Genomic DNA, 273,169 nt, shown 5'->3' with positions numbered 1-273,169 from the left:
CGACAGTTCGAACTCCGAGAAGTCGAACGCTACCCGTCGACCCGGCTGGTAAGTATAGATGTACCCTAACAGAGCTACTCCTCTGATACTTGGAAGGAGATGGGGTGACTCAGAGATTCCCTCCTTCCCCATCATGGCAGAACTGTTACCTTTTGTCTGAGCCAGGCAGAGTTTATCGTCATCACATTCTACCCCTCCACTTCTCAAAGTGTCATGTGATGAAGAGTTCTCAGTTGTCTGTGCTTGGAGATGATGCTTTGACTTATTTAATCCTATGCCAGAGTTGCTATGACTGGTGAGAAAAGTATCAAAGACCCGGAAGGGGAATTCAAATGGATCCTAATCGCAGTGTGATAATTTCGAGTTTAAATCCCAGGTTCCATCTATTGGTAAAGCCAATTCTGGCAAGGTGGCTGTTTTTTCCCCCATTATGGCAATGCTAGGATACTAAACATGTTGTAAATAACATAACTGACTATTGAGACAGTTACTCACTGAAATATGTTTGAATGGTTCAGAGGAGAATGTGATGGGAGAATCTCTTGTCCTGATTCTAAATAATTAGATGTAATCTGCTCTGGAATTTCAGTTTACACGTTCATTGTCATGTATTTTATCTCTCTGTGATCTGGGTTTCTATCTTTCTTGATGGCTGTGTGGTCACACAATTAGATATTAGTTCAGCTCAGATTTATTGGAGAGTTTAAGACAAATGACCATTTGCTAAAGTCATCATTTCTCACTTCAGCTTTGCTTTTTCCCCATCCTTCCATGATGATATGGAGAAAGTTCAAGTTCAGTTCTGTCAGTAAAAGAGAACTCTCCAATTTACTGGCCATGCTAACAAAGACACAGCAGTGATCTAAAATCTCCACTTGGAAATTGTGAACAACAGCAGACCCCCAACTAACTGAAGGAAGTGCATATGATCACAGTGTAGTTCAATTGTTTAAATCAATATTGTCTCAGATGGCTATGTTGGCCGGAGAAGCTCTCCTGCTGATGTAGCACTATTTACATAGGGGATTAGAGCTGTGTAACTATGTTGCTCAGCTATATCGATTTTTCACACCCCTGAGCAATAATTATACCGATAAATGTCTTTAGTGTAGCCCAGACAGTTTTCTCCTGTGTTTTCTGCATTTGTATCACTTCTCCCCTACTTCCTACTACTTTGAAAGATTTAAAGTGTGAAAAGAGAGGTATTTTTCCTCATGATGCTAACATTCCCACATAGGAGACCCCTTCCACCAACACGCCTGGCAGAAGAACCAGAGATATATGAACTCACAGAAGTGTTGGGACAAACCACAACTTGAGCCAAGGTTCAGTTGTTGGCAATGGGGATTAAAAGAAAACTAAATATGTGACCAGAATTTGTGATCTTTGAATATATTAGTGTTACTAGTGAAAATGAAATCATAGGTGATGTTATTGGTTAGAGTAAGAGACAAGTTATTTGATGATCTGAATTATTTTGGAAAACTGAAAGTTGTCTTGTGTTTTTTTTTCTTTTTTTAGTTGTACAGGAAATGATGGTTAATCTTCAAAAGTTAATTTGATTTAATTTACCCCCTGTAGTGTAAACCTGGTAGAAAACCTCACTCCAAAGGTTGGGATGGGAGAATAGGTGTTAGAAAGAGTGTATAAGAGAATATTGGGTCTGTATAGGTTTTATTTTTTTTGTATTTCAGATAGAGCATACTTTGCTTAGCTTCAAAGTCAATTTCTATTAAAAGGAAAACTTCTCGAGGAGACAAGTTGTGTAAGTTTTTACCCACTTACACTGTAAGCGTCACTGACTTCCCCACTTCTCTAATTTGCAAAGGAAAGGCCTGACATCTGTCATAGGATGTGTCCAGCAGGTAGGAAAGCTGCAGTTGTCAACCATCAATACCAAGGAAAAGGCTGAAGTCCACTGCCTTTCATATCTAAAAGCCATCCAGAGGCTGGTCTACACTGAAAAACTATGTTGACATGGCCACATATCTCAGGGGTGTGAAAGATCCACTCCAGTGAGAGAAGTAGTTAATGTGACCAAAGCCCCAGTGTAGACAGTGTTAGGTTGTCAGAAGAATATTTCCAGTGTTTGAAGGGTAGACACAGCCTTAGACAGATTGATCCCCTCTGGGAAGCGAGTCATGACATCAATTCCAATTTTGACCCATCTCCCTATATGTGAGAAATCTGCTAGTATGGAGTGCTGAGCCAGCTGTCCGATCACCTGGTTCAACTGAGGGAAAAGCTCTTAGTACCCATCAGTCCAAAGACTGAGAGAAATGTTGAGTTCCAACCATTGTCATTTTAGTATATGATTGTTCCTTTCTCTATTTTTTGTGTTGTCCTTTCTGTTCTATCAGAGTGTGACTGTATAACTCAGTGCATGTGTGATAAATGCTCTTTGGTGCCAATTGGCAGAGAGGTCAAAGTAATTCACAAGAAACTCCTGCCTCAGACCTGACAAACTCATCACACCTAATGCACTGATTTTTATGATATTTATCCAGGAAGCATAGCAGTGAGATCTCTACTGAAAGCTTGTAAATTATTGTTACTCCTGATCACTTCAAGAGGTGTGTATGAGTCCTATTGAAGGAGTCATGTTAGTATATGGAAAATTATGCCCATATGGTATTATCATGAAAGTGAGTCACCCCAATCAAAGGTCTTGTTGGGAATGGCCTATTCAAGTGGGAGGGAATTGTCACCCGTCCCTTGCTAGCCAGTTATGCAATGTGTTGCTGCATTGTCAATCTTTGCACCAGCCCAGAAAAGCCAATGGAAAACTATCAAAGACAAATTATAGACATCGAAACCCTGTGGAAGTGTAAACGACAATATGACAATGAGGAAATGGTCCTTTCTGTGAATATACACAAAAGACTGATTCATTTTATAACAGGGTGGAGAGAAACACTCTAGGTCCATTCACCAAGGAGATCACTAATGACCAGTGGTGCTTCAAGAAAGGCAGGGCCCTGGCTCCTAGGGACTAGCAGTCACTGCAATAGACTGTCACCTCACACTTCAATCTACTTAGGTAGGAAAGGTAACTATTAAAAAGTGTAGGTTGCATTTTGTGATTTTGTTTTGTTGGTAACAGTTGGTTTCCATCATTCACATTTGTTTGTTTAAATCTCTGTCCCTTGTTAAAGAAATTTCCCTTTGTTCAATAACTGTGCTCAAGTGCTGTGTGTGATCCAGTAGCAGTGGGCTACAGTAAAACTGGTAACCTGGGATGTACAATTGCTTCGGGCAGAGAGGATCTGGGATTTTTCTGAGCCCTGGTCTACTCTAGGAGAGGGAATCAATCTAAGTTACGCAACTTCAGCTACATGAATAACGTAGCTGAAGTCGATGTACTTAGATTGACTTACCATGGTGTCTTCATCGCCGTGAGTCGACTGCTGCAGCTCCCCCGTAGACTCTGCCTGCGCCTCTCACCGAGCTGGAGTACAGTGGTCGACAGAAGAGTACTCGAGGATCGATTTATTGCATCGACACTAGACCCGATAGATCGATCCCCCCGCTGGATCGATCGCTGCCCACCAATTCGGCAGATAGTATAGACATACCCCGAGTATCTGATGATTGGAGCTGGACCCCAGAGGGGGACACATTGAAGGAACTCAGGGGTTAAGGTGCCTTTATTGTCAATTGTTAAGGTTGCTGTAGCTCAGAGGAGGGTGCTTGACTGTCTGACAGGCTGGTGAGTTTGGTCATTAACATCCAGCTGCCAAATGCAAAAGTCCCTCTTCCTCGTGGCAGGTGGCCACCAGGAGATTCACGGCCCTCAGCACCCTGAGAAGGGTCACAATGTGCATCTGTGTTGAGCCACACAGGGAAAGCTCCCTATAGAATAAAACTCTGCTGTATGAAATCATGGAACATGTGCTCTTCGCTCTGTGAAAGCACATAAAGAATCCAAGTGCTGGAGGGTAGGGTTTGGGTCCAGAGTGACCTAGACAAATTGGAGGATTGGGCCAAAAGAAATCTGATGAGGTTCAACAAGGACAAGTGCAGATTCCTACACTTAGGATGGGAGAGTCCCATGCACCGCTACAGGCTGGGGACAGACTGGCTAAGTGGCAGTTCTGCAGAAAAGGAGCTGGGGATTACAGTGGACAAGAAGCTGGATATGAGTCAATAATGTGCCCTTGTTGCCAGAAGGTTACCAGCATATTGGGCAGCATTAGTGGGAATGTTGCCAGCAGATTGAAGGAAGCGATTAGTCCCTTCTATTTGGCACTGATGTGGCCACATCTGGAGTACTGCATCCAGTCTCCTCCCCACTACAGAAAGGATGTGGACAAATTGGAGAGTGTTCAGCAGAGGGCAACAAAAATTATTAGGAGACCTAGGCATATGATTTATGAAGAGAGGTGAGGGAACTGGAGTTATTTAGTCTGCAGAAGAGAAGAATGAGGGGGGATTTGATGGCAGCCTTCAACTACCTGAAGGGGGGTTCCAAAGAGAATGGAGCTCGGCCAGACGACAGAACAAGGAGCAATGGTCTCAAGTTGCAGTGGTGGGGTCTAGGTTGGATATTAGGAAACACTTTTTCACTAGGCGGGTGGTGAAGTATTGGAATGGGTTCCCTAGAGAAGTGGTGGAATCTCCATCCTTAGAGGTTTGTAAGACCCAGCTTGACAGAGCCCTGACTGGGATGATTTAGTTGGGGATTGGTCCTGCTTTGAGTAGGGGGTTGGACTAGATACCTCCTGAGGTTTCTTTCAACCCTAATCTTCTATGATTCTAAGTAGCTGCAAGTGTCTCTTTGTGGTCACATCTGTAAAGACACTAGGAATGGGCAACGGGATGGATCACTTCATGATTACGTGTTCTGTTAATTCCCTCTAAAGCATCTGGCTTTGACTGCTCTTGGGAGATAGGACACTTGGCAGGATGGACCGTTGGTCTGACCCAGTCTGGTTGTTCTTCTGTTTTATGTACAGAAATGAGGCTCTTACAAAGCAGAACTGGGGGGAGGGGCTCTAAATTTAAATCAGTGTTAGAGAGAAATATGTTAAAACACCGTGAGACTCGATGTACGGAAGAAATAACACATGATCCCCATCTCCTTCCCCAAAGCCTTAGGTGGGGATTAGCTGCCAACTGCTGCGGCTGCTGCTCTGAGGGGAGCGGTATAAGTTGTCTGCCTGTGGGTGCGGCCCACCAGCTGGTTCTCCTGGGGCAGACAGTGAGTGGCTGGGCAGGAATGGTGCATCAGCTGGAGTATGAAATATGAACAGGGATCTAAAGACTCTACACTGGCCTCCAGTGGGGGTTGAGGATGCTGAGGCAGTGGAATTTCAGCATCAGAGTCATCAAGATTCAGAGCTGCTTGGGGGTAGAGAGGAGGGGGATGACTCCACTGGATTTTTAGTGCATCCCCCTAACTACTCGCCCATGACAACCTGGCTTTGTCATTGCTCTGTGGTTCTCCTGTTGCTCATTCCCAGCTTCTGGAAAACAATGGCTGGGGACACCATCCCTGCCCATCCTGGCTAATAGCCATCGATGAACCTATCCTCTGTGCACTTCTCTAGTTCTTTTTTGAACTCTGTTCTAGTCTTGGCTTTCACAACATCTTCTGCTAAAGAGTTCCCCAGGTTAACTGTGCATTGTGCGAAGAAATATTTCGTTTCAAATCTGTAGCCTATTCATTTCATTTGGTGACTCCTCCTAGTTCTTGTGTTATGAGAAGGAGTAAATAACACTCCCTTCCTTGGTCCTTTGAAAGACGATATGTGAGCCCCCACCTCCCTGCCCCACCTCTCATGTCAAGGGAACAACAGGGATATAACAACACGGCAAACAACAAGGTTCAAAGTCAATGCACGTGGGAGAAGTATCTGCTGTTTCATTCCTTACATTCCTGTCCCACTGCATGGCCATTTCCTTTCCCTCCTTTCTGTTAAAAGCTTTTGTGTTTTGCACAGAAACATCATTTCCACAGGAGACACCCAGGAGTGGGGGCTGCATTCCTGTGCCAAACAGTCACTAGAAGGAGGCAGACAAAGGCCTTTAAGATGAAGTGTCCATCGCTGTCAAAATATCATCTCCCTCCTTCAGCTCACTGGCAGCCTGAATTTCTTCCTTATCCTACCAGAGTCTTGTCTGGACTCAGCAATATCCAGCCCCTCTGTATGTAGTGGGCAAAACCCACAAACCTTGTCTTTAAAACAAGCCGTCCCCTTCCTTCTTAGGGAAGATTTTTCTATGATTGAAATTGAGCTTCAGTTCCCCTCTCCTAGGGGCAGGTTGGGTGTGGGGTCAGCTCCCACTGAGATCTGTTTTCACCTTTACCCCCTAACTCTGCTCCCAGCTGTCAGGCGGCTTCCAGCCCATCCACCCTGCTTACTAGCTCCATGGTCACGTGTAACCCCCTTTGCCAGCACACGTAGCCTGCAGGAAAGCTGCTCCCGCCAGCTGTGTTGGTGGTATAGTGGTGAGCATAGCTGCCTTCCAAACAGTTGACCTGGGTTTGATTCCTAGCCAATGCAATAATGGCTTTTCTCTTTTGTTGGTTCCTTGTCTGGAAGTGGTTTAATTTCAGTCACATTGTGTTACAATCACATTATCAATAGAATGAGACAATAAGTGTGTCAAAGCCGAGCAGGTCACACAGGAGGGAGTAATACAAGGGGCTGGAATGTGTCATCTGAGAAGACAGAACACTTGGAAACCTGCATCTCCCATCCCCTGGCTTCCGTGTGATGATTCCAGCTGCGTGAGCTGTTTGTACCATGTTCCTGCATGATGGGGAAATAAAGTTTTGAGTCAGTTTTTGCTCCTACAGATTCCTTTGCTGTTACAATTATATTGATATCAACAAAAGGGAAGCAAAAAAACAACAAAAAAACCCACCCAACTTGCAATACAGTTAGGGAAAGAGAAGATCAGGGGTAAGCCAAACATTTCAAAATAAAAGTTAATGCTAAAATGGGAGCCGGGGGAGAGAGATCAGGTATGTGGAGAGCCCCTTGATATTTGAAACCTACATCTACCCAGCTTTCTGAACACCTGTGAGGAGCAAGATGGAGTTGGGACATCTTCAGTCATTGATTGTCTCTCTGTGTTCTCTGTCTCTTTCTTCTCCCCCCATTATTCTTCTCCAGTGTCTACAGCATTCAGGAAAAGCCAGAGTTTCATAGATTCATAGACTCTATGACCGGAAGGGACCTCGAGAGGTCATCGAGTCCAGTCCCCTGCTCTCATGGCAGTACCAAATACTGTCTAGACCATCCCTGATAGATATTTAAATATTTTACTGTCTGCAGCCACAAAGCGAGAAAATTACACTTCTGGTTCAGAGGCAGTGCACACGTAAGAATCAATGGGCTTTTAATTCCTTAGGTTCTGCCACCATATGCTGCTTCCATTTCATTTCAATCTTTCCCCAAGATTTCTCATTGTGCACAGCAACATTACACCCTTGGGAGAGAGTGGACCAGAGGCTGCATTAATTTAACCTACAAAAACCAAACAAATAGAAATTTAGATTAGATTAGAATAGAAATGTACTCTCCAGGTTCCTCCAGCCCAGGGGTTGGCAGCCTTTCAGAAGCGGTGTGCCAAGTCTTCATTTATTCAGTCTAATTTAAGGTTTTGCATGCCGTAATACATTTTAATGTTTTTTAGAAGGTCTCTCTCTACAAGTTTCTATATTATATAACTAAACTATTGTTGTATTGTAAAATAAACAAGGTTTTCAAAATGTTTAAGAAGCTTCATTTAAAATTAAATTAAAATGTTGATCTTACGCCGCTGGCCTGCTCAGCCTGCTGCTGGTCTGGGGTTCTGTTCACCTAGGCTGGCAGTGGGCTGAGTGGGGCCTGCGGCCAGGACCCCAGCTGGGAAGGGTCTGGCAGCCAGAACCCCAGACCGGCAGCGGGCTGTGCAGGGCCAGCAGCCGGGACCCCAGACCAGCAGTGGCTGAGCGGCTCAGCCCACTGCCGCTCAGGGGTTCCATCCTCCGGCTCCTGCCAGCCGGGATCCCGGCTGCCGGACCCGCTCAGCCCGCCGCCGGTCTGGGGTCCCGGCTCTGCCCACATACAGTGGGTACCTACCTTCTCCCTGGTTCTGGCCCATTCTCTTCCTCTCTCTGCACTGAGCTGAGGATGGGAATGGACCGAGCACAGGGCTGGGGATGAAGGGTCTGGCCAGGGGCTAGAATGAAGGAAGGCTCAGGGTTGGGGCAGAAGTTTTGGGTGTGGGGCACTTACCTGGGAGCTCCCATTTGCGTGAGGGTGCAGGTGGGAATGTGTGCAGAGGGTGCAGGAGCTCCCGTTTGCTGCTCAGGGTGGGGGTGGGGATGTACGGGGTGCATGGGATGTGGGGAGGCTGGGGATGTGGGAGGTGCCAGAGTCAGGGCTGGGGGCATGTGAGGGGGTGCAGGTGTCAGGGTAGGGGGTCTGGGTGTGTGTGGGGGTGCCAGAGTCAGAGCTGGGGTCGGGGGGGGGTGGAGGGGTGAAGGAGTCAACAGAGGGTGGGTAGTACAGCGCTCAGGGCAGGGGCCTGGGTGGGGTGTGGGGGTGCAAGGCTCAGGCCAGGGGCATGGGGGGGGTCAGGGCTCCGGGCAGAGGGCTGGGTGATGGCCCCCCCGAACTCCCTTCCCCCCCGCTCCTTGTCCTGACTACCCCCTCCTGGGACCCCACTCCCTATCTAAGCCTCCCTGCCCCGTGTCCCCTGACTGCCCCCCTAGGAACCTACCCCCTACCTGTCCCCTGACTGCCCCAACCCTTATCCACACCCCCGCACCCAGACAGAACCTCCCGGACTCCCATGCCTATCTAACCGCTCCCCGCCCCCTGACAGGACCCCCCGAACTCTGGACCCATACACCCCCCAGCTCTCGGCCTGCCACAACCACTCTCCACACCCCTACCTCCTGACAGCCCCCAGAACTCCCGACTCATCCAACCCCCTCAGCTCCTTGTTCCCTGACCCCCCCAGAGACCCTCCCACCCTAACTGTGCCCCCAGGACCCTCCTTGCTCCCTGTTCCCTGACTGCCCTGTCTCCTATCCACCCCCACCCCTAACAGACCCCGGGACACCCATGCCCCATCCACCCCGGTCCCTGACTGCCCCTCCAGAGACCCCACCCCAACCACCCCCAGGATCCCACCCCATCCAACCCACCCTGCTCCCTGTCCCCTGATTGCCCCCACTTACCCCAACCCCACCCCAGCCCCAGAGCCCTTACCATGAGGCTTCCTGCTCATTCGGAGCCCGGCTGCCGCGCGCAGCCCCGCCCCTCAAAGTGCTGTGCGCAAGGCGGCAGGGCGCTGGATGAGCGGGGAGCGTCTTTCACTCCCCGCAGAGCCAAACACTGCCCCGCGGGAGTGCAGAGCCCCGGCCCCCAGAGCGCTGTGTGCGCGGCGGCAGGGCTCCAGGGGAAGGCGGGGGAGGGGCCAGCGGGTTGGCGTGCCAGCAGGATTTTTAATGGCACGCTGGAGTCCCAGCAGGCCCCAGCGTGCCATTAAAAATTGGCTCGCATGCCATCTTTGGCACGTGTGCCATCGGTTGCCGACCCCTGCTCCAGCCCAACCTTCTGCTGATGCACCTCAACGCACGGCTATAAAGAGTTTGAAGCTTTCATTGCTTAAGTTCCAGGACCCTGAGGGATTTCAGCTCCCCTTTGTCCAGAGGAAACCTTCACCCCACTCACAACCAGGTTCTTGTCCATGGATCACTGTAGGGGGCTGGGTCCCTGGTTGTCTAGTCTCTCTATCTAGGACAAGCCAGGGCGCCTCTACAGGAATCCATGGCACACCCACATCTTGAACACTGCGTGCAGATGTGGTCACCCCCCCGATAAAAGAAATATTGTAATTGGAAAAGGTTCAGAAAAGGGCAACAAAAATGATTAGGGGTATGGAGCAGCTTTCATATGACGAGTGATTAATAAGACTGAGACTTTTCAGCTTGGAAAAGAGATGATAGAGGTCTATAAAGCAATGACTGGGTTGGAGAAAGTAAACAAGGAAGTGTTATTTACTCCTCTAGACACGAGAACTAGGGGTCACCAAATGAAACGAAGAGGCAGCAGGTTTAAACCAAACAAAAGGAAATATTTCTTCACATAACACACAGTCAACCTGTGGAACCCTGGGGCACCTAGGATCGGCCACTGTAAGAAGACAGGCTACTAGGCTAGATGGACCTTTGATCTGACCCAGTGTGGCCATTCTTATGTTGTGTACTTGTGAACTGGGGTGTATGAGCACCAGGGCCCTCTGTGGAGCTGCCCTTCTCCTTCTATCTCTCATGTTTCAGTTGACCCCAGCCTTTTTTTCTATTCAGCATCATTGTAAACAAGCTGCCCTCACCTCCTGTCCCCTCCAGAACCAGTGTCCCCTGTCTTGTGTAAATCACTGACCTCTCTCAGCACTGACTGCCCCTCCATGGCCTTGTCCCTCCCTCTGTGCTGATGGGACCCTTCTCTCCAGTCCTTCCTCCTCAAGCAGCTCAGTGGATGGGAATCTTAGAGTCACCCTGGTGCTTTAGGAGCAGAACCCCCCCGAGCTTCCATGCAATTGGCACTTTGCCCTCACTGCTCAGGACTGAACCTTGTGCAGGGAGACTGGCTGGGCCACATGCCAGCTGGGCATGAGCAAAGCAGCAGGGGTGAAAGGCAAACGTGGGGAGTGAACCCAGGGCCTTATACATGCCAAGCAGGCGCTGTACCACTGAGCCACATCCCCAAACAGGCCTTCTTTGCTGACTGTTACGCTCAGAGCCTGCCTCTTTCCAATGCATCCAGTGGGTTATAAGCTTCATGGGAAACCCTTTCCCCCCAGTCATGCTCTCGTGCAGGTTGCTGGTTCTTAGGGGTCACTTTGCAGCAGGGCCAGATTTGATGTGTGGGGCGGAGAGAGTGTGCGCGCCCTGGACTCAAGGTTAGCTCAAAAAAAAAAAGGCAAGGGAAAAACTGCTGGCTGGGAGCTAAATATGCAGGACAATGGGTTGGGATTCTTCTCCGCTCAGATTTGTTACGTAGCTGGCAGTCTCCCAAATGATGGTCTGTTCCTTCCCTCAAAATGCCGGCTAACCCTCTCCTTTTCAATTTAAAGCTCCATGAAAGGAAAAAAATAATGAGGAAGAAAGCATAGAAGCTATGGATGTAGTTAAGAAAGGACTTGGAGTGATAAAAGACCAAAGGAAGGAAAGTATCAACGTTTCTGCCTGGTTTTAAACCAGGGATCTTTTGCAAGTTAGGCAAATGTGATAACCACTACACTACAGAAACCAGCTGCTGTCAATTTTGGGGCCCTTTTCTAAGGCTTTCTCAGTAGCTGCTACACCAGCTGATTTGCCTTTGAAGAACAGGGAAACAAAGGGCACCAAGAACTTATGTTTTTTGGATGAGCCAAGAAAAGGGAGCAGCATTGTCCCCCTCGGGTAGCCCCTGTTCAATTCCAGGTCAGAAAGCAAAACTCTTCTGCAAGAATATCCAAAAAATATTGTGTTTCACTTCACTTCATAAGTACAGTTGTGTGGCAATTAAATGATGACTCTAAAGTTTCATAAAAGCAAAGAACATTAAACAAAATAGTGTGGGAAATACGGATGTATCTGAGAAAATGGCTTGGAATGAAGGAAGACAAAAATTGATCCGGTCGAGAGAACAGGCCCTGTTTCCCCCTGGTTTGGAGCTTCTCTCACAACTACTGGAATAGCAAAGCTAAGCAAATGGGGTTCTATTGTTGCACAGGAGATTCAAGTGAGGCTATTTTCTCCAGATAGAATTAAATGGTCATGTCAGGAGTGGGATTTGAAACTACGTCTCTATGCAGAGACCAGAACACCCAAGAGATAGGGAAAAAAGAGTCTTAAAACTGGCACTTTAGACCAGTCCACCATCCTGCTGCTACAAAAAACATGACTTCTCAACCCTAGTTTTCATTAATAATTGATGAACTCTTTAGGGCGGTCGAGATGGCACATCTCTTTCAACTCCTAGAGATCTTCTACAGCACAGCTGATTATTAGACACACTCACCCGGACCTAAAGTTACACGTTTCCTGGAGCTCCATGAGTTCTGTGGTGTTGGAATCTCCCTGCTCGCATTTTAAGTGAACAAAAGATGGGTGCTGGCATTCTGAGACAGTAATGGTGAACCTCAAAATCCTGCCCTGGGGGCCAGACAGTTAAGCAACCAGCACCCACAACCTCTACCATGATAGCATCCTGTCTGGGAACAACTCACCAACAGCTGGGGTGTGAAATCCTCATTTCTTTGTTGTTCTATCACTGTAGTCCCCACTTTCCTATTGCTTGTCTGTATAATCTCTGTCTGGTGCTGTGATTCTTTCTGTCTGCTGTATAATTAATTTGTTGAGTGTAAACCAGTTAAGGTGGTGGGGTATAACTGGTTAGATAATCATGTTACACTATGTTAGGATTGGTAAGTTACATTTCAGTAAAATGCTTGGTTAAGGTATAGCTAAGCAGAACTCCAGTTTTACTATATAGTCTGCAGTCAATCAGGAAGTAAGGGGGGGAATGGGAATGGGGGGTAGAGGAATTAGAATTATGTTTTGCTAAGGGGGGGAATAGGAACAGGGAAGGGGAACAGGGACACAGGCAAAGCTCTGTGGTGTCAGATCTTGGAAGGGGGACACTGAGGAAGGAAATTGGAATCATTGCTTGCTGGAAGTTTACCCCAATAAACAGTGAATTGTTTGCACCTTTGAGCTTCGTGCATTGCTGCTCTCTGGTCACGCGAGAAGGACCAGGAAATGGGAGGGTGATGGGATAAACCCTCTAACAAGTACGTCTTTCAGGGTGTGAAAAACCCCAGAACCAGTATAATTAAGCTGACCTAAGCCATGGTTAGATAGTGCTAAATGAAAGGAAAGATTGTTCTGTGAATGTAGCTATTACAGGAATGGAAAACCCTCCTCACTGTAGCAACTGTCTTCTCCACAGTGCTATAGCAGCATTTTAAGTGTAGACAGCCTCAGAGCAAAACCAGATTTCGCTCTGTGGATGCTCAGGCACTAAGACAACAGTAATTACAATATACTAATGCATCTGTAGCTGGCAGGATTTGAACCTGTGTGGAGAGACCCCAGTCAATTTCTAGTCCATTGCATTAACCGGGGGTAGTTGATTATTTTATCAAGAGCCAAATTTCTTGGTCAATCTCTAGACACCAGAGAAAATAATAATAAGTATATAGAAAGATTTTGCAGTCACTATGGGCATAACCATGACGATTGTTCTGTGTTTCACTCTATATATTTGGCACCACTGCCTTTCCCTTTAGTCTTGTAGTTTACCAAGGGTAAAACTAAATATCTCTTCAGATACCAGGGAGTGTTTATGTTCATTCCTGCGAGCTACACAGGGCTTTGATGTATCTGCTTTCAATCCTCCAGCTCTGCCGGGACAAGTCACATTTCAGGCTGTCACTGAACTGAAGAGGGGAGATCATTTTTTGACAGGTTACGCCTCCTCTTAAAAGTGTTTGTCTGGCTGGCAGCCCTGGTTCCCAAGTCTCTCCTGAGGGAAGAAAGTTTCTGTGCAAAATACTAAAAGTTTTAACAGAGAGGAGGGAAAGGCGAAGGCCACATGATGGGGCCAGTATGTACCACAACATGGTTCTTTTATGTGGGATGGCTCTGAACACTGACTGATCTCCACTCCCTTGTGATTGAAGAGATGTTTAGTTTTGCACTTGGGAACCTATAAGGCTGAAGCAATTTTATGGATGGTGACACTACGACTGAAGGGTTATTTAATGTTGTAAAAATTGTTAAAAACACTTAGCTTCAACTGGAACTGCCTGTTATTAAAGGCTGGTTTCCCCACCTCAGTTCCATAAACTCTGCTAGAAACACCCTGGCTTCTCTCCTGCCTCGGTGGGAACTGGAGGGAATCGTCCCCTGCTGCCCTTGGCTCCAGGCTGGTTTTTCTGGGGAGGGGACGTGGAATTGATTTGTTTGCTGTTGAGAAGGGAGCCAGGCCAGTTCTCAGGGAACGAGAACTCCCAGCATCTTCCCAGCCCAGCCCAGGCTGCTGCCCTGTCCCAGCCTCTGTTCCCCTGGGGGCCCTGCGTGTGTGACTCTAGAGCAGGCCGGGAGCAGCAGCTGAGGCAGAGGACAGCCTGGGCCGGGCAGGTGCTAGGAGCAGAGCACCAGAGGCCTCTACTGGCTCCCTCCTCGGCAGCAAACAATCAGTCCCCACCCGCACCCCGGGACAGCAGCCTGGCGCCAAGGGCAGTGTCCAGTGGGGGTTTCTCTTTTTCCTCTTCCTGGGGTGAGCAGGGACCTGGGGGTGTTTCTAGCAGGGCAGTTGCAACTGAATTGGGGAACCAGCTTTTAATAACAGGCAGCTCAAGTTCAGACTAATTTTGTTACAATTTTCTTTATAATGTAAAATAATTCAAAAGTAAACAGGCAGGAATAATTGGAACTCTTTTCTCCCGGGCATAGAAAGAAACGGCTTTTTGGCTTTTCATGATACGGGAGTCAGGTTCATTCACTGTTCAGAAGCAACGTGCTCAGAAGCCTGTTGTGTTTCATTTCTTAGGTTCTGCTGCCATCGTGTGACCATTTCCTTCCCCTCCTTTCTGTCCAAAGCGCAGGGCCCAGTCCCTCCAGGGAGAGAAGGACATCTTTCATCTTTCCTTCCTCAACAGCCCCCTTCCTTGGAGAGCCCCTTGCTGGGGTCTGGGTGGGGAACAGCCGTTTTTGAGGATTAATTTCACACCATATTTGGTGTTGATATATAGATTTTACAGCCAGATTAGATCATTAGGTACCTCTGATCTGACCTGATTCAGAACAGAGTCCAGAGAATTTTATCCAGTGACTCCTACAACCACCCCAAGATCTTCTGGCTGAACGAGGAGGGTTCATTCAGAAAGTCATCGTGTTTGGATGTAAAGGTGGGAAATGATGGGGAAATTGGCCCCTCTTTCAAGTTTAAATGTTGTAACTTCTACATCTAGACCGGGGTGGCCAACCTGAGCCTGAGAAGGAGCCAGAATTTCCCAATGTAACTGCCAAACGTGCACCTTTGTATGCAACTGCTGAGTCAGTTGTGAACCTTCCCATCATTATCATTATCCCTTCGAAATGATGATGGTGATGGACACTTGGCTCGATATCCCAGTGTGCCCTGGACATCTACAGGTTGCATTAGCCAATCCAACCATTCGGCACTTGCAGATGGGCACCTCTGTATTGTGCCTGAGTCTTGTACAGCTGTGAAAGGCTGGTAGATGCCGATATTTTCCCATCTTTTTAGCCAGCACTAATACCCAGCCAGGACAGGGCTGGGAAGAGAGAGAGAGCAGCAGGTTTTCCCAATTGTTCCCTGCTCGCTTTTTCTTGACTAGCTTCACCTCTGCACCAACTTGCACTTTTCCTATGTGAGCCTGGCTAGCTCAGTTGGCACAGCATCAGACTTTTAATCTGAGGGTCCAGGGTTCAAGTCCCTGGTCAGGTGATAAACTTCTCACTATGATTGTAAAAATCTGACTTTCTGGAGTCTTCTTTGGGTGTTACTCTTTCTCTTCAGGATTTTCCTTTCCTAAGAAGGGCCTTTGTGTGGGGGGGATTGAAGGAGCAACTCCTTGACATCCCCTCTGTCCTTGCAGCCTGGAGGAATAAAGGCCTCTGGGTATAGAGCATGTTCCTTCCCTGCACACACACACACAGAATATCCCTAAGGAATTAGAATCACCTGCTGCCTTCCCCTGTCCTGCTGGATCCCCAAATGAAGATGCTCTTCAGCCCAAACCCATGTCCCCTCTTTTCCCAGTGCCCCTCAATCCCAACCCTCAGTCCCTCCTATGCTCACTGCTCCTCACTCCCAACCAGAGCCTGCTCCTCTTCACCCTTCTCCTCTGTCCCAACCCACAGCCCCCTCCTATTCCCAGTGCCCCTCAGACCCAACCCACAGGCCCCTTCTCCTCATGCTGCTCCTCAATCCCAACCCACAGCTCCCTCCTTCCCTCCAGCAGCAGGTGCTTCAGACCCCCTCAGGAAGATTTTCTTGAAAGGTTTCATGTATGAGTCTGCATGTAGATTTTACAGTATGTTGGAAATAGGTTGGGTTGCTTGCCAAAATGATCACTTGTGGCTGGTGTTGGATTCCCAGTCTCCATGTTATTGGATCAGGAGAAACAAAGGGTCGTTATCCTTGATGTGTGAATCAAGGACTCAATCCTGGGTGTAAACTAAATGAGCTGCCCACAGATTCTGGCAGCCACAATGAGCATTTGGTGCAATAGCTCAGACCTTTCCCTGTCCCAGAGAGAGGGGATCATCTGCAAGGGGCTTGGACCACTGACCTATCAGCTCTTAACTCCCAAACTTTCAGTAACTCTATTATCAGTGCCAGTGAGTGTAATTTAAACCATAAGAAAAACCACACTGGGCTAGACCAAAGGTCCATCTAGCTCTGTATTTTATCTTCTGACAGTAGCTAATACCAGGTGCTCTAAAAGCATCTCAACGAGGCACCACTGGGAGTTGAACCCAGCATCTCCTGTTTACAAAACAGGTACTTTAACCAGCTAAACCAGGGTGCCTGCCTGTGGCTAAAATACAGTGTCTGCTCACACCTGACTCCCTGCATCCCCACCTGGGCCCCACAAAGCAGAGCAGCAGGTGAGGTTTTTCTTGCAAGCTGTGTGTGTGTGTGAATCTTTGGCCAGGTCTGCACTACAAAGTTATTTCAGCAGAATTATATTGCTCAGGTGTGTGAAAAACACACTATGCTCCCTCGGTTGGCACTGCAATGCCACATCTGGTGACAAAACTGCCCTGTTTTGGTGACCAAATAAAACCACTTCAATGAGCTTTTTGCAGCAAACTTAAAGTGACAGAGTGTCAGTGTAGACGCTGCTGTTCATTATATCACCATAACTGGCCTCTTCCAGTATCCCACAATGCCCGCCGTGAACTCGCCTGCCCTGCATTCCTGCTACAGAGCCATGGGCCCCTCCCCTTTCATCGCTCTGGGAAGTTCTGACAGCTGAGCCTGCTGCTCTGCTCCAGCAGCCAGGAGCAAATCACTGCCGTGGATGCTGCTCTCTCCTGCCCTGAGAACACAGAGCAGGTGGCGGGAACTTCCTTACATGGGGGGCACCGGCATCCGAACTGTGACTCCCCCAGGACACCCCTTCCCTAGAGGAGGCTCTTACCTTCTAAACAGGGATGGCTGTTTTCTAGTAAAATCACTAAAAGGGAAGGAGAAAACTCAAAAGAGGCTCCTCCTGGCGCTCACGTACCTGAACCCGAATACTCTCTCAGTCCTCAAAGAGAGACCTGGAGAAGGAGACTTGCTGAAGCAAAGCCACAGGGGTCTCTGAGGTTTCCCTGGCCCCTCGCCCCTGTCCTGCCTGGCTGATGTCAGCATCTCTCTGTGAGGTCACCACCTCCCCACCACCTTTGACCAATAGTCTGAGGTCCTGCAAAAGGCCTTTGTGATGTCACTGCCTGTCACGGACTCTCAGATCCTGCCCACTCTTGGCCCTGTGCGGTCTGTGGGGGGTGCCCCTTTCAGTGCGACAGCCCTTCTCGGGGGTCCACTCTCGCTCGGGGTCAGGCCCCTCCACCTCCTGGAGCCGCACCTCTCTGAGCCTTAGCACGTCTGTCTCTCGCCGTGGGCCCCCTCAGGGAGTCCACGCGCTCTGGACCCCCTGGGCCTCCTAACCCCCGAAGGGGTTGATGCCCCCTGTTCTCTAGACCGGAGCGACTCTCAGCCAGTGTAAAACAGGAGGGTTTATTGATAGTTGAACACAGCACAGGAAACTCTCAGGGCCTCAGGCCTGGCCTCCCTCAGCCCAGCACATCCCAGTCCCCCTGCAGCCAGGTGGGCTCTGCCTGCTTCCCCTCGCCAGCCCCGAGCCCCCCTGCTCCCAGCTGGGCCTCCGATATCCCCGGCCCCAGGCCCCGCCTCTGTCCATTGTCTTTTCTCCAGGTAAACAGGGTTGCCTGGGCCTCCTCCCCTCTCTGCCCTCCTCTGGCTGGAACAGGTTGGTCACGGTGTCCTCTCCCCGCAGCCCATTGTCCTCCCACTGGCCAGAACCGCCTGTGACTCCTGAGCTGGGTCACCAGGTCACCAGTCGCTGGGGTCTCCATCCTCCAGGCCATCAGCCGGGGTCCCAAGTCCCTCTCCGATCCTCTGTAACAACAAACTCCCTCTCCCCTCCCCTCGTTAAACCAGTAACACCCGGGGACACTGAGTCCCGCTCCCTGTGCATGCAAACCACTGGAAAACACAGAAAACCCCAAGAAAATCCCCCACTTCGTCACAGAGCCCAGCACCTCTCCTCCTCTGGGCACCTAGAGCAGAGGCGGCTGGTGCTGACGGCTCCAAGGGAAGGCTTAAAAGCAACTGAGGTCAGGGCTAGAGGAGGGCAGGACCATGCCTATGTGCGGCCTTCAGACAGGCACAAAAACACCCAGCCAGGCTGCTCCCTGCCATGACGAACCCCCACTGAAGCATGCGGGGCAGCTGCTGATGCTCTGTGGCCAACATCAGAAGATGGGAGGAAAGCAGGGCCAGCCCCCCTGGTGGGGCCTCTTACCATTCCCACTCAAGGTGCTGACTTTGGCAGTGGGGCAGGAGATTTTACCCCAAGAGGCTTTTCCCCAGCTGGCGAGAAGCAGAGAAACACCCAGGCTCCCAAGGTGCTATGTAGCAACCCCCTCAAGCACAGGGACAGGCGCACACTTGGAAGAGGGAAACTGCTCCACACACTAGCCCGGGCAGCCACCCAGTTTCTTTGGCAAGTCAGGAAGGGCAAAGGCGAGACTGGAAGCACCTGGGGCTCATGCCCCAGCCTTTGTGATGCCCACCCCCCAACTCCTTCCTGGGGCTCTAGCTGAAGCCAGAGCATTGGCCTGAGCAGCCAAGAAGAGGTTCCAGCCCTGAAGGGAGCAGGACGTTCAGCCCAAAGGTAAAACTGCACAAGCACAACCACAAAGGGACTCGCACCCTCAATCTCCTGATCCGAAGTCAGACACCTTATCCATTAGGCCACGTGGTCACACAGAAAAAGGGCCCTCCAGGCACTTCTTTGGAAAAGGCCGACACTGACGCATCCGACGAAATGGGGATTCACCCACGAAAGCTCATGCTCCAATACGTCTGTTAGTCTGTGAGTTGCCACACGACTCTGCTGCTTTTGCAGACACTGTGTTTCTCAGGTCAGCTACTGAGGGGGGCCGAGACTCTCTGGGCACAAGAAGTCGAGTTCCCAGTGAGATGTGAGACTTAATTCTCTGGAGCCAGGTGCAGGGCTTTGGCAGGGAGGCTCAGGCATGGGGGATTGGGGTGCAGCGGACAGGCCGGCTGTCTAGATGCGGAGATTTAGTCTCACTGAGGGGGAGGAGGAAAACTGCTGACAGGCAGTGGCCAGGGCCGGTGCAACCACTAGGCAAACTAGTCGGCCGCCCAGGGTGCCAAGTGGTTGGGGGCACCAAAAAGCACACTCAGGGGGGGCGGGGAGTGGAGGTGAGCTGGGGCAGGGGGCTGGGAGGTGCGGGGGGAGGGCTGCCCACCGCAAGTAAAGGGGGTGGGGGTGGGTGTGCAGGTGAACCGCTCCCTGTCCCAGCTCACCTCTGCTCCATCTTCTCCCCTGAGCACGCCGCCCCTGCTCTGATTCTCCTCCCCTCCCAGGCTTGCGGCACTAAACAGCTGATTGGCACCGCAAGCCTGGGAGGCGGGAGAAGTGGAGCGGCGCCAGCGAGCTCAGGGGAGAAGGTGGAGCGGAGGTGAGCTGGGGAGGGGAGCTGCTGCAGGGGGGGCTGCCCGGCTCTTCCCCATGGCCCCCGCCCCTGCACTCACTGCCTGGTAAGTGGAGTGACCCAGCCCCAGCCTGGTCCACTCCCCTGGCTCCCAGCCAAGCCGCCGGCGAGTGCTGTGGGGCGGTTCCCCCTCCCCCAAGCTTGGGAGCCAGGGGAGCAGAGCAGGCTGGGGCCCCAGGCCTCCATGGGGAGAAGCAGAAGGGGGCTGGCCCCAGGCCGTCGTGGGACATGGGGGGCCGGCTAATTCCTGGGGGAAGTGGAGTGACCCAGCCCCAGCCTGCTCTGCTCCCCTGGCTCCCAGGCTTGTGTTGGTGTTGGCTGGATTTGTGCGGGTGTTTGTGTGTGTGTGGCTGGATTCATGCATGTGTTCATGTATGTTTGCAATTGTGTGTGTGTGCATGCTCTGCTGCCTTCTGCCGGCGTGACAACCATTTCTCCATATGTCACAGCCCCCATACCGTCGACCCTGATGGTGATTTCCCCATGTTACAAGGGCTGGCTGGCCTGACCTGTCTCCCCTCTGCAGAGTGTGGTGGGGCTGCAGCTCACCCCCTGTGGGGCAGGAGTGCCAAGGTGCAGGGCACTGGGCTTCAATGCACCTGGAGAGCAGCTCAGGTGAGGCAGGGCAGGGCGTGTGGTGTCTGTTCTGCGTTGCCTGGTGCGAGGCCATTGCACTAATCCCCACCCACGATGCACAGCGCACCCCGAGAGGGGGCCAAGCAGACGATCCAGCACGAGGGGATCATTCTCATTGGTAGCTGTCCAGTGGCAGTGAGTTCCACAGGCCTTGGCACATGCTGTGTGGGGCAGGAGGTCCTTGTATTTGGAGCAGTGGGAGTGAACTGTGTGCAGTTGTGTCTCTGAGCACGATTGTGAATATTATGGTGTGTGGGGGGTGATTGTGAGTGTGGCTGGGGGTGTGATTGTTTCTCTCTTTGGGGGTTGGGCTAGCATGTCCCTCTGGGTGTGTTGTGTGTGTGTTCTTGGGATTGTGTGAGTCCCTTCGTGAGTCTGTGTGTGTGTGTGTGTCAGTGTCACTTGCTGCAGGATACAAAGTCCTGCAAAGCCATTTCCTACTGGTTAGTCCAGCGCACGCGCGCACACACACACACACACACACACACAGCCGGGCGCAGCCCCGCCAGCAGGGGGCAGCAGGGACACACACGTCTCTCCTGGGCCAGCTTGGACAATTTCCCATCACGACCCGGCACAGTGCTGGTGCCCCCACACGGGGGTGAGCAGTGACTGGGCGGGGGGACTCGGGGAAGGAGCAGGACTCATTCAGGGTGGGGGTGACGCTGTCCCTGCAGCGGGTGTTTACAGGTGTTTAGAGCCGGGCTCACCCGGGGGAGGGCGCGGGGCCGGGGGCAGCGGGAGTCGGGGGGTGACACGCGGCCGGTGCCTGGGCCCGGCGGACCCACCCGGACCCGCTCACACCCAGCCGGGAGGGGTTACAAGGGGCGCCGGGAACATCCCGCGGGGCGGACACGGGGATCCAGCCCCCGGACAGGTCCAGACCCGGACCCGCCCCCGCACGGACCCGCCCCGCGCCTCCGCCCCGCCCAGCCGTGACAGCCGGGGTGAAAGGCGGCGGCGCGCAGCACGTTCCTGCGCTGGGCAGCGTCACACCCTGCACCGGGGCGGGGCCGGGCTCTCTGGGGCGGGGCGGGATGAGGAGTTGCGTTGGGGGGGGGAGGTGTCAGGTTGACCCAGGGACCCGCCCTCACCTGGGCTGGAGAGGACGGAGGCGCCCCGGGGCAGGCTGGGAGTTGTAGTTCCTGGCTCGTCTCAGCATGGCGGAGAGAGCGCGGGGCAGAGACTCGGCGCGTGGGGGGAGGCCCCGGTTCCCCCCCCCCCGGGCGCGCGCTGCGGCCGTTGGGATTCGAATCCCGTTTGGGATCCGGGCGGGAGGGGGGGGCGCAGGGCAGAGGCAGCGTGGAGTGAAAGGGCTTCACCCCCCCCCCAGCTGGGCCTGGGGGGCAGCAGCGGGGGGGGCTGAGCTGCCTGGGAGCAGCCCCACAAGCGGCAGCCTGGGGCCGTGGGGCCTTCAACCCCCCCCCAACCTGCCCCCGCAGTCTCTCCCCCCCGCTGTGACCCTCCCGCCAGCCCCGCCCCCGGCGTCCCCTCCCCCACCCTGTCTGCTCTGCCCGGCCTTTCCTTCGCCCCCGCCCTCCTCCCCATCCTCAGCGCCCCGACCCCTCCTCCTCTCGACCCACCCCGACCTCCTCCTCCCTGTCCTCAGCGCCCGACCTCCTCCTCCCGCCCCACCCCTGACATCCTCCTCCCCTCCCTGTCCTCAGCACCCTCCCCTCCCCTCCCCAGCACCCCACCCTCCTTCTCCTCCCCATCCTCAGCACCCCGCCCCCTTCCTCCTCCTCCCCATCCCCATCCTCAGCACTCCTCCCCTCCTCCCCTCTGTAGGGCCCCGACAGCCCCTTCAAGCCCCCAACCTGCCCCCGTGTCTCCCCTTCTGTTGTGACCCTCTCGCCAGCCCCACCCCATCTGTGGGGATCCCCAGCGTCCCCTCCCCACCCTGTACACTCTGCCTGGCCTTTCCCTTCACCGCCCTCCTCCTCCTCCTCCTCTCCCCATCCTCAGTGCCCCGACACCGACCTCCTCCTCTCGCCCCACCCCGGAGGACCGTTTCCTCCTCCTCCCCTGTCCTCAGTGCCCCATCCCCTTCCTCCTGCCCCTCCTCCCCCGCAGTGCCCAGCCCCAAATTTATTACAGCCCAATTCTCCATTGCTGGGCCCCACTTTCCCATCCCCCCCCCAGTCCATCCCCAGGGTGTGAGGTTCCTCATCTCCAATCTCTGCTACCCCCCAACCTGCCGAGTTCCCCTTTTCAGCCACTGTGGGGTCCTCCAACCCGCCCCCACCCATCCACTCTGGGCTCTCTAAATCCCACATTCCCACAATGCACCTTGGTAACCCCACCCTCCTCTATCCCTAATCCCCCTAGTCCCTTCCCTTGGGTCCTCCTGGGCACCCCAACCCGCAGTCCGGCCCCCACATACACCCCAGTCACTCATTCACACGCTGAGCTAGTCCTTCAGGGACCCCCACAGCCCCCCAAACTCCTCCATCCATGAGTCCCGTGGGCCTGTGGCCGGGAAGTGGGGGAAGCTCCCACTTTGGCTGGGCTGGGTGTGGGTGTTAATCTTTTCCTGGCTTGTGTGTTCTGAGCTCACAAAGGGTTTTTGCGCCCTCGGGGTGGGGGGTGGTTTTGGCCGAAGGTGACGTGCTTTGGTAGCCCTGTGGATGCTGCGTGGTGTCTGGAATGGGGCGTGTGTGTTCCCATCGTGCCCCTTCCCCTCTGCCTGCAGAGCTGAGCACAGACAGGTCTGAGGAGCAGAGCAGGAGCTCTGGGAAGGAGAAGAGCAATATGAAGATGGAGTCTAAGACGAGGCCAGGTGACTTCTGTGGTGGGAGACATGCTGGACAGCACCAAGGATTGGGGAGACAACCAGGTGTGAGCCCCGGGCTCAGATTTCTAATTGTAGCTGTGATGGCAGAATGGGAGGAGGGTTGAAGCCGGAGCCCTGGGGTGCGGGAGTAGCGAGAAGAGGAGCCTCGCCACCATTGCTTTTTCTTTTGTGTTGTGTTTCATACCAAGGGAAAAGAAGTCGCGGGGACGGAGTCCAGCCCCGAGGTGAGATGGAAAGTGAGCGAGAGCAGTGACAGGGTGAATCCTGTTGATGCCAGGCAAGACCTGCCCAGCTGGGATGAGAGTAGCTGTCTCTGTCGGTGAGAGAAGTGTCTGGTTTGGGGAGGGCTCTGGTCACAGCCCCCCTGGCTCCAGGCAGGGACGTCCCGTTACCTGGGTGTGGGTTTCTGGACTAGCTGTGGCTTCAAGGGAGATGATGTTGCCATTCGTAGGGGCTGATCATCTCTCTGGCCAGGAGTGGTGTGTGCTCCCTAGCAGAAAGTTGGATCCATGAGGGTGACTCCTGTTCTGAGTTTCTTACTTTCTCCAAGGTTTCTCTCTGTGTTGGCCAACTTACACTCAAACTCTCTCTCTCCTTTCATGGACACCTCTCATGTTCAGTTGCCTTCATCCTCTTCCTCTGCTCCTCCTCCCCCAATCCCCTATGGGCTCAGCTGAGTCTATCTGCCCACGGGCAAGGTCTTTGCCATACTGGGAAGGATGTGTCCTGCCTGCCAGGATAAGGGGGTTGCTCCTCCCACCCCCTATCTTCGGGGAGACCTCATTGCTGTAACTGGGTCACAGCATGAGTGGCCAGTCATGTCTTTGGGGCTGTGGGGTCTGAGACTGAGAGGGGTGGGCTCGCAGTCATGGCTTTTGGCACAGGATTAGAGATGCCCAGAACCCCCCTTATCACCCGCTAGCTCCATTACTGCATCACCCAAAAGCCTCGCTCAGGGTCCACTATGCCTCCTTGTGCTGGGCACTGCAGGGACAATCAGAGGGACAGCAGGATGCATGAGGAAATAGATGTGTGTGTGAGGCAGATGGGTGGGGGGGTGGCATACATTGGGGATGGATGGGAGGTTGAGAGTTTGACGGACAGCGGGACAGATGGAGAGCTGCAGGGACGGATGGTGAGGTCACAGGCTGGACTTTTGATGGGTTCAGCTCATGGCCGCTGGCCCTGTCATCTCCTGCCCGCATCTGCCCGTCTGACTCTGCCCCTGTCTCTCGCAGGCAGCACTCAGCAGAGTCTGGCCCTGTCGTTACACTGGTGCCTACATCCAGCGCACACCTGTGTGTTATGTGCTCCTGGAGAGCTCAGGCAGGGACAAGCGTGCGGCTCACGGCTGCTGAACCAGCTACTGAAAGCTGCCACAGATCTCCCCCTCTTTGGGCAGCAAGACCCTGGCCGGGGGGCAGGGCTGCGCAGGGGGGGGCAAGATGGGCAATTTGCCCCAGGCCCCGAGCCCCACAGGGGCCCCCACCAGAGTTTTTTGCGGCCCCCGGAGCGGGGTCCTTCACTCCCTCTGGGGGCCCGGAAACTTGCGGGCCGGGCGCAGGAGCTCCGCTCCCGGTCTGCCGGCGGGGTCCTTCCGCTCGGGCGGAAGGACCCCGCTGGCGAATTACCGCCGAAGACGGAGCGGGACCCGCGCTGAAGTTCAGCTCGGTCTTGGCGATAATTGCGGCGGGGGCCCTTCCTTCCGGGACCCGCCGCCAAAGTGCCCTGAAGACCGGCGGGGCCCTCCGCCGCAGTACCGCCGAAGACCAGGCTGCACTTTGGCTGCAGGTCCGGCTTCGGCGGTAATTCGGCAGGGGGGGGGGGTTCGCCGCGGGTCTTCGGGGCACTTCGGTGGCAGGTCCCGAAATGGAAGGGCCCCCCACCGCCGAAGACCCCGGGCCCCCGGAATCCTCTGGGCGGCCCTGCCGGGGGGTTCCCTGTCCCTCCTCGCTGCCTGCTCAGCACAGAGACCGAGGTCACCTGGCTTTGCCCAGCCTCTAGCTGGAGCTGCCCCAGCCCTGAATTGCTGGTATCCAGCCTGGCCGGAGTTGGTGCGATGTCCTAGCGGAGTCCATTCTTTCTCCCCTGTAGATGACGATTTTCCCCACTGCAGTTAGTTGCTCTTTCTCTGCTTCCCCATAGCCCCTCCCCAGTGATAGTGACCCCTGCTGGCCAGGCACGGGAGTGTCCTGTAGGTGCCTTCTTGTAGGAGCAGTGACTCCTGGTGGCGAGGGACAGCAATGCCTGGCATGTATCCCCCCTAGCATTGCTGCAGCGACCCCTGGTGGCCACTGAGGGCAGTTACCTATGTGACCCCACCACTGCCATTGCGCCTGTGAGCGCTGGTGGGTAGGTGAGGCAGGGCCCTGTATGTATAGCAGCCATTGGGGCAGTGCCCTCTGCGTATCCCACTCTCATCTCGGGGACTCGTGTTGTCCCAGTGGGGCAGTCCCCTGTGTGTATTTACTCCCCCAACCCCTGCATTGGGCCAGTGAGCACTGGTAGCCAGAGGAGTCAGTGCCTGAGGTGTGTTCTTCACCTCCCCCCAAGGTGGCAGGGTGCCTGGGTGGCCGTGTCAGGCAGTGCCCTGGGTATCTTCCAACCCCTTTGTGGCAGTGAGCCCTGCTCCTGGTGTGTGTCACTCCCCCACTAGGGATGTGCACTGGTGGCCAAGTATGGCAGTGCCCTGTGTGCATCCCCCCTCCCTCCCCCCCCCCCAGGGTGACCAGATAGAAAGTGTGAAGAATCGGGACGGGGTGGAGGGTAATAGGCACCTACATAAGAAAAAGCCCCGAATATCGGGACTGTCCCTATAAAATCGGGACATCTGGTCACCCTATCCCCTCTACCCCTGTGCCAGGTATGGCAGGCACTGATCCCTGGCATCCCCGTGGGGCAATACCCTCTGAATATTCCCCAATTGGGGCAGTGACCCCTGCTGGTCAGGTGGGGCAGTGCCCTGTGTGTGTGTCCCCCTATTTAGGTAGTGACCCCTGGTGGCTAAGTGAGGCAGTGGCCTTTGATTTCCTCTTCTCTCCCCAGCCCCCTCTCTCTCTGGGGTAGGGCCCCCATTTGGGGCACTACCTGATGTGTATCTTTACTAATTGGAGCAGTGTCCTCCCCGTGGTGCCCTGGTGTGGCAGTGCCCTATTGGTATCTCCCTCCCCCTCTCCCCACACCATTGTGGTAGTGGCCATTTCAGGCAGTGGCCTGTTTATCATCCCCCCACACCACCACCACCACCATTGCAGCAGTGCCCCCTGGTGGCCATGTGCGGCAGTGCCCTGCATGTATCCCCCCAACCATTGCTGCAGTGACCCCAGGTGCCCAGTTTGAGTAGTAGCCTGTGTGTACCTCACCTCTTGGGGCAGTAACTTGTGGGACCAGCTAAGACAGTGCACAGTCTGTGACGTCTGGTGGCCACGTAGGGCAGTGGCCTGTATGTACCATCTCCTCTGGAGCTGTGACCACTGGTGTCTTGGTGCTAAGATGCAGCCACCTCTGGGTTACATGGTGGGGCTGTTTACAGGCCAATGGGGACAGGCCCCCCTGTTCCAGGAAGTAGGGGAATGTCTGGTGTTCGGGGCAGAGCTTTCCTCCTATTGAACTGTGATGCTCTGAGCGGTAGCGGAGTCGACATGGGGCTGGCACAATCCATAGATCAGGTTGTTATATAAAATGCACATGGATTTTAACCCTTCACATACAGTAATGGCAAAGTTCTTGGTTCAGGCTTGTAGCAGTGATGGTATAAACTGCAGGTTCAAATCAAGTCTCTGGAGTCCATCCACAGCTGGGATGGGCCATTCAGTCCTTTGTACAGAGCTTCAGTTTGTAGCAAAGTCCCTCCAGGGGTATGAAGCAGGATTGAAGACAAAATGGAGATGAGGCATCAGCCTTGTATAGTCTCTTGCCGAGTGGTCTTTGCTTTCTTTTTCCCAAGGACACTCTACCCAGCATGAGGCATAGAAAAACCTTAGAGTTCTGTCCATAGGCAGGTCCCTGCATACCTTGCTGAGTGACAAGGGATAGCTGCCTTCTTTCAATGGGTCGATTGTATAGATGATGGTCCTTAATGGGCCATCAAGCAGGTTAGGCAGAACTGACACCAACTTGTCTGGCTGGGGTGTTCCCTGGAAGCAGAGCACAAGATTGAAATATGGACAGTATATTCATAACGTCAACTACAAGAATGATACACATCTAGAGATAGCATAATTATAATCACCCAATCAGAACCTCTCCATAGACCCCATACACGACAACCTTTCTATAATATTGGCTGCAAATATAGAACAGTGGTCCCAACGGTGGTCTATACAGTTACAGATTATGTCAATAACATCACAGGAGGTGACATGGCATCAGTGAGACTGATACTGGAATAGCCTCCAGTTTTGGTGTCCTCATTTGAAAAAGATGTTGTGAAATTGGAGCTGGGGCAGCAAAGAGCCACCAAACGTTCTGAGGGCTGGAGAAAAATGCCTTCTAGGGAGCTATTGAAAGAGCTCAACCTGTTTAGCTTATCAAAATAAGATTGAAAGGTGACTTCATTGAAGTGTTGAAGGGCCTTAATCGAGAGAAAAGATTGGGTATTAAAGCAGAGAAAGGCATAACAAGCCCCAATGGCTGGACGGTGAAAAGAGACAAATTCATATTACAACTAAGGCACAAATATTAACCAGCGAGGATGATTCACCACAGGAACAAACTACCAAGGAAAGTGGTGGATTCTCCATCTCCTGATGTCATTTAATGAAGGCTAGATGCCTTTCTGGAATGTGTTTGACCCAAAAGTAGCTCTTGTGTCATACAGGAGGCCTGTGATATGCAGGGGGTCAGATTAGATGCTCTAATGGTCCCTTCTGCCATAAAGTGGACTAATTTCTGAAAAACTGAGTGTAGCATTGGGAGCAGCGTCTGATGTTTTCCTGTCTAGCCGGCTTGCTGCCTAGAACGAACGCTCCTTGAGTGGGGTGATCCACAGGGAGTAGCTCAAACCTCCAAAGTGCCTGGCCAGGGGCAGGACATTAGCACAGCAAGGGAGGGGTGTGGCAGTGACATCACAAAGGCCTTTTGCAGGACCTCAGACTATTGGTCAAAGGTGGTGGGGAGGTGGTGACCTCACAGAGAGATGCTGACATCAGCCAGGCAGGACAGGGGTGAGGGGCCAGGGGAACCTCAGAGACCCCTGTGGCTTTGCTTCAGCAAGTCTCCTTCTCCAGGTCTCTCTTTGAGGACTGAGAGAGTATTCGGGTTCACGGACGTGAGCACCAAGAGGAACCTCTTTCGAGTTTTCGCCTTCCCTTTTCCTGATTTTACTAGAAAACAGCCGTCCCTGTTTAGAAGGTAAGAGCCTCCTCGAGGTTTGAAACCTGTTCAGTCTGATCCATCTGGAGACCTTTGAATTCTAGGCATGGAAAACACAAGCTTAAGGAGGCAGAATTTTATTCCGCACCTGGGATTTTGTCCCTTAGAATCACTGGGGTCATTAGGGTTTGTACTTTTGGTTTCACCTTTTCCTCCATCCATCCCTCCCTCCTTTCTCTTTGTCTCTTGCTTCTTTTGTCTTTCACCTGTTCCCCTCCCAACACCAGGAGGGGTGTGTGTGTGTGTGTCTCAGGGGAGTGCTCAGCAGCTCTCACTGTGGGAGGTCCACCTGAAAATGTGGGGCTGAAATAGTGCTCAGGCAGTGATCCCCACCAGTGACCTGGGACATCCTTTGAGCGAGAACCCTCAGCCTCCCGTCCTCAGTCTCTACCCTGATTGGCTGAGCGGGGGTTTATTGACAGAGAGGAGACTCAGGTCCTTGTTTTTCTCTTTTAAGCCCAAGGAAATAAGTCATAACCAGTCATATGTTTGATGAATTTTGCTGCTCCTCTGCATTAATTGTCTCTGAGCAGTTCATGATTCTCTCTAACATTGCAGTTCTCCTCAAATACTTGCTGAATATTTATTGTGCACTGTTGTTGGTCTGGAGCTCATCTGAGAGCACTTTATTCAGGTCATTCAGTGTCTGAAATTCAAGATCCGATGGTTAGTTTGAAAATCAGGGCTCTTGGGTCCTATTCCCAACTCTGCCACTGGCTGGCTGTGTGACCTAAGACAAGTCAATTCTCCTTTCTCAGCCTTAGCTTCTTCCTCTTTCAAGTAGGGATAATAATGATCCACTCCTACCTACCTCACGGTGGGTGGGGATCCATTGGAGAGTGTCACTAGGAGTAGTGCATAATATGAGGTGTCCTATCACGTTTACTCAGAGCAGATTATGACATAATAGAATAGCTGAAATAGTCTATTTGATTTGTATTTTTTTATTTTGAAATTGTTAAGAGCAGCAATTACTTAGCTCAGACTGAAGCATCTTATCTAATGTTTGAGGTCTAAGTGTCTCCTCTTTGTGTGCAAGGAGACAATTTAACACACTCTGACAAACAGGAGATGCTTTTGTTTTGCAACAAAATATTTTTGCAAAGAACTTTCATCTCACTTGTTTTGATGTCGAGAAACAAACTGGTTTAGTCTAAAGGGGATTTTCTGACAGAAATGGTTTCAATGAAATTTCCCCACCATCTCGATTCCTGGGCTCTATCCCTTTCTCTGGGTGTTTTTTTTTTGTCCATTAGAACAGGAGTCAGGACTGTTGGCTTCTCTTTCTGGCTCTGCCACCACCTTGCTGTGTAGGCCCTTGAGAAGGTCACTTCCCTTCTTTGTACTTCAGGCTTCTCCCCATCTGTCCAATGAGAACAGGGACAGTTCTCAAACTCTGGGCAGTCATTTTCGGCGGGGCCCCGGCAGGGATAACTAAAAATTTATAAGACTTTCATTTCTTAGGAACCGGTTCCCTATAAAAAGTTCTGATTTAAGGGATGTGCCACAGTATGTATTTTTTGTACCAATAGCGTTACCATGCGTCCGTATTTTCCCAGGAGGAATTTTTAAATTTTTAAATTTTAAAAATTCCTCCCAGACAGTGATTTAAGAACCAAAAAGCCTGACATGTCCAGGAAAATACGGGTGTATGTTAACCCTACCTAAAGTTCTTTTTTAAAAAGATGGGCCTGAACTAGAAACGAGCTCCGTTTTACATGTGTGGGTCCCTGCCACTCCCTGGGGGTGTGCTAGGGTGACCAGATGTCCTGATTTTATAGGGACAGTCCCAATTTTTGGGACTTTTTCTTATATAGCATCCTAATAACCCCCACCCCCGTCCCAATTTTTCACACTTGCTGTCTGGTCACCCTAGGGTGTGCACATGTGTGGGTCCCAGCTGCTCCCTGTCCCCCTCATTGAAGCAGGTGTGCAGGGTTACTGCCCTGGGAACTGCAGGGCACCAGTGGACATGGGGCTGGCTGGAGGCAGGGCAGGGGCTGACAGGAGGTAGGGTCTGGCTGCAGGCAGGGCAAGGGGTGCGGGGCTGGCTGCAGACGGGTTGTGCGGGACTGGCTGGCTTCAGGCAGGGGGGGGTGCAGCAGGGGTTGGCTGGAGACAGGGCAGGAGGTGCGGGGCTGGCTGCAGGCAGGGCAGGAGGTGCGGGGCCAGTGGTGTAGGGCTGGTGTGGGCAGGGGTGTGTGGGGAGCTGGCTGGCTTCAGGCAGAGCCGCAGGGGGTACGACAGGGGTTGGCTGGAGACAGGGCACGGGGTGCAGGGCTGGCTGCAGGGGGTGCGGGGCTGGTGCAGGCAGGGTGTGCAGCAGGGGCTGGCTGTGAGCAGGGGCTGGAGGCAGGGCAGGGGGTGTGGGGCTGGCTGGGGCAGGGGGTGCAGTGCTAGCTGGAGATGGGCTGGCTGTGGGCAGGGGGTGTGGGGCTGGCTGGAGGCAGGGGCTGGTGCAGGCAGGGCAGGGGGTGTGGGGCTGTCTGGAGGCAGGGGCAGGTGCAGGCAGGGCGGGGGGGAGGGGCTGGAGGCATGGCAGGGGGTGCGGGTACAGAGGGTACAGCCCACCCTGTACGGTAAGTGCCCCCTCCTCCCTCCGTCAGCACCGGGGTAGCAGCAGCAGCCTGGGGCTTGGGGGCTATTTAAATGGCCCGGGGCTCCCCTGCTTCCACTGCCCCGGCCCTGTAAATAGCTGTGGGAGCCCTGGGGAAGCGGCGGGGCTCTGGGGGCTATTTAAAGGGCTGGGGCGGTAGAAGCAATGGGAACCCTGGACTTTTTAAATAGCCCCCAGCCCCCCACAGCCCTACCCCAGCCCCTGCTGGGAGCCCCAGGCCCTTTAAATTGCCCCCTGAGGAAGCCGGTACAGCGCACCAGCTCTTGCCAGTACGCAGTTCCAGGGCTAGGGCACGGGGCCCTCTTAGGGGTGGGGCCCGATTCAGGGGAATCAGGAGAATCGGCCTAAAGCTGGGGTGAGGGTGGGGGTGGGGCAGGACTTGGTCCTATTCTGGGCACCACCAAAAATTATACAAACCTGCCGCCCCTGTCCAGCCAAACCTTCTGCTGATGCACCTCAGCCCACACCCCTGCAGGGTTTGAAGCTTCCATTGCTTAAACTCCAGGACACTGAGGGATTTCAGCTCCACTTTTCCCAGAGGGAACCTTCACCCCACTCCCAGCCAGGTTCTTGTCCATGGGATCACTGTAGGGAGGCTGGGTCCCGCTGGGTCTTTTCTCTCTCTGTGACAGGCCAGGGTGCAATAACTGGGACATCTGAGCACCCAGGACCTTCTGTGGGGCTGCCATTCCCTTTCCCCTTCTGTGGTCTCATCTGTCATTGACTCCAGCCTTTTTTCTACCCATCGTCAGCACCATCCCAAGCAAGCTGCACTCGCCTCAAAAAGACAATGTCCCCTGGTGGGTGTAAATCACTGACCTCTCTCCTCTCTGAGCACTGACTGCCCCTCTGTTTCCTTGCCTCTCAGTCTGTGCAGATGAGACCAAAGATGGAGGATTCTCCTTTCTCATCTACCCTTGTCCCAAGCAGCACAGCAGGTGGGAATCTTACATGTACTGAGGTGACTTAGGAGCAGAAACAGCCTCCGACCTTCCATGCAATTGGCACTTGCCCCTCAGTGAGCAGGACTGAAATTCCTGCAGGGAGACTGCTGGGCCACATCCCAGCTGGGCATGAGCAAAGCAGCAGGGTGGAAAAATCAACCTGGAGATGCTGGGGATTGAACCCAGGACCTCATACATGCAAAGCATGTGCTCTACCACTGAGCTACATCCCCAGATAGCCTTTGTTTGCTATGGGTTACACCAGGGGTAGGCAACCTATGGCACGTGTGCTGAAGGTGGCACATGAGCTGATTTTCAGTGGCACTCACACTGCCCAGGTCCTGGCCACCAGTCTTGGGGCCTCTGCATTTTAATTTAATTTTAAATGAAGCTTCTTAAACATTTTAAAAAACCTTATTTACTTTACATACAACAATAGTTAGTTATATATTATAGACTTATAGAAAGAGACCTTCTAAAAACATTAAAATGTATCACTGGCACGCGGAACCTTGAATTAGAGTGAATAAATGAAGACTCGGCACAGCACTTCTGAAAGGTTGCTGACCCCTGGGTTACACTCAGAGCCCTCTTGTTTCCAGAGCACCCAGTGGCCTAAGAGCAGCATGGGGGACACATTCCCTACTCTGAGGGCAAACCTGCTGTCCTGGAGGTTGCTGGTTCTTAGGGTCACTTTGCAGCAGGGCCAGATTCGATGTGTGGGGCAGAGAGAGTGGGTGCCCTGGACTCAGGGTGCAGAGATACACTCAGCCCTCTCCCCTGCATTGGGTGGGGGGTGCTGCCACCTCCTGCTGGAAGGTAATGGGAGGGGAGGGGCACTGTGAGTCGCTCAACACCTGACCCTGGTGGCAGCAGTGCTGTGGGGAGCTCTAGGTGTTTCTAGGATCTGCTCTTTCCACCTGCCTGTAAAGTCCAGCTTTCCCCAGCACATTCACTGTGGTGCAATTGGGTCACTGTTTCCATGGCTGAGCAGCAAAGAATCACTCCCAGTTTCCCTTCTATCTGCGGCAGGATTAGCCTGTGTCAGTGATTAATGAGGTGGATCTAGTTGTAGATTGTTATTCATTCCCCACCTTGACAATTCACACAGTCCCTTTCCCATGCAGATTCCCAGCACCTCAGTGATCCTGGTAGCAGGGGTTGGGTCCTGAGACTTTCACAGTTCTTTCCCCCTCCACCTGGAGTGAACTCAGCTCTTCCCCCATCCCAGACAATCCATGAAATAACAACAGGGGCATAAAGAAAGAGGGGAGGGAACATCTCACGGCCAGGGCTGGATGTGCCCAGGGCCCCCTGCTTGTCCATTGTTTCCATGGAATTTGGCCCCCAGCTTTGCACAAGGGACAGAGAAAGATCTTGCTGTTCCTGTGTCTGTGCAAGGAAAACTGTGCTTCTGTATGAAAGAGAGGCGGGAAATGGCCCCATGATGGGACAATAGCCTCAGGATTAAGACCTAAGGACTCAGGCTGAGAACTGATAGAACTGCACTCATCTGGGATTTAACAAATTGTCTTTCATGGAGCAGAGCCAGTTCCAGTGGTTTTGGCACCCCAAGCGGAAAAAAAAATAAAAAAGCTGCAATCAATGGCAGCTGTACCTCTGCTGCTTTTGGTGGCAATTCCTTCCCTCTGAGAGGGACTGAGAGGGCCGAATTGCCGCTGAAGCCTCCCCTTTCCATTGACCAGCCCAGGGACGTGCTTGCTGCGCTGGTGCCTGGAGCCAGCCCTGCCATGAAGACGCTGGGAAGATGGGGGAATCTGGAAAATAACATGGATTTGTTTACATTGCAAGTGAAGAATAATTGAAGCTTTTCTGGTTTAAAGCCACTTTTCCCTGGCTGGGAATTGAACCCAGGCCTTGGCAGTGAGAGTGCCAAATCCTAACCACTAGACCACCAGGGAGGTGATGATGATGCGTTTCTTCTCACTTATGCTACACTTTCTTAGGCTACTTTCTACCCACTTTCTGAAACTGTTCCACTGTCCACTCCCTGAGGGGCTAAGAGCAGAGAACCCCTGTGCTCAGGGTCACAACCTGAGCCCAACCCAAGTCACTGAAACAAACTCAAATGATGCTTCCTCCAGCAGGATCACAGAGCCACACAAAAAAACTACATGAGGAACAATCCTCCTCTGCCTTCATTTACCCCATCGCAACCCTCTCAGCAGCCCGCTCTTGTGGGAAGGACACTGAGCTGATAGGAGCTCTGGCACAGAGACCAAGGGAGGGGTGTTGCTCCCCCTGGGTGTGAGCTGATCACATTCTGACTCCGTGTAATGGGGCTCTGAGCTTTGCCATCTTGTGAGTTCTGAGTGCTGAGCCCCCCGGACCCTTCTGCTGGGAGCATGGGGATTGCACAACAGCTGCAAGCCCTTTTCCCGTCTCCTTGTCCTCCTCGGCTTCCCCAGAGCTTCCCCACAAATGGTTCTATCAGGCGCTGGAGGGATCTAAGGACCTGCAGGTTTCCATCACCCACCTCTTAAGGCAAACAGTGATTCCTTTCTCTGACACTCCTGGGCCTGGGCTTCTTTTGAGTTTTTCCCCAGGGGACCTGATTCCCTGTGAAAATGTGTGTGTGGCATGTGGGGAACTCAGACTCAGACTCTCCCCCACTAGATGAATCCAACAGCACCTCCCCTTGGTGGGAGAATCCGAAATTCCACCCTCCCACCCTGGTTACTCTGACCAGCTGATGGCGGCAGCATGTTAAATCAACCCCAGCTCTCTGGGCTAGAAAGCAGCATCTAACCAGCCTTGTGACAGCTCCGGTTTGCTCGCTGGAGACATAACGGACCAGAAAAGAAGGCAAATGTGAGACAGGGAACCTCAGCTCAAAAATAAACACCCTCAGGGCTCCTTCTACATGGAGACTGGGCAGTTGACTGACTTTAAATCTAGCTAGCTCAGTTGGTAGAGCATGATGGTCTTTCAGGGTGTGAAAAACCCCAAAACCAGTATAATTAAGCTGACCTAAGCCATGGTTAGATAGTGCTAAATGAAAAGAAAGATTGTTCTGTCAATGTAGCTATTAGAGGGATATAAAACTCCTCCAGTTACTGTAGCAGCTGTCTACTCCACAGTGCTAGAGCAGTGTCACAGCAGCATTTTAAGTATAGCCAGCCTCACAGCGAGACCAGATCTAGCTCTGTGGACACTCAGGCACTAGCAACATACTAATGCCTCCATAGTTGGCAGGATTCAAACCTGCGTGGGGAGACCCCAACAGATTTCTAGTCTATCATCTTAACCACTCAGCCACAAGTATTTAATGTACAGTTACTTCACTACACCATGATTCTGTTCTCACAGAATTGTCACTTCAAATTGCTCAGACCAGCTCCCCCAGCACACTCACGGCTGTGCATTAGTGTACGTGTGTCCATGGCTGAACAGCAAGAGTTCCTGCCCATTTCCCTTCCAGCTGGAGCAGGATGAGAGTGTGTTTGTGGTTAATGACATTGCTATAGGTTGTTGTTCATTCCCCACACTGACAATTCAGACAGTCCCTTTCCTATTCGAATCTCCACCATATCATTCCAACAGCCGGGGTCAGGATTTCTCTGGGGCACTGAAATGTTTCAGGGAGTTGGTGTGTGAGCTCAGCCTTGCATTCCATCCCTGATGTTTCATGGACTAACAACAGCAGCATAAAGAAAGAGCTGAGCCAATATCTCACTGTCAGAGGTGAAAGTGGCAACGTCCCCTCTGTCTGACCATCACCATTGCAGGAGAGAAGGTTTCAATGGAATCGAATGCCCTGGCTCAGACAAGAGACACAGGGAGGTTTTGCTGTTCATGGATCTGTGCAAAGGAAATTGTGTCTCTGTGTGAAACTGAGGAGGGAAATGAAACGTCCACATGGTGGCCCAATGCCCTAAGGAATGTGCGTGATGGACTCTGGCTGAGAAATTATTTAACAGGAATTTGTATCCATTTATTGCCCTGATTAAAATCTATGGCTAAAAGGCAGCCACTGTTGTTGGTACTTGTACCTGTGTAGGGACACCCCAGTGGGTATCAAGTCCATTGCCTTAACCAGGGATAGTCGATTATTTTATCAAGATCTAAATTTCTTGGTCAAGATATAGTCAATGTCTAGACTCCAGAGAAAATAATACACTGATGATAATAAGAAGAATTTAGAAATAATTTGCAGTCACTATGGGCATAACTATGATGATTGTCTCGTGTTTCACTCTTTATATCTGGCACCACTGCCTTGCCCTTTAGTCTTGTAGTTTACCAAGGGTAAAACTAAACATCTCTTCAGATACAAGGGAGTGTTTGTGTTCATTCCTGTTAGCTACACAGGGGTTTCATGTAGCTGCTTTCAATCCTCTGGCTCTGCCCTGATAAGTAACATTTCAGGCTGTCACTGAACTGAAGGAGGGAGATCATTTTTTGACAGATTACGCCGCCTCTTAATGGTGTTTGTCTGGCTGGCAGCCCTGGTTCCCAGGACTCTCCTGAGGGAAGAAAGTTTCTGTGCAAAATACTAAAACTTTTAACAGAGAGGAGGGAAAGGCGATGGCCACATGATGGGGCCAGTATGTACCACAACATGGTTCTTTTATATGGGATGACTCTGAACACTGACTGATCTCCACTCCCTTGTGTTTGAAGAGATGTTGAGTTGTACACTTAGGAACCTATAAGGCTGAATCAATGTTATGGGTGGTGACACTACGATTGAAGGGTTATTTAATGTTGTAGAAATTGTTAAAAACACTGAGCTTAAACTGGAACTGCCTGTTGTTAAAGGCTGGTTTCCCCACGTCAGTTCCATAAGCTCTGCTAGAAACACCCTGGGTTCTCTCCTGCCTCGGTGGGAACTGCAGGGAATCGTCCCCTGCTGCCCTTGGCTCCAGGCTGGTTTTTCTGGGGAGGGGACGTGGAATTGATTTGTTTGCTGTTGAGAAGGGAGCCAGGCCAGTTCTCAGGGAACGAGAACTCCCAGCATCTTCCCAGCCCAGCCCAGGCAGCTGCCCTGTCCCAGCCTCTGTTCCCCTGGGGGCCCTGCGTGTTTGACTCTAGAGCAGGCTGGGAGCAGCAGCTGAGGCAGAGGACAGCCTGGGCCAGGCAGATGCTAGGAGCAGAGCACCAGAGGCCTCTACTGGCTCCCTCCTCAGCAGCAAACAATCAGTCCCCACCCGCACCCCGGGACAGCAGCCTGGAGCCAAGGGCAGTGCCCAGTGGGGGTTTCTCTTTTTCCTATTCCTGGGGTGAGCAGGGACCTGGGGGTGTTTCTAGCAGGACAGTTGGAACTGAATTGGGGAACCAGCTTTTAATAACAGGCAGCTCAAGTTCAGACTAATTTTGTTACAATTTCCTTTACAAGGTAAAATAATTCAAAAGTAAACAGGCAGCGGGGAGATGGCAGGCAGCTGGCAAAGGGGAGCCCAGGGGCAGCTGGGGTCTGCAGCCGGCCCTGTTTGTAACTCTTTTCTCTCGGGCATAGAAAGAAACGGCTTTTTCGCTTCTCATGATACAGGAGTCAGGTTCATTCACTGTGCAGAATCAATGTGCCCAGAAGCCTGTTGTGTTTCATTTCTTAGGCTCGCTGTCATTGTGTGGCCATTTCCTTCCCTTCCTTTCTGTCCAAAGCGCAGAGCCCAGTTCCTCCAGGGAGAGAACATCTTTCTTCTTTCCTTCCTCAACAGCCCCCTTCCTCGGAGAGCCCTTTGCTGGGGTCTGTGGGGGGAACAGCCATTTCTGAGGATTAATTTCACACCATATTTGGTGTTGATATATAGATTTTACAGCCAGACTAGATCACTACGTACCTCTGCTCTGACCTGATTCAGAACAGAGTCCAGAGAATTTTACCCAGTGACTCCTACATCCACCCCAAAATCTTCTGGCTGAACGAGGAGGGTTCATTCAGAAAGTCATCGTGTTTGGATGTAAAGGTGTGAAATGATTGGCCCCTCTTTCAAGTTTAAATGTTGTAACTTCTACATCTAGCCCGGGGTGGCCAACCTGAGCCTGAGAAGGAGCCAGAATTTCCCAATGTAACTGCCAAACGTGCACCTTTGTATGCAACTGCTGAGTCAGTTGTGAACCTTTCCATCATTATCATTATCCCTTCGAAATGATGATGGTGATGGACACTTGGCTCGATATCCCAGTGTGCCCTGGACGTCTACAGGTTGCATTAGCCAATCCAACCATTCGGCACTTGCAGATGGGCACCTCTGTATTGTGCCTGAGTCTTGTACAGCTAGGAAAGTCTGATAGATGCCGATATTTTCCCGTCTTTTTAACCAGCACTAATACCAGGCCAGGCCAGGGCTGGGAAGAGAGAGAGAGAGCAGCAGGTTTCCCCTATTGTTTCCTGCTTGCTTTTTCTTGACTAGCTTCACCTCTGCACCAACCTGCATTTTTCTTATGTGAGCCTGGCTAGCTCAGTTGGCAGAACATCAGACTTTTAATCTGAGGGTCCAGGGTTCAAGTCCCTGGTCAGGTGATAAACTTCTCACTATGAGTGTAAAAATCTGACTTTCTGAATTCTTCTTTGGTGTTACTCTTTCTCTTCAGGATTTTCCTTTCCTAAGAAGGGCCTTTGTGGGGTGGGATTGAAGGAACAACTCCTTGACATCCCCTCTGTTCTTGCAGCCTGGAGGAATAAAGGCCTCTGGGCATAGAGCATGTTCCTTCCCTGCACACACACACACACACACACACACACACACACAGAATATCCCTAAGGAATTAGAATCACCCGCTGCCTTCCCCTGTCCTGCTGGATCCCCAAATGAAGATGCTCTTCAGCCCAAACCCATGTCCCCTCTTTTCCCAGTGCCCCTCAGACCCAACCCTCAGTCCCTCCTATGCTCACTGCTCCTCACTCCCAACCAGAGCCTGCTCCTTTTCACCCTTCTCCTCTGTCCCAACCCACAGCCCCCTCCTATTCCCAGTGCCCCTCAATCCCAACCCACAGCCCCCTCCTATTCCCAGTGCCCCTCAATCCCAACCCACAGCCCCCTCCTATTCCCAGTGCCCCTCAATCCCAACCCACAGACCCCCCTCCTCATGCTGGTCCTCAATCCCAACCCACGGCTCCCTCCTTCCCTCCAGCAGCAGGTGCTTCAGACCCCCTCAGGAAGATTTTCTTGCAAGGTTTCATGTATGAGTCTGCATGTGGATTTTACGGTATGTTGGAAATAGGTTGGGTTGCTTGCCGAAATGATCACTGGTGGCTGGTGTTGGATTCCCAGTCTCCATATTATTGGGGCAGGAGAAACAAAGGGTTGTTATCCTTGATGTGTGAATCAAGGACTCAACCCTAGCTGTAAACTAAATGAGCTGCCCACAGATTCTGGAAGCCACAATGAGCATTTGGTGCGATAGCTCAGACCTGTCCCTGTCCCAGAGGGAGGGGGTCACCTGCAAGGGGCTTGGACCACTGACCTATCAGCTCTTAACTCCCAAACTTTCAGTAACTCTATTATCAGTGCCAGTGAGTGTAATTTAAACCATAAGAAAAACCACACTGGGCTAGACCAAAGGTCCATCTAGCTCTGTATTTTATCTTCTGACAGTAGCTAATACCAGGTGCTCTAAAAGCATCTCAACAGGGCACCACTGGGAGTTGAACCCAGCATCTCCTGTTTACAAAACAGGTACTTTAACCAGCTAAACCAGGGTGCCTGCCTGTGGCTAAAATACAGTGTCTGCTCACACCTGACTCCCTGCATCCCCACCTGGGCCCCACAAAGCAGAGCAGCAGGTGAGGTTTTTCTTGCAAGCTCTGTGTGTGTGTGAATCTTTGGCCAGGTCTGCACTACAAAGTTATTTCAGCAGAATTATATTGCTCAGGTGTGTGAAGAACACACTATGCTCCCTCGGTTGGCACTGCAATGCCACATCTGGTGACAAAACTGCCCTGTTTTGGTGACCAAATAAAACCACTTCGATGAGCTTTTTGCAGCAAACTTAAAGTGACAGAGTGTCAGTGTAGACGCTGCTGTTCATTATATCACCATAACTGGCCTCCTCCAGTATCCCACTACGCCCTCTGTGAACTCGCCTGCCCTGCATTCCTGCTACAGAGCCATGGGCCCCTCCCCTTTCATCGCTCCGGGAAGTTCTGACAGCTGAGCCTGCTGATCTGCTGCAGCAGCCAGCAGCAAATCACTGCCGTGGATGCTGCTCTCTCCCGCTCTGCGAACACAGAGCAGGGTGGCGGGAACTTCCTTACATGGGGGAGCACCGGCATCCGAACTGTGACACCCCCAGGACACCCCTTCCCTAGAGGAGGCTCTTACCCTCTAAACAGGTTCGTCTGTTTTCTAGTAAAATCACTAAAAGGGAAGGAGAAAACTCAAAAGAGGTTCCTCCTGGCGCTCACGTCCGTGAACCCGAATACTCTCTCAGTCCTCAAAGAGAGACCTGGAGAAGGAGACTTGCTGAAGCAAAGCCACAGGGGTCTCTGAGGTTTCCCTGGCCCCTCGCCCCTGTCCTGCCTGGCTGATGTCAGCATCTCTCTGTGAGGTCACCACCTCCCCACCACCTTTGACCAATAGTCTGAGGTCCTGCAAAAGGCCTTTGTGATGTCACTGCCTGTCACGGACTCACAGATCCTGCCCACTCTTGGCCCCGTGCGGTCCATGGGGGGTGCCCCTTTCAGTGCGACAGCCCTTCACGGGGGTCCACTCTCTCTCGGGGTCAGGCCCCTCCACCTCCGGGAGCCGCACCTCTCTGAGCCTTAGCACGTCTGTCTCTGCCGTGGGCCCCCTCAGGGAGTCCACGCGCTCTGGACCTCCTGGGCCTCCTCACCCCCGAAGGGGTTGCTGCCCCCTGTTCTCTAGACCGGAGTGACTCTCAGCCAGCGTAAAACAGGAGGGTTTATTGAGCATTGAACACAGCACAGGAAACTCTCAGGGCCTCAGGCCTGGCCTCCCTCAGCCCAGCACATCCCAGTCCCCCTGCAGCCAGGTGGGCTCTGCCTGCTTCCCCTCGCCAGCCCCAAGCCCCCCGCTTCCCAGCTGGGCCTCCGATATCCCGGGCCCCAAGCCCCAGCTCTGTCCATTGTCTTTTCTCCAGGTAAACAGGGTTGCCTGGGCCTCCTCCCCTCTCTGCCCTCCTCTGGCTGGAACAGGTTGGTCACGGGGTCCTCTCCCCGCAGCCCATTGTCCTCTCACTGGCCAGAACCGCCTGTGACTCCTGAGCTGGGTCTCTGGGTCACCAGTCGCTGGGGTCTCCATCCTCCAGGCCATCAGCCGGGGTCCCAAGTCCCTCTCCGATCCTCTGTAACAACAAACTCCCTCTCCCCTCACCTCGTTAAACCAGTAACACCCGGGGACACTGAGTCCCGCTCCCTGTGCATGCGAACCACTGGAAAACACAGAAAACCCCAAGAAAATCCCCCACTTCGTCACAGAGCCCAGCACCTCTCCTCCTCTGGGCACCTAGAGCAGAGGCGGCTGGTGCTGACAGCTCCAAGGGAAGGCTTAAAAGCCACAGAACAACTGAGGTCAGGGCCAGAGAAGGGCAGGACCATGCCTATGTGTGGCCTGCAGATGGCACAAAAACACCCAGCCAGGCTGCTCCCTGCCATGCCAAACCCCACTGAAGGCCACCCGCAGACCAGCATGTGGGGAGGCTGCTGATGCTTTGTGGCCAACATCAGAAGATGGTAGGAAAGCAGGGCCAGCCCCCCTGGTGGGGCCTCTTACTGTTCCCACTCTCCATGCTCACTTTGGCAGTGGGACAGGAGATTTTACCCCAAGAGGCTTTTCCCCAGCTGGCGAGAAGCAGAGAAACACCCAGGCTCCATGTAGCAACCCCCCTCCAGCACAGGGACAGGTGCACATTTGGAAGAGGGAAACTGCTCCACACTCTAGCCCGGGCAGCCGCCCATTTTCTCTGGCAAGTCAGGAAGGGCAAAGGCGAGACTGGAAGCACCTGGGGCTCATGCCCCAGCCTTTGTGACGCCCACCCCCCAACTCCTTCCCGGGGCTCTAGCTGAAGCCAGAGCATTGGCCTGAGCGGCCAAGAAGAGGTTCCAGCCCTGAAGGGAGCAGGACTTTCAGCCCAAAGGTAAAACTGGACAAGCACAACCACGAAGGGACTCGAACCCTCAATCGCCTGATCCGAAGTCAGACGCCTTCTCCATTAGGCCACATGGTCACACAGGAAAAGGCCCTCCAGGCACTTCTTTGGAAAAGGCCGACACTGACGCATCCGACGAAGTGGGGATTCACCCACGAAAGCTCATGCTCCAATACGTCTGTTAGTCTATAAGGTGCCACACGACTCTTTGCTGCTTTTGCAGACACTGTGTTTCTCAGGTCAGCTACTGAAGGGGGCTGAGACTCTCTGGGCACAAGAAGTCGAGTTCCCAGCGACACGTGAGACTTAATTCTCTGGAGCCAGGTGCAGGGCTTTGGCAGGGAGGCTCAGGCATGGGGGATTGGGGTGCAGCGGATGGACCGGCTGTCTAGGTGGGGAGATTTAGTCTCACTGAGGAGGAGGAGGGGGAATCCTGCTGACAGGCAGTGGCCAGGGCCGGTGCAACCACTAGGCAAACTAGTCGGCCGCCCAGGGTGCCCAGTGGTTGGGGGCACCAAAAATCGCACTCAGGGGGGGCGGGGGAATGGAGGTGAGCTGGGGCAGGGGGCTGGGAGGTGCGGGGGGAGGGCTGCCTGCAGCAAGTAACGGGGGTGGGGGTGTGTGTGCAGGGGCACCGCTCCCTGTCCCAGCTCACCTCTGCTCCGTCTTCTCCCCTGAGCACGCCGCCCCCGCTCTGATTCTCCTCCCCTCCCAGGCTTGCTGCACTAAACAGCTGATTGGCACCGCAAGCCTGGGAGACGGGAGAAGTGGAGCGGCGCCAGCGTGCTCAGGGGAGAAGGCGGAGCGGAGGTGAGCTGGGGTGGGGAGCTGCTGCAGGGGGGGCTGCCCGGCTCTTCCCCATGGCCCCCACCCCTGCACTCACTGCATGGTAAGTGGAGTGACCCAGCCCCAGCCTGGTCCACTGCCCTGGCTCCCAGCCACACCGCCAGCTAGTGCTGTGGGGCAGTTCCCCCCTCCAAGTTTGGGAGCCAGGGGAGCGAAGCAGGCTGGGGCCCCAGGCCTCCATGGGGGGAAGCAGAGGGGGGCTGGTCCCAGGCCATCGTGGGACCAGGGGGGCTGGCTACTTCCTGCGGGAAGGGGAGTGACCCAGCCCCAGCCTGCTCTGCTCCCCTGGTCCCAGGCTTGTGTTGGTGTTGGCTGGATTTGTGCGGATGTTTGTGTATATTAGCAATTGTGTGTGTGTGGCTGGATTCATGCATGTGTTCGTGTATGTTTGCAATTGTGTGTGTGCGCATGCTCTGCTGCCCTCTGCCGGCACGACAACCGTTTCTCTGTATGTCACAGCCCCCATACTGTCGACCTCGATGGTGATTTCCCCATGTTACAAGGGCTGGCTGGCCTGACTCTTCTCCCCTCTGCGGAGTGTGGCAGTGGCTGCAGCTCACCCCTTGTGGGGCAGGAGGGCCAAGGTGCGGGGTGCTGGGCTCCAATGCACCTGGAGAGCAGCTCAGGTGAGGTGGGGCAGGGCCTGTGGTTTATGTTCTGTGTTGCCTGGTGCTGGGCCATTGCACAATCCCCAGCCACGCCGCACAGTGCGCCCCGAGAGGGGGCAGGGGGCCAAGCAGATGATCCAACACGAGGGGATCTTTTTCATTGGTAGCCGTCCAGTGGCAGTGAGTTCCACAGGCCTTGGCACATGCTGTGTGGGGCAGGAGGTCCTTGTATTTGGAGCAGTTGGAGTGAACTGTGTGCAGTTGTGTGTCTGCGCACGATTGTGAATATTATGGTGTGTGTGGGGGGTGATTGTTGCTGTCTTTGGGGGTTGAGCTAGCATACCCCTCTGGGTGTGTTGTGTGTGAGTGTTCTTGGGATTGTGTGAGTCCCTTTGTGCGTCAGTGTGCGTGTGTGTGTCAGTCAGTCAGTCACTTGCTGCAGGATACAAAATCCTGCAAAGCCATTTCCTACTGGTTAGCCCAGCAACACACTGATACAAACAGTGTCACACACACACACACAGAGCGGGGCTCAGCGCCACCAGCAGGGGGCAGCAGGGACACACACGTCTCTCCTGGGCCAGCTTGGACAATTTCCCATCACGACCCGGCACAGCGCTGGTGCCCCCACACGGGGGTGGGCAGCGACCGGGCAGGGCTTTGGGGGCGGGCCCAGCGGGGGCTTTGGGGAAGGGGCGGGGCGGGGCTCTGGGGGCGGGCACAGCAGGGGGCGGGGCGTTGGGGGAAGGGGCGGGGCGGGGCTTTGGGGGTGGGCACAGCAGGGGCGGGGCTCTGGGGGTGGGGCAGGGCTCTGGGGGCACAGCGGGGCTCAGGGCAGGCCGGGGCGGGTCTGTCTGCGGGGGTTTGGAGCCGGGCTCACCCGGGGAGGGGGGCGGGGCTGGGGGCAGCGGGAGTCGGGGGGTGACACGTAGGGGCGCCGGGAACACGTGGATCCAGCCCCCGGGCAGAGCCGGCCCCGCCCCCACCAGCCGCTTTGTGCGGGGGGGTGAAAGGGGCGAAGCGGCGCAGCACGTTCCTGCGCGGGGCAGCGTCACACCCTGCACCGGGGGGCGGGGCCGGGGCTCTCTGGGGGCGGGGCGGGGCTGAGGAGTCGCGTTGGGGGGGGAGGTGTCAGGTTGACCCAGGGACCCGCCCTCACCTGGGCTGGAGAGGACGGAGGCGCCCCGGGGCAGGCTGGGAGTTGTAGTTCCTGGCTCATCTCCCAGCGGAAGTGACGGGACGGTTACTCAGGCAACGCGCCCTTCCCGGTGCACTCTGGGAAGCGTAGTTCTCTCTCTCTCTCTAACGCGGCCTCTATTGGAGGAGGGGCCGTAACTCGTCACTTCGCCGCCCCCCTCCCCGCTCCCTGATTGGCGGAAAGAGCGCGGGACAGAGACCCCTCCCCCCCCCGCTGTGACCCTCCCGCCAGCCCCGCCCCCAGCGTCCCCTCCCCCACCCTGTCCGCTCTGCCCGGCCTGTCCCTTCGGCCTCCCTCTCCCCCCGCTTCCTCCTCCTCCCCCCCAGCGCCCCACCCCTAACTGCCTCCAGCCCATTTCCCCATGGCTGGGCCCCACGTTCCCATCCCCCCACTGCCCCAGTCCATCCCCAGGGTGTGAGGTTCCTCATCTCCAATCTCTGCTGCCCCCCAACCTGCCGGGTTCCCCTTTTCAGCCACTGTGGGGTCCTCCAACCCACCCCCACCCATCCACTCTGGGCTCTAAATCCCACCTTCCCACAATGCACCTTGGTAACCCCACCCTCCTCTATCCCTAATCCCCCTAGTCCCTTCCCTGGGGTCCCCCTGGACACCCCAACCCACAGTCTGGCCCCCACGTACACCCCAGTCCCTCATTCACACGCTGAGCTAGTCCTTCAGGGGCCCCCACAGCCCCCCAAACTCCTCCATCCATGAGCCCCGTGGGCCTGTGGCCAGGAAGTGGGGGAAGCTCCCACTTTGGCTGGGCTGGGTGTGGGTGTTAATCTTTTCCTGGCTTGTGTGTGCTGAGCTCACAAAGGCTTTTTGCTCCCTCTGTCCTCCCCTTATGCAGCCCAGGTGGGGAAGGTGACCTGGATGCAGGGAGCCCTGATGTCGCTCCTTGCTCCCCCCTCACAGCCCCCTAGGGGGGCAGAGAGGAACAATGGGGGGAGCAGTATCCGCTCATCACCGCTATCTCCCCCTTCTCTTCCCCTCCCTCCCCCCATGTTCCTATGCCGGGAGGGAGCAGGGAGAAATCTGGGCACCACCCCAAGCAGCACTCCCCTGCCAGCCGGGAGCAGTTTCTGACTTTACACCGGCAGCACACACCTCTCTGCCACCGTACAGCACCGCCCTTGAGCATGGTACCCCTGGGCAATGCCCTGGTGGCACCCACCCCTAAGGCTGGCTCTGGCTACGGGCTGCAGAGGGAGTGAGCAGACCAGGCGGCCATGGAGAGGTCCAGCCCCTGTTCTCCCCTCCCAGCTTCTAGCAATCAGAGGCCAGGGACATGCTTCCATGCTGATGACAGGTACTGCTCGATAACGATCCAAAGTACATTCATATTCCTCATCTGAGTCAGATGCCACCAACCGAAGATTGATCTTCCTGTCTAGTGGTTCAGGTTCTGTAGTGTCTGCATCAGAGTGTTGCTCTTTGAGGACTTCTGCCAACATGTTTCACACCTCGTCCCTCTTGGATTTTGGAAGGCTCTTCAGATTCTTAAACCTTGGCTCGAGCGCTGTAGCTATCTCTAGAAATCTGACATTATACCTTCTTTGTGTTTTTTGTCAAATTTGCAGTGAAAGTGTTCTTAAAATGAACATGTGCTGGGTCATCACCCAAGACTGCCATAAAACGAAATATATGGCAGAATGCGGATAGAACCATGGAGTAGGAGACATACAGTTCTTCATCAAGGTCTTCAGTCACAAATTAATGCATTATTTTTTTAATGAGCGTTTTCAGCATGGAGCATGTCCTCTGGAATGGTGGTTGAAGTATGAAGGCATATGGATGTTAGCATATCTGGCATGTTAATACCTTGCAATGCTGGCTGCAAAAGTGCCACGAGAGAGCCTGTTCTCACTTTTAGGTGACGTATACAAGACATGGGCAGCATTATTCTAGTAAATGTAAACAAACCTGTTTGTCTCAGCAATTGGCTGAACAAGAAGTAGGACTGACTGGACTTGAAGTTTTACATTGTTTTCTTTTTGAGTGCACTTATGCAACAACAAAAAATCTACCTATGCAAGTTGCACTTTAATGATAAAGAGATTGCACTACAGCACTTTATATTTTACAGTGTAAATATTTGTAATAAAACTATATATAGTGAGCACTGTACACTTCGTATTCTGTGTTGTAATTGAAATCAATCTAATTGAAAATGTAGAAAATCAAAAAATATAATAAATTTAAATTGATATTCTATTGTTTAACGGTGTGATTAAAACTGAGATTAATCATGATATTTTTAAAGTTAATTGTGTAAGTTAACTGCGATTAATTGACAGCCCTAGATTTGAATGTTTCTGTCCCATGCAGGACAAGCTGGAATATCCGTGTGCAGGGAAAGAGCCTGGGGGGAATTGTGCTGGGAAATTATTTCCTGTTCTGACATGTCCCCAGTTGCCCTTTTTGCCCTAACAGGCTGCAGCGCAACATCCATGTTTTGCTCCAGCTCATTCCGTCCTCCCAGGGGCCGGGGAAGGGAAATGGCTGCAGTGGAGCCAGTTGAGGGAGGGATTAGCAGGGAGTTGCTGGCGGGTTCCCTTGGCGGGGAGAAAGGGCAGTAAATACACAGGGGGTGGGAACTTCCAGGAAGGTTGGTCTGGGTGGGAGAGGGCAGGAAATCCCCAGGGTGGGGGATAGGGTGTGACAAACCTGCTGGGATTTGTTTACTGTGAGGCTCCAGCATTTCTCAAGTGTGGCCACCAGGGGCTTTTATTGTGGCCACAGCCTCCCGGGCTGTAATTGAGGGGGAGTCGGGGGCAGCAAAGCAGCGGCTCATCCCCCCGACTGCCTGCAGGGGCTGGTCCCTACCCCCTTCCCGAGTCATAAACACTGCAGGAGCCGGCAACCAGCGGGAGTTCCCCTCCTCCCCACGTGCGCTGGGGCTCAGGCTTCAGGCTTCTGCTCTGGGATGGTGGGTGGCAGGCTCAGTCAAGATACATGGAACGTAGGCTGGGTGGGGAGAAGTCTGTGTAACTCATCCAGTTATTGATATACATGTGACCTCAAATATTGCCAATCTGTGTGTCGTCCCCCCCCACACACACACAACCCCCCCCAACCAACCATCTCCCAAACAGACCCTCAGTCTGTAAAGCATTCATCCCTCATGTTGTTGAAAAAACTCACAGCAAACAGAAGAATCTCAAAGAATCCTGTGGCACCTTATAGACTAACAGATGTTTTGCAGCATGAGCTTTCGTGGGTGAATACTGCTTGCACTGCTTGCATCCGAAGAAGTGGGTATTCACCCACGAACGAAAGCTCATGCTGCAAAACATCTGTTAGTCTATAAGGTGCCACAGGATTCTTTGCTGCTTCTACAGAACCAGACTAACACGGCTACCCCTCTGATAGAAAAATCTCAGCTTTTAAAACAATTTTCCAGCAAGACAAAGAAACTCACAGCTGTAGACTCAGAAAACACTCCCAAGGAATTTTAACAATACATTGTTATAAAGAACTTAAGTGCTAAAGAAACCTGATTTTCTAACTAATTTAAAAATAATCTTCTCAAATCAGCATCTTTAGAGTGAATCTTATTCTGCTTTTTTAACCACACAATTCTCCCCAAAAGAAGAGGCACTGGTCCTGGAAATAGTGCAATACCAGATCAATGCATGGGGTGGACAGAGCAAGCTCCTATTCCATCCCCTTGTTTCAAAAATCAATTTAATATACAGTCCTCAAATAAAGGACCTATCAGATATTAAGCTGATAAGAACAGACACTACACTTATCTTAGCCAAAAGGCGGAGAAGCAATGCTATTAGTCTCGGATGTTAGGCAGCTGCTCTTCCCCCACTTCTTTCTACTTCAGCACGAGGAGCTCCCAGACACGCACCAAACACCATTCACGACACTTGATAACTAGGTAACTCGAAGTGATGATCACTTCCCCGAAATGACTCCACTGGAAGAATTCAAAGCAAGAGCCCTTAACACACAATTCTGTTCAAAGACAGAGAAGTCTTTCACCCTCCTTCCTCTTGCTGGTTTCCCTGTACACGCCTAATTTGCATAAACCCACCCACTGACCTGTGACTAACAATCTCTCACTGTTAACTCTTACAGCAAAACAGGCCACAGAAAGCCTATGCAAGCGCTATACCGCAGCCCCACTGCTCTTTTCTGCTCCTTCTCAAACATACAGTCATCAGGCACACACAAGAGTTTTGCTCCATACCAGTCCAGTTCCTTGTCTAACCACTGCACACACATGGTATAACCCTACCCTGAGCTGATTCCCGACTTTTGCGCTCAATACAGGAAAACGAGAATTGAGAGAGAAGCTGTGCAGGGAAGTCTTCCTCAACTTGCACTCCACTCCCCAAGGGCCTTTCGGGCTCTTCTGTGGACTTCAGGTTCCATTTGATTGCCAAGGTTTATGGTCTTATTAATTAGCCATCTCCTAATGCAAGGATGCTACATGTCAGACTAAAGATCGATTTTCCAAAAGAGCTGAGAAACAGAACTAAAGCTGAGCACGAGGTGTTACATTTACATGAGCATCCAGAATCTGACTGTGCCCTGGCAAGTTCAATGCTTCCGAAAGAAATCAGAAAATAAGGAGCCCGTCAGGGCCCCCTGCTAGCACCCAGATCTAGTCAATCTGCTGGGAAATAAGGAAAAGGTGATGAATAAAGAAGTCAGGAAATAACAAGGAAATGAAGAGGTTTGTCGAACGGGTTTCTGTCCGATATACCATCTTCTCAGCTACCAATCAAAGTTAAAGACCTAAAGTCGACCTATCGCCATAAGTACAGGTGGTTGAATGGAAGTTAAAAGGAGCTGCTGTCACAAGTGTTAGGAGCCTGCAAGCAACATGCAGACCATTTAAAAATGCTGCAATTAGAGGCTGCGACAAAGTTCCTCCTCTACCTTGGTGGGTCCTGTGCTTATTGGCAGATTTGCTCACCTCAGTGATCTTCCCCTCTGGTGGAACCCACAGTCTGGGTCAACTCCTCCTGTGTCTGATCAGGAGTTGGGAGGTTTGGGGGGAACTCAGGCCCACCCTCTACTCCGGGTTCCAGCCCAGGGCCCTGTGGATTGCAGCTGTCTATAATGCCTCCTGTACCAGCTGCATGACAGCTACAACTCCCTGGGCTACTTCCCCATGGCCTCCTCCCAACACCTTCTTTATCCTCACCACAGGACCTTCCTCCTGGTGTCTGAAAACGCTTGTATTCCTCAGCCCTCCAGCAGCTACACCCTCTCCCTCTCAGCTCCTTGCACCTCTTACTCCCAGCTCCTCACAAGACACCACAAACTGAAGTGACTCCTTTTTAAATCCAAGTGCCCTGAGTAGCCTGCCTTGATTGGCTGCAGGTGTCTAATCAGCCTGTCAGGGGTGCGGAAAGCCCTAGGGCGGGTGCAAGGAAGTTTTAGGCCCTAGGTGAAACTTCCACCTTGCACCCTCCCACCCAGCTAACCGCGTCTGTCCGTTCCCCCACCCCCCCGCAGCTAACTCAGCCCCCCACCCGGGGAGCCCCCCTGCAGCAACTACTCCCCCCATCCCCCCGTGGCAGCTAACCCTGCCTGGGGAGACTTCCTCCCCACCCCACCCCCTGCCACGGCAGCTTACCCTGCCTGGGGAGACCTCCTGCGGACATGGGTGGCAAGTTTGTAGAAATTTTGGTGGTGCCCAGAACCTGCCCCCCAACTCTGCACCCCCCAACTCTGCTCCCACCTGCCTAATGCTCTGGGAGGGGGCTCGGGAGGGGAGGTCTGGGGTGCAGATCCTGGGCTGGGGATTAGGGTGCAGGAGGGGTGCAGGCTTTGGGATGGAGTTTGGGTGCAGGCTTGGGGCTGGGGCAGGGGGTGGGTGTGCAGGCTTTGGGATGGAGTTTGGAAGGGGGAGGGGTGCACCTTGTGGGGAGGGAGTTTGGGGATAGGAGGGAATACAGGGGTGAGGGCTGTGGGGCTGAGGATGAGGGATTCATGATGCAGGAGGGGACTCAGGGCTGGGGCAGAGGATTAGGGTGCGGGGGTGAGGGCTCTGGCTGGGGCTGAGGATTAGGGTGCGGGGGGATGAGGGGTTCATGCTGCAGGGGGCTCTGGGTTGGGGCTGTGGATTTGGGTGCAGGGGGCTGTGGGCTCTGGCTGGGGCTGAGGATTAGGGTGCGGGGGGATGAGGGGTTCATGCTGCGGGGGCGCTCAGGGCTGGGGCAGAGGATTAGGGTGCGGGGGGATGAGGGGTTCATGCTGCAGGGGGGCTCAGGGCTGGGGCAGAGGATTAGGGTGCGGGGGATGAGGGGTTCATGCTGCAGGGGGGCTCAGGGCTGGGGCAGAGGATTAGGGTGCGGGGGGATGAGGGGTTCATGCTGCAGGGGGGCTCAGGGCTGGGGCAGAGGATTAGGGTGCGGGGGATGAGGGGTTCATGCTGCGCGGGGGGGTGCTCAGGGCTGAGGCAGAGGATTAGGGTGCAGGGGGATGAGGGCTCTGGCTGGGGATGAGGGTTTGGGGCATTGGGGAGGCTCAGGGCCGGGGGAGAGACCCAGCTCCAAATATTGCTGGAGCAGGGCCCCCAGCCCTGAATATTCCTGGAGCCCGGGCACCGCACACAGATATAACCTGCCGCCCCTGCCTGCGGCAGCTAAGCCTGCCTGGGGAGTCCGCCCCAGCTCACCTCGGCTCCACCCCCTCCACTGAGCACCCCGGCATCGCTCTAATTCTCCTCCCCGCCCAGGCTTGCGACGCCGATTGGAGGAGAATTAGAGCTGGGCTGTGTGCTCGGCGGAGGAGGCAGAGCGGAGGTGAGCTGGGGTGGGGAGCTGTTTCCCTGTGCGCCCCCATTGCCCCGTTACTGCGGACAGCCCTCCCCGTGCGCCCCCCCCAGCTCACCTCCGCTCCACCTCCTCGCCTGAGGGGGCTTTTAGATGCCTCCAACCACTAGGCGCCCTAGGTGGCCGCCTAGTTTGCCTAAATGGTTGCACGGGCCCTGGTGTTCACAAGCAGTGTGAAAACGTGCCATTCCCGCTCACACTGCACAGGGGCAGCACAGCTCCGGGGTTCTCTGGAATCGCACAATAATGCTGGCTTTGTTCCCACAGCATCTGGAGCTTTGCACAGTGAGACATGGGGGTGCTGCAGCCCCCGCCGCAGCCCTCGTTCCCGCACCTCTGCTTCTCTGCAGGGAACTTGTTATGCCACGAGGGGGTGCAGGGAGACTGTGCAGGAGACCCAGGCCCACGCACTGAGCAGTGCAGCTCCAGTGCTGTGTGCGGGATTCATTTCTGCTCTCTGATAACCTGCCCCAGGCTCCTCTGTCCAACTAATATTCGCCCAGGCTCCCCGGCGCTGTTAGTATCTGTCCAGAGCTCTCGCCAGCCCTGCCCCAGGAGAGCTGGGCGCTCGCCCTGCTCTAGGAGAGCCAGGCAGGCCCTGAGCACTAGACGGTGACCCTAGGCCAGTGGTGCCAGAACAATCTGTATAGTGGGGGGTGCTGAGCCACTGAACCAACTGTAACCCCTGGGTGTGATGGAAACCACGTCAAGCCAGGGGCTGCTGCAGCCCCCCCAGTTCCAGCCCCTCTGCCCAGGCAGCTCCCCCAGCCTGACACACACACACACCCCTGCACCCGCCCCACCCCAGGGCTCCTCAGCCCAGAGGGGAGCCCCCCGGCTGAGTGGGGAATCAGAACCCCCCGAAATTACCCTGGGACCAGCATGATCTGCCTCCGCCCTGCCCTGCTCCGCATGTATTCGGAGTGAGTCAGTTTCCCTGTCCCACCATGTGTCCTGCCCTGTGTCTCTTCTCCTCCCCAGTTCCCTCCAAACCAGCCCATTTCCCCTGCACCCTGGGCTGGGTCTCTGCCAGCCCCCCTTCTCCCCTCCTGACCCCAATATCTCCCTGCCCCTACAGGTCTATAGGGCTGGATCCCTCCCTCCCCCCTTCTCCCCTCATTTCCTGCCTCTGGGGGTCTATGGAGATGGGTGTCTCCTCTGCCATCCCCTCTCCTACCCCCAATATCCCTCTAGGGGTCTGTGGGGCTGGGTCTCTCCTCCCTCCATCCCCTCCCCGCCCCCAATATCCCTCTGGGGCTCTGTGGGGCTGGGGCTCTGTCACTGCCTCCGTGCTCCCCCCTGCACACGATGTCCTGGGAGTGACTCAGATTCCCTGGACCAACGTTTCACCCCCGCCACATGTCTCTTCTCTCCCCCAGCTCCCTCCACCCCACCCCATTTCCCCTGCACCCCGGGCTGGGTCTCTGCCAATCCCCCTTCTCCCCTCCTGACCCCAAGATCCCCTGCCCCTACAGGTCTATGGGGCTGGGTCTCTCCCTCCCCCCTTCTCCCCTCATCCCCTCATCCCTTCCCCCAATATCTCCCGGCCCCAGGCTGTCTATGGGGCTGGGTCTCAACCTGAAGCCCCGCCCCCAGCGCGGGGCTCACAGACAATCCCCGCCTGGTGGCTGTGACGTGCTTTGGGGCTGTGACGTGTGGTGACGTGATCACTCCCTGCAGGCAACTCATTAGCTTGAGACCAAAACGACAGGAGGTGTCACGTGTCCAGGGGCGGGGTTATGCAGATGAGCAGTGTCTGGCGGCAGGACGGGGAGCAGCGAGAGGAACCGAAGGAGCCCGGCGGAGAGAATTCTCTGCGTGTGGACAGAATCCTGTGTGGGGAGTTCGTGCTGTGGGTGCCTGCACCGGAGTCACTTCGGATCAGTGATTGCCACCGAGCTACATAGTGACCAAAGGCGTGTGAATGGGGTGTGGTGCCTGGCGGGGAGCAGCTCATGGTGATAAGGTGCCCCTCACTCCCAACCTGCAGCCCCAGCTATCCCAGTCCTGATCTCCAGACCCACAGCTCTGCTGGTGCCCCTCGTCCCGACCCGCAGCCCCTACTATACCAGTCCACACCTGAAGACTCACAGCTCTTCTGGTGCACCTCACTCCCGACCCGCAGCCCCTGATATCCCAGTGCTGACCTGCAGACTCACAGCTCTGCCGGTGCCCCTCACTCCCGACCCGCAGCCCCTGATATCCCAGTGCTGACCTGCAGACTCACAGCTCTGCCGGTGCCCCTCACTCCCGACCTGCAGCCCCTGCTATCCCAGTCCTGACCTCCAGACCCACAGCTCTGCTGGTGCCCCTCACTCCCGACCTGCAGCCCCTGCTATCCCAGTCCTGACCTCCAGACCCACAGCTCTGCAGGTGCCCCTCACTCCCGACCCGCAGCCCCTGCTATCCAGTACTGACCTGCGGACTCACAGCTCTGCCGGTGCCCCTCACTCCCGACCCGCAGCCCCTGCTATCCAGTACTGACCTGCGGACTCACAGCTCTGCTGGTGCCCCTCACTCCCGACCCGCAGCCCCTGCTATCCCAGTCCTGACCTGCAGACCCACAGCTCTGCCGGTGCCCCTCACTCCCGACCCGCAGCCCCCTGGTTTCCCCCCAGCTCTACCATTGCTCCTCACTCCCGACCCGCAGCCCCTGCTATCCCAGTCCTGATCTCCAGACCCACAGCTCTGCTGGTGCCCCTCGTCCCGACCCGCAGCCCCTACTATACCAGTCCACACCTGAAGACTCACAGCTCTTCTGGTGCACCTCACTCCCGACCCGCAGCCCCTGATATCCCAGTGCTGACCTGCAGACTCACAGCTCTGCCGGTGCCCCTCACTCCCGACCCGCAGCCCCTGATATCCCAGTGCTGACCTGCAGACTCACAGCTCTGCCGGTGCCCCTCACTCCCGACCTGCAGCCCCTGCTATCCCAGTCCTGACCTCCAGACCCACAGCTCTGCTGGTGCCCCTCACTCCCGACCTGCAGCCCCTGCTATCCCAGTCCTGACCTCCAGACCCACAGCTCTGCAGGTGCCACTCACTCCCGACCCGCAGCCCCTGCTATCCAGTACTGACCTGCGGACTCACAGCTCTGCTGGTGCCCCTCACTCCCGACCCGCAGCCCCTGCTATCCAGTACTGACCTGCGGACTCACAGCTCTGCCGGTGCCCCTCACTCCCGACCCGCAGCCCCTGCTATCCAGTACTGACCTGCGGACTCACAGCTCTGCTGGTGCCCCTCACTCCCGACCCGCAGCCCCTGCTATCCCAGTCCTGACCTGCAGACCCACAGCTCTGCCGGTGCCCCTCACTCCCGACCCGCAGCCCCCTGGTTTCCCCCCAGCTCTACCATTGCTCCTCACTCCCGACCCGCAGCCCCTGCTATCCCAGTCCTGACCTCCAGACCCACAGCTCTGCGGGTGCCCCTCACTCCCGACCTGCAGCCCCCGCTATCCCAGTTCTGACCTCCAGACCCACAGCTCTGCCGGTGCCCCTCACTCCCGACCCGCAGCCCCTGCTATCCCAGTCCTGACCTCCAGACACACAGCTCTGCGGGTGCCCCTCACTCCCGACCCTCAGCCCCTGCTTTACAGTCCTGACCTGCAGACTCACAGCTCTGCTGGTGCCCCTCACTCCCGACCCGCAGCCCCTACTATACCAGTCGACACCTGCAGACTCACAGCCCTTCTGTTGCACCTCACTCCCGACCCACAGCCCCCTGCTTTCCCCCCAGCTCTACCATTGCTCCTCACTCCCGACCAGCAGCCCCTGCTATCCCAGTCCTGACCTCCAGACCCACAGCTCTGCCGGTGCCCCTCACTCCCGACCCGCAGCCCCTGCTATCCCAGTGCTGACCTGCAGACTCACAGCTCTGCCGGTGCCCCTCACTCCCGACCTGCAGCCCCTGCTATCCCAGTCCTGACCTCCAGACCCACAGCTCTGCAGGTGCCACTCACTCCCGACCCGCAGCCCCTGCTATCCAGTACTGACCTGCAGACTCACAGCTCTGCCGGTGCCCCTCACTCCCGACCCGCAGCCCCTGCTATCCCAGTCCTGACCTGCAGACCCACAGCTCTGCCGGTGCCCCTCACTCCCGACCCGCAGCCCTGCTATCCCCATCCTGACCTCCAGACCCACAGCTCTGCCGGTGCCCCTCACTCCCGACCCGCAGCCCCCTGGTTTCCCCCCAGCTCTACCATTGCTCCTCACTCCCGACCCGCAGCCCCTGCTATCCCAGTCCTGACCTCCAGACCCACAGCTCTGCCGGTGCCCCTCACTCCCGACCCGCAGGCCTGCTATCCCCATCCTGACCTCCAGACCCACAGCTCTGCGGGTGCCCCTCACTCCCGACCTGCAGCCCCCGCTATCCCAGTCCTGACCTCCAGACCCACAGCTCTGCCGGTGCCCCTCACTCCCGACCCACAGCCCCTGCTATCCCAGTCCTGACCTCCAGACACACAGCTCTGCGGGTGCCCCTCACTCCCGACCCTCAGCCCCTGCTTTACAGTCCTGACCTGCAGACTCACAGCTCTGCTGGTGCCCCTCACTCCCGACCCGCAGCCCCTACTATACCAGTCGACACCTGCAGACTCACAGCCCTTCTGTTGCACCTCACTCCCGACCCACAGCCCCCTGCTTTCCCCCCAGCTCTACCATTGCTCCTCACTCCCTACCAGCAGCCCCTGCTATCCCAGTCCTGACCTGCCGACTCACAGCTCTGCCGGTGCCCCTCACTCCCGACCCGCAGCCCCTGCTATCCCAGTCCTGACCTGCAGACTCACAGCTCTGCCAGTGCCCCTCACTCCAGACCCGCAGCCCCTGCTATCCCAGTCCTGACCTGCAGACTCACAGCTCTGCTGGTGCCCCTCACTCCCGACCCGCACCCCCTGCTATCCCAGTCCTGACCTGCAGACTCACAGCTCTGCTGGTGCCCCTCACTCCCGACCCGCAGCCCCTGTTATCCCAGCCCTGACCTCCAGACCCACAGCTCTGCCGGTGCCCCTCACTCCCGACCCGCAGCCCCTGCTATCCCAGTCCTGACCTCCAGACTCACAGCTCTGCCGGTGCCCCTCACTCCCGACCCGCAGCCCCTGCTATCCCAGTGCTGACCTGCAGACTCACAGCTCTGCCGGTGCCCCTCACTCCCGACCTGCAGCCCCTGCTATCCCAGTCCTGACCTCCAGACCCACAGCTCTGCAGGTGCCAGTCACTCCCGACCCGCAGCCCCTGCTATCCAGTACTGACCTGCAGACTCACAGCTCTGCCGGTGCCCCTCACTCCCGACCTGCAGCCCCCTGGTTTCCCCCCAGCTCTACCATTGCTCCTCACTCCCGACCCGCAGCCCCTGCTATCCCAGTCCTGACCTCCAGACCCACAGCTCTGCCGGTGCCCCTCACTCCCGACCCGCAGCCCTGCTATCCCCATCCTGACCTCCAGACCCACAGCTCTGCGGGTGCCCCTCACTCCCGACCTGCAGCCCCCGCTATCCCAGTCCTGACCTCCAGACCCACAGCTCTGCCGGTGCCCCTCACTCCCGACCCACAGCCCCTGCTATCCCAGTCCTGACCTCCAGACACACAGCTCTGCGGGTGCCCCTCACTCCCGACACTCAGCCCCTGCTTTACAGTCCTGACCTGCAGACTCACAGCTCTGCTGGTGCCCCTCACTCCCGACCCGCAGCCCCTACTATACCAGTCGACACCTGCAGACTCACAGCCCTTCTGTTGCACCTCACTCCCGACCCACAGCCCCCTGCTTTCCCCCCAGCTCTACCATTGCTCCTCACTCCCGACCAGCAGCCCCTGCTATCCCAGTCCTGACCTGCCGACTCACAGCTCTGCCGGTGCCCCTCACTCCCGACCCGCAGCCCCTGCTATCCCAGTCCTGACCTGCAGACTCACAGCTCTGCCAGTGCCCCTCACTCCAGACCCGCAGCCCCTGCTATCCCAGTCCTGACCTCCAGACCCACAGATCTGCGGGTGCCCCTCACTCCCGACCCGCACCCCCTGCTATCCCAGTCCTGACCTGCAGACTCACAGCTCTGCTGGTGCCCCTCACTCCCGACCCGCAGCCCCTGTTATCCAGTCCTGACCTGCAGACTCACAGCTCTGCTGGTGCCCCTCACTCCTGACCCGCAGCCCCTGCTATCCCAGCCCTGACCTCCAGACCCACAGCTCTGCCGGTGCCCCTCACTCCCGACCCGCAGCCCCTGCTATCCCAGTCCTGACCTCCAGACCCACAGCTCTGCAGGTGCCAGTCACTCCCAACCCGCAGCCCCTGCTATCCAGTACTGACCTGCAGACTCACAGCTCTGCCGGTGCCCCTCACTCCCGACCTGCAGCCCCCTGGTTTCCCCCCAGCTCTACCATTGCTCCTCACTCCCGACCCGCAGCCCCTGCTATCCCAGTCCTGACCTCCAGACCCACAGCTCTGCCGGTGCCCCTCACTCCTGACCCGCAGCCCCTGCTATCCCAGTCCTGACCTCCAGACCCACAGCTCTGCCGGTGCCCCTCACTCCCGACCCACAGCCCCTGCTATCCCAGTGCTGACCTGCAGACTCACAGCTCTGCCGGTGCCTCTCACTCCCGACCTGCAGCCCCTGCTATCCCAGTCCTGACCTCCAGACCCACAGCTCTGCAGGTGCCACTCACTCCCGACCCGCAGCCCCTGCTATCCAGTACTGACCTGCAGACTCACAGCTCTGCCGGTGCCCCTCACTCCCGACCCGCAGCCCCTGCTATCCCAGTCCTGACCTGCAGACCCACAGCTCTGCCGGTGCCCCTCACTCCTGACCCGCAGCCCCCTGGTTTCCCCCCAGCTCTGCCGGTGCCCATCACTCCCGACCCGCAGCCCCTGCTATCCCAGTCCTGACCTCGAGACCCAGAGCTCTGCGGGTGCCCCTCACTCCTGACTCGCAGCCCCTGCTATCCCAGTCCTGACCTGCAGAATCACAGCTCTGCGGGTGCCCCTCACTCCCGACCTGCAGCCCCCGCTATCCCAGTCCTGACCTCCAGACCCACAGCTCTGCCGGTGCCCCTCACTCCCGACCCGCAGCCCCCGCTATCCCAGTCCTGACCTCCAGACACACAGCTCTGCTGGTGCCCCTCACTCCCGACCCTCAGCCCCTGCTTTACAGTCCTGACCTGCAGACTCACAGCTCTGCTGGTGCCCCTCACTCCCGACCCGCAGCCCCTACTATACCAGTCGACACCTGCAGACTCACAGCCCTTCTGTTGCACCTCACTCCCGACCCGCAGCCCCCTGCTTTCCCCCCAGCTCTACCATTGCTCCTCACTCCCGACCAGCAGCCCCTGCTATCCCAGTCCTGACCTGCCGACTCACAGCTCTGCCGGTGCCCCTCACTCCCGACCTGCAGCCCCTGCTATCCCAGTCCTGACCTGCAGACTCACAGCTCTGCCAGTGCCCCTCACTCCCAACCCGCAGCCCCTGCTATCCCAGTCCTGACCTGCAGACTCACAGCTCTGCCGGTGCCCCTCACTCCAGACCCGCAGCCCCTGCTATCCCAGTCCTGACCTCCAGACCCACAGATCTGTGGGTGCCCCTCACTCCCGACCCGCACCCCCTGCTATCCCAGTCCTGACCTGCAGACTCACAGCTCTGCTGGTGCCCCTCACTCCCGACCCGCAGCTCCTGTTATCCAGTCCTGACCTGCAGACTCACAGCTCTGCCGGTGCCCCTCACTCCCGACCTGCAGCCCCTGCTATCCCAGTCCTGACCTCCAGACCCACAGCTCTGCAGGTGCCACTCACTCCCGACCTGCAGCCCCTGCTATCCCAGTCCTGACCTCCAGACCCACAGCTCTGCAGGTGCCACTCACTCCCGACCCGCAGCCCCTGCTATCCCAGTCCTGACCTGCAGACTCACAGCTCTGCTGGTGCCCCTCACTCCCGACCCGCAGCCCCTGTTATCCCAGTCCTGACCTGCAGACCCACAGCTCTGCCAGTGCCCCTCACTGCCGACCCGCAGCCCCTGCTATCCCAGTCCTGACCTGCAGACTCACAGCTCTTCCGGTGCCCATCACTCCCGACCCGCAGCCCCTGCTATCCCAGTCCTGACCTGCAGACTCACAGCTCTGCCGGTGCACATCACTCCCAACCCGCAGCCCTGCTATCCCAGTCCTGACCTGCAGAATCACAGCTCTGCTGGTGCCCCTCACTCCCGACCTGCAGCCCCTGCTATCCCAGTCCAGATCTGTAGAGTCACAGCTCTGTGGGTGCACCTCATTCCCTACCCGCAGCCTCTGCTACCCCAGTCCTGACCTCCAGACCCACAGTTCTGCCGGTGCCCCTCACTCCCGACCCGCAGCCCCTGCTATCCAGTCCTGACTTGCAGACTCACAGCTCTGCCGGTGCCCCTCACTCCCGACCCGCAGCCCCTGCTATCCCAGTCCTGACTTGCAGAATCACAGCTCTGCTGGTGCCCCTCACTCCCGACCCGCAGCCCCTTCTATCCCAGTCCTGATCTGCAGACCCTCAGCTCTACCGGTGCCCCTCACTCCCGACCCGCAGCCCCTGCTATCCCAGTCCTGACCTCAAGACTCTGCTAATGCCCCTCACTCCCGACCCGCAGCCCCTGCTATCCCAGTCCTGACCTGCTGTGATGGAGTAGGTGCTGCCTGTGGGAGAGCCAGGGAGGATTTTAGGTGAGGGACAGGTATTCAGCCTGTACCATGAGCTAGGCGGGGGGAGGGGAGGTCAACACCTTTGCCCGGGGAGCTAGACAAAGCCAGGGAGCCGGCTGGAGGGGGTTGGGTCAGTTTCGGTTTGGGGCTTGGGGGGGGGAGAGTTCAGGGAATCCTATGCTGGGATCCCTGCACCCTGAACCCCAGAAGGACTCGATTGAGGGGTCCTGGTTGTGCTATAGCCTGTATTCCTGTTGTCCAATAAACCTTCTGTTTTACTGGCTGGCTGAGAGTCACTGTGAGTCCCAGGAAGAGGGGTGCAGGGCTGGACTCCCCCACACTCCGTGACAACTGGTGGCAGCGGCGGGTCCTACTGCACCCCATGGACAGCGCTTCCTGCAGTAAGTGACTGGGGAGCAGCAAAATGAAGGGGGAACTGATGGGGACCAGGTGGGCTGAAGAGACAGAGAGAGACAGTTTCAGGAGGCGATTAACCCCTGGGAGTGTGTGACCAGAGAGAAGGACTTTGCAGTAACAGGGTCCCCCGGGGGGATCGCAGGAGCAGTCCCAGGGGCAGAGGAGTCTGCAGCTCGATCCTGGCAGAGAGGTGGTGACCTGAAGAAGGGCTGGTGCACGAGGGGTCTCCCTGGAACCGGTGGGAAGCTGAGAGCACAGGCCGGCGAGGGGCCGGCAGGAAGATGTTTGCTAAGCACCTTAAGAGCGACCTGGTGGAGCTGTGCAGGCAGAGGGGGCTGCGCATTGGGAGGTCCACCAAAGACCAGCTAATTGCCCAGCTGGAGGAGACGGATCGCTTGGGTGAACCGAGCCCTGTCCCAGAGGGAAGCCACCCAGCGGACACAGTGTGGGCCCCGGGGCCTGACATGGCTGGGAGGGGCCAGACTGCTGCCGAGGACACCCCGAGACCCTGCCCACCTATACCTAGGGGAGGGGTTGGGGGAAGCCCAGTGAATACCAAGGGCACCTGGACCGTTGTGGCTAGCAGGGGATCGTCCCTGCGGAGCTCCCCGTCCCTGGAACAGATGCGGCTGGAATATGACAGGGAGGCGCTCGAGTTAAGGAGGCAAGAACTGAAGGAGCGGGAGAACCAGCGTAAACACGAGGAGAACCAGCGCCAGTGTGAGCTGGCACTGGCCCAGCTGAGAAGCAGCGGGGCCCCGGCTGCGGTGAGTGAGGGGGGACCCAAGCCTACAAAGAGCTTTGATAAGAGCTTCCTGGCCCGGCGTAAGGAGGGGGAGGAGATAGATACCTTCCTGATGGCCTTTGAGAATGCCTGCGAGCTGCACCGGGTTGACCCTGCAGACAGGATCCCGTTTCTCACCCCCTTACTGGACTCCACCGCCGTGGAGGTGTACAGCCGAATGAAAGGGGCGGAGGCAGGGGACTACGAACTGTTCAAACAGGCCCTGCTCCGTGAGTTTGGGCTGACTCCTGAGATGTACTGGAAGAGGTTCCGGAGTCAACATAAAACCCATGAGGTCACATACCTAGAACTGGTCAACCGGGCGCAGGGGTATGCCCGCAAGTGGACGGCTGGGGCCCAAACTAAAGAGGACCTGCTTGACCTATTCATACTGGAGCACCTGTATGAGCAGTGCCTGTCTGACCTGAGGCTGTGGGTGATGGACCAGAAGCCGGAGAACCCGCAGCACGCAGGCCAGCTGGCCGACCAATTTGTGGACAGTCGGGCAGGGGATAACAGGGAGGAGTCTCGAAGGAGCAGGCCTGCCTCAACGCAGAGAGAAAGTCACCATGGGACCTCCCAGCGGGGGCCTATGGAGAACCCCCACCAAAGGGGAACATCCAGCGTCAGGTCCATCCGACCCACTCGAGGGGACCCACGAGACATGGGCTGCTATCACTGTGGCCAGTGAGGCCACATACGGGCCCAGTGCCCCAAGCTCAGGGACAGACCGAGCAGACCCAACCCGCAGAGGGTTGACTGGGTAAAGACCCAATCAGATGAGGGGCAACATTCCCAGGAAAGGGGGGGCTGGCCACGTACCACCTGCGAAGGAGGGAGGAGGGCCCCAGGTCTGCTCCTCTGGGGGGCTGGATGCTCCAGACTCCGGGTTTTTGGTTTACAGGGTGGGCACGGGGCTGCCCCTCTGGAAAGAGTGCCTTGTTCCCCTGGAGGTGGATGGGAGGAAGGTCACTGGGTACTGGGACACGGGCGCAGAGGTGATGCTGGCCCGGCCCGAGGTGGTGGCCCCAGATCGGATGGTGCCCGACACCTACCTCACCGTGAGGGGTGTGAGTGGGACCCCATTCAAGGTGCCCGTGGTGAGGGTGCACCTGAAGTGGGGGGCCAAGGAGGGCCCCAAGGACGTGGGGGTACACCCACATTTGCCCACGGAGGTGTTAATGGGGGGGACCTCGAGGACTGGCCAAGCAACGCCCGGGGTGCCCTGGTCGTGACCCGTAGTCAGAGTCGGTGCAGGGCAGTGCGCCCTGACAATGGGGAAGGTACTCTGCCTGAGGTGCCGGACCCTAACCTGGTGGGGAGGGAACGCTCAGGGACACGACCCAGAGAGGCTGCTACCTCAGTCCCAGCTGATGAGAGAGAGCAGGTCCCCATCCCTGTCCCAGCTGCCGAGTTCCAGGCCGAGTTGCAGAAAGACCCCTCCTTGCGGAAGCTCAGGGACCGGGCTAACCTCAGTGCGGTACAGACCATGAGGAGAGGTTGCAAGGAGAGGTTCCTGTGGGAGAAGGGGTTCCTGTACTGGGAATGGGCTCCCCCCGGGGAAGTGGAGTCATGGGGGATCAGGAGGCAGCTGGTGGTTCACCAGAAGTTTCGCCACAAGCTCCTGTACCTGGCCCATGACATCCCCCTCGCAGGGCACCAGGGAATCCGGCGCACCAGGCAGAGGCTGCTACAGAACTTTTACTGGCCTGGGGTCTTTACCCATGTTCGACAGTATTGCCAATCCTGTGACCCCTGCCAGAGGGTGGGGAAGGCCCAGGACAAGGGGAAAGCAGCTTTGAGGCCTTTGCCCATCATAGAAGAACCTTTCCAGAAGGTGGCCATGGACATAGTGGGACCTCTCAGCAAGGCGACCTGGTCGGGGAAGAAATACATCCTGGTGGTGGTAGATTTCGCCACTCGCTACCCTGAGGCGGTGGCCTTGTCCTCTATCGAAGCAGACACCGTGGCAGATGCACTGCTGACCATTTTCAGCCGGGTGGGGTTCACCAAGGAAGTCTTAACGGACCAGGGGTCCAACTTCATGTCGACCCTGCTCCAGTCCCTGTGGGAGAAATGTGGGGTCCGGCACAACTGGGCCTCAGCGTATCACCCCCAGACCAACGGGCTGGTGGAGAGGTTCAACGGGACGCTAAAGATGATGCTAAAAACATTTAGGAACCAGCACCCACAGGACTGGGACAAGTTCTTACCTCACCTGCTGTTCGCATACAGGGAGGTACCCCAGGAATCTACCGGGTTCTCGCCTTTTGAACTGTTATATGGGAGGCGGGTAAGGGGGCCCCTGGACCTGATGAGAGACGAATGGGAGGGGAAGGCTGCCCAATGGCGAGTCAGTGGTGGAGTATGTCCTGACCTTCTGGGAAAGACTTGCCGAGCTCATGGGCCTGGCCAGGGAGAATCTGGCCCGAGCCCAGAGGAAGCAGAAGGTCTGGTACGACCGCACGGCGCAGGCCCGCGCCTCCCCCACCGGGGGTCAAGTGATGGTTCTCATCCCCGTGAGGAAAAACAAACTCCAGGCTGCCTGGGAAGGGCCCTTCAAGGTTATCAAGCAACTAAATGAGGTAAACTATGTGGTGGAGCTGTCTAACCGGGCTCATCACCGCCGGGTGTACCATGTGATGATGAAGCCATACTATGACAGGGGGAATGTGGTGTTGGCCATATGTGGACATTGGGAGGAGCAGGGAGATGACCCTTTAGTGGATCTATTCCCGGGGACAAAGGCTGGTTCCCCCCTGGAGGCGATTCCCCTCTCTGATCAGCTGACCCTGGCCCAGCAGGCTGAGATCAGAGGGGTGCTGCATCTGTACCGACAGCTGTTTTCCAACCAGCCCGGGCTCACTAATTTGACTGTCCACCAGGTGGAGACCGGGTCACCCCCCCCCCCATACGATGCTCCCCTTTTCAGGTCACAGGAAAAACTGCCCAGGACCTAGAAAGAGAGGTCAGGGACATGCTGGCTTTGGGGGTGATCCAGCCATCTTCCAGCCCTTGGGCCTCGCCGCTGGTCCTGGTCCCCAAAAGGGATAGGTCGATCCGGTTCTGTGTGGACTATCGAAAGCTCAATGCCATCACTGTATCTGATGCCAACCCCATGCCCAGGCCTGACGAGCTCCTAGACAAGCTGGGAGGCGCTCGGTACCTCACCACCATGGATCTTACAAAGGGCTACTGGCAAGTGCCGCTGGACGCAGATGCCAGGCTGAAATTGGCCTTTATCACCTCTCTGGGACTCTATGAGTTTCTGACCCTGCCCTTCGGCCTCAAGGGAGCGCCGGCCACCTTCCAGCGCCTGGTGGGTCAGCAACTGAGGGGGATGGAGAGTTTTGCCATGGCGTATATTGACGACATCTGCGTCTTCAGCCAGACCTGGGAGGACCACGTGTCCCAGGTTAAACAAGTGCTGGACCAACTCCGAGAGGCTGGGCTAACCGAAAAGGCTGAGAAGTGCAAGGTGGAGATGGCTGAAGTATCGTTCCTGGGCCATCGGGTGGGGAGCGGCTGCCTAAAGCCGGAACCAGACAAGGTGGAGGTGATCAGAGACTGGCCCGCTCCCCAAACCAAGAAGCAGGTCCAGGTCTTTATTGGGATGGCGGGGTACTATCGAAGGTTCGTGCCCCACTTTAGCGCCATAGCCGCCCCCATCACTGAGCTGTGCAAGAAGGGGAAGCCAGACAATGTGGTCTGGACCGAGGAGTGCCAGCAGGCTCTCCAGGCGCTGAAGGAGGCTCTGCTCAGTGGCCCAGTTCTGGCAAATTCAGACTTTGACAAGCTCTTTATGGTGTTCACTGACGCCTCAGACACGGGGCTGGGGGTGGTGTTGATGCAGGAGGATGAAAAGGGGGAGAGACACCCCATCATGTATCTGAGCAAGAAGATGCTACCCTGGGAGCAGAACTACGCGGCCATCGAGAAGGAATGCCTGGCCATGGTGTGGGCCCTGAAGAAACTGGAGCCATATCTCTTTGGGCGCCACTTCACCGTGTACACCGACCACTCTCCCCTGACCTGGCTGCACCAGCTGAAAGGAGCCAACGCCAAGCTCCTGAGGTGGAGCCTGCTCCTGCAGGACTATGACATGGACGTGGTCCACGTGAAGGGAAGTGCCAACCTGATAGCGGACGCGCTGTCCCTGAACTTCCCCGGGTCACTGGACAGAGTGACCCCGCTCAGTTCAGTCTCGAAAGGGGGAGAGATGTGATGGAGTAGGGGCTGTCTGTGTTGGGGTTGGGGGAGCCGGGGAGGACGTTAGGTGAGGGACAGGTATTCAGCCTGTAACCTGAGCTAGGCAGGGGGGAGGGGAGGTCAACATCTCTGCCAGGGGAGCTAGACAAAGGAGAGAGCCGAGTGGAGAGGGGGAGTCAGTTTCAATTTGGGGCTGGGTGAGGGGAGTTCAGGGAATCCTAGGCTGGGATCCAAGCACCCTGAACCACAGAAGGGCCAGATTGAGAGGTCCTGGCTCTGCCCACGAGCTCTGCTGTAGCCTGTGTTCCTGTGTCCAATAAACCTTCTGTTTTACTGGCTGGCTGAAAATCACTGTGAGTCCCAGGAAGAGGGGTGCAGAGTCGGACTCCTCCGCACTCCAAGAGGCAGCGGGGATCAATGCCCGCATCCTCCAGCGGCAAGGCAGCCGCGGGACCTTCTTTTGCCCTTCTTTTAGAAGCCATGGACAGTCAGCCGGCTCAGCTCCTCCAGTGGCCTCCATCCCTCTCCCCGCTTGGCCTCCCAAAAAGCCAGCCCTTGCGGAGCACAAAGCTTTTCCTCCCCGGCCCTTCTCCCCCTTGCGCTGACTGGGAGGCTGGCGACAGCTGGGGGAAGTTAGCTCAAATGGAAGAGCATGGGAGAAGTAGTCAGACCCAGACACACATTCTCCAGCCTGCTCTGCTCTGCTCTGCTCTGCCTGCGTCTTCCCAGGGCCGGCTCCCGTGAGGCGTGCATAACTTGGGAGGAAAGGGGTAGAAGAGAAAGCAAGTGAAGGTGACTTCGAGTGGTGGTGCCCCTGGGCGGAGTGGTCCTCCTGCTCCTTCCTGTCGGAGGGGTGGGCTCGAGTGTGGGCTTGGGGGGTCTGGCTGTGGGCGGTGGGAGGATGGTGTCCAGGGAAGTCCCAAAGGTCACCCTGCGCCGGCGGAGTGTGAAGCCTCTCCCCTAGGTTGGGGTGCCTAGGATTAAGCCTTCCTCTGTGGCTTGGGCTGGGGAGCGTGATCCGGCGTCGGGTCCATTTGGGTGGAGCTGGCGGCCGGCAAGAATTCGGGCCATCAGGTCAACCCTCTGTGGACAATGGGGGCGAGCCGGCAGGCCTGCGATTTTGGCTTCACGGGCGGGCAGCTCAAGCCTGGCCTCCTATGAGCCTGGAAGGCAGCTGGCCAGGCTCACCCGTCTCCTCCCCGGGCCCAAGTTCCTTTCAGGCAGCAGGTGGAGCGAGGAGCCCAGGGAGGAGAGCCCAAGGAGGTGTCAGAAGCCTCCTCCTGCCCGGCACCTGCGCCCAGCAGGGCTCTTGCCCGCTCCTGGCCCACCTGGTTTTGGCCTCTGCCACCCCTAGCAGTCAGCCAAAAGAGCGGAAACCACCTTCTCCCTCCCACACCCGGAGTGGCCAGCATGGGGCTTGAACCCATGACCTTGGCGTTATTAGCACCATGCACTAACCAGCTGAGCTAGCCGACCTATGGGAAACCTTCCTGTGATGGTGTGGTTCTGGCGGGACCCAACTGAGAGTGCCAATTCAGGACCAATTGCTCAAACAGGGCAGTCACAGCCCAAGGCTGAGGTTTTTCCACCTCTAAGGCAAACCAAACCAGCCAGACAAAGAGGACTTCGGTCTCACCCCACTGGCTAACCACAAGTCACACAAGCAATTTCCTTAGACACTTCAGTCTCCCAGTATCACCACCAGTGCACTCGTCCTGGGGATGAATGGTTATGAAAACCAACACCCCAATAAAAGAAAAAGGTTCTCTCAATCCCAAAGGACCAAGCCCCAGACCCAGGTCAATATACACATCAGATCTTACCCACAAATCACGCTGTTGCCAAGCCTTTAGAATCTAAAATCTAAAGGTTTATTTACAAAGGGAAAAAGGTAGAGATGAGAGGTAGAATTGGTTAAATGGAATCAATTACATACAGTAATGGCAAAGTTCTTAGTTCAGGCTTGCAGCAGTGCTGGAGTAAACTGCAGGTTCAAATCAAGTCTCTGGAGTACATCCCCCGCTGGGATGGGTCCTCAGCAGCGCTAGCTTTAGCAAGTGCGGGGCCCAATTCAAACTATTTCAATGGGGCCCCGGCAGGGATGACTATATATATAAAAAAAAATGTAAAAAACACATGGGGCTTGTACTCACCGGACAGTCCTCCGAGTCTTCAGCGGCGGGTCCTTCACTCGCTCCAGGTCTTCGGTGGCACTGAAGGACCCGCCGCTGAAGACCGAGAGCAAGCGAAGGACCCACTGCCAAAGTGTCGCGGAAGACCTGGAGCGCTGCCAGGTGAGTAAAAATTTAAAAGGTGCCTCTAGCCAAGGAAGAGATTCTCACTGGGTGCGGGGCCCTCTTAGGCGCGGGGCCCGATTCGGGGGAATTGGTGGAATTGGCCTAAAGCCGGCCCTGGTCCTCAGTCCCTTGTGCAGAGCTTCAGCTTGTAGCAAAGTCCCTCCAGAGGTAAGAAGCAGGGTTGAAGACAAGATGGAGATGAGGCATCAGCCTTATATAGGCTTTTCCAGGTGTAAGAATCTCTTTGTCCTTACTGTGGAAAATCACAGCAAAATGGAGTCTTCAGTCACATGGGCCAGTCCCTGCATACCTTGCTGAGTCACAAGGCGTGTCTGCCTTCTCTCCATGGGTCAATTGTGTAGCTGATGGTCCTTAATGGGCCATCAAGCAAGCTGGGCAGAGCTAACACCAGCTTGTCTGGGATGCTTTCCCCAGAAGCACAGCACCAACTTGAAATACAGACAGCATAGAGCCAATATTCATAACTTCAACTAAAAATGATACATGCACCCAGACAGCATAATCATAACCAGCAACCCATAACCTGGTCTTAGACACCTCATATGACCCCCTTTACATCAGATTTGGTGCCACTACAGGACCTTGGTTGCAACCCATGTTCTATATGGTCCCAATTTATATCAATAACGTCACACCTCCCTTGCCTGACCCTTTTGGAAGGAGTCACCGGCTAGTGCGGGGAACGATGTGGCCTCCGTTATCGAATGGATGGATCAAGACACTACCTGCCAAGGTAGGGGAATTAGCTCAAGTGGTAGAGCGCTCACTTAGCATGCGAGAGGCAGTGGGATCAATGCCCGCGTTCTCCAGCAGCAAGGCAGCCACAGGATCTTCTCTTGCCCTTCTTTTAGAAGCCATGGACAGTCAGCCGGCTCAGCTCCTCCAGTGGCCTCCATCCCTCTCCCTGCTTGGCCTCCCAAAAAGCCAGCCCTTGCGGAGCACAAAGCTCTTCCTCCCCGGCCCTTCTCCCCCTTGCGCTGACTGGGAGGCTGGAGACAGCTGGGGGAAGTTAGCTCAAATGGAAGAGCATGGGAGAAGTAGTCAGACCCATACACACATTCTCCAGCCTGCTCTGCTCTGCTGTGCTGGGCTCTAGTGGGGGACCTGCACCTTTCTTTCTGAGCTCTCACTGGAGCACAATCCCTTTCCTTCTCCCTCCCTGCTAGTCTACGCCAAGCTCATTGGCCGGGAGGGAGAGCCACTCAAATACAGAATTACTCACATCCCAGGGGTCCATGAAGAGAATGAGGAGATGGGCGGGGTGGCAGGCGATACCAGCTCAGCTGAGACCGTGAGACCTCGCAGCCTCCTGATCTCAGGCAGCATGGCAGCCGTGGAGCAGAGCAGAGCACGCAGACAGCTTGGAGACAGCCAAAGCGGGGAAGGGCTGCGTTGGTCTGGAAGAGGGAGTCGGTGGCTGTCTATCCTGGCAGAGGCAGGGTCATTTTGCTGTATGCTGGGCCAGGGGCCAGGGAGTCTGCTAGAGTTGCTGAGCTGGGCCTGCTCCTGGCTTTGCTTGGGTTAGAGGAAAGTGGTGAAGATAAGAACGGCCCTCCTGGGTGAGACCGATGGTCCATCTAGGCCACTATCACGTCTTCTGACAGTAACCGATGCCAGGCGCTTCAGAGGCAATGGCCAGAGCAGGCAATCGTCAAGTGATCTATCCCTGCGTTGTCTTCTGAAGCTTGGTGCTTGTTTCAGGGGTAACTCTCAGCCCAGACACACTCCAGGGAGGGAGCGTTGGTGTTTGTGCCGAGGAGCGTGGTTGGGACTCGGACCCCCTTCCCCAGCTCTGGGTAGCGCCCCGCCCCCATTTCAGGCTGTGTTCTGCTTAAGGCCACAGAGCCCTTGCCTTTTTTTGCCCGGTGACTGAGAGTCAGGCCAGCTGCGGGGAATTAGCTCAAGCGGCAGAGCGCTCGCTTTGCATGCGAGAGGTAGTGGGGGACGCTGCCCGCATTCTCCGAGCCTGTCGACTAAGGGCTCCTGATGAGCGTGGTGGACGGGAGAGCCGGCCATCTGACTTTTGGCCTTGCTGCCCGTAGCGGTCAGGCCGAAAAATCCAAAGCCATCCTCCCCAGGCCCACAGCCACCCAGGGGCTCCTCTGCACCATCTTGCCTCCACGAGTGCCGCACTCTGACCAGCTGAACCAGGCAAGCCACGGGAAGCTTCTCAAGGTCTTCCCCTGGTGTGGGCTTGGATGCGAAAAGCACCTGGCCGTTCATCAGCTGTTGCAAGAAGTGTGCAGAGTAGGAGTAGCGATGGGGCTGTAGCTTTCCACAGCATCTCAATTTGGGCAGCTTTCCATTCCCCTTTTCTGTGTAATGTCCCTCCCATGGGTTTCACTTGCGGAGCTGTACGACTCTGGCAGGGTGGCCATTTAGAAATCTTTTCCTTGCTTTTCTTTTTCACCTGGCCCCAGCGTTAGGACCGTTTGGGTGTTTCAGTGTGTGTGTTTTCCCATTTGGAGGCATTTGGAAGTTTGGAAGGAGAGCCGAAAGAGGCGTCTTTTTCACAAGCAAGTTGGCTTTCTGCACAGGTAGGGCCCTTGGCCGTAAAGCTTAGCTCCGTCAGTGCGTCTGACCGGAGTGGGTGTTTGGCTTGCGCCAGTCAGAGTGCCGTGCCTGCGTCTTCCCAGGGCCGGCTCCCATGAGGCGCGCATAACTTGGGAGGAAAGGGGTAGAAGAGGAAGCAAGTGAAGCTGACTTGGAGTGGTGGTGCCCCTGGGCGGAGTGGTCCTCCTGCTCCTTCCTGTCGGAGGTGTGGGCTCGAGTGTGGGCTTGGGGGGTCTGGCTGTGGGCGGTGGGAGGATGGTGTCCAGGGAAGTCCCAAAGGTCACCCTGCACCGGCGGAGTGTGAAGCCTCTCCCCTAGGTTGGGGTGCCGAGGATTAAGCCTTCCTCTGTGGCTTGGGCTGGGGAGCATGATCCGGCGTCGGGTCCATTTGGGTGGAGCTGTCGGCCGGCAAGAATTCAGGCCATCAGGTCAACCCTCTGTGGAAATGGGGGTGAGCCGGCAGGCCTGCGATTTTGGCTTCGCGGGCGGGCAGCTCAAGCCTGGCCTCCTATGAGCCTGGAAGGCAGCCGGCCGGGCTCACCCGTCTCCTCCCCGGGCCCAAGTTCCTTTCAGCCAGCAGGTGGAGCGAGGAGCCCAGGGAGGTGTCCGGAGCCTCCTCCTGCCCAGCGCCTGCTCCCGCGCTCAGCAGGGCTCTTGCCCTCTCCCGGCCCACCTGGTTTTGGCCTCTGCCACCCCTAGCAGTCAGCCAAAAGACCAGAAGCCACCCTCTCCCTCCTGCACCCCGAGTAGCCAGCATGGGGCTTGAACCCATGACCTTGGCGTTATTAGCACCATGCTCTAACCAGCTGAGCTAGCCGGCCTACGGGGTGCCCTCTCTTGCCTGACCCTTTTGGAAGGAGTCACCGGCTGGCGCGGGGAACGATGTGGCCTCCGTTATCGAATGAATGGATCAAGACAGCATTTGCCAAGATAGGGGAATTAGCTCAAGTGGTAGAGCGCTCGCTTTGCATGTGAGAGGTAGTGGGGGACGCTGCCCGCATTCTCCGAGCCGGTCAACTAAGGGCTCCTGATGAGCCTGGTGGACGGGAGAGTCGGCCATCTGACTTTTGGCCTGGCTGCCCGTAGCAGTCAGGCCGAAAAATCAAAAGCCATCCTCCCCAGGCCCACAGCCACCCAGGGGCTCCTCTGCACCATCTTGCCTGAGCCGGTGGAAGTGGAGCCTTGAACTTACCTTTTGCGCTGAGGGTTATTTGCACTGCGCGCTTCACACAGAGGTAAAAACACGGGGCACAGATCTTTGAGCACAACCCTCATCCTGAGGAATGGTGGCGGGGGGGGGGGGCTGCATAAAGAGAGACCGGCTCTCCCTGGCGGGGCTGCAGTGGCTCTTCACAGGGGCAGTCCCACTGTCTATTGGTACCAGAGTTTTGCCGGCCTCCTTTTGTGGGCTGACCTGGCTCCTCTCTCTTTAGGGAGACTGGTGACCCCAAACTTCCCAGGAACCATCATAGCGAGGCCAACCTGAGCACAGACACCTGCTCAGCACCCCGGGGTGCAGCCCTGAACTCCAGCAATCAGCTACGCTCAGCTGCCCACCCAACAAGCGTTACACGCAGGCGCCTTCGTGCCCCGTGTGTTCAGGTCCCTCCCAGCGCCAGCTTTAAACTCCGCTGCTCAGTTCTAAGCTTTGGCCACACGGGGGCAGCCTGGAGCTCAGCCAGCGCCTCCCGTTGCTGGTTGCGTTTCCCGCTCCTCGTGGCAGGTTCACACCCCGCAGGCAGATCTCTGAATCGGAGCCGAACCGTTCCCCAAATCCAGCGCTTTAGCAGCAGCTTTGCTAGGAAAGCGCTGACGTCCCCAAGTAAAGTAAGAGCCAGAGTGCTGTGTCCAGGATCTTCTATCGGGCCCCTCACCGTGGTGTCTGTCAGGCGCAAGGAGAAACCAGGGAAATGTTTTCATGGCGTTTAAGGGCAGAAGGGGCCATTAGCTCAGCTAGTCTGACCCCCGAATAACACAGAATTACACCATGGCACCTATTGATCCCACAGACCTTAGATAGATCAAAGCGTTTCAGCCCTCAGGAAGGAGGCTAAACTGGGTACCAGAGGCAGCGAACAAGGAGCCCCCAAGGCAATGGCAGGGAGCTGACGAGGTGAAATATGCCCAGATGATCCCAGCAGGCGACCCACCCCCATGCTGCAGAGGTGGGAGTCCCTGTTCCTCCTGCCCTTAAGAATCTCTGGTGGTAAGTGGGTCCCCCCAGTTCCCCAGATAAGAATCCTCCATGTGGTTTCCCTGGCTTCACCTCCAGATAAGAACATTGTGTGGAGGGGGTGGGAGGAAGGTTGTCTGGCAGATATGTAAAGGGGGACTGTGTCTCCCTGTCTGGCCCAGGCTCCTGGGAGGAAGTGATCTCAGTGTGTCTGGCTGTCTCCATTCCTCCCACCCATAAGAATCCCTGGTGTGTGGGTGCACCCTAGACCATTAAGGATCTCGGGTTGGTGGTGTCTCTCTCCCCCTAGTCAGGCGCTTTGGGGCATGGCTGTATAAAAAGAGACTTTGACTCACCCAGGCTGGGCTGCCATCATGGCACAGACCAGGTCCTTCTGTGGAGGGTTTGCGTTCCTCCAATGATGTGATCTCAGTGTGTGTGGGTGTCCCTGTCCCTGTCCCTTCAACCCTTAACAATCCCTGGTGCGTGGGTGCGCTGGGCCCCATTATAATCCCCTCTGTCTTACCCCCCATGAGGGATCCGGTGGATGTGGGGGTTCTCCATGCTACCGGGGGTGTCTGGTGCCCCTGTCCCTCCTGGTTAATAGTGGAGTGTGTGGGTGTCCCCCCGCCCATTAAGGATCCGTGTTGTGCGGATGCCCCCGTTCTTCTCATTAAGAATGGTGCAACGGAGCATATGGGTGTGTCCCCCACCCCATGAACTAGCTCCTGTGTGTGGTTCCCCTGCCCCCATCCAGGCTCTGTGGGTGTCACTGTTCCGCTTTTCAAGACCCGTGTTGCAGGGGGCGTCCCTCCCCCCAAGTCAGAATCCCCAGCGTGTGGGTGCTCCCATCCCCCCTCCAGGCTCTGCGGGGGGGGGGTGTCTTAAAAGAGACCGTGTCTCACTGTCTTGCCAAGGCTACGCTGCAGGGGCTACTCACAGGCACAACCCCACTACTGATCAGCACAGGAGTTTTGACCTGCTCTGTTTCCGACCTGGGCTGGTTCACCCCTCCTTAGGCAACCTGGAGACCCCAAGTTTCCCCGGGATCACCATATTGATGCTGAACTTAGTGTGGACACCCGATCGGCACAGCCCCCTGCAGCGCAGAACTCCTGAGGGCAAGCGATCCGCCAGCCTCAGCCTCCCCAGGCGCTGGGATCAAAGGCACCAGCCAGGGAGCCCGGCTTATTTTGCTGCCTGGCAGCTGGAGCTTTAAACTCTGCTTGTGAGCTCTGTGCCTTGGTCAGATGGGGACAGCCTGGAACTGGGAAATGCTCCTGCTTCCCCCGCCCCCGTCTCATGTCGGGGTGCAGGCGCCGCTGTCCTCCCAGGTAAGATCCCGGATGTTTTGGTGCCCCCCATCCCCTGTCCAGGAGCCCAGGTGTCCGGGTACCTCTGCCCCCCATACAGAATCCTGGATGTGTGGGTGTCCGTCCCTCTGCAGAGGATCTCGGAGTGTGGATGCCCTTGTCCCTCTCTAGAAGATCCTGGGTGTGTGGGTGCCACTCTCCCCCCCGTAGATCTCTGGTGGGTGGGTCCCCAGGGTGTGAGCGCTCCCATTCCCCGATACAGGCTGGGGGAGGGGGGGGTATAACTGGCTCTCCCTGTCCTGCCCAGGCGGTGCTACAGCAGCTGTTCACAGGGGCAGCAACCCCACTGTCACCCTGCAGCTTTAACCTGCTCCAGGGGTGACCTGCTTCACCCTCCTGTGGGAGCCTGGGGACCCCGAACTTCCCAGAGTCACCTGATTGATGCCGAGCTTAGCACAGACACCGGCTCATCATGGCAGGGTGCAGCCCTGACCATAGGCGGCAGGTTTGTATAATTTTTGGTGGGGCCCAAAATGGTGGTGCCCCCCCACTCCCGCCCTGTAAGCCGATATAAAATGAAGCTACAACACGTTAGTACCACAAGATTACAAGGTTGGAGAAGAGGTAGGGGGTTCCAGGGGCCAGTCAAGGGACAAGGAGCAGGGGGGGTTGGATGGGGCAGAGGTTCGGAGGGGCAGTCAGGGGACAGGCAGCAATTGGATAGGCATGGGAGTCCAGGGGGCTTATCAGGGGACAGGTAGGGGGTGGGGTCCTCGGGGAAAGTTGGGTGGGGTCTCAGGTGGGGGCAGTTGGGGACAAGGAGAAGGGAGGCTTAGATAGGGGCTGGGGTCCCAAGGGGCAGTTAGGGGCAGGGGTCTCAGGAGGGGGTAATTGGGGAACAAGGACCAGTGGTGCTTAGATAGGGGGTGGGGGTCCTGGGGGGCAGTTGGGGCAGGGGTCTGGGGAGGGGGCAATCAGCAGCCAGGGGCTGGGATTCAAAGGGCTCTGAGCTGCTGGCAGCCGCGGGGAGCCCTGAGCCCTTTAAATCCCAGCCGCCGCGGCTGGGATTCAAAGGGCTCTGGGCTCTCTGCCCCTGCGGGCAGCCCAGAGCCCTCCGATTCCCAGAGGGCTCTGGGCTCCCCGCGCTTGTAGGCAGCCCAGAGCCTCTGATTCCCGGCCGCGGCTGGGATTTAAAAGGCTCTGGGCTCCCCGCGGTTGTAGGCAGCCCAGAGCCCTCTGATTCCCAGCCGCGGCTGGGATTTAAAGGGGCAAAACTTAGCTCCAAATATTGGTGGAGCAGAGCCCCTGATTTTGAATATTCCTGGGGCTTTAGCTCCACGAGCCCATATAAGTTGGCGCCCATGGCCCTGAGCCCTGACAACCAGCTTCCCTCCGCCTCCTGCTGCACAGCGAGGATCCCACGTGAGAGCCTTTGTGCCCCACGTGTCCAGCCAGGTCCGTTCCAGCTCCAGCTTTCAACTCTGCTTGTGAGCTCCCATCTCCGGCCACACGGGGGCAGCACTAACGGCCTCATCTAAATTTGACCCTTCAGACTGCAGATTATAACCCAGCGGGCAGATTATAGCCCAGGAAGCCAAATCCTTCCCCAAACTGACAGCTGAAGCAGAAGATCCCCTTGGAAAGATCAGGAATTTTGCCTTTAAAAACAAGGAAAATGTGCATTGGTCTCTTCTGTCTACAGCGAGAGATTGAAGAAACTCAATTGATTTCATTGACTGGAGGTTAAGAGGGGATTTAGTCACTGATTTTAAATACACAGTTTTAAAAATTCCCAGAGGGGGGAATATCTGATTTTAAAGGGTTCTTTAATTCACCAGACAAAGGTTGAACACGACCCCCTTGGTTTGCAGTCAATGTCACAAAACGCCAACTGGAAATTACCATTTTTTAACCGTGAGGCTAATTATCTAGTGGAACAAGTTCTGCGCAGGAATTGGTTAAATCCCCATCACTGCCGGGTGTAAATGAAGACCGCAGCTCTTGCTGCAAGACACCTGGTGTGTGAGTGTCCCTGTTCCCCCTTCAGAACCTCTGGTACATGGTGCTTCCCTCCTCCCAGTTCAAGATCCCCATCATGTGGGTGCTCCCATCCAGGATCTCTGGTGGGTGTCTCTGTCCCCCACCCCATGAACTAGCTCCCATGTGTGGTTTCCCCTGCCTGCCCCCATCCAGGATCTGTGGGTGTCTCTGTTCCCCTTTTCAAGATCCGTGTTGCTTGGGTGTGTCCCTCCCCCCAAGTCAGAATCCCCAGCGTGTGGGCGCTCCCGTCCCCCCCTGCAGGCTCTGTGGGGGGTGTCTGTATAAAAAGAGACCATGTCTCACCCAGGCTACGCTGCAGGGACTATTCACAGGTGTGATCCCACTACTGATCAGCAGGGGAGTTTTGACCTTCTCCATTTCCGACCTGGGCCGGTTCACCCCTCCTTAGGCAACCTGGGGACCCCAAGCTCCCCTGGGATCACCATATTGATGCCGAACTTAGTGCAGACACCCGATCGGCACAGCCCGCTGCAGCCCAGAACTCCTGAGCTCAAGCGATCCGCCAGCCTCAGCCTCCCCAGGAGCTGGGATCACAGGCACCAGCCACGGAGCCCGGCTTGTTTTGCTGTCTGGCAGCTGGAGCTTTAAACTCTGCTTGTGAGCTCTGTGCCTTGGCCAGACGGGGACAGCCTGGAACTGGGAAATGCTCCTGCTCCCCCTGCCCCCATCTCATGTCGAGCTGCAGGTGCCGCTGTCCTGCCAGGTAAGATCCCGGATGTTTCGGTGCCCCCTTCCCCCACCCAGGTGTCCGGGTACCTCTCCCCCCCCATACAGAATCCTGGGTGTGTGAGTGTCTGTCCCTCTGCAGAGGATCCCCGAGTGTGGATGCCCTTGTCCCCCCCTACAAGATCCTGGGTGTGTGGGTGCCACTCTCCCCCCCTAGAAGATCTCGGGTGCGTGGGTGGGTGCCCCTGTTCACCCTTACAGCATCCCTGGTGCACGGGGGCCTCCCTCCGTCCCAACTCAGGGGCCCCAGGGTGTGAGCGCTCCCATCCCCCGATACAGGCTGGGGCGGGCGAGGGGTATAACTGGGTCTCCCTGTCCTGCCCAGGCGGTGCTACAGCAGCTGTTCACAGGGGCAGCAACCCCACTGTCAACCTGCAGCTTTAACCTGCTCCAGGGGTGACCCATGCGGGTCGGGAGTGAGGGGCACCAGCAGAGGTGAGAGTCTGGAGGTCAGGACTGGGATAGCAGGGGCTGCGGGTCGGGAGTGAGGGGCACCGTCAGAGCTGGTTGACGCCTAAGGGGCTGCGGGTAGGGAGTGAGGGGCACCAGCAGCGCAGTAACTGGGGAGCTCAGCGAGGAATCGAGGGGGCTGCGGGTCGGGAGTGAGGGGCACCAGCAGAGCTGTGAGGCTGGAGGTCAGGACTGGGATAGTAGGGGCTGCGGGTCGGGAGTGAGGGGCACTGGCAGCGCAGTAACTGGGGAGCTCAGCGGGAAATCAAGGGGGCTGCGGGTCGGGAGTGAGGGGCACCAGCTGAGCTCTTGGTGTAGAGATCAGGATTGGGATAGGAGGGGCTGCGGGTCGGGAGTGAGGGGCAGCAGCAGAACTGTGAGTCTGGAGGTCAGGACTGGGATAGCAGGGGCTGCGGGTCAGGAGTGAGGGGCACCACTAGAGCTGGGGGGAACCCAGGGGGCTGCGGGTCGGGAGTGAGGGGCACCGGTAGAGCTGAAGGAAGCCCAGCAGTCTGTGGGTCAGGAGTGAGGGGCACCGGCAGCACAGTGACTGGGCAGCTCTGCGGGAAGCCCAGTCGCTGCAAGTCGGGAGTGAGGGGCACCAGCAGAGCTGTGGATCTGGAGATCAGGATTGGGATAGGAGGGGCTGCGGGTCGGGAGTGAGGGGCACCGTCAGAGCTGGTGGACGGCTAAGGGGCTCCGGGTCGGGAGTAGGGGGCAGCAGCAGAACTGTGAGTCTGGAGTCAGGACTGGGATAGCAGGGGCTGCGGGTCGGGAATGAGGGGCACCGGCAGAGCTGGAGGGAGACTAGGGGGCTGCGGGTCGGGAGTGAGGGGTACCAGCAGAGCTGTGAGGCTGGAGGTCAGGTCTGGGATAGTAGGGGCTGCGGGTCGGGAGTGAGGGGCACCAGCAGAGCTGTGAGTCTGGAGGTCAGGTCTGGGATAGTAGGGGCTGCGGGTCAGGAGTGAGGGGCACCGGCAGCGCAGTAACTGGGTAGCTCAGCGGGGAATCCAGGGGGATGCGGGTCGGGAGTGAGGGGCACCAGCAGAGCTGTGGGTGTGGAGATCAGGACTGGGATAGCAGGGGCTGTGGGTCAGGAGTGAGGGGCACCACTAGAGCTGGGGGGAACCCAGGGGGCTGCGGGACGGGAGTGAGGGGCACCGGTAGAGCTGAAGGGAACCCAGGGGTCTGTGGGTCAGGAGTGAGGGGCACCAGCAGAGCTGTGAGTCTGGAGGTCAGGACTGGGAAAGCAGAGGCTGCGGGTCGGGAGTGAGGGGCACCGTCAGAGCTGGTGTACGCCTAAGGGGCTGCGGGTCGGGAGTGAGGGGCACCGGCAGCGCAGTAACTGGGGAGCTCAGCGAGGAATCCAGGGGGCTGCGGGTCGGGAGTGAGGGGCACCAGCAGAGCTGTGGGTCTGGAGATCAGGATTGGGATAGGAGGGGCTGCAGGTCGGGAGTGAGGGGCACCAGCAGAGCTGTGGGTCTGGAGATCAGGATTGGGATAGGAGGGGCTGCGGGTCGGGAGTGAGGGGCACCAGCAGAACTGTGGGTCTGGAGGTCAGGACTGGGAAAGCAGAAGCTGCGGGTCGGGAGTGAGGGGCACCGTCAGAGCTGGTGTACGCCTAAGGGGCTGCGGGTCGGGAGTGAGGGGCACCGGCAGCGCAGTAACTGGGGAGCTCAGCGAGGAATCCAGGGGGCTGCGGGTCGGGAGTGAGGGGCACCAGCAGAGCTGTGGGTGTGGAGATCAGGATTGGGATAGGAGGGGCTGCGGGTCGGGAGTGAGGGGCACCGGTAGCACAGTGACTGGGGAGCTCCGCGGGAAGCCCAGTCGCTGCAGGTCGGGAGTGAGGGGCATCAGCAGAGCTGTGGGTCTGGAGGTCAGGACTGGGATAACAGGGGCTGCAGGTCGGGAGTGAGGGGCACCGGCAGAGCTGTGAGTCTGGAGGTCAGGACTAGGATAGCAGGGGCTGTGGGTCGGGAGTGAGGGGCATCGGCAGAGCTGTGGGTCTGGAGGTCAGGACTAGGATAGCAGGGGCTGCGGGTCGGGAGTGAGGGGCACCAGCAGAGCTGTGGGGCTGGAGGTCAGCACTGCGATACCAGGGGCTGCGGGTTGGGAGTGAGGGGCACCAGCAGAGCTGTGGGGCTGGAGGTCAGCACTGGGATACCATCCAGCCTGATGGTAAGCGATGCCCAGCTGAGCCCATGGCCAGTACGTCCTGCTCCACCCACGGCCGGGCTGGGAGCCAGGACTCCTGGTTCTTCTCCCCAGCTGTGGGAGGGCAGTGCAGGCTAGTGGTTAGAGTGGGGGTTGGGAGCCAGGGTATCCGGGTCCCACCGCTGGCTCTGGGAAGGGAGTGGGGGCCAGTCGTGGTGCCCCCCCCCCGGCTTGAAGTGGTTTCCATCCTGTGCAGGGTTTACAGTTTTGTTCACTGGCTCTCAGCACCTCCCACTATACAAATTGTCCCAGTGCCGCTGGGTCTAGTGGTTAGAGCCGGGGAGGCCAGGAGCCAGGTAGGGGCGGTGGGTATAAGGGGCCCGGGGAGGCACCTGGCCCGTGCTCCACCCAGAGGCCCTGCTCCCACTCATCCTCTCCCCCGCAAGGCCCCATCCTCACTTCGCCCTTTCCCAAGCTCCATCCGGCCACATGGGGCCGTGGGAGAGGCCGGGTGCAAACGGCAGAGAGGCAGGTGGGGGCCTTGGGGGGGGGGCGAAGAGGCACAAGTGGCAGGGCCTCAGGGGAAGAGACGTGAGCGGTGGGCGGGGGGGGTCAGGGGAGTGGAACAAAGGGGTCCTGAGGGGGGCGTGTGGGCGGGGCTGAAGGGGGAGTGTGGGCGGGGCTGAAGGGGGAGTGTGGGCGGGGTGGAGGGGGCGTGTGGGCGGGGCTTTGGCAGGAGGAGGCTGAGTGGCAGCAGGCCTTGGGGCAGGGCCACAGTCCGGGCCCGCCCAGCCTCCCCAAGTGGAGGAGTCCCAAGCTGCCCATGGAGCCAGGACTCCTGGGTTCTATTCCTGGCTCTCTCACAGACTCCCAATCTGAGCTGGTGCAGCCCATCTCGCCCTCCCTGGTGCCTCAGTTTCCCCCATGTGAGGCGGGTCCCAGTGTGAACGGCTGCAGCGCCGTGGAGAATCTCGTCCCTTCTCCTGGCGGCTCCTTGGGAGCCCTGGGGAAGCAGCCAACTGCTGCAGCCCCTGGCTCCCGTCTGGGCAGCCCGGGTGGGGTGGGATCTGGGCAATGGGAAGAAGGAATCCTCTTCCCCAGCCCACCCCGGGGACATGGGGAGGCTGGTGCTGCGGGGGCAGGAGTCCTGCAGCCCTCGCAGGGGAGAAGGGGCAGGTTCCCGGCTTGGCTGCTGATGGGGGCGGGGTGGGGGGCACTGCTGGACTGGGGGCTCCCCCCTGCGGGGTGGAGATGGAGCACGGCCTGCTGGGAGCGGACGTCTCCTCTGGATTGGGGAGGGTGACACTGGCCAAATTGTGGGAGCCCCTGTCCCCCCCCCAGACAAGGGAGGGGCCTCTCAGCCGTGCCGGCTCGTCTCTCTTTCACCAGGATCGGCCCAGCACCTGGCCTGGCCCAGACCCCCCTTCCTCAGCGCCAGCAGCTGCCCATTGTGGGGAGTGGAGCGGCCGGGGGGTGGGGGCCTCTCAAGCCCCCCGGGGAGCAGGGCCGGGGCACTGGGGGGCAGAGGCTGCGATGGGGCAAGGTGGGTTCGAGAGATGTCGGGGGGTGAAGCTGGGACTCAGGGGGGGAATGGGGCAGGCTGCAGGGAGGAAGTGTGGGGGGGCCACCGGAGGGGAGCTGGGGAGCTGGGAAGCTGCGGGGACACAGCGGGGGTAGTGGTGACACCGCAGGGGGCTGCTCAAGAGGCAGTGGGCTGGGGGCAGGGCGGGAGCTCGGACAGGGGTGGGGTCAGGCTATTGCGGGTCTCCTGTGAATGGCACCAGACTGCAGGGAACCCCGGCCGGCAGCCCCTGCTGGCAGGTCTGGTCAGTGCAGCCCCGATGCACCCTGCTGGGGCTCTGGTCACTGCAGCCCCCCCCGATGCACCCTGCTGGGGGCTCTGGTCACTGCAGCCCCCGATGCACCCTGCTGGGGCGTCTGGTCACTGCAGCTCCCGATGCACCCTGCTGGGGCTCTGGTCACTGCAGCCCCCGCTGCACCCTGCTGGGGGCTCTGGTCACGGCAGCCCCCCCCCGATGCACCCTGCTGGCGGGTCTGGTCACTGCAGCCCCCCCCCCCCGATGCACCCTGCTGGGGGCTCTGCTCACTGCAGCCCCCAACCCGCTGCACCCTGCTGGGGGCTCTGGTCACTGCAGCCCCCGCTGCACCCTGCTGGGGCTCTGGTCACTGCAGCCCCGATGCACCCTGCTGGGGCTCTGGTCACTGCAGCCCCCGCTGCACCCTGCTGGGGGCTGTGGTCACTGCAGCCCCCAACCTCACCCGGGAACTGGGCGGGGGGGGGGGGAAGGTTTCTTCTCGCGCTCCCATTGGTCAGGGCTCTGCCTCCTCTTCCTATTGGCTGTCTCGGGAGAGGCGGAGTTTCCGAGAGGGCGTCACGTGGCCCGGAAGCGTTCGCGAGGCGGCTCCTGAGCAGCCCACCCCCCCCCCCCAGCTCCCCCCCCCCCACCGCCGCCCCTCCCCCGCTCCGCCCCGCCCCCAACCCCTGAGCGCCCCTCCCCACTGCCGCCCCTCCCCTCCCTGCCCCGCCCCCAACCCCTGAGCTCCTCCCCACTACCGCCCATCCTCCCTGCCCCGCCCCAACCCCACGAGCTCCTCCCCCACTGCCGCCCATCCCCTCTCTGCCCCGCCACAACACCCCAGAGCTCCCCTCCCCACTGCCGCCCCTCCCCTCTCTGCCCTGCCTCCAACCCCTGAGCTCCCTCCCCACTGCCGCCCCTCCCCTCCCTGCCCCGCCCCAACCCCACCCCGAGCTCCTCCCCACTGCCGCCCATCCCCTCTCTGCCCGGCCCCAAACACCCCTGAGCGCCCCACCCCCACTGCCGCCCATCCCCTCCCCCTCCCCAACCCCTGAGCTCCTTCCCACTGCCGCCCATCCCCTCTCTGCCCCGCCCCAACCCCTGAGCTCCTCCCCACTGCCGCCCATCCCCTCTTCTTCCCCAAACACCCCTCCGAGCTCCCCTCCCCACTGCCGCCCATCCCCTCTCTGCCCCGCCCCCAACCCCTGAGCTCCCCTCCCCAGTGCTGCCCATCCCCTCTCTGCCCTGCCCCAACCCCCTGAGCTCCTCCTCCACCAGTGCCGCCCATCCCCTCTCTGCCCTGCCCCCAACCCCTGAGCTCCCTCCCCAGTGCTGCCCATCCCCTCTCTGCCCCTGCCCCAAACACCCCAGCTCCCCTCCCCAGTGCCGCCCATCCCCTCTCTGCCCCGCCCACAACCCCTGAGCTCCCCTCCCCAGTGCCGCCCATCCCCTCTCTGCCCCGCCCCCAACCCCTGAGCTCCCCTCCCCACTGCCGCCCTCCCCTCTCTGCCCCGCCCCCAACCCCCTGAGCTCCCCTCCCCACTGCCGCCCATCCCCTCTCTGCCCTGCCCCCAACCCCTGAGCGCCCCTCCCCACTGCCGCCCCTCCCCTCTCTAACCCCACCCCAAATCCCCTGAGCTCCCCTCCCCAGTGCCGCCCCTCCCCTCTCTGCCCCGCCCCAACCCCCAAGCTCCCCTCCCCAGTGCCGCCTCCCCTCTCTGCCACGCCCCAACACCCCCTGAGCTCCCTCCCCAAGTGCCGCCCATCCCCTCTCTGCCCCTGCCCACAACCCCCTGAGCTCCTCCCCCAGTGCGGCTCCCCTCTGCCCCGCCCCAAACACCCCCAAGCTCCCCTCCCCAGTGCCGCCCATCCCCTCTTCTGTCCCCACCCCAAACACCCCTGAGCTCCCCTCCCCAGTGCCGCCCATCCCCTCTTCTTCCCCAAACACCCCCTGAGCTCCCCTCCCCAGTGCCGCCCATCCCCTCTCTGCCCCTGCCCCCAACACGCCCGAGCTCCTCCCTTTCCCCTCTCTGCCCCGTCCCCAAACACCCCTCCGAGCTCCTCCCCAGTGCCACCCATCCCCTCTTCTGCCCCGCCCCCATCATCCCCTGAGCTCCCCTCCCCAGTGCCGCCCATCCCCTCTTCTGCCCCACCCCCAACACCCCTGAGCTCCCCTCCCCAGTGCCGCCCATCCCCTCTTCTTCCCCAAACACCCCCGAGCTCCCCCTCCCCAGTGCCGCCCATCCCCTCTTCTGCCCCAGCCCCAAACACCCCCGAGGCCCTCCCCAGTGCCGCCCATCCCCTCTCTGCCCCGCCCCAAACACCCCCGAGCTCCCAATCCCCAGTGCCGCCCATCCCCTCTCTGCCCCGTGTCCAACCCCGATCTCCCTCCCCGATGCCGCCCATCCCCTCTTCTGCCCCCGCCCCAACACCCCCAAGCTCCTCCCCAGTGCCGCCCATCCCCTCTCTGCCCCGCCCCAACACCCCCAAGCTCCCTCCCTAGTGCCGCCCATCCCCTCTTCTGCCCCCGCCCCAAACACACCCCGACACTGTTCCTGGTTTTGGGAGGGGAACAGGAGAAAGGACAAAAGAAGCAAGAGACGAAGAGAAAGGAGGGAGGGATGGATGGAGGAAAAGGTGAAACAAAAAGAACAAACCCTAATGTCCCCAGTGATTTTAAGGGACAAAATCGCAGGTACGGAATAAAATTCTGCCTCCTTAAGCTCGTGTTTTCCATGCCTAGAATTCAACTGTCACCAGATGGATCAGACTGAACAGGTTTCAAACCTCGAGGAGGCTCTTACCTTCTAAACAGGGACGGCTGTTTTCTAGTAAACTCACTAAAAGGGAAGGAGAAAACTCGAAAGAGGTTCCTCCTGGCGCTCACGTCCGTGAACCCGAATACTCTCTCAGTCCTCAAAGAGAGACCTGGAGAAGGAGACTTGCTGAAGCAAAGCCACAGGGGTCTCTGAGGTTTCCCTGGCCCCTCACCCCTGTCCTGCCTGGCTGATGTCAGAATCTCTCTGTGAGGTCACCACCTCCCCACCACCTTGGACCAATAGTCTGAGGTCCTGCAAAAGGCCTTTGTGATGTCACTGCCACACCCCTCCCTTGCTGTGCTAATGTCCTGCCCCTGCCCAGGCACTTTGGAGGTTTGAGCTACTCCCTGTGGATCACCCCACTCAAGGAGCGTTCGTTCTAGGCAGCAAGCCGGCTAGACAGGAAAACATCAGACGCTGCTCCCAGTGCTACAGTCAGTTTTTCAGAAATTAGTCGACTTTATGACCAGAAGAGACCATTAGAGCATCTAATCTGACCCCCTGCTTATCACAGGCCTCCTGTATGACACAAGAGCTACTTTTGGAGCAAACACATTCCAGAAAGGCATCTAGTCTTCATGAAATGACATCAGGAGATGGTGAATCCACCACTTTCCTTGGTAGATTGTTCCTGTGGTGAATCATCCTCGCTGTTGAATATTTGTGCCTTAGTTGTAATATGAATTTGTCTCTTTTCACCTTCCAGCCACTGGGTCTTGTTATGCCTTTCTCTCCTAGATTCAAGAGCCCTTTAATACCCAATCTATTCTCTCCATGAAGGCCCTTCAACACTTCAATGAAGTCACCTTTCAATCTTCTTTTGATAAGCGAAACAGGTTGAGCTCACTAGAAGGCATTTTTCTCCATCCCTCAGAACATTTATTGGCTCTTTGGTCATCAGACTCCTGAACTGTAGCTGGATGTGGCTCTTGTTCTTCTGCACAACATAGCTCCTGGAGAAGAGGGATCTTCAAATGTACATTCCTATGATACCTTTGTTTAATTGATGAAAACATAAACTAGACACTTAGAGGATTGGAACGGATTTCAGCTGATGGACAGCTTTGCTAGGTTTTTGTGCATTTGGACAGTGAAATGTTGAGTGTTTACATTCATATCAAGCACCCCTGTATAGTGGAGCTCCTGAACATAATGAAGAATGGAAATGAAAATGTTTTCCTTTTTTAAAAAAAAAGAAAGAAGGTTATAAGAGAACACTGGGGCTTGAATCAAGGATCACTTGATCTACCATCAAGCACTGTACCACTAAGCTATACCCCCATGACCATGGACTCATGATCTCCAAGACTTTGAAGGACAGACCCTGCTTCCTCGAGATCCTTTGCCATTCCCAGACCAGAAGTGGTTTTAAAAATGGGGTTTGATTAAACTTCTTAAATGTGGCAAACACCACAGCTTGCACACCCACCGATATAGCTTCTCCCACTGACATAGCTGCCACCTCTTGGGGAAGTGGATTAACTGCACCCACATGAAAACTCTCTCCCCTCAGCATAGAGCAGGGGTTCTGAAAGTGTGAGTCAGGACCCCAAAGTGGGTCATAACCCTGTTTTAATGGGGTCACCAAGGCTGGCATTAGACTTGTTGGTGCCTGGGGCTGAAGCCAAAAGTCTGAGCTCCACCACCCAGGGCTGAATCCCTCAAGCTCTGGTTTTGCCCTCCCCCAACTGGATAAGAGGGCACAGTGTGAAATGTTTGGGGACCACTGTTTTAGGATGACGTTCTCAATCACTTCTATGAAGTCCAATGAAGGCTATTCCTCACCCACCTACCCCTCCATCAGGACCGACTAGGTATGTTCTGCTGCCCTTCACTCATGCAGGAAGGATAACAACATTTCATTCCACTCAATCCTAAAGTGATTTGTAACCTGCCACCAGCCAAAACTGGTCATTTTGGGAAAGCAGCCCCATCCTGCTGCATACCTAGGCAGAGTAGGTGTGTCTATGCAAACACGGTCTGTTCCTGAAGTCTTTCCCCCAGCTCCTCACTAGATGTGAGGGGGGAGCTCATTCAGCCCCTGCTTCCGCGTAGTATTTAAAAACTCCTTATTGTCCCTAGCTCTGCTGGCCTTAGATTTCTCCTCCTGTCTTTTCCTTGATAGTTCTGATGAGGTGGCTGAGTGGTTAAGGTGATGGACTGCTAGTCCATTGTGCTCTGCATGCATGGGTACAAATCGCATCCTCATCGGATGCATTTAGTCATTACTCCTCCTTTGTAGACAACCATGTCCCCGTTTGGTATGATGTTGCTTCTTGCAAACAAAAACCTTCTCAGAAACTCAGAACTCTCTTGCTTTAAATAAAATGTCTAAATCCCAGATTTCTTAAAAAAAGAAAAATTCTCTAGTCCTGTATTTCTTAATTTATATCTCAAAAGGTAACATCCTCGTCATCTCCTCCAAACACCCTGGGACCTGCCCAAATTATTAAAATACCCTCAACCCGAGCAAGGCCAGAGCAGTGACCCAGAGCTAGTGTCTAGGCCAAGCTGTTCTGAAGGAGGCAACTCAAACATTTTCTCCCTGCTTCCCTTGGCAAGGTCTGACTGGGAAAAAAAAATTCCCCAAACTGAAAAACCAATACTAATCTGTTTGGGGACTTTGGTTTGAAAGTATTATTGTTATTATTCTCTTCTGAATCAGTTCAGTTGAGTCTTTGTCCTCCAGGTGTTTCCAGCTAAAACCACATTGAGGGTACTGGACCACTGACCTATCAGCTCTTAACACCCAAACTTTCAGTAACTCTATTATCAGTGCCTGCGAGTGTAATTTAAACCATAGGTTCATCTAGCTCTGAATCTTGTCTTCTGACAGTAGCCAATACCAGGTGCTCCAAAAGCCAGTCTTTAAGGTAGCACCGGGAGTTGAACCCAGGATCTCTTGTTTACAAAACAGGTGCTTTAACCAGCCAAGCCATGGTAACTATTGTTGCTTAAAGCACCGTGTTTGCTCACACCTGACTCTCTGCCAATCCCCACTGGGCCCTTACAAGTGTTGCTCGTGTTTGGCTTCTGTAAAGCAGAGGAGCAGGTGAAGTTTTGCTCCCAAGGTGTGTGTGCGATTCTTTGGACAGGTCTACACTATGAAATTAGGTTGGTGTAATTACATTACTTAGGCTGGCAATGCAGTTCTATCAACCTAATCCCGGTGTATATAGCGGCTCAGCTGTCAGAACTTAGAGGTCCGGCCTCTGTAGCAGGAATGCAGGGCAGGCGAGTTCATGGTGGGATACTGGTGGAGACCAGTTATGGTGATATAATGACCAGCAGCATTTACACTGACAATTTGGCACAAAGCTCTAGGCCTCTTGTCGAGGTGGTTTTATTTTGTCGCCAGACGTGGCATTGCAGTGTGTGCACCAGCCAAAAGCTGCTGACCGAGGGAGCGTTTGTGTTTTTCACACAGCTGAGCAATATAATGATGCTGAAATAACTTTGTAGTGCAGACCTGGCCAAAGATTCACACACACACACACACACAGAGCTTGCAAGGAAAACCTCACCTGCTCCTCTGCTTTGCAGAATCCAACACAAGCAAAGCTTTTCAGGCCCCAGTGGGGATGGCAGGGAGTCAGGTGTGGGCAGAGAGTGTCCCTGAGCCATAAGCAGGCACCATGGCTTAGCTGGCTAAAGCACCTGTCTTGTAAACAAGAGATCCTGGGTTCAACTCCCAGTGGTGCCTTGTTGAGTACCTCTTGGAGCACCTGGTATTGGCAGCTGTCAGAGAACTAAATGGGCCTTTAGTCCAGCCCAGTATGGTTGTTTCAATTACACTCACAGGCACTAATAACGGAATTACTGAGAGTTAAGAGCTGATAGGTCAGTGGTCCAGCCTGTCACAGATGACCCCCCTCCCTCTGGGACAGGGGCAGGTCTGGGCTCTCACACCAAATGCTCATTGTGGCTGCCAGAACCTGTGGGCAGCTCATTTAGTTTGCACTGAGGGTTGAGTCCTGCTTCATGCACCATGTGTGAGAATGAAAATCCTAAACCGCCCTTTGAAATAACAGATGCAGCAGGACGTGTTATTGTCCCTGCCCCAAAGCACACAGACCAATGGAGAAATGCCATTGAGTCCAGGGTAATACTCCACTGCCAGTTTATCTTTTTTGCTTGCTAAACTCCCTTCCAACCTTGAGGGCTCCCAGAGCCCAATATTGAGCTTGAGCTGAGATGTCTACAGTGCAAATTTACCACCCCATGGCCCTAGCCTGGGAGCCTGCACTGGCACAGGAAAGCCATGAGTGTTTCATTGCAGTGTGGACATAGCCCCAGCCCACTCAGCTTTGGAACCCCTGTCCCCTGCCTAGCAAGTGCTATTGAACTGAGGGTGAGTCCCTCAATCAGGGTCTGCCAAGCACAGTTGTGCTGCCCTTGGTTCACACAACAAGGATAACAACCCTTTATTTCTCCTGCCCCTATAACATGGAGACTGGGAATCCAACACCAGCCACCAGTGATCATTTCAGCAAACAACCCAACCTATTTCCAACATACTGTGAAATCCACATGCAGACTCATACACGAAACCTTGCAAGAAAATCTTCCTGAGGGGGTGTGAAGCACCTGCTGCTGGAGGGAAGGAGGGAGCTGTGGGTTGGGATTGAGGAGCAGCGTGAGGAGGGGGGGCTGTGGATTGGGATTGAGGGGCACCGGGAATAGGAGGGGGCTGTGGGTTGGGATTGAGGGGCGCTGGGAATAGAAGGGGGCTGTGGGTTGGGATTGAGGGGCGCTGGGAATAGAAGGGGGCTGTGGGTTGGGACAGAGGAGAAGGGTGAAGAGGAGCAGGCTCTGGTTGGGAGTGAGGAGCAGTGAGCATAGGAGGGACTGAGGGTTGGGACTGAGGAGAACTGGGAAAAGAGGGGACATGGGTTTAGGCTGAAGAGCATCTTCATTTGGGGATCCAGCAGGACAGGGGAAGGCAGCAGGTGATTCTAATTCCTTAGGGATATTCTGTGTGTTTGTGTGTGTCTGTGTGTGTGTGCAAGGGAGGAACATGCTCTATGCCCAGAGGCCTTTATTCCTCCAGGCTGCAAGGACAGAGGGGCAGTCAGGAAGTTGCCCCTTCAAACCCACACACAAAAAGGCCCTTCTGAGGAAAGAGAAAATCCTGAAGAGAAAAAGTAACATCAAAGAGGACATGGGAAAGACAGTGTAAGATCTTGGTGAGTAATTTATCACCTGACCAGGGACTTGAACCCTGGACCTTCAGATTAAAAGTCTGATACTCTACCAACTGAAAGCAGCAAAGAGTCCTGTGGCACCTTATAAACTAACAGATGTTTTGAAGTATGAGCTTTCCTGGGTGAATACCCACTTCAGCTAGCCAGGCTCATGAAGAAAAAGAGCAAGTTGGTGCAGAGGAGAAACTAGTAAAGAAAACAAGAGCGGGAAACAATATGGGAAACCTGCTGCTCTCTCTGGCCCGGTCAACACTGTGAGTTTATATCGAATTTAGCAGCGTTAAAGGGCATTAACCCTGCACCCGTCCACACAACGAAGCCCTTTATATCGATATAAAGGGCTCTTAATACCGATATCTGTACTCCTCCCCAACGAGGGGAGTAGCGCTGAAATCGGTATTGCCATGTCGGATTAGGGTTAGTGTGGCTGCAATTCGATGGTATTGGCCTCCAGGCGCCATCCCACAGTGCACCATTGTGACTGCTCTGGACAGCAATCTGAACTCGGATGCACTGTAAAATCGGAATAATCCCGTAGTGTAGACATACCCTGTGATTAACAACATTGGTGGCTAATTGAAAGGCTGATGGCTGAAACCCAAGTGAAGATGCAGGTGGTTTTTTTTAGTCATGAGGGTTTTTTTTAGTGATGAGAATCCAGTACATTTTAACAGGCAGAAAAATCTCTTCAACGCTGGTCTAACCTCATTAGGCAAGCATAAGTGACACTTTTGCCAGATGCATTGGTGGTATAGTGGTGACCATAGCTGCCTTCCAAGCTAGTTGACCTGGGCTCAATTCCTAGCTAATGCAATGATGTGATGTTTTCTCTGCTTGGAAGTGATTTAATTTCAGTCACATTGTATCAGTTTATCAATGGAATGAGAGAATCCATGTGCTGCAGGTCATTCAACACACAATGGAGGAAGAAAGGGGCAGGACTATACAATGAGCTGTTGGAGTTATCCTGATATTACAATGTTTGGTTTATTTTTTAAAAAAACTTCCTTTACTTCCATCTCCCTTTTAGACTCAGAGGCTTTAAGGTTAGAAGGGACCAGTGTGATCATCTAGTCCGACCTGCTGCACCTTGCAGGCCAAAAGACCCCACCCACCCACTCCTGTAATAGACCCGGGAGGGGAGGCAGCTCTGTGCTCTGCCCCTCCCCCAGGCAGCACATGGAGGCCCTCTGCTCCCCTCCCCCAATGGGTGTGCAGAGATGTGCCAGCAGCACTGAGGTGGCTCCCTGCCCACTCTGCCTCTGTCCCTCCGTGCCACTCCCAGAAATGGCCGGCATGTCCCAGCATCCCCTGGGGTGGGCGGAGTGTCTCCATGCACTGCCCCTGTCCCAAGTACCAACTCTGCAGCTCCCATTGGCCAGGAACTGCAGCCAATGGGAGCTCTGGGGGCAGCGCCTGCAGGCAGCGGCGCACGGAGACTCCCTGGCCCCGCCCACCTAGGAGCTGCTGACGCAGGGTTGTGTGTACGGGTCAATTTGGGAGCTGCAGTGCCCAGGGTAAGCGCCACCCCTCCTGCACCCCAACCCCCTCCCCCAGCGCAGAGCCCACACCCCGCACCCAAATTTCCTCCCAGAGCTTTGCTTGTCTTCCTTTCACCCAGAACCATCCTTCTCCTGGGCTGCAAGTAGCCATCCCTGGGAAGCCAAGAGGCAGGCACAGGATTCTACCTCCCAGCAGCCAACCGCACCTCCCCAGGCTTTGCAGAACGAATGGTGGCGCTCTACTAACCCCACTTAGCCGCATTGAGGCGCTTAGCTTCTGCCCTGCCTTCCTCAGCTCGACTTTCCTTTTTTGCCCCATGCCTGCCTCACTTCCTCCTTTGTCAAGTCACACAGAGGAGGCAGCAGGAAGAGCCGGCCGCCATAGGCCAACCTCTCAGGGCAGAGGAGACCAAACCACAAGGCTTCAAAAGGTGACTGGCCAAGATCCTCTAGCTTTCCTCTGCTGATGCCAAGGCTTTTTCTCAGCTCATTTCACCAACCTCTGTCCTGCAGGGGTTGAGTTTATCACAGGTGTTACCCAAAATTGGGCTGGCTAGTAAGCGTAGGGAGGACTAATGACCAACCAGAGTTTGGCAGAAAGCAGCACGTTTGTTATACTGACAGCTAAGCTCAAAATAAGCGGGGGGGGGGGGTGGGTGTCACACTCGCACTTGCATACTCACGCTCCCAGGACAGGCATGGCACTGGAGATGTCAGGATTCTGCAAGGTAAGTGTCCCACAGCACCGTGATGGATGGTGTGATGAAGGTAAATCTTCCTGAGGCACAATGAAATACAATTCAGAGAACCACTGGCCAGGCGGTCCGGGCGAAGGGCATTCACTGGAGGTACAAGCTTCTGAGTGCTCTCCTGAGCACATGGCCCCTTCCCCTTTTAAGGGCCTGCACCTCATGGCCTGCGACTAGAGATGACTTGGCTGCATCTGGTTGGTCACACTCCACCTTGGGCAGTGTCCATGCTCTGGGTGTGTGAGTGCTGCCTAATTAGTGTCCCAGACACCTTGTCTACCTGGGAGCTCTTCTGCTCTTCAACCAGAACATTCATCCCAGGAGCATTCCAGGGGGGAACGGGAGGGGGAAAGCCACTTCACAGGCATTCAGAGAGGGAGAGGAGACAAAAGTGGGAGCAGGGGAAGTATAACAGACCTTTTGAGCATAGAAATCACTGCTCCTTCTACAACAGCAGGGACAGGCCAGTAGGAGCTGGGAAAAATAAGCCAGCATGTTTCTGTCTGGCTTTGAACCAAGGACCTTTTGTGCATTAGGCAAACATGATAACCACTACACTACAGAAACTCTGTTGCAGGGCTCTGCCCCTTCCTTCATAAGAATGTAAGAATGGCCATACTAGGTCAGACCAAAGGTCCATCCAACCCCGCATCCTATCTGCCAACAGCGGCCAATGCCAGGTGCCCCATACGGAGTGAACCTAACAGGTAATGATCAAGTCATCTCTCTCCTGCCATCCATCTCCACCCTCTGACAAACAGAGGCTAGGGGCACCATTCCTTACCCATCCTGGCTAATAGCCATTCATGGACTTAACCTCCATTCATTTATCTGCAAAAAGAACAAGGACTACTTGTGGCACCTTAGAAACTAACACATTTATTTGAGCATAAGCTTTCCTGGTCTCAAACCAACTTCATTGGATGCATGCAGTGGAAAATACAGCAGGAAGATATATATATATATATACATAGAACATGAAAAATTGGGTGTTTCCATACACACTATAACGAGAGTGATCAGTTAAGGTGAGCTATTATCAGCAGGAGAAAAAAACCATTTGTAGTGGCTTTCATGGCCTTTGAGAAAGCAAGACAGAGCCTTGGAAGACCCAGCAGGGTTTGTGGCACAGGAATTGTTCTCAGATTCCACTGAGACTTCAACTCAGATTGCAGGATTCAAAGTCCTGAGTGCTGGCCCTTACACCATGGGACCAGCAGAGCACCTGTTGATTACTGTAGACTTCCAGCAGGGAGGACTCCATGGGTAGGGGCAGCTCTAGGTATTTTGCCGCCCCAAGCACGGCAGGCAGCTTGCCTTCAGTGGCTTGCCTGCGGGAGGTCCGCCGAAGTCGCAGGACCAACGGACCCTTTGCAGGCATGCCGCCGAAGGCAGCCTGCCTGCCACCCTCGCTGCGACCGGCAGAGCACCCCCCGCGGCTTACTGTCCCAAGCACGCGCTTGGCGTGCTGGGGCCTGGAGCCGCCCCTGTCTGTGGGGACAATTTTTTCTGGCAGGGAGGACTCAGTGGGAACATGCCTGTCTGGCCAGCCCTGCATTTGCTGCAAAAGTCAGCACCCAGCACTTTGCTGCAGGCCCAGAGGCCTTTCTTCCTCCAGACTGTGAGGCCAGTGGACAGGTGAGGCAGTAGCACCTTCAGTCCCAGGCAGTAAAGGGCCCTTCCTGGGAAAGGCCATGTCCTGAAAAGGAAAAACTAAAGTCCTTCTAAAACTCTTTGGGTATGTCACAGGGGGAAAGTGTTTCTTTGCCTCACCAGGGACTTGAACCCTGGCTCCTCAAATTAGAAGGCTGATGTGCTGCCAACTGAGCTAGCCAGGCTCACATTCTACAAAAAGCAAATTTCGTACAGAAGAGAAACTAGTCAAGAAAAATGAGGGCAGGAAACTATACAGAAAACCTGCTACTCTCGCTCTCTTAGCAGTCCTAGCCCCGCCTGCTCCTCCATCTGGTGCCCTGAGGCCGTATTCTTTTTTTTGTTAAATATCAAATCCAGGAGAAAACACAGTTATACAAAGCAAAATGAAATCACAAACAGAAATGTCATTGGAAATACAGAAATAAAAAAGGAAAATGCAATCCCCATCACTTTATCATATCTGGGCCATTCCTGTATCGAGAGCACCCGTGAAGGTCCCTGTGTGCTTACGAGAAACGTGAAGGAACTCATACCACAGCCTGAACATGAAACTCAACTGCTCCCAGGTGCCGCAGTAAAACCCTTTCCCTGCTGTGATGTTGCACTCCATAGGATTTTATGAAAGTATGCTAATGAGTGTGAATATAAAGTGACTGGACTATGCTTCATTCAAAAAGTCTCTTGTAAGGTATCATTACAAAGCTTATAATCTACGGTGTGTGTTCATCCTATTTGTATGAACCGATCATTCTTGGATCTGAAATTAGAAATATGAACTATAACTCTGAGGTCCTGTTGTAATGATGCAAAGTGTGGGCCATTAATAGTGGTTTGGATTCTTGATGGCCCATTAACCAGGACAATTTACTAGAGATGGCTCTGTCCTTCACCATCTGTGAGTCAGGCCAGGAAGAATGAAGGCTTGGGGGGTCTCACGGGATATGTGACCATGTCACCTGGTACAGGAATCCATCTTAATCCTGGGGCTTTTCCCCAGGAGAGAGACAAAAGATTCCTGCCTTGTACCAAAGCTCTATAAGAGGGTGGAACTGAACAAACGTGGCTGCAGTCATGAGACATCCCCTAGCTACCACCTGAGCTGGAACAAGGGCTATAGCAGGTGAAAAGATTGGGCCCAGACAAGAAATAAGTCTAGTCTTTGCCTCTCAGTCTGTGCAGATGGGACCTTTCCCTCCAGTGCTGGAGGATTCTCCCTTCTCATCTACCCTTGTCCCAAGCAGCACAGCGGGTGGGAATCTTAAATGTGCAGAGGAGACTTAGGAGCAGAACCCCCCCCAGACCTTCCATGCAATTGGCACTTGCCCCTCACTGAGCAGGATTGAAACTCCTGCAGGGCATGAGCAAAGCAGCAGGGTGAAAAGAACCTGGAGATGCTGGGGATTGAACCCAGGACCTCACACATGCAAAGCATGTGTTCTACCACTGAGCTACATCCCCAGATGGGCTGTGTGTGCTATAGGTTACACTTAGAGCCCTCCCGTTTCCAGAGCACCTAGTGGCCTAAGAGCAGCCTGGGGGACACATTCCCTGCTCTGAGGGCCAAACCTGTGATCCTTGAGGCTGCTGGTTCTTAGGGTCACTTTGCAGCAGGGCCAGATTCGATGTGTGGGGCAGAGAGAGTGGGTGCCCTGGGCTCAGGGTGCAGAGATACACTCAGCCCTCTCCCCTGCATTGGGTGGGGGGTGCTGCCACCCCCTCCTGGAATGTAATGGGAGGGGAGGGGCGCTGTGAGTCGCTCAACACCTGACCCCGGTGGCAGAAGTGCTGTGGGGAGCTCCAGGTGTTTCTAGGATCTGCTCTTTCCACCTGCCTGTAAAGTCCAGCTTTCCCCAGCACATTCATTGTGGTGCAATTGGGTCACAGTTTCCATGGCTGAACAGCAAAGAATCACTCCCAGTTTCCCTTCTATCTGCGGCAGGATTAGCCTTGTCAGTGATTAATGAGGTGGCTCTTGTTGTAGATTGATATTCATTCCCCACCTTGACAATTCACACCGTCCCTTTCCCATGCAGATTCCCAGCACCTCAGTGATCCTCGTAGCAGGAGTTGGGGCCTGAGATTTTCAGGGTTCTTCCCCCCTCCACCTGGAGTGAACTCAGTTTTCCCCCATCCCAGACAATCCATGAAATAACAACAGGGGCATAAAGAAAAGGGGAGGGAACATCTCACGGCCAGGGCTGGATGTGCCCATGGCCCCCTGCTTATCCATTGTTTCCATGGAATTTGGCCCCCTGCTTTGCACAAGGGACAGCTCAGCTCAGCATCGATCAGGTGACTCTGGGAAGTTTGGGGTCCCCGGGCTCCCAAAGGAGGGGGAAGCAGGTCACCCCTGGAGCAGGTTAAAGTTGCAGGGTGACAGTGGAGTTGCTGCCCCTGTGAACAGCTGCTGTAGCACCGCCTGGGCAGGACAGGGAGAGCCAGTTTTACCCCCCCCCCCCCCAGCCTGTATCGGGGGATGGGAGCACTCACACCCTGGGGACCCACCCACCAGAGATCTACTGGGAGGGAGAGTGGCACCCACACACCCAGGATCTTATAGCGGGGGACAAGGGCATCCACACTCCGGGATCCTCTGCAGAGGGACGGACACCCACACACCCAGGATTCTGTATGGGGGGCAGAGGTACCCGGACACCTGGACGGGGGATGGGGGCACCGAAACATCCGGGATCTTACCTGGGAGGACAGCGGCGCCTGCAGCTCGACATGAGAGGGGGGCGGGGGAAGCAGGAGCATTTCCCAGTTCCAGGCTGTCCCCGTCTGGCCAAGGCACAGAGCTCACAAGCAGAGTTTAAAGCTCCAGCTGCCAGGCTGAGAAACAAGCTGGGCCCTGTGGCTGGTGCCTGTGATCCCAGCTCCTGGGGAGGCTGAGGCCGGCGGATCGCTTGAGCTCAGGAGATCTGGGCTGCAGGGGGTTGTGCAGATCAGGTGTCCACACTAAGTTCAGCATCACTATGGTGATCCCAGGGAAGCTTGGGGTCCCCAGGTTGCCTAAGGAGGGGTGAACCGGCCCAGGTCAGAAATGGAGCAGGTCAAAACTCCCATGCTGATCAGTAGTGGGGTTGTCCCTGTGAGTAACCCCTGCAGCGTAGCCTCGGTGAGACATGGTCTCCTTTTAGACACCCCCCCCCCCGCAGAGCCTGGCTGGGGGGATGGGAGCACCCACATGCTGGGGATTCTGACTTGGGGGGAGGGATGCCCCCCCTGCAACACGGATCTTGAAAAGAGGAACAGCGACACCCACACACCACAGAGCCTGGATGGGGGTAGGGGAACCACACACGGGAGCTAGTTCATGGGGTGGGGGACACACCCTTATGCTCCATTGCACCATTCTTAATGAGAAGAACGGGGGCATCCGCACAACACGGATCCGTAACGGGCTGGGGGGACACCCACACACTCCACTATTAACCAGGAGGGACAGGGGAACCAGACACCCCCGGTAGTGTGGAGAACACCCACATCAGATGGATCCCTCATGGGGGGTAAGACAGAGGGGATTGTAATGGGGCCCAGCGCACCCACGCACCAGGGATTGTTAAGGGTTGAAGGGACAGGGACACCCACACACACTGAGATCACGTCCTTGGAGGAACGCAAACCCTCCACAGAAGGACCTGGTCTGTTCCATGATGGCAGCCCAGCCTGGGTGAGTCAAAGTCTCCTTTTATACAGGCACGTCCCAGAGATCCTGACTAGGGGGAGAGAGACACCCACCCCCAGAGATCCTTACTGGTCTAGGGTGCACCCACACACCAGGGATTCTTATGGGTGGGAGGAATGGAGACAGCCAGACACACTGAGATCACTTCCTCCCAGGAGCCTGGGCCAGACAGGGAGACACAGTCCCCCTTTACATATCTGCCATACAACCTGCCTCCCACCCCCTCCACACAATGTTCTTATCTGGAGGTGAAGCCAGGGAAATCCCATGGAGGATTCTTATCTGGGGAACGGGGGGGACCCACTTACCACCAGAGATTCTTAAGGGCAGGAGGAACAGGGACTCCCACCTCTGTAGCATGGGGGTGGGTCGCCTGCTGGGATCATCTGGGCATATTTCACCTCGTCAGTTCCCTGCCATTGCCTTGGGGGCCCCTTGTTCGCTGCCTCTGGTACCCAGTTTAGCCTCCTTCCTGAGGGCTGAAACGCTTTGATCTGTCTAAGGTCTGTGGGATCAATACGTGTCATGGTGTAATTCTGTGTTATTCGGGGGTCAGACTAGCTGAGCTAATGGCCCCTTCTGCCCTTAAACGCCATGAAAACATTTCCCTGGTTTCTCCTTGCGCCTGACAGACACCACGGTGAGGGGCCCAATAGAAGATCCTGGACACAGCGCTCTGGCTCTTACTTTACTTGGGGACGTCAGCGCTTTCCTAGCAAAGCTGCTGCTAAAGCGCTGGATTTGGGGAACGGTTCGGCTCCGATTCAGAGATCTGCCTGCGGGGTGTGAACCTGCCACGAGGAGTGGGAAACGCAACCAGCAACGGGAGGCGCTGGCTGAGCTCCGGGCTGTCCCCGTGTGGCCAAAGCTTAGAACTGAGCAGCGGAGTTTAAAGCTGGCGCTGGGAGCGACCTGAACACGCGGGGCACGAAGGCTCCTTCATGTAACGCTTGTTGGGTGGGCAGCTGAGCGTAGCTGATTGCCGGAGTTCAGGGCTGCACCCCGGGGTGCTGAGCAGGTGTCTGTGCTCAGGTTGGCCTCGCGATGATGGTTTCTGGGAAGTTTGGGGCCGCCAGTCTCCCTAAAGAGAGGGGAACCAGGCCAGAAAAGGAGGCTTTCAAAACTCTGGTACTAATTGCCAGTGGCACTGACCCTGTGAAGAGCCGCTGCAGCCCCGCCAGGGAGAGCCGGTCTCTCTTTGTGCAGCCCCCTCCATTCCTCAGGACAAGGCTTGTGCTCAAAGATCTGTGCCCCGTGTTTTTACCTCCGTGTGAAGCGCGCAGAGCAAATAACCCTCAGCGCCTCAGCTCAGTTCCAGGCTCCACTTCCACTCGCTCAGGCAAGATGGTGCAGAGCAGGGCCGGCTTTAGGCCTATTCCACCAATTCCTCCGAATCGGGCCCCGCGCCTAAGTGAGAATCCCTTCCCTGGCTAGAGGCGCCTCTTTAATTTTTACTCGCCTGGCAGCGCTCTGGGTCTTCGGCGGCGGGTCCTTCAGTGCCGCCAAAGACCTGGAGTGAGCGAAGGACCTGCCGCCAAAGAGATGGAGCACCACCCGGTGAGTACAAGCCCCGCGCTTCCTAAAGCCGGCCCTGGTGCAGAGGAGCCCCTGGGTGGCTGTGGGCCTGGGGAGGGTGGCTTTTGATTTTTTGGCCTGACTGCTACGGGCAGCAAGGCCAAAAGTCAGATGGCCGGCTCTCCTGTCCACCACGCTCATCAGGAGCCCTTAGTCGACAGGCTCGGAGAATGCGGGCAGCGTCCCCCACTACCTCTCGCACGCAAAGCGAGCGCTCTGCCGCTTGAGCTAATTCCCCGCAGCTGGCCTGACTCTCAGGCACCGGGCAAAAAAAGGCAAGGGCTCTGTGGCCTTAAGCAGAACACAGCCTGAAATGGGGGAGGGGCGCTACCCAGAGATGGGGAAGGGGGTCCGAGTCCCAGCCACGCTCCTCGGCGCAAACACCAACGCTCCCTCCCTGGAGTGTGTCTGGGCTGAGAGTTAGCCCCTGAAACAAGCACCAAGCTTCAGAAGACAACGCAGGGATAGATCACTTGACGATTGCCTGCTCTGGCCATTGCCTCTGAAGCGCCTGGCATCGGTTACTGTCAGAAGACGTGATAGTGGCCTAGATGGACCATCGGTCTCACCCAGGAGGGCCGTTCTTATCTTCACCACTTTCCTCTAACCCAAACAAAGCCAGGAGAGGTCCCACGGCTTCCTTGCCGCTGGAGGACGTGAGCATTGATCCCCGCTGCCTCTTGGAGTGCGGGGGAGTCCGACTCTGCACCCTCTTCCTGGGACTCACAGTGATTTTCAGCCAGCCAGTAAAACAGAAGGTTTATTGGACACAGGAACACAGGCTACAGCAGAGCTTGTGGGCAGAGCCAGGACCTCTCAATCTGGCCCTTCTGTGGTTCAGGGTGCTTGGATCCCAGCCTAGGATTCTCTGAACTCCCTCACCCAGCCCTAAATCGAAACTGACTCCCCTCTCCACTCGGCTCTCTCCTTTGTCTAGCTCCTGGCAGAGATGTTGACCTCCCTCCCCTGCCTAGCTCAGGCTACAGGCTGAATACCTGTCCCTCACCTAACGTCCTCCCCGTCTCCCCCAACCCCCACACAGACAGCCCCTACTCCATCACATCTCTCCCCCGTTTGAGACTGAACTGAGTGGGGTCACTCTGTCCAGTGACCCGGGGAAGTTCAGGGCCCCCTCTCCGGGACAGCGCGTCTGCTATCAGGTTGGCACTTCCCTTCACGTGGACCATGTCCATGTCGTAGTCCTGCAGGAGCAGGCTCCACCTCAGGAGCTTGGCGTTAGCTCCTTTCATCTGGTGCAGCCAGGTCAGGAAGAGAGTGGTCGGTGTACTCGGTGAAGTGGTGCCCAAAGAGATATGGCTCCAGTTTCTTAAGGGCCCACACCATGGCCAGGCATTCCTTCTCGATGGCCGCGTAGTTCTGCTCCCGGGATAGCAACTTCTTGCTCAGTTACACGATGGGGTGTCTCTCCCCCTTTTCATCCTCCTGCATCAACACCATCCCCAGCCCCGTGTCTGAGGCGTCAGTGAACACCATAAAGGGCTTGTCAAAGTCTGAATTTGCCAGAACTGGGCCACTGAGCAGAGCCTCCTTCAGCGCCTAGAGAGCCTGCTGGCACTCCTCGGTCCAGACCACCTTGTCTGGCTTCCCCTTCTTGCACAGCTCAGTGATGGGGGCAGCTATGGCGGTAAAGTGGGGCACGAACCTTCGATAGTACCCCGCCATCCCAATAAAGGCCTGGACCTGCTTCTTGGTTTGGGGAGCGGGCCAGTCTCTGATCACCTCCACCTTGGCTGGTTCCGGCTTTAGGCAGCCGCTCCCCACCCGATGGCCCAGGTAAGATACTTCAGCCATCCCCACCTTGCACTTCTCAGCCTTTGCGGTTAGCCCAGCCTCTCGGAGTTGGTTCAGCACTTGTTTAACCTGGGACACGTGGTCCTCCCAGGTCTGGCTGAAGACGCAGATGTCGTCAATATACGCCACGGCAAAACTCTCCATCCCCCTCAGTTGCTGATCCACCAGACGCTGGAAGGTGGCCGGCGCTCCCTTGAGGCCGAAGGGCAGGGTCAGAAACTCGTAGAGCCCCAGAGAGGTGATAAAGGCCAATTTCAGCCTGACATCTGCGTCCAGCGGCATTTGCCAGTAGCCCTTTGTAAGATCCATGGTGGTGAGGTACCGAGCGCCTCCCAGCTTGTCTAGGAGCTCGTCAGGCCTGGGCATGGGGTTGGCATCAGATACAGTGATGGCATTGAGCTTTCGATAGTCCACACAGAACCGGATCGACCTATCCCTTTTGAGGACCAGGACCAGCGGCTAGGCCCAAGGGCTGGAAGATGGCTGGATCACCCCCAAAGCCAGCATGTCCCTGACCTCTCTTTCTAGGTCCTGGGCAGTTTTTCCTGTGACCCGAAAAGGGGAGCGTCGTATGGGGGGGGGGGTGTGTGACCCGGTCTCCACCTGGTGGACAGTCAAATTAGTGCGCCCGGGCTGGTTGGAAAACAGCTGTCGGTACAGATGCAGCACCCCTGTGATCTCAGCCTGCTGGGCCAGGGTCAGCTGATCAGAGAGGGGAATCGCCTCCAGGGGGGAACCAGCCTTTGTCCCCGGGAATAGATCCACTAAAGGGTCATCTCCCGGCTCCTCCCAATGTCCACACACGGCCAACACCACATTCCCCCTGTCATAGTATGGCTTCATCATATTCACATGGTACACCCAGCGGTGATGAGCCCGGTTAGACAGCTCCACCACATAGTTTACCTCATTTAGTTGCTTGATAACCTTGAAGGGCCCTTCCCAGGCAGCCTGGAGTTTGTTTTTCCTCACGGGGATGAGAACCATCACTTGTCCCCCAGTGACGAAGGCGCGGGCCCGCGCCGTGCGGTCGTACCAGACCTTCTGCTTCCTCTGGGCTCGGGCCAGATTCTCCCTGGCCAGGCCCATGAGCTTGGCAAGTCTTTCCCAGAAGGTCAGGACATACTCCACCACTGACTCGCCATCGGGCAGCCTTCCCCTCCCATTCGTCTCTCATCAGGTCCAGGGGCCCCCTTACCCGCCTCCCATATAACAGTTCAAAAGGCGAGAACCCGGTAGATTCCTGGGGTACCTCCCTGTACGCGAACAGCAGGTGAGGTAAGTACTTGTCCCAGTCCTGTGGGTGCTGGTTCCTAAATGTTTTTAGCATCATCTTTAGCGTCCCATTTAACCTCTCCACCAGCCCGTTGGTCTGGGGGTGATACGCTGAGGCCCAGTTGTGCCGGACCCCACATTTCTCCCACAGGGTCTGGAGCAGGCTCGACATGAAGTTGGACCCCTGGTCCGTTAAGACTTCCTTGGTGAACCCCACCCAGCTGAAAATGGTCAGCAGCGCATCTGCCACGGTGTCTGCTTCGATAGAGGACCAGGCCACCGCCTCAGGGTAGCGAGTGGCGAAATCTACCACCACCAGGATGTATTTCTTCCCCGACCGGGTCGCCTTGTTGAGAGGTCCCACTAAGTCCATGGCCACCTTCTGGAAAGGTTCTTCTCTGATGGGCAAAGGCCTCAAAGCTGCTTTCCCCTTGTCCTGGGCCTTCCCCACCCTCTGGCAGGGGTCACAGGATTGGCAGTACTGTCGAACATGGGTAAAGACCCCAGGCCAGTAAAAGTTCTGTAGCAGCCTCTGCCTGGTGCGCCGGATTCCCTGGTGCCCTGCGAGGGGGATGTCATGGGCCAGGTACAGGAGCTTGTGGCAAAACTTCTGGGGAACCACCAGCTGCCTCCTGTTCCCCCATGACTCCACTTCCCCGGGGGGAGACCATTCTCGGTACAGGAACCCCTTCTCCCACAGGAACCTCTCCTTGCAACCTCTCCTCATGGTCTGTACTGCACTGAGGTTAGCCCGGTCCCTGAGCTTCCGCAAGGAGGGATCCTTCTGCAACTTGGCCTGGAACTCGGCAGCTGGGACAGGGATGGGGACCTGCTCTCTCTCACCAGCTGGGACTGAGGTAGCAGCCTCTCTGGGTCGTGTCCCTGAGCGTTCCCTCCCCACCAGGTTAGGGTCCGGCACCTCGGGCAGAGTACCTTCCCCGTTGTCAGGGCGCAGTGCCCTGCGCCGACTCTGACTACGGGTCACGACCAGGGCACCCCGGGCGTTGCTTGGCCAGTCCTCGAGGTCCCCCCCATTAACACCTCCGTGGGCAAATGTGGGTGTACCCCCACATCCTTGGGGCCCTCCTTGGCCCCCCACTTCAGGTGCACCCTCACCACGGGCACCTTGAATGGGGTACCACTCACACCCCTCACGGTCAGGTAGGTGTCGGGCACCATCCGATCTGGGGCCACCACCTCGGGCCGGGACAGCGTCACCTCTGCGCCCGTGTCCCAGTACCCAGTGACCTTCCTCCCATCCACCTCCAGGGGAACAAGGCACTCTTTCCGGAGGGGCAGCCCCGTGCCCACCCTGTAACCCAAAAACCCGGAGACTGGAGCATCCAGCCCCCCAGAGGAGCAGACCTGGGGCCCTCCTCCCTCCTTCCCAGGTGGTACGCGGCCAGCCCCCCTTTCCTGGGAATGTTGCCCCTCATCTGATTGGGTCTTTACCCAGTCAACCCTCTGCGGGTTGGGTCTGCTCGGTCTGTCCCTGAGCTTGGGGCACTGGGCCCGTATGTGGCCTCATTGGCCACAGTGATAGCAGCCCATGTCTCGTGGGTCCCCTCGAGTGGGTCGGATGGACCTGACGCTGGATGTTCCCCTTTGGTGGGGGTTCTCCATAGGCCCCCGCTGGGAGGTCCCATGGTGACTTTCTCTCTGCGTTGAGGCAGGCCTGCTCCCTCGAGACTCCTCCCTGTTATCCCCTGCCCGACTGTCCACAAATTGGTCGGCCAGCTGGCCTGCGTGCTGCGGGTTCTCCGGCATCTGGTCCATCAACCACAGCCTCAGGTCAGACAGGCACTGCTCATACAGGTGCTCCAGTATGAATAGGTCAAGCAGGTCCTCTTTAGTTTGGGCCCCGGCTGTCCACTTGCGGGCATACCCCTGCGCCCAGTTGACCAGTTGTAGGTATGTGACCTCACGGGTTTTACGCTGACTCCGGAACCTTTTCTGGTACATCTCAGGAGTCAGCCCAAACTCACGGAGCAGGGCCTGTTTGAACAGTTCGTAGTCCCCTGCCTCCGCCCCTTTCATTCAGCTGTACACCTCCACGGCGGTGGAGTCCAGTAAGGGGGTGAGAAACGGGATCCTGTCTGCAGGGTCAACCCGGTGCAGCTTGCAGGCATTCTCAAAGGCCGTCAGGAAGGTATCTATCTCCTCCCCCTCCTTACGCCGGGCCAGGAAGCTTTTATCAAAGCTCTTTGTAGGCTTCGGTCCCCCCTCACTCACCGCAGCCGGGGCCCCGCTGCTTCTCAGCTGGGCCAGTGCCAGCTAACGCTGGCGCTGGTTCTCCTCGTGTTTACGCTGGTTCTCCCGCTCCCTCAGTTCTTGCCTCCTTAACTCGAGTGCCTCCCTGTCATATTCCAGCCACATCTGTTCCAGGGACGGGGAGCTCCGCCGGGACGATCCCCTGCTGGCCGCCAGGGTCCAGGTGCCCTCGGTATTCGCTGGGCTTCCCCCAACCCCTCCCCTAGGTATAGGTGGGCAGGGTCTCGGGGTGTCCTCGGCAGCAGTCTGGCCCCTCCCAGCCATGTCAGGCCCCGGGGCCCACACTGTGTCCACTGGGTGGCTTCCCTCTGGGACAGGGCTCGGTTCACCCAAGCGATCCTTCTCCTCCAGCTGGGCAATTAGCTGGTCTTTGGTGGACCTCCCAATGTGCAGCCCCCTCTGCCTGCTCAGCTCCACCAGGTCGCTCTTAAGGTGCTTAGCATACATCTTCCTGCTGGCCCCTCGCCGGCCTGTGCTCTCAGCTTCCCACCGGTTCCAGGGAGACCCCTCGTGCACCAGCCCTTCTTCAGGTCACCACCTCTCTGCCAGGATCGAGCTGCAGACTCCTCCGCCCCTGGGACTGCTCCTGCGATCCCCCCGGGGGACCCTGTTACTGCAAAGTCCTCCTCTCTGGTCACACACTCCCAGGTGTTAATCGCCTCCTGAAACTGTCTCTCTCTGTCTCTTCAGCCCACCTGGTCCCCATCAGTTCCCCCTTCATTTTGCTGGTCCCCAGTCACTTACTGCAGGAAGCACCGTCCACGGGGTGCAGTAGGTCCCGCCGCTGCCACCAGTTGTAACAGAGTGTGGGGGAGTCCGACTCTGCACCCCTCTTCCTGGGACTCACAGTGACTCTCAGCCAGCCAGTAAAACAGAAGGTTTATTGGACAAAAGGAATACAGGCTACAGCACAACCAGGACCCCTCAATCGAGTCCTTCTGGGGTTCAGGGTGCAGGGATCCCAGCATAGGATTCCCTGAACTCTCCCCCCAAGCCCCAAATCGAAACTGACCCAACCCCTTCCAGCCGGCTCCCTGGCTTTGTCTAGCTCCCTGGGCAAAGGTGTTGACCTCCCCTCCCCCCGCCTAGCTCATGGTACAGGCTGAATACCTGTCCCTCACCTAAAATCCTCCCTGGCTCTCCCAACCCCCACACAGACAGCCCCTACTCCATCACAGCAGGTCAGGACTGGGATAGCAGGGGCTGCGGGTCGGGAGTGAGGGGCATTAGCAGAGTCTTGAGGTCAGGACTGGGATAGCAGGGGCTGCGGGTCGGGAGTGAGGGGCACCGGCAGAGCTGTGATTCTGCAGGTCAGGACTGGGATATCAGAGGCTGCAGGTTGGGAGTGAGTGGCACCGGCAGAGCTGTGATTCTGCAGGTCAGGACTGGGATAGCAGGGGCTGCGGGTCGGGAGTGAGGGGCACCCGCAGAGCTGAGGCTGGAGGTCAGGACTGGGATAGCAGGGGCTGCAGGTCGGGAGTGAGGGGCACCAGCAGAGCTGTGATTCTGGAGGTCAGGACTGGGATAGCAGGGGCTGCATGTCGGGAGTGAGGGGCACCCACAGAGCTGTGAGTCTTGAGGTCAGGACTGGGATAGCAGGGGCTGCGGGTCGGGAGTGAGGGGCACCGGCAGAGCTGTGAGTCTGGAGGTCAGGACTGGGGTAGCAGGGGCTGCGGGCCGGGAGTGAGGGGCACCGGCAGAGCTGGAGGGAGCCCAGGGGGCTACGGGTCAGGAGTGAGGGGCACCAGCAAAGCTGTGAGTCTGGAGGTCAGGACTGGGATAGCAGGGGCTGCGGGTCGGGAGTAAGGGGCACCGGCAGAGCTGTGAGTCTGCAGGTCAGGGACTCGGGCTTAATCCAAGTGCAGAATCTTCAGTTGTGTATGTTTCTCTCCTTTCCCACTTCTGCCCAAGCGGCAAGGGAGAAGCGGAGGAGACACGCTGGCCCGAAGACGCCTTCCTCCCACTTCCCTGTACGCTGTGCAAAGCTCTTGGCCTGCCTCATGCCTCGTCAGGAAAGCACGGCCATGCGTCCCAAGCCTGAGTCACGTCCGCAGCCTGGCCCACCCCGCCCCGGCTGACGGCCGCGCAGAGCCACGCGAGTCAATAGCAGGTCGAGTCAGGGCCATGTAACCAGCCCTCCTGGAGCTCTGGTTCTGGGGTGGATGGGGCCATGCTACCCACTCTGGGGCTGGGAGGGAGGCTGGGGGCATGATGGGGCTGGGGCACTAGCCTCGGGCAGGAGCTGGCTGCTGCGGTGGGGGGGCTCTGGGCTCCAGCGGGGTTTGCAGAAGGGGCGGGGCCTCAGGTGGAAGGGGCGGGAGAGGGCGTTAGTGTCCCCCCAGCTGGCGGTTCTCGCCCTGCCCATGGTGTTGCAATGACAGAGGCTGCCCAGGCTGCACTTGTATCAAGGTTCCCCCACTAGGTGGCGGCGCAGAGGCTGCAGGAGACAGGCAGGTGGCAGCAGGGGAAGTGGCAACACAGGAGCTCTCAGCAGCAGGGTGAAGGACAATGCTGTGGAGCGGCAGCAACGCAGAGTGAACAGGGCAAACCGAGAGCCAGTTGAGGGAGTGTCGGCAGCAGAAGCTGAGGTTTCTCTTGATGCCTTCCCTTCCCTCCTCCACCTCTGGGGCTTTGCTGCCCAAGGGGAGTGGGGGTTGGGGAAGGAGAGCGGAGGGGTCTGTTAAAGGAACATTGTATTGGCCTGTCACACCGCAAGGTGAGAAACTGAGGCGAAGGACACGGCCCAGCATACTCTGGGGTGGGGTTTTTTCCTTTTGATCATAGATGTGAATGTGGTTGTGGTGGAAGCAGTAAATACTTTTCAGTGGCCTGGCTAGCTCAGCTGGCAGCACCTCTGGCTCTTACTCTGAAGGTTGAAGTTACAATTCCCTGTTTGGGTGCTTGGGGCTTCTCTTCAACAATACAACACACAATCTGCCTAAGCCCCCACCCAGTAACCTGGGGAAACTATCCCTGGCCACTGGGTGCCTCTAAGAGGCGATACTTTCCCCACTCACACGCACTGAGTGTAGAAAAGAAACTTTAATAAAAAGGAGGAAAATCACCTTGTATTAACTTGGGAAAACACCACAATCAGGATTCATAACACAACACTAAGAGCAAAACACCCCCCCTAACACAGTGTGCTGGGCAGTGGCCTTTTGCCTCAGGCTCCTAAATCCAGACCCCAGAAGCTCTGTGGATGTGCCCCTCCCTTCACTGCACCTCACCCACAGCTGCTGCCCTGGGTCAGTGAAACCCAGAGTTCACCTCTCACCTCCTGGGAAAGCCCTTTCTCCCTCCGCTGTCTGGCCACATTGCCGGCCGCTTGCCGTTCCCCCCTGTCACCGCTCTGCTGGCCACCCTCTCTGCTCTGGGGCGTCTTGTGATCCCACCACAAGCGGAACAGGCTCCCTAAAAGTAGCAGCCACCAGAGCCCGAACAGTAGCCCCATCCCTTCTACTCAACTCCACGCCCCTGCCCCACCCCGCTCCCCCAGGCCCCCCGCCGGTGCTGCCGCTTCCCCCCACACCCCACTTCCCGCTCACTGCTCTCCATCCCCTCCCCACCCTCACTCGCCCTTACGGTCATTACAAAGTGGCAAGGCAGAGCCCTCCCATTTTTAAAAGTCCTGGGGTGTTGTTCCCCCCTGTTCAGGCACCCCTGGGGCCCTGCACTTCACACAGCTCTCCCTGATTTCAGCTGTTAGTGAGGGAGCCTCACTGCTAGCGCAGACTGGGCAGTTTCTTGCATGAGAGACACTGTCCCAAAGCAGGACTAATGCTTAGAGCTGGTTCTCAGTGATTTCAGATCTGTTGGGCTGCAGCAAGACTCTCCATTGAGTCTTAACCAGCTCTGTTATTACACAGGGAAGAACAAATGAGTCAAATGGTGCCTGGAACCCTTAAGAAGGATCCACCCCACCAAGTACAACACTTGTCGCTACCTGCTCTCAACTCCACTGAGAATGTTTTGGGGTCACGCCTTGGCTTTATCAGCCTAGGGGGTCTCAGAAAATCATAATTAACAGGTATTCCAGTGGCACAATTCGTTAGTGCACAGTACTTATAGGGCAGTGCTGAGAGGAGCTATGCTGAGGTTGTGAGTTCAAGCCTCACCTGGAGGGCTGGTTTTCATTAACCAAGTGGCATCACCCCCTCATTTGGCCCTGTGGAAGGTAGAATTCTAGCCCAGGGGACCCTGAGGAGAGGAGGAGTCAAAAATGCCCTCCAATTATTACTTCCTCTCCAGAGTGCAGGCGAGAATCTACAATCCTTTCTCCTCCACCAGCCCCTGTGCCTGCTGAACCCTGGGCGGCTGCACTGCTGTGCTGGGGTATCTCTGCAGGGGGAAAAGCTGCTGTGGAGCAATGTAGAGCAGGTGCAGGAAGGAGCCGGGGTCACTATTCACATTCTGACCTGCACAATTTTCCAAATTTGGGGCTGTCTGAGAACAATTCTAGGGGAAGGTGAACGCAGAGCAGTGATACTGGAGGTGCCCAAACCTCCAATGGGGGCGGCGTGGAAATTAATAATGGGAAGATCATTTGCAAAACTTCACTCGTCATCACTGACAAGATTTGTCTCTGTTCTTATTTCATGCTGTGGTGTTAGTTAGAAGAATCAGGACATATTTTTACTATATTAATTAAATATTTAATTTTATTTAACCAAGCCAAAACTTAGTGTCACTTATTTTTTCTCTCTCTAGCAAGTGTGAATTGAATTTTGTGACTTTCTGGAAAGTGCAGCGAGATTAAATGTGGGAATTCAGTCTCTGTGTTTGTGAGCTGATGTTTTACTCTCACAGGTCAGTGCCTGCATTGAAATACCAAGAGGGATCTAAGGGCTGGTGTACAGTGGGCACTGAACTGGCAGAGCGACGTCTCTCAGGGTGTGAATCCCCCCTCCCCCCAAACCCATATAGTTAAGGTGACCTAAGCCCGGGTTAGATAGTGCTAAAGGAAAGGAAGAATTGTTCTGTCAATGCAGCTATTACAGAGATGGTAAAACCCCTCCAGTCACTGTCCACTCCAAAGTGCTATAGCAGTGCCACAGCAGCATTATAAGTGTCAACAGAGTGAAAGTAGATCTGGCTTCAGTTTGCACTGTGGATGCTCAGGCACTAAGTCTACAGTAATAATAACAAAAGTGCAGTGCTTGCGTAGCTGGCAGGATTTGAACCTGCGCAGGGAGACCCCAATGGATTTCTAGTCCATCGCCTTAACCACTCGGCCACAACTACTTAATACACAGCTGTGCTACTACATGATGATTCTGTTCTCACTGAATTGTCACTTCAAATTGCTCAGACCAGCTTCCCCAGCACAATCATGGCTGCACATCAGTGTAAGTGTGTCCTTGGGTGAACAGCGAGAATTCCTGCCCATTTCCCTTCCGGCTAGAGCAGGATGAGAGTGTGTTTGTGTGAACGACATTGCTGTAGATTGTTGTTCATTCCCCACTCTGACAATTCAGACAGTCCCTTTCCCATTCAAATCTCCAGCACATCATTCCAATAGCAGGAGGCAGGATTTCTCTGGGGCACTGAAATTTTTTCAGGGGGCTGGCGCGTGAACTCAGCCTTGCATTCCACCCTTGATGTTTCATGGACTAACAACAGCAGCAGAAAGAAAGAGCGGAGCCAATATCTCCCTGCCAGGGATGCAGGGGCCACGTCCCCTCTGTCTGACCATCGCCATTGCAGGAGAGAAGGGTTCACTGGAGTCGAATGCCCTGGCTCAGACCAGAGACACAGGGAGGTTTTGCTGTTCACGGATCTGTGCAAAGGAAATTGTGTGTCTGTGTGAAATTGAGGCAGGAAATGAAACACCCAATGCCCTAAGGAATGTGGGTGAAGGACTCGGGCTGAGCAATGATTTAACAGGGGTTTGTTTCAATTTATTGGCCTGATTATAACTATGGCTAAAAGCCCCCTGTACCAGGGGCTGCGGGACAGGACAGGCAGTTCTGCGTGGAGTGTTCAGAGCTGCCCCGTATCTGCCCTTTCTCTGCACCGCCCCTGCTCCCAGAATGCACCAGGCCCTGGACTGAACTCTTCCCCTGCTGGCCAAGCTGGTTTCGTTTGCTGTGATCCTGTTGGCTTGGCAGGGGGGGGAAGTGACAGTCCCACCCCAGAGCCAACGCCTCCCTGTCACCCAGCCCCCTGACCCCCAGCAGTGCAGGTCAGCCAGGAGCTGGGCCCTGCCAGGCACTCAGGGGCGTCTCCTGCAGCTGGGGGCTCTCCCCAGCGTGGTCTGTGGGAGCTCGCGCGGGCAGCGGCAGCAGCCGCGTGGTGGGTTGGGCTGGTGACCCGGGTCCATCTCCTGGGGTCGGCTGGGTTCATGCTCAGGTGACTGGCCCCAGCCACCGGCCGAGCCCCACGGCCACGCTGCTGCTGTTACCACACTAGCCCCTCACGCCCCCATTCCCTCACTGAAGCCAGGAGAAGGTTTGCAGGGAGAAGGGGGGGGTTGACCCCAATATCCCAGAGCTGATTCTCCTCACAAAGGGGTGTGTGCATGTGGTGGGTGCCGTGTGCAACGCCCTGTGCCCATGAGGAGGGGACCGGAGCTCTGCCGGCAGGAAGATTTATCCTGCAGGAGCCCTGCCTCCCTCCCCCAGGGGTTCCCCTGGAGCAGAGAAGCTTTGAATCCTCTCTGGAGACTAGAGACGCCCGAGCCGCACCAGCTGCCTGGCAGAGGTTCTGGATCAGTGCCTCACGGGCACATTGGGGTCATTCCCTCAGGGCTGCCCTGCCCAGTGCCAGGGCTGCTCTCACTCCTCCAGCATAGAGGGGGCTGCAGGCTCTTTGCCAAGCTGGGTCCCAGCTCAAGGCAGATTTAACACTAGCAGGGGGCTCAGGTATGTGCTGGTGCCACTCAGGGAGGGAATCTGGGCCAAAGCCTGATTAGAAATTGGGTAACACTGAAGTGGGACTAGAAAGACCCTTGATGGGACGTGGCGGGTAGGTAGCCCCCATTGTGTACCGTGCCCTCGCCGAGAAGTCTCTGGGAGTGTGGATTCTTCCTGATGCGCCACCAACACGTCTCGTTGGTCCTGATGTCGGCTGCTCCTTTCTTGATACTGACAAGCTAGTTGTGGGCATTTCCCACTCACCCCATAGCTCTGGAATGCACAGACAGCAACACTGGTGTGGAAGAAACAAACTCCACTCTCAGGTTTCAAGATACTTAAGATCACTGACTTGCCAATGTAATTGTCAGGGGGTATAGCTCAGTGGTAGAGTGTTTGACTGCAGATCAAACGGGCCTTGGTTCAAATCCAAGTGCCCCCTTAAAAGCCTGGTCCTTGAACAAAAAGTAATTGCATATCCATTATGTTCAGGAGCTCCACTGACTAGGGATGAATGGAAACACTCAACATTTTCCTGTGCAAATGCATAAAAATCTAGCAAATATGTCCCCCAGCTGAAATCAGTTCCAATCCTCTAAGAGTCTAGTTTATGTTTTCATCAATGAAACAAAGGCACATGAAGACACATTTGCAGGTCCTTGGCCTCCACGGGCTACAATGTGCAGAAGGACAAGAACCACATCCACTTGGGAAGCATGGACTAGTCTGTATTACATTTGGTAAGTAAGTTGCCATTGGGACTGAAAATTCTACTGGAGGTGGACAGGAGCCTGTTGAAAAAATAAAATAACCAAGATTTACCAAACTCCCCGTTACACATTCAATCCTCTCTTTTTTCTATTTTATTAACCTGGGAGCAAGTTACCAGTGACCCAGGGCTGGGGTGGAAGAAGGTGCAAGTGCGGGGAGGAACCCAGGGCTGGGGCAGCAGGGGGTGTGTGGGTGGGGGAGCACTGGTCCTATTAGTATCCAGGAAGTGGGCGGGCGAAGCCCACCCACTGCTAAAGGACCTCCCCCCAGCCTAAGGAGAGGATCCACAGGTCCGGGACACTAACTAAGTACGTGGGACAACTAATGAAAAAAACAGGAGCGGGAGTGAGGTCACAGGGCTAAACGAAGGGAACCAGAAGGGGACACCGAGCAGAGAACCCCGGACAACGCCCACTGCTCCTCGAAGGCGTCAAGGGAGCCAGTGGACGCCGCCCAGAGGAACTCCGCCCGGATGCGTGAACGGACGGAGGAGCGGAAATAGGCCCCACAGTCGCAGGAAATCCCATCGGCCAACCTCCTCTCCCTGGTTTTATAGATGGCCAGTTTGGCCAGGACTAAGAGGAGGTTGACAAGGAGATCCCGCGACTTCGTGGGGCCACGGATAGGGAGTGCATAGACAAACAGGTGAGGGGAAAAGTGCAACGAAAAACGTAATAGGAGATCCAAGAGGAGCCGGAACAGGGGGAGCACTGATAGGGGGGAAGGGGAGAGTCGAGAGCTGGGGCAGCACAGGGTGTGTGTGGGGGAGAGCCCAGGGCTGGGTTGGCAGGGGAGTGAAAGTGGTGGGAGGCCCAGAGCTGGGGAGGCAGTGGGTGCAGGTGTAGGGAGGGGAGAACCCAGGGCTTGGGCAGCAGGGGGATGGGAGGGCAGACAAATTTTTTTTTTTGCTTGGGGAGGCAAAAAACCTAGAGCCAGCCCTGCCTCCACATACCGTAAGGTAGGTAGGAGCGGATCATTATTATCCCTACTTGGAAGAGCGAGAAGCTCAGGCTGAGACAGGAGAATTGACTTGTCTTAGGTCACACGGCCAGCCAGTGGCAGAGCTGGGAATAGGACCCAAGACCCCTGATTTTCAAACTAACCATCGGATCTTGAATTTCATCCATTGAATGACCTGAATAAAGTGCTCTCAGATGAGCTCCAGACCAACAGTGCACAGTAATTATTCAGCAAGTATTTGAGGAGAACTGCAATGTTAGAGAGAATCATGACCTGCTCAGAGACCATTAATGCAGAGAAGCAGCAAAATTCAAACATATGACTGGTTCTGACTTATTTCCTTGGTCTTAAAAGAGAACAACAAGGACCTGAGTCTCCTCCCTGTCAATAACCCCCTGCTGAGCCAATCAGGGTAGAGACTGAGGACGGGAAGCTGACGGTTCTCAGCAGGGAGCCTAAAGGATGGTTCAGGTCACTGGTGGGGATCACTGCCCAAGCACTATTTCAGCCCCACATTTTTGGGTGGAGCTCCCACAGTGGGAGCTGCCAAACACTCCCCCGCAACACATACACACACCCCGCTCTTGGTGTTGGGAGGGAAACAGGTGAAAGGACAAAAGAAGCAAGAGAAGAGAAAGGAGGAAGGGATGGAGGAAAAGGTGAAACACAAAGGATAAACCCTAATGTCTCCAGTAATTCTAGGGGACAAAATCCCTGGTGCGGAATAAAATTCTGCCTCCTTAAGCTCGTGTTTTCCAGGCTTAGATTTCATCACCAGATGGATCAAACTGAACAGGTTTCAAACCTCAAGGAGGCTCTTACCTTCTAAACAGGGACGGCTGGTCTCTAGTAAACTCCCTAAAAGGGAAGGAGAAAACTCGAAAGCGGTTCCTCCTGGCGCTCACGTCCGTGAACCCGAATACTCTCTCAGTCCTCAAAGAGAGACCTGGAGAAGGAGACTTGCTGAAGCAAAGCCACAGGGGTCTCTGAGGTTTCCCTGGCCCCTCGCTCCTGTCCTGCCTGGCTGATGTCAGCATCTCTCTGTGAGGTCACCACCTCCCCACCACCTTTGACCAATAGTCTGAGGTCCTGCAAAAGGCCTTTGTGATGTCACTGCCACACCCCTCCCTTGCTGTGCTAATGTCCTGCCCCTGCCCAGGCACTTTGGGGGTTTGAGCTACTCCCTGTGGATCACCCCACTCAAGGAGCGTTCGTTCTAGGCAGCAAGCCGGCTAGACAGGAAAACATCAGACGCTGCTCCCAATGCTACATTCAGCTTTTCAGAAATTAGTCAACTTTATGGCCAGAAAAGACCATTAGAGCATCTAATCTGACCCCCTGCATATCACAGGCCTCCTGAATGACACAAGAGCTACTTTTGGGGCAAACACATTCCAGAAAGGCATCTAGTCTTCATTAAATGACATCAGGAGATGGCAAATCCACCACTTTCCTTGGTAGCTTGTTCCTGTGGTGAATCATCTTCGCTGTTGAATATTTGTGCCTTAGTTGTAATATGAATTTGTCTCTTTTCACCTTCTAGCCATTGGGGCTTGTTATTCCTTTCTCTGCTTTAATACCCAATCTTTTCTCTCCATTAAGGCCCTTCAACACCCCCCAGAGCCCAGACCCCACAGCCGGGGCCCCAGCCACCGCCACAGCCCCAGCCAGGGTCCTGCCAGATCTTCCCTGGCCCCCAGTCCCCAGAGCCCCTGGCCAGGGCCCAGACACCCCCAGAGCCCCACCAGCCCCAGGGAGAGCTGGACACTGGCGAAGGGGAGAGAAAATGGGGCACAATCGGGGCAGGGAACTTCTCAGGGGTTGGGGAGGGGGTCACCCTGGGGGCTGCTCGTGGCTCTAGCGAGAAAGGGGGCGGGACGGGCGGGGGGTCCCCACGGGGGGGCAGCGGTAAATCCGAGGGGATCTCAGCCCCCCCTTTCTCTCCCCGCTCCCCGGGGGCACCGGCTCCCCCCCCCGCCCCTTTCCCACGGAGGGGCCGGGCGCGGGGGGGGTTAATGAAGGTCTCTCCCGCCGCGATGTGCGCATGCCCAGAGCCCCAACGGCACAAACCTTCTCCGGCCCCGCACGAGCCAGACAGAACCGCAGCGCGTGCGTGCTCCCGTTCCGGCTCCCTCGCCGACGTCACTTCCGGTCCAGGGAGAGTCAGGAACTACATCTCCCAGCCTGCCCCGGGGGCGCTCCCGCCCTCCCCAGCCCGGGTAAGGGAGGGGTCAGCAGCTGGAACTGCGCATGCTCCGTGCGAGCCCCGCTGCGGGCGGGAGAATAAAGCTGCTGCTGCCGCTTTCGTGTGAGCCGGTGAGTGAGAGACCGGGGCGGGGGGTTAATTGGCTCCTGTCCCTGTTGGCGCCTCTCGCCCCCCCCCGGCACAGAGTCTCTCCGGTTCTGCCCCGTTTCTCTCTCGGGGTCTCGCTCGGGCTGTAACATCCGGGGAGATTCGCCCCCCCCCCGATCCGCTCTCTCGGCTCCCTGTCCCCGGTCTCTCCATGAGTCTCCAATGTCCATTTAAAATCTCTCCCATGGGGGGTCCCCCCCCCCCGTTTTACCTGCAGCGATTTGTCCTTGTCCGGGTGGGAAATTGTTGCCCCGGGTCAGTCCCCAGCACGTGGCTGCCCCTGGCGGGGGGGGGGGTGAGATGCCGGTTCTCTGCCGGGGGGGCGGGAGGGGCACGTGTCCCCCGTGGGGGCTGCCCGGACCCCGGTTTCCCAGTTACTGCCCCCAACTACCACCACAGCCACCAGTCACCTGCCCATCCCCCACTGCTGCCCCCTTCCCTCATCCAGGGACCTGCCAGCTCCCCCCCCCTTTGCCCTCTTAAAGCAGCTCCTCAAGGGCTCCCTGCTGCCTGTGGGAATGGTGGGGGGAGCCATCACTTTCTGTTTATGTTTTGGATACTAATATAAAATCCAGTCCAACAGCCCTGCTTTTCCCTCTAGTTATTTAACAGCAACATAAAATCCCCTCAGATCTCGACGGTGTTCATAGACTATCAGGGTTGGAAGGGACCCTCAGGAGGTATCTAGTCCAACCTCCTGCTCAAAGCAAGAACAATCCCCAACTAAATCCACCAACAGCTTTTTACCACAGATTTCTAAATGGCCCCCTCAAGGACTGAACTCACAACCCCGGGTTTAGCAGGCCAGTGCTCAAACCACCGAGCTATCCCTCTCCCCTCTCTCATGTTATCAACTGTGTAGTTTCTGACACGTGTTCTCTGCAAATCTCAAAGATTGATAAAAATTATCCTAAGCCCCACTTTTTCTCCAATTGTCTATTTCTAAATGACTATGGCCTGAGATTTTTCCCTGTCTCTTTAATTATAAAATACTAAGAAAATCTCAGATTTACACCTTTTCTCAGGTTCCTGAACATGGATATAAAATATTGGCAAATGTTGCCCATTTTCTCTCTATTCAGTTATCAGATATTGATGTGATACACTCAGATTTTACCTCGTATCAACAACTGATATAAAATCCCTCTGATTTTCCACTTTCCTCTCTAAACGTATTTAATACCCATCAAACCCAGAGGCCTCCCCCTGTTTGGGGGATCAGTGGTTCCCAGCTGGTAACTGGAGAGTTGGCTGGACCCTTTTCTTTTCTCCAGCTGGCACTGGGTGAGGAGGTCACTCTGAGTGCAGCGTGGGTCCAGCAGTATCCCAAAGCCCATGACAAATGGTCTCTGGGAGGGGTTGCTTCCCGCAGTGCGAAGATGTAGCTAGTGACAGGGCATGGACCTTTCTTGCCCTTCCATTCTCCTGTTAAAGCAGCACCGCCCAGGGATCCCTCTGCCCGGGTGACTGGCCAGCAGGGGGCAGTGATAACTTTCTATCCACTTAGCAGACACAGTGAGGTAACTGTTGCTGGGGTAGGGGATGGGGTGTCTGTGTGGGAGATTGCAGCTGGAGCTGACGGGGCGTTGTGGGAGGGGGAGGCCTCTGGGTGACTGGGCAGGGGGTTCTGGAGGTTTGGGGGGGGAGGGGTTCTGATGTGCCCAGCCCTGAGGCTGTGGGTCCTGGAGGTGGGTATCGCTGGGGACTTGTTGGTGCAGAACAGTGAGGGTGGGCGTCTCTTGGGGAGGCGGGGCAGGGGGCTGGAGGGAGCCTGGTGCTGTGCCAGGGGCTCAGTCGTGCCCAATGCACAGAACTGGGTGGGGGAGTGCCAGGCACTAGGTCGGGATGCCAGGCAAGCAGAGGGAGGGGCCCCGTTGTAAAGCATCAGGGGGTCCCAGGGAAACAGCCTGGCAGGTCCTGCTGGAGGGCAGGTGGGGACCTAGGCAGGCAGTAGGGGAATCCTGGGCAGGCAGTGAGGGACTGAATTCCCAGTGAGCGGTCCCCTGGGGGGGTGGTCCCTGGCTGTTGGGGGCTCTTGGTGGGGGGAACCTTTAGGATTCCCAGCCTGCCAGTGATGGTCTGGTGGGGGTTCTCAGGCCAGTGGGGTGCTGAGGGGTATCTGGAGTCCCTGTTCAGGGATTTTGGGGGTTGGGTCCCAGGGAATATCTGGCTGCGGGGTCTGGGCTCTGGGTACTGGGGGTGTCTGGGGGGCCCTGGATGGAGGCTCTGGGGGCTGCTACTAACCATGCTCCTTCTCTCTGATCAGCTTGTGCCAGAATCCTGACTCCAAGCACATCCCAGCATTCCCCAGCCAGGCCCAGTCACCATGATAACTTTCTATCCACTTATCAAACATCTTGAAAACTCCAGGACCTTCCAGTTCCATTGGGAAAATTTGTCCCCCGGGTCCTTATACTAGATCTTGAGGGTGCGGCAGGTGGGAAGGGGGCTAGAAATGCCACACAGTGGTCTCTTCCACAGCATTCTGGACTCATTCATTCTGAAATCTGGTTTCATTGAGACCATTGTTAATCCAGAGTCACTGTATGGAAAGACAGGGAGTGACTCCAGATGGACAGTGGGGCAAATGAGATCAGCAGTTCTCCCTGTGAGGAGGGGCTCTCATTTGCTGCTCTCCCCAGAGAGCTAAAGGAGGGAAGCTGCTCAAACGCTCTGTCCCTCTCTGCCCGGGATATTGGAGCTCAGCTTCCTGGGTCAGATGCTGTAGCCTCCATTGTGATCTGGGAGACCAGGCTTAGCAGCTGCTGCTCCCCCAGCAGGGGCTCTGTGCTGGGATGTGACCTTAACTAAAGCTGCTTCTCTGCCTGGCCCAGGTGATGACTTTCTCCAGCTGGTCCTAGCCCCTTGGGGCAGCCCTGGGCCCTGTTAATACAAATTCTACCACAGACTCCAGGTAACTGAAAGTCCTCTGGGAAAGTGCTGGGGACTGGCAAGAAAGTGACTCTGCACAAACAGCCTCTCCTCCCATTAGCAATTGCCAGGAGCAAATCCAGCCATGGGAGAGCAAAGCCCCCAGGAATGGGACTTTCCCAGCCAGAGGGGCAGGGAGAGAGGACAGGGGAAGGAGAGACTGAAAGGGGCAGTGGGAGAAATGAGTGGGGGGGAGAGATTTCCAGTTCTCTAGTCCACCCAGACACATGTATTGCAGCATCCCTGGGCAGAACCACTTTCCAGTGAACAAGAAAAGGATTAGACAGAGGAAAAGCTGGTTCTTGACTCCATATTCCCCCTGCTGGGGTGTGACTGCCGTGGGGTCAGTGTCCGAGGGAATCCCCCACAGTGACTCCTTTGGTGCTGCTCTTTTCTAGCCTTGTGTTCAGAGACTTAGTTATGAGATTGGGAGAGGGAGAAGGAAGGTTAAAAATCTCTCTGTGGGCTTAGCCTGGCAGGAGGGGCCAGGTCTACACTGTAATACAGAGATTGAGCATTTTCCCAGGATGGCAGAATCTAGGATGTCTGTCTGCAGGGAAAGGGCCTGGGGGAATCGTCCTGTGACATTAACTAAAGCCTGTTCTGTAACCCCCACAACTGCCCTTCTCACCCTCCCAGGCTGCAGAATGACGTCCGTGTTTCACTCCAGCTCATCCCATCCTGCCATGGGACAGGGGAGAGAAATGGCTGCAGTGGAGCCTGTTCAGGTAAGGATTGTCGGGGGGTTGCTGGTGCGTTCCTGCAGGAGGGAGAGGGACAGCAAATACACTGGAGATGGGAAGATTTGCACAGTCTGGTTTGGAGCAGGGCAGGAAATGCACAGGGTGGGGAAGGGAGGAGGACAGCTTGTGACATTCCTGCTGGGGGGAGTTTAATGATTGGCCCATATTCTAGGAACAGACCCATGAGATTAGGAGGTGGAAATAACCTAATTTGTGAAACAGAAAATAACCCTCCTACATGGGGCTAGGAAAACTGACCAGACTCCCAGTGCTGGAGCCTGACCTGACTAACCAGTGGCTGCTGTGAGATATGAAGGGGACACCCACTAGTGAGGTTTAGGGGAGATTCCCCTCCTTTCGTATCCAGCTCTGCACAATGGGGAGGGTGCTGGGCTTCCTACCGGAGATCTCTCCCTGGTCCCTGCTAGGGGCTCCATCTCCTTTAGCCGTCTGTGGCTAGTAGGAGTGTGATGGATCTGCTGGGAGAGAAAAGGGACTCTCTAGTCGTCCCCTTAACCTGGTGTTTCCAGGATGCTCTGAGTGGGGTGGAGGTGGGACTCTGACTGTGATCCACCCAGAGCTTGCATTTGATTGACTTCTCTCCCCCACAAATAGTGGGGTTGTGAGTGGGGCAGCAGGTACTGAGTGTTGGACTCTTGCTCTTTCAGAGGCCAGTGACCTTCGAGGAGGTGACTGTGTATTTCACCAGGGAAGAGTGGGCTCTGCTGGACCCTGCTCAGAGAGCCCTCTACAGAGACGTCATGCAGGAGAACTATGAGAATGTGACCTCGCTGGGTAAGGATTCCTGTCCCCTCAGTTCTTGGAAGGGGAAATGAAGAGATATGGTTCACGCCAGCCCCACAATGCCACCTCTGCTCTGTCCTGTCTCTGCATCACCGCAATATGCCAGTGACCCACACACTGCCACAGACCCTCCCCTGCTGCAGAGCACAGGAACAATATTGCACAGTGTCAAATATCTCCTGTTTGCATAAGTAAACTTCTTTGAGATGGGGTGACCACACCTGCACGCAGTGTTATGCTCCTACAAAGCACATGGGATCTTTATAGAGGAAGGCGCGCGCACACACACACACACACACTGTCTGTCTGTCTGTCTCTCTGCCAGAGCTGTTCATAGTTACCAGTCTGTTGTAGCTCGAGTCAATCTAATGGCCAATTACACTGAGCACAAGTGTGGGGCTGGGCTCTTGTCGGTCGCAATCCAATGCTCCGGGAGTGTGGCAAGATGAACCCAAACTCCCATGGCCAAGCACCCTGGTTCTTATAGGGTTTTTTCCTTTGTTGAAGTCTATGGATTTTGCTGTATCAGTTTGTGATCGGTTACTTCTTAACTGGTGTAAACATTCCAGTGCACCTCCGAGAGGGTCAGCCTGACCTTTGTTCTGATTTAATCAATTGTCCTCAGGGGTGCCAGCCTTGACCTCAGGGTCATCAATCTGCCCTTCGTTATGAATGCGCGTTGATGATTCTTTGATGTCCTTTAAGTCTCTTGACTCCTTCTGACTTGACGCTGGCTATAACAATGGCCTTTACACCTTCTCTTTTCCTGATGCATACATCCTCATTCACACAAACCCACTGAGAATACAAACAGTAGTGTTTTATATCGAGCAAAAAGGCATTGCAAATGAAACCTTGCCTTCAATGTTTCTCTAATCTACTTAACATAGACACAATCGAGAATCCTGTCTCTTATTTACTAAACCTTAAAACAAAGACATGTAGATTTAACTAGAGTGCCTAATTTGTAATACATAGAGGAAACCATAGTAGACAGTGTAACTTATCCTAAAACAAAAGATGACCATAATCAGTCAGAAGGATTGTTCTGGTCTGTCATTCCTTTCTGCTATTCAAACAGGGTGGCTGACAGGATGAAATCAAATCATACATTACATTCTCACAGTACATTATAAAATCCAGCTCCTACAGCCGTATTCGAGATGTGGGCGCACCATAGATTTGTATACAGGCAATATGATATTTTTTGTCTTTTCTATCCCTTGCTTAATGATTCCCAGCATTCCGTTCGCTTTTGACTGCCGCTGCACATTGCGTGGATGTTTTCAGAGAACTATCCATGACTCCAAGATCTCTCTTGAGTGGAAACAGCTAATTTACACCTCATCATTTTGTATGTCTAGTTGGGATTATGTTTTCCAATGGGCTGCACTATGTGCTATCCTGACATCTAGTACTGCTGAGATCCTGCATTCAGTACTATCCCTGCCCTTCCTGTTCCCTTTCTCCACTGAAGCCCACCAGCCCATGGTTACTGTCCCCAGCTTCCCCAGGACTCTCTCATTGTCTCTGGACCTCTCCGTCAGCAAGAAGCAGTGGCAGGGAGACTTGCCCTCTCTGGAGTCTTGGATTTCTGGGACATGGATTTACTTTCTCTGTGTTTTGGGAGCCTCTTTGAAATTGAGTGTCTGTGACATTAAGCACAGTGCAGTCTGGAGTGTTGAACAGCTGTGTCCCCTCAGTTCCCAAGCTGGGGTGACTTTTACACTGATTTACTGTGAGAGCAGCCGCTCCTGGGCAGGTAACACACAGTCTCCAGCATGTAACTCGCTCCCAGCTACACAGTATTTAGTGCTGCTAGTCAGCGACTCAGGAGTTACAGTGCAGCACAGGAAAACCCCAGAAAAGTCTCTGTTCCCAGACTTCCCCCAGAAATGTGCATCTTTCCCTGTCCAACACACTACTGAACAAGGCAAGCTCATATCACGTCTGTCATTTCATCTGTGGAAAATGACATGCACCAGCCTTGTTATCCCATGTAGATGAGGGGACTCACCCCTGCGGCACCCCCTGCTGGTGACTTCTGGGAATTAGCTCATTCCAGCTCCAGCACACCCTCTGCAGGCCGGTGATCTGCCTGTCCTCTGGCCCCCCGTGTCCCTCCCTGGACCTGGTGCCCCTTTTACCTGGGGTGCTGCCCTCTGGCAGTAACCCCTCAGTCTTGGGGTCTCCCCTCCCCAGGGAACTCCCACCCACTATTCCCACCTCGGCTCAGTATAAGGCCAGTCATCGTCTAGCCCCACACCCTGGGGCAGGCTGCAGTATCAGCCACTCATCACTGGCAAGGAGGGTTTGGACCTGCTGCCTTTGCCTACCGCTGGGCTGCCCTCTGCAGCCCCCCAGTACCTATTGCCTTCTGCTGGGCCGCAGCCTGGGGCTTTCCAGGCTGGAGCTCCCCAGCTCCTCTGCCTTTCCCCAGCCCTGCTCCACTCAGGTACCCTGTGTCCAGCTCCCTGCAGCCAGGCCCATCTCCCTCTACAAACAGAGAGAGACTCTATCTGCCCCTGGCTTCTCTGCCTTTATAGGGCAGCTGAGTCTGTTTGGGGCGTGGCCCCAGCTGCAGCCACTTCCCCCAAGCAGCCCAGCCTAAAAGCTGCTTTCTCCAGCCACAGCCCCCTCCCAGGGCTGTTTTTAACCCTTCAGGACAGGAGCGGACGTCCACCCCGCTACATCCCAAATGCAGTTTCCAACACACTTTAATCCAAACACGCTAGTTGGATAAAACAATAAAACAAGATTGTTAATTACCAAAAAAAAAAGATTTTAAGTGACTACAGGTAACGAGGCATAAAAGTCAGAATTGTTTACAAAAGAAATGCAGATAAAACACAAATATATTTGTTAGTCTCTAAGGTGCCACAAGTACTCCTGTTCTTTTTACAAACTAACATGTAGGTCAGGGGTAGGTAAACTACGGCCCGCAAGCCACACCCAGCCTGCTCGGCCCCTGAGCTCCCGGATGGGGAGGCTCCCCTCTCCCTCCCCTCCCCTCCTGTTCCCTCGCCTCTGCTGTCCCACTGCAGACTCAACATGCCGCACCACCAGCGCTCTGGCCCACCACTCCTGGGCAGTGCTGCAGCGGTGGGGCTGCGAGCTCCTACTGTTCTGAGCGGCATGGTAAGGGGGCTGGTCTGCGCGCTCCTGAGGGACCCCGTGTCTAGCTGCAGCGGGCCGCGTGGCTGTGGTAAGGAGGCCGGGGGTTGGATAAGGGGCAGAGAGTCCTGGGGGGCAGTCAGGGGACAGGGAGCAGGGGACGATTGGGCGGGCGGTCAGGGGATGGGAAACAGGGGGGTTGGATAGGCGTAGGAGTCCCGGGGTTTGTCAGGGGGCGGGGGTTTGGATATGGGTTCATATCCAGGACCCCACCCCCTACCCAACCCCGCTGCTACCTGTCCCTTGACTGCCCTGACCTCTATCCACCCCCCTGCCCACTGACAGACCCTTGGGACTCCCACACCTATCCAGCCCCCGTCCTCCCAGAACCTCCGCCCCATCCAACTGTCCCCTGACTGCCCCCTGGGACTCCCTGCCCCTTATCCAACGCCCCCACCTCCTTACCATGCTGCTCAGAGCAGCGTGTCTGGCAGCCACGTGGGCCACGCAGAGCCAGACACACTGCCCTGCAGGAGCGCACAGCCCTGCCCCACAGGAGCGCTGCCCGCACGGTGGTGTGGCTGCGGGGGAGGGGCTAGCCTCCCCAGCCAGGAGCTCAGGGACCGGGCAGGACGGTCCTGTCGGCTGGATGTGGCCCGTGGGCCGTAATTTGCCCATCCCTGATCAAGGTCATAAACCTATTGAGTCAGCAAGACATGCAGGGGTATGTCTGTGTGCTGAGACCTACGAGGCTTTTCCATGCCCTGTGCTGTGAAGCTTGTGTTTGGGACACAGGAAGTACAAGCCACATGGCAAAAGGAATATAAAGGGCAGCTGCATCATCTCCATTTTGTCTTCAATCCCTCTTCCTACCTCTGGAGCAACTTCTCTACAAATTGAAGCCTGGAACAAAGGACTGAAAGACCCATCGAACTTGTGGATGTGTTCCAGACGGACTTTCAAGCCAGCAGCTCAACAATACTGCTAATAACCTGATATATAGATTTTGGAATGCATCTCACTGCTTTTCCATTTAACAACTTTTTTTGTGTCGTGTCCTGTCTTGTCTTTCCATGCTAAAGGATTGGCTGGCAGTGTGGTCTTTTGGGTAAGATCCAAACCTATAGTGATCTTGTAATGTGGCTGACCTTTTGGGGTCAGAAAAACATTTTGTCTATGAGCAGAGTTTTTAAATAACCTCTCACTGTACTGGATCTAGGTGCTGATTGGGAGTCGGAGAACTGGAATGCAATAAAGGGGGCTGTGTGATTTCTTTTTTCAGCTTCTCGATAACCCGTGTGTGGGATCAGAAGCACAGTTTGTGACTGGTCGTTGAGTTTAACTTCAGTGTTAACCACCAGTTTTGGGAGCATCTGCTCTCCCTTTTTCATCCTGCCCTGACCCTGGCATTTTCACTGTGGACTGCCCCAGGCACACCCGTCACACTAAGCACTGAAGTTAAATTAATAGAATGTTTTTTATGACAAAGTTATGAAATCAAGTGACCTCCTTTGTTTTCTTTCATCTGAGCAGGGTTTCCAATTTCCCAACCTGATGTGATCTCCCAGCTGGAACAAGGGGAAGAGCCATGGGTCCCAGACCTCCAAGGTTCAGAGGAAAGAGAGATCCTGAGAGCTCCCTGCACAGGTGAGGAAATATTAAACCAACTGAGAATCTGTAAGTGCCTGAAGGAAACATCTGGGATGCCCTACAATGCCCTTGGAAGGTCTCTCAGTTCAATATTGTCCCTAGCAGGGGTCGTATCCTTAGGGTAAATATAGCTCATGGCTTCCTGTAGACACTAGCAGACACCAGGCAGTAGCTTCCTCCCTTCCCCCTGTGAATTTGGATGGGATGTGAAGCCTGAATTGATCCCCTCCTCTCTCCTGTTTGGGGAAGAACTTGGGGGAGTTCAGTTCCTGATTTTTATTTGACCTCTCTCCAGTACTTGTATTGGTTTGGCCTTCCCCTTTCCATCCCTGTTTGAGGTTTCTGTCTCTATCACAGCAGGTGACGCAATGGTATGTGAGAAAGAGGAGCAGAATTCTCAGCAGGAAAATGTTGAGCAAGTGGATAAACACAGAGCATTATCGCAAAGATCGAAAAGGAATGTGTCCTGGAGTCATAAGCAGGAAAAATCCCATGACATTCAGCACAGACCAGAAGGAGAGCAGGGAAACCAGCCAGGGGAGAAAGTGGGTAAATGTATTTCCTGTAAGGAAACTCAGAAGGACCTCAAGGAAACCACAATACAACAGGAAATCCTCAGCAGAAAGAGAAAAAATACATGCACTGAGTTTGGGGAAAACGTATGTGATTGCTCCATCCTTATAAAGCATCACAGAATCCACACAGGGAAGAGGCCCTATGAATGCAGTGAGTGTGGAAAATGCTTCCTTAGCAGCTCAGCCCTTTCTCAACATCAGAGAATCCACACAGGGGAGAGGCCCTATGAATGCAGTGAATGTGGGGAAAAATTCACTCGCAGCTCAGTCCTTATTAGACACCAGAGAATCCACACAGGGGAGAGGCCCTATGAATGCAGTGAGTGTGGAAAATGCTTCACTAACAGTTCAGCCCTTTCTCAACATCAGAGAATCCACACAGGAGAGAGGCCCTATGAATGCAGTGAGTGTGGAAAATGCTTCACTTGCAGCTCAGGCCTTTATCAACATCGGAGAATCCACACAGGGGAGAGGCCCTATGAATGCAGTGAGTGTGGAAAATGCTTCACTGACAGCTCATCCCTTTCTCAACATCAGAGAATCCACACAGGGGAGAGGCCCTATGAATGCAGTGAATGTGGGGGAAAATTCAGTCGCAGTTCACACCTTATTACACATCAGAGAATCCACACAGGGGAGAGGCCCTATGAATGCAGTGAGTGTGGAAAATGCTTCACTAACAGTTCAGCCCTTTCTCAACATCAGAGAATCCACACAGGGGAGAGGCCCTATGAATGCAGTGAGTGTGGGAAAACCTTTATTACCAGCTCAAACCTTATTAGGCATCAGAGAATCCACACAGGGAAGAGGCCCTATGAATGCAGTGAGTGCGGGAAAAACTTCACTCGCAGCTCAAGCCTTTCTAAACATCAGAGAATCCACACCGGTGGGAGACCCTATAAATGCAGTGAGTGCGGGAAAACCTTCTGTGGGCACTTAGCCCATGTTAGTCATCAGAGAATCTGCAAGGGAGATCAACAACATAAACACCTCTAGGGCTATCAATACTTTTTTTTCTCTAATAATTTTCCTGATTCCCACATAGGATGTGAGGTTGGATGGACCTTTACTATCTGCCAACAGTGGACAATGCTAGGTGCCCCAGAGGGACTGAATCTAACAGGTAATGAGCAAGTGATCTCTCTCCTGCCATCCATCCACCCTCTGACAAACAGAGGCTAGGGACACCATTCCTTACCCATCCTGGCTAATAGCCATTCATGGACTTAACCTCCATTAATTTATCTGCAAAAAGAACAAGGAGTTCTTGTGGCACCTTAGAAACTAACAAATTTATTTGAGCATAAGCTTTTCTGGGCTAAAACCAACTTCACTGGATGCATGCAGTGGAAAATACAGCCGGAAAATACACACACACACTCAGAGAGGACATGAAAAATTGGGTGTTGCCATACACACTATAACGAGAGTGATCAGTTAAGGTGAGCTATTATCAGCAGGAGAAAAAAACCTTTTGTAGAGGTTTTCGTGGCCTTTGAGAAAGCAAGATAGAGCTTTGGAAGACCCAGCAGGGTTTGTGGCCCAGGAATTGTTCTCAGATTCCACTGAGACTTCAACTCAGATTGCAGGATTCAAAGTCCCGAGTGCTGGCCCTTACACCATGGGACCAGCAGAGCACCTGTTGATTACTGTAGACTTCCAGCAGGGAGGACTCTGTGGGCAGGGGCGGCTCTAGGCATTTTGCTGCCCCAAGCACGGCAGACAGGTTGCCTTCGGCAGCTTGCCTGCGGGAGGTCCGCCGAAGTCGCAGGACCAGCGGACCCTTCGCAGGCAGGCCGCCGAAGGCAGCCTTCCTGCCGCCCTCGCGGTAACCGGCAGAGCACCCCCCGTGGCTTGCTGTCCCAAGCATGTGCTTGGTGTGCCGGGGCCTGGAGCCGCCCCTGTGTCTGGGGACAATTTTTTCTGGCAGGGAGGACTCAGTGGGAACATGTCTCTCTGGCCAGCCCTGCATTTGCTGAAAAAGTCAGCACACAGCACTTTGCTGCAGGCCCAGAGGCCTTTCTTCCTCCAGACTGTGAGGCCAGTGGACAGGTGAGGCAGTAGCACCTTCAGTCCCAGGCAGTAAAGGGCCCTTCCTGGGAAAGGCCATGTCCTGAAAAGGAAAAACTAAAGTCAAGGAGAGTCCTTCTAAAACTCTTTGGGTATGTCACAGGGGGAAAGTGTTTCTTTGCCTCACCAGGGACTTGAACCCTGGATCCTCAAATTAGAAGGCTGATGCGCTGCCAACTGAGCTAGCCAGGCTCACACGCTACACAAAGCAAATTTTGTACAGAAGAGAAACTAGTCAAGAAAAATGAGGGCAGGAAACTATACAGAAAACCTGCTACTCTCGCTCTCTTAGCAGTCGTAGCCCCGCCTGCTCCTCCATCTGGTGCCTTGAGGCCGTATTCTTTTTTTTGTTAAATATCAAATCCAGGAGAAAACACAGTTATACAAAGCAAAACGAAATCACAAACAGAAATGTCATTGGAAATACAGAAATAAAAAAGGAAAATGCAATTCCCATCACTTTATCATGTCTGGGCCATTCCTGTATCGAGAGCACCCGCGAAGGTCCCTGTGTGCTTACGAGAAATGTGAAGGAACTCATACCACAACCTGAACATGAAACTCAACTGCTCCCAGGTGCTGCAGTAAAACCCTTTCCCTGTTGTGAAGTTGCACTCCATAGGATTTTATTAAAGTATGCTAATGAGTGTGAATATAAAGTGACTGGACTATGCTTCATGCAAAAGGTCTCTTGTAAGGTATCATTACAAAGCTTATAATCTACTCTGTGTGTTCATCCTATTGTATGAACCGATCATTCTTGGATCTGAAACTAGAAATATGAACTATAACTCTGAGGTCCTGTTGTAATGATGCAAAGTGTGGGCCATTAATAGTGGTTTGGACTCTTGATGGCTCCCATTAACCAGGACAATTGACTGGAGATGGCTCTGTCCTGCACCATCTGTGAGTCAGGCCAGGAAGAATGAAAGCTTGGGGGGTCTCACGGGACATGTGACCATGTCACCTGGTACAGGAATCCATCTTAAACCTGGGGCTTTTCCCCAGGAGAGAGACAAAAGATTCCTGCCTTGTACCAAAGCTGTATAAGGGGGTGGAACAGAAGAAAGGTGGCTGCAGTCATGAGACATCCCCTAGCTATCACTTGAGCTGGAACACGGACTATACCAGGTGAAAAGATTGGGCCCAGACTCCTGCCACCACTGCCAGCAGCACAAGGGGGCTAAGGCAGTTTCCTGCCCACCCTCGCTCCATGTGACACACCACTCCCGGAAACGGCTGGCACATCCCTGCAGCCCCTGGCGTGGGGTGGGGTCTCTATGCGCTGCTCCCTCCCTGAGTGCCAACTCTGTCAACTGTGGCAATGGGAGTTGCGGGGTTGGAGTCTGTGGGCAGCGGTGCGCAGAGACACCCGTGGCCCTCCCGCTTAGGGGCTGCTGCCAGAGGGGGATGGGGTGCGGGTTGCTTTTGGGAGATGCCTGAGGTAAATGCTGCACCCCTCACCATCTCCTGCACCCCCAACCCCCTGCCCCAACCCAGACCCCAAACCTGCACCCAAACATTCTCCAGGACCCTGCCCATTCAACACCCTCCTGCACCCCAACCCCCTGACTGAGCTCAGACCCTGCACCCAAACTCTCTCCCAGAGCCCAGCCCCTCTCCCTCCCTCACCCAAACTCCCCCCCCCAGAACCTTAGGCAGGTGTGTGTGGGGTGTGGGGCAGGACTTAGTCCCATTCTGGGCACCACCAAAAATTATACAAACCTGCCTCCCGTGTCCAGCCCAACCTTCTGCTGATGCACCTCAGCCCCCACCCGTGCAGGGTTTGAAGCTTCCATTGCTTAAACTCCAGGACACTGAGGGATTTCAGCTCCCCTTTGCCCAGAGGGAACCTTCACCCCACTCCCATCCAGGTTCTTGTCTATGGGATCACTGTAGGGGGGCTGGGTCCCGCTGGGTCTTTTCTCTCACTGTGACAGGCCAGGGTGCAATACCTGGGGCATCTGAGCACCCAGGACCTTCTGTGGGGCTGCCGTTCCCCTTCCCCTTCTGTGGTCTCGTCTGTCATTGACTCCAGCCTTTTTTCTATCCATCGTCAGCACCATCTCAAGCCAGCTGCACTCGCCTCAAAAAGACAAAGAGTCCTGTGGCACCTTACAGAGTAACAGACATATTGGAGCATAAGCTTTCGCGGGTGAATCCCCACTTCATCAGATGAATGTCGTGGAAATTTCTAGGGGCAGGTATAAATATGCAGGCAAGAATCAGTCTAGAGATAACAACGTTAGTTCAAAGAAAGAACAGGAGTATTTGTGGCACCTTTAGAGACTTACAAATTTATTTGAGCATTAGTTCAATCAGGGAGGATGAGGGGTGAGGATGAGGTATGAACACCAAGGGAGGAGAAACTACTTTTGTAGTTGGCTAGCCAGTCACAGAATTCCCACTGCATTCATCTGACGAAGTGGGGATTCACCCAGTGATGAGCTGCCAAAATGTTAACAACTGGTTCCCTCCCTCCCCCCCCCGGGAGGGGGGTCGTGCCCCATCCAACCCCTCATGTTCCTTGACAGCCTCCCCGACCTATGCCCTATCCACCCCCCTTCCCTGTCCGCCCCCTGCCACCCCATCCAACCCCTTCTCTCATTCCTGATGGCACCCAGGGACCCCTACCCCATCCAATCACCCCTTCTCTCTGTCCCCTGACTGTCCCTGGAATCCCTACCTCTAACTGCCCCCCTCCACCCCATCCAACCCCTGCTCCTTCCTGACTGCCCCTGGGGACCCTTGCCACCATTCAATCCCCCTGTTCCCTGCCCTTTGACCGCTCTGACACTAATCACCCCCCCCAACTCCCCTGCCCTCTTCCCACACCGGCTCCCTGCTACCTTACCGTGCTGCCTGGGGCTGGGATCGGAGCCACCCAGCCGACGTCGGGGCCGGACTCCGGGCCAGCAACCCCGCCGCCCGGGGAGCAGACCCCGGGCCAGCAACCCCGCCGCCAGGCCCGGCCCGGCCGCCGGGGACCGACCGGACCCTGAGCCAGAAACTGCGCGGCCCGGCCCGGCCACAGGGGACCGACCGGACCCCGGGCCAGCAACCCCACCGCCGGGCCCGGACACTGGGGACCGGATCCCGGGCCAGCAACCCTGCCGCCCGGCCCGGCCCCCGGGGGCCGAACAGGAGCCACACTGCGCTGCCCTGCCCAGCGAGGTCGCAGCTGGACCTGGGGGGCCAGGAGCCACGCTGCACCGCCCGGCCCCAGGGACCAAGGTCCGGCCCCGACCTCGCTGGGCAGCGCGGCGCCTGGAGCCCTCCACCCGCTGGCGCCCCCGCCCCCGCTGAAACTTACCTGCTGGAAGCCTCTGCTTTCTTCTCAGCCCTCCGAGGCTTCCCGTGCAAACAGCTGATTGGCGGGAAGCTGGGGAGGGGAGAAGAAGCCGGAGGAGCTTCAGAAGAGGAGGCGGAGTGAGGTGAGCTGGGGCGGGGGAAGGGTAGGGAGCTACTAGAGCTTTAGTTAAATTTAAAAGCCCTTTTGGAACTAGTTGTTCCTCCAGGAACAACCGGTTCTAAAGGGGGCTTCTAAATTTAACAACCGGTTCGCGCGATCCAGTGCGAACCGGCTGCAGCTCACCCCTGGATTCACCCAAGAAAGCTTATGCCCCTGTACGTCTGTTAATCTGTAAGGTGCCACAGGACTTTGTTGCTTTTTACAGATCCAGACTAACACAGCTACCCCTGTGATACTCAAAAAGACAGTGTCCCCTGTTGGGTGTACATCACTGATTTCTCTCCTCCCTGGGCACTGACTGCCCCTGTGTTTCCTTGCCTCTCAGTCTGAGCAGATGGGACCTTTCCCTCCAGTGCTGGAGGATTTGCCCTTCTCATCTACCCTTGTCCCAAGCAGCACAGCAGGTGGGAATCTTACATGTACTGAGGTGACTTAGGCGCAGAACCCCCCCAACCTTGCATGCACTTGGCACTTGGTCCTCACTCAGCAGGATTAAAACTCCTGCAGGGCCACATTCCAGCTGGGCATGAGCAAAGCAGCAGAGCGAAAAAAAGAGATAGAACCCAGGACTTCATACATGAAAATGAACTAGCAGCACATGACCTCTGAACAGCTGCCATTCGAATGTATCTGAAAGTTACAAGGAACAACAATCTGTGTTAATGGAAGGCTGCCATTTATTAGAGCCCCAGTTGATGCCGTGTGCACAAACAGAGGATTGAATGTGTAACAGGGAGTTTGGTAAATCTTGGTTATTTTATTTTTGCAACAGGCTCCTGTTCACCTCCAGTAGAGTTTTCAGTCCCAATGGCAACTTACTTACCAAATGTAATACAGACTAGTCCATGCCTCCCATGTGGATGTGGTTCTTGTTCTTCTGCACATTGTAGCCCATGGAGGCCAAGGACCTGCAAATGTGTCTTCATGTGCCTTTGTTTAGTTGATGAAAACAAACCTAGACACTTAGAGGATTGGAACTGATTTCAGCTGGGGGACATGTTTGGGAGGTTTTTATGCATTTGCACAGGAAAACATTGAGTGTGTCCATTCATTTCAGGGATCCCTATTTAGTGGAGCTCCTGAAAATAGAATTATTTTTACTGAAGTAACAAGTTTGGAAGGGAGCACTTGGATTTGAACCAAGGACCACTTGATCTGCCGTCAAACACTCTACCACTGAGTTATACCCCCATGACATTTGTGTTGGCAAGTCAGTGATCTTAAGGATTTTGAAGGACGGGCTCTGCCTCAGAGAGCTCCTTTTCTATTCCCAGACCACAAGGGTTTTAAAAATGGGGTTTGATTAAACTTTATATACACATGTAGACACCACAGCTTGCACACCCACCAACATAGCTTCCCCCACTGACATAGCTACCACCTCTCGGGGAGATGGGTTAACTGCACGGATGGGACAGCTCTCTCCCCTCCGCTTAGAGCAGCTTCATTATTTATGAATAGGTGGGAAATAACCTCCTGAATGGACAGGAACCAATGTAGCCTGCAGGGCCCCCAGGAGAATACAGGATTCTATAGTATTGCAATTTTTTTTTATGGAAGGGGCCCCTGAAATTGTTTTGCCCCAGGACCCCTGAATCCTGTGGGCGGCCCCTGCCCAGACCACGGCGCTGTCCCCCCACTCCACCCCCTTCCCTCGTTCTCCTCCCTCCGAGGCCCCATCTGTGCTCTGCCCTCACTCCCATTTGGCCACTTCCCACCCCTGCTCTTTGGCTGAGGCCTGCTGGTCCCCCTTTCGCTCGTCCCTCTCCTCCCCCAGGGCCTCCTCGCGCCTCTCCACCCCCTACCCCAAGGTATGCATGCTGCCCACCCCTCTCTGCCCCTCCCTGAGACCTGCCCTGCCCATCACCCACCCCTCTCTGCCCCCTCCCTGAGACCCACCCTGCCCATCGCCCACCCCTCTCTGCCCCTCCCCTGAGACCCACCCTGCCTATCACCCACACCTCTCTGCCCCTCCCCTGAGACCCACCCTGTCCACCTCTTTCTTTGGTCATCTGTTGTTATTCCTTGAAACATCAAGGATGGAATAAAAAGCTGAGTTTACTCCAGGGTGAGGAAAGAAAGGAGCCACCAACCCCCTGGCAAATTTCAGTACCCCAGAGAAAACCTGCCCCCTGCTATCGCAATCACTGATGTACTGGGGATATGACGGGAAAGGGACTGTCTGAATGATCGAGGCAGGAAATGGACAACAAGCTACAGCAAAGTCATTAGCCACAAACACACTCTCCTCGTGCTCCAGCCGGAAGGGAAAGGAGCAGGAATTCTTGCAGTTCAGCCATGGACACACTTACACAAGGGCACAGCAGTGTGTGTGTTGTGGAAGCTGGTTTCAGGAAACAACTGGAATTGATCACTCAGTGAGAACAGAACTAGAGTGCAGTGAGAACCACATATACAGCAAGTAGTTGTGGCTGAGTGGTTAAGGCGATGGACTAGAAATTCATTGGTGTCTCCCTGTGCAGGTTCACATCCTGCCGACTGTGGAGGAAGTTGTGGTTCTTCAGTTTCAATGGAGCTGGGTCTTGTCTCACTCTTAAGCTATGTCTGCATGAAAGAGTAATGTGGCTTTAACTAAAGTGTTTTAATTGAACAGCTGTTGCATGTCCAGCCTATGCCCCTGTGTCACCAGAGCACATCCATGCTAGCATCTCTTGGATTGCCACAGAGAGCAGTGCATTGTGGGTAGCTATCCCACTGTGCAGCTGGCTGCAGGGTGCTTTGGGAAGGGTTTGCAATGCCTCACAGGCTGGTACAGCATCACATGATGCAGGTTTCTCTATCTCATTGGTCCATGGGCACCTTACTAGATTGCCAGCTGCTTTTCAACTGCAGTGTGGGGTAGAGACATACGCGGAGAGTTCCATACCCATATGGTGCTCGGGCACCAGCAATATGCAGAACCAGGGACCCAGCTCCAGCAATATGTGGAGCCAGGTGCCCCCCACGCCTCCCCCGAGTGTTCCGCGGCCCCGGGCTCTGCCCCCGCTCCGCTCGTCTTTCCCGGGCCCAGGAGCAGAGAATCACTGATTGTCTCTTCCCTGAGCAGCTCCATGTTGCCTCCCAGCAACTGATGCTGCATGGTGTTAGTGCCCCATGGCCGGGACAGACTGACTGAGCCTGCCCTGCCCCCTGAAACCCTTTTCCGGCAGGACCCTCAAGCAGCACAGGGGGGGGGGCCCTCTGCCCACAGTCACCACTCCTGCCCCATCCCTCACCCCCAGTGAGGCCACAGTGACAGTGTGCTGCTGGGGGGCAGGAAAGGGGGCGCCTCCCCCAGAGCGTGCTGCTGCCTGCAGCGAACGGGCTGGGGGGAGTCCTCTCTGGCCGCACTCCCCGAGCAGCCGGCCTGCAGCCCAAACCCATCCCCAGCTCTGCCCCACCCCAGAGCCCCCCGCACCCTCATCCTCTACCCTAGTCCTGAGCCCTCCAGCCCCCAAACACCTGATCCCCAGTCCCAGCCACAGCCCCCATCCCGCCGCACCCTGACCCTCTGCCTGAGCCCTGAGCCCCTCCAGCCCCCCAAACACCTTATCCCCAGTCCCAGCCAGAGCCCCCATCCCGCCGCACCCTGACCCTCTGCCTGAGCTGAGCCCCTCCAGCCCCCCAAACACCTTATCCCCAGTCCCAGCCAGAGCCCTCATCCCGCCGCACCCTGACCCTCTGCCTGAACCCTGAGCCCCTCCAGCCCCCCAAACACCTTATCCCCAGTCCCAGCCAGAGCCCTCATCCCCCACACTCCTACTCTCGCCCTGAGCCCCTCCCACACTCCAAACCCCTCATCTGCAGCCACACCCCACAGCCTTCACCCCTGCACCCCTTCCCTCTGCACCCCTCCCATCCCCAAACTCCCTCCCAGAGCCTGCATCCTGCATCCCAATCCCCTTCCCCAGCCTAGGGTCTGCACCTCAGACCTCCTCCCTCACCCAAACTCCCACCCAGAGCCTTGGGCAGGTGAGGGGCAGAGTTTGGGCAGGGGCGGGTTCTGGGCACCACCAAAATGTCTACAAACTGCCACCCATGGGTAGAGAGCATGTGTGTGTGTGTGGGGGGGGAGACAGTGTGTGTGTTGCGGAAGAGTGAGTGTGTCGCACACTGTCTCTAAGTTCTGACAGCTGCTGGAAGCAACCAGTCCTGAGGCAGGGGACAGCCCCGACATCAGCCCCCTTCTCTCACTGGCTCAGCTCAGCACAGCACTCTCTGTCACACACACACACACACTGCTGCCTGCTTAGCTCTGTGTCAGGGGTGCTGGAACAGGGGGTTTAGAGGGCCATGGCCCCACCACGCTTTACTGGCTGTTAGGACAAATGATGGAGGGGGGGTAAGGGTGCAGTCTTGGGGAAGAGGCGTCTGTGGGTGTGGCCTTGGGGGGAGAGGTGGTGTGAGTGGGGGTCCTTAGGGAAGGGGTGTCATGGGAGTGCCACAGTTTGGACAATGGTGCCGCCACCCATTGTAAGGAAGCTTCTGCCGCCCCTGCTCTGTGTTGGCAGAGCGGGAGAGAGCAGCATCCATGGCTCCCCAGGGCTCTGGCAGGGGGGCTTGGGAGGTGATTTAAAGGGCCCGGGGCTCTGTCCGAAGCAGGGAACCCTGGGCCCTTTAAATCACCAGCCTGGGGAAGCTGGGCCGGGCTGGCACAGCGTACCGGCTCTTGCCGGTACCCCATACTGGAACATGCCGGCTTACTTTCACCTCCAGAAGGTCCTCACATGGATCAATAACTGGTTAGAAGACAAGAAACAAAGGATAGGAATAAATGGTCAGTTTTCAGGATGGAAACAGGTAACTAGTGATGTCTGTACTGGGACCAGGACTAGTCAACATATTCATAAATGATCTGCTAAACAGTGAGCTGACAAAATTTGCAGATGATCCAAAACTACCGGCTTGCTGCCTAGAACGAACGCTCCTTGAGTGGGGTGATCCACAGGGAGTAGCTCAAACCTCCAAAGTGCCTGGGCAGGGGCAGGACATTAGCACAGCAAGGGAGGGGTGTGGCAGTGACATCACAAAGGCCTTTTGCAGGACCTCAGACTATTGGTCAAAGGTGGTGGGGAGGTGGTGACCTCACAGAGAGATGCTGACATCAGCCAGGCAGGACAGGGGCGAGGGGCCAGGGAAACCTCAGAGACCCCTGTGGCTTTGCTTCAGCAAGTCTCCTTCTCCAGGTCTCTCTTTGAGGACAGAGAGAGTATTCGGGTTCAGGCACGTGAGTGCCAGGAGGAACCTCTTTTGAGTTTTCTCCTTCCCTTTTCCTGATTTTACTAGAAAACAGCCATCCCTGTTTAGAAGGTAAGAGCCTCCTCGAGGTCTGAAACCTGTTCAGTCTGATCCATCTGGTGACAGTTGAATTCTAGGCATGGAAAACACGAGCTTAAGGAGGCAGAATTTTGTTCCGCACTTGGGATTTTGTCCCTTAGAATCACTGGGGACATTAGGGTTTGTCCTTTTTGTTTCACCTTTTCCTCCATCCATCCCTTCCTCCTTTCTCTTCTTCTCTTGCTCCTTTCACCTGTTCCCCTCCCAACATCAGAGTTGTGTGTGTGTGTGTGTGTGTGTTGCGGGGGAGTGCTCGGCAGCTCCCACTCTGGGAGGTCCACCCAAAAATGTGGGGCTGCAATAGTGCTCGGGCAGTGATCCCCACCGGTGACCTGGACCATCCTTTGGGCTCTCTGGTGAGAACCCTCAGCCTCCTGTCCTCAGTCTCTACCCTGATTGGCTGAGCAGGGGGTTATTGACAGGGAGGAGACTCAGGTCCTTGTTGTTCTCTTTGAAGACCAAGGAAATAAGTTATAACCAGTCATATGTTTGATGAATTTTGCTGCTTCTCTGCATTAATGGTCTCTGAGCAGTTCATGATTCTCTCTAACATTGCAGTTCTCCTCAAATACTTGCTGAATAATTACTGTGCACTGTTGTTGGTCTGGAGCTCATCTGAGAGCACTTTATTCAGGTCTGAAATGTCTGAAATTCAAGATCTGATGGTTAGTTTGAAAATCAGGGCTCTTGGTCCTACTCCCAACTCTGCCACTGACTGGCTGTGTGACCTAAGACAAGTCAATTCTCCTTTCTCAGCCTTAGCTTCTCCCTCTTTCAAGTAGGGATAATAATGATCCGCTCCTACCTACCTAAACACACACACTGTCTCTCCCCACACACAAACAGTCTCCGCACTGCATTTGAAAGGCAGCTGGCAATCTAGTAGGATGCCCATGGAACATTACACCATGGGACCAGCTCATGCTGCTGTCTCTGTGCATCGGTGACCCTCACGGGGCTGGCTCATGTAAGGGACTGTTGGCCCCTTACTAAAACTTAGTGGGGGTTTTGATTGGCTAGTTCCCAGCACCAATAGAGGGGGGAAGGCCCACTGGGAAATCAGGCCCCTGAGACTGACAGTCCCCTGGGCAATGGGGAGAGGCCAAAGCTCCAAGTTAGCCGCACTGACAGGCCAGGCAGTGTAATGAGGGAGTCACCAGGCCAGGGGGTCCCATCCTCCGTGGGAGCTGGAACTGCCTGGGCCAGAGTGGGGGGGAGCTAAGGAGAGAGCAGGAGCCCGAGAAGAGCCGGGGAGCAGAGCTACACCAGCCGGGGAGAACCAGAGCAGATCCGTGTTGGGAGCCGAGCCGCAGCAGCACGAGCCATAGAAGCTGCCCAGGGAGCAGATCTGTGCGGGGAGAAGAGCTGCAGCAAGCGGAGCCAGAGGAGCAGCCCAGGGAGCTGGAGGCAGAGCCGCAGCAGCACTGGGGCTGGAGGAGGGTGCAGTGAGCAGCGTGGGAGAGCGAGGGGGACCCTGGGCAGAAGGCCCAGTGCAAGGAGATGCCACCCGTCAAGAGATCTTGCAGGCCAGACTTTTGGGGGTGGGGGGATCATATCCCCTACATGGGGGCTGACACTGGGAACAAGGGGCCTGTCACTTAGAGCATGTGGCCACTGCCAGAGCACGTGTCCAGCCCGTGGTGTCCCTGCAGCACAGCCAGGGCCTGGGGAGGAGGCCTGGGACATGTGAGGGAGAGACTGTGACCTGCCCTGACCCTCCAGAGACGCTGGTTGTGATCTCCCTGCGCCACAGAACAGGGTAACGTGTTTTCCTTTAATCTTTCCTTATGTTTTACATTGATTGCTGGGTAATAAATGGTGTTTGCTTGAAGCACATGCAGTGAGGAGTGGGTCAGGGAAGTGCCCAGAGTGGAGACACGGTAGCCCTGTTCAAGTGATCATGACAAGATTGGGGGTCATCAAACCCCCCAGGATTCCTGGGCCCAGCCTTGTTGGGGTTACGAGGTCTCTGCTACACAGGAGAGTAGAAAGAGCCTCCTTGGGGTCAGGCAGCCTCTGGGTAAGGGGGTGGGGACTCAGATCCTTTCTCTGGCCAATTGCATCAGGGTCGTGTATAAACCAGGGAAGTTCCCCACGATAGCCAGACCTGAACCCCCTGTACACTTGTGCTCTGTCCTCATTGCTTCTCTGTCTCTCTTCCCCTCATCTCTGCTGCTCCCCCTCTGGGCTTTCTCAGGACTCTGAATCCTGCAATCTGAGTTCAGATCTCAGTAGGACCTTGTATTGGCTTGTGGTAAAGCCCTGGAGCTCACAGTGCTCAACTTCCTGTCTCCTGTTGTACAAGAACAAGTCTTTCCCATCCTGTTGGGTGACTCAGGTCTCTGGGTGGGACAGCTGCAGTGGGTCAGGGCTCTAGAACTGGCTACTGACACCTGAGAGTTGGGATTCTCATGGCTTCACCTGATGCCCACAAGTTTGGCACTTGCTACTGTGCTTTTCCTCTTGCCCACATGGCGCTTGAAGGAAGGAGGGCCAGGGCCAGGCTTCATAGTCAGGGCTAGGCAGGAGGGAGGCAGAGTCCCAGGCTGGAGCCCAGCACCTCTCCTCCTCCGGGCACCTAGAGCAGAGGCGGCTGGTGCTGACAGCTCCAAGGGAAGGCTTAAAAGCTACAGAGCAACTGAGGGTGGGGCAAGAGCAGGACCATGCCTATATGTGGCCTTCAGACAGCCACTAAGACACCTGGCCAGGCTGCTCCCTACCATGCCAAAACCCCACTGAAGGCCACCCACAGACCAACATGCAGGGCGGCTGCTGATGCTCTGTGGCCAACACCAGAAGATGGTAGGAAAGCAGGGCCAGCTCCCCTGGTGGGGCCTCTGACCGTTCCCACTCCAGGTGCTCACTTTGGCAGTGGAGCCGCCCAGTTTCTTTGGCAAGTCAGGAAGGGCAAAGGCGAGACTGGAAGCACCTGGGGCTCATGCCCCAGCCTTTGTGACGCCCAACCCCCAACTCCTTCCTGGGTCTCTAGCTGAAGCCAGAGCATTGGCCTGAGCGGCCAAGAAGAGGTTCCAGCCCTGAAGGGAGCAGGACTTGCAGCACAAAGTGAGCACAACCACGAGGGGACTCAAATCCTGAATCATCCGATCCACAGGGAGATGCCTTATCCTTTAGGCCACATGATGAGGGGGTCTAAACACTTCTTTGGAAAAGCCGGACACTGTGTTTCTCAGGTCATCTGCTGAGGGGGCCGAGACTCTCTGGGCACAAGAAGTCGAGTTCCCAGCGACACGTGAGACTTAATTCTCTGGAGCCAGGTGCAGGGCTTTGGCAGGGAGGCTCAGGCATGGGGGATTGGGGTGCGGCGGACGGACCGGCTGTCTAGGTGTGGAGATTTAGTCACACTGAGGCACAGGAGGGAAGAGGAGGAGGAATCCTGCTGACAGGCAGTGGCTGTGCAGAAAAAGAGGAGGGGTTCCTGGGACTTTTTTTGCCTCTCTTTTGCCTGCCTGCTCACTCTTGTGGTGAACGGTGAAGATGTTTTTCAACACGCCCAGGTAGCTCAGTTGCTGGAGCATCAGGCTCTTAATCTGAGGGCCCGGGGTTGAAGCCCCTGTCTAGGTACCCAGCTTTTAAGTTGCCTTGTGTGCCAGGAGCCAAACTCTGTTCACAGCCACACGGGGATTCCCAGAAGCTGTGGCCATTTCCTGGAATGGTTCCTTTCCTTAGCAATCAGGAGAGAGGCCACATCCACAGGAGCAGGTGTAGAAAGTGCAGTCTCTGGCTGCCAGGAAGTGCTGTGGGGCCAGGTGCTGAGAAAGCCCAGAGGGGGAGCAGCAGAGATGGGGGGAAGGGAGAGAGAGAAGCAATGAGGACAGAGCACAAGTGTAAAGGGGGCATCTGGTCTGGCTATTGTGGCAAACTTCCCTGGTTTATACACGACCCTGGTGGAATTGGCCAGGGGAAGGATCTGAGTCCCCACCCCCTTACCCAGAGGCTGCCTGACTTCGAGGACTGTTAGGATACAGATATTCAGGCCAGTCTGCAAAGGCCTGTACTTTAAGAATTTAGGTGTATTTTTATCACTTAGCTAGTTATAGAGGTATAAAAGAAAGAATAAAAAATCACTGTCTGTCTGTGTAATGGCCTTCTCTTACTGTGACAGTCTGAGGCCTGGTTCTTCGGCTAAGCAGCAAAGGCAGCCATAAGGTGGGAAGTGTATGGTCACATTCACACATTCCCAACTAGTCACATTGAAATAAGGTGCTATTGGGCTGTTAGGAATACAATTCTGCCCTGATATTCCATCACCTCCAGAGAAAGGGAAACTTAGTTTGGTAGCATCCTGTCTGGCAAGAACTCACTTATCAATAGACACAGCTGGAAAACCCTTATGTCTGTATAGATGTAGTTGTGAAATCCTCCCTTCTGTATTGTTTTGTATGTTTATTTGCATGGTCTCTGTCTGGTTCTGTGATTGTTTCTGTCTGCTTGCATCCGAAGAAGTGGGTGTTCACCCACGAAAGCTCATGCTGCAAAACTTCTGTTAGTCTATAAGGTGCCACAGGATTCTTTGCTGTTTCTGTCTGCTGTATATTTAATTTTGTTGGGTGTAACCAGTGAAGGTGGTGGAATATAACCATGTTACAGTATATCAGGACTGGTTAGTCTAGAGAAGGAGTGAGGGTGCCAGGCGGCGCGGCGGTCGGGGCCACGTGGTGAGTGCCCCGCTGAAGCGCTGGCCGCCCCCCTTCTCTCTCCCCCCCGCTCCCTCCCCTTCCCCCCGCCCCCACTAGACCGGGCGCGCACTCTGCAGCACAGGGAGTCCACTGGCTCCGGCTGCCCTGTAGGGTTTTTTTTTGTTTTTCCCCTGCTTTGCCAGCTGCACCGTTGTTTTTCCCCCCACCACCCTGCTTTGCTGCTCCAGCCCCACCGTTTTTGTGTTGTCCCCCGCCCCCCACTTTGCTGCTCCAGCTGTGCCGTGTCCCTCCCCTCCAGCTTTGCTGCTCCAGCCCCACCGTTTTTGTGTTGTCCCCGCCCCCACTTTGCTGCTCCAGCTGTGCCGTGTCCCTCCCCTCCAGCTTTGCTGCTCCAGCCCCACCGTTTTTGTGTTGTCCCCCGCCACTTTGCCACTCCAGCCACGTCGTGTCCCCCCCCCCGCTTTGCCACTTCAGCCGCGCCGTACCCCACACACACTCCCGCTTTGCTGCCAAACATGCACCTTTGTATGCAACTGCTGAGTCAGTTGTGAACCTTGCTACCATTATCATTATCCCTTTGAAATGATGATGGTGATGGACACTTGGCTCTATATCCCAGTGTGTCATGGATGTCTACAGGCTGCATTAGCCAATCCAACCATTTGGCTCTTGCAGATGGGCACCTCTGTATTGTGCCTGAGTCTTGTACAGCTATGAATGGCTGGTAGATGCCGATATTTTCCCGTCTTTTTAACCAGCTCTAATACCAGGCCAGGCCAGGGCTGGGAAGAGAGAGAGAGCAGCAGGTTTCCCCTATTGTGGCCGTCTCGCTTTTTCTTGACTAGCTTCACCTCTGCACCAAGTTGTGCTTTTCATATGTGAGCCTGGCTAGCTCAGTTGGCAGAGCATCAGACTTTTAATCTGAGGGTCCAGGGTTCAAGTCCCTGGTCAGGTGAAAAACTTCTCACTGTGATAATAAAAGCCTGTCTTTCTGGAGTCTTGTTCAGTGTTACTCTTTCTCTCCAGGATTTTGCCTTTCCTAAGAAGGGCCTTTCGGGCGGGGGGGTGTTGAAGAAGCAACTCCTTGACATCCCCTCTGTCCTTGCAGGCTGGAGGAATAAAGTCCTCTGGGCATAGAGCATGTTCCTCCCCTGCAGACACAAACACACAGAATATTCATAAGGAATTAGAATTAGAATCCACCACTTTCCTTGGGAGCTTGTTCCTGTCGTGAATCATCCTCGCTGTTGAATATTTGTGCCTTAGTTGTAATATAAAATTTCTCTTTTCACCTTCCAGCCATTGGGTCTTGTTATGCCTTTCTCTGCTCGATTAAAGAGCCCTTTCATACCCAATATTTTCTCTCCATTAAGGCCCTTCAACACTTCAGTGAAATCACCTTTCAATCTTCTTTTGATAAGCTAAACAGGTTGAGCTCGTTCAATAGCAAAGAGCCACCAAATGTTCTGAGGGCTGGAGAAAAATGTCTTCTAGGGAAAGTGGTGGATTCTCCATCTCTTGATATCATTTAATGAAGACTAGATGCCTTTCTGGAATGTGTTTGCCCAAAAGTAGCTCTTGTGTCATAAAGGAGGCCTGTGATATGCAGGGGGTCAAATAAGATGCTCTAGTGGTCTCTTCTGGCCATAAAGTTGACTAATTTCTGAAAAACTGAGTGTAGCAATGGGAGCAGCGTCTGATGTTTTCCTGTCTAGCCGGCTTGCTTCCTAGAACGAGCGCTCCTTGAGTGGGGTGACCCACAGGGAGTAGCTCAAACCTCCAAAGTGCCTGGCCAGGGGCAGGACATTAGCACAGCAAGGGAGGGGTGTGGCAGTGACATCACAAAGGCTTTTTGCAGGACCTCAGACTGTTGGTCAAAGGTGGTGGGGAGGTGGTGACCTCACAGAGAGATGCTGACATCAGCCAGGCAGGACAGGGGCGAGGGGCCAGGGAAACCTCAGAGACCCCTGTGGCTTTGCTTCAGCAAGTCTCCTTCTCCAGGTCTCTCTTTGAGGACTGAGAGAGTATTCGGGTTCACGGACGTGAGTGCCAGGAGGAACCTCTTTCGAGTTTTCTCCTTCCCTTTAGTGATTTTACTAGAAAACAGCCGTCCCTGTTTAGAAGGTAAGAGCCTCCTCGAGGGAAGTGGTGTCATGGGTGTGTCACAGTTCGGATGCCAGTTGCCCCCCTACACTGTAAGGAAGTTCCCGCCACCCTGCTCTGTGTTCACAGGGCGGGAGAGAGCAGCATCCACGGCAGTGATTTGCTCCTGGCTGCCGGAGCAGAGCAGCAGGCTCAGCTGTCAGAACTTCCCAGAGCGATGAAAGGGGAGGGGCCCATGGCTCTGCAGCAGGAATGCAGGGCAGACGAGTTCACAGCGGGCATTGTGGGATACTGGGGAAGGCCAGTTATGGTGATATAATGAACAGCAGCGTTTACTCTGTTACTTTAAGTTTGCTGCAAAAAGCTCTAGACCTCTCATCAAAGTTGTTTTATTTTGTCAGCAAAACAGGGCAGTTTTGTTGCCAGACGTGGCATTGCAGTGTGTACACCAGCCACAAGCTGCCGACCGAGAGAGCATTGTGTGTTTTTCACACACCTGAGCAATATAATTCTGCTGAAACAACTTTGTAGTGCAGACCTGGCCAAAGATTCACTCACACACAGCTTGCAAGGAAAACCTCACCTGCTGCTCTGCTTTGCAGAATCCAAACACAAGCAAAGCTTGTCAGGCCCTGGTGGCGATGGCAGGGAGTCAGGTGTGGGCAGACAGTCTGTTATAGCTACCCCCAGGCACCATGTCTTAGCTGGCTAAAGCATCTGTTTCATAAAAAGAAGATCCTAGGTTCAACTCCCAGTGGTGACTGGTTGTTGGGGCATCTGTTCTTGGCTACTATCAGAAGACAAGGTTCAGAGCTAGATGGGCCTTTGGTCTGGCCCAGTGTGGTTTTTCTTATGGTTTAAATAACAGTTACTGGCTCTGATAATAGAGTTACTGAACGTTTGGGAGTTAAGAGCTGGTAGGTCAGTGGTCCAGTCCCCACACAGATGACCCCTGTCTCCCTCTGGGACAGAGGCAGGTCTGAGCTCTCACCCAAATGCTCATTGTGGCTGCCAGAATCTGTGAGCAGCTTGTTTAGTTTACAGCAAAGGTTGAGTCCTGCTTTGTGCACCGTGTGTGAGAATGAAAATCCTAAACTGCCCTTTGAAATATCGAATGCAGCAGGACGTGTTATTGTCCCTGCCCCAAAGCAGACAGACCAATGGAGAAATGCTGTCGAGTCCAAGGTAATACTCCCCTGCCATTTTACCTTTTTTGCTTGCTAAACTCCTTCTTATCTGCCCGGCCCAGGCTGTCCTCTGCCTCAGCTGCTGCTCCCGGCCTGCTCTAGAGTCAAACACGCAGGGCCCCCAGGGGAACAGAGGCTGGGACAGGGCAGCAGCCTGGGCTGGGCTGGGAAGATGCTGGGAGTTCTCGTTCCCTGAGAACTGGCCTGGCTCCCTTCTCAACAGGGAACAAATCAATTCCACGTCCCCTCCCCAGAAAAACCAGCCTGGAGCCAAGGGCAGCAGGGGACGATTCCCTGCAGTTCCCACCGAGGCAGGAGAGAACCCAGGGTGTTTGTAGCAGAGCTTATGGAACTGACGTGGGGAAACCAGCCTTTAATAACAGGCAGTTCCAGTTTAAGCTCAGTGTTTTTAACAATTTCTACAACATTAAATAACCCTTTCATTGTAGTGTCCCCATCCATAAAATTGCTTCAGCCTTATAGGTTCCTAAGTGCACAACTAAACATCTCTTCAAACACAAGGGAGTGGAGATCAGTCAATGTTCAGAGTCATCCCATATAAAAGAACCATGTTGTGGTACATACTGGCCCCATCATGTGGCCATCGCCTTTCCCTCCTCTCTGTTAAAAGTTTTAGTATTTTGCACAGAAACTTTCTTCCCTCAGGAGAGTCCTGGGAACCAGGGCTGCCAGCCAGACAAACACCTTTAAGAGGCGGCGTAACCTGTCAAAAAATGATCTCCCTCTTTCAGTTCAGTGACACCCTGAAATGTTACTTATCAGGGCAGAGCCAGAGGATTGAAAGCAGCTACATGAAACCCCTGTGTAGCTAACAGGAATGAACACAAACACTCCCTTGTATCTGAAGAGATGTTTAGTTTTACCCTTGGTAAACTACAAGACTAAAGGGCAAGGCAGTGGTTCCAGATATAAAGAGTGAAACACGAGACAATCATCATAGTTATGTCCATAGTGACTGCAAATTATTTCTAAATTCTTCTTATTATCATCAGTGTATTATTTTCTCTGGAGTCTAGACATTGACTATATCTTGACCAAGAAATTTAGATCTTGATAAAATAATCGACTATCCCTGGTGAAGGCAATGGACTTGATACCCACTGGGGTGTCCCTACACAGGTTCAAGTACTAACAACAGTGGCTTCCTTTTAGCCATAGATTTTAATCAGGGCAATAAATTGATACGAACTCCTGTAAAATCATTTTCCAGCCCGACTCCTTCACCCACATTTGTTAGGGCATTGGGCCACCATATGGATGTTTCATTTCCCTCCTCAATTTCACACAGAGACACAATTTCCTTTGCACAGATCCATGAACAGCAAAACCTCCCTGTCTCTCTTGTCTGAGCCAGGGCATTCGATTCCATTGAAACCTTCTCTCCTGCAATGGCGATGGTCAGACAGAGGGGACGTGGCCACCTTCACCTCTGACAGTGAGATATTGGCTCAGCTCTTTCTTTCTGCTGCTGTTGTTAGTCCATGAAATATCAGGGATGGAATGCAAGGCTGAGTTCATGCACCAACCTCCTGAAACATTTCAGTGCCCAGAGAAATCCTGACCCCGGCTGTTGGAATAATATGGTGGAGATTCAAATAGGAAAGGGACTGTCTGAATTGTCAGTGTGGGGAATGGACAACAACCTATAGCAATGTCACTAACCACAAACACACTCTCATCCTGCTCCAGCTGGAAGGGAAATGGGCAGGAATTCTCGCTATTCAGCCATGGACACGCTTACACTAATGCAGCCGTGAGTGTGCTGGGGGAGCTGGTCTGAGCAATTTGAAGTGACAATTCTGTGAGAACAGAATCATGGTGTAATGAAGTAACTGTACGTTAAGTACTTGTGGCTGAGTGGTTAAGCTGATAGGCTAGAAATCCATTGGGGTCTCCCCATACAGGTTTGAATCCTGCCAACTATGGAGGCATTAGTATGTTGGTAGTGCCTGAGTGTCCACAGAGCAGAGCTGGATTTGGTCTCACTGTGAGGCTGGCTACACTTAAAATGCTGCCATGACACTGCTCTAGCACTGTGGAGTAGACAGCTGCTACAGTGATTGGAGGGGTTTTACATCCCTCTAATAGCTACATTGACAGAACAATCTTTCCTTTCATTTAGCGCTATCTAACCACGGCTTAGGTCAGCTTAATTATACTGGTTTTGGGGTTCTTCACACCCTGAAAGACCATCATGCTCTACCAACTGAGCTAGCTAGATTTAAAGTCAGTCAACTGCCCAGTCTCAGTGTAGAAGGAGCCTGAGGGTGTTTATTTGTGAGCTGAGGTTCCCTGTCTGACATTTGCCTTCTTTCCTGGTTTGTTATGTCTCCAGCAAGCAAACCAGAGCTGTCACAAGGCTGGTTAGATGCTGCTTTCTAGACCAGAGAGCTGGGGTTGATTTAGCATGCTGCCGCCATCAGCTGGTCAGAGTAACCGGGCGGGAGGGTGGAATTTAGGATTCTCCCACCAAGGGGAGGTGCTGTTGGACTCATCTAGTGGGGGAGAGTCTGAGTCTGAGTTCCCCACATGCCACACACACATTTTCACAGGAAATCAAGTTCCCTGGGGAAAAACTCAAAAGAAGCCCAGGCCCAGGAGTGTCAGAGAAAGGAATCACTGTTTGCCTTAAGAGGTGGGTGAGGGAAACCTGCAGGTCCCCATTTGTGGGGAAGGTCTGGGGAAGTGGAGGAGGACAAGGAGATGGGAAAAGGGCTTGCAGCTGTTCTGCAATCCCCATGCTCCCAGCAGAAGGGTCTGGGGGGCTCAGCACTCAGAACTCACAAGATAGCAAAGCTCAGAGCCCCGTTACACAGAGTCAGACTGTGATCAGCTCACACCCAGGGGGAGCAACACCCCTCCCTTGGTCTCTATGCCAGAGCTCCTATCAGCTCAGTCCTTCCCGCAAGAGCGGGCTGCTGAGAGGGTTGCGATGGGGTAAATGAAGGCAGAGGAGGATTGTTCCTCATGGGGTTTTTTTTGTGTGTCTCTGTGATCCTGCTGGAGGAAGCATGATTTGAGTTTGTTTCAGTGACTTGGGTTGGGTTGAGGTTGTGACCCTGAGCACAGGGGTTCCTGCACTCTCTGCTCCTAACCCCTCAGGGAGTGGACAATGGAGCAGTTTCAGAAAATGGATAGTAAGTAGGCTAAGAAAGTGTCACATAAGGGAGAAGAAAAGCAGCATCCTCACCTCCCTGGTGGTCTAGTGGTTAGGATTTAGCACTTTCACTGCTAAGGCCTGGGTTCAATTCCCAGTCAGGGAAAGTGGCTTTAAACCAAAAAACCTTCAGTTATTCTTCCCTTGTAATGTAAAGAAACCCATTGTATTTTCCTGTTTCCCCATCTTCCCAGTGTCTCCATGGCAGGGCTGGCTCCAGACACCAGCGCAGCAAGCAGGTGCCTGGGGTGGCCAATGGAAAGAGGAGGCTTCAGGGGCAATTTGGCCCTCTCAGAGGGAAGGAACTTGCCACCAAAAGTGGCAGCGGTAGAGCTGCCATTGATTGCAGCTTTTTTATTTATTTTTTCTTTCCGCTTGGGGTGGCAAAAACACTGGAACTGGCCCTGCTCCAGGGAAGACAATTTGTTAAATCCCAGATGAGTGCAGTTCTATCAGTTCTCAGCCTGAGCCCTTAGGTCTTAATCCTGAGGCTATTGTCACATCATGGGGCCATTTCCCGCCTCTCTTTCCTAGGGAAGCACAATTTTCCTTGCACAGACACAGGAACAGCAAGATCTTTCTCTGTCCCTTGTGCAAAGCAGGGGGCCAAATTCCATGGAAACAATGGACAAGCAGGGGGCCCTGGGCACATCCAGCCCTGGCTGTGAGATGTTCCCTCCCCTCTTTCTTTATGCCCCTGTTGTTATTTCATGGATTGTCTGGGATGGGGGAAAAGCTGAGTTCACTCCAGGTGGAGGGGAAAAAGGACTCTGAAAATCTCAGGACCCAACCCCTGCTACCAGGATCACCGAGGTGCTGGGGATTTGAGTAGGAAAGGGACTGTGTGAATTGTCAAGGTGAGGAATGAATAACAATCTACAACTAGATCCACCTCATTAACCACTGACACAGGCTAATCCTGCCGCAGATAGAAGGGAAACTGGGAGTGAGTCTTTGCTGTTCAGCCATGGAAACAGTGACCCATAATAAGCTCAACCCCTCTGGGGCTGTAGCTCAGTGGTAAAGCACATGCTTTGCATGTATGAGGTTCTGGGTTCAATCCCCAGCATCTCCAGGTTCATTTTTTCACCCTGCTGCTTTGCTCATGCGCAGAGGGGATGTGGCCCTGCAATCTACCTGCAGGAGTTTTAATCCTGCTTAGTGAGGGGCAAGTGTCAATTGCATGGAAGGTCTGGGGGGGTTTCTGTTCCTAAGTCACCTTGGTACATGTAAGTTTCCCACCCGCTGTGCTGCTTGGGACAAGGGTAGATGAGAAGAGCGAATCCTCCAGCACTGGAGGGAAAGGTCCCATCTGCACAGACTGAGAGGCAAGGAAACTGAGGGGCAGTCAGTGCTCAGAGAGGAGAAAGGTCAGTGATTTACACCCACCAGGGACACTGTCTTTTTGAGTATCACAGGGGTAGCTGTGTTAGTCTGGAGCTGTAAAAAGCGACAGAGTCCTGTGGCACCTTATAGACTAACAGACGTACAGGAGCATAAGCTTTCGTGGGTGAATCCCCACTTCGTCAGATGAATGGAGTGGGAATTCTGTGCCTGGCTAGCCAACTACAAAAGCAGTTTCTCGTCCCTTGGTGTTCGCACCTCAGCTACTAGAAGAGGGCCTCATCCTCCCTGACTGAACTAACCTCCTTATCTCTAGGCTGATTCTTGCCTGCATATTTATACCTGCCCCTGCAAATTTCCACTCCATTCATCTGACGAAGTGGGGATTTGCCCACGAAAGCCTATGCTCCAATACGCCTGTTAGTCTATAAGGTGCCACAGGACTCTCTGTCTTTTTGAGGCGAGTGCAGCTGGCTTGGGATGGTGCTGACGATGGATAGAAAAAAGGCTGGAGTCAATGACAGACGAGACCACAGAAGGGGAAGGGGAATGGCAGCCCCACAGAAGCTCCTGGGTGCTCAGATGCCCCAGTTATTGCACCCTGGCCTGTCACAGAGAGAGAAAAGACCCAGCAGGACCCAGCCCCCCCTACAGTGATCCCATGGACAAGAACCTGGCTGGGAGTGGGGTGAAGGTTCCCTGTGGGCAAAGGGGAGCTGAAATCCCTCAGTGTCCTGGAATTTAAGCAATGGAAGCTTCAAACCCTGCACGGGTCTGGGCTGAGGTGCATCAGCAGAAGGTAGGACCAATGGCATTTTCCTGACTCACAGGGAACTTAAACTAACATGCTCAAGATCACACATTCCTTAGGAGAAAACGAAGGGAAAAAAAAACAAAACCCACCAAACCGTTGCTGTTTCTACCCAAATGATCAATGAGACCAGAAAGTGAGACTGTGCAATTAACTGTCTGGGACTACACTGACTCTGCAGTTACTTGGATGCAGACACACCCAGCTCTACGGTTGGGAAACGTACAGAGACTCTGCTGCTGCTCATGAACTAGCAGCACATGACCTCTAAGCAGCTGCCATTCGAATGTATCTGAAAGTTACAAGGAACAACGATCTGTGTTAAAGGAAGGTTGCCATTTACTAGAGCCCCAGTTGATGCCGTGTGCACAAAGAGAGGATTGAATGTGTAACAGGGAGTTTGTAAATCTTGGTTATTTTAGTTTTGTAACAGGCTCATGTCCACCCCCAGTAGAGTTTTCAGTCCCAATGGCAACTTACTTACCAAATGTAATACAGACTAGTCCATGCCTCCCAAGTGGATGTGGTTCTTGTTCTTCTGCACATTGTAGCCCATGGAGGCCAAGGACCTGCAAATGTGTCTTCATGTGCCTGTGTTTCATTGATGAAAACATAAACTAGACCCTTAGAGTATTGGAACTGATTTCAGCTGGGGGACATGTTTGTGAGGTTTTTATGCATTTACACAGGAAGACATTGAATGTCCTTATTCATTTTGGGGATCCCTATTTAGTGGAGCTCCTGAGCATACTGGAAATAGAATTATTTTTACTGAAAGAACAGGTTTGTAAAAGAGCACTTGGAGTTGAACCAGGGGCCATGTAATCTGTAGTCAAACACTCTACCACTGAGCTATTACCCCATGACATTTGCATTGGCAAGTCAGTGATATTAAGGATTTTGAAGGACGGGCTCTGCCTCAGAGAGCTCCTTTTCTATTCCCAGACCACAGGGGTTTTAAAAATGGGGTTTGATTAAACTTTATATACACATGTAGACACCACAGTTTGCACACACACCAACATAGCTTCCCCCACTGACATAGCTACCACCTCTCGGGGAGATAGGTTAACTGCACGGATGCGACAGATATCTCCCCTCCGCTTAGAGCAGCTTCATTATTTATGAATAGGTGGGAAATAACCTCCTGAATGGACAGGAACCAATGTATCAGATATTGCTGTGTCTGCATTCAATATGGGTAACTGGTCATATTGGGCTGGATTAGTGGGAGCGTTGCCAGCAGATCGAGGGAAGTGATTATTCCCCTCTAGTCGGCACTGGTGAGGCCACATCTGGAGCCTTGCGTCCAGTTCCCCCCCGCCGCCACTACAGAAACAAATTGGAGAGAGTCTAGGGGACTGGGAACTAGCCAACCAATGCCCTCCCCTCCCCCACTAAGTTTTAGTAAAGGGCCAAGAGCCCCCTTACACAAGCCAGCCCCATGAGGGTCACCCATGTGCAGAGACAGCAGCACAAGCTGGTCCCATGGTGTAACGGGCAACACTCAGGACTCTGAATCCTGCAATCTGAGTTTAAATCTCAGTGGGTTCTTGTGTTGGCTGGTGGTAAAGCCCTGGAGCTCCCAGTGCTCAACTTCCCTGTCTCCAGTTGTGCAAGAGCCAGTCTTTCCCCTCCTGCTGGGTGACTCACACCTCCTAGAGCCAGGTCTCTGGCTGGGATGGCCACAATGGGTTGGGGCTGTGGAACTTGCTACCCTGATGGTTGGGATTCTCGCTGCTTCACCTCATGCCCACAAGTTTGGCCCTTGTGCTTCCTGCCACACTTTTCCTCTGGCCCACATGGTGCTTGAAGAAAGGAGGGTCAGGGCTGGGATTGATAGTCAGGGCTTGGCAGGAGGGAGGAAGAGCCCCAGGCTGGAGCCCCACACACCTTCCCTCCTCCTCTGGGCACCTAGAGCAGAGGTGGCCCAGGTCTGTCTGCTGGACACCTCGGCAGAGTAGGTGAGTTCATGTAAATACAGTCTGGTCCCAAAGCCTCCCCCAACCCTGGCTCATCACTAGCTCTCAGGGTAGAGCTCATCCACACCTTGCCTCCAAATCATCATTTGAAATTCTGAGGTTGGCCAACATTGCCGAAGCCAATGCACCAACATTGTCAGCAAACACAACAGCTGGGTGAGGAAACCCGACTTTGTCCAGACTTCTCAAACCTATTTTACTTTCTCAGGTACAAGTATTTTTCATACGTTGGATCTGCTTTTAAACTGTGTGTTAACGTTTCAATTTCCATTCAGATTTGCAGCCAGTGACAACATTGGCAGCGCTGCATGTAACTACCTGACCACTGGGGGGTGTTGGGGAAATTCGGGGGAGGGGTGCACAGCCCCCTGGCTGGGGGGCGTATAGGAAATGCCGGTTTCACTGAATTGAGTCTCCTACTGCAGCACCTCAGTAGGTCACATCAGAGAGGAGCTGCAGTGTCTAGGCAGTGGGATGCCTGTGCCTTTAAGAGCCCAGCCCTGGGAAGCCCATGCTGAGAGGTGCTGCCTGTGGGAGGGGAAATAGAAAAGCCCCTCTGCTCCCCGCACCCTGTTTTTGCAAACACTGGAGTCTCAGCCCCCGGGGTAACTGTTACCCCTCTGCCCCTGCCTGTGCCGGGGTTTAACCCTCTGGCAGCGCCTCCCCCTGGGCTTAACCTGGCTCCTTCCCCCCTCCCTGACTTTGCACTTCAGCCCCTCTCCTAACTCTGCCTCCAGCTGCTTGACCCCCCCGACCAGTCAATTTCCACCCCCTGCTCGGACCCTGGCCACCCCCCTCCTCTGATTTGCCCCCCTTTGCCCCTCTTTAATCCCTGTAAAAAGTAAGGGGGGGCTGGGTCCCATTCTCAGGGGGGGCGCCTAGCCCCTGCCTGCCCAATGCTCAAAGCGCCCCACGATCTTGCGGATGTTCGCCGAGTGCTGCAGGGTCACCTGCAGGGAGAGAGAGATGCGGTTAGGAGGTGATGCAGCCAAGGGTGCCTCACCCAACACTGAGATGCAGCCACCTCTGGGGTGAGTTGCACAAGTCAGCAAATGAATCTGGAACAGGAAATGCACTGAAAGGACCAAGGCAGCTGCAGGAGGTGGAGAAAACCAGAAAAAGCAGGAGCCCTGGATCCCAGCCCTGCCTCTCCCCCACTCTACCCACTAACCCCCCTCCCCTCCCAGATTTGGGGGGAGAACCCAGGAGTCCTGGTCCCCAGCCTTGTCCACCCCCATATTCCACCCAACAGCTGCCCCCGCAATTGCAGGGCAGCACCATGGGGCACACTAGGGCCTGCCTGTTTGCACAGGACGGGCAACACCAGTGCCTCAGGGGAGAGATGATGCTAAGGGAGAAGCAGGCAGCAGACACCCCCACAACAGAGTAAGAAGTGCTAGGGGGCACCGTGCTGCAAGGAGTGAGGGGGGTTGGCAGGGAATGGGAGGATCTCCCCTCACAGCGGGTGCATCTGTCTCCCCAACAATTCCTCCCCAGCCCTACCCCGGCCCAGGCTAACCCCGGCCCAGCTACCAGGGTTACATTTGGCCTGGATTCCCCAGCTGCTGGGGGAGGGGCGTGGGGCTGGGGAGCATGAGCCTCTACTCCCCCTTCCCCCGACACAGCTGCATGGAAACTGACCAAAGGAGCCTGCAGCACTGCTGCCTAGAGGAAACTGAGGCACCAGCCAGTGACAGACACATCATGGCTCTCCTCAGCCTCATCCTCTTTTCCAGATACAACCCGGGGTATGTGAGGAGGGTAAACTCAGGGCAGTTGCATAGTTAACCTGTGGAACTCCTTGCCACAGGATGTTGTGAAGGCCAAGACTATAACAGGGTTCAAAAAAAAAAAAGAACTGGCTAAATTAATAGAGGACAGGTCCATCAGTGGCTATTAGCCAGGGTGGGCAGGGATGGTGCCTGTAGCCTCTGTTTGCCAGAAGCTGGGAATGGGCGGCAGGGGGTGGATCACTGGATGATTCCCTGCTCTGTTCATTCCCTCTGGGGCCCCTGGCAGGAGACAGGAGGATACTGGGCGAGATGGACTTTGCGTCTGAACCAGTCTGGCCGCTCTTATGTCTCCCTTGGTGCAGCAGTGACACCCAGTGGGCAGTCAGAGTAATGCACAGAAGGTGTCTCCGTTGGCGCAGCAGTGACACCTCGTGGTCATTCAGGGTAATGCACAGAAGGTGTTTCCCTTGATACAGCAGTGACACCCAGTGGCCAGGTGGCGTAATGCACAGCGTGTGTCTGCCTTCTAGGAGCAGTGACACCCACGGACCAGTCACGGTAATGCACAGAGTGTGTTTCCCATGGAGCAGCAGTGACACCCAGTGACCAGCAGGTGGCATCAGACTCTTCTCGTTTGGTGGGGGACTGAGGTGGGCTAGACAAAAAAAAATTGGGGGGCAGGCTCCATCCTTTATGGGAGCAATACAACCTTTATTAAAAATAAAATAGTAAACAGGGTTTACTTTAATAATATAAATCTGTCCAAATTTTAATACTATGAGCTCAGATCAAGTGTGAGCAGTCTCTTGGTCTATCCAAGGACATGATCAAGTGTCTTGATGTTTTTGGTCTTTTGGCCTCGAGATGAAAACCTTGTCTGAGTCTTTGGAACCTTGAGATAAAAATATTATTTAAATCCAAAGTTCTTAAAGATCCCATCAACAACAAAAAACTAAATGAAAAATTGAAACAAAAAACAATGCTTAATTTAAAACCCAAACATTAAGAAAAACTTTGTTTTTAAAAATAAAAACTAACAAATGCCATAAATTAATAATTTCAACATTTTATCAAAAAGGTGTGCTACAGCAGGATGAGAAACTAACATAAAATAAATAAGCCTGACCACTAAAACCTCCCATAAAGGAATCATATCCTTGAATACTGGCCAAATCTGTATAAAATATGCAGAACTATGTCAAAACTGGTGTTGCAGGTCAGCCATTCGAATACAGAAAATGTCAATTAAAAGCTCCATTCCAATTAAAAAAAACAAAACAACCCAATAAACCAAAACCGTCACAGCCTGAAACAAACCTACACAGAAGCAAAATTAAACCTGTGCCAACATTGGAACAAACGATGTAAATTTCTAATTCTAACTTCTTGTTTCTCCCAGGAGGAAAGTGTTTTGCATCTCAGTAACCAGGCTGTCACTGCAGCTTTCCTTTCACTAAATAAGAAGTGGCAGTATCATAGCCAATGAGGTTAATCCGAGGCGTGATTATTGCTAGTTGAAAACTTTTCCCAATGCCCTCAGTTTTCTCTATGAGAAATTGAAATTGTATCTTTGCACTAATATCCCAAATGTGCAAGTCTATCCCCTCAGAGCAGCCCCACACCCTGAGCCCAGGGGAGAATCTCAACTGTTTTGTGCATTTGTAACCCTGGGGCCTGAAGCTGATGAGAGAAAGGGAAGTGAGCGATCTTGGAGGTTTCCAATACCACCTGCTGGGAGCAGAGGGAATTGACTGAGCAACGTCCTGGTTAATTTTCACCTTGTTCTCTGCCAGCAGGCTCCACTGGAGAGCTCGGGAGTGACTTGACAATGGCAGCACCCTATGTACGTTTTGGAGCCATTGGGGTGAAATGTGAGTACTTTTGGGGCTGGGACCCACATGAGAATGGATGTGCACAAACTGGAGAGAGTCCAGCAGAGGGCAATAAAAAATGATTAGGGGGCTGGGGCACATGACTTACGAGAACCTACAGGCCATATCCTGTATGTTAAGCTAAGGCAAAGTTAGCATCTCTATAGTGTGACCTTTTACTCAGAAAGGAAAATTGACCTTTATCTTGTTAAATAAAGAGAGAAGTACCCACGCTTGTCTAAGACCTTTACCTAGACCAATCGACAATGGAGAATGGCATAAGGGGTTTTTCAGTGTTGTACCCACAGAATTAACACGTATACCACAAGGGAACTTATGTGCATGTCATCAACACACACAAACATACTAGCCTATGAAGTAAGCGTACCCTAACGTTTTGTGGGTAAGGAATGAAATTTGGGCATAGGAGGAAGGATTTCAGGCGCTTGTGCCCTATAAAAGAGGTAACCCACCTCGCTAGAGCACGTTGCTCTATCATTCTGACTTACTTCCTCCACTCTCTCTCTATCTACTATCAGTAGGCTGTACTTGTTCTTAAACTTTAAGTTTCAAAGTAACTCGGCTAAGCTTGGTTTCCCTAAGTTTTTATTCTTTATTAGGATTTGATTTTAAGTTTAACTTATTCAAGTAAACCCAAAGTAACATTAGCTTTTTCTAAGCACTGCATCTTTCACTCAAGAATTGAGAAACCTGAACTGCAAGGCTGGTCCCGTGTCTCTTACCACCAGGTTATCAAGGAAGGGTGTGAGTATATTAACCAAAACTTTGTTGCATATAATGCCATATGTATCTTTTAAATAGCAGTAATGCAACTGTAACTTTATAACTCAATTAAATTAAATAAAATGTAAGCTAATAAATTAAATTTTCATCATATTTTCCAAATTAATATTATTAGTATACCCTAAATCAGGCTACATGGGACAGAGAGTTGGAGTGAAGGGGGATGAGAGCACTGGCTAGGGGGTGCAGGCTTTGGGGTGGGGGTGGAATGAGAGGTTCAGGGTGCAGTAGAGGGCTCAATGTTAGGGCAGAGAATTGGGCTGTGAGGGCTCTGGAACAAGGCCAGGAAAAAGAGAATTGAGGCATGCAGGGCCGTCCTTAGGATTTATGGTGCCCTAGGCGAGATTATGAAACTGGTGCCCCTGTGCCTGATCTGCTCTTAGCAACACAAATATAAGCATACAGTATTGGAAAACTTGCCACATTCACGTTATTAAAGCCAGTTTAACTTAATGAAGCACACTGTAATGCTGATGCACTAGCACTAAAGAAGTGGCACTATAGAAAAAATTCTGATTTGACAGAATGATGCAAATAATATAATTTTTTTAATTTGTCTAATTTTTATTGGAAATTTCTATGAAGAGGTATTGAAACAAAGATTTGTTTTTAATTAAAAGCAATCTTTCTGGCTTTTTTGGCTGCAAAATCAGTTTAATAAGCTGGGTCTCCAAACAGTGGGACAATATAACCCTAGTTTTACTGCTAGGTAAAGCACAAAGTGACCAAAATGAAGTCAGCACAGCATCATCTCATCTAGATTAAGGTAGCACAGAAATGTTACAGAAGTCCTATTGTGCCTTATTTTGTTTGGAAAGACATTAGCAATAGCAGCACATTCACATGATAAAATACATGATAAATCACTGCCTCTAAAGTTCCATCAAAAACGGACATTTTCACAGCTCTAGCATGATCTGCTGTACAGATTCTTCACAAGGAAGTGTCCCGGGCCTTTTTAACTCATAGTAACTATGGATTTACTTTATGAAAGTTGGAGAAAACATTGTGAAAACGTAAAACATTGGCTGCCCAACTTCTGGGCTGGCAAAAGCTATACTGACTCACAGGAAAAAAAAAAGCAGGAGAATCTTAGTACAACATATGGTCAGTCTATACCAGGGGTCAGCAACCTTTCAGAAGTGGTGTGCCAAGTTCACTGTAATTTAAGGTTTCTCGTGCCAGTAATACACTTTAACGTTTGTAGACGGTCTCTCTCTATGTCTATATTATATAAATAAACTATTATTATCTGGGGTCCCGGACACCAGTCCTGCTCAGCCCACTGCCAGCTGAGTAAATGGAACCCCAGACCGGCAGCGGGCTGAGCGGGACTGGTGGCTGGAACCCTAGACAAGGATCCCAGGCCCTGCTCAGCCCGCTGCTGGTCTGGGGTTCTGACCACCAACTCCTGCCAGCCAGGATCCCGGCCGCCAACCCCCCTCAGCCCACTACCAGCCTGGGATTCTGCTCACCCAGGCTGGCAGGAGGCAGAGTGGGGCCGGCAGCTGGGCTCCTGACTGGCAAGGGGCCGGCAGCCGGAACCCCGGAGTAGCAGTAGGCTGAGTGCTGCCGGCACCCCAGACTGGCAGCAGACTGAGCCACTCAACCCCCCCACCGGCCCTGCTCAGCCCGCCACCAGCCCACTCAGCCCGCTGCCGGCTGAGTGAATGGAACCCCAGGCTGACAGCAGGTTGAGTGGTTCAGCGGCCTGCTCAGCCCGCTGCCATCCTGGGGTTCCTTGGGGGTCCCCAGGTCAGCAGCAGGTGCTGAGTGGGGCCGACGGCCGGTATCCCAGCTGGCAATAGGGCAGCAGCCGGTACCCCAGAGCAGTGATTGGCTGAGCCGCTCAGCCTGCCGCTGCATACCATCAAAAATCAGCTCACCTGCCACCTTTGGCGCGTGTGCCGTAGGTTGCCGACCCCTGCTTTATACGCTAGTAAGGAGATGAGCATATTACAGCTGCTGGAGGGCTCTTATCAGGAGTAACAGGCTATGGGAAAATCAGTCGACATTTTTTGTTTCTCTGATGAAAACTGGCCCACTCCCGGCCTCAAACCAAACCTGTCACTAATAATTGTCAACAACTTAATTTTCTGTTTTTGGCTAAGATATTGATTTTTTTTTCTTTAAATACTGAAATTGGATTCAGGATTGTTAGCAAGAATTTTTGGCAAACTAAGTTGTTAAATGACAATCTAAATGGCAACACAGTACTGCTTTCATGCTTGGCTCACCCCCAAGCCTGCTGGTCCAGCAGCTGCAGTAGACCCCAAAATCCACCTCTTGGGGTGCAAAGTGGCAACAGCAGCAGCAAACCCTCAGGTCCAATCACACGCCAATGGGCACTACCACCAGCCTTACGGACCATGGTGAAGTTAGCACAGCATCTGATCTCAGGGACAGGTCACCCATGGAGCCACAGCAGCTCATCCTGCCCTGTGCAGCTCCCCCCGGATGAGATGGATCACTGGCAGCTGCCAGCCCGGGGGAGAGGCGCTCCCCAGCTAGGGTGACCAGATCCAGATGTCCTGATTTTATAGGGCCAGTCCCGATATTTGGGGCTTTGTCTTATATAGGCACCAATTACCCCCAGCTAGAGTGACCAGACAGCAAGTGTGAAAAATCAGGACAGGGGGTGGGGGTGGGGGGGTAAAAGGAGCCTATATAAGAAAAAGACCCCAAAATTGGGCCTGGCCCTATAAAATAGGGATATCTGCTCACCCTACCCCAACCCCCTGTCCTGATTTTTCACACATCTGGCTAACCCCAGCCCAGCCCTGTGTGACATTCCAATCCTGGCCGAGGAAGTGAGTTACTTTCACTTTCATTCCTCAGCAGGTAGCCAGCCTCCCCCCACCTACCCCCCAGCACCTCACCCAACCCAGCCCTGATGGAGGGGAGGGAGAAGAGAGAGAGGGATGCTCCTGGGGACAGAGGAAAAAGGAGGGGGTGCTCCATGGGGCAGGGCAGGAGAAGAATGGATGTTATGGGGGACAAGGATACTGGTTCCAGAGCCGCAGAGCCTGCCTCACCTCACCTCAGTCAGGGGGAAAAGAGTCACACTCACAGGTGAGCTCCTTCCTCAACCCCTCCCCCCTTACCTTCCCAGAGACCCCAGCAGCCAATCCTCTTCCTCAGACTGTGCTGCATTCAGCTCTCTCTAGGATCCAGCAGCCTGCTCCACTGCTTCCCATCTGTCCAGGCTCCCCAGAGAGCTGTGCCCCCAAACCTAGCGGTGCCCTACGTGGCTACCTATGGCTAAGGACAGCCCGGGAGACGTGAGAGAGAGATCAGGCTAGAGCAGAAAATGGTTGGGGGCGGGGTGAAGGGTTTGAAATGCAAGGAGAAGAAAAATCTTTCTCCTGCTCCCTCTCATCAGAGCATCTAAAAACCAGATGAGAGATACCTCTCCCCCAGTGAAACATCAACTCTGGTGGGCTCGGGCTGAGGAAGGAACTTCTCTCTCCAGCAGCTCCAGCACACCTAGGCTGGGACATGGACACCTCCCCCCAAAAGATCTGGTGTGCCTGGCCTGGGACAGGGGAGGGGCTCCTCTCCTCTCCATTGGGGACATGGCGGGATGAGAGATGTGACAGGGAAATCATTATTTGCCTGATTTATGTGCCAGTCCTAGTCCTTGCTGACCCAACAGACTGTTTATTCTGCATGCTGATGCCAGTTTGGAGGGTCTGGGAGCAGTCTCCTACCAGGAAGTGGAAGGTAAATGTAAATCTGTAGCCTTTGCCAGCTGAGGACTGTCTGATAGCGAAACTCGCTATCCCATCCACCAGATGCAGTTCTTGGCCTTGAAATGGGCCATCACTGAGAAATTTCCAGACTACTTGTCCAGTGCTCAGTTTCAGGTATGGACAGAGAACAATCCACTGACTTCTGTGTTAACAAGGGCTAAGCTGGATGCTACAGGGCAGAGATGGGTGGCTACTTTTGCTAGCAATAACATCAGCATTCAATACCAGTCAGTTGGTATAATAGGAAGTGTGATTTATCAGGATCACCAATTCTTGGCTGGGGGGAGGATGTAAGCAGGGTCAGAATGAACTCTACCCTGCCATCTGTTGGTGATGTGTTGTAAAGGCCTTTTGTTGCTGATGTGCATGGTCACACCCACCCCAAATTGCATGATGGGGGTGCTTGTCCAAATGGTGATTTTGGCTGCTGTGGGATCCCCAAACTCTTTCTTAATGGGGCAGGAGTAATAAAATGTAGTAATCCTGGTCATATGAATCAAAAACAGTAGAACGGTACTTAGCAGTTCATGATTTCAGGACTCACCCGAACCTACATAAAAATCATTAGACAAGGGACATGGGTTCCAAAGAATAGCAATTTAAGAGAAATTGAAAAAAATATATGTGTTTAACATCGTGAGATTCTTCGGAACTCTCTAAATGCATATTTTATGGTTTTCCTCTCTCTTTAGTTGAAAAATAGGATTAATTATTATCCTATTATAAATAATGTGTTAAAGCATACACTTAAAATCTTAGACAAATAAGTGAAAAATTGAGTTATACTGAAATAGGTGGACTCTGATGCTATTTAAAAGCTTAAGTTCATAGGAATATAGTTTGGAATGAGAACCTGGCAGGAAAGTTTTTCTGGAAGAGTTAGCAGAGCAAGATTGTTAGTCACAGGTCAGTGGGTGGGTTTATGCAAATACTGGACTCTTGAACAGGGGCAGGGGCAGGGGCAGGCACAAGATTTCTGTGGCACATGTACCACCTCTGCAACTAACGTTTGCTACCTCACTCCCTAATAACACACCTTTTACCTCTCAGGACCAAAATACACCATGAAAGACATCTAACGGCATAAGCTTAGGGTGAGCAACTGCAGCACTCACAACAATTTGAAGAGATTCAAAACCACCTCTGCCTTTCCACACCAGGGACAGCAGAAAGGACATCAGCAGCTCCTGCAAGAGACCAACAAACATCCATTTCTACCTCCCTCCACGTGCTGCCATTAGCAACCCATACCCCTTAATGGTGAGTACTTTTCAGGCGAGGGTGACGCTCTCAGGCCTCAAATGCCAGGTACAGTTACTCTGTCCTTGATCCAAAATCAACAGGAAAATACACTGGATTACTCCTGCCCCAATAACAAAGAGACTGGGGAACCCACAGCAGCTGAAATGACCGTTTGGACAAGCACTCCCATCATGCAATCCGGGGTGGGTGTAACCATGCAAATGACATCAGCCCCAAAAGGCCTTGACGACAGATCACCAACAGATGGCAGGGTAGACTTCATACTGACCCTGCTTCAACTAGATTGTGGCAAAGATTCCCAAACACCGAACGTTAAAACTCACCTAACGCGGGTCAATCCATCCTCATCGTCGTAGCCGCTCGTTATACTCCACACCCGAACGTAGCCCTCATATGGACAACATACCCTCCTAACTCAGTGTCTGTACGTTAACCTTTTACCCCCAGTCAGGGCTATTGCAGATTATGTATTCCTTACGCCACCCCATTTTAAACCAAACTTTGTACCCCTTGGGTAAGCTGTACGTTGTTCCCTGAGCACCAGAAACTTCTACGCTGAAACTCTGAACCGTACACTTTTTTTTCTTTGAACCTCATCTTAATAAAATGCTGACTTTTGTTCGAGATCCCGGCTCCTCTTTGCAAGGCGTGTGCGTTCGCGCCGCGTCTTAGTCTGCTAATACGGCGGGGGGCGATTGAGCCAGAGGTGCTTGCCTGCTGCAGACACGGATCCAAGGCTGAACCTCGTCCCCCACAAGCGTAACTGAAAACAGTTTAAGAAGTGCTCCCGTCTCCGGCACTCAGCTACCCAGCTCCCAGTGGGGTCCAAACCCCAACTAGATCCTTTTTACCCTGTAGAAGCTAGCTGTAAAATCCTGTGACCAGGGCAGCTGCCTAGCAGCCTGCACATCTGCCTGCCAGAGTGAGGGCGTGTAAGGCACTAATCCGGATAGTGGCAGCTAGGTGGAAGGGGGGAGAGTGTGCAGAAACAGCAGAGTGGCGCAGCGGGAGCGTGCTGGGCCCATAACCCAGAGGTCGATGGATCGAAACCATCCTCTGCTACACGTGCACTTGTTTCTTTTCCCTCTGGGCCTTCAAGCGAGCCGGTGACCAGCAGAGCCCCAAGAGCCTAGGCCATGAGGCAAGAGGTGGCTGAGGCAAAGCGGCGGCCTGCCAGGGAGCTCCCTGGCACCTCTGGCTGCCTGGGCTGAAGGCAAGAGGCAGGCCTGGGCGTGGCGAGGGCCTCCTGTCCTGGAATGAGGCTGCAGTGCTTCCTGGCCCTGTTTTCCCACCTACACCGGCAGGCGGCTGCTGCGGGAGAACACGAGGGAGGCTCTCGGGGCGCTAGGCAGCGCTGTGTGTTTGGCTGTCAGGGGAAAGAGCCCAGGCTCCCGACTCGACCTGCCATTGACTCGCGTGGCTCTGCGCACCGTCAGCCGGGGCGGGGCGGGCCAGGCCGCGGACATGACTCAGGCTTGGGTCGCATGGCCGCGCTTTCCTGACGAGGCATGAGGCAGGCCAAGAGCTTTGCACAGCGTACAGGGAAGTGGGAGGGAGGCGTCTTTGAGCCGGCCTGTCTCCTTCGCTTCTCCCTTGCCGCTTGGGCGGAGGTGGGAAGGGAGCGAAATGTTCCCGGCTTAAAGTTTTTGTGCTCGGCTTTGAGGATTAAGCCTGAGCCTCCGGCATGGCTGCTGGCAGATGGGTTTCTGAATGGCATCCAGCCTGCTCTTTGGACCACCGGCTGAAAGCACTGAGGCAGCAAAATGGGACCTTTGAGGCTCCCCCCCCACAGGCCTCAGGGAAGCAAGGAAGTAGCATGGGCTTAGCGTCATCCCTGGGTGGGCTCGAACCACCATCCTTTCGGTTAACAGCCGAACGCGCTGACCCATTGCGCCACAGAGACATGGAGGGCCAAGGCTGTATTGAGCACAAAAGCTGGGAATCAGCTCAGGGCATACGGTATAGCACATGCATGCAGTGGTTAGCCAAGCAACAGCAAGGAACTGGACTGCTATGGAGGGAAAGTTCTGTGGGAAGGAACCGAAAAGAGCACCGGGGCTGTGGTACAGCGCTCGCATACACTTTCTTTGGCCTGTTTTGCTGGAAGAGTTAGTAGAGCAAGATTGTTAGTCACAGGTCAGTGGGTGGGTTTATGCAAATACTGGACTCTTGAACGGGAGCAGGGGCAGGGGCGGGCACAAGATTTCTGTGGCACATGTACCACCTCTGCAACTAACGTTTGCTACCTCACTCCCTAATAACACACCTTTTACCTCTCAGGACCAAAATACACCATGAAAGACATCTAACGGCATAAGCTTAGGGTGAGCAACTGCAGCACTCACAACAATTTGAAGAGATTCAAAACCGCCTCTGCCTCTGCCTTTCCACACCAGGGACAGCAGAAAGGACATCAGCAGCTCCTGCAAGAGACCAACAAACATCCATTTCTACCTCCCTCCATGTGCTGCCATTAGCAACCCATACCCCTTAATGGTGAGTACTTTTCAGGCGAGGGTGACGCTCTCAGGCCTCAAATGCCAGGTACAGTTACTCTGTCCTTGATCCAAAATCAACAGGAAAATACACTGGATTACTCCTGCCCCAATAACAAAGAGACTGGGGAACCCACAGCAGCTGAAATGACCGTTTGGACAAGCACTCCCATCATGCAATCCGGGGTGGGTGTAACCATGCAAATGACATCAGCCCCAAAAGGCCTTGACGACAGATCACCAACAGATGGCAGGGTAGACTTCATACTGACCCTGCTTCAACTAGATTGTGGCAAAGATTCCCAAACACCGAACGTTAAAACTCACCTAACGCGGTCAATCCATCCTCATCGTCGTAGCCGCTCGTTATACTCCACACCCGAACGTAGCCCTCATATGGACAACATACCCTCCTAACTCAGTGTCTGTACGTTAACCTTTTACCCCAGTCAGGGCTATTGCAGATTATGTATTCCTTACGCCACCCCATTTTAAACCAAACTTTGTACCCCTTGGGTAAGCTGTACGTTGTTCCCTGAGCACCAGAAACTTCTACGCTGAAACTCTGAACCGTACACTTTTTTTTCTTTGAACCTCATCTTAATAAAATGCTGACTTTTGTTCGAGATCCCGGCTCCTCTTTGCAAGGCGTGTGCGTTCGCGCCGCGTCTTAGTCTGCTAATACGGCGGGGGGCGATTGAGCCAGAGGTGCTTGCCTGCTGCAGACACGGATCCAAGGCTGAACCTCGTCCCCCACAAGCGTAACTGAAAACAGTTTAAGAAGTGCTCCGTCTCCGGCACTCAGCTACCCAGCTCCCAGTGGGGTCCAAACCCCAACTAGATCCTTTTTACCCTGTAGAAGCTAGCTGTAAAATCCTGTGACCAGGGCAGCTGCCTAGCAGCCTGCACATCTGCCTGCCAGAGCGAGGGCGTGTAAGGCACTAATCCGGATAGTGGCAGCTAGGTGGAAGGGGGGCGAGTGTGCAGAAACAGCAGAGTGGCGCAGCGGGAGCGTGCTGGGCCCATAACCCAGAGGTCGATGGATCGAAACCATCCTCTGCTACACGTGCACTTGTTTCTTTTCCCTCTGGGCCTTCAAGCGAGCCGGTGACCAGCAGAGCCCCAAGAGCCTAGGCCATGAGGCAAGAGGTGGCTGAGGCAAAGCGGCGGCCTGCCAGGGAGCTCCCTGGCACCTCTGGCTGCCTGGGCTGAAGGCAAGAGGCAGGCCTGGGCGTGGCGAGGGCCTCCTGTCCTGGAATGAGGCTGCAGTGCTTCCTGGCCCCGTTTTCCCACCCACACCGGCAGGCGGCTGCTGCGGGAGAACACGAGGGAGGCTCTCGGGGCGCTAGGCAGCGCTGTGTGTTTGGCTGTCAGGGGAAAGAGCCCAGGCTCCCGACTCGACCTGCCATTGACTCGCGTGGCTCTGCGCACCGTCAGCCGGGGCGGGGCGGGCCAGGCCGCGGACATGACTCAGGCTTGGGCCACATGGCCGCGCTTTCCTGACGAGGCATGAGGCAGGCCAAGAGCTTTGCACAGCGTACAGGGAAGTGGGAGGGAGGCGTCTTTGAGCCGGCCTGTCTCCTTCGCTTCTCCCTTGCCGCTTGGGCGGAGGCGGGAAGGGAGCGAAATGTTCCCGGCTTAAAGTTTTTGTGCTCGGCTTTGAGGATTAAGCCTGAGCCTCCGGCATGGCTGCTGGCAGATGGGTTTCTGAATGGCATCCAGCCTGCTCTTTGGACCACCAGCTGAAAGCACTGAGGCCAAGAGGCAGCAAAATGGGACCTTTGAGGCTCTCCCACAGGTCTCGGGGAAGCAAGGAAGCAGCACAGGCTTAGCGTCGTCCCTGGGTGGGCTCGAACCACCATCCTTTCGGTTAACAGCCAAACGCGCTGACCCATTACGCCACAGAGACATGGAGGGCAAGGCTGTATTGAGCACAAATGCCGGGCATCAGCTCAGGGTACGGTATAGCACATGCATGCAGCGGATAGCCAAGCAACAGCAAGGAACTGGACTGGTATGGAGCGAAAGTTCTGTGGGAAGGAACCGAAAGGAGCAACGGGGCTGTGGTACAGCGCTCGCATACACTTTCTTTGGCCTGTTTTGCTGGAAGAGTTAGCAGAGCGAGATTGTTAGTCACAGGTCAGTGGGTGGGTTTATGGAAATACTAGACTCTTGGACGGGAGCGGGGGCAGGGGCACACGACTTCTGTGGCACATGCACCACCTCTGCAACTAACGTTTGCTACCTCACTCCCTAATAACACACCTTTTACCTCTCAGGACCAAAATACACCATGAAAGACATCTAACGGCATAAGCTTAGGGTGAGCAACTGCAGCACTCACAACAATTTGAAGAGATTCAAAACCGCCTCTGCCTCTGCCTTTCCACACCAGGGACAGCAGAAAGGACATCAGCAGCTCCTGCAAGAGACCAACAAACATCCATTTCTACCTCCCTCCATGTGCTGCCATTAGCAACCCATACCCCTTAATGGTGAGTACTTTTCAGGCGAGGGTGACGCTCTCAGGCCTCAAATGCCAGGTACAGTTACTCTGTCCTTGATCCAAAATCAACAGGAAAATACACTGGATTACTCCTGCCCCAATAACAAAGAGACTGGGGAACCCACAGCAGCTGAAATGACCGTTTGGACAAGCACTCCCATCATGCAATCCGGGGTGGGTGTAACCATGCAAATGACATCAGCCCCAAAAGGCCTTGACGACAGATCACCAACAGATGGCAGGGTAGACTTCATACTGACCCTGCTTCAACTAGATTGTGGCAAAGATTCCCAAACACCGAACGTTAAAACTCACCTAACGCGGGTCAATCCATCCTCATCGTCGTAGCCGCTCGTTATACTCCACACCCGAACGTAGCCCTCATATGGACAACATACCCTCCTAACTCAGTGTCTGTACGTTAACCTTTTACCCCCAGTCAGGGCTATTGCAGATTATGTATTCCTTACGCCACCCCATTTTAAACCAAACTTTGTACACCATGGGTAAGCTGTACGTTGTTCCCTGAGCACCAGAAACTTCTACGCTGAAACTCTGAACCGTACACTTTTTTTTCTTTGAACCTCATCTTAATAAAATGCTGACTTTTGTTCGAGATCCCGGCTCCTCTTTGCAAGGCGTGTGCGTTCGCGCCGCGTCTTAGTCTGCTAATACGGCGGGGGGCGATTGAGCCAGAGGTGCTTACCTGCTGCAGACACGGATCCAAGGCTGAACCTCGTCCCCCACAAGCGTAACTGAAAACAGTTTAAGAAGTGCTCCGTCTCCGGCACTCAGCTACCCAGCTCCCAGTGGGGTCCAAACCCCAACTAGATCCTTTTTACCCTGTAGAAGCTAGCTGTAAAATCCTGTGACCAGGGCAGCTGCCTAGCAGCCTGCACATCTGCCTGCCAGAGCGAGGGCGTGTAAGGCACTAATCCGGATAGTGGCAGCTAGGTGGAAGGGGGGCAAGTGTGCAGAAACAGCAGAGTGGCGCAGCGGGAGCGTGCTGGGCCCATAACCCAGAGGTCGATGGATCGAAACCATCCTCTGCTACACGTGCACTTGTTTCTTTTCCCTCTGGGCCTTCAAGCGAGCCGGTGACCAGCAGAGCCCCAAGAGCCTAGGCCATGAGGCAAGAGGTGGCTGAGGCAAAGCGGCGGCCTGCCAGGGAGCTCCCTGGCACCTCTGGCTGCCTGGGCTGAAGGCAAGAGGCAGGCCTGGGCGTGGCGAGGGCCTCCTGTCCTGGAATGAGGCTGCAGTGCTTCCTGGCCCCGTTTTCCCACCCACACCGGCAGGCGGCTGCTGCGGGAGAACACGAGGGAGGCTCTCGGGGCGCTAGGCAGCGCTGTGTGTTTGGCTGTCAGGGGAAAGAGCCCAGGCTCCCGACTCGACCTGCCATTGACTCGCGTGGCTCTGCGCACCGTCAGCCGGGGCGGGGCGGGCCAGGCCGCGGACATGACTCAGGCTTGGGCCGCATGGCCGCGCTTTCCTGACGAGGCATGAGGCAGGCCAAGAGCTTTGCACAGCGTACAGGGAAGTGGGAGGGAGGCGTCTTTGAGCCGGCCTGTCTCCTTCGCTTCTCCCTTGCCGCTTGGGCGGAGGCGGGAAGGGAGCGAAATGTTCCCGGCTTAAAGTTTTTGTGCTCGGCTTTGAGGATTAAGCCTGAGCCTCCGGCATGGCTGCTGGCAGATGGGTTTCTGAATGGCATCCAGCCTGCTCTTTGGACCACCGGCTGAAAGCACTGAGGCAGCAAAATGGGACCTTTGAGGCTCCCCCCCCCACAGTCCTCAGGGAAGCAAGGAAGTAGCACGGGCTTAGCGTCGTCCCTGGGTGGGCTCGAACCACCATCCTTTCGGTTAACAGCCGAACGCGCTGACCCATTGCGCCACAGAGACATGGAGGGCCAAGGCTGTATTGAGCACAAAAGCTGGGAATCAGCTCAGGGCATACGGTATAGCACATGCATGCAGTGGTTAGCCAAGCAACAGCAAGGAACTGGACTGCTATGGAGGGAAAGTTCTGTGGGAAGGAACCGAAAAGAGCACCGGGGCTGTGGTACAGCGCTCGCATACACTTTCTTTGGCCTGTTTTGCTGGAAGAGTTAGCAGAGCAAGATTGTTAGTCACAGGTCAGTGGGTGGGTTTATGCAAATACTGGACTCTTGAACGGGAGCAGGGGCAGGGGCGGGCACAAGATTTCTGTGGCACATGTACCACCTCTGCAACTAACGTTTGCTACCTCACTCCCTAATAACACACCTTTTACCTCTCAGGACCAAAATACACCATGAAAGACATCTAACGGCATAAGCTTAGGGTGAGCAACTGCAGCACTCACAACAATTTGAAGAGATTCAAAACCGCCTCTGCCTCTGTCTTTCCACACCAGGGACAGCAGAAAGGACATCAGCAGCTCCTGCAAGAGACCAACAAACATCCATTTCTATCTCCCTCCACGTGCTGCCATTAGCAACCCATACCCCTTAATGGTGAGTACTTTTCAGGCGAGGGTGACGCTCTCAGGCCTCAAATGCCAGGTACAGTTACTCTGTCCTTGATCCAAAATCAACAGGAAAATACACTGGATTACTCCTGCCCCAATAACAAAGAGACTGGGGAACCCACAGCAGCTGAAATGACCGTTTGGACAAGCACTCCCATCATGCAATCCGGGGTGGGTGTAACCATGCAAATGACATCAGCCCCAAAAGGCCTTGACGACAGATCACCAACAGATGGCAGGGTAGACTTCATACTGACCCTGCTTCAACTAGATTGTGGCAAAGATTCCCAAACACCGAACGTTAAAACTCACCTAACGCGGTCAATCCATCCTCATCGTCGTAGCGCTCGTTATACTCCACACCCGAACGTAGCCCTCATATGGACAACATACCCTCCTAACTCAGTGTCTGTACGTTAACCTTTACCCCCAGTCAGGCTATTGCAGATTATGTATTCCTTACGCCACCCCATTTTAAACCAAACTTTGTACCCTTGGGTAAGCTGTACGTTGTTCCCTGAGCACCAGAAACTTCTACGCTGAAACTCTGAACCGTACACTTTTTTTTCTTTGAACCTCATCTTAATAAAATGCTGACTTTTGTTCGAGATCCCGGCTCCTCTTTGCAAGGCGTGTGCGTTCGCGCCGCGTCTTAGTCTGCTAATACGGCGGGGGGCGATTGAGCCAGAGGTGCTTGCCTGCTGCAGACACGGATCCAAGGCTGAACCTCGTCCCCCACAAGCGTAACTGAAAACAGTTTAAGAAGTGCTCCCGTCTCCGGCACTCAGCTACCCAGCTCCCAGTGGGGTCCAAACCCCAACTAGATCCTTTTTACCCTGTAGAAGCTAGCTGTAAAATCCTGTGACCAGGGCAGCTGCCTAGCAGCCTGCACATCTGCCTGCCAGAGCGAGGGCGTGTAAGGCACTAATCCGGATAGTGGCAGCTAGGTGGAAGGGGGGCGAGTGTGCAGAAACAGCAGAGTGGCGCAGCGGGGCGTGCTGGGCCCATAACCCAGAGGTCGATGGATCGAAACCATCCTCTGCTACACGTGCACTTGTTTCTTTTCCCTCTGGGCCTTCAAGCGAGCCGGTGACCAGCAGAGCCCCAAGAGCCTAGGCCATGAGGCAAGAGGTGGCTGAGGCAAAGCGGCGGCCTGCCAGGGAGCTCCCTGGCACCTCTGGCTGCCTGGGCTGAAGGCAAGAGGCAGGCCTGGGCGTGGCGAGGGCCTCCTGTCCTGGAATGAGGCTGCAGTGCTTCCTGGCCCTGTTTTCCCACCCACACCGGCAGGCGGCTGCTGCGGGAGAACACGAGGGAGGCTCTCGGGGCGCTAGGCAGCGCTGTGTGTTTGGCTGTCAGGGGAAAGAGCCCAGGCTCCCGACTCGACCTGCCATTGACTCGCGTGGCTCTGCGCACCGTCAGCCGGGGCGGGCCAGGCCGCGGACATGACTCAGGCTTGGGCCGCATGGCCGCGCTTTCCTGACGAGGCATGAGGCAGGCCAAGAGCTTTGCACAGCGTACAGGGAAGTGGGAGGGAGGCGTCTTTGAGCCGGCCTGTCTCCTTCGCTTCTCCCTTGCCGCTTGGGCGGAGGCGGGAAGGGAGCGAAATGTTCCCGGCTTAAAGTTTTTGTGCTCGGCTTTGAGGATTAAGCCTGAGCCTCCGGCATGGCTGCTGGCAGATGGGTTTCTGAATGGCATCCAGCCCGCTCTTTGGACCACCAGCTGAAAGCACTGAGGCCAAGAGGCAGCAAAATGGGACCTTTGAGGCTCTCCCACAGGTCTCGGGGAAGCAAGGAAGCAGCACAGGCTTAGCGTCGTCCCTGGGTGGGCTCGAACCACCATCCTTTCGGTTAACAGCCAAACGCGCTGACCCATTACGCCACAGAGACATGGAGGGCAAGGCTGTATTGAGCACAAATGCTGGGAATCAGCTCAGGGTACGGTATAGCACATGCATGCAGCGGATAGCCAAGCAACAGCAAGGAACTGGACTGCTATGGAGGAAAGTTCTGTGGGAAGGAACCGAAAGAGCACCGGGGCTGTGGTACAGCGCTCGCATACACTTTCTTTGGCCTGTTTTGCTGGAAGAGTTAGCAGAGCAAGATTGTTAGTCACAGGTCAGTGGGTGGGTTTATGCAAATACTGGACTCTTGAACGGGAGCAGGGGCAGGGGGGCACAAGATTTCTGTGGCACATGCACCACCTCTGCAACTAACGTTTGCTACCTCACTCCCTAATAACACACCTTTTACCTCTCAGGACCAAAATACACCATGAAAGACATCTAACGGCATAAGCTTAGGGTGAGCAACTGCAGCACTCACAACAATTTGAAGAGATTCAAAACCGCCTCTGCCTCTGCCTTTCCACACCAGGGACAGCAGAAAGGACATCAGCAGCTCCTGCAAGAGACCAACAAACATCCATTTCTACCTCCCTCCATGTGCTGCCATTAGCAACCCATACCCCTTAATGGTGAGTACTTTTCAGGCGAGGGTGACGCTCTCAGGCCTCAAATGCCAGGTACAGTTACTCTGTCCTTGATCCAAAATCAACAGGAAAATACACTGGATTACTCCTGCCCCAATAACAAAGAGACTGGGGAACCCACAGCAGCTGAAATGACCGTTTGGACAAGCACTCCCATCATGCAATCCGGGGTGGGTGTAACCATGCAAATGACATCAGCCCCAAAAGGCCTTGACGACAGATCACCAACAGATGGCAGGGTAGACTTCATACTGACCCTGCTTCAACTAGATTGTGGCAAAGATTCCCAAACACCGAACGTTAAAACTCACCTAACGCGGGTCAATCCATCCTCATCGTCGTAGCCGCTCGTTATACTCCACACCCGAACGTAGCCCTCATATGGACAACATACCCTCCTAACTCAGTGTCTGTACGTTAACCTTTTACCCCCAGTCAGGGCTATTGCAGATTATGTATTCCTTACGCCACCCCATTTTAAACCAAACTTTGTACCCCTTGGGTAAGCTGTACGTTGTTCCCTGAGCACCAGAAACTTCTACGCTGAAACTCTGAACCGTACACTTTTTTTTCTTTGAACCTCATCTTAATAAAATGCTGACTTTTGTTCGAGATCCCGGCTCCTCTTTGCAAGGCGTGTGCGTTCGCGCCGCGTCTTAGTCTGCTAATACGGCGGGGGGCGATTGAGCCAGAGGTGCTTGCCTGCTGCAGACACGGATCCAAGGCTGAACCTCGTCCCCCACAAGCGTAACTGAAAACAGTTTAAGAAGTGCTCCCGTCTCCGGCACTCAGCTACCCAGCTCCCAGTGGGGTCCAAACCCCAACTAGATCCTTTTTACCCTGTAGAAGCTAGCTGTAAAATCCTGTGACCAGGGCAGCTGCCTAGCAGCCTGCACATCTGCCTGCCAGAGCGAGGGCGTGTAAGGCACTAATCCGGATAGTGGCAGCTAGGTGGAAGGGGGGCGAGTGTGCAGAAACAGCAGAGTGGCACAGCGGGAGCGTGCTGGGCCCATAACCCAGAGGTCGATGGATCGAAACCATCCTCTGCTACACGTGCACTTGTTTCTTTTCCCTCTGGGCCTTCAAGCGAGCGGTGACCAGCAGAGCCCCAAGAGCCTAGGCCATGAGGCAAGAGGTGGCTGAGGCAAAGCGGCGGCCTGCCAGGGAGCTCCCTGGCACCTCTGGCTGCCTGGGCTGAAGGCAAGAGGCAGGCCTGGGCGTGGCGAGGGCCTCCTGTCCTGGAATGAGGCTGCAGTGCTTCCTGGCCCTGTTTTCCCACCCACACCGGCAGGCGGCTGCTGCGGGAGAACACGAGGGAGGCTCTCGGGGCGCTAGGCAGCGCTGTGTGTTTGGCTGTCAGGGGAAAGAGCCCAGGCTCCCGACTCGACCTGCCATTGACTCGCGTGGCTCTGCGCACCGTCAGCCGGGGCGGGGCGGGCCAGGCCGCGGACATGACTCAGGCTTGGGTCGCATGGCCGCGCTTTCCTGACGAGGCATGAGGCAGGCCAAGAGCTTTGCACAGCGTACAGGGAAGTGGGAGGGAGGCGTCTTTGAGCCGGCCTGTCTCCTTCGCTTCTCCCTTGCCGCTTGGGCGGAGGCGGGAAGGGAGCGAAATGTTCCCGGCTTAAAGTTTTTGTGCTCGGCTTTGAGGATTAAGCCTGAGCCTCCGGCATGGCTGCTGGCAGATGGGTTTCTGAATGGCATCCAGCCTGCTCTTTGGACCACCGGCTGAAAGCACTGAGGCAGCAAAATGGGACCTTTGAGGCTCCCCCCCCACAGGCCTCAGGGAAGCAAGGAAGTAGCATGGGCTTAGCGTCATCCCTGGGTGGGCTCGAACCACCATCCTTTCGGTTAACAGCCGAACGCGCTGACCCATTGCGCCACAGAGACATGGAGGGCCAAGGCTGTATTGAGCACAAAAGCTGGGAATCAGCTCAGGGCATACGGTATAGCACATGCATGCAGTGGTTAGCCAAGCAACAGCAAGGAACTGGACTGCTATGGAGGGAAAGTTCTGTGGGAAGGAACCGAAAAGAGCACCGGGGCTGTGGTACAGCGCTCGCATACACTTTCTTTGGCCTGTTTTGCTGGAAGAGTTAGCAGAGCAAGATTGTTAGTCACAGGTCAGTGGGTGGGTTTATGCAAATACTGGACTCTTGAACGGGAGCAGGGGCAGGGGCGGGCACAAGATTTCTGTGGCACATGTACCACCTCTGCAACTAACGTTTGCTACCTCACTCCCTAATAACACACCTTTTACCTCTCAGGACCAAAATACACCATGAAAGACATCTAACGGCATAAGCTTAGGGTGAGCAACTGCAGCACTCACAACAATTTGAAGAGATTCAAAACCGCCTCTGCCTCTGCCTTTCCACACCAGGGACAGCAGAAAGGACATCAGCAGCTCCTGCAAGAGACCAACAAACATCCATTTCTACCTCCCTCCATGTGCTGCCATTAGCAACCCATACCCCTTAATGGTGAGTACTTTTCAGGCGAGGGTGACGCTCTCAGGCCTCAAATGCCAGGTACAGTTACTCTGTCCTTGATCCAAAATCAACAGGAAAATACACTGGATTACTCCTGCCCCAATAACAAAGAGACTGGGGAACCCACAGCAGCTGAAATGACCGTTTGGACAAGCACTCCCATCATGCAATCCGGGGTGGGTGTAACCATGCAAATGACATCAGCCCCAAAAGGCCTTGACGACAGATCACCAACAGATGGCAGGGTAGACTTCATACTGACCCTGCTTCAACTAGATTGTGGCAAAGATTCCCAAACACCGAACGTTAAAACTCACCTAACGCGGGTCAATCCATCCTCATCGTCGTAGCCGCTCGTTATACTCCACACCCGAACGTAGCCCTCATATGGACAACATACCCTCCTAACTCAGTGTCTGTACGTTAACCTTTTACCCCCAGTCAGGGCTATTGCAGATTATGTATTCCTTACGCCACCCCATTTTAAACCAAACTTTGTACCCCTTGGGTAAGCTGTACGTTGTTCCCTGAGCACCAGAAACTTCTACGCTGAAACTCTGAACCGTACACTTTTTTTTCTTTGAACCTCATCTTAATAAAATGCTGAATATTGTTCGAGATACCGGCTCCTCTTTGCAAGGCGTGTGCGTTCGCGCCGCGTCTTAGTCTGCTAATACGGCGGGGGGCGATTGAGCCAGAGGTGCTTGCCTGCTGCAGACACGGATCCAAGGCTGAACCTCGTCCCCCACAAGCGTAACTGAAAACAGTTTAAGAAGTGCTCCCGTCTCCGGCACTCAGCTACCCAGCTCCCAGTGGGGTCCAAACCCCAACTAGATCCTTTTTACCCTGTAGAAGCTAGCTGTAAAATCCTGTGACCAGGGCAGCTGCCTAGCAGCCTGCACATCTGCCTGCCAGAGCGAGGGCGTGTAAGGCACTAATCCGGATAGTGGCAGCTAGGTGGAAGGGGGGCGAGTGTGCAGAAACAGCAGAGTGGCGCAGCGGGAGCGTGCTGGGCCCATAACCCAGAGGTCGATGGATCGAAACCATCCTCTGCTACACGTGCACTTGTTTCTTTTCCCTCTGGGCCTTCAAGCGAGCCGGTGACCAGCAGAGCCCCAAGAGCCTAGGCCATGAGGCAAGAGGTGGCTGAGGCAAAGCGGCGGCCTGCCAGGGAGCTCCCTGGCACCTCTGGCTGCCTGGGCTGAAGGCAAGAGGCAGGCCTGGGCGTGGCGAGGGCCTCCTGTCCTGGAATGAGGCTGCAGTGCTTCCTGGCCCCGTTTTCCCACCCACACCGGCAGGCGGCTGCTGCGGGAGAACACGAGGGAGGCTCTCGGGGCGCTAGGCAGCGCTGTGTGTTTGGCTGTCAGGGGAAAGAGCCCAGGCTCCCGACTCGACCTGCCATTGACTCGCGTGGCTCTGCGCACCGTCAGCCGGGGCGGGGCGGGCCAGGCCGCGGACATGACTCAGGCTTGGGCCACATGGCCGCGCTTTCCTGACGAGGCATGAGGCAGGCCAAGAGCTTTGCACAGCGTACAGGGAAGTGGGAGGGAGGCGTCTTTGAGCCGGCCTGTCTCCTTCGCTTCTCCCTTGCCGCTTGGGCGGAGGCGGGAAGGGAGCGAAATGTTCCCGGCTTAAAGTTTTTGTGCTCGGCTTTGAGGATTAAGCCTGAGCCTCCGGCATGGCTGCTGGCAGATGGGTTTCTGAATGGCATCCAGCCCGCTCTTTGGACCACCAGCTGAAAGCACTGAGGCCAAGAGGCAGCAAAATGGGACCTTTGAGGCTCTCCCACAGGTCTCGGGGAAGCAAGGAAGCAGCACAGGCTTAGCGTCGTCCCTGGGTGGGCTCGAACCACCATCCTTTCGGTTAACAGCCAAACGCGCTGACCCATTACGCCACAGAGGGGCAAGGCTGTATTGAGCACAAATGCCGGGCATCAGCTCAGGGTACGGTATAGCACATGCATGCAGCGGATAGCCAAGCAACAGCAAGGAACTGGACTGGTATGGAGCGAAAGTTCTGTGGGAAGGAACCGAAAGGAGCAACGGGGCTGTGGTACAGCGCTCGCATACACTTTCTTTGGCCTGTTTTGCTGGAAGAGTTAGCAGAGCGAGATTGTTAGTCACAGGTCAGTGGGTGGGTTTATGGAAATACTAGACTCTTGGACGGGAGCGGGGGCAGGGGGGGCACACGACTTCTGTGGCACATGCACCACCTCTGCAACTAACGTTTGCTACCTCACTCCCTAATAACACACCTTTTACCTCTCAGGACCAAAATACACCATGAAAGACATCTAACGGCATAAGCTTAGGGTGAGCAACTGCAGCACTCACAACAATTTGAAGAGATTCAAAACCGCCTCTGCCTCTGCCTTTCCACACCAGGGACAGCAGAAAGGACATCAGCAGCTCCTGCAAGAGACCAACAAACATCCATTTCTACCTCCCTCCATGTGCTGCCATTAGCAACCCATACCCCTTAATGGTGAGTACTTTTCAGGCGAGGGTGACGCTCTCAGGCCTCAAATGCCAGGTACAGTTACTCTGTCCTTGATCCAAAATCAACAGGAAAATACACTGGATTACTCCTGCCCCAATAACAAAGAGACTGGGGAACCCACAGCAGCTGAAATGACCGTTTGGACAAGCACTCCCATCATGCAATCCGGGGTGGGTGTAACCATGCAAATGACATCAGCCCCAAAAGGCCTTGACGACAGATCACCAACAGATGGCAGGGTAGACTTCATACTGACCCTGCTTCAACTAGATTGTGGCAAAGATTCCCAAACACCGAACGTTAAAACTCACCTAACGCGGGTCAATCCATCCTCATCGTCGTAGCCGCTCGTTATACTCCACACCCGAACGTAGCCCTCATATGGACAACATACCCTCCTAACTCAGTGTCTGTACGTTAACCTTTTACCCCCAGTCAGGGCTATTGCAGATTATGTATTCCTTACGCCACCCCATTTTAAACCAAACTTTGTACCCCTTGGGTAAGCTGTACGTTGTTCCCTGAGCACCAGAAACTTCTACGCTGAAACTCTGAACCGTACACTTTTTTTTCTTTGAACCTCATCTTAATAAAATGCTGACTTTTGTTCGAGATCCCGGCTCCTCTTTGCAAGGCGTGTGCGTTCGCGCCGCGTCTTAGTCTGCTAATACGGCGGGGGGCGATTGAGCCAGAGGTGCTTGCCTGCTGCAGACACGGATCCAAGGCTGAACCTCGTCCCCCACAAGCGTAACTGAAAACAGTTTAAGAAGTGCTCCCGTCTCCGGCACTCAGCTACCCAGCTCCCAGTGGGGTCCAAACCCCAACTAGATCCTTTTTACCCTGTAGAAGCTAGCTGTAAAATCCTGTGACCAGGGCAGCTGCCTAGCAGCCTGCACATCTGCCTGCCAGAGCGAGGGCGTGTAAGGCACTAATCCGGATAGTGGCAGCTAGGTGGAAGGGGGGCGAGTGTGCAGAAACAGCAGAGTGGCACAGCGGGAGCGTGCTGGGCCCATAACCCAGAGGTCGATGGATCGAAACCATCCTCTGCTACACGTGCACTTGTTTCTTTTCCCTCTGGGCCTTCAAGCGAGCCGGTGACCAGCAGAGCCCCAAGAGCCTAGGCCATGAGGCAAGAGGTGGCTGAGGCAAAGCGGCGGCCTGCCAGGGAGCTCCCTGGCACCTCTGGCTGCCTGGGCTGAAGGCAAGAGGCAGGCCTGGGCGTGGCGAGGGCCTCCTGTCCTGGAATGAGGCTGCAGTGCTTCCTGGCCCTGTTTTCCCACCCACACCGGCAGGCGGCTGCTGCGGGAGAACACGAGGGAGGCTCTCGGGGCGCTAGGCAGCGCTGTGTGTTTGGCTGTCAGGGGAAAGAGCCCAGGCTCCCGACTCGACCTGCCATTGACTCGCGTGGCTCTGCGCACCGTCAGCCGGGGCGGGGCGGGCCAGGCCGCGGACATGACTCAGGCTTGGGTCGCATGGCGCTTTCCGGACGAGGCATGAGGCAGGCCAAGAGCTTTGCACAGCGTACAGGGAAGTGGGAGGGAGGCGTCTTTGAGCCGGCCTGTCTCCTTCGCTTCTCCCTTGCCGCTTGGGCGGAGGCGGGAAGGGAGCGAAATGTTCCCGGCTTAAAGTTTTTGTGCTCGGCTTTGAGGATTAAGCCTGAGCCTCCGGCATGGCTGCTGGCAGATGGGTTTCTGAATGGCATCCAGCCTGCTCTTTGGACCACCGGCTGAAAGCACTGAGGCAGCAAAATGGGACCTTTGAGGCTCCCCCCCCACAGGCCTCAGGGAAGCAAGGAAGTAGCATGGGCTTAGCGTCATCCCTGGGTGGGCTCGAACCACCATCCTTTCGGTTAACAGCCGAACGCGCTGACCCATTGCGCCACAGAGACATGGAGGGCCAAGGCTGTATTGAGCACAAAAGCTGGGAATCAGCTCAGGGCATACGGTATAGCACATGCATGCAGTGGTTAGCCAAGCAACAGCAAGGAACTGGACTGCTATGGAGGGAAAGTTCTGTGGGAAGGAACCGAAAAGAGCACCGGGGCTGTGGTACAGCGCTCGCATACACTTTCTTTGGCCTGTTTTGCTGGAAGAGTTAGCAGAGCAAGATTGTTAGTCACAGGTCAGTGGGTGGGTTTATGCAAATACTGGACTCTTGAACGGGAGCAGGGGCAGGCACAAGATTTCTGTGGCACATGTACCACCTCTGCAACTAACGTTTGCTACCTCACTCCCTAATAACACACCTTTTACCTCTCAGGACCAAAATACACCATGAAAGACATCTAACGGCATAAGCTTAGGGTGAGCAACTGCAGCACTCACAACAATTTGAAGAGATTCAAAACCGCCTCTGCCTCTGCCTTTCCACACCAGGGACAGCAGAAAGGACATCAGCAGCTCCTGCAAGAGACCAACAAACATCCATTTCTACCTCCCTCCATGTGCTGCCATTAGCAACCCATACCCCTTAATGGTGAGTACTTTTCAGGCGAGGGTGACGCTCTCAGGCCTCAAATGCCAGGTACAGTTACTCTGTCCTTGATCCAAAATCAACAGGAAAATACACTGGATTACTCCTGCCCCAATAACAAAGAGACTGGGGAACCCACAGCAGCTGAAATGACCGTTTGGACAAGCACTCCCATCATGCAATCCGGGGTGGGTGTAACCATGCAAATGACATCAGCCCCAAAAGGCCTTGACGACAGATCACCAACAGATGGCAGGGTAGACTTCATACTGACCCTGCTTCAACTAGATTGTGGCAAAGATTCCCAAACACCGAACGTTAAAACTCACCTAACGCGGGTCAATCCATCCTCATCGTCGTAGCCGCTCGTTATACTCCACACCCGAACGTAGCCCTCATATGGACAACATACCCTCCTAACTCAGTGTCTGTACGTTAACCTTTTACCCCCAGTCAGGGCTATTGCAGATTATGTATTCCTTACGCCACCCCATTTTAAACCAAACTTTGTACCCCTTGGGTAAGCTGTACGTTGTTCCCTGAGCACCAGAAACTTCTACGCTGAAACTCTGAACCGTACACTTTTTTTTCTTTGAACCTCATCTTAATAAAATGCTGACTTTTGTTCGAGATCCCGGCTCCTCTTTGCAAGGCGTGTGCGTTCGCGCCGCGTCTTAGTCTGCTAATACGGCGGGGGGCGATTGAGCCAGAGGTGCTTGCCTGCTGCAGACACGGATCCAAGGCTGAACCTCGTCCCCCACAAGCGTAACTGAAAACAGTTTAAGAAGTGCTCCCGTCTCCGGCACTCAGCTACCCAGCTCCCAGTGGGGTCCAAACCCCAACTAGATCCTTTTTACCCTGTAGAAGCTAGCTGTAAAATCCTGTGACCAGGGCAGCTGCCTAGCAGCCTGCACATCTGCCTGCCAGAGCGAGGGCGTGTAAGGCACTAATCCGGATAGTGGCAGCTAGGTGGAAGGGGGGCGAGTGTGCAGAAACAGCAGAGTGGCGCAGCGGGAGCGTGCTGGGCCCATAACCCAGAGGTCGATGGATCGAAACCATCCTCTGCTACACGTGCACTTGTTTCTTTTCCTCTGGGCCTTCAAGCGAGCCGGTGACCAGCAGAGCCCCAAGAGCCTAGGCCATGAGGCAAGAGGTGGCTGAGGCAAAGCGGCGGCCTGCCAGGGAGCTCCCTGGCACCTCTGGCTGCCTGGGCTGAAGGCAAGAGGCAGGCCTGGGCGTGGCGAGGGCCTCCTGTCCTGGAATGAGGCTGCAGTGCTTCCTGGCCCCGTTTTCCCACCCACACCGGCAGGCGGCTGCTGCGGGAGAACACGAGGGAGGCTCTCGGGGCGCTAGGCAGCGCTGTGTGTTTGGCTGTCAGGGGAAAGAGCCCAGGCTCCCGACTCGACCTGCCATTGACTCGCGTGGCTCTGCGCACCGTCAGCCGGGGCGGGGCGGGCCAGGCCGCGGACATGACTCAGGCTTGGGCCACATGGCCGCGCTTTCCTGACGAGGCATGAGGCAGGCCAAGAGCTTTGCACAGCGTACAGGGAAGTGGGAGGGAGGCATCTTTGAGCCGGCCTGTCTCCTTCGCTTCTCCCTTGCCGCTTGGGCGGAGGCGGGAAGGGAGCGAAATGTTCCCGGCTTAAAGTTTTTGTGCTCGGCTTTGAGGATTAAGCCTGAGCCTCCGGCATGGCTGCTGGCAGATGGGTTTCTGAATGGCATCCAGCCCGCTCTTTGGACCACCAGCTGAAAGCACTGAGGCCAAGAGGCAGCAAAATGGGACCTTTGAGGCTCTCCCACAGGTCTCGGGGAAGCAAGGAAGCAGCACAGGCTTAGCGTCGTCCCTGGGTGGGCTCGAACCACCATCCTTTCGGTTAACAGCCAAACGCGCTGACCCATTACGCCACAGAGGGGCAAGGCTGTATTGAGCACAAATGCCGGGCATCAGCTCAGGGTACGGTATAGCACATGCATGCAGTGGATAGCCAAGCAACAGCAAGGAACTGGACTGGTATGGAGCGAAAGTTCTGTGGGAAGGAACCGAAAGGAGCAACGGGGCTGTGGTACAGCGCTCGCATACACTTTCTTTGGCCTGTTTTGCTGGAAGAGTTAGCAGAGCGAGATTGTTAGTCACAGGTCAGTGGGTGGGTTTATGGAAATACTGGACTCTTGGACGGGAGCGGGGGCAGGGGGGGCACACGACTTCTGTGGCACATGCACCACCTCTGCAACTAACGTTTGCTACCTCACTCCCTAACAACACACCTTTTACCTCAGGACTAAAATACACCGTGAAAGAGATCTAACGGCATAAGCTTAGGGTGAGCAACTGCAGCACTAACAACAATTTGAAGAGATTCAAAACCGCCTCTGCCTCTGTTTTTCCACACCAGGGACAGCAGAAAGGACATCAGCACCACCTGTACAATTTTTTTTTCTTTGAACGTCATCTTAATAAAAAGTTGACTTTTGTTCGAGATCCCGGCTCCTGTTCCTTTGCAAGGCGTGTGCGTTTGCTCCGGGTTTTAGTCTGCTAATACAGCGGGGGGGTGGGGCGATTGAGCCAGACGTGCTTGCCTGCTACAGACACGGATCCAAGGCTGAACCTCGTCCCCCACAAGCTTGAAAGCTTAACTGAAAACTGTTTAAGAAGTGCTCCCATCTCCGGCACTCAGCTACCCAGCTCCCAATGGGGTCCAAACCCCAAATAGATCCCTTTTACCCTGTAGAAGCTGTAAAATCCTGTGACCAGGGCAGCTGCCTAGCAGCCTGCGCATCTGCCTGCCAGAGCGAGGGCGTGTAAGGCACTAATCCGGATAGTGGCGGCTAGGTGGTAGGGGGAGGGTGTGAAGAAACAGCAGAGTGGCGCAGCGGGAGCGCGCTGGGCCCATAACCCAGAGGTCGATGGATCAAAACCATCCTCTGCTACGCGTGTGCTTGTTTCTTTTCCCTCTGGGCCTTCAAGTGAGCGGGTGACCAGCAGAGCACCAAGAGCCTAGGCCATGAGGCAAGAGGTGGCTGAGGCGAAGCGGCGGCCTGCCAGGGAGCTCCCCGGCACCTCTGGCTGCCTGGGCTGAAGGCAAGAGACAGGCCTGGGCGTGGCGAGGGCCTCCTGTCCCGGCCTGAGGCCGCAGTGCTTCTTGGTCCCCTTTTCCCACCCACCCCGGCAGGCGGCTGCTGCGGGAGAACACGAGGGAGGCTCTGGGGGCGCTAGGCAGTGCTGTGTGTGTGGCTGTCAGGGGAAAGAGCCGAGGCTCCCGACTCGACCTGCCATTGACTCGCGTGGCTCTGCGCGCCGTCAGCCGGGGCGGGCCAGGCTGCGGACGTGACTCAGGCTTGGGCCGCATGGCCGCGCTTTCCTGACGAGGCATGAGGCAGGCCACGAGCTTTGCACAGCGTACAGGGAAGTGGGAGGGAGGCGTCTTTGAGCCGGCCTGTCTCCTCCGCTTCTACCTTGCCGCTTGGGCGGAGGCGGGAAGGGAGCAAAATGATCCCGGCTGAAGGTTTTGTGCTCGGCCTTGAGGATTAAGCACGAGCCTCCGGCACGGCTGCTTGGAGATGCGCTTTTGCAGCGTGGCCCCCACAGTCTTGTAGGCAGCAGGTGAATCCAGTGTGTCCAGGAGGGAGCCTTCAACATGGCAAAAGGGGGTGTCTGGTGCCCCTGTCCCTCCTGGTTAATAGTGGAGTGTGTGGGTGTCCCCCAGCTCGTTAAGGATCCGTGTTGTGTGGATGCCTCTGTTCTTCTCATTAAGAATGGTGCAACGGAGCATATGGGTGTGTCCCCCACCCCATGAACTAGCTCCCGTGTGTGGTTTCCCCTGACTGCCCCCATCCGGGATCTGTGGGTGTCTCTGTTCCTCTTTTCAAGATCCGTGTTGCTTGGGTGCTTCCCTCCCCCCACATCAGAATCCCCAGCGTGTGGGTGCTCCCATCCCCCCATCCAGGCTCTGCGGGGGGTGTCCGTATAAAAAGAGACCATGTCTCACTGTTTTGCCCAGGCTACGCTGCAGGGGCTATTCACAGGTGCAATCCCACTACTGATCAGCACGGGAGTTTTGACCTGCTCTGTTTCCAACCTGGGCCGGTTCACCTCTCCTTAGGCAACCTGGAGACCCCAAGCTTCCCCAGGATCACCATATTGATGTTGAACTTAGTGCGGACACCTGATCGGCACAGCCCCCTGCAGCCCAGAACTCCTGAGCTCAAGTGATCCACCAGCCTCAGCCTCCCCAGGAGCTGGGATCACAGGCACCAGCCACGGGGCCCAGCTTGTTTTGCAGCCTGGGAGCTGGAGCTTTAAACTCTGCTTGTGAGCTCTGTGCCTTGGCCAGATGGGGACAGCCTGGAACTGGGAAATGCTCCTGCTCCCCCCGCCCCCATCTCATGTCGAGCTGCAGGCGCCGCTGTCCTCCCAGGTAAGATCCCGGATGTTTCGGTGCCCCCTTCCCCCGCCCAGGTGTCCGGGTACCTCTGCCCCCCCTACAGAATCCTGGATGTGTGGGTGTCCGTCCCTCTGCAGAGGATCCCAGAGTGTGGATGCCCTTGTCCCCCCGTACAAGATCCTGGGTGTGTGGGTGCCACTCTCCCCCCAGCAGATCTCTGGTGGGTGGGTCCCCAGGGTGTGAGTGCTCCCATCCCCCGATACAGGCTGGGGGGGGTATAACTGGCTCTCCCTGTCCTGCCCAGGCGGTGCTACAGCAGCTGTTCACAGGGGCAGCAACCCCACTGTCACCCTGCAGCTTTACCCTGCTCCAGGGGTGACCTGCTTCACCCTCCTTTGGGAGCCCGGGGATCCCGAACTTCCCAGAATCACCTGTTTGATGCCGAGCTTAGCACAGACACCGGCTCAGCCTGGCAGGGTGCAGCCCTGAGCCCTGACAATCAGCTTCCCTCCGCCTCCTGCTGCACAGCGAGGATCCCACGCGAGAGGCTTCGTGCCCAGTTTGTTCAGGAGCGTCCCAGGCTCCAGCTGTAAACTCTGCTGGTCAGTTCTAGTCTTTGGCCACATGGGGGCGGCACTAACGGTCCCATCTAAACGCTGTTTGCGTTCGACCCTTCGGATCGCAGATTGTAACCCGCAGGCAGATCTCTGAGTGCAGCCAGATCCCTCCCCAAACTAAACATTGAAGCAGCAGCTCCCATTGGAAAGATCAGGATTTTTGCCTTTAAAAACAATGGAAATGTCTACAGCGAGAGACTGAAGACGCTCAACTGATTTCATTGACTGGAGGCTAAGAGGCGATTTAATCACTGGTTTAAATACGTTTTACAAATTCCCAGAGGGGGGAATGTGTGATTTGAAGTGTTCTTTAATTCACCAGACAAAGATTGAACAAGACCCCATTGGCTTTCAGTCGATGTCCTAAAATCCCAACTGGAAATGACCATTTTTTAACCGTGAGGCTAATTATCTAGTGGAACAAGCTCCACAAGGGAGGTGGTAAATTCCCCATCACTTGCAGTTTGTAAATCAAGACTGCAGCTCTTGCTGCAAGACACGTGGTGTGTGGGTGTCCCTGTTCTGCGTTTTGGGATCCCTGGTACATGGTGCCTCCCTCCCACCAGTTCAGGATCCCCACAATGGATGCTCCCATCCCGCCATACAGTCTCTGCGGGGGAGGGGGGGTGTATAAAAAGAGACCGTGTCTCACTGTCTTGCCCAGGCTACGCTGCAGGGGCTACTCACAGGTGTGATCCCACTACTGATCGGCACGGGAGTTCTGACCTGCTCCGTTTCTGACCTGGGCCGGTTCACCCCTCCTTAGGCACCATGGGGACCTCAAGCTTCCCCAGGATCACCATATTGATGCTGAACTTAGTGCGGACACCCGATCGGCACAGCCCCCCGTGGCTGGGAGCTCTGGGATCCACCCACAGTAGCTGAGAGCTGTGGGGTCCATCCGTGGTGGCATGGGCCCATGGGAGCCCCTTCCGACACTTGTGGCTGATAGATGTGAGGCCCCCACCGGCCGACAGCTCCAGTCTTGCTGCCCCAGGGCTGAGGTGGAAAATGTCACTGAGATCTCTGAAAGTCACAGATTCTGGGACCCCCTTTATATAATCTTAGCCTTAATAGTTGTTGACTGTCTCTCTCAATCTAGTGGTCTGCTCTAGCGCAGATGGGACAGGGAAGACAGACGCTCACCCCCCAGCACAGGTTTGGGCAGAAATGGCTCTGGGCTATTTGCTGTGCATGCAGAGGACTTGTCCAGGCCGGTGGAGCAGCTCAGCCAGATGAGGAGCTGGAAGAAGGAGACCTGAGCAGCCTGGAGATCCCACTTTTTCTCCACAGCCACTGCCTATCAGCAGGATTCCTCCTTCTCCTCAGTGAGACCAAATCTAAGCACCTAGACAGCTGGTCCATCCACTGCACCCCAATCCCTCATGCCAGAGCCTCCCTGCCAAAGTCCTGTACCTGGCTGCAGAGAATTGTCTCACATCTCGCTGGGAACTCAACTTCTTGTGTCCAGAGAGTCTCAGCCCCCATCAGTAGAGGACCTGAGAAACACAGTGTCTGCCTTTTCCAAATAAGTGCTTGGAAAGGTTTTGTTTCTGTGACCATGTGGCCTAATGGATAAGGCATCTGACTTCGGATCAGGAGATTGAGGGTTCGAGTCCCTTGGTGGTTGTGTTTCTGCAGTTTTACCGTTGTGCTGAACGTCCTGCTCCCTTCAGGGCTGGAAGCTCTTCTTGGCCGCTCAGGCCAATGCTCTGGCTTCAGCTAGAGCCCCAGGAAGGAGTTGGGGGGTGGGCGTCACAAAGGCTGGGGCATGAGCCCCTGGTGCTTCCAGTCTCACCTTTGCCCTTCCTGACTTGCCAAAGAAAATGGGCGGCTGCCCGGGCTAGCGTGTGCGCCTGTCCCTGTGCTGGAGGGTACTTGCTACATAGCGTCTTCGGAGCCTGGGTGTTTCTCTGCTTCTCGCCAGCTGGGGAAAAGCCTCTTGGGGTAAAATCTCCTGCCCCACTGCCAAAGTGAGCACCTGGAGTGGGACCAGTCAGAGGCCCCACCAGGGGGGCTGGCCCTGCTTTCCTACCATCTTGTGATGTTGGCCACAGAACATCAGCAGCTGCCCCGCACGCTGGTGACCTTCAGTGGGTGTTTGGCACGGCAGGGAGCAGCCTGGGTGGGTGTTTTTGTGCCTGTCTGAAGGTCACACATAGGCATGGTCCTGTCCTCCTCTAGCCCTGACCTCAGTTGCTCTGTGGCGTTTAACCCTTCCCTTGGAGCTGTCAGCACCAGCTGCCTCTGCTCTAGGTGCCCAGAGGAGGAGAGGTGTTGCTGGGTCACTTTTACAGATGCCGCTTCCCTGGTACTGCCCTTGCTCAGCTGCGCAGAGGAGTTTTCATCCCCAATCCCTGCCTGTCGCTGCCCAGCAGCCCTCTGGCACCATTCCTGAGGGTCACCCTGCCTTGCTCTCTCCCTGCTGTGTTGGGAAAGGCAGCTCCCATCTCTCCTTGTTAAAGGTCAGGTGGGCCAACTAGGGGCAGAAGCCCATTCTGTGTTTTCCTACTGCAGAGCCCAAGATCAGGGACTCACCTTGGGTGCAGGCACTGCTGTGCTCCCAGAAAACAAGCCACCCCTGCACAAAGAGGGATAAAAGGGACTACCAAAGTCTGGGATTGAACCAGGGACCTTTAGATCTTCAGTCTAACGCTCTCCTAACTGAGCTACTTTGGCATACGCATGGTAGTATTTGGGCCTGTTGCTTCTCTGTCTGGGATGTTTTTGTCAGCAGTTGCACAGAAAAAGGACAGGAAAACGAATGGCTGCTCCACACCCCCACCGGAGGAACCCGACGCCCTTAGCTGTGGGGAGTAAGAAGTGGCTGTTGGCTGACAGGGCCTGTCCCCGAGGAGCTGGAACAGCAGCTGCCGCCTCCCCCTCGGCTCCAGGCTGTGGGAAATGCTCATTGCCTGGCTGCATGGGCGGCTGCTGCTCCGTGCTCTGGAGAGCGTCTGTATTGCTCTGTCAATCCCCCGTCTTCACTGAGCCAGTCTGGTAAGGTCCCAAGTGCCCCCTCCGGCCTGGCAGCTGAGAGTCTGTGCAGACATCAGCCCCCCTGCCAGCCCCACAGGCAGCAGCAGCGCCAGCCCCGCAGCACCACAGGGGCACTCAATGCACTTCCTGTGGGGAAATGGCTCCTTGGTGTCCAGCTGCTAGAGTGAGAGCCAGGAGAGAGCAGTGTCTGGCTCACCTTGGGGGAGAGAAGAGACCTGGTGAGTGCGGATCTCCCTCAGCCTCCCCCGCAAGGCTGGTCAGTTGTATTGTCACTGTGATAGTCGGTGCTTCCCTTCAGGGCCGGCCCAGAACAACTCCCCCCTTTCCTCCCCAGGCCATGCCCCCACTCCACCCCTTCCTCCAAACTCCCACCCCTGTCCCCTCCTGCCCCATTCCTCTCCCTCTCCCACCTCTATCCGTCTCTGCTCCTCCCCCTCCCCGCCCAGCACCTCCTGCACCCCACTGAACAGCTGATCACTGGCAGGTGGGAGGCACTGAAGGGGAAGAGGAGGAGCTTGTCAGCAAGGCCTGTAGTGGGGGGTGGGTGGGGGGAGCTGGCTGCCAGTGGGCGCTGAGCTCCTATTTTTGCTCTCTTGGTTCTGCAGCCCCGTAGCTCCCATAGAGTCACTGACTTGGCTCCTTTCGCGCCCTAGAGAGAGGAGCAGAACCAGGGCTATGGCTGATCTATGGGGCACCAGGTGAGTGGCAGAGGCTTCAGGTGCTGAGAGCTTGCCTGACCCCTCAGGGACACAGTGTGAGGTGGTGTCCCAGGGATCTCGATGAAAGGAGCAGAACAGGATTTACTTGGGGTTGGGAGAGAATTGAGAGTGTCTCAGGGGGTTGTACAGAGATATTGCCCCAGTGAGAGACTGGCTAAAACACAGGCCTCGCTGTGACCAGGATTGCAAACCTGCGCAGGGGAACCCTATTGGATTTCAACTCCAACACCTTAACCACTCAGCCATCACAGATGTGAGCACAAAACTACCCCAATGCCAGAGAAACTGGTAAAGAATCACAATGCCCAGGCGTGAAGTCATCTGAACTACAGAATTCCCACCGCAAACCTGGCTCCCAAAGCACAGGGGGGATTTGGGGTTCGTTCTCTTTGCTTAGCCATGTGCAGTCGCACAGAGAGCACGTTTAAAAGTCTCCCCTCCCACAGAGCGGGAAGGGGAAATGATTCTCAACTTGAAGCCTGACGTAGGGTGACCAGACATCCTGATTTTATCGGGACTGTCCCAATATTTGCTTTCCCCCCGACACACACTCTAACCACTGGCCCCCACTCCCCTCCCAGGGCTGGAGATAGAACCCAGGAATTCTGACCACCAACCCCCCTCCTCTGCTCTGACCACCAGACCCCACACTCCCCTTTTAGATTTTAGGCTCGCTGCCTCTTCTATCCATGCACCCCACCTGTCTATCCCTTTGCCGCCCCTGGGCAGGGAGCAGACTGGCCGGGTGTCTTTGTGGCCATCTGCTGGCCATGGTCCTCTCCTGCTCTGGCCCTGCCCTCAGTTGCTCTGTAGCTTTTAAGCCTTCCCTTGCAGCTGTCAGCCCCAGCCGCCTCTGCTCTAGGTGCCCAGAGGAGGAGAGGTGTGTTGGGCTCCAGCCTGTGACTCTTCCTCCATCCTGCCTAGCCCTGACTATCAAGACTGGCCCTGGCACTCAGGGCCGGCTCCAGACCCCAGTGCACCAAACGCGCACTTGGGGCGGACTTTTGCCGGCAGGCGGCTCCGGCGGACCTTCTGCAGTCATGCCTGCGGGAGGTCCACCGGAGCCGCAGGACAGGTGGACCTGCCGCAGGCATGACTGCGGATGCTCCACCGGAGCGGCGGAACCAGCGGAACCTCCGCAGGCACGTCCTGCTTGGGGCAGCAGGATTCCTAAAGCCGCCCCTGCTGGCACTCCTTCCTTCAAGTGCCATGTGGACAAGAGGTAACATGTGGCTGTAAGCAAAATGGCCAAACTTGTGGGCATCAGGTGAAACTGTGAGAATCCCAAGCATCTGGTCAAACCACATGACTGCAGGCATCAGCAACCAGGGTAACAAGTTTTAGAGCCTCAACCCATTGTGGCCATCACAACCTGGCCCTCGTGGGTGAGTCACCCAGCAGGAGGAGAAAGATTTGCTCTTGCACAGCTGGGGACAGGGAAATTGAGCCCTGTGAACTCCAGGGCTTTAGCACAAACCAACACAAGGTCCCACTGAGATTTGAACTCAGATTGCAAGATTCAGAGTCCTGAAGGATGCCCGTTACACCATGGGACCAACTCATGCTGCTGTGTCTGTGCATCAGTGACCCTCACGGGGCCGGCTCAAGTAAGGGACTGTTGGCCCCTTACTAAAACTTAGTGGGGGTTTTTGTTGGCTAGTTCCCAGCACCAATAGAAGGGGGAAGGGCCAATGGGAAATCAGGACCCTGAGACTGACAGTCCCCTGGGCAATGGGGAGAGGCCAAAGCTCCAAGTTAGCCGCACTGACAGGCCAGGCAGTGTAATGAGGGAGTCACCAGGCCAGGGGGTCCCATCCTCCGTGGGAGCTGGAGCTGCCTGGGCCAGAGTGGGGCGGAGCTAAGGAGAGAGCAGGAGCCCGAGAAGAGCCAGGGAGCAGAGCTGCACAGGTGTAGTGCCAGAAACTGCTCCCTGTAGGACTTTGCTACCTGCAGCAGTTACTGAGACCTGAGGTTGTTCTTATTTGCTGACTTGTCCTAATTTGTTAAAACTTGACAGTGGTGGGAGATGGAAGCATAAAGGCTTCGTCCTCCAACCGACCCTGCCTGGTGTCCATCTGTATCTATTACCTCTTAATACCGAATTGTAAAAAAATAGAGTGAGGTCATTTAAGCATCATTTATTTTGCAGCTTCATTTACTGTGCTAACAATGTAGCATCCTGACACCGATACTTCTGCCCACGTGCCCTGTGGGTTGGATTCATTTTAGTGGGACACAGGACATGTGGAGGATAATTTAAACTCTTAATTTCCTTACGGTTTCCCTGCAATATACTTCTCTGCTGGTGCAATTTCTGACCATTGCACGTCTATAGTATTTATTACAATAGCACAAGTAAGTCACACAAGTGACAAAGTCTAAGGGCTTGGCTACACTTGCAAGTTAGAGCCCATTAAAGCAGCCCCGGGTGCCCTAACTCCTGAAGTGTCCACGCTCGCAAGGCACATGGAGCACCTGGGCTCTGCAGGTGGAGCGCTCCTGGTAATCCACCTCCATGAGAAACATAAAGCTCGCTGAGCCCTGCTGAAATACCCGGGCATCAGTGTGGATGACATGTTGCATCACTGCACTGTGTTTGGCCTCAGGAAATGTCCCATAATCCCCTGAAGTCAAGTGCCCACTCTGGTCATTGTTTTGAAATCGGCTGCAGGCATGCGGATATCCCCTTTCAAAGCTCCGTTTCTGACAGCCGGCTGCTTATCTGCTCCGGGACAAAGCAACCATTAGTGTGGAATGCTGCTGTTGTCAGTGTGTATGGGGGGGGGGGTCTGCTGCTGTCCGAACACACAAGACAGCATGCTGACACACTCTCAGCCCCCCAAACACACTGTCACTCCCCCCACGTACACACAACACACTCCCTGTCACACTCCAACCCCATCCCCCATTTGAAAAGCATGTTGCAGCCACTTGCACACTGGGATAGTTACCACAGTGCACTGCTCTCTGTGGCATTGCCAGAGCTGCTAATGTGGCCACTCCAGTGCGCTTGCAGCTGTCAGTGTGAACACACGGCAGCGGTTTCCCTGCTGTGGTTTAACTCCCAGTGCTCTACCTCTGCAATTGTAGCCAAGCCCTAAATTTGCCAGACCAACCGAACTCAGTAACTGCCCTCCACCACCATGTGCAGTGAGCAGGGGCACAGTGAAGCACACGCCGCACTTACTGGCTCAGCTTTGTGCATGCTGGGGTGGCCACCTCCCCATTGATGAGACCTGGTCCCACCATCTCTGTGGAGCTCCAGGCTGCCCTGCTGCCATCCCTGTCTGTGTTGTCTTCTCTAGCAGTTGACTGGAAGGTGAGCACTGGCCGCATGCCATGTAGCCGTGTTGTCTCGAAGGGCGAAAGCAGGAGGAATGATGCCTTCATAGCCCACCTAATATTCCATAACATAGTTAAGGAAAATATTTCTCAATGAATTCTCAGTAAAATGTCAGTAGCAGCCAGTGTCCGCATCAGTCTACGAGCATTGGTATTTTCTTGAAATTTGTCAGACCAACCTATCTAACACCTAACACACATTTGAAGTTCTTCTTTTCACACTGTTGCTCATTCTCAGGTTCTGCTTTGTCTCCAGACAGATCCATTCTCTTTCAGGACAGCCTTGCTCTTTCTGTCTGTTTCACTCACTGAGGTGTCGGAGTAAACACTCCCCTTCCTTCTATTCTCAGACAAACACTAGTATTAAGTGTTTGCTACTGATGGGTCTAGAAAGGATTTGTGAAGTGGAAGATGCTGTTTCTGGGGGATTGCTCCCAAGATCCAGTACTTTGGGTTCAAACGTCTCCCAGCTTCCTTGGGGAACATAACACCAGGGCTTTGTTGCAATATACAAGAAAGAAGGAGTTTTCCACCCCAGATGGGACTTGAACCCACAATCTCTGGCTTAGGAAGCCAATGCCTTATCCATTAGGCCACTGGGGCCCTGAAGAGTAACAAAAAGAAGGATGGAAATTCCCTCTCAGGATTGCACATTCCTCACATTCACTCAGAAGCCAAATACCCATTTAATGGCCTTACAGAAACGTCTGCATCCCCTGGCAGTGAGGCACCTGGGCAGGTCCCTGGCAGAGCTGAGCACCACCTTTCTGCCAGCCATCGTTAGAGAAGAACCCCACCCTAGAGTCACCCCTCCCTCCTTCAGCACCTCCACGGCTGTGGCTCTGAGTGGCAGTAGGATGATTAGAGGCGAATCGGGGGCTGGAAGGGGGGTACGGTCGGCCTGTAAGGAGGAACCAGGTGGGGCAGACCCAGGGGGAGGCTGTGGGCTGCTGGTTGGTTGTTGGGATCCGAGCTCTAGATCAAAGCTGCACAGGACCTGACACCCAGGGTTATAAGGCCGACATAGTGACCCCCTTACTGGCCTTGGTGACCCCCAAACCCTTGTTACTAAGGGCATTGAGGAGTCTCTGTCCCTTAATAACTTCTGGGAGCTCCCCAGCAGGCTGCGGGCATCAGCCGCCTCCTGCCTCACAGGTTAGACTCTTGGTGCTGTGCCAGCCGCCCCCTCGCTTGCAGGCCCAGTGTGAGAAGAAGGAGGCCTGGTGCTGGCAGAAGAGGGTTTTGATTAATCGACCTCTGTGTTATGGGCACAGGATGCTTCCACTCAGTAGCACAGCTCGGGGGGGAGCAGGGGAGCAGCTATGGGCGCCGGGTTCCTCCGGTGGGGGTGTGGAGCAGCCGTTCCTTTTCCTGTCCTTTTTGTGTGCAACTGCTGACAACAACATCCCAGACAGAGAAGCAACAGGCCAAAATGTTACCACGCAGCTGCCAAAGTAGCTCAGTTGGGAGAGCGTTAGACTGAAGTTCTAAAGGTCCCTGGTTCAATCCCAGGCTTTGGCAGGCCCTTTCATCCCTCTTTGCCCAGTGGTGGCTTGTTTTCTGGGAGCACAGTGGTCCCTGCACCCAAGGTGAATCCCTGAGCTTGGGCTCTACAGCAGGAAAAGATATTGTGGGCTTCTGCCCCTAATTGGCTGGCCTGACATTTAACAATGAGGGACAGGAGCTGTCTCTCCTAAGTGAGTTATTGGTGGACCCAATATGGCAGGAAGAGAGTGCCAGAGGGGGTGCTGGGCAGTGACAGGCAGGTATAGAGGATGAAAACTCCTCTGTGCAGCTGAGGGAGGGCAGTACCAGGGAAGGGGCATGTGTGAAAGTGGCCCTGTGGAAGGGAGTTGGGGGCCCAGGAGGAGGCACTTGATGTTCAGTGTCTTGGAGCAGCTGGGCTTGGCCATGGTGGGTGTTCAGGAAATGCACATTAACAACTCTAGGGTAGCTTGATGGGCAGAGGGTGATTGGTGGATGGGCCCATCTCTCTTGTCCTCCAGGCCAGTGAAGAATGATGGGGTTGGCGTCTTGTTCTTCACATTCATGGTGCGAGTACAGAAGGGGCTGGAGCTCTGACCAGGGAGGGCATTACTGGTGGCTTTGTGCTCCATGGCACTGGTTACGGCTATATTAGTGTGTATGGTCCCCAGTTAAGGCATGAAAGGAAAGTCCTATGAAGGAACTGGCTCCCTTCTTCTAGACCGCACGGTGTTTGGTGTCGGAGGGGATTTAAATTGTTGCACCGGCCTGAGGACTGCTGGTCCTGTTTTCCCAACCGTCAGAGGAAACCCTTCTACGATGAGCACTACCTGGTGCAGGTCTGTAGTGAGGTCGGCTTAGAGGACATGTTTCTGCACAGTGAACCAGTGGAGGGTGGGCAGTAACCTCCTATTCCTCTGACCCGAGCTCACACCAGCCGCAGAGGGGATACACCTTTCTGCGGGGACAGGCCAGGAGTCGCATTGACCGGATTTCCGTGAAGGAGAGCACGTCGACAGCCCAGTGCAGGGTGGAGCCAATGGACAGTTCGGATCACGCAGCTCTCACCGTGTGCTCAATGTGGGCAATTCCCTGACCCAGGGCAGAGGATATTGGAAGCTGAACATCCAGAGCTTGCAAGATAAAGGAGCAGGGGCGAAGCCTGGCGGTGTTGGCAGAACGGGAAAGCATCAGAGGGTTCTGTGGTTACCAGGGGGATTGGTGGGAGTCGGTGAGGGAGGAGTTGGGGGCTTTGTTCCGGTGGCCGGGCAAACACCACAACATTAAAGAAACCAACAGAGCCAAGTCCTGCAGTGTCACCTGTGGGATTTCCACAAGAGCATCCAGGCAGGGGAGCCAGTCAGCATGTGACTGTACGACCGGATCAAGCGACAGCTGCCCGAGTTCCAGGAGATGAGGCTGCAGTTGGCTGATATGAGCGGGAGCATCGAGTGAAGGGAGGGGCGGCCTCCCCTGACATTTTTGCAGCCTGCAGGGAACGGAGACAAAGCAGGGGGATGCAGGGACTCAGGGCAGGACCCACGGATCCGGTAGTGCAGGACCACAGTCACTGGAGGAGGAGAGAGAGACCCACGAGAGGAAGCTGCTGGTGGGAAGCAATAAGTGCAGAGTGCAAACCAGCCAAGAGTCACAGGGGTCTGCAGCAAGACTCTCCATTGAGTCTTAACCAGCTCTGTTATTACACAGGGAAGAACAAAAGGGTCAAATGGGGCCTGGAAGCCTTCAGAAGAATCCACCCCACCAAGTACCAACACTTGTCGCTACCTGCTCTCAGCCCCACTGAGAATGTTTTGGGGGGTCACTCCTCGCCTGTATCAGCCTAGGGGTCTCAGAGAAGCATAATTAACAGGTGTTCCAGTGGCGCAATTGGTTAGTGCACAGTACTTATAGGGCAGTGCTGAGAGGAGCTATGCTGAGGTTGTGAGTTCAAACCTCACCTGGAGCACTGGTTTTCATTAGCCAAGTGGTGTCACCCCCTCATTTGGCCTGTGTAATGTAGAATTCAAGCCCTGGGGACCCTCAGGAGGGGGCTAATAAAAAATGCCCCCTTCACTTATTACCTCCTCTCCAGGTCAGAATCTACCATCCTTTCTCCCCCCCAGCCCCTGTGCCAGGATCCCTCAAGCAGAGCCTGGAGTCCTGCCCTGTACTATTGACAAAGACTAAGTGACAGGGACAAAACACTCAAATCCCGCATGGTGCAGGGAGCCAGGTTTGCTCTTCAAATTCTGTCGTTGGTACATTTCCAGGCCTGGGAATGTCCCCCAACAGCATTGAATGGGAAGCTGCCTGCAGAACAGTGACACTGCACAGAGCTCCTGTGGAGGAGGGGTGGGAATTAGTAACATTTTGAGGATCGTTTGGGAAATGAGCCTTTGCTGACAAGGTTTGTCTCTGTTCATATTTCACCTTCAGGTGTTATGTTGAGGGATCTTTAGTATATTTTTGTGAGGTTAATAACTATCTCCTCAACTTTATTTACTCAACTTAAAAATTGGTGTCATCTGATTTTTGCACCTCCCTGTGAAAATACAACTGACAAGTGTGGCTTTCTACAGGGGGTCATGATGTTAAAGTTGGGGAATTCAGTCTCTGTACTTCTGTGGGGGGCGGGTGGCTTTTTTACAGCTGCCTCACTGCCAGGCACACTGGGCTGTTAGCTGCACCCACTGTCCTTGCCAGGGGCCCCTGCAGAATCCTGGGGGTTGCACTGCCATGCTGGGGTGACTGCAGGTGGAGAAGCTGCTGTGGAGCAATGTAGAGCAGGTGCAGGAAGGAGACGGGGTCACTATTCTCATGCTGAACTGCACAGTTTTCCAAATTTGGGACTAGATTCATAGATTCATAGACTTAAGGTCAGAAGGGACCATTATGATCATCTAGTCTGACCTTCTTCACAACGCAGGCCACAGAATCTCACTCACCCACTCCTGTAACAAACCCCTGACCTATGTCTGAGTTACTGAAGTCCTCAAATTGTGGCTTAAAGACCTCAAGGTGCCCGGAATCCTCCAGCAAGTGACCTGAGCCCCAGGCCGCAGAGGAAGTCGAATGTCCGAGAACAATTCTAGGGGAAGGTGAACGCAGAGCAATGACACTGGAGATGCCCAGACCTCCAATAGGGGCAATGTGGAAATTAATAATGGGAAGATCATTTGTGAAATTAGTCGTCACTGACAAGTTTTGTCTCTGTTCCTATTTCACGCTATGGTGTTAGTTAGAGGAATCAGTACAGATTTTTACTATATTAATTAAACACTTAATTCTATTTAATCAAGCCAAAAACTTAGTATCACTTATTTTTTCTCTGTCCTAGCAAGAATGAATTGAATTTTGTGACTTTCTGGAAAGTGCAGCGAGATTAAATGTGGGAAATTCAGTCTCTGTGTTTATGAGCTGATGTTTTCCTCTCACAGGTCAGTGCCTGCGTTGAAATACCCAGAGGGATCTAAGGACTGGTGTACGCTGGGCACTGAACTGGCAAAGCGATGTCTCCCAGGGTGTGACCCCCCGACAAACCCAAATAGTTAAGGTGACCTAAGCCTGGGTTAGATAGTGCTAAAGAAAAGGAAGAATTGTTCTGTCCATGCAGCTATTACAGGGATGGGAAAATCCCTCCAGTCACTGTCTACTCCAAAGTGCTATAGCAGTGCCACAACAGCATTTTAAGTGTAGACAGAGTAAAATTAGATTTATCTCCAGTTCGCACTGTGGATGCTCAGGCACTAAGACTACAATAATAACAACAGCAGCACAGTGCTTGTGTAGTTGGCAGGATTCGAACCTGCACAGGGAGACCCCAATAGAGTTCTAGTCCATCACCTTAACCACTCAGCTACAACTACTTGACATGCAGTTGTTTCACTGCATGATGATTTTGTTCTCACTAAATTGTCACTTCAAATTGTTTGCCCAGACCAGCTTCCCCAGCACACTAACGGCTGCGCATCAGTGTAAGTGTGTCCTGGGCTGAACAGCGAGAATTCCTGCCCATTTCCCTTCCAGTTGGAGCAGGATTAGAGTGTGTTTGTGTGAACGACATTGCTGTAGATTGTTGTTCATTCCCCACTCTGACAATTCAGACAGTCCCTTTCCTAGTCAAATCTCCAGCACATCGTTCCAATAGCAGGGGGCAGGATTTCTCTGGGGCACTGAAATTTTTCAGAGGGCCGGTGCGTGAACTCAGCCTTGCATTCCACCCTTGATTTTTGATGGACTAACAACAGCAGCAGAAAGAAAGAGTGGAGCCAATATCTCCCTGGCAGGGATGCAGGTGCCATGACCCCTCTGTCTGACCGTCGTCATTGCAGGAGAAAAAGGTTCACTGGCATCGAATGCCCTGGCTCAGACCAGAGACACAGGGAGGTTTTGCTGTTTATGGATCTGTGCAAAGGAAATTTTGTCTCTGTGTGAAACTGAGGTCAGAAATGAAACGTGCACACGGTGGCCCAATGCTCTAGGGAATGTGGGTGAAGGACTCGGGCTGAGAAATGATTTAACAAGGCTTTGTTTCAATTTATTGCCCTGTTTAAAATCTATGGCTAAAAGGCAGCCACTGTTGTTAGTACTTGTACCTGTGTAGGGACACCCCAGTGGGTGTCAAGTCCATTGTCTTCACCAGGGGCAGTCGATTATTTTAGCAAAGTACAAATTTCTTGGTCAAGGCCTAGGCTCCAGAGAAAACAATACACTGCTGATAAGAAGAAGTACATCAAAAGATTTTGCAGCCACCATGGGCATAACTATGATGTGTCGTGTTTCACTCTTTATACCTGGCACCACCTCCTTTCCCTTTAGCCTTGTAGTTGACCAAGGGCAAAGCTGAACATCTCCTCAGATACCAGGGAGTGTTTGTGTCCATTCCTGCGAGCTACACAGGGGTTTGATGTTGCTGTTTCAGTCCTCTGGCTCTGGCGCAATAAGGAACGATTCAGGCTGTCACTGAACTGAAGGAGGAAGATCAGTTTTTGACAGGCAGAGGGACGCCTCCTCTTAAAGGTGTTTGTCTGGCTGGCAGTCCTGGTTCCCAGGTCTCGCCCGTGGGGCTCCAGCAGTTTTTGGACCAGGTCACTCCCTTGCCCCACCGGCTGCCCCCAGGTGCTCCCGCCCAAGGGCCCCGTCAGTGCAGCGGAGCTGAGCAGCATCTGCCTGCTCGCTCCAGTGGCTGCCGGCCCCTCCCCATGGCAGGGCGGGGTGGGTCGCTGCCTCTGCGCTGCCCCACCCCGAGCCCCTGCAGCCAATGGGACACTGCAGGGGTGATGCCTGGGGGCAGCAGAACATGGAGGCCCCCCCAGCCCACCCCGCCTTGGAGCCCCAGGTAAGTGCCGCACTCCTGACTCCCTCCGAGAGCCTGCACCACCATCCCCTCCCCACATACCCCCTCCTCCCCGCAAACTCCCTCCCCGGTCCACACACACCTGCCCCCAACTCCCTCCCACAGCCTGCACCCTCTCCCTCCACACACACCCTCCCGCCCACCCTAATCTCCCTCCCAGAGCCTGCACCCCCACCCCTCCTCCCGTTCCCCCTACCCCCTGGCCCAGCGCAGAGTTTGTACCCAGCACCCAAACTCCCAGAGCCGTACAAGGAATTTTTGTGCCCGATGCAAGGGCCGGCTCCAGGCTCTTTGGCGGGGGGTCCCTGAGTCCCTGTCGGAGGGAAGGACCTGCCACTGAATTGCCACCGCTGCTTCATTCATCCTTCGGTGGCAATTCAGGAGCGGGTCCCTGAGTCCCTCTCGGAGAGAAGGACCCACTGCCAAACTGCTGCCGAAGAAGCAGCAGCAGTAGAGCTGCCGCCGAAGCGCCTCTGATCGTGGTAGAGCTGCGCCCCTCCACTTTGCGCGCCCGAGGCAAGTGCCTCACTCGCCTCGTCCATGTTACAGCGCTGCAAACTCCATCCCAGAGCCTGCACCCCAGAACCCCTCCCCCACCCAAACTCCCTCCCAGAGACCAGCCTCTCACCCCTTCTGCACCCAAACTCCCCCCAGAGCCTACACCCCTCCTGCACCCCAATCCCCAGCCCAGGGCCTGCACCCTAGACCTCCTCCCCCCACCCAAACTCCCTCCCAGAGCCTGCACCCCAGAACCCCTCCCCCACCCAAACTCCCTCCCAGAGACCAGCCTCTCACCCCTTCTGCACCCAAACTCCCCCCAAGAGCCTGCACCCCTCCTGCACCCCAATCCCCAGCCCAGGACCTGCACCCTAGACCTCCTCCCCCCACCCAAACTCCCTCCCAGAGCCTTACGCAGGTGGGGGGTGGAGTTTTGGGGGGCGGGTTCTGGGCAGTATGAGTGACATTATTGGCCTACTGGGATGACTGGAGGACTGGCACCGGCCCTAAGGTAAATTGTGGTTGAGACCCTGCTTTAAGGGATTGGAGCAATGCTGGAGAGACTGACGGGCAGGGAGCTGGGGAGCTGTGTGTGCTCCAAGGAGAGTTGTGCTCTAGTGACACAGAGCGGGGATGGGGAGTTTGTAAACTGTGGTGTTTGTACAGAGAGAAAGTTTACTAACCCCCAGGTTAAAAACTGATCCTGCTCTGGGATATACAGGACACTCTTTGTTGAGAGCATAGCTCAGTGGGTGAATGTTTCCCTGCAGGGTTGGACTAGATACCTCCTGCAGGGTAATAGGTTCCTAGTTCCAATCCAAGTGATTCTCTTAAAAAGCTTTTTCAAATGAAAATTGATTTCCAGACCCATCTCCACTATGTTCAGGAGTTCGCTGAAGGCGGGGTTGAAATGAATTTAAACACTCAGCATTTTCCTGTGCAAATGAATAAAGACCTAGCAGAGCTGTCCAGCAGCTGAAATCAGTTCCAGTCCTTGGCGTCTCTAAGAGGGACACTCAGTAGCTGAGGCATGTGGGACACCTCTGTGGTGAGGACAGGTGAAAAAATGCTGGATTCAATGAAAGCTTAGCCCATAGGAGGGGAAGGTGAACGGCAGCACCACACAGGGTCATAACACTCAGACACGGGGCTTCACTGTCACTGCCCCTGTGTTTTCCATTATTTATATCCTAAGGAACACGCCCTCCCCCTCCCCCACACATTGTCACACACAACCTTCTCCCCTTGAGCCCCTCCCCCTCCCTCACACATGCCATGGGACACAGCCTCTCGGTGACTCTCCCAGATGGGAGCTTGTCTCTGCATCTCCCCAGCAGGGGAGCAGAGAGCCGAAAGGGCCACAGGAGACCAATGGAGCTAGGCAGGGATAGAAAAGACTTCCCCTCTCTTCCCTTCCCCTCCCTTCCCAAGAGTCCCGTTAATCTCACCCATGGGACTTTCCAGCACCAGGTGGGCTCAAAGCATCTGTCATGTTGATGTGCATGTGGGTCCTGTGTGATTTTTGTGGATGCCATATAGTTTTGTGTGTGTGTGTGTGTGTGTGTGTGTGTGTGTGTGTGTGTATGACTTTTGCATGCAGATTGTTTTTTGCTATGTATTCTTCTGGTATGTGGTTTTTGTGCTTTCCTGTTGTGGGCTTTTGCTGTATTTTTTGGTGTGGATTTGTTCTATGCTTTGTGTGGCTTTCCCTTATGTGTATATGGCTCTGTGTGCTGTGTGGGTTTGGTTGTTTATGTCTGTGTGGGCCTGTCCAGTCTGTGATGTTCTCTTTCTCTCTATTTGTCTCTCTGTTTGTATCTTCATGTGTAAATTCTCTGGAACTTTTCAAACTCTCCACAGCTTTGCCAATTTTCACCAGGAATTTTACTCATTAACAAATTCTCACTTCTTCCCTACCAGTTGGTGGCCATTGCCCCAGGGGCCTGTCAGTCTCAGGGTCCTGATTTCCCATTGACCCTTCCCCCTTCTATTGGGACTGGGAACTAGCCAACCAAAAAAAACCCCACTCGGTTTTAGTAAAGGGCCAACAGTCCCTTACACAAGCTGGCCTGTGAGGGAGGGAGAGCTCAGTGGTTTGAGTATTGGCCTGCTAAACCCAGGTGTGTGAGCTCAGTCCTTGAGAGGGCCATTTAGGGATCTGGGACAAAAATCTGTCTGTGGATTGGCTCTGCTTTGAGCAGAGGGTTGGACTAGATGACCTCCTGAGGTCCCTTCCAACCCTGGTATTCTATGATAGGGTCACCAATGTTCAGAGAAACTAGCACAAGCTGGTCCCATGGTGTAATGGTTGGCATGCTGAAATCTGAGTTCACATCTCAGTGGGACCTTGTGGTAAATCCATGGAGATCCAAGTGCTTTCCTGTCTCCAGCTGTATAAGAATGAGTTGTTTACCTTGTGCTGAGTGACTCATCCCCACTGGAGCCAGGTCTTTGGTTGGAATGGGGTCTAGAAGTGGCTATGGTTTAACTGGGTGTTTGGGATTTCTGATGCCCACAAGTTTGGCCCTTGTGCTTTCTACCACTTTTCCTCTTGCCCACATGGCGCTTGAAGAAAGGAGTGTCAGGGCCAGGTTTCATAGTCAGGGCTAGGCAGGAGGGAGGCAGAGTCCCAGGCTGGAGCCCAGCACCTCTCCTCCTCTGGGCACCTGGAGCAGAGGCGGCTGGTGCTGACAGCTCCAAGGGAAGCTTAAAAGCCACAGAGCAACCCGAGGGCAGGGCCAGAGGAGGGGAGAATCATGCCTATACGTGGCCAGCAGACAGCCACAGAGACACCCGGCCAACCTGCTCCCTGCTCCCTGCCATGCCGAACACCCACTGAAGGCTACCCACAGACCAGCATTCGTTCTGCGGCCGGCCAGCATCACAAGGTGGTTGGAAAGCAGGTGGGGCCTCTGACCGTTCCCACTCAAGGGGCTCCTTTTGGCAGTGGGGTAGGAGATATTTCCCCCAAGAGGCTTTTTCCCAGCTGCTGAGAAGCACTGAAGTACCCGGTCTTTGCTCTTGCAGTGAAAGGCGTTAATACATTTAGCCGGCCTGGCTAGCTCAGCTGGCAGCACCTCTGGCTCTTACTCTGAAGGTTGAAGTTACAATTCCCTCTCTGGGTGCTTGGGGCTCCTCTTCAACAATACAACACACAGTCTGCCTAAGCCCCCACCCAGTAACCTGGGGAAACTAGCCCTGACCACTGGGTGCCTCTAAGAGGCGATACTTTCCCCACTCACAACCACTGAGTGTAGAAAAGAAACTTTAATAAAAAGGAGGAAAATCACCTTGTATTAACTTGGGAAAACACCACAATCATAACACAACACTATGAGCAAAACACCCACCCCACAGTGCACTGGGCAGTGGCCTTTTGCCTCGGGCTCCTAAATCCAGACACCAAAAGCTCTGTGGATGTGCCCCTCCCTTCACTGCACCTCACCCACAGCTGCTGTCCTGGGTCAGTGAAAACCCAGAGTTCACCTCTCACCTCCCGGGGGGAAAGCCCCTTTCTCCCTCCGCTGTCTGGCCACATTGCCGGTCACTTGCCGTTCCCCCCTGTCACTGCTCTGCTGGCCACCCTCTCTGCTCTGGGACGTCTTGTGGTCCCACCAGGAGCGGGGCAGGCTCCCTAAAAGGAGCGGCCACTGGAGCCCAAACAGTAGCCCCACCCCTTCCACTCAACACCACGCCCCTGCCCCACCCTTTCTCCCCAAGGACCCGCTCCTACGCTGCCTCTTCCCCCCAGACCACCCCACTTCTTGCTCACTGCTCTCCATCCCCTCCCCACCCTCACTCGCCCTTACGGTCATTACAAAGTGGCAAGGCAGAGCTCTCCCATTTTTAAAAGTCCTGGGGTGTTGTTCCCCCCTGTTCAGGCCCCCCTGGGGCCCTGCACTTCACACAGCTCTCCCTGATTTCAGCTGTTAGTGAGGGAGCCTCACTGCTAGCGCAGACTGGGAAGTTCGTTGCATGAGAGACACTGTCCCAAAGCAGGACTAATGCTTAGAGCTGGTTATCAGTGATTTCAGATCTGTTGGTCTGCAGCAAGACTCTCCATTGAGTCTTAACCAGCTCTGTTATTACACAGGGAAGAACAAAAGGGTCAAATGGGGCCTGGAACCCTTAAGAAGAATCCACCCCACCAAGTACAACACTTGTCGCTACCTGCTCTCAACCCCACTGAGAATGTTTTGGGGTCACTCCTTGGCTTTATCAACCTAGGGAAGTGGGAGAATAGCAATTAACAGGTGCTCCAGTAGCACAATTGGTTAGTGCACAGTACTTATAGGGCAGTGCTGATAGGAGCTATGCTGAGGTTGTGAGTTCAAGCCTCACCTGGAGCACTAGTTTTCATTAACCAAGTGGCACCACCCCCTCATTTGGCTCTGTGGAATGTAGAATTCCAGCCCAGGGACACTAAGGAGTCAAAAATGCCCCCTTCACTTATTACCTCCTCTCTAGAGCACAGGTCATTTTGAGGATTGGTTGGGAAATGAGCCTTTGCTGACAAGGTTTGTCTCTGTTCATATTTCACCTTCAGGTGTTATGTTGAGGGATCTTTAGTATATTTTTGGGAGGTTAATAACTATCTCCTCAACTTTATTTACTCAACTTAAAAATTGGTGTCACTTGATTTTTGTATCTCCCTGTGAAAATACAACTGACACATCTGGCTTTCTACAGGGGGCCATGATGTTAAAGTTGGGGAATTCAGTCTCTGTACTTGTGTGAGGGGATGTTGCTTTTTTACAGCTGCCTCACGGCCAGGCACACTGGGCTGTTAGCTGCACCCACTGTCCTTGCAAGGGGCCCCTGCTGAACCCTGGGCGGCTGCACTGCAGTGCTGGGGTGACTGCAGGTGGAGAAGCTGCTGTGGAGCAATGTAGAGCAGGTGCAGGAAGGAGACAGGGTCACTATTCACATTCTGAACTGCACAATTTTCCAAATTTGGGACTAGATTCATAGATTCATAGACTTAAGGTCAGAAGGGACCATTATGATCATCTAGTCTGACCTGCACAACGCAGGCCTCAGAATCTCACCCACCCACTCCTGTAACAACCCCCTAACCTATGTCTGAGTTATTGAAGTCCTCAAATCGTGGCTTAAAGACCTCAAGGTGCAGGGAATCCACCAGCAAGTGACCTGTGCCCCATGCTGCAGAGGAAGGCGAATGTCCGAGAGCAATTCTAGGGGAAGGTGAATGCAGAGCAATGACACTGGAGGTGCCCAGACCTCCAATGGGGGCAGCGTGGAAATTAATAATGGGAAGATCATTTGCGAAATTAGTCGTCACTGACAAGATTTGTCTCTGTTCCTATTTCACGCTGTGGTGTTAGTTAGAGGAATCAGGACAGATTTTTTTACTATATTGATTAAACACTTAATTTTATGTAACCAAGCCAAAAACTTAGTGTCACTTATTTTTTCTCTGTCCTAGCAAGAATGAATTGAATTTTGTGACTTTCTGGAAAGTGCAGCGAGATTAAATGTGGGGAATTCAGTCTCTGTGTTTGTGAGCTGATGTTTTCCTCTCACAGGTCAGTGCCCGCATTGAAATACCAAGAGGGATCTAAGGGCTGGTGTCTGCTGGGCACTGAACTGGCAGAGCGACGTCTCTCAGGGTGTGAAAACCCCCCCGCCCCCACATAGTTAAGGTGACCTAAGCCCTGGTTAGATAGTGCTAAAGAAAAGATAGAATTGTTCTGTCCACGTAGCTATTACACAGATGGGAAAACCTCTCCAGTCACTGTCTACTCCATAGTGCTATAGCAGTGCCACAGCAGCGATTTAAATCGAGTGAAAGTAGATCTGGCTCCAATTTGCACTTTGGGTGCTCAGACACTAAGTCTACAGTAATAGTAACAACAGTGCAGTGCTTGTGTAGTTGGCAGAATTTGAACCTGTGCGGAGAGACCCCCAAAGGATTTCTAGTCCCTCACTTCAACCACTCAGACACAACTACTTGATGTTCACCTGTGTCATTACATGATGATTCTGTTCTCACTGAATTGTCACTTCAAATTGTTTGCCCAGACTAGCTTCCCCAGCACACTCATGGCTGCGCATCAGTGTAAGTGTGTCCTTGGGTGAACAGCGAGAATTCCTGCCCATTTCCCTTCCGGCTGGAGCAGGATGAGAGTGTGTTTGTGTTAATGACATTGCTGTAGATTGTTTTTCATTCCCCACTCTGACAATTCAGACAGTCCCTTTCCCATTCAAATCTCCAGCACATCGTTCCAATAGCAGGTGGCAGGATTTCTCTGGGGCACTGAAATTTTTTCAGGGGGTTGGTGCATGAACTCAGCCTTGCATTCCACCCTTGATGTTTCATGGACTAACAACAGCAGCAGAAAGAAAGAGCGGAGCCAATATCTCCCTGGCAGGGATGCAGGGGCCACGTCCCCTCTGTCTGACCATCGCATTGCAGGAGAGAAGATTTCACTGGAATCGAATGCCCTGGCTCAGACCAGAGACACAGGGAGGTTTTGCTGTTCATGGATCTGTGCAAAGGAAATTGTGTCTCTGTGTGAAATTGAGGCAGGAAATGAAACACCCAATGCCCTAAGGAATGTGGGTGAAGGACTCGGGCTGAGCAATGATTTAACAGGGGTTTGTTTCAATTTATTGGCCTGATTAAAACTATGGCTAAAAGCCCCCTGTAACAGAGGTTGTGGGACAGGACAGGCAGTTCTGCGCGGAGTGTTCAGAGCTGCCCCGTATCTGCCCTTTCTCTGCACCGCCCCTGCTCCCAGAATGCACCAGGCCCTGGACTGAACTCTTCCCCTGCCGGCCGAGTTGGTTTCGTTTGCTGTGATCCTGTTGGCTTGGCGGGGGTGGGGGGGAAGTGACAGTCCCACCCCAGAGCCAACGCCCCCCTGTCACCCAGCCCCCTGACCCCCAGCAGTGCAGGTCAGCCAGGAGCTGGGCCCTGCCAGGCACTCACGGGCGTCTCCCCTGCAGCTGGGGGCTCTCCCCAGCGTGGTCTGTGGGAGCTCGCGCACTAACGGGGCAGCGGCAGCAGCCGCGTGGTGGGTTAGGCTGGTGACCCGGGTCCATCTCCTGGGGTCGGCTGGGTTCATGCTCAGGTGACTGGCCCCAGTCACCGGCCGAGCCCCACGGCCACGCTGCTGCTGTTACCGCACTAGCCCCTCCCGCCCCCATTCCCTCACTGAAGCCAGGAGAAGGTTTGCAGGGAGGAGGTGGGGGGGGGGGTTGACCCCAATATCCCAGAGCTGATTCTCCTCACAAAGGGGTGTGTGCATGTGGTGGGTGCCGTGTGCAACGCCCTGTGCCCATGAGGAGGGGACCGGAGCTCTGCCAGCAGGAAGATTTATCCTGCAGGAGCCCTGCCCCCCTCCCCCAGGGGTTCCCCTGGAGCAGAGAAGCTTTGAATCCTCGCTGGAGACTAGAGACGCCCGAGCAGCACAAGCTGCCTGGCAGAGGTTCTGGATCAGGGCCTCATGGGCACATTGGGTTCATTCCCTCAGGGCTGCCCTGCCCAGTGCCAGGGCTGCTCTCACTCCTCCAGCACAGAGGGGGCTGTAGGCTCTTTGCCAATCTGGGTCTCAGCTCAAGGCAGATTTAACACTAGCAGGGGGCCCAGGTATGTGCTGGTGCCGCTCAGGGAGGGAATCTGGGCCAAAGACTGATTAGAAATTGGGTAACACTGAAGTGGGACTAGACAGACCCTTGATGGGACGTGGCGGGTAGGTAGCCCCCATTGTGTACCGTGCCCTCGCCGAGAAGTCTCTGGGAGTGTGGGTTCTTCCTGATGCGCCACCAACACGTCTCGTTGGTCCTGATGTCGGCTGCTCCTTTCTTGATACTGACAAGCTAGTTGTGGGCCTTTCCCACTCACCCCATAGCTCCGGAATGCACAGACAGCAACACTGGTGTGGAAGAAACCAACTCCACTCTCAGGTTTCAAGATCCTTGAGATCACTGACTTACCAATGTAATTGTCAGGGGGTATAGCTCAGTGGTAGAGTGTTTGACTGCAGATCAAACGGGCCTTGGTTCAAATCCAAGTGCCCCCTTAAAAGCCTGGTCCTTCAACAAAAAGTAATTGCATATCCATTTCCATTATGTTCAGGAGCTCCACTGACTAGGGATGAATGAAAACACTCAACATTTTCCTGTGCAAATGCATAAAAATCTAGCAAATATGTCCCCCAGCTGAAATCAGTTCCAATCCTCTAAGAGTCTAGTTTATGTTTTCACCAATGAAACAAAGGCACATGAAGACACATTTGCAGGTCCTTGGCCTCCACGGGCTACAATGTGCAGAAGGACAAGAACTACATCCACTTGGGAGGCATGGACTAGTCTGTATTACATTTGGTAAGTAAGTTGCCATTGGGACTGAAAACTCTACTGGAGGTGGACAGGAGCCTGTTACAAAAATAAAATAACCAAGATTTACCAAACTCCCTGTTACACATTCAATCCTCTCTTTTTTCTATTTTATTAACCTGGGAGCAAGTTACCAGTGACCCAGGGCTGGGGTGGAGGAAGGTGCAAGTGCGGGGAGGAGCCCAGGGCTGGGGCAGCAGGGGGTGTGTGGGTGGGGGAGCACTGGTAGGGGGGAAGGGGAGAGTCGAGAGCTGGGGCAGCACAGGGTGTGTGTGGGGGAGAGCCCAGGGCTGGGTTGGCAGGGGAATGAAAGTGGTGGGAGGCCCAGAGCTGGGGAGGCAAGGGGTGCAGGTGTAGGGAGGGGAGAACCCAGGGCTCGGGCAGCAGGGGGATGGGAGGGCAGACAAAATTTTTTTTTTGGGAGGCAAAAAACCTAGAGCCAGCCCTGCCTCCACATACCGTAAGGTAGGTAGGAGCAGATCATTATTATCCCTACTTGGAAGAGCGAGAAGCTCAGGCTGAGACAGGAGAATTGACTTGTCTTAGGTCACACGGCCAGCCAGTGGCAGAGCTGGGAATAGGACCCAAGACCCCTGATTTTCAAACTAACCATCGGATCTTGAATTTCATCCATTGAATGACCTGAATAAAGTGCTCTCAGATGAGCTCCAGACCAACAGTGCACAGTAATTATTCAGCAAGTATTTGAGGAGAACTGCAATTTGAGGAGAATCATGACCTGCTCAGAGACCATTAATGCAGAGAAGCAGCAAAATTCAAACATATGACTGGTTATGACTTATTTCCTTGGTCTTAAAAGAGAACAACAAGGACCTGAGTCTCCTCCCTGTCAATAACCCCCTGCTCAGCCAATCAGGGTAGAGACTGAGGACGGGAAGCTGAGGGTTCTCAGCAGGGAGCCTAAAGGATGGTTCAGGTCACTGGTGGGGATCACTGCCTGAGCACTATTTCAGCCCCACATTTTTGGTGGACCTCCCACAGTGGGAGCTGCCAAACACTCCCCCGCAACACATACACATACCCCGCTCTTGGTGTTGGGAGGGAAACAGGTGAAAGGACAAAAGAAGCAAGAGAAGAGAAAGGAGGAAGGGATGGAGGAAAAGGTGAAACACAAAGGATAAACCCTAATGTCTCCAGTAATTCTAGGGGACAAAATCCCTGGTGCGGAATAAAATTCTGCCTCCTTAAGCTCGTGTTTTCCATGCTTAGATTTCATCACCAGATGGATCAGACTGAACAGGTTTCAAACCTCGAGGAGGCTCTTACCTTCTAAACAGGGACGGCTGGTCTCTAGTAAACTCCCTAAAAGGGAAGGAGAAAAGTCGAAAGAGGTTCCTCCTGGCGCTCAGGTACCTAAACCCGAATACTCTCTCAGTCCTCAAAGAGAGACCTGGAGAAGGAGACTGGCTGAAGCAAAGCCACAGGGGTCTCTGAGGTTTCCCTGGCCCCTCGCCCCTGTCCTGCCTGGCTGATGTCAGCATCTCTCTGTGAGGTCACCACCTCCCCACCACCTTTGACCAATAGTCTGAGGTCCTGCAAAAAGCCTTTGTGATGTCACTGCCACACCCCTCCCTTGCTGTGCTAATGTCCTGCCCCTGGCCAGGCACTTTGGAGGTTTGAGCTACTCCCTGTAGATCACCCCACTCAAGGAGCTGTTCCTTCTAGGCAGCAAGCCGGCTAGACAGGAAAACATCAGACGCTGCTCCCAATGCTACACTCAGTTTTTCAGAAATTAGTCGACTTTATGGCCAGAAGAGACCATTAGAGCATCTAATCTGACCCCCTGCATATCACAGGCCTCCTGTATGACACAAGAGCTACTTTTGGGGCAAACACATTCCAGAAAGGCAGCTAGTCTTCATTAAATGACATCAGGAGATGGAGAATCCACCACTTTCCTTGGTAGCTTGTTCCTGTGGTGAATCATCCTCACTGTTGAATATTTGTGCCTTAGTTGTAATATGAATTTGTCTCTTTTCACCGTCCAGCCATTGGGGCTTGTTAGGCCTTTCTCTGCTTTAATACCCAATCTTTTCTCTCCATTAAGGCCCTTCTACACCCCCCAGAGCCCAGACCCCACAGCCGGGGCCCCAGACACCCCCACAGCCCCAGCCAGGGTCCTGCCAGATCTTCCCTGGCCCCCAGGCCCCAGAGCCCCCCCAGCCCCAGGGAGAGCTGGACACTGGCGAAGGGGAGAGAAAATGGGGCACAATCGGGGGGGGGGGCAGGGAACTTCTCAGGGGTTGGGGAGGGGGTCACCCTGGGGCTGCTCGTGGCTCTAGGGAGAAAGGGGCGGGGTCCCCACGGGGCAGCGGTAAATCCGAGGGGGTCTCAGCCCCCCCCTTTCTCTCCCCGCTCCTCGGGGGTCACCGGCTCCCTCCCCCGGCCGTGTCCGGGCTGCACCGGCACTTCCCCCCCCCGCCCCTTTCCCACGGAGGGGCCGGACACGGGGGGGTTAATGAAGGTCTCTCTCGCCGCGATCTGCGCATGCCCAGAGCCCCAGCGGCACAAACCCTTCTCCGCCTCCCTCGCTGACGTCACTTCCGCTCCAGGGAGAGCCCGGAACTACATCTCCCAGCCTGCCCCGGGGCCGCGTCCGCCCTCTCCAGCCCGGGTGAGGGAGGGGTCAGCAGCTGGAACTGCGCATGCTCCGTGCGAGCCCGCTGGGGCGGAGAACAAAGCTGCTGCTGCCGCCTCCGTGTGAGCCGGTGAGTGAGAGACCCCGGGGGGGGGCGGGCACGTGACTCTGCCCCGGGGAACCTGGGAGAAGCCTCGGAGCCGCCTCGGCCCCAGGAGCCGCAGCAGGATCCGCCCCCCCCCCCCCGCCGGGTTGGGGGGGGGGGGGGAGAAGCCGGAGTTGCGGGGGGTGTTGAACTGTCTCTGGGCAGCCAAAGGGGAGTCGGGCGGGGGTTAATTGGCTCCTGTCCCTGTTGGCGCCTCTCGCCCCCCCCGGCACAGAGTCTCTCCGGTTCTGCCCCGTTTCTCTCCCGGGGTCTCGCTCGGGCTGTAACATCCGGGGAGATTCGCCCCCATCCGCTCTCTCGGCTCCCTGTCCCCCGGTCTCTCCACGAGTCTCCAATGTTCATTTAAAATCTCCCCGATGGGGTCCCCCCGTTTTACCTGCAGCGATTTGTCCTTGTCCGGTTGGGAAATTGTTGCCCCGGGTCAGTCCCCAGCACGTGCTGCCCCTGGCGGGGGTGAGATGCCGGTTCTCTGCCGGGGCGGGGGCGGGAGGGGCACGTGTCCCCCGTGGGGGCTGCCCGGACCCCGGTTTCCCAGTTACTGCCCCCAACTCCCAACACAGCCACCTGCCCATCCCCCACTGCTGCCCCCTTCCCTCCTCCAGGGACCTGCCACCTCCCCCCCCCCCTTTGCCCTCTTAAAGCAGCTCCTCACAGGGCTCCCTGCTGCCTGTGGGGGTGGGGGGAGCCATCACTTTGTGTATATGTATTGGATAGTAATATAAAATCCAGTCCAACAGTCCCCCTTTTCCCTCTAGTTATGTAGCAGTAATATAAAATCCCCTCAGATCTTGATGGTGTTCATAGACTATCAGGATTGGAAGGGACCTCAGGAGGAATCTAGTCCAACCCCCTGCTCAAAGCAAGAACAATCCCCAGATTTTTACCCCAGTTTCCTAAATGGCCCCCTTAAGGATTGAACTCACAACCCCGGGTTTAGCAGGGCAGTGCTCCAACCACTGAGCTATCCCTCCCCCCTCTCATGTTATCACTTGCGTAGTTTCTGATATGTATTCTCTGCAAATCTAAAAATTATCCTAAGCCCCACTTTTTCTCTAATTGTCTATTTCTAAATAACTATGGCCTGAGATTTTTCCCTGTCTCTTTAATTATAAAATACTAAGAAAATCTCAAATTTACACCTTTTCTCAGATTCCTGAACATGGATATAAAATATTGGCAAATGTTGCCCATTTTCTCTCTATTCAGTTATCAGATATTGATGTGAAACACTCAGATTTTACGTCGTATCAACACCTGATATAAAATCCTTCTGATTTTCCACTTTCCTCTCTAAACGGATTTAATACCCATCAAACCCAGAGGCCTCCCCCTGTTTGGGGGATCAGTGGTTCCCAGCTGGTAACAGGAGAGTAGGCTGGACCCTTTTCTTTTCTCCAGCTGGCACTGGGTGAGGAGGTCACTCTGAGTGCAGCGTGGGTCCAGAAGTATCCCAAAGCCCATGACAAATGGTCTCTGGGAGGGGTTGCTTCCCGCAGTGCGAAGATGTAGCTAGTGACAGGGCATGGACCTTTCTTGCCCTTCCATTCTCCTGTTAAAGCAGCACCGCCCAGGGATCCCTCTGCCCGTGTGACTGGCCAGCAGGAGGCAGTGATAACTTTCTATCCACTTAGCAGACACAGTGAGGTAACTGTTGCTGGGGTAGGGATGGGGTGTCTGTGTGGGGAGATTGCAGCTGGAGCTGAAGGGGCATTGTGGGAGGAGGCCTCTGGGTGACTGGGCAGGGGGTTCTGGAGGTTTGGGGGGGGGGGGGTTCTGATGTGCCCAGCCCTGAGGCTGTGGGTCCTGGAGGTGGGTAGCACTGGGGACTTGGTGCAGAGCAGTGAGGGTGGGCGTCTCTTGGGGAGGCAGGGCAGGGGGCTGGAGGGAGCCTAGTGCTGTGCCAGGGGCTCAGTCGTGCCCAATGCACAGAACTGGGTGGGGGAGTGCCAGGAGCTAGGTCGGGATGCCAGGCAAGCAGAGGGAGGGGTCCCATTGTAAAGCATCAGGGGGTCCCAGGCAAACGGCCTGGCAGGTCCTGCTGGAGGGCAGGTGGGGTCCTAGGCAGGCAGTAGGGGAATCCTGGGCAGGCAGTGAGGGACTGAATTCCCAGTGAGGGGTGCCCTGGGGGGGTGGGCCCGGGCGGGGGGGGGCTCTTGGTGGGGGGAACCTTTAGGATTCCCAGCCTGCCAGTGATGGTCTGGTGGGGCTTCTCTGGCCAGTGGGGTGCTGAGGGGTATCTGGAGTTCCTGTTCAGGGATTTTGGTGGTTGGGTCCCAGAGAATATCTGGTGGGACTCTGGCTGCGGGGTCTGGGCTCTGGGTACTGGGGGTGTCTGGGGGGCCCTGGATGGAGGCTCTGGGGGCTGCTACTAACCATGCTCCTTCTCTCTGATCAGCTTGTGCCAGAATCCTGACTCCAAGCACATCCCAGCATTCCCCAGCCAAGCCCAGTCACCATGATAACTTTCTAGCCACTTATCAAACATCTTGAAAACTCCAGGACCTTCCAGTTCCATTGGGAAAATTTGTGCCCCGAGTCCTTATACTAGATCTTGGGGGAGCGGCAGGTGGGAAGGGGGCTAGAAATGCCACACAATGGTCTCTTCCACAACATTCTGGACTCATTCATTCTGAAATCTGGTTTCATTGAGACCATTGTTAATCCAGAGTCACTGCATGGAAAGACAAGGAGTGACTCCAGATGGACAGTGGGGCAAATGAGATCAGCAGTTCTCCCTGTGAGGAGGGGCTCTCATTAGCTGCTCTCCCCAGAGAGCTAAAGGAGGGAAGCTGGCCAAACGCTCTGTCCCTCTCTGCCCGGGATATTTGGGTTCAGCTTCCTGGGTCAGACGCTGCAGCCTCCATTGTGATCTGGGAGACCAGGCTTAGCAGCTGCTGCTCCCCCAGCGGGGCTCTGTGCTGGGATGTGACCTTAATTAAAGCTGCTTCTCTGCCTGGCCCAGGTGATGACTTTCTCCAGCTGGTCCTAGCCCCTTGGGGCAGCCCTGGGCCCTGTTAATACAAATTCTACCACAGACTCCAGGTAACTGAAAGTCCTCTGGGAAAGTGCTGGGGACTGGCAAGAAAGTGACTCTTCACAAACAGCCTCTACTCCCATTAGCAATTGCCAGGAGCAAATCCAGCCATGGGAGAGCAAAGCCCCCAGGAATGGGACTTTCCCAGCCAGAGGGACAGGGAGAGAGGACAGGGGAAGGAGAGACTGAAAGGGGCAGTGGGAGAAATGAGTGGGGGGGAGAGATTTCCAGCTCTCTAGTGCACCCAGACACATGTATTGCAGCATTCCTGGGCAGAACCACTTTCCAGTGATCAAGAAAAGGATCAGACAGAGGAAAAGCTGGTTCTTGACTCCATATTCCCCCTGCTGGGGTGTGACTCCCGGGGGGTCAGTGTCCGAGGGAATCCCCCACAGTGACACCTTTGGTTCTGCTCTTTTCTAGCCTTGTGTTCAGAGACTTAGTTATGAGATTGGGAGAGGGAGAAGGAAGGTTAAAAATCTCTCTGTGGGCTTAGCCTGGCAGGAGGGGCCAGCTCCACACTGTAATAAAGAGATTGAGCATTTTCCCAGGATGGCAGAATCTAGTATGTCTGTCTGCAGGGAAAGGGCCTGGGGGAATCGTCCTGTGAAATTAACTAAAGCCTGTTCTGTAACCCCCACAACTGCCCTTCTCACCCTCCCAGGCTGCAGAATGACGTCCGTGTTTCACTCCAGCTCATCCTATCCTGCCATGGGACAGGGGAGAGAAATGGCTGCAGAGGAGCCTGTTCAGGTAGGGATTATCGGGGGGTTGCTGGTGGGTTCCTGCAGGAGGGAGAGGGACAGCAAATACACCGGAGATGGGAAGATTTGCACAGTCTGGTTTGGAGCCGGGCAGGAAATGCACAGGGTGGGGAAGGGAGGAGGACAGCTTGTGACATTCCTGCTGGGGGTATTTTAATAAATGGCCCAGATTCTAGGAACAGACCTATGAGATTAGGAGGTGAAAATACCCTAATTTGTGAAGCAGAAAATAACCCTCCTACCTGGGGTTAGGAAAACTGACCAGAATCCCAGTGCTGGAGCCTGACCTGACTAACCAGCGGCTGCTGTGAGATATGAAAGGGGCACCCACCAGTGAGGTTTAGGGGAGATTCCCCTCCCTTCATATCCAGCTCCTCAGAATGGGGAGGGTGTTGGGCTTCCTACCAGGGAGCTCTCCCTGGTCCCTGCTAGGGGCTCCATCTCCTGTATCGGTCTGTGGCTAGTAGGCTTGTGATGGATCTGCTGAGAGAGACAAGGGGCTCTTGCTTTGCCCCACTATCTGGGTGTTTCCAGTTTGCTCTGATGGGGGTGGGGGTGGGACTCTGACTGTGATCCACCCAGAGCTTGCATTTGATTGGCTTCTCTCCCCCACAAATAGTGGGGCTGTGAGTGGGGCAGCAGGTACTGAGTGTTGGACTCTTGCTCTTTCAGAGGCCAGTGACCTTTGAGGAGGTGGCTGTGTATTTCACCAGGGAAGAGTGGGCTCTGCTGGACCCTGCTCAGAGAGCCCTCTACAGAGACGTCATGCAGGAGAACTATGAGAATGTGACCTCGCTGGGTAAGGATTCCTGTCCCCTCAGTTCTTGGAAGGGGAAATGCAGAGAAAAGGTTCATGCCAGCCCCACAATGCCACCTCTGCTCTGTCCTGTCTCTGCATCACCCCAATATGCCAGTGACCCACACACTGCCACAGACCCTCCCCTGCTGCAGAACACAGGAACAGTATTGCACAGTGTCAAATATCTCCTGTTTGCATAAGTAAACTTCTTTGAGACGGGGCAACCACATCTGCATGCAGTATTATGCTCCTACAAAGCACATGGGATCTTTGTAGAGGAAGGTAAATACACAGCATTTATTGAGAATATAACAGTTAGCATATGCTTTTTAGTCACCCTTCCCGTGATGTTCATAGTTACCAGTCTCTTGTAGCTCGAGTCAATCTAATGGCCAGTTAGATTGAGCACGAGTGTGGGGCTGGGCTCTTGTCGGTCACGATCCAGTGCTCCTGGAGTGTGGCAAGACAAACCCAAAGTCCCAATGCCAAGCACCCTGGTTCTTATAGGCTTTTTTCCTTTGTTGAACTCTATGGATTTTGCTGTGTCAGTTTGTGATCGGTTACTTCTTAACTGGTGTAAACATTCCAGTGCACCTCCGAGAGGGTCAACCTGTCCTTTGTTCTGATTTAATCAATTGTCCTCAGGGGTGCCAGCCTTGACCTCAGGGTCATCAATCTGCCCTTCGTTATGGATGCACGTTGTTGATTCTTTGATGTCCTTTAAGTCTCTTGACTCCTTCTTCCTTGACTCTGGCTATAACAATGGCCTTTACACCTTCTCTTTTCCTGATGCATACATCCTCATTCACACAAACCCACTGAGAATACAAACAGTAGTATTTTATATCGAGCAAAAAGGCATTGCAAATGAAACCTTGCCTTCAATGTTTCTCTAATCTACTTAACATAGACACAATAGAGAATCCTGTCTCTTACTTACTAAACCTTAAAACAAAGACATGTAGATTTAACTAGAGTGCCTAATTTGTAATACATAGAGGAAACCATAGTAGACAGTGTAACTTATCCTAAAACAAAAGGTGACCATAATCAGTCAGAAGGATTGTTCTGGTCTGTCATTCCTTTCTGCTATTCAAACAGGGTGGCTGACAGGATGAAATCAAATCATACATTAAATTCTCACAGTACATTATAAAATCCAGCTCCTACAGCCGTATTCGAGATGTGGGTGCACCATAGATTTATATACAGGCAATATGATATTTTCTGTCTTTTCTATCCCTTGCTTAATGATTCCCAACATTCCGTTCGCTTTTTGCTGCTGCTGCACATTGAGTGGATGTTTTCGGAGAACTATCCATGACTCCAAGATCTCTCTCTTGAGTGGAAACAGCTAATTTAGACCTCATCATTTTATATGTCTAGTTGGGATTATGTTTTCCAATGGGCTGCACTATGTGCTATCCTGACATCTAGTACTGCTGAGATCCTGCATTCAGTACTGTCCCTGCCCTTCCTGTTCCCTTTCTCCACTGAACCCCACCAGCCCATGCTTCCTGTTCCCAGCTTCCCCAGGACTCTCTCTTTGTCTCTGGACCTCTCCATCAGCAAGAAGCAGTGGCAGGGAGACTTGCCCTCTCTCTGGAGTCTTGGATTTCTGGGACATGGATTTACTTTCTCTGTGTTTTGGGAGCCTCTTTGAAATTGAGTGTCTGTGACATTAGCCACAGTGCAATCTGGAGTGTTGAACAGCTGTGTCCCCTCAGTTCCCAAGGCTGGGGTGACTTTTACACTGTTTTTCTGTGAGAGCAGCCGCTCCTGGGCAGGTAACACACAGTCTCCAGCATGTAACTCGCTCCCAGCTACACAGTATTTAGTGCTGCTAGTCAGCGACTCATGAGTTACAGTGCAGCACAGGAAAACCCCAGAAAAGTCTCTGTTCCCAGACTTCCCCCAGAATTGTGCATCTTTCCCTGTCCAGCACACTACTGAACAAGGCAAGCTCATATGAAGTCTGTCATTTCATCAGTGGAAAATGACATGCACCAGCCTTATTATCCCATGTAGATGAGGGGACTCACCCCTGCGGCACCCCCTGCTGGTGACTTCTGGGAATTAGCTCATTCCAGCTCCAGCGCACCCTCTGCAGGCCGGTGATCCGCCTTTCCTCTGGCCCCCCGTGTCCCTCCCTGGACCTGGTGCCCCTTTACCCGGGGTGCTGCCCTCTGGCAGTAACCCCTCAGTCTTAGGGTCTCCTCTCCCCAGGGAACTCCCACCCACTATTCCCACCTCGGCTCAGTATAAGGCCAGTCATCGTCTAGCCCCACACCCTGGGGCAGACTGCAGGATCAGCCACTCATCACTGGCAAGGAGGGTTTGGACCTGCTGCCTTTGCCTACCGCTGGGCTGCCCTCTGCAACCCCCCAGTACCTATTGCCTTCTGCTAGGCCGCAGCCTGGGGCTTTCCAGGCTGGAGCTCCCCAGCTCCTCTGCCTTTCCCCAGCCCTGCTCCACTCAGGTACCCTGTGTCCAGCTCCCTGCAGCCAGGCCCATCTCCCTCTACAAACAGAGAGAGATTCTATCTGCCCCTGGCTTCTCTGCCTTTATAGGGCCAGCTGAGTCTGTTTGGGGCGTGGCCCCAGCTGCAGCCACTTCCCCCAATCAGCCCAGCCTAAAAGCTGCTTTCTCCAGCCACAGCCCCCTCCCAGGGCTGTTTTTAACCCTTCAGGGCAGGAGCGGGGGTCCACCCCGCTACATCCCAAATGCAGTTTCCAACACACTTTAATCCAAACACACTAGTTGGATAAAACAATAAAACAAGATTGTTAATTACCAAAAAATAAAAGATTTTAAGTGACTACAGGTAACGAGGCATAAAAGTCAGAATTGTTTACAAAAGAAATGCAGATAAAACACAAATATATTTGTTAGTCTCTGAGGTGCCACAAGTACTCCTGTTCTTTTTACAAACTAACATGTAGGTCAGGGGTAGGTAAACTACGGCCCGCAGGCCACATCTGTGCCGCGGGCCCAGCCTTCTCGGCCCCTGAGCTCCCGGATGGGGAGGCTCCCCTCTCCCTCTCCTCCCTTGCTGTTCCCTAACCCCCGCTGTCCCACTGCAGACTCAACATGCCGCACCACCAGCGCTCTGGCCCACCACTCCTGGGCAGTGCTGCAGCGGTGGGGCTGCGAGCTCCTACTGTTCTGAGTGGCATGGTAAGGGGGCTGGTCTGCGCGCTCCTGAGGGACCCTGTGTCTAGCTGCAGCAGGCCGCGTGGCTGTGGTAAGGGGGCCAGGGCCAGGGGGTTGGATAAGGGGCAGAGAGCCCTGGGGGGCAGTCAGGGGACAGGGAGCAGGGGACGGTTGGGCTGGCGGTCAGGGGATGGAGAACTGGGGGGTTGGATAGGCGTAGGAGTCCCGGGGTCTGTCGGGGGTGGGGGTGTGGATATGGGTTCATATCCAGGACCCCACCCCCTACCCAACCCCGCTGCTACCTGTCCCTTGACTGCCCTGACCTCTGTCCACCCCCCTGCCCACTGACAGACCCTTGGGACTCCCACACCTATCCAGCCCCCGTCCTCCCAGAACCTCCGCCCCATCCAACTGTCCCCTGACTGCCCCCTGGGACTCCCTGCCCCTTATCCAACGCCCCCACCTCCTTACCATGCTGCTCAGAGCAGCGTGTCTGGCAGCCACGTGGACCACGCAGAGCCAGACACACTGCCCCGCAGGAGCGCTGCCCGCATGGTGGTGTGGCTGCGGGGGAGGGGCTAGCCTCCCTAGCCAGGAGCTCAGGCACTGGGCAGGACGGTCCTGTCGGCTGGATGTGGCCCGTGGGCCGTAATTTGCCCATCCCTGATCAAGGGCATAAACCTATTGAGTCAGCAAGACATGCAGGGGTATGTCTGTGTGCTGAGACTTCCGAGGCTTTTCCATGCCCTGTGCTGTGAAGCTTGTGTTTGGGACACAGGTAGTACAAGCCACATGGCAAAAGGAATATAAAGGGCAGCTGCATCATCTCCATTTTGTCTTCAATCCCTCTTTCTACCTCTGGAGCAACTTCTCTACAAATTGAAGCCTGGAACAAAGGACTGAAAGACCCATCGAACTTGTGGATGTGTTCCAGACGGACTTTCAAGCCAGCAGCTCAACAATACTGCTAATAACCTGATATATAGATTTTGGAATGCATCTCACTGCTTTTCCATTTAACAACTTTTTCTGTGTCGTGTCCTGTCTTGTCTTTCCATGCTAAAGGATTGGCTGGCAGTGTGGTCTTTTGGGTAAGATCCAAACCTATAGTGATCTTGTAATGTGGCTGACCTTTTGGGGTCAGAAAAACATTTTGTATATGAGCAGAGTTTTTAAATAACCTCTCACTGTACTGGACCTAGGTGCTGATTGGGAGTCGGAGAACTGGAATGCAATAAAGGGGGCCGTGTGATTTCTTTTTTCAGCTTCTCGATAACCCGTGTGTGGGATCAGAAGCACAGTTTGTGACTGGTCGTTGAGTTTAACTTCAGTGTTAACCACCAGTTTTGGGAGCATCAGCTCTCCCTTTTTCATCCTGCCCTGACCCTGGCATTTTCAGTGTGGACTGCCCCAGGCACACCCGTCACACTAAGCACTGAAGTTAAATTAATAGAATGTTTTTTATGACAAAGTTATGAAATCAAGTGACCTCCTTTGTTTTCTTTCATCTGAGCAGGATTTCCAGTTTCCCAACCTGATGTGGTCTCCCAGCTGGAACAAGGGAAAGAGCCATGGGTCCCAGACCTCCAGGGTTCAGAGGAAAAAGAGATCCTGAGAGCTCCCTGCACAGGTGAGGAAATATTAAACCAACTCGGAATCTGTAAGTGCCTGAAGGAAACATCTGGGATGCCCTACAATGCCCTTGGAAGGTCTCTCAGTTCAGTATTGTCCCTAGCAGGGGTCGTATCCTGAGGGTAAATATAGCTCATGGCTTCCTGTAGACACTAGCAGACACCAGGCAGTAGCTTCCTCCCTTCCCCCTGTGAATTTGGATGGGATGTGAAGCCTGAATTGATCCCCTCCTCTCTCCTGTTTGGGGAAGAACTTGGGGGAGTTCAGTTCCTGATTTTTATTTGACTTCTCTCCAGTACTTGTATTGGTTTGGCCTTCCCCTTTCCATCCCTGTTTGAGGTTTCTGTCTCTATCACAGCAGGTGACGCAATGGTATGTGAGAAAGAGGAGCAGAATTCTCAGCAGGAAAATGTTGAGCAAGTGGATAAACACAGAGCATTATCACAAAGATCGAAAAGGAATGTGTCCTGGAGTCATAAGCAGGAAAAATCCCAGGACATTCAGCACAGACCAGAAGGAGAGCAGGGAAACCAGCCAGGGGAGAAAGTGGGTAAATGTATTTCCTGTCAGGAAACTCAGAAGGACCTCAAGGAAACCACAACACAACAGGAAATCCTCAGCAGAAAGAGAAAAAATACATGCAGTGAGTTTGGGGAAAACATATGTGATTACTCCATCCTTATAAAGCATCACAGAATCCACACAGGGAAGAGGCCCTATGAATGCAGTGAGTGTGGAAAATGCTTCCCTAGCAGCTCAGCCCTTATTAGACACCAGAGAATCCACACAGGGAAGAGGCCCTATGAATGCAGTGAGTGTGGAAAATGCTTCACTAGGAGCTCAGACCTTTCTCAACATCAGAGAATCCACACAGGGGAGAGGCCCTATGAATGCAGTGAGTGTGGGAAAAGCTTCACTCACAGCTCAGTCCTTATTAGACACCAGAGAATCCACACAGGGAAGAGGCCCTATGAATGCAGTGAGTGTGGCAAAAACTTCACTAGCAGCTCAAACCTTCTTACCCATCAGAGAATCCACACAGGGGAGAGGCCCTATGAATGCAGTGAGTGTGGAAAATGCTTCACTAGGAGCTCAGACCTTTCTCAACATCAGAGAATCCACACAGGGGAGAGGCCCTATGAATGCAGTGAGTGTGGGAAAACCTTCAGTCGCAGTTCACACCTTATTAGGCATCAAAGAATCCACACAGGGAAGAGGCCCTATGAATGCAGTGAGTGTGGAAAATGCTTCACTAGGAGCTCAGACCTTATTAGACATCAGAGAATCCAGACAGGGAAGAGGCCCTATGAATGCAGTGAGTGTGGAAAATGCTTCACTAGGAGCTCAGACCTTCTTACCCATCAGAGAATCCACACAGGGGAGAGGCCCTATGAATGCAGTGAGTGTGGAAAATGCTTCACTAGGAGCTCAGACCTTATTAAACATCAGAGAATCCACACAGGGGAGAGGCCCTATGAATGCAGTGAGTGTGGGAAAACCTTCAATTGCAGCTCAGACCTTATTAGGCATCAGAGAATCCACACAGGGGAGAGGCCCTATGAATGCAGTGAGTGCGGGAAAACCTTCTGTGGGCACTTAGCCCATGTTAGTCATCAGAGAATCTGCAAGGGAGATCAACAACATAAACACCTCTAGGGCTATCAATACTTTTTTTTCTCTAATAATTTTCCTGATTCCCACATAGTAACTTTTAAAGCTGTTTGAACTGTTTGCAGCATGGTTATCCCTCAGTTTGACCAGAGGAGTGGCCCATTTTTGCCTTTTGCAGTTTGCCCTGTTTTGAGGTGGACCCATTTGTCCTTTCTATCAACTCCATTATCCCATGAGTAATTCGAGTGTGCCCTTCCTATCAGGAACCAGGGAGCATCACATTTATACTATTCTTCCTATTTCAAAGTTATTGTTAGTCACCAGTGATACAGATTGTATCATTGCCACTTGTTCTCACGTTGCTCTGGGTTGTGCTGAAGAGCAGATATAATGGGAATTTTTCAAATTATAGTTAAATGAAGAGGAGCAGGGGCAGGAAAAAAAGTGTAATTTCAGCCTCTGAGACACTGGAAGGAGATGGGGAGACGCAGAGATTCCCTCCTTCCCCATCACTGCAGAACTGTTACCTTTTGTCTGAGCCATGCAGAGGTTATCATCATCACATTCTATCCATTCACTTCTCAAAGTGTCCTGTGAGGAACAGTTCTTAGCTGTCTGTGCTTGGAGATGATGCTTTGACTTCTTTAATCTTATCTCAGAGTCGCTCTGACTGGAGATGAAAGTGTCAAAGACCTGGAAGGGGAATTCAAATGGATCCCAAACACAGTGTGATCATTGGGAGTTTAAATCCCAGGTTCCATCTATTGGTAAAGCCACTTCTGGCAAGGTGTGAGTGGTTTTGTCCCAAATTATAGCAATGCTCGGATACTAAAAATTTTGTAAATAACATAACTGGCTATTGAGACAGTGCTGAGTGAAGTATGTTTGAATGGATCAGAGGAGAATGTGATGGGAGAATCTCTTGTCCTGATTCTGAATAATCAGATATAACCTGCTCTGGAATTTCACTTCACACTTTCATTGCCATGTATTCTAGCTCTCTGTGATGTGGGTTTCTATCTTTCCTGAAGGCTGTTTGGTCACTCAATTGGATAGTAGTTCAGTTTGATAGGATGTAGTGCAGATTTATAGGAGAATTTAAGACAAATGACTATTTGCTAAAGTCATCATTTCTCACTTCAGCTTTGCTTTTTCCCCATCCCTGCATGATGTCATGGAGAAGGTTGAGGTGCAGTTCTGTCTGCATTAGAGAACTCTCCAATTTACTGGACAGGCTAACAAAGAAACAGCAGTGATTTAAAATCTCTACTCAGAAATGGTGAACAACAGCAGAACCCCAACTAACTGAAGGAAGTGCATATGATCACTGTGTAGTTCAATTGTTTAAGTCAATATTGTCCCAGATGATCTGGGGAGAAAATTCCATGGTAAGTGATTTTTGAACTAGGCACAATGCCCAGGTATTTGGTTCCAAAGCCTTTGTAACCCAGGCCCTACAGAAGATCTTTCCTAGCTAATCTTATTGTATCGGAGATACTGCCCTTCATGATGCAGATGTTGAGGAAATAGAAGTGGAGTTTTGCTGAATTTATCCTTTGTAGGTGCTAAAAATGTATATCGAATCAAATCAGTTTTGGAAATCTAATAGCTGCAGAAAAATAACTATTTTTGAATAGAAACTCCAACTCTGGTCACTAATGAAGATTGTGATCCAGCCCTTTATCCAGTCCCTTGCCTGGAACTGTGCCACCAAATTAAAGAAAAGCTTGGCATGTTTTGGTAAGCCTCCATGTTTTGGTAAGCCTCACTAACACTGCTGAGATTTGGAGTGGTTTTGTAAAGGATTCTACTTCGGAGAAGTGTAAATTTACCCTACCCAAGGCCAAGGATTTGGAAAGAGCTGGGGCTGAAAGAGTCCACATCCCGTTCTTGGTTTCCACCCCAGTAAAGGAAGCTATGGTGACCAATGACCCAAGGAAAATTGTTTGTACAACTCCATTTCCTAGTTCAGTGTCACTGATTACAGTTCCAAAGGATGCCAGGTTACATTGAGAACAATCATCCTTTACCATTTGGATCCAAAGAGAGAGTGCTTCAAAGGACATTCCTTCCCCGTGGATCCCAAACTGGCTGCCTGATTGGGTAACAAGGACTTCAAGGCTGTAGAAATGATGGTAACCAATGAGGCAATGAATGTATCAGGCTCCAATTTCAGACTTCCGGATACTCGCATGTTGAGCCTTGATTCTATGGTTTTGTGTCTGATGCTCTGGCTACACAATAAAGCTGATGTTGGTGCAGCTGCACCAATGTAGCTGCGCTGCTGTAGCGCTGCTATTACAGACGCTTTCAGCCAATGGGAGAGATTTCTCTCATCGGACTTGATTAGTCCAACCCTCGCAAGCGGCAGTGGCTCTTTTGGCAGGAGAAGTTCTGCTGCTGATGTATAGCTATCTACACAGGGGGTTAGGGCTGTGTAACTACATTGCTCAGTGGTGTGGATTTTTCACACATCGGAGTAATATAGTTAACCGATAAATGTCTTTAGTGTAGACCAGACAGTTCTCTCTTGTGTTTTATGCATTTACATCACTTCTCTATCTTCTGTCACTTTGAAAGATTAAAAGTGTGACACGAGAGGTATTTTTCCTCATGATGCAAAGATTCCCACTTAGGAGACCCCTTCCACCAACACATACTGTAGAAGATCCTGAGATATCTGAACTCACAGAAGTGGTTGGGACAAACCACATCTTGAGCCAAGGTTCAGTTGTTGGCAATGGGCATTAGAAGAAAACTAACATATATGATAAGAATTTGTGATCTTTGAATATGTTTTTATCATCTATTAAAATGAGATTAGTGGTGAAGTTATTGGTTAAAGAAGAGACTAAATGTGTGATAATCTGAAGTATTTTGGAAAACTGAAAGTTGGTTTTCTTTGTTTTGTTTTGTTAGTCGTACAGGAAATGGTGGCTAATCTTGAAAAGTTAATTTGATTTAATTTACCCCCTGTAGTGTAAGGAGTTCTGGTGGAAAACCTCACTCCAAAGGTTGGGGTGGGAGAATGTGTGTGAGAAAGTGTGTATAAGAGAATATTGGCCCAGTATCGATTTTAATATTTTGTGTTTTCAAATAGAATTTATTTTGCTTAGTTTCAAAGTCAATTTCTATTCAAAGGAAAGCTACTTGAGGAGATATGTTGTATAAGTTTTTACCCACTTAGACTGTAAGGGTCACTGTCTTCCCCACTTCTCTAATTTGCAAAGGAAAGGCCTGACATCTGTCATAGGATGTGTCCAGCAGGTAGGCCAGCTGCACTCATCAACCATCAATATAAAGAACAAGACCGAAATCCATTGCCTTTCAGGTCAATAAGCCAGCTAAAGGCTGGTCGATGTAGAAAAGCTGTGTTGGCAGAGCCACATCTCTCAGGGGTGTGAAAAGTTCTCTCCACTGAGAGAAGTAGTTAATGTGACCTGAGCCCCAGTGTAGGCAGTGTTGGGTTGTCAGAAGAATATTTCCAGTGTTTGAAGTGTAGACACAGCCTTAACATCAATTCCAATTTTGACCCATCTCCCTATGTGTGAGAAAGTTACTCGTATGGAGGGCTGAGCCAGCTGTCCGCTCACCTGGTTCCTCAACTGTAGCTACAGCTCTTAGTGCCCATGAATGCAAAGACTGAGAGAAATGGAGAGTTCCAGCCATTGTCATTTTAGTATCTTATTGTTCCTCTCTCTCTTTTTTGTGCTGGCCTTTCTGTTCTATCAGGGGGTGACTGTATAGCTCAGTGCATCTGTGACAAAAGCTCATTGGTGCCAATTGGCAAAGGGGGTCACAGTTCTTCACAAGCAACTCCTGTCTCAGACCTGACAAACTCCCCACAGCTAATACACTGCTTTTATGATATTTATCCAGGAAGCATAGCAGTGAGATCTCTACTGAAAGCTTGTAAATTATTGATACTCCGAATCACTGCGAGAAGTGTGTCCAAGGCATGGTTAAGGGGTAATGTAAGTACATGGAAAATTATGCCCATATGGTATTGTTGTGAAAGTGAGTCACCCCAATCATAGGTCTTGTTGGGAATGGCCCATTCCAGTGGGAGGGAATTGGCACCTGTTCCTTGGTAGCCAGTTATGTGATGTATTGCTCCATTGTCAGCCTTTGCACCAACCCAGAGAAGCCAATGGAAAACCATCAAAGACAAATTATAGACATCAAAACCCTGTGGAAGTGACAAGAACAATATGAGACTGAGGAGTTCGTCCTTTCTGTGAATAAAGACAAAAGACTGATTCAGTTCATAACAGGGTGGAGAAAAACACTCTGGGTCCATTCACCAAGGAGATTCCTAATGACCAGTGGTGCTTCATGAAAGGCAGGGCCGTGGCTCCTAGGGACTAGGAATCAGTGAAATTGACTGAAGTGTGAGGTGAGACTCTACTTAGATAGGAAAGGTAACTATTAAAAAGTGTAGGTTGCATTTTCTGATTTTGTTTAGTTGGTAACAGTTGGTTTCCATCACTCACATTTGTTTGTTTAAATCTCTATCGGTTGTTAAATAAATTTCTGCTTGTTTGATAACTATACTCAAGTGCTGTGTGAGATACAGTAGCAGTGATCCACAGTAAAACTAGTAACCTGGGATATACCATTGCTTTGGGCAGAGAGAATCTGGGATTTCTCTGAGTATCTGGTGATCCGGGCTGCACCCCAGAGGGGGACACATTGAAGGAACTCAGGGGTTAGGGTGGCTGCTGTAGCTCAGAGGAGGGTCTTTGAGTGCCTGATGGTCTGGGTGAGTTTGGTCACTAACATCCAGCTGCCAAATGCAAAACTCTGTCTTCCTAGTGGCAGGTGGCAACAAGGAAACTCACAGCCCTCAGCTCCCTGAGAAGGGTCACAATATGCCTGTATGTTGATTCACCTGTCAAATTCACACAGGGAAAGCTCCCTATAGCAGAAAACTCTGCCATATGAAATTATGGAACATGTGCTCTTCACTCTGTGAAAGCATGTAAAGAATCCAAGTGCTGGAGGGTAGGGTTTGGGTCCAGAGTGACCTAGACAAATTGGAGGATTGGGCCAAAAGAAATCTGAGGAGGTTCAACAAGGAGAAGTGCAGAGTCCTGCACTGAGGAAGGAAGAATCCCCTGCACTGCTACAGCCTGGGGACCGACTGGCTAAGCAGCAGTTCTTCAGAAAAGGACCTGGGGATTACAGTGGATGAGAAGCTGGATATGAGTCAACAGTCCCCTTGTTGCCAAGAAGGCTAACAGCAGATTGGGCTGCGTTAGTAGAAGCATTGCCAGCAGCTTGAGGGAAGTGTGTTCATTTCAAACCTGCAGTTTATTCATTTCATTTGGTGACCCCTCCTAGTTCTTGTGTTATGAGAAGGAGTAAATAATACTCCCTTCCTTGGTCCTTTAGAAGATATTATGTGACCCCCTCCTCCTTGTGTCTCATGTCTTGGGACCAACATGGATACAACAACACCGCAAACAACAAGGTTCAAAGTCAATGCACATGGGAGAAGCATCTTGTGTTTCATTCCTTATGTCCTAGTCCCATCGTGTGGCCATTTCCTTTTCTTCCTTTCTGTCAAAAGCTTTGGTGTTTTGCACAGAAACATTATTTCCCCAGGAGAGACCCAGGAGTGAGGGCTGCATTCCTGTGCCAAACAGTCACTAAAAGGGGGCAGACAAAGGCCTTTAGGACGAGGCGTCCGTCACTGTCAAAAAATCATCTCCCTCCTGTGGTTCCATGGGCAGCAGGAGCAGCCACAGCTCGGTGGCCCCCGGCAGCACTCCTGGGGTGGCCGGAGCAGCAGCAGGCCCCCTGGGGCTCCCCTGTCTGGGGCAGCAGCTGGAGTGGCAGCGGGGGGGGGGGGCCTAAAATTTTGGACCGGACATTGTAGGTCCACCATTATTTTCTTGAATTGCCTCAAAACAGCAAGTCAAGAAAGTCTCCTAGGTGCCAGGCTCTCTGCCATGGAAACAGCTGCCCCTTCTCTCCAAGAGTCTGTGCGTTCCACCCAGGAGCGTACAAACCTCTGCACTGAAGGGGGGTCAGACAGTGACGGTAACACAAATCTTCCGACTATTAACCCAAGTCCCTTCCTTCCTTTAACCCAGGACGTGCCAGTCAACTGTTAGCCATGGTGTTATCTTCATCTTAAAATACCTCTCAGGACATTGAACAGAGGAAGTGAACCCCCCTCCCCCAAATGGCTCCCTGTTGAGACATTGTACTGTACCTGCCCCTGGAGCCTGTCTGGTTTTATATCCTTAGAGATTTTTCTCTTCAAACCCCTTATCCCAATCTATGGGCCACCGCCGCATTTCAGAGTTTAGAATTTACTCTCTTCACCCTTATATGGCACTTTCCATGTGGATTAGACAAAGTGAGTGGGGGAAGCTCCATGGCTAATGAAAACCGATGCTTTGGGTGAGGCCTGAACTCATAACCCCAGCACTGCACCTCCCTCACTAGCCAGGTGTGCCCCTGTAGGTGCTTCATAGACAAGCTTGGGAAGTAGGGTAGTTACCTGTGTCTGTGATTAACCACTTTGGTGATCTAATTGAGAGGCTGATGGTCCAAACCCAGGTGAAGGTAGAGGTAGGTTTTTTTAGTGATGAGACTCCAGTACATTTTAATAGGCAGTAAAATGCCTCAATTCTGGTCTAGCCTCATTGGGCAAGCATAAGTGGTCTTTCTGCCAGCTGCATTGGTGGTATAGTGGTGAGCATAGCTGCCTTCCAAGCAGTTGACCTGGGTTCGATTCCCAGCCAATGCAGTGATATGATGTTTTCTCTGCTGAGAATGGGTTTAATTTCAGTCACATTGTATCAGTTTAATAATGGAAGGAGAGAATCAATGTCCTGCAGGTCATTAAACACCCAGTGGAGGAAGAAAGGGTCGGGACTATACAATGAGCAGGTGGAGTTATCCTGGTATTACAATGTTTGGTTTATTTATTTTTTTCCCTTTACTTCCCTCTCCCTTTTAGAGTCAGAGCCTTTAAGATCAGAAGGGACCAATGTGATCATCTAGTCCGACCTGCTGCACCTTGCAGGCCAAAAGACCCACCCACCCACTCCTGTAATAGACCCGGGAGGGGAGGCAGCTCTGTGCACTGCCCCTACCCCAGGCAGCACATGGAGGCCCTCTGCTCCCCTCCCCCCATGGGTGTGCAGAGATGTGCCAGCAGCACTGAGGTGGCTCCCTGCCCACTCTGCCTCCATCCCTCCGTGCCACTCCCAGAAATGGCCGGCATGTCCCAGCATCCCCTGGGCTGGGGGGAGAGTCTCCATGCACTGCCCCTGCCCCGAGTACCAACTCTGCAGCTCCCATTGGCCAGGTACTGCAGCCAATGGGAGCTCTGGGGGCAGCGCCTGCAGGCAGCGGCACACGAAGACCCCCTGGCCCCGCCCACCTAGGAGCTGCTGCCAGAGGGTTGTGTGTACCAGTCACTCTGGGAGCTGCAGTGCCCGGGGTAAGCGCCACCCCTCCTCTACCCCAAGCCCCTCCCCCAGCGCAGAGCCCGCACCCCGCACCCAAACTTCCTCCCAGAGCTTTGCTTGTCTTCCTTCCACCCAGAACCATCCTTATCCTGGGCTGCAAGTAGCCATCCCTGGGAAGCCAAGACGCAGGCACAGGATTCTACCTCCCAGCAGCCAACCGCACCTCCCCAGGCTTTGCAGAACGACTGGTGGTGCTCTACTAACCCCACTTAGCCGCACTGAGGCACTTAGCTTCTGCCCTGCCTTCCTCAGCTCGACTTTCCTCTTTTGCCCCATACCCGCCTCACTTCCTCCTTTGGCAAGTCACGCAGAAGAGCCGGCCGCCATAGGCCAACCTCTCAGGGCAGAGGAGACCAAGCCACAAGGCTTCAAAAGGTGCCTGGCCCAGATCCTCTAGCTTTCCCCTGCTGATGCCAAGGCTTTTTCTCAGCTCATTTCACTACCCTCTGTCATGACAGGGTTGGCGTTATCGCAGGTGTTACCCAAAATTGGGCCAGCTAGTCAGCATAGGGAGCACTAATGACCCACCAGAGTTTGGCAGAAAGCAGCATGTTTATTATATTGATAGCTAAGCTCAAACGAAGGGGGGCAGGGTGACACACTCACGCTCCCAGGACAGGCACAGCACTGGAGATGTGAGGATTCTGCAAGGTAAGTGTCCCACAGCGTGCAGCTATGGACGGTGCAATGAAGGTAAGTCTTCCTGAGACACAATGAAATGCAACGCAGAGAACCACTGGCCAGGTGGTCCGAGCAAAGGGCATTCACTGGAGGTACAAGCTTGTGAGGGCTCTCCTGAGCACATGGCCCCTTCCCCTTTTTAAGGGCCTGCACCTCATTGCCTGCGACTAGAGATGACTTGGCTGCATCTGGTTGGTCACACTCCACCTTGGGCAGTGTCCATGCTCTGGATGTGTGATCGCTGCCTAATTAGCGTCCCAGACACCTTGTCTACCTGGGAGCTCTTCTGCTCTTCAACCAGCCCATTCATCCCACGAGCATTCCAGGAGGGAGCGGGAGGGGAAAAGCCACTTCACAGGCATTCAGAGAGGGAGAGGAGACAAAAGTGGGAGCAGGGGAAGTATAACAGACCTTTTGAGCATAGAAATCACTGCTGCTCCTACAACCGCAGGGAATAGGCCAGTAGGAGTTGGGAAAATTAAGCCAGTATGTTTCTGCCTGGTTTTGAACCAGGCACCTTTTGCATGTTAGGCAAATGTGATAACCACTACACTACACTACAGAAACTCTGTCCTAGTACATTGGCCATATTGGGTCAGACCAAAGGTCCATCCAACCCCGCATCCTATCTGTCAACAGTGGCCAATGCTAGGTGCCCCAGAGGGACTGAACCTAACAGGTAATGAGCAAGTGATCTCTCTCCTGTCATCCATCTCCACCCTCTGAAAAACAGAGGCTAGGGACACCATTCCTTACCCAGCCTGGCTAATAGCCATTCATGGACTTAACCTCCATTCATTTATCTGCAAAAAGAACAAGGAGTACTTGTGGCACCTTAGAAACTAACAAATTTATTTGAGCATAAGCTTTCCTAAGCTAAAACCAACTTCATTGGATGCATGCAGTGGAAAATACAGCAGGAAGATATATATATATAGATATACACACACACACACACAGACCATGAAAAATTGTGTGTTGCCATACACACTATAACGAGAGTGATCAGTTAAGGTGAGCTATTATGACAGGAAAAAAAACCCTTTTGTAGTGGCTTTCATGGCCTTTGAGAAAGCAAGGCAGAGCGTTGGAAGACCCAGCAGGGTTTGTGGCACAGGAATTGTTCTCAGATTCCACTGAGACTTCAACTCAGATTGCAGGATTCAAAGTCCTGAGTGCTGGCCCTTACACCATGGGACCAGCAGAGCACCTGTTGTTTACTGTAGACTTCCAGCAGGGAGGACTCTGTGGGCAGGGGCGGCTCTAGGCATTTTGCCACCCCAAGCATGGCAGGCAGGTTGCCTTCAGCGGCTTGCCTGCGGGAGGTCTGCCGAAGTCGCAGGACCAGTGGACCCTTCGCAGGCATGCCGCCAAAGGCAGCCTGCCTGCCACCCTCGCAGCGACCGGCAGAGCGCCCCCAGTGGCTTGTTGTCCCAAGCAAGCGCTTGGCGTGCTGGGGCCTGGAGCCGCCCCTGTCTCTGGGGACAATTTTTTCTGGCAGGGAGGACTCAGTGGGAACATGCCTCTCTGGCCAGCCCTGCATTTGCTGAAAAAGTCAGCGCACGGCACTTTGCTGCAGGCCCAGAGGCCTTTCTTCCTCCAGACTGTGAGGCCAGTGGACAGGTGAGGCAGTAGCACCTTCAGTCCCAGGCAGTAAAGGGCCCTTCCTGGGAAAGGCCATGTCCTGAAAAGGAAAAACTAAAGTCAAGGAGAGTCCTTCTGAAACTCTTTGGGTATGTCACAGGGGGAAAGTGTTTCTTTGCCTCACCAGGGACTTGAACCCTGGACCCTCAAATTATAAGGCTGATGCGCTGCCAACTGAGCTAGTTAGGCTCATATGCTACAAAAAGCAAATTTCATACAGAAGAGAAACTAGTCAAGAAAAATGAGGGTAGGAAACTATACAGAAAACCTGCTACTCTCGCTCTCTTAGCAGTCCTAGCCCCGCCTGCTCCTCCATCTGGTGCCCTGAGGCCGTATTCTTTTTTTTGTTAAATATCAAATCCAGGAGAAAACACAGTTATACAAAGCAAAATGAAATCACAAACAAATGTCATTGGAAATACAGAAATAAAAAAGGAAAATGCAATTCCCATCACTTTATCATATCTGGGCCATTCCTGTATCGAGAGCACCCGCGAAGGTCCCTGTGTGCTTACGAGAAACCTGGAGGAACTCATACCACAGCCTGAACATGAAACTCAACTGCTCCCAGGTGCTGCAGTAAAACCCTTTCCCTGCTGTGACGTTGCACTCCATAGGATTTTATGAAAGTATGCTAATGAGTGTGAATATAAAGTGACTGGATTATGCTTCACGCAAAAGGTCTCTTGTAAGGTATCATTACAAAGCTTATAATCTACTGTGTGTGTTCATCCTATTGTATGAACCGATCATTCTTGGATCTGAAATTAGAAATATGAACTATAACTCTGAGGTCCTGTTGTAATGATGCAAAGTGTGGGCCATTAATAGTGGTTTGGACTCTTGATGGCTCCCATTAACCAGGACAATTGACTGGAGATGGCTCTGTCCTGCACCATCTGTGAGTCAGGCCAGGAAGAATGAAGGCTTGGGGGGGGTGGGGGGGGTGTCTCACGGGACATGTGACCATGTCACCTGGTATAGGAATCCATCTTAAACCTGGGGCTTTTCCCCAGGAGAGAGACAAAAGATTCCTGCCTTGTACCAAAGCTCTATAAGAGGGTGGAACTGAACAAACATGCTGCAGTCATGAGACATCCCCTAGCTATCACCTGAGCTGGAACAAGGGCTATAGCAGGTGAAAAGATTGGGCCCAGACAAGAAATAAGTCTAGTCTTTGCCTCTCAGTCTGTGCAGATGGGACCTTTCCCTCCACTGCTGGAGGATTTGCCCTTCTCATCTACCCTTGTCCCAAGCAGCACAGCAGGTAGGAATCTTAAATGTGCAGAGGAGACTTAGGAGTAAACCCCCCCCCCCGACCTTCCATGCAATTGGCACTAGCCCCTCACTGAGCAGGATTGAAACTCCTGCAGGGCATCAGCAAAGCAGCAGGGTGAAAAGAACTTGGAGATGCTGGGGATTGAACCCAGGACCTCATACATGCAAAACATGTGCTCTACAACTGAGCTACATCCCCAGATGGCCCATTTGTGCTATAGGTTACACTTAGAGCCCTCCTGTTTCCAGAGCACCTAGTGGCCTAAAAGCAGCATGAGGGACACATTCCCTGCTCTGAGGCCAAATCTGATGTCCTGGAAGTTGCTGGTTCTTAGGGGTCACTCTGCTGCAGGGCCAGATTCGATGTGTGGGGCAGAGAGAGTGGGTGCCCTGGGCTCAGGGTGCAGAGATACACTCAGCCCTCTTCCCTGCATTGGGTGGGGGGTGCTGCCACCCCCTCCTGGAATGTAATGGGAGGGGAGGGGCGCTGTGAGTCGCTCAACACCTGACCCTGGTGGCAGCAGTGCTGTGGGGAGCTCCAGGTGTTTCTAGGATCTGCTCTTTCCACCTGCCTGTAAAGTCCAGCTTTCCCCAGCACATTCACTGCGGTGCAACTGGGTCACTGTTTCCATGGCTGAACAGCAAAGAATCACTCCCAGTTTCCCTTCTATCTGCAGCAGGATTAGCCTGTGTCAGTGATTAATGAGGTGGATCTTGTTGTAGATTGTTATTCATTCCCCACCTTGACAATTCACACCGTCCCTTTCCCATGCAGATTCCCAGCACCTCAGTGATCCTCGTAGCAGGAGCTGGGGCCTGAGATTTTCAGGGTTCTTCCCCCTCCAGCTGGAGTGAACTCAGCTTTTCCCCCATCCCAGACAATCCATGAAATAACAACAGGGGCATAAAGAAAAGGGGAGGGAACATCTCACGGCCAGGGCTGGATGTGCCCAGAGCCACCTGCTTGTCCATTGTTTCCCTGGAATTTGGCCTCCTGCTTTGCACAAGGGACAGCTCAGCTCAGCATCAATTAGGTGACTCTGGGAAGTTCGGGGTCCCCGGGCTCCCAAAGGAGGGGGAAGCAGGTCACCCCTGGAGCAGGTTAAAGCTGCAGGGTGACAATGGGGTTGCTGCCCCTGTGAACAGCTGCTGTAGCACCGCCTGGGCAGGACAGGGAGAGCCAGTTTTACCCCCCACCCCAGCCTGTATCGGGGGATGGGAGCACTCACACCCTGGGGACCCACCCACCAGACAGCTACTGGGAGGGAGAGTGGCACCCACACACCCAGGATCTTGTAGTGGGGGACAAGGGCATCCACACTCTGGGATCCTCTGCAGAGGGACGGACACCCACACACCCAGGATTCTGTATGGGGGGCAGAGGTACCCGGACACCTGGGCGGGGGAAGGGGGCACCAAAACGTCCGGGATCTTACCTGGGACGACAGCGGCGCCTGCAGCTCGACATGAGAGAGGGGTGAGGGGAGCAGGAGCATTTCCCAGTTCCAGGCTGTCCCCATCTGATCAAGGCACAGAGCTCACAAGCAGAGTTTAAAGCTCCAGCTGCCAAACTGCAAAACAAGCCGGGCCCTGTGGCTGGTGCCTATGATCCCAGCGCCTGGGGAGGCTGAGGCCGGCAGATCGCTTGAGCTCAGGAATTCTGGGCTGCAGGGGGCTGTGCCGATCGGGTGTCCGCACTAAGTTTGGCATCAATATGGTGATCCCTGGGAAGCTTCGGGTCCCCAGGTTGCCTAAGGAGGGGTGAACCGGCCCAGGTTGGAAACGGCGCAGGTCAAAACTCCCGTGCTGATCAGTAGTGGGGTTGCACCTGTGATTAGCCTCTGCAGCATAGCCTGGGTGAGACACGGTCTCTTTTTATACAGACACCCCCCCGCAGAGCCTGGAGGGGGGGAATGGGAGCACCCACACGCTGGGGATTCTGAATTGGGAGGAGGGACACCCCTCTGCAACACTTGAAAAGAGGAACAGCAACACCCACACACCACAGAGCTTGGATGGGGGCAGGGGAACCACACACGGGAGCTAGTTCATGGGGTGGGGAACACACCCATATGCTCCATTGCACCATTCTTAATGAGAAGAACGGGGGCATCCGCACAACACAGATCCTTAACGGGCGGGGGGACACCCACACACTCCACTATTAACCAGGAGGGACAGGGGCACCAGACACCCCCTGCAGCATGGAGAACACCCACATCCACCGGATCCCTCATGGGGGGTAAGACACAGGGGATTATAATGGGGCCCAGCGCACCCACGCACCAGGGATTGTTAAGGGTTGAAGGGACAGGGACACCCACACACACTGAGATCACGTCCTTGGAGGAACGCAAACCCTCCACAGAAGGACCTGGTCTGTTCCATGATGGCAGCCCAGCCTGGGTGAGTCAAAGTCTCTTTTTATACAGGCACACCCCAGAGATCCTGACTAGGGGGAGAGAGACACCCACCCACCAGAGATCCTTAATGGTCTAGGGTGCACCCACACACCAGGGATTCTTATGGGCGGGAAGAATGGAGACAGCCAGACACACTGAGATCACTTCCTCCAAGGAGCCTGGGCCAGACAGGGAGACACAGTCCCCCTTTACAGATCTGCCAGACAACCTGCCTCCCACCCCCTCCACACAATGTTCTTATCTGGAGGTGAAGCCAGGGAAATCCCATGGAGGATTCTTATCTGGGGAACTGGGGGGACCCACTTACCACCAGAGATTCTTAAGGGCAGGAGGAACAGGGACTCCCACCTCTGTAGCATGGGGGTGGGTCGCCTGCTGGGATCATCTGGGCATATTTCACCTCGTCAGCTCCCTGCCATTGCCTTGGGGGCCCCTTGTTTGCTGCCTCTGGTGCCCAGTTTAGCCTCCTTCCTGAGGGCTGAAACGCTTTGATCTATCTAAGGTCTGTGGGATCAATACGTGTCATGGTGTAATTCTGTGTTATTCGGGGGTCAGACTAGCTGAGCTAATGGCCCCTTCTGCCCTTAAACGCCATGAAAACATTTCCCTGGTTTCTCCTTGCGCCTGACAGACACCACGGTGAGGGGCCCAAGAGAAGATCCTGGACACAGCGCTCTGGCTCTTACTTTACTTGGGGACGTCAGCGCTTTCCTAGCAAAGCTGCTGCTAAAGCGCTGGGTTTGGGGAACGGTTCGGCTCCGATTCAGAGATCTGCCTGCGGGGTGTGAACCTGCCACGAGGAGCGGGAAACGCAACCAGCAACGGGAGGCGCTGGCTGAGCTCCAGGCTGCCCCCATGTGGCCAAAGCTTAGAACTGAGCAGCGGAGTTTAAAGCTGGCGCGGGGAGGGACCTGAACACGCGGGGCACGAAGGCTCCTGCGTGTTACGCTTGGTGGGTGGGCAGCTGAGCGTAGCTGATTGCCGGAGTTCAGGGCTGCACCCGGGGTGCTGAGCAGGTGTCTGTGCTCAGGTTGGCCTCGCTATGATGGTTTCTGGGAAGTTTGGGGCTGCCAGTCTCCCTAAAGAGAGGGGAACCAGGCCAGAAAAGGAGGCTTTCAAAACTCTGGTACGAATCCCCAGTGGGACTGACCCTGTGAAGAGCCACTGCAGCCCCGCCAGGAAGAGCCGGTCTCTCTTTGTGCAGCCCCCTCCATTCCTCAGGACAAGGGTTGTGCTCAAAGATCTGTGCCCCGTGTTTTTACCTCCGTGTGAAGCGCACAGAGCAAATAACCCTCAGTGCCTCAGCTCAGTTCCAGGCTCCACTTCCACTCGCTCAGGCAAGATGGTGCAGAGCAGGGCCGGCTTTAGGCCTATTCCACCAATTCCTCCGAATCGGGCCCCGCGCCTAAGAGGTCCCCATGTCCAGTGAGAATCCCTTCCCTGGCTAGAGGCGTCTTTTTAAATTTTACTCACCTGGCGGCGCTATGGGTCTTCGGCGGCACTTCGGCGGCGGGTCCTTCAGTGCCGCCAAAGACCTGGAGTGAGTGAAGGACCTGCCGCCGAAGACTCGGAGCACCACCCGGTGAGTACAAGCCCCGCGCTTCCTAAAGCCGGCCCTGGTGCAGAGGAGCCCCTGGGTGTCTGTGGGCCTGGGGAGGATGGCTTTTGATTTTTCAGCCTGACCGCTTCGGGGAGCAAGGCCAAAAGTCAGATGGCTGGCTCTTCCGTCCACCACGCTCATCAGGAGCCCTTAGTCGACAGGCTCGGAGAATGCGGGCGGCGTCCCCCACTACCTCTCGCATGCAAAGCGAGCGCTCTGCCGCAGGCTAATTCCCCACAGCTGGCCTGACTCTCAGGCACCGGGCAAAAAAGGCAAGGGCTCTGTGGCCTTAAGCAGAACACAGCCTGAAATGGGGAGGGGGGGCGCTACCCAGAGCTGGGGAAGGGGGTCCGAGTCCCAGCCACGCTCCTCGGCACAAACACCAACGCTCCCTCCCTGGAGTGTGTCTGGGCTGAGAGTTAGCCCCTGAAACAAGCACCAAACATCAGAAGACAACGCAGGGATAGATCACTTGACGATTGCCTGCTCTGGCCATTGCCTCTGAAGCGCCTGGCATCGGTTACTGTCAGAAGACGGGATAGTGGCCTGGCTGGACCATCGGTCTCACCCAGGAGGGCCGTTCTTATCTTCACCACTTTCCTCTAACCCAAGCAAAGCCAGGAGCAGGCCCAGCTCAGCAACTCTAGCAGGCTCCCTGGCCCCTGGCCCAGCATACAGCAAAACGACCCTGCCTCCGCCAGGATAGACAGCCACCGACTCCCTCTTCCAGACCAATGCAGCCCTTCCCTGCTTTGGCTGTCTCCAAGCTGTCTGCGTGCTCTGCTCTGCTCCACGGCTGCCATGCTGCCTGAGATCAGGAGGCTGCGAGGTCTCACGGTCTCAGCTGAGCTGGTATCGCATGCCACCCTGCCCATCTCCTCATTCCCTTCATGGACCCCTGGGATGTGAGTAATTGTGTATTTGAGTGGCTCTCCCTCCCGGCCAATGAGCTTGGCGTAGACTAGCAGGGAGGGAGGAGGAAAGGGATTGTGCTCCAGTGAGAGCTCAGAAAGAAAGGTGCAGGTCCCCCACTAGAGCCCAGCACAGCAGAGCAAAGCAGAGCAGAGCAGGCTGGAGAATGTGTGTCTGGGTCTGACTACTTCTCCCATGCTTTTCCATTTGAGCTAACTTCCCCAAGCTGTCGCCAGCCTCCCAGTCAGCGCAAGGGGGAGAAGGGCCGGGGAGGAAGAGCTTTGTGCTCCGCAAGGGCTGGCCTTTTGGGAGGCCAAGCGGGGAGAGGGATGGAGGCCACTGGAGGAGCTGAGCCGGCTGACTGTCCATGGCTTCTAAAAGAAGGGCAAAAGAAGACCCCGCGGCTGCCCTGCCGCTGGAGAATGCAGGTATTGATCCTGCTGCTTCTTGCATGCGAAGCAAGTGCTCTACCACTTGAGCTAATTCCCCTACCTTTGCAGATGGCGTCTTGATCCATCCATTCGATAACGGAGGCCACATCATTCCCCGCGCCAGCCGGTGACTCCTTCCAAAAGGGTCAGGGAAGGGAGGGCTTCCCATAGGCCAGCTAGCTCAGCTGGTTAGAGCATGGTGCTAATAACGCCAAGGTCATGGGTTCAAGCCCCATGCTGGCCACTGCGGGAGGGAGAGGGTTACTTCTGCTCTTTTGGCTGACTGCTAGGGGTGGCAGAGGCCAAAACCAGGTGGGCCGGGAGCGGGCAAGAGCCCTGCTGGGCACCGGGCAGGACGAGGCTCCGGACACCTCCTTGGTCTCCCCTCCCTGGGCTCCTCGCTCCACCTGCTGCCTGAAAGGAACTTGGGCCCGGGGAGGAGACGGGTGAGCCCGGCCGGCTGCCTTCCAGGCTCATAGGAGGCCAGGCTTGAGCTGCCCGCCCACGAAGCCAAAATCACAGGCCTGCCGGCTCACCCCCATTTCCACAGAGGGTTGACCTGATGGCCCGAATTCTTGCCGGCCACCAGCTCCACCCAAATGGACCCGACGCCGGATCATGCTCCCCAGCCCAAGCCACAGAGGAAGGCTTAATATTCGGCACCCCAACCTAGGGGAGAGGCTTCACACTCCGCCGGCGCAGGGTGACCTTTGGGACATCCCTGGACACCATCCTCCCACCGCCCACAGCCAGACCCCCCGAGCCCACACTCGAGCCCACCCCACCGACAGGAAGGAGCAGGAGGACCACACCACCCAGGGGCACCACCACTCGAAGTCAGCTTCACTTGCTTTCTCTTCTACCCCTTTCCTCCCAAGTTATGCGCCCCTCATGGGAGCCGGCCCTGGGAAGACGCAGGCACGGCACTCTGACTGGCGGAAGCCAAACGCCCACACCGAGAGTTTAGCACGGGCTCTTGAGGCACTGGAGGAACCCCATGCAGACGCACTGACGGAGCTAAGCTTTACGGCCAAGGGCCCTACCTGTGCAGAAAGCCAACTTGCTTGTGAAAAGACTCCTCTTTCGGCTCCCCTTCCAAACTTCCAAATGCCTCCAAATGGGAAAACACACACACTGAAACACCCAAACGGTGCTAACGCTGGAGCCAGGCGAAAAAGAAAAGCAAGGAAAAGATTTCTAAATGGCCACCCTGCCAGAGTCGTACAGCTCCAAGTGAAACCCGTGGGAGGACATTACACAGAAAAGGGGAATGGAAAGCTGCCCAAATTGAGATGCTGTGAAAGCTACAGCCCCATCGCTACTCCTACTCTGCACACTTCTTGCAACAGCTGATGAACGGCCAGGTGCTTTTCGCATCAAGCCCACACCAGGGCAAGACCTTGAGAAGCTTCCCGTGGCTTGCCTGGTTCAGCTGGTCAGAGTGCGGCACTCGTGGAGGCAAGATGGTGCAGAGGAGCCCCTGGGTGGCTGTGGGCCTGGGGAGGGTGGCTTTTGATTTTTCGGCCTGACCGCTACGGGCAGCAAGGCCAAAAGTCAGATGACCGGCTCTCCCGTCCACCACGCTCATCAGGAGCCCTTAGTCGACAGGCTCGGAGAATGCGGGCGGCGTCCCCCACTACCTCTCGCATGCAAAGCGAGCGCTCTGCCGCTTGAGCTAATTCCCCGCAGCTGGCCTGACTCTCAGGCACCGGGCAAAAAAAGGCAAGGGCTCTGTGGCCTTAAGCAGAACACAGCCTGAAATGGGGAGGGGGGACACTACCCAGAGCTGGGAAGGGGTCGAGTCCCAGCCACGCTCCTCGGCACAAACACCAACGCTCCCTCCCTGGAGTGTGTCTGGGCTGAGAGTTAGCCCCTGAAACAAGCACCAAACTTCAGAAGACAACGCAGGGATAGATCACTTGACGATTGCCTGCTCTGGCCATTGCCTCTGAAGCGCCTGGCATCGGTTACTGTCAGAAGACGGGATAGTGGCCTAGATGGACCATCGGTCTCACCCAGGGGGGCCGTTCTTATCTTCACCACTTTCCTCTAACCCAAGCAAAGCCAGGAGCAGGCCCAGCTCAGCAACTCTAGCAGACTCCCTGGCCCCTGGCCCAGCATACAGCAAAGCGACCCTGCCTCCGCCAGGATAGACAGCCACCGACTCCCTCTTCCAGACCAACGCAGCCCTTCCCCGCTTTGGCTGTCTCCAACCTGTCTGCGTGCTCTGCTCTGCTCCATGGCTGCCATGCTGCCTGAGATCAGGAGGCTGCGAGGTCTCATGGTCTCAGCTGAGCTGGTATCGCGTGCCACCCCGCCCATCTCCTCATTCCCTTCATGGACCCCTGGGATGTGAGTAATTGTGTATTTGAGTGGCTCTCCCTCCCGGCCAATGAGCTTGGCGTAGACTAGCAGGGAGGGAGGAGGAAAGGGATTGTGCTCCAGTGAGAGCTCAGAAAGAAAGGTGCAGGTCCCCCACTAGAGCCCAGCCCAGCAGAGCAAAGCAGAGCAGAGCAGGCTGGAGAATGTGTGTATGGGTCTGACTACTTCTCCCATGCTCTTCCATTTGAGCTAACTTCCCCCAGCTGTCTCCAGCCTCCCAGTCAGCGCAAGGGGGAGAAGGGCCGGGGAGGAAGAGCTTTGTGCTCCGCAAGGGCTGGCTTTTTGGGAGGCCAAGCGGGGAGAGGGATGGAGGCCACTGGAGGAGCTGAGCCGGCTGACTGTCCATGGCTTCTAAAAGAAGGGCAAGAGAAGGCCGCGGGACTGCCTTGCTGCTGGAGAATGCAGGCATTGATCCCGCTGCCTCTCGCATGCAAAGTGAGCGCTCTACCACTTAAGCTAATTCCCCTGCCTTGATAGGTGATGTCTTGATCCATCCATTCGATAACGGAGGCCACATCGTTCCCTGCGCCAGCCAGTGACTCCTTCCAAAAGGGTCAGGCAAGGATGGGCTTGCCGTTGGCCAGCTAGCTCAGTTGGTTAGAGCGTGGTGCTAATAACGCCAAGGTCATGGGTTCAAGCCCCATGCTGGTCACTCCGGGAGGGAGAAGGTGGCTTCTGCTCTTTTGGCTGACTGCTAGGGGTGGCAGAGGCCAAAACCAGGTGGGCCGGGATCGGGCAAGAGCCCTGCTGGACGCAGGCGCCGGGGCAGGACCAAGGTCCTGACACCTCCTTGGGCTCCCGTCCCTGGGCTCCTCGCTCCACCTGCTGCCTGAAAGGAACTTGGAGACTCCGTCCACACTTGCAAGGCACATCCAGTGCTGCAACTCCCTGGCTGCAGCGCTGGCTGTGCACCCGTTCGGGTTGGGGTATAAGGAATGCAGCGCTGGTGATCCAGCGCTGCTCATCAGGTGTGGACACACACCAGCGCTTTAATTGGCCTCCAGGGAATAAGGAGGTATCCCAGAATTCCTGTTCAGCCACTCTGCTCATCAGTTTGCACTCTACTGCTCTGGCCTCAGGTGACCCGCCCTTTAAGTGAATTTTAAAAATCCCCTTCCTGTTTGCTGCAGCCAGGTGTGGAGTGCAATCAGTTAATCTTTCCAGGTGACCATGCCCCCACGCGGCAAACGAGCCCCAGCATGGACCAATGGCGAGTTGCTGGACCTCATTAGTCTTTGGGGGGAGGAAGCTGTGCAGTCCCAGCTGCGCTCCAGCTGTAGGAATTATGATATCTTTGAGCAGGTATCAAGGTCCATGCTGGATAGGGGCCATGATCGGGACGCGCTGCAATGCAGGGTTAAAGTAAAGGAGCTGCGGAGTGCCTATTACAAAGCCCGCGAGGGGAACCGCCGATCTGGCGCTGCCCCCACGACCTGCTGTTTTTACAAGGAGATGGACGCGATACTTGGGGTGACCCCACTGCCAATCTGAGGACCACGATGGACACTTCTGAGCATGGTGGGGGACAGGAGCAGCAGGAGGAGGAGGAGGAGGCGGGGGGGTGGAAACCACGAGTGAAGCTACTGGGATGGGGGAAGACACCCCAGAGTCCCAGGAGGCATGCAGCCAGGAGCTCTTCTCAAGCCAGGAGGAAGGAAGCCAATCGCAGCAGCCAGCAGTTGCTGAAGGACAAACAGAGGAGCGAGTTACCAGTAAGCGTCTGTTATTTTCAGGGTGGAACTGTTTCGGGAGCGGAGGGGGGGTTAGGGCTGCGTACTTGCTTGCCTAGATGTGACATAGCCCAGTGAGGGGGGCTATCATGTCGCAATCGGCTGCAGTAATCTCCTCAAAGTTTCAGCCAGGCGTGGGCAATGTGCCTGCGCAGGTTTATAGGAGAGCCACTGTGGTCCTTGTCCCAGTCAGGCTAACTCGTCCACGACACTGTGCCGCGAGGGTGGGGACCATTGCTGCACACAGGCAAGCTGCATAGGGGCCAGGGCGGAATCCGCATTGCTGTAGAAGACCTTCCCGCTCTTCTCTAGTGACCCGCAGCAGGGAGATATCTTCCAGGAGTAACTCCTGTGGAAAATGTTGGGAGACTGTTTAGTGCAGATCCCCCATGCAGCTGTTTGCTGTCCCCAATGCACAGAAACCCCTGCACAGCCCTGAAGCAATCTCAGTACCCCTTACTCACCATTTCCTGTCTCCTGTTGTGTTATGTGTGGTCTTATTTGGTATGGGAAAAGAATGCTAAAGTGAACACTGAAAACTCCTTCAGTGTGTGGGAATTACTGTTTGGATGAGATAATTAACAAGGCTACCCTGTTAAATGTTGCCATTTTTGCCTTCAAGAAGTGACCTTGACTGCTGGACGGCCCAGATCTACCACAGCACAGAGACTACAGAATCTGAGGAAAAAGCCTCGAAAAACCAGGGAAGACAGGCTGAAAACAGTTATTGATCACTCTGCTCGAGAGAGTAAACAGCTGCAGGAGTGGAGAGAAAGGGAAAGCAGGATCCACCAGAGGGACAGCAGGATCCGCCAGAGACATTGGCGGAGAAACGCTGTGGCAAAGAGGAAAAGCACAGGCCAGCTGCTAGGCATCCTGGCACGCCAAGCGGACTCTCTCCAGGCACTCGTAGCCATGCAGGCAGAGCAGTCCCGTGCTGCCCCACAGCCCCCCCGTCCCAAATTTTATTCTTTTCTGCCCCAATGTTAGCTCCAAACCCCCTTCCACAGCATCCAGGTTCTTACCACCACCAGCTGCCTCCAACACCTGTATGTTCACCAACCAGCCCTGAGAACTACGACCCTTACCCTCTGCACTCAACCCCCATCACCATGCAGTATATGCACCCTGAAGCGCAGCAGCCATTGCACAGCACTGCAGACAGAACATATGCAAACTTGTGACTGTACAGTTCACCAACCCACCCCCCTGCCCTAGGTTCCTAAAATGCTGTGTGTCTGTCAATGAAGTATTTTTCTTTTCAATAAAATAAATCTTGGCTTCGAAAACAGTCTTTATTATTGCAGATAGTGAAAGATACCTTATCCCAATAAAGAAACAGTCACTGGAAATCATGTTAGGGATAATAGAATCCTAACAGTGTAACCACTGCACTTCACTCCCATGCAAGGCAGCAAACATTACTGTTGGCTTTCAGCCTCAAATTCTTCCCTCAAGGCATCCCTAATCCTTGTAGCCCTGTGCTGGGCCTCTCTAATAGCCCTGCTCTCTGGCTGTGCAAATTCAGCCTCCAGGACATGAACCTCGGTGGTCCATGCCTGACTGAATGTTTCACCCTTCCCTTCACAAATATTATGGAGGGTACAGCATGCGGATATAACCGCGGGGATGCTGCTTTCCCCCAAGTCTAGCTTCCCATACAGGGACCACCAGCGGGCTTTTAAACACCCAAAAGCACACTCCACAGTCATTCGGCACCGGCTCAGCCTGTAGTTGAACCGGTCCTTGCTCCTGTCAAGCTTCCCTGTATAGGGTTTCATGAGCCAAGGCAGTAACGGGTAAGCGGGGTCTCCAAGGATCACAATGGGCATTTCGACATCCCTTACTGTGATCTTCCTGTCTGGGAAATAAGTCCCTGCCTGCATCTTCCTGAACAGGCCACTGTTCCGAAAGATGCGTGCATCATGCACTTTTCCAGGCCAGCCTGTGTAAATATCAATGAAACGCACACGGTGATCCACAAGCGCCTGGAGAACCATAGAGAAATACCCCTTCCAATTAACGTACTCTGATGCTAGGTGGGGGGGTGCCAGAATAGGAATAGTTCCCCACAATAGCCAGACCTGAACCCCCTGTACACTTGTGCTCTGTCCTCATTGCTTCTCTCTCTCCCTTTCCCCCATCTCTGCTGCTCCCCCTCTGGGCTTTCTCAGCACCTGGCCCCACAGCGCTTCCTGGCAGCCAGAGACTGCGCTTTCTGCACCTGCAGATGTGGCCTCTCTCCTGATTGCTAAGGAAAGGAACCTTTCCAGGAAATGGCCACAGCTTCTGGGAAGCCCATGCTGAGAGGTGCTGCCTGTGGGAGGGGAAATAGAAAAGCCCCTCTGCTCCCCCCACCCTGTTTTTGCAAACACTGGAGTCTCAGCCCCCCGGGGTAACTGTTACCCCTCTGCCCCTGCCTGTGCCGGGGTTTAACCCTCTGGCAGCGCCTCCCCCTGGGCTTAACTCCGGCTCCTTCCCCCCTCCCTGACTTTGCCCTTCAGCCCCTCTCCTAACTCTGCCTCCAGCTGCTTGACCCCCCCACCAGTCAATTTCCACCCCCTGCTCAGACCCTGGCCACCCCCTCCTCTGATTTCCCCCTTTGCCCCTCTTTAATCCCTGTAAAAGTAGGAGGGCTGGGTCCCATTCTCAGGGGGCTGGGCCTGGCCCCTGCCTGCCCAATGCTCAAAGCGCCCCACGATCTGGCGGATGTTTGCCGAGTGCTGCAGGGTCACCTGCAGGGAGAGGGAGACACGGTTAGGAGGTGATGCAGCCAAGGGTGCCTCACCCAACACTGAGATGCAGCCACCTCTGGGGTGGGTTGCACAAGTCAGCAAATGAATTTGGAACAGGAAATGCACTGAAAGGACCGAGGCAGCTGCAGGAGGTGGAGAAAACCAGAAAAGCAGGAGCCCTGGATCCCAGCCCTGCCCCTCCCCACTCTACCCACTAACCTCCACTCCCAGAGTTGGGGAGAAGCCAGAGTCCTGGTCCCCAGCCTTGCCCACTCCCATATTTCAATATGGCTCCATCCAACAGCTGCCCCCAACTGCAGGGCAGCGCCATGGGGCACACCAGGGGCTGCCTGTTTGCACAGGACGGGTGACACCAGTGCCCCAGGGTGGGGAGAGACGATGCTAAGGGAGAAGCAGGCAGCAGACACCCCCACGACAGAGAAAGAAGTGCTGGGGGTGCCGTGCTGCAAGGAGTGATGGGGGTTGGCAGGAATGGGAGGATCTCCCCTCACAGCGGGTGCATCTGTCCCCCCCCCGCAATTCCTCCCCAGCCCTACCCTGGCCCAGGCTAATCCCGGCCCAGCTACCAGGTTACATTTGGCCTGAGTTCCCCAGCTGCTGGGAGGGCGTGGGGCTGGGGAGCATGAGCCTCTACTCCCCCTCCCCGACACAGCTGCATGGGAACTGACCAAAGGAGCCTGCAGCACTGCTGCCTAGAGGAAACTGAGGCACCAGCCAGTGACAAACACATCATGGCTCTCCTCATCCTCATCCTCTTTTCCATATACAACCCGGGGTGAGGGGTGGGGGACTCAGGGCAGTTGCATAGTTAACCTGTGGAACTCCTTGCCAGAGGATGCTGTGAAGGCCAAGACTATAACAGGGTTCAAAAAAAAGAACTAGATAAATGAACAGAGGACAGGCCCATCAGTGGCTATTAGCCAGGCTGGGCAGGGATGGTGCCTGTAGCCTCTGTTTGCCAGAAGCTGGGAATGGGCGGCAGGGGATGGATCACTGGATGATTCCCTGCTCTGTTCATTCCCTCTGGGGCCCCTGGCACTGGCCGCTGGCAGAAGACAGGAGGATACTGGGCTAGATGGACTTTGCGTCTGACCCAGTCTGGCCGCTCTTATGGCGCAGCAGTGACACCCAGTGGGCAGTCAGAGTAATGCACAGAAGGTATTTCCCTTGGCGCAGCAGTGACACCCAGTGGTCAATCAGGGTAATGCACATCCATCTGCAGTTCAGGAGTCTGATGACAAATGTTCTGAGGGCTGGAAAAAATACCTTCTAGGGAGCTATTGAAAGAGCTCAACCTGTTTAGCTTATCAAAAGAAGATTGAAAGGTGACTTCATTGAAGTGTTGAAGGGCCTTAATGGAGAGAAAAGGTTGTGTATTAAAGGGCTCTTTAATTGAGCAGAGAAAGGCATAACAAGACCCAGTAGCTGGAAGGTGAAAAGAGACAAATTCATATTACAAATAAGACACAAATATTCAACAGCGAGGATGATTCACCACAGGAACAAGCTACCAAGGAAAGTGGTGGATTAACCATCTCCTGATGTCACTTAATGAAGACTAGATGCCTTTCTGGAAAGTGTTTGCTCCAAAAATAGCTCTTGTGTCATACAGGAGGCCTGTGATATGCAGGGGGTCAGATTAGATGCTCTATTGGTCTCTTCTGGCCATAAAGTTGACTAATTTCTGAGAAACTGAGTGTAGCATTGGGAGCAGTGTCTGATGTTTTCTTCTCTAGCCGGCTTCCTTCCTAGAACGAATGCTCCTTGAGTGGGGTGATCCACAGGGAGTAGCACAAACCAAAGTACCTGGCCAGGGGCAGGACATTAGCACAGCAAGGGAGGGGTGTGGCAGTGACATCACAAAGGCTTTTTGCAGGACCTCAGACAATAGCCTGGGTCTTGTTATGCCTTTCTCTGCTTTGGTCAAAGGTGGTGGGAAGGTGGTGACCTCACAGACAGATGCTGACATCAGGCAGGCAGGACAGGGGTGAGGGACCAGGTAAACCTCAGAGACCCCTGTGGCTTTGCTTCAGCAAGTCTCCTTCTCCAGGGCTCTCTTTGAGGACTGAGAGAGTATTCGGGTTCAGGCACGTGAGTGCCAGGAGGAACCTCTTTCGAGTTTTCTCCTTCCCTTTTAGTGATTTTACTAGAAAACAGCCGTCCCTGTTTAGAAGGTAAGAGCCTCCTCGAGGTTTGAAACCTGTTCGGTCTGATCCATCAGGTGATAGTTGAATTCTAGGCATGGAAAACACAAGCTTAAGGAGGCAGAATTTTATTTCACACTTGGGATTTTGTCCCATAGAATCAGTGGGGACATTAGGATTTGTCCTTTTTGTTTCACCTTTTCCTCCATCCATCCCTCCCTCCTTTCTCTTTGTCTCTTGCTTCTTTTGTCCTTTCACCTGTTCCCCTCCCAACACCAGGAGGTGTGTGTGTGTGTGTGTGTGTGTTGCGGGGAAGTGCTCTGCAGCTCCCACTGTGGGAGGTCCACCCAAAAATGTGGGGCTGAAATAGTGCTCGGGCAGTGATCCCCACCGGTGACCTGGGCCATCCTTTGGGCTCTCTGGTGAGATCCCTCAGCCTCCCATCCTCTGTCTCTACCCTGATTGGCTGAGCAGGGGGTTATTGACAGGGAGGAGACTCAGGTACTTGTTGTTCTCTTTTAAGACCAAGTAAATAAGTCAGAACCAGTTCTGTGTTTAATGAATTTTGCTGCTTCTCTGCATTAATTGTCTCTGAGCAGTTCATGATTCTCTCTAACATTGCAGTTCTCCTCAAATACTTGCTGAATAATTACTGTGCACTCTTGTTGGTCTGGATCTCATTTGAGAACACTTAAGTCATTCAGTGTTTGAAATTCAAGATCTGATGGTTAGTTTGAAAATCAGGGCTCTTGTGTCCTACTCCCAACTCTGCCACTGGCTGGCTGTGTGACCTAAGACAAGTCAATTCTCCTTTCTCAGCCTTAGCTTCTCCCTCTTTCAAGTAGGGATAATAATAATCCACTCCTACCTACCTCACAGTGGGTGGAGGACGGGGATCCATTGGAGAGTGTCACTAGGAGTAGTGCATAATATGAGGTGTCCTATCACGTTTACTCAGAGCAGATTATGACATAATAGAATAGCTGAAATAGTCTATTTGATTTGTATTTTTTTATTTTGAAATTGTTAAGAGCAGCAACTACTTAGCTCAGACTGAAGCATCTTATCTAATGTTTGTGGTCTAAGTGTCTCCCCTCTGTGTGTGATGAGACAATTTAACACACTGTGACAATCAGGAGATGCTTTTGTTTGCAACAAAATATTTTTGCAAAGAACTTTCATCCCACTTGTTTTGATTTCAAGAAACAAACTGGTTTAGTCTGAAGGGGATTTTCTGACATTGAGCAGGCGCAGTGTGTCCCGTGACACCCACCCGCTATACAGCGACCCCTGCTGAGGTCGCCCTTGCTGCAGCTGCAGCTGGTTCTGCTGGCGCCCTGTGGTTGCCCTCGTTCGGCCAGGAACAAGCCTCACTGAGCTGAAAAGAATCCTGTCCAACCAAATCTGACAGCTGCCATCATGTAGCCCAAAGTCCCCACACCTGCCGGGGAAACAAACCAGCCACCATAAAGTGGTCCATTGTCTCACGCGGGCCAGAGCCTGACACGGCACCTGTGGTCAACCAGTGCTCTGAACACGCCGGCCATGCACACGCTGGCCGATTCCTATGAAAGATGTCACTGCACGTCTCGGTACTTAAAAGGTACCTGTGCCACTGGTAGTGAGTTCTGGGGACAGTTGCTCACTTTCAGTGAATGTAACTGTACGTAACTGTATGTGCAGCTCTGTGCAGTCACATTTGATAGAAGTTTGGTAATTAAATTATACAAGAGGGTCAGATAAAGTGGCTACTACCACCACTATGTTTTGTCCCGTGAAGCTTTTACAGCCATTTTGAGGAAATGGGCCCTTTGCCCACAGAAATGGTCTATAGGGGACAGCTGCAGGCAGCAGGCGGAGAGATGATCTCATCAAAATTATTTGACTACTGGGTAATGTAATCAAAATCACTAAAGGAATGTCAGGGGTTTCTATTGGCACTTAACTTGCCTGCCCCTGGCTGGCTCTGGTTGTAATCGGGGTTCAGTTGTGTAAAAAGGAGTAATCGCAGTGCAAGGGATGTTAGGCAAAGGAGAACTATGTGTGATGATGTAAGGTTTTAAGGACCTAAACTGACACTCATGGTTTGTAAAACTCTTGTTTTGTAGGTTTAAGATGAATTGGTTTGGTTCTGCTTTGCTGGGATTTTTTTATAATGCCACTGAAAATCCATTTGAATCATTCAAAGTGGCAAAACTGCCAGACACCTTTTGCCAGACACAGGTAACTAGTGTTGTTTGGGTTTGGGATTTAGCATTTAACCCTTAAGGCACCTCACTACTCTATAAAGTTCAAGACCAAAGTTATGGTTGTAGTAAGGGGCAGCCAGAACCAGAAGGATGGAGAAAGAAACATTGGTTGGACAGATGGATGGATGGACAAACCGAATAATTAAGCCTCTGTTTAAAAAAAAGGCTTAAAAACATTAAAAGGAAAAAAGGGGCAAAATGTTTCCCCATTTACCAAAATAACTCAGCCTAGCTCTGCCCTTGGAGTTTGGGGGTGGGGGGCGCCGATTCAGGGTTCACCTAGGGCACCAGTTGCTGGCAGCTAGTCTAGAGCTGCCCCTGCCCAGAAGCCTTTATTCCTCCAGCCTGCGAGGATGGGAGGTGGGGGTGTCAGGAAGTTGCCTTCAATCCCACACACAAAAGGACCCTCTTAGGAAAGGCAAAATCTTGAAAAGAAAAGTTACATCAAGAAGGACTTCAAAGACAGAGCTTTTTAAGATCTCAAGGAATAGTTGAGTTTCTGACCAGGGACTGGAACCCTGAACCCTCAGATTAAAAGTCTGATGCTTGGCCCACAGAGCGAGCCAGGCTCACAAAAAGAGTCAGCTACTTTATGTAGAGGAGAAACTACTGAAGAAAAGAGAGTAGGAAACACTAGAGGAAACCTGCTGGTCTCTCTCCCCACAGCCCTGGCTTGCTCCTCCCAGCGCCCTGAGGCATTTTGCCAGCACCATGCCCCAGTCAGCTCCACCCTCCCCAAATGCTGGAAGGCCCAGCTCAGGGACCTGGCCGCTCTTACAGCCGCCTCTTCCGCCCTGACCAATAGGGAGGAGGATTGAGGGACAGGCTAGTAGGAGCTGGGAAAATTAAGCCTACATGTTTCTGCCTGGTTTTGAACCAGGGACCTTTTGCGTGTTAGGCAAACATGATAACCACTACACTACAGAAACTCTGCTGTAAGATACTCCTCCTCCCTTCATAAAAACATAAGAATGGCCATACTGAGTCAGACTAAAGGTCCATCCAACCCTGTATCCTATCTGCCAACAGTGGGTGCCCCAAAGGGACTAAACCTAACAGGTAATGATCAAGTGATCTCTCTCCTGCCATCTATCTCCACCCTCTGACAAACAGAGGCTAGGGGCACCATTCCTTACCCATCCTGGCTAATAGCCATTCATGGACTTAACCTCCATTAATTTATCTGCAAAAAGAAAGAGGAGTATTTGTGGCTCCTTAGAGACTAACAAATTTATTTGAGCATAAGCTTTCATGGGCTAAAACCCACTTCATCGGATGCATGCAGTGGAAAATACAGCAGGAAGATATATAGATATAGATATACACAGAGAAGATGAAAAAATGGCTGTTGACATACACACTATAATGAGAGTGAGCAGTTAAGGTGACAAGTATCAGAGGGGTAGCCATGTTAGTCTGGATCTGTAAAAGCAGCAAAGAATCCTGTGGCACCTTATAGACTAACACCTATTAGTCTATAAGGTGCCACAGGATTCTTTGCTGCTACAGTTAAGGTGACTATTATCAGCAGGAGAAAAACCTTTTGTAGTGATAATCGGGACGGCCGATTTCCAACAGTTGACAGGAAGGTGTGAGTAACAGTAGGGGACAAATAAACATGGGAAATAGTTTGACTTTGTGTAATGACCCATCCACTCCCAGTCTTTATTCAAGCCTAATTTAATGGTGTCCACTTTGCAAATTAATTCCAATTCAGCAGTTTCTCGTGGGAGTCTGTTGTTGAAGATTTTTTGTTGTAATATTGTGACTTGTAGGTCTGTAATCGAGTGACCAGGGAGATTGAAGTGTTCTCTGACTGGTTTTTAATGTTATAATTCTTGACATGTGATTTGTGTCCATTTATTATTTCATGTGGAGACTGTCCAGTATGGCCAATGTACATGGCAGAGGGACATTGCTGGCACATAATAGCATATATCACATTGGTAGATGTGCAGGTGAACGAGCCTCTGATAGTGTGGCTGACGTGATTAGGTCCTATGATGGTGTCCCCTGAATAGATATGTGGACAGAGTTGGCAACGGGCTTTGTTGCAAGGATAGGTTCCTGGGTTAATGTTTTGTTGTGTGGTTGCTGGTAAGTATTTGCTTCAGGTTGGGGGCTGTCTGTAAGCAAGGACAGGCCTGTTCTCCCAAGATCTGTAAGAGTGATGGATCATCCTTCAGGATAGGTTGTAGATCCTTGATGATGCACTGGAGAGGTTTCAATTGGGGGCTGAAGGTGATGGCTAGTGGGGTTCTGTTCCTTTCTTTGTTGGTCCTGTCCTGTAGTAAGTGACTTCTGGGTACTCTTCTGGCTCTGTCAAGCTGTTTCTTCACTTCAGTAGGTGGGTACTGTACTTGTAAGAACGCTCGATAGAGATCTTGTAGGTGTTTGTCTCTGTCTGAGGGTTGGAGCATATGTGGTTGTATCTTAGAGCTTGGCTGTAGACAATGGATTGTGTGATGTGGTCTGGGTGAAAGCTGGAGGCATGTAGGTAAGTATAGTGGTCAGTATGTTTCTGGTATAGGGTGGTGTTTATGTGACCATCGCTTATTAGCACAGTAGTGTCCAGGAAGTGGATCTCTGGTGTGGACTGGTCCAGGCTGAGGTTGATGGTGGGATGGAAATTGTTGAAATCATGGTGGAATTCCTCAAGGGTTTTCTTTTCCATGGGTCCAGATGATGAAGATGTCATCAGTGTAGCGCAAGTAGAGCAGGGTCATTAGAGGATGAGAGCTGAGGAAGTGTTGTTCTAAGTCAGCCATAAAAATGTTGGCATACTGTGGGGCCATGCGGGTACCCATAGCAGTGCCGCTGACTTGAAGGTATACATTGTCCCCAAATGTGAAATAGTTATGGGTGAGGACAAAGTCACAAAGTTCAGCCACCAGGTTTGCCATGACATTATCGGGGATACTGTTCCTGATGGCTTGTAGTCCATCTTTGTGTGGAACATTGGTGTAGAGGCCTTCCACCTCCATAGTGGCTAGGATGGTGTTTTCTGGAAGATCACCAATGGATTGTAGTTTCCTCAGGAAGTCAGTGGTGTCTCGAAGATAGCTGGGAGTGCTGGTAGCATAGGGCCTGAGGAGAGTCTACACAGCCAGACAATCCTGCTGTCAGGGTGCCATTGCCTGAAATGATGGGGCATCCAGGATTTCCAGGTTTATGGATCTTGGGTAGCAGATAGAATACCCCTGCTGCTTTTTTGGCCTGTCTGGGAGGTTTTTGTCAGCCCTGGCACACAAAAAGGGTATCATTGCGAGCGCCCACGAAGGTGAGATGAATTTTTGCCTGCCTTGCTCAGCTTGACTTGCTTCCTCACCCCATTCCTGCCTTAGATCCTGGGTCGCCTGGTGGCTGAAGATGGTCCATTGTCTCAAGCGGTGCCAGAGCCTGACACAGTGCCCCTGGGCCCCCTTTGCTCTGCACATGCCGGCCGTGCACATTTGCAAATACTTTAAAGCTCTTGTCAGTAAGTTCTGGGAACAGTTGCTCACCTTCAGAGGAAGCTCCTAAATTGGCCTGTCTCACCCAGTGGTACATTGACCTCTGTTCAGACTGAGCCGAAGTGGGGTGGGGCTTGCTGCTGTGGCGGCCACTGCTGTGAGGGTGGCCACTGTTGCGGATGAAGCCATCCTGGAAGCACCTTCCACCTAGCCACCCACTGAAAATCCTGTAGGATGTAAGGTGGGAATAGAAGAACACGGGGGCAGGCCTTCCTAATCTCCTCCCCTTCCGCCACTATTGGCCATCCCATATCCGGTGCTGCACCCAGTGGGGTAAAAATACGGCCATATCGGAAGAGTCAGTTGGGTTCTTTATCGTTGTCCCATCATTCCCCTCAGGCCTGACCTGCCCTCCAGCTCAGCCACCCACTGAAAATTGAAAAACAAAAAGTAGAGCCGTAGAAGGCTTCAAAGCCCACAGGCCCAACCACCATTTCTAATACAGCAGAAAAGCCGCACTTCTCCTGACTAGGTGGGGACGTCCTATGGCCCCACAAGAAGTGGAAGGCCATCGTGTTCGGTCTCAGCAGCATTCGTGGAGCAGGGAAACACATGGCTGAGGTTAATGACAAGGTCCCCTTCCGCCACCGGCTGAGCCATTCCTCACAGGCCAGCAACCACTTCTCCCAGTTCGCGTTCCCCACCTCGTCCCCAACCGAACGCTAGAAGGCCCAGCCATCAACCTGCAAACTCTTGTAGCCCTCCTCTTCCGCCCTTACTGATAGGGAGTATGAGCCTCCTCCCTTAGGCTCTTCAGCATCCCTGGGAACACCAACACCGCCCAAGTGACTTTGGGCCAGTAGGTCAACCAATAGGGCTGCCTCCTAGGCCAGGCTGCAGCCCAGCTTCAGGACTCAGAGGAAATGGAGCTCGCATCCCTGCCTACAGGACTCCAGGCATGGCCAGGCTTCTGGATCAAACGTCCCTCTTGTGCTCAAGTCACAACAGCTAGCGGGTGAAAGACAGGCTTTCATGGCCTTTGAGAAAGCAAGACAGAGCCTTGGAAGACCCAGCAGGGTTTGTGGCACAGGAATTGTCCTCAGATCCCACCGAGACTTCAGCTCAGATTGCAGGATTCAAAGTCCCAAGTGCTGCCCTTACACCATGGGACCAATAGGGAACCCCCAGACCTCTGCTGAGCGCTGGTGAGGATGACCCTGTGGGGGCAGCCCTGCCTTTGCTCACCAAGTTGGCCTGCAGCAGTTTGCTGCAGCTCCCAGAGGCCTTTCTTAATCCAGCCTGAGAGGCCAGTGGGCATGTGAGGAAGTTGCCCCTTCAGTCCCAGGCAGTACATGGCCCTTCCTGGTGAAAAGCCAAGTCCTGGGGAAAAAGGTGATGTCAAATAAAATCTTGGAGAGATGCCTTCTTTCTTTTTGTGGGGAACTGTTCCCTTTTTGTCTGACCAGGGACTTAAACCCTGGACCCTCAGATTAGAAGTCTGACACTCTACCAACTGAGCTAGCCAGGCTTACACATAAAAGAAGCAAATTTCATGCAGAAGAGAAACTAGTCATGAAAATGAGGGCAGGAAACAATACAGAAAACCTGCTATTCTCGCTCTCTTAGCAGTCCTAGCCCCAGCCTGCTCCTCCATCCGGCGCCCTGAGGCCTTATTCTTTTTTCAGTTAAATATCAAATCCCTGAGAAAACACAGTTATACAAAGCAAAACGAAATCACAAACAGAAATGTCATTGGAAATACAGAAATAAAAAAGGAAAATGCAATTCCCATCACTTTATCGTGTCGGGGCCATTCCTGTATCGAGAGCACCCGCGAAGGTCCCTGTGTGCTTACAAGAAACCTGGAGGAACTCATACCACAGCCTGAACATGAAACTCAACTGCTCCCAGGTGCCGCAGTAAAACCCTTTCCCTGCTGTGAAGTTGCACTCCATAGGATTTTATGAAAATATGCTAATCAGTGTGAATATAAAGTGACTGGACAATGCTTCATGCAAATGTCTCTTGTAAGGTATCATTACAAAGCTTATAATCTACTGTGTGTGTTCATCCTATTTGTATGAACCGATCATTCTTGGATCTGAAACTAGAAATATGAACTATAACTCTGAGGTCCTGTTGTAATGATGCAAAGTGTGGGCCATTAATAGTGGTTTGGACTCTTGATGGCTCCCATTAACCAGGACAATTGACTGGAGATGGCTCTGTCCTGCACCATCTGTGAGTCAGGCCAGGAAGAATGAAGGCTTGGGGTATCACAGGACATGTGACCATGTCACCTGGTACAGAATCCATCTTAAACCTGGGGCTTTTCCCAGGAGAGACAAGAATTCCTGCCTTGTACCAAAGAAGCTGTATAAGGGGTGGAACTGAACAAACATGGCTGCAGTCATGAGACATCCCCTAGCTACCACCTGAGCTGGAACAAGGGCTATACCAGGTGAAAAGATAGGGCCCAGACAAGAAATAAGTCTAGTCTGCAAAAGAAGCTTATTGAAAGATCTCTGAGGGTGAGATTTGATCTGTATTGAGTTTCATACTGTATTAGGCTTGGACTTGCATGTTTTTGTTTTATTTTGCTCTGTGAAAAATACAAGGTCCATAGAGAAGGAAAAGAAAATGCCCTAGAAAAGTCTGTCTCTCTGTGTGTGTGTGTGAGATGGGTGGGAGGGTGTCTGAAACCACTCTCCTCTAGTTAGTTTTCTCTGATTTCCTGTAGAAAATCTGAAGCAGGGAGCAAAAGCCATTGCCTTCTCTGAGGCTTGAACTCAGGACCTTCAGATTATGAGACTGACACGCTGCCAACTGCGCTAAGAAGGCTTGGAAAACTTTGAGGCTCAGTGTATATAGGACCCTCCTACAGCAGTGACTGGGGCAGGGAAGGAGCCAGAGATCTGCTGGAAGAAGCAGGGAGCTCTGGTGACCAGAGACTTTTCGTGGCAGCTTTCACAGCAGCAAAGAAATCAATTCATGCTGCCAGTGAACAATCTACTGGAACTAATGGCAGCACAGGGGGGATGTTTCCAAGCTATGCACCTACTTCCACATTTTAGAACTTACTCTCCTTTTCCTAGTAGGGCACTTTCCATGCAAATTAAGCAAAGCAAGTTGGGGAAACTACACAGGTAATAAAAACCAGTGCTCCAAATAAGGCTTGAATTCATAATCCCAGCAGTAGCCCCCTCTGCGCTAACCAGTTGCACCAGTGCAGGTGCTTCTCAGGCCTTGGCAACACTTGCAAATTTGCAGCGCTGCAGCAGAGTGTGAAAACACACCCTCTCCAGCGCTGCAAATTGCGGCGCTGCAAAGCGCCAGTGTGGTCAAAGCCCCAGCGCTGGGATCGCGGCTCCCAGTGCTGTATGTTATTCCCCACAGGGAGGTGGAGTACGGACAGCGCTGGGAGAGCTCTCTCCCAGCGCTGGCGCTTTGACTACACTTAGCGCTTCAAAGCACTGCCACGGCAGCGCTTTGAAGTGCAAGTGTAGCCAAAGCCTTAGGCAAAGCTGGAAGCGGCAGTTATCAGTCTCTGTGATTCACACCTTTGCCTGGTAATTGAAGGCTGATGCATCAAACCTAACTCAAGATGCGGCTTTTCAGCCATGAGACTCCAGGACATTTTGACAGAAAGAAAATCTCTGTTTTGGTTTAGCCCCATTTGACTCCTTCTGCCCGTCTTCTCCCCCTCCCTCCAGTCTCTTTCCTTCCCCACTGGGGCCGTGCAGAGAGGAGCCCCAGTCAGTCTCTGTCACAGAGTCTGTATCCCATAAAGGGAGGGAGGGGTTGCTCCAAAACACTGATAATGGGGAGGGTGGGCATGGTTAGGGGTAGAAAGGATGGAGAATTAACAGTGGGGCCCAGAGAGATTCCCCCAGATTGGGGAGATCCCCTGCTGCCCCCCATCAGCCAGCTGTGGGAAGAACAACTTGGGATTGCTTGGGAAGCCACCTTTAAAAACACAAGTGTAACATGCTAGTTACATTTTAATAACACCAAAGCCTCCTCAATCCCAGGGTCACAATCACTGGAATGATTTTGCCTTGATATTTTACCAGCCGCAGACACAAAGCAAGTCAAATTACAGTTTCCGTTAGTCAGTTGCACACACAAGAATCCGGAGGCTTTAATTCCTTAGGTTCTGCTGCCATTTCATTTCTGTCCTGTTCCAAGATTTATCATTGTGCAAAGCAACGTTAGGCCCTTGGGAGTGTCCCCCTCAGTGCTGCCTGCCACCCTTGGGCAATTTAAAAGGGCCTGGGGACACCCGCCACCACCACCAGCAGCACAAGGGGACTAAGGCAGTTTCCTGCCCACCCTCACTCCATGTGGCACGCCACTCCCGGAAATGGCTGGCACCTCCTGGTGTGGGAGGTCTCCGTGTGCTGCCCGCCCTGAGTGCCAACTCTGCCAGCTGTGGCAATGGGGCTGCGGGGTGGAGTCTGCGGGCAGCCATGCACAGAGACACCCCTGGCCCTCCGGCAGGGCTGCTGCCAGAGGAGGGTGCAGGTTGCTTTTGGGAGATGTCCGAGGTAAATGCTGCACCCTCACCCTCTCCTGCACCCCCAACCCAGACCCACACCTGCACCCAAACTCCTCCAAGAGCTTGCCCCTGCACACCCTCCTGCAGCACAACCCCTGACTGAGTCAGACCCTGCACCCAAACTCTCCCAGAGCCCAGCCCCTCTCCCTCCCACACCCAAACTCCTCCCAGAGCCTTAGGCAGGTGTGTGGGGCAGGACTAGTCCCCATTCTGTCATTCATTCATGCCCGTCACCCCAACCGGGTATGGGCGCAACCCTGAATCTCCATAGTCTTCTATCCTGGGCCATTCGCTCTAGCTGGTTCCAGGTATAGCCCATTTTTGCTATCAACCTGAAGGTCGCGTAGCCAGGTATTTCTTGGCCTCTTTTCCGCTTGCCTTGGGGCTGCAACCTGCGCCGTCTTTCTGACTCGTACATGGTCCTCACATTCCATGTGCCGATGGTAATCCTCCTGGTTGTAAGAAGGGTGATCGGCTTAGTGGCTTCCTCGCGGCTTTCACCACCAGCGTCATGCATCTTCGAGTTGAAGACCCTTCTTTTCTAGGCTAAAAGTCTCTGTTAACTCTATTGTTGGCGTTTCTGTAGCTAGCTGATTTTTACAGAGTGGAGTTGCTTGCCCCACGCCCAACCCTCCTCCTTTACCTGACTTGGGACAGGCAGATGGCCCCAAAGGACCTCTCTGGTGGAGTTAGGTCCATTCTGAGCACCACCAAAAATTGTACAAACCTGCCGCCCCTGTCAGCCCAACCTTCTGATGATGCACCTCAGCTCACACCTCTGCAGGGTTTGAAGCTTCCATTGCTTAAATTCAGGACACTGAGGATTTCAGCTCCTTTGCCCACAGGGAACCTTCACCCCACTCCCAGCCAGGTTCTTGTCCATGGGATCACTGTAGGGGGGCTGGGTCCCGCTGGGTCTTTCTCTGTGACAGGCCAGGGTGCAATAACTGGGGCATCTGAGCACCCAGGACCTTCTGTGGGGCTGCCATTCCCCTTCCCCTTCTGTGGTCTCGTCTGTCATTGACTCCAGCCTCTTTTCTACCCATCGTCAGCATCATCCCAAGCAAGCTGCACTCGCCTCAAAAAGACAGTATCCCCTGTTGGGTGTAAATCACTGACCTCTCTCCTCTCTGAGCACTGACTGCCCCTCTGTTTCCTTGCCTCTCAGTCTGTGCAGATGGGACCTTTCCCTCCAGTGCTGGAGGATTCGCCCTTCTCATCTACCCTTGTCCCAAGCAGCACAGCGGGTGGGAATCTTAAATGTACCAAGGTGACTTAGGAGCAGAAACCACCCCAGACCTTCCATGCAATTGGCACTTGCCCCTTACTGAGCAGGATTGAAACTGGTGCAGGGAGACTGGTGGGCCACATCCCAGCTGGGCATGAGCAAAGCAGCAGGGTGGAAAAATCAACCTGGAGATGCTGGGGATTGAACCCAGGGCCTCATACATGCAAAGCATGTGCTCTGCCACTGAGCTACACCCCCACGTGGGTTAGGTAGACTATGGATTACACTCAGAGCCCTCCTGTTTCCACTGCATCCAGTGACCTTGCGGAGCTAGTTCCACTAGATGATTAGCCTCATTCCAGCTAGGAGAGGGAGTGCTGGGGGCTCTGCAGTTTTTGCAGTGGGGCTGTCTCAGGAGTCACTGGTGGCTTTGTTGGGGGGGTGGGGAAGTAGGGACTACAGGATGTGAGGCTGGCTGAAATGAAACTGCACAAAAAACCTCCCCCTTTGCTCCAGCTAAAGGCCCTACTTTGGCCTCTCCCCCTTTCATAAATATCTCCATATCTACCCCAGCTCTCAGAAACCCCCTCTCTCCCATGGGTGTTTTCATGGTTTCTTCCTTTTTTCATGGAGAGAGAGAGAGAAAAAAACAAACCTATTAATTTGAGCTACCAACACAGTTCACAGCATGAAATACACAATTTTGTGTTCAATGAGTTGTGTTCATTTACATAGCATGAAAAAATATGTTTTGGGCAATGCATGAAAACCTCACTGCATTGAACAACCCACTTGATATAGTCAATGTACTACAGAATATTTAAAGAAGTTAGGAAAGATGTGCTTGTAAATTAACATGTTGTGCCATTTACACACACACAAAACACAGAAGAAACTGAATTATTTGAGCTTCTAAAATTTCCATTTTCTCACAGCATTTTAGTTCTCAATATTGTTTTAATTTGCTTATTTTTTTGGAACTAGAGATGAGGAAAGAGCACATTGAAGTCAGTGGAATTACCGCAGTGAGGGATTAGTCTCATTATTTGCCACTAACAAAACCTTTGTTAACAGAGAGTTAACTTTGACTGTGACTATCTCTTACCTTCCAGAACATCGAGTTCAGTACAAGTCAAACTCTGGAAAAACAGGGAATACAGAGTGAGGGTACATGCCCAGATAACCTTAACTCTGCCCTCTAGCAGAGAATCTGTGATAGCATATGAGAACAAGGAAAGGTTTGGGGACAAATTACAGCTACTTCCCAAGTGTTTGTTTCTTCTGTAGTTAATTGATCCTGGCCCCATCAATTGATCCTGGCCTGGTGTCTGGCTGTGGAATTTACTATTTACTATCTTTATCCCAGTATAGTTAAAGGCAAAACTGCTTTACAAAAGCTCCTTTATTCTAGGTTATACAAACAGGTCACTTCCCAGCTATTTCAAGGAGATGGAATTTTCCTGACCCACAGGAACTTAAACTAACATGCTCAAGATCACACATTCCTTAGGAGAAAACGAAGGAGGAAAAAAAACCCACCAAACCGTTGCTGTTTCTACCCAAATGATCAATGAGACCAGAAAGTGAGACTGTGCAATTAACTGTCTGGGACTACACTGACTCTGCAGTTACTTGGATGCAGACACACCCAGCTCTACAGTTGGTAAACGTACAGAGACTCTGCTGCTGCTCATGAACTAGCAGCACATGACCCCTGAACAGCTGCCATTCAAATGTATCTGAAAGTCACAAGGAACAACGATCTGTGCTAAAGGAAGGCTGCCATTTATTAGAGCCCCAGTTGATGCCATGTGCACAAAGAGAGGATTGAATGTGTAACAGGGAGAATGGTAAATCTTGGTTATTTTATTTTTGTAACAGGCTCCTGTCCACCTCCAGTAGAGTTTTCAGTCCCAATGGCAACTTACTTACCAAATGTAATACAGACTAGTCCATGCCTCCCAAGTGGATGTGGTTCTTGTTCTTCTGCACATTGTAGCCCATGGAGGCCAAGGACCTGCAAATGTGTCTTCATGTGCCTGTGTTTAGTTGATGAAAACAAACCTAGACACTTAGAGGATTGGAACTGATTTCAGCTGGGGGACATGTTTGCTAGGTTTTTATGCATTTGCACAGGAAAACATGGAGTGTGTGCTTTGATTTCAGGGATCCCTATTCAGTGGAACTCCTGAACATAACAGGAGGGAATAGGCAATTATTTTTGTTAGAAGAACAGGTTTGTGAGAGGGTACTTGGATTTGAACCAAGGACAACTTGATCTGCAGTCAAATGCTCTGCTACTGAGCTATACCCCCATGACATCTATGGAAGCAAGTCAGTGATCTTAAGGATTTTGAAGGACGGGCTCTGCCTTAGAGAGTTCCTTTTCGAGTCCCAGACCACAGGGGTTTTAAAAATGGGGTTTGATTAAACTTTATATATACATGTAGACACCACAGCTTGCACACCCACCAACATAGCTTCCCCTACTGACATAGCCACCACCTCTCGGGGAGATGGGTTAACTACACGGACAGGACAGCTCTCTCCCCTCCGCTTAGAGCAGCTTCATTATTTATGAATAGGTGGGAAATAACCTCCGGAATGGACAGGAACCAATGTATCAAATATTGCTGTGTCTGCATTCAATATGGGTAACTGGTCATATTGGGCTGGATTAGTAGGAGCATTGCCAGCAGATGGAGGGAAGTGATTAATCCTCTCTATTCAGCTCTGGTGAGGCCACATCTGGAGCCTTGCATCCAGTTCTCCCAGGAAACAAATTGGAGAGTCTAGGGGAGGGCAACAACCATGATCAGGGGGCAGGGGACTTATGAGGAGAGGCTGAGGGCAGGGCCCCCCAGAAGGGGGGCAGGGGGGGCAATTGGCCCCGGGCCCCCATGAGAATACAGGATTCTATAATATTGCAACTTTTTTTATGGAAGGGGCCCCTGAAATTGTTTTGCCCCAGGCCCCCTGAATCCTGTGGGCGGCCCCTGCCCAGACCGTGGTGCTGTGCACCCCTCCACCCCCTTCCCTCGTTGTCCTCCTCTGAGGCCCCACCTGTGCTCTGCCCTCACTCCCATTTGGCCACTTCCCACCCCGCTCTTTGGCTGAGGCCTGCTGGTCCCCCTTCCGCTCGCTCCTCTCCTCCCCCAGGGCCTCCTCGCACCTCTCCACCCCCTACCCCAAGGTCTGCCTGCTGCCCCCACCTCTCTGCCCCCTCCCCTGAGCCTCACCCTGCCCATCGCCCACACCTCTCTGAGCCCTCCCGAGACTCATCCTGCCCACCCCTCTCTGCCCCCTCCTGACTCACCCTGCCCATTGCCCACACCTCTCTGCCACCTCCCCTGAGACCTGCCCTGCCCATCGCCCACACCTCTCTGAGCCCTCCTGAGACCCCTGCCCATCACCCACACCTCTCTGAGCCTCCCCTGAGACCTGCCCTGCCCACACCTCTCTGCCCCTCCCCTGAGACTCACCTGCCCACAGCTCTCTTAGCCCTCCCCTGAGAACTGCCCTGCTCAGCACCCACACCTCTCTGCCCCTCCTGCTCTGCCCACCTCTCGAACCTCTCTGCCCCTCCCCTGAGACCCACCCTGTCCACCTCTTTCTTTGGTCATCTGTTGTTATTCCTTGAAACACCAAGGATGGAATAAAAGCTGAGTTTACTCCAGGGTGAGAAGAAAGAGTCACCAACCCCTGGCAAAGCTCAGTGCCCCAGAGAAAACCTGCCCCCTGCTATCGCAATCACTGATGTACTGGGGATATGACGAGAAAGGGACTGTCTGAATGATCAAGGCAGGAAATGGACAACAATCTACAGCAATGTCATTAGCCACAAACACACTCTCCTCATGCTCCCACCAGAAGGGAAAGGAGCAGGAATTCTTGCTGTTCAGCCATGGACACACTTACACAAGGCACAGCAGTGTGGGTCTAGTGGAAGCTGGTCTGAAGAAACAACTGGAATTGATCACTCAATGGAAACAGAACTAGAGTGTAGTGAGAACTCAACATCAAGCAAGTAGTTGTGGCCGAGTGGTTAAGGCGATGGACTAGAAATCCATTGGGGTCTCCCTGCGCGAGTTCAAATCCTGCCAACTACGGACAAGTTGTGGTTCTTTAGTTTCAGTGGAGCTGGGTCTTGTCTCACTTTTAAGCTAGGCCTATACTAAAGGAAAATGTGGCTTTAGTTAAGGTGTTTTAATTGAACAACTGTTGCGTCCACCCTATGTCACCAGAGCACATCCATGCTAGCATCTCTTGGATTGCCACAGAGAGCAGTGCACTGTGGGTAGCTATCCCGCTGTGCAACTGGCTGCAGGGTTGTCATAAACAGATAGTTAAGGGTTAAGGTCTCTTTTACCTGTAAAGGGTTAACAAGCTCAGTAACCTGACGGACACCTGACCAGAGGACCAATCAAGCGACAAGATAATTTCAAATCTCTGTGGAGAAGTCTTTGTTTGTGTTCTTTGTTGGGTTTTGTTCTCTCTTTGGATCTAAGAGGGCCAGATGTATATCCAGGCTCTCCAAGCTTCCTGAAGTATTTTCTTCTATTCAGTATAGTGAGTATTAGAAAGGCGGATTAGTCTTATAATTAATTTCTGTATTTGCAAATGTGTGTTTGCTGGAGAAATCTCTTTATTTCTGTTTGCTGTTACTTTTAATTACTCTGAGAAGGCGGGGAAGACCCTCTGGTTTATAAGCTAGACCCTGTAATATTTTCGCCCTGGTGTTACAGAGATAGTGTACTTTCTTTCTTCCTTTTAATAAAATCTTCTCTTTTAGAATCTGATTGATTTCTTCCCTTGTTTGGAATCTCAGGGAAGAGGAGAGGGAAAGGAATCTCTCTTTGTTTGATTCAAGGAGTTTGAATCAAGATGATCTCTCCGACGGCTAAGGGAGGGGGAGGTGGGGGAATGGGCTATTTCCCTTTGTGTTAAGATCCAGGAGTTTGGATCTGTGTTCCCCAGGGAAAATTTTGGGGGAACAGGGAGTGTGCTAGACACTGGAATTTCTAGCTGGTGGCAGCAAGAACCAGATCTAAACTAGGATTTTAGTTTAGAGGAGTCCAGGCAGGTCCCCATCTTGTGGGCAACAAAAGTTCAAAGTGGGGAATAAACCTATGACATGGTAGGCAGCAGTGGAGATTTTTAGAAACCAAAACAGAGAAGTTTTTTCCTTTTTGGCTGTTTGGAAAAACAGCTTGGGGCAGAGGTATTAGGTTTTTCTAACAAAGCATTGTTGAAAGAGATTCCCACTGAGTGCATTAGCAAGTTTGAGAGAGACAGGACAAACCAGTTTTCTGGTCCTTTCTCAGCCAGCAGCCACAACAAAAACATTTGCAAATGAAAAGTTTTGTTTTCTTTTTATTCAGTCAGGAATAGAAAGGTTAGGAAACTGTAAACCAAGCAATCTGAGCTGAAGCAACATAGTCAATTCACTGACTGCAGAGGGTGTGGCCAGCACCAGAAAGCACACAAACATGAGTACCAGTGAAACAGCTGACAAACTCGAACTGGCTAGGCTGCAAGCAGCAGAGAAAGACAAAGAACATCAGAGACAGATGGAACTAATTAATGCACAAATGGCCAGGGAAGACGCTGCCCACAAGAGAGAGATGGAGAAGCAGAGGCCGAACACAGGAGACAAATAGAGTTAAAAGAGAAAGAGCTGGAAATCCAGAAGCAGGCCCTGGAATTAGAAAAGGCTAAGCAGAATGTTCCAGCCAACCTTAAAAACCCTTCTCAGGCACTGTTCCCCATCCCAGAAATTTCCCACCTACAAGGCAGGTGATGACACTGAGGCCTTCTTGGAAAATTTTGAAAGGACCTGCCATGGGTACAACATCCCTACAGACCAGTACATGATAGAGCTGAGGCCACAGCTCAGTGGACCCTTAGCAGAGGTGGCAGCTGAAATGCCTAAGGAAAACATGAACAATTATAAACTGTTTCAAACAAAGGCCAGAATCAGAATGGGGCTAACACCTGAGCATGCCCGTCGGCAGTTCAGAGCCCTAAAGTGGAAACCAGATGGGTCATTCCCCAGACACGCCTACTACATTGATAAAAATTGGAATGCATGGATATCAGGAACAAAGGTTCAAAATTTTGAAGAGCTGTCCCTTCTGATGAGAATGGAACAGTTCTTAGATGGTGTGGAAGCCAGTAAATAATTAACAAGGTTTTGAAGAGATCTTAATGAATGTTAGTTAGCATGAGTTAGGTTAACTGTGACCCTGGTGACGTGAGGAAGCAAGATAATGTAAGACAGAGTGAATTGTGTGAAAGTTATTACGACCTTGCAATGTGCAGTCTTGCAGTCTTGTTTTCTAGTGAGATAGCAGAAAAGCATGTATAAACAAAATGTATTTGTTGCTTTTTACTGTCTGTATTATTGCTAGAAATTGTCTGTAAAAGGTATAAAGGCTTGCTGTGATTGTTTACCAGTTGAGAGACCTGTCCAGGAGCCTGTGTCCTATGGCACTCTCTCCCTCCATGGTAATTACTGGAGAAATAATAAAGTATTTGATTTTGCTGCATCCAAACAAAAGTGAGAACTGAGTTTTTCTTCGACAAGGAGGATGAAAAGGGGAGAGACATCCCATCGTGTACCTGAGCAGAAGTTGCTACCCAGGGAGCAGAACTACGTGGCCATGGAAGGATTGCCTGGCCATGGTGTGGGCCCTTAAGAAACTGGAGCCATATCTCTTTGGGCACCACTTCACCGTGTACACCGACCACTCTCTCCTGACCTGGCTGCACCAGATGAAAGGCCAACTCCAAGCTCCTGAGGTGGAGCCTGCTCCTGCAGGACTATGACATGGACGTGGTCCATGTGAAGGGAAGTGCCAACCTGATAGCAGACGCGCTGTCCCGGAGAGAGGCCCCAAACTTCCCTGGGTCACTGGGCAGAGTGACCCGCTCAGTTCAGCCTCGAAGAGGAGAGATGTGATGGAGTAGGGGCTGTCTGTGGGGGTTGGGGAGACAGGGAGGACGTTAGGTGAGGACAGGTATTCAGCCTGTAACCTGAGCTAGGCAGTGGGAGAGGTCAACATCTCTGCCAGGAGCTAGACAAAGGAGAGAGCCGAGTGGAGAGGGAGTCAGTTTCGATTTGGGGCTGGGTGAGGAGTTCAGAGAATCCTAGGCTGGGATCCAAGCACCTGAACCCCAGAAGGCCAGATTGAGAGGTCCTGGCTCTGCCCACAAGCTCTGCTGTAGCCTGTGTTCCTGTGTCCAATAAACCTTCTGTTTTACTGGCTGGCTGAAAATCACTGTGAGTCCCAGGAAGAGGTGCAGAGTCGGACTCCCCGCACTCCGAGAGGCAGCGGGATCAATGCCGCATCCTCCAGCGGCAAGGCAGCCACAGGACTTTCTCTTGCCCTTCTTTTAGAAGCCATGGACAGTCAGCCGGCTCAGCTCCTCCAGTGGCCTCCATCCCTCTTCCCGCTTGGCCTCCCCAAAGCCACCCCTTGCAGAGCACAAGCTCTTCCACCCGGCCCTTCTCCCCTTGCACTAACTGGGAGGCTGGAGACAGCTGGGAAGTTAGCTCAAATGGAAGAGCAGGGGAGAAGTAGTCAGACCCATACACATTCTCCAGCCTGCTCTGCTCTGCTGTGCTCTGCTGGGCTGGGCTCTAATGGGGACCTGCACCTTTCTTTCTGAGCTCTCACTGGAGCACAATCCCTTTCCTCCTCCCTCCTGCTAGTCTACGCCAAGCTCATTGGCCGGGAGGGAGAGCCACTCAAATACAGAATTACTCACATCCCAGGGGTCCATGAAGGGAATGAGGAGATGGGCGGGGTGGCATGCGATACCAGCTCAGCTGAGACCGTGAGACCTTGCAGCCTCCTGATCTCAGGCAGCATGGCAGCCGTGGAGCAGAGCAGAGCACGCAGACAGCTTGGAGACAGCCAAAGCAGGGAAGGGCTGTGTTGGTCTGGAAGAGAGTCGGTGGCTGTCTATCCTGGCGGAGGCAGGGTCGTTTTGCTGTATGCTGGGCCAGGGGCCAGGGAGTCTGCTAGAGTTGCAGAGCTGGGCCTGCTCCTGGCTTTGCTTGGGTTAGAGGAAAGTGGTGAAGATAAGAACGGCCCTCCTGGGTGAGACCGATGGTCCATCTAGGCCACTATCCCATCTTCTGACAGTAACCGATGCCAGGCGCTTCAGAGGCAATGGCCAGAGCAGGCAATTGTCAAGTGATCTATCCCTGCGTTGTCTTCTGATGTTTGGTGCTTGTTTCAGGGGCTAACTCTCAGCCCAGACACACTCCAGGGAGGGAGCGTTGGTGTTTGTGCCGAGGAGTGTGGCTGGGACTCGGACCCCCTTCCCCAGCTCTGGGTAGCGCCCCCCCTCCCCATTTCAGGCTGTGTTCTGCTTAAGGCCACAGAGCCCTTGCCTTTTTTTGCCCGGTGCCTGAGAGTCAGGCCAGCTGCAGGGAATTAGCTCAAGCGGCAGAGTGCTCGCTTTGCATGCGAGAGGTAGTGGGGGACGCTGCCCGCATTCTCCGAGCCTGTCGACTAAGGGCTCCTGATGAGCCTGGTGGACAGGAGAGCCAGCCATCTGACTTTTGGCCTTGCTGCCCGTGGCGGTCAGGCCGAAAATCCAAAGCCACCCTCCCCAGGCCCACAGCCACCCAGGGCTCCTCTGCCATCTTGCCTGAGCCGGTGGAAGTGGAGCCTGGCACTGAGCTGATGCGCTGAGGTTATTTGCACTGTGCTTTTCACATGGAGGTTAAAACACAGGGCACAGATCATTGAGCACAACCCTCGTCCTGAGGAATGGGGGGGGGGGCTGCATAAATAGAGACCGGCTCTCCCTGGCGTGGCTGCAGTGGCTCTTCACAGGGGCAGTCCCACTGCCAATTGGTACCAGAGTTTTGAAAGTTTTCTTTTCTGGCCTGGCTCCCGCTCTTTGGGAGACTGGCGACCCCAAACTTCCCAGAAACCATCATAGCAAGGCCAACCTGATCACAGACACCTGCTTAGCACCGGAGGTGCAGCCTGAACCCGGCAATCAGCTACGCTCAGCTGCCCACCCAACAAGCGTTACACGCAGGAGCCTTCGTGCCCGCGTGTTCAGCTCCTCCCAGCGCCAGCTTTAAACTCCGCTGCTCAGTTCTAAGCTTTGGCCACACGGGGGCAGCCTGGAGCTCAGCCAATGCCTCCGGTTGCTGGTTGTGTTTCCGCTCCTCGTGGCAGGTTCACACCCGCAGGCAGATCTCTGAACCGGGCCGAACCGTTCCCCAAATCAGCGCTTTAGCAGCAGCTTTGCTAGGAAAGCGCTGACGTCCCCAAGTAAAGTAAGAGCCAGAGCGCTGTGTCCAGGATCTTCTATTGGTCCCCTCACCGTGGTGTCTGTCAGGCGCAAGGAGAAACCAGGGAAATGTTTTCATGGCGTTTAAGGGCAGAAGGGGCCATTAGCTCAGCTAGTCTGACCCCCGAATAACACAGAATTACACCATGGCACACATTGATCCCACAGACCTTAGGCAGATCAAAGCGTTTCAGCCCTCAGGAAGGAGGCTAAACTGGGTACCAGAGGCAGTGAACAAGGGGCCCCCAAGGCAATGGCAGGGAACTGATGAGGTGAAATATGCCCCGATGATCCCAGCAGGCGACCCACCCCCATGCCACAGATGTGGGAGTCCCTGTTCCTCCTGCCCTTAAGAATCTCTGGTGGTAAGTGGGTCCCCCCCGTTCCCCAGATATGAATCCTCCATGTGGTTTCCCTGGCTTCACCTCCAGATAAGAACATTGTGTGGAGGTGGGAGGAAGGTTGTCTGGCAGATCTGTAAGGGGACTGTGTCTCCCTGTCTGGCCCAGGCTCCTGGGAGGAAGTGATCTCAGTGTGTCTGGCTGTCTCCATTCCTCCCACCCATAAGAATCCCTGGTCTGTGGGTGCACCCTAGACCATTACGGATCTCTGGTGGGTGGGTGTCTCTCTCCCCCTAGTCAGGATCTCTGGGCGTGCCTGTATAAAAGAGACTTTGACTCACCCAGGCTGGGCTGCCAGCGTCAGACAGACCAGGTCCTTCTGTGGAGGGTTTGCGTTCCTCCAGGACGTGATCTCAGTGTGTGTGGGTGTCCCTGTCCCTGTCCCTTCAACCCTTAACAATCCCTGGTGCGTGGGTGCGCTGGGCCCCATTACAATCCCCTCTGTCTTACCCCCCATAAGGGATCCGGTGGATGTGGGGGTTCTCCACGCTACTGGGGGTGTCTGGTGCCCCTGTCCCTCCGGGTTAATAGTGGAGTGTGTGGGTGTCCCCCCCCCCCGCCCGTTAAGGATCCGTGTTGTGTGGATGCCCCCGTTCTTCTCATTAAGAATGGTGGAACGGAGCATATGGGTGTGTCCCCCACCCCATGAACTAGCTCCCATGTATGGTTCCCCTGCCCCCATCCAGGCTCTGTGGGTGTCACTGTTCCCCTTTTCAAGATCCGTGTTGCTTGGGGCGTCCCCCCCCCCAAGTCAGATTCCCCAGCGTGTGGGTGCTCCATCCCCCTCCAGGCTCTGCGGGGGTCTTAAAGAGACCGTGTCTCACTGTCTTGCCCAGGCTATGCTGCAGGGGCTGAGTCACAGGCACAACCCCACTACTGATCGGCACAGGAGTTTTGACCTGCTCCATTTCCAACCTTAGTGAACTTAGTGCAGACACCCAATCGGCACAGCCCCCTGCAGCCCAGAACTCCTAAGCTCAAGCGATCTGCCAGCCTCAGCCTCCCCAGGCGCTGGGATCAAAGGCACCAGCCAGGGAGCCCGGCTTATTTTGCTGCCTGGCAGCTGGAGCTTTAAACTCTGCTTGTGAGCTCTGTGCCTTGGTCAGATGGGGACAGCCTGGAGGGGAAATGCTCCTGCTCCCCGCCCCGTCTCATGTCGAGTTGCAGGTGCGCTGTCCTGTCAGGTAGATCCCGGATGTTTCAGTGCCCTTCCCCCGCCCAGGTGTCAGGTACCTCTGCCCCATACAGAATCCTGGATGTGTGGGTGTCCGTCCCTCTGCAGAGCATCCCGGAGTGTGGATGCCCTTGTCCCCTACAAGATCCTGAGTGTGTGGGTGCCACTCTCCCCCTAGAAGATCTCAGGTGCGTGGTTGGGTGCCTGTTCGCCCTTACAGCATCCCTGGTGCACGGGGGCCTCCCTCCGTCCCAAATCAGGGGCCCCAGGGTGTGAGTGCTCCCATCCCCCGATACAGGCTGGGGGGGGTATAACTGGGTCTCCCTGTCCTGCCCAGGCGGTGCTACAGCAGCTGTTCACAGGGCAGCAACCCCACTGTCAGCCTGCAGCTTTAACCTGCTCCAGGGTGACCCATGCGGGTCGGGGTGAGGGCACCAGCAGAGCTGTGAGTCTGGAGGTCAGGACTGGGATAGTAGGGGCTGCGGGTCAGGAGTGAGGCACCGTCAGAGCTGGAGGGAGCGCGGGGGCTGCGGGTCGGGAGTGAGGGGCACCAGCAGGCTGTGAGTCTGGAGGTCAGGACTGGGATAGCAGGGGCTGCGGGTCGGGGTGAGGGGCACCGTCAGAGCTGGTTGATGCCTAAGGGGCTGCGGGTCGGGAGTGAGGGCACCAGCAGCGCAGTAACTGGGGAGCTCAGCCGAGGAATCGAGGGGCTGTGGGTCGGGGTGAGGAGCACCAGCAGGCTGTGAGTCTGGAGGTCAGGACTGGGATAGCAGGGGCTGCGGGTGGGAGTGAGGGCACTGGCAGCGCAGTAACTGGGGAGCTCAGCGGGAAATCAGGGGCTGCGGGTCAGGGTGAGGGGCACCCACAGGCTGTGAGTCTGGAGGTCGGGACTGGGAAAGCAGGTGCTGCGGGTCGGGAGTGAGGGGCACCAGCAGAGCTGTGAGTCTGGAGCTCAGGACTGGGATAGCAGGGCTGCGGGTCAGGAGTGAGGCACCGGTAGAGCTGAAGGAAGCCCAGGGGTCTGTGGGTCAGGAGTGAGGGCACCAGCAGAGCTGTGAGTCTGGAGGTCAGGACTGGGATAGCAGGGGCTGCGGGTCGGGAGTGAGGGGCACCGTCAGAACTGAGTGGACGCCTAAGGGCTTGCTTGGGTCGGGAGTGAGGGCACCAGCAGAGCTGTGAGGCTGGAGGTCAGGACTGGGATAGTAGGGGCTGCGGGTCAGGAGTGAGGGGCACTGGCAGCGCAGTAACTGGGGAGCTCAGTGGAAATCCAGGGGCTGCGGGTCGGGGTGAGGGCAGCAGCAGAACTGTGAGTCTGGAGGTCAGGACTGGGATAGCAGGGGCTGCGGGTCAGGAGTGAGGGGCACCACTAGGCTGGGAACCCAGGGGCTGCGGGTCGGGAGTGAGAGGCACCGGTAGAGCTGAAGGAAGCCCAGGGGTCTGTGGGTCAGGGTGAGGCACGGCAGCACAGTGACTAGGGAGCTCTGCGGGAAGCCCAGTCGCTGCAAGTCCCGGGAGTGAGGCACCAGCAGAGCTGTGGATCTGGAGATCAGGATTGGGATAGGAGGGGCTGCGGGTGGGAGTGAGGGGCAGCAGCAGAGGCAGGAGGGAGACCAGGGGGCCTGCGGGTCGGGAGTGAGGGCACCGTCAGAGCTGGTGGACGCTAAGGGGCTCCGGGTCGGGAGTAAGGGGCAGCAGCAGAACTGTGAGTCTGGAGTCAGGACTGGGATAGCAGGGGCTGCGGGTCGGGAGTGAGGACACTGGCAGCGCAGTAACTGGGTAGCTCAGCAGGGAATCCAGGGGCATGCGGGTCGGGAGGAGGGCACCAGCACAGCTGTGGGTGTAGAGATCAGGATTGGGATAGGAGGGCTGCGGGTCAGGAGTGAGGGCACCAGCAGGCTGTGAGTCTGGAGGTCAGGTCTGGGATAATAGGGGCTGCAGGTCGGGAGTGAGGGCACCGACAGCACAGTGACTGGGAGCTCAGCGGGAAGCCCAGTCGCTGCAGGTCAGGAGTGAGGGCATCAGCAGAGCCTGTGGGTCTGGAGATCAGGATTGGGATAGCAGGGCTGCGGGTCGGGAGTGAGGGCACCAGCAGAGCTGCTGGGTCTGGAGATCAGGATTGGGATGGAGGGGCTGGAGTCGGGGTGAGGGCACCAGCAGACTGTGAGTCTGGAGGTCAGGACTGGGATAGCAGGGGCTGCCAGGTCAGGGTGAGGCACCACTAGAGGCTGGGAACCCAGGGGCTGCGGGACGGGAGTGAGGGGCACGGTGGGTTGAAGGAACCCAGGGCTCTGTGGGTCAGGAGTGAGGGCACCAGCAGAGCTGTGAGTCTGTAGGTCAGGACTGGGAAAGCAGAGGCTGCGGGTCGGGAGTGAGGGGGCAACAGCAGAGCTGTGGGTGTGGAGATCAGGATTGGGATAGGAGGGCTGCGGGTCGGGAGTGAGGGCACCGGTAGCACAGTGACTGGGAGCTCAGCGAAGCCCAGTCGCTGCAGTCAGGAGTGAGGGCACCAGCAACTGTGGGTCTGGAGATCAGGATTGGGATAGCAGGGGCTGCGGGTCGGGAGTGGGGGCACCGGCAGGCTGTGAGTCTGCAGGTCAGGACTAGGATAGCAGGGGCTGCGGGTCGGGAGTGAGGGCACCGGCAGGCTGTGGGTCTGGAGGTCCAGGACTGGGATGGCAGGCTGCGGGTCGGGAGTGAGGGCACCGGCAGGCTGTGGGTCTGGAGATCAGGACTCGGATAGCAGGGGCTGCGGGTCGAGGTGAGGCACCGTCAGTGCTGGGGAACCAAGGGGCTGCGGGTCGGGAGTGAGGGCACCAGCAGAGGCTGTGGGTCTGGAGGTCAGCACTGGGATACTATCCAGCCTGATGGTGGCGATGCCCAGCTGAGCCCATGGCCAGTCGTCCTGCTCCACCCAGAGCCGGGCTGGGAGCCAGGACTCTGGTTCTTCTCCCCAGCTCTGGCAGGGCAGTGCAGGCTAGTGGTTGAAGTGGGGGTTGGGAACCAGGGTATCCAGGTCCCACCGCTGGCTCTGGGAAGGGAGTGGGGCCAGTCTTGTGCACCCCTGGCTTGAAGTGGTTTCCATCCTGTGCAGGGTTTACAGTTTTGTTCACTGGCTCTCAGCACCTCCCACTATAAGTGTCCCAGTGCCGCGGGTCTAGTGGTTAGAGCCGGGAGGCCGGGAGGCAGGCAGGGGCGGTGGGTGTAAGGGGCCGGGAGGCACCTGGCGTGCTCCACCCAGAGGCCCTACTCCCACTTGTCCTCTCCCATAGGCCCCATCCTCACTTCGCCCTTCCCCAAGCTCCATCCGGCCACATGGGGCCGTGGGGGAGAAGGCCGGGGTGCAAACGGCAGAGAGGCAGGCAGGGGGCCTTGGGGTGGGGCGAAGAGGCACAAGTGGCAGGGCCTCGGGGAAGAGGCGTGAGAGGTGGGGCGGGGTCAGGGAGTGGAACAAAGGGGTCCTGAGGGCGTGTGGGCGGGGCTGAAGGAGGAGTGTGGGCGGGGCTGAAGGGGTGTGGGCGGGGTGGAGGGCGTGTGGGGCGGGGCTTTGGCAGGAGGAGGCTGGTGGCGAGCAGGCCTTGGGGCAGGAGCCGAGGCCACGATCCGGGCCCGCCAGCCTCCCAAGTGGAGAGGAGTCCCAAGCTGCCCATGGAGCCAGGACTCCTGGAGGTTCTATTCCAGGCTCTCCACAGACTCCCAATCCCCAGCTGGTGCAGCCCATCTCGCCCTCCCTGGTGCCTCAGTTTCCCCGTGTGAGACAGGTCCCAGTGTGAGCGGCTGCAGCGCGTGAAGAATCTGCGTCCCTTCTCCCACAAAGTGGCGGCTCCTTGGTAGCCCTGGGGAAGCAGCCAGCTAGCTGCAGCCCTTGGCTCCCGTCTGGGCAGCCCGGGGTGGGGTGGGATCTGGGCAATGGGAAGAAGAATCCCCTGCCCCACCCCACCCCGGGGACATGGGGAGGGCTGGTGCTGCGAGGGACGCAGGAGTCCTGCAGCCTCGCAGGGAGAAGAGGGCAGGTTCGGCTTGGCTGCTGATAGAGGGGCGGGGTGGGAGCACTGCTGGACTGGGGCGCTCCCCTGCGGGGTGGAGATGGGCACGGCCTGCTGGGACGGACGGCTCACTCTGGATGGGAGAAAGTGGCACTGGCGCTAAATGGGTGTGGGAGCCCACCTGTCCCCCAGACAAGAGGGCCTCTCAGCCTTGCCGGCTCGTCTCTCTTTCACCAGAGATCGGCCTTTTCTGGCCTGGCGAACCCCTTCACTCAGCGCCAGCAACTGCCATTATTGTTATTGGGGAGTGGAGGCGGCCGGGGTAGAGTGGGGCCTCTCAAGCCCCAGGGAGCAGGGCCCGGGGCACTGGGGGCAGAGGCTGCGATGGGGAGGTGGGTTGGAGAGATGTTGGGGTGGCTGGGACTCAGGGAATGGGGCAGGCTGCAGGGAGGAAGTGTGGGGCCACCGGGAGAGAGGAGCTGGGGGCTGGGGAAGCTGCGGGGACACAGCCAGGGAGGGGGTAGTGGTGACACCGCAGGGAGGCTGCTCAAGAGGCAGTGGGCTGGGGCAGGGCAGGAGAGCTCGGACAGGGGTGGGAGTCAGGCTGTTGCGGGTCTCCTGTGAATGGCACCAGACTGCAGGGAACCGACGGCCGGCAGCCCCTGCTGGGAGTCTGGTCACTGCAGCCCCGATGCACCCTGCTGGGAGGTCTGGTCCACTGCAGCCCCCGCTGCACACCCTGCTGGGGCTCTGGTGCCACTGCAGCCCCCGATGCACCCTGCTGGGGCTCTGGTCACTGCAGCCCCCATGCACGCGAGGACTGCTGGGGGCTCTGGTCACTGCAGCCCCCGATGCACCTGCTGGGGCTCTGGTCACTGCAGCCCCAATGCACCCTGCTGGGGTCTGGTCACTGCAGCCCCCAACCTAACACTGGAGCTGGGGCGGGGAGAAGGTTTCTTCTCTCGCGCTCCCCTACTTTAATTCAGTGAGCTCTGCCTCACTCTTCCTATTGGCTGTCTCCCGGGAGGCAGGTTTCCGAGAGGAGCGTCACGTGGCCTTAGAGCGTTCGCGAGGAGCGGCTCCTGGGCAGCCCACCCCCCACCGAGCTCCCCCTCCCCACTGCCGCCCCTCCCCTCCCTGCCGTTACGCCCCGCTTGACAGCTCCCCTCCCAGTGCAACCCCTCCCCTCTCTGCCCTTAACCCCCAGCTCCCCTCTGAGTGCGCCCCTCCCCTCTCTGCCTTCAGCTGGCCCCGAACCCCCAGGTGCCCTTCACTGCCCCCTCTCTGCCACTTCAACCCCAGGCTCCTCCCCAGTGCCGCCCATCCTCTCTGCACTGTAGCCCCCCAGGCTCCCCTCCCCCTGCCGCTGGCCCCGTCCCTCCTGCCCCGCCTCAACCCCCAGGCTCCCAATCCCCCACGCCCTCCTCCTGCCTTTAGCTGAGCTCCTCCAGTGCCCGCCCCTCCTCCTGCCCCGCCCCCAAACACCCCCCAGGCTCCCCTCCCTGAGTGCCATGCCCATCCCCTCTTCTTCCCCAAACACCCCTAGGCTCCCCTCCCCAGTGCCGCCCATCACCCTCTCTCTTACCCCCTCCTAACACCCCGACCTCCCTTTCCCCTCTGCCCCCGTCCCCAAACACCCCCGAGCTCCCCTCCCCAGTGCCGCCCATCCCCTCTCTGCCCACTTTGCCCCCATGTCCCCAGGCTCCTCTGGTGCCGCCATCCCACTCTCTGCCCCGCCCCCAACCCCCAAGCTCCCCTCCCCAGTGCCGCCATCCCCTCACCCTCTGCCCTTCCAAACACCCCTTGTTTTGAGCTCCCCCGATGCACGCCCATCCCCTCTTCTGCCCCCTGCCCCAACACCCCCGAGCTCCCCTCCCCCAGTGCCGCCCATCCCCCCCACTGCCCCCCCCCCAAACACCCCCGAGCTCCCAATCCCCAGTGCCGCCGCATCCCCTCTCAGTGACCTTGCCCAACCCCCAGGCTCCCCCTCGATGCCGCCCATCCCCTCTTCTGCCTTTACGCCCCAACACCCCCAAGCCCCCTCCCCAGTGCCGCCCATCCCCCTCTCTGCCTCCCCCAACACCCCCAAGCTCCCCTCCCCCAGTGCCGCCCATCCCACCCCTCTTCTGCCCGCCCCAAACACACCCGACACTGTTCCTGGTTTGGAGAACAGGAAGAAAGGACAAAAGAAGCAAGAGAGACAAGAGAAAG

The 273,169-nt window shown here is 54.4% G+C and overlaps 45 non-coding genes across 45 annotated transcripts; 20 read left to right on the top strand and 25 right to left on the bottom strand.

The window, feature by feature from the left end:
* Positions 1 to 32,302: 32,302 nt before the first annotated feature.
* On the bottom strand, positions 32,303 to 32,374 carry TRNAA-UGC. Its single transcript has one exon. It is a non-coding gene; the product is annotated as a tRNA-Ala (tRNA).
* Positions 32,375 to 33,991: 1,617 nt separating this feature from the next.
* Positions 33,992 to 34,063, bottom strand: TRNAE-CUC. The gene has a single exon. It is a non-coding gene; the product is annotated as a tRNA-Glu (tRNA).
* Positions 34,064 to 42,220: 8,157 nt separating this feature from the next.
* Positions 42,221 to 42,293, bottom strand: TRNAR-UCG. Its single transcript has one exon. It is a non-coding gene; the product is annotated as a tRNA-Arg (tRNA).
* Positions 42,294 to 48,457: 6,164 nt separating this feature from the next.
* LOC120376333 lies at positions 48,458 to 48,647 on the bottom strand. The gene has a single exon (XR_005587219.1). It is a non-coding gene; the product is annotated as a U2 spliceosomal RNA (small nuclear RNA).
* An 18,475-nt stretch (positions 48,648 to 67,122) lies between these two features.
* Positions 67,123 to 67,196, bottom strand: TRNAI-AAU. The gene has a single exon. It is a non-coding gene; the product is annotated as a tRNA-Ile (tRNA).
* A 4,142-nt stretch (positions 67,197 to 71,338) lies between these two features.
* Positions 71,339 to 71,412, bottom strand: TRNAI-AAU. The gene has a single exon. It is a non-coding gene; the product is annotated as a tRNA-Ile (tRNA).
* A 16,321-nt stretch (positions 71,413 to 87,733) lies between these two features.
* Positions 87,734 to 87,807, top strand: TRNAT-UGU. The gene has a single exon. It is a non-coding gene; the product is annotated as a tRNA-Thr (tRNA).
* Positions 87,808 to 94,601: 6,794 nt separating this feature from the next.
* On the bottom strand, positions 94,602 to 94,673 carry TRNAA-UGC. Its single transcript has one exon. It is a non-coding gene; the product is annotated as a tRNA-Ala (tRNA).
* A 14,325-nt stretch (positions 94,674 to 108,998) lies between these two features.
* TRNAS-AGA lies at positions 108,999 to 109,080 on the bottom strand. Its single transcript has one exon. It is a non-coding gene; the product is annotated as a tRNA-Ser (tRNA).
* A 1,980-nt stretch (positions 109,081 to 111,060) lies between these two features.
* TRNAC-GCA lies at positions 111,061 to 111,132 on the top strand. Its single transcript has one exon. It is a non-coding gene; the product is annotated as a tRNA-Cys (tRNA).
* A 20,120-nt stretch (positions 111,133 to 131,252) lies between these two features.
* TRNAC-GCA lies at positions 131,253 to 131,324 on the bottom strand. Its single transcript has one exon. It is a non-coding gene; the product is annotated as a tRNA-Cys (tRNA).
* A 9,686-nt stretch (positions 131,325 to 141,010) lies between these two features.
* TRNAK-UUU lies at positions 141,011 to 141,083 on the top strand. Its single transcript has one exon. It is a non-coding gene; the product is annotated as a tRNA-Lys (tRNA).
* A 5,547-nt stretch (positions 141,084 to 146,630) lies between these two features.
* Positions 146,631 to 146,702, top strand: TRNAE-UUC. Its single transcript has one exon. It is a non-coding gene; the product is annotated as a tRNA-Glu (tRNA).
* Positions 146,703 to 147,599: 897 nt separating this feature from the next.
* TRNAA-UGC lies at positions 147,600 to 147,671 on the top strand. Its single transcript has one exon. It is a non-coding gene; the product is annotated as a tRNA-Ala (tRNA).
* A 6,248-nt stretch (positions 147,672 to 153,919) lies between these two features.
* LOC120375943 lies at positions 153,920 to 154,059 on the top strand. Its single transcript, XR_005586877.1, has one exon. It is a non-coding gene; the product is annotated as a U4 spliceosomal RNA (small nuclear RNA).
* A 7,087-nt stretch (positions 154,060 to 161,146) lies between these two features.
* On the top strand, positions 161,147 to 161,218 carry TRNAM-CAU. The gene has a single exon. It is a non-coding gene; the product is annotated as a tRNA-Met (tRNA).
* A 767-nt stretch (positions 161,219 to 161,985) lies between these two features.
* On the bottom strand, positions 161,986 to 162,059 carry TRNAN-GUU. Its single transcript has one exon. It is a non-coding gene; the product is annotated as a tRNA-Asn (tRNA).
* A 1,583-nt stretch (positions 162,060 to 163,642) lies between these two features.
* On the top strand, positions 163,643 to 163,714 carry TRNAM-CAU. Its single transcript has one exon. It is a non-coding gene; the product is annotated as a tRNA-Met (tRNA).
* Positions 163,715 to 164,486: 772 nt separating this feature from the next.
* TRNAN-GUU lies at positions 164,487 to 164,560 on the bottom strand. Its single transcript has one exon. It is a non-coding gene; the product is annotated as a tRNA-Asn (tRNA).
* Positions 164,561 to 166,138: 1,578 nt separating this feature from the next.
* On the top strand, positions 166,139 to 166,210 carry TRNAM-CAU. The gene has a single exon. It is a non-coding gene; the product is annotated as a tRNA-Met (tRNA).
* A 768-nt stretch (positions 166,211 to 166,978) lies between these two features.
* On the bottom strand, positions 166,979 to 167,052 carry TRNAN-GUU. The gene has a single exon. It is a non-coding gene; the product is annotated as a tRNA-Asn (tRNA).
* A 2,419-nt stretch (positions 167,053 to 169,471) lies between these two features.
* TRNAN-GUU lies at positions 169,472 to 169,545 on the bottom strand. The gene has a single exon. It is a non-coding gene; the product is annotated as a tRNA-Asn (tRNA).
* Positions 169,546 to 171,962: 2,417 nt separating this feature from the next.
* On the bottom strand, positions 171,963 to 172,036 carry TRNAN-GUU. Its single transcript has one exon. It is a non-coding gene; the product is annotated as a tRNA-Asn (tRNA).
* Positions 172,037 to 173,622: 1,586 nt separating this feature from the next.
* Positions 173,623 to 173,694, top strand: TRNAM-CAU. Its single transcript has one exon. It is a non-coding gene; the product is annotated as a tRNA-Met (tRNA).
* A 772-nt stretch (positions 173,695 to 174,466) lies between these two features.
* Positions 174,467 to 174,542, bottom strand: TRNAN-GUU. The gene has a single exon. It is a non-coding gene; the product is annotated as a tRNA-Asn (tRNA).
* Positions 174,543 to 176,951: 2,409 nt separating this feature from the next.
* Positions 176,952 to 177,025, bottom strand: TRNAN-GUU. Its single transcript has one exon. It is a non-coding gene; the product is annotated as a tRNA-Asn (tRNA).
* A 1,580-nt stretch (positions 177,026 to 178,605) lies between these two features.
* Positions 178,606 to 178,677, top strand: TRNAM-CAU. The gene has a single exon. It is a non-coding gene; the product is annotated as a tRNA-Met (tRNA).
* Positions 178,678 to 179,448: 771 nt separating this feature from the next.
* Positions 179,449 to 179,524, bottom strand: TRNAN-GUU. Its single transcript has one exon. It is a non-coding gene; the product is annotated as a tRNA-Asn (tRNA).
* Positions 179,525 to 180,465: 941 nt separating this feature from the next.
* TRNAM-CAU lies at positions 180,466 to 180,537 on the top strand. The gene has a single exon. It is a non-coding gene; the product is annotated as a tRNA-Met (tRNA).
* A 9,662-nt stretch (positions 180,538 to 190,199) lies between these two features.
* Positions 190,200 to 190,272, bottom strand: TRNAR-CCU. The gene has a single exon. It is a non-coding gene; the product is annotated as a tRNA-Arg (tRNA).
* Positions 190,273 to 191,117: 845 nt separating this feature from the next.
* On the top strand, positions 191,118 to 191,190 carry TRNAF-GAA. Its single transcript has one exon. It is a non-coding gene; the product is annotated as a tRNA-Phe (tRNA).
* Positions 191,191 to 193,026: 1,836 nt separating this feature from the next.
* TRNAI-UAU lies at positions 193,027 to 193,120 on the top strand. The gene is made up of 2 exons: positions 193,027 to 193,064; positions 193,085 to 193,120. It is a non-coding gene; the product is annotated as a tRNA-Ile (tRNA).
* A 1,818-nt stretch (positions 193,121 to 194,938) lies between these two features.
* On the bottom strand, positions 194,939 to 195,020 carry TRNAS-AGA. The gene has a single exon. It is a non-coding gene; the product is annotated as a tRNA-Ser (tRNA).
* A 6,243-nt stretch (positions 195,021 to 201,263) lies between these two features.
* Positions 201,264 to 201,357, top strand: TRNAI-UAU. The gene is made up of 2 exons: positions 201,264 to 201,301; positions 201,322 to 201,357. It is a non-coding gene; the product is annotated as a tRNA-Ile (tRNA).
* Positions 201,358 to 204,981: 3,624 nt separating this feature from the next.
* TRNAC-GCA lies at positions 204,982 to 205,053 on the top strand. The gene has a single exon. It is a non-coding gene; the product is annotated as a tRNA-Cys (tRNA).
* Positions 205,054 to 225,815: 20,762 nt separating this feature from the next.
* Positions 225,816 to 225,887, top strand: TRNAG-UCC. Its single transcript has one exon. It is a non-coding gene; the product is annotated as a tRNA-Gly (tRNA).
* A 4,457-nt stretch (positions 225,888 to 230,344) lies between these two features.
* Positions 230,345 to 230,416, bottom strand: TRNAA-UGC. The gene has a single exon. It is a non-coding gene; the product is annotated as a tRNA-Ala (tRNA).
* A 5,337-nt stretch (positions 230,417 to 235,753) lies between these two features.
* On the top strand, positions 235,754 to 235,827 carry TRNAI-AAU. The gene has a single exon. It is a non-coding gene; the product is annotated as a tRNA-Ile (tRNA).
* A 2,716-nt stretch (positions 235,828 to 238,543) lies between these two features.
* On the top strand, positions 238,544 to 238,617 carry TRNAI-AAU. Its single transcript has one exon. It is a non-coding gene; the product is annotated as a tRNA-Ile (tRNA).
* A 9,083-nt stretch (positions 238,618 to 247,700) lies between these two features.
* TRNAV-AAC lies at positions 247,701 to 247,773 on the bottom strand. The gene has a single exon. It is a non-coding gene; the product is annotated as a tRNA-Val (tRNA).
* A 3,978-nt stretch (positions 247,774 to 251,751) lies between these two features.
* Positions 251,752 to 251,824, bottom strand: TRNAR-UCU. The gene has a single exon. It is a non-coding gene; the product is annotated as a tRNA-Arg (tRNA).
* Positions 251,825 to 253,064: 1,240 nt separating this feature from the next.
* On the bottom strand, positions 253,065 to 253,137 carry TRNAM-CAU. Its single transcript has one exon. It is a non-coding gene; the product is annotated as a tRNA-Met (tRNA).
* Positions 253,138 to 256,268: 3,131 nt separating this feature from the next.
* TRNAA-UGC lies at positions 256,269 to 256,340 on the bottom strand. Its single transcript has one exon. It is a non-coding gene; the product is annotated as a tRNA-Ala (tRNA).
* Positions 256,341 to 258,325: 1,985 nt separating this feature from the next.
* On the bottom strand, positions 258,326 to 258,397 carry TRNAC-GCA. The gene has a single exon. It is a non-coding gene; the product is annotated as a tRNA-Cys (tRNA).
* Positions 258,398 to 260,109: 1,712 nt separating this feature from the next.
* TRNAS-AGA lies at positions 260,110 to 260,191 on the top strand. Its single transcript has one exon. It is a non-coding gene; the product is annotated as a tRNA-Ser (tRNA).
* The last annotated feature ends 12,978 nt before the right edge of the window (positions 260,192 to 273,169 follow it).

The sequence above is a fragment of the Mauremys reevesii genome, linkage group 12, assembly GCF_016161935.1.
Source record: "Mauremys reevesii isolate NIE-2019 linkage group 12, ASM1616193v1, whole genome shotgun sequence".
NCBI classification, from domain to species: Eukaryota; Metazoa; Chordata; order Testudines; family Geoemydidae; genus Mauremys; species Mauremys reevesii.
Note: the sequence above shows the minus strand (reverse complement) of the source record. Positions and strands in the feature narration are given on the sequence as shown.